The 288,358-nt window shown below is 35.5% G+C and overlaps 13 protein-coding genes, 1 long non-coding RNA gene and 1 other non-coding gene across 23 annotated transcripts; 9 read left to right on the plus strand and 6 right to left on the minus strand.

Moving 5' to 3' along the window:
* The first annotated feature begins 5,482 nt into the window (after positions 1–5,482).
* Positions 5,483–8,972, plus strand: LOC132286026 (probable inactive poly [ADP-ribose] polymerase SRO5). The gene is made up of 5 exons (XM_059788280.1): positions 5,483–6,465; positions 6,616–6,854; positions 6,974–7,110; positions 7,439–7,534; positions 8,649–8,972. The coding sequence occupies exons 1-5, from the start codon at positions 5,885–5,887 to the stop codon at positions 8,727–8,729; spliced, it is 1,134 nt and encodes a 377-aa protein (XP_059644263.1). The 5' UTR covers positions 5,483–5,884; the 3' UTR covers positions 8,730–8,972.
* A 6,230-nt stretch (positions 8,973–15,202) lies between these two features.
* Positions 15,203–39,283, plus strand: LOC132286023 (putative cyclic nucleotide-gated ion channel 9). Of its 2 annotated transcripts, none has more exons than XM_059788278.1 (8): positions 15,203–15,357; positions 16,543–16,746; positions 18,385–18,970; positions 31,446–31,658; positions 33,270–33,577; positions 34,791–34,902; positions 37,596–37,832; positions 38,345–39,283. In XM_059788278.1, exons 2-8 carry the CDS (start codon positions 16,688–16,690, stop codon positions 39,029–39,031), a joined length of 2,202 nt encoding a protein of 733 aa, XP_059644261.1. In that variant the 5' UTR covers positions 15,203–15,357; positions 16,543–16,687; the 3' UTR covers positions 39,032–39,283. The 2 variants fall into 2 exon arrangements, with proteins under 2 accessions (XP_059644261.1, XP_059644260.1); XM_059788277.1 differs by having other exon boundaries at positions 16,555–16,746.
* A 2,921-nt stretch (positions 39,284–42,204) lies between these two features.
* LOC132284322 (ABC transporter C family member 13) lies at positions 42,205–87,907 on the plus strand. 7 transcript variants are annotated; one of them, XM_059786412.1, is made up of 35 exons: positions 42,208–42,311; positions 43,066–43,285; positions 50,109–50,261; positions 50,363–50,494; positions 51,056–51,156; positions 52,362–52,434; positions 57,211–57,462; positions 58,736–58,805; positions 58,944–59,004; positions 61,343–61,430; positions 65,648–65,766; positions 67,651–67,748; positions 69,260–69,326; positions 69,780–69,897; positions 70,007–70,123; positions 70,246–70,326; positions 70,421–70,675; positions 73,690–73,791; positions 73,886–73,953; positions 74,193–74,324; positions 74,427–74,574; positions 74,775–75,058; positions 75,215–75,374; positions 77,783–77,958; positions 78,032–78,143; positions 78,242–78,295; positions 79,370–79,492; positions 81,886–81,984; positions 84,329–84,421; positions 84,571–84,681; positions 84,751–84,912; positions 85,048–85,235; positions 85,411–85,600; positions 85,705–85,872; positions 87,305–87,907. In XM_059786412.1, the coding sequence occupies exons 2-35, from the start codon at positions 43,235–43,237 to the stop codon at positions 87,383–87,385; spliced, it is 4,287 nt and encodes a 1,428-aa protein (XP_059642395.1). In that variant the 5' UTR covers positions 42,208–42,311; positions 43,066–43,234; the 3' UTR covers positions 87,386–87,907. The 7 variants fall into 7 exon arrangements, 6 of the variants coding, with proteins under 6 accessions (XP_059642400.1, XP_059642395.1, XP_059642398.1 ...); XM_059786415.1 differs by having other exon boundaries at positions 50,447–50,494; XM_059786413.1 differs by lacking the exon at positions 42,208–42,311 and adding an exon at positions 42,416–42,858.
* Positions 87,908–91,218: 3,311 nt separating this feature from the next.
* Positions 91,219–94,120, minus strand: LOC132286946 (probable N-acetyltransferase HLS1). Its single transcript, XM_059789389.1, has 3 exons — positions 93,915–94,120; positions 93,557–93,705; positions 91,219–92,089 (listed from the first exon to the last, which is right to left on the minus strand). The coding sequence occupies exons 1-3, from the start codon at positions 94,116–94,118 to the stop codon at positions 91,222–91,224; spliced, it is 1,221 nt and encodes a 406-aa protein (XP_059645372.1). The 5' UTR covers positions 94,119–94,120; the 3' UTR covers positions 91,219–91,221.
* Positions 94,121–99,596: 5,476 nt separating this feature from the next.
* On the plus strand, positions 99,597–104,388 carry LOC132285487 (phosphatidyl-N-methylethanolamine N-methyltransferase). 2 transcript variants are annotated; one of them, XR_009472558.1, is made up of 3 exons: positions 99,597–99,994; positions 103,351–103,664; positions 104,050–104,388. XR_009472558.1 is itself a non-coding variant. In XM_059787681.1 (2 exons), the coding sequence occupies exons 1-2, from the start codon at positions 99,750–99,752 to the stop codon at positions 103,598–103,600; spliced, it is 495 nt and encodes a 164-aa protein (XP_059643664.1). In that variant the 5' UTR covers positions 99,597–99,749; the 3' UTR covers positions 103,601–103,987. The 2 variants fall into 2 exon arrangements, 1 of the variants encoding a protein (XP_059643664.1); XM_059787681.1 differs by lacking the exon at positions 104,050–104,388 and having other exon boundaries at positions 103,351–103,987.
* Positions 104,389–111,633: 7,245 nt separating this feature from the next.
* On the plus strand, positions 111,634–122,381 carry LOC132285364 (uncharacterized). The gene is made up of 6 exons (XM_059787546.1): positions 111,634–113,286; positions 113,490–113,993; positions 119,912–119,969; positions 120,075–120,158; positions 120,286–120,427; positions 121,848–122,381. The coding sequence occupies exons 2-6, from the start codon at positions 113,501–113,503 to the stop codon at positions 122,214–122,216; spliced, it is 1,146 nt and encodes a 381-aa protein (XP_059643529.1). The 5' UTR covers positions 111,634–113,286; positions 113,490–113,500; the 3' UTR covers positions 122,217–122,381.
* Positions 122,382–124,032: 1,651 nt separating this feature from the next.
* On the minus strand, positions 124,033–126,637 carry LOC132284561 (probable WRKY transcription factor 40). Its single transcript, XM_059786670.1, has 5 exons — positions 126,333–126,637; positions 126,149–126,208; positions 125,462–125,791; positions 125,110–125,226; positions 124,033–124,763 (listed from the first exon to the last, which is right to left on the minus strand). The coding sequence occupies exons 1-5, from the start codon at positions 126,405–126,407 to the stop codon at positions 124,404–124,406; spliced, it is 942 nt and encodes a 313-aa protein (XP_059642653.1). The 5' UTR covers positions 126,408–126,637; the 3' UTR covers positions 124,033–124,403.
* A 10,917-nt stretch (positions 126,638–137,554) lies between these two features.
* LOC132283258 (large ribosomal subunit protein uL30y-like) lies at positions 137,555–144,692 on the plus strand. The gene is made up of 6 exons (XM_059785187.1): positions 137,555–137,745; positions 138,282–138,470; positions 139,844–139,941; positions 140,040–140,177; positions 143,736–143,838; positions 143,945–144,692. Exons 2-6 carry the CDS (start codon positions 138,288–138,290, stop codon positions 144,158–144,160), a joined length of 738 nt encoding a protein of 245 aa, XP_059641170.1. The 5' UTR covers positions 137,555–137,745; positions 138,282–138,287; the 3' UTR covers positions 144,161–144,692.
* Positions 144,693–146,615: 1,923 nt separating this feature from the next.
* On the minus strand, positions 146,616–148,252 carry LOC132286854 (CBL-interacting serine/threonine-protein kinase 6-like). The gene has a single exon (XM_059789260.1). It carries the CDS (start codon positions 148,129–148,131, stop codon positions 146,869–146,871), a length of 1,263 nt encoding a protein of 420 aa, XP_059645243.1. The 5' UTR covers positions 148,132–148,252; the 3' UTR covers positions 146,616–146,868.
* Positions 148,253–168,982: 20,730 nt separating this feature from the next.
* LOC132284552 (cinnamoyl-CoA reductase 1-like) lies at positions 168,983–171,807 on the minus strand. The gene is made up of 5 exons (XM_059786663.1): positions 171,635–171,807; positions 171,378–171,532; positions 170,429–170,614; positions 169,830–170,188; positions 168,983–169,471 (listed from the first exon to the last, which is right to left on the minus strand). The coding sequence occupies exons 1-5, from the start codon at positions 171,753–171,755 to the stop codon at positions 169,285–169,287; spliced, it is 1,008 nt and encodes a 335-aa protein (XP_059642646.1). The 5' UTR covers positions 171,756–171,807; the 3' UTR covers positions 168,983–169,284.
* A 4,265-nt stretch (positions 171,808–176,072) lies between these two features.
* Positions 176,073–195,178, minus strand: LOC132281571 (sister chromatid cohesion protein PDS5 homolog D). Its single transcript, XM_059783269.1, has 13 exons — positions 195,056–195,178; positions 192,532–192,735; positions 192,199–192,380; positions 189,165–189,291; positions 188,908–189,075; positions 186,906–187,736; positions 186,663–186,767; positions 184,112–184,197; positions 180,072–180,123; positions 178,690–178,776; positions 178,552–178,595; positions 177,044–177,115; positions 176,073–176,908 (listed from the first exon to the last, which is right to left on the minus strand). The coding sequence occupies exons 1-13, from the start codon at positions 195,176–195,178 to the stop codon at positions 176,416–176,418; spliced, it is 2,574 nt and encodes an 857-aa protein (XP_059639252.1). The 3' UTR covers positions 176,073–176,415.
* A 7,730-nt stretch (positions 195,179–202,908) lies between these two features.
* LOC132285836 (uncharacterized) lies at positions 202,909–205,154 on the plus strand. Its single transcript, XR_009472619.1, has 3 exons — positions 202,909–203,154; positions 203,239–203,314; positions 204,736–205,154. It is a non-coding gene; the product is annotated as an uncharacterized LOC132285836 (long non-coding RNA).
* Positions 205,155–208,149: 2,995 nt separating this feature from the next.
* On the plus strand, positions 208,150–214,896 carry LOC132286110 (uncharacterized). The gene is made up of 10 exons (XM_059788374.1): positions 208,150–208,285; positions 208,316–208,569; positions 208,701–208,887; positions 209,004–209,137; positions 209,237–209,349; positions 209,505–209,748; positions 213,989–214,144; positions 214,277–214,356; positions 214,475–214,524; positions 214,748–214,896. The coding sequence occupies exons 1-10, from the start codon at positions 208,150–208,152 to the stop codon at positions 214,894–214,896; spliced, it is 1,503 nt and encodes a 500-aa protein (XP_059644357.1).
* A 13,682-nt stretch (positions 214,897–228,578) lies between these two features.
* Positions 228,579–228,995, plus strand: LOC132281572 (uncharacterized). The gene has a single exon (XM_059783270.1). The coding sequence runs from the start codon at positions 228,579–228,581 to the stop codon at positions 228,993–228,995; it is 417 nt and encodes a 138-aa protein (XP_059639253.1).
* A 33,330-nt stretch (positions 228,996–262,325) lies between these two features.
* LOC132287503 (small nucleolar RNA R71) lies at positions 262,326–262,431 on the minus strand. Its single transcript, XR_009473045.1, has one exon. It is a non-coding gene; the product is annotated as a small nucleolar RNA R71 (small nucleolar RNA).
* Positions 262,432–288,358: the final 25,927 nt, after the last annotated feature.

Below are 288,358 nucleotides of genomic sequence, written 5' to 3' on the forward strand. Positions count from 1 at the left end.
TTAATAGTGAATTTATCTAATAATTATAAAGGATAGTATTGTAATTTAAAATTTATATAATAGTATTGCTTCTTTTCCTTCCTGCCTTTTTCTTTTGGGATAAAATTTTATGAAGGATGAAAGATGACTCATCCATTCTCTTCCTCCCCCGCCTCTTCTCTACCAATTGAAAAAAAATTATTTCACTCTTTCCTATCTTCCCTCCACCACTCTTCCTTCCTTCTTGTCAAAAAAAAAAAAAAGCATTAGTGTTATATTTTACAAAATATATGTGTTGTTATGCTTGCAAATAGACCTCTTGGTAGTATGAAAATTGAATTTTCTCAGGATCTACAGTTGACAAATTCCATTAATTGTTGGTCCAGATTTTCTATTGCTATGGTTTAACTTGGTTTTTAATAAAATTCTTGTAAGCCTACCAGTCTATCAATTAATGAAGATTGAGGGTCCATTTTAAAATTTGATGAGATTTCATTCAATCCATTGGAGATACATAGTGAGATAATATTATATGTATGTCAAATAAAAAATAGAGAAGATTTGTTTTTTTATTGGGTCTACTTTCTGATGTGGTCCAATTATAAATGTATAAATAATATATAATTATAAAATCAGGAAATTGATAAATAAAGACAATATTTTTGTTTTTGGAATAAATTCGGTCATACTAATTTCTTAATTTATCATTTTCGTGATTTTGTAATTGCAGACTATGTGAGCATTTGTAATTTGACCACATTAGCAGTTAGTAGAGATGACCTACTCATCGGTGAGTAGGCAAGTTTTGTCTACAAAAAATTTCAACACATATTGTGTGAATTATATCATTTTTTTCAAATGCACTCCACTGAAGTTTTATTTTTACAACTCAACAAGTGGCTAAGCACAAAAAAACAAATGATTACCTAATGGTTGGGTTGCTCTTTGTGTATGGGAGCCTGTGTTCGAGCTTTGCACCATCCTCCTCCTCCCATTATTCCCTATAACTAAACACTAACCCTTAACTTCCTTGCCCTGGAAAAATAATAATAATAATAATACTCATATGATGTTATCTTATTTCCACTTATTACTTGGAAAGATTTGGTTTTTATCGAATATGTGACATGTCATATGGTGTAAAGCTATGAAGCACGGACACTAACATGAGACACGGGTACCATACGATACGGATACGACGATACGACAAATTTTCAAAAAAAATAGGACATGGACACGGCAAGGATACGATAATAAAATAATAATATATATTTTTATTATATATAAAATTTTAATTTCTCTAAATTTTTAATTTACATTAATAGACATGATCCATTTAAATTAAGTCCAATCCAAATTCTATTAAAATTCAAATAATAAATATGTAGTATATCTTTATATTCAATACTAAAATTTGTATCACTACTAGAATAGTTTTAACTTTGTAACCAAACAGGAGATAAGATTGTCTTCTCACGTTTGACTGACCATATTCTCTCTCTTTTAGCCAGACACCATTTCTGCCGTCTTTTAACTTTCTATCTTCCTCTCTTCCGCCTATTGCTTTATTTTTAAAGAATATGCAACAAATTTTCACTCAAACAATTAAAAGAGATTTCTTCTTTCATTCTGCCTTCGATTGATTCACACTAACTAGAGCATGATCATCAGGTTCTTCATCATCTATTTGTTGATTTCCCCTCTTTCTTCCAGTTTCTCTCTCATCCCCTCAATTTTTTTTATTTAGAGTTGTTTTTGGTTAACAGTCTTCGATCGGTCCACAAAAAAAAAAAATACGTATCTCTTCATCCTCTTTTTCTTTCAAACAAGAATCTAAACTATGGTGTCCTCCGGCATGTCTTATGGCGTGTCCAACTTAAAAAAAATGAATAAAAAAATAAGACACTGGTAGAATGGTGTCAGACACGTGTCCGAGGCTGGGACACGCGTGTCCGTGTCAGACACGTGTCTAACACTAATACGTCACCCCTATCACATGTGTCCATGCTTCATAGGTGTAAAGTAATGAGTTACACTTTTTGGCTCCAGCTCTCACAGCCCTATGTAAAATAGATAAAATCTTTATAAAGTAATAGCAAATCTAAAAGATAGTTTAATATACTTTATAATGCCTTCAATTACAAGTGTGTGACGGCAATAACTACAATACTTGAGCTCAAAGTTTGCTTCATGCCCAAAATAAAACGGAACTTCTCATATTATTTACTTGGAAAGGAAGGATATATTAATTGTGTACACAAGTTTCCTCCAACAAACATTCTAGCAAATCTTCATTAGAATGCCCAAAATAGTAAGGTCCACTAAACATGTTTGGTCTAATTAATTTAGTCATAGTAATGTTTGTCTATTACTTTTCTTCTTTATAAATTTAAAGGTACTATTATATAGGAATTATTACATATAAATGGTGCTAATGACTTATATTTACCATTTGATAGAGTCAAAGTCTAGTAGTTTTGAAAAAATGAAGTTGACAAAAATGCTGATGTGAATATGAAAAAATATTGTTTACTCTCACTAAGGTACCATTTTTAGGCACATCCAGGCACGGACCTGGTTAAGGACCGGTAGGGCGCCCCACTGGATTTTTTCCTATTTGCATTATTACCTATACTTTTTGTAAAAATTTGAAAATGTCCCCTCTTAATTGATAAAAATACCACACTTCGCATTCTTGCCCCCACTGATTTTTTAGATCCAAAAAAATAATTATCTCTTTTTCACTCTTTACTGCCCGCCACATTCACGGTTCTCTCTCACGCACTTTGATATTCCCACTCAATTTTTTAAAATACTCACTATTATATTATTGCGTTTTAGATTCAAAAGAAAATAAAGTAAATCGGTTTTCTTATTTCTTCCCTTCACACATCCATGGTAATCTAGAAAGCACGAACACGATTAAAAGAATTAAGAATATGAGTCAGACAAGCCACAAAAAATTAAATTCTTATATTTATTATTTTATTTTTAAAAAATTATCTTCAATTTTTTTTATTCTTCATCAATGCCCCCCTCAAATAAATTTCAGGGTTTGTCACTGAGCACATAGGTACCACTTTTTATGCACGCATGTACCCTTTTTTGTGCATCAAGTGCCAATTTTTGTTTTTGATATAGAGGTACCACTTTATTCACATAAGTATCACTTTTTTTGCACATAGGTACTACTTTTTGTGCATCAGGTACCACTTTTTTGTGCAGCACAAAAAATGGTATCTACAAAAAAAGGTACTTATGTGCCTAAATATGGTACCTCTGTAAGTGTAAACAGTGTTTTTTTATGTCTTTATTTTTTAAAAATTATGAGACTTTGACTCCATCGAATGGTAAATATGGGTCATTAGCACCATTTATATGCAATACAGATATTACATATAAATGGTAATATTTGTATACAGATATTATAATTATATATAATCCTTATAAAATAATATCATAAAAAGGCACCGCAAGAAAACAGTAATATGGTCCACTGCCAGTACACACAAAAAAATAAAATAAATAAATAAATAAAACATCGATTCCAAAACGTGTGGCGGTTTCGTTGGTTTTTATATTAGAGCATCTGGTGTGCAGTTCCAAGTAGATAAGATGTCTAAAGAGTAGAGAGAAGGGGATAGTATGCACAGAAGATGGATAATGAATTTTGTGGCCCTCACTTGCTCCTATCTATGCTCTTGTCTACAGATAGAGAACTGTATGGATATGTTCTATCCATTGTTTATAATATTTTATGTGCTCCACTACTCATGTACGTCTTATCACTTGGCATCAATATTTGTTTTGCCTCTTTGCACAACAACTATACCATTTGCTTCAACAGCTCTTTTATCATTCACTCAAACGGTTATATGTGCCGCCAACATTGATGAGTTTCGAATGTAATATGAAAGGGAGATTGGGCCATCCGTCGGAGGTGTTCATTGCAAAATATGTTCGCCCTCGTCTTCAATGATCATATTGTGTAATATGATGCACGTTCTCATTATCCTATTTAGATATTTTGTATTCTAATAAAATACCGGTTGAAATATTACAGCCTACTTCATCTGCAACATGTCGAACATTCGTTCTACATCCTTCCTAACTGCTTCTTGTTTGTTAGCAAATAATTTTTTTTTGACAGTTGTTGGGTGTGGGATGATCTGTATCAAAGTTGCACACTTAGGATATATACCATCATATAGGTAATATCTTATTGTATGCCGGTGCCCATTCACCACGTAATTAACCGAAGGCATTGTACCATTGATCATGCTCTTGAATACTGGAGAATGATCGAGAACATTCAAGTTATTGTGTGAACCAGCCATACCAAAGAAAGCATGCCAGATCCACAGATCTTTAGATGCAACTGCCTCCAATATGAGCGTAGGTTTATGGCTTCTTCTCGTGTGTGTGCCATGTCACGCTGTGGGACAGTTCTTTTATTCCCAATGCATACAATTTATAAAGCCAAACATACCTGGAAATCCCCTTTCTTCCCCTTTTCGAAGCAGACATGCAATGTCGTCTGCATTTGGTGAGCGTTGGTACCGCTCCGCATGCACAGCAATTATAGCATCACAAAACCTCTTCAAGCTTTCGATCGCAATGCACTCAGAAATCTTTATATACTCGTCACAAAGATAGCTGAAATTCCATATGCGAGTATACGGATAGCAGCAGTCATCTTCTGTATAGGAGTGAACCCCATACGACCGAGGGCATCAGGTTTCTGGATGAACCATTCGTCATATGTTGTAACACTGTTCAAAATGCGAAGAAACAACTCTCATCGCATCCGAAACTTTCTACGAAATATGTTTAGTGGATAAATCGAATTTTCGGCAAAGTAATCTCAGAATAACTGTTGTGCTACCTCTTCTCGATCATGTTAAATATAGTTTCTTTTATGAGGTTAAAAGAATGCCCTGCACCCTATCAGACAATAATAATCTCCTCACATCATTCATCCTTTTTCGATGGATTTCAAACATATCTTCCCCATCTGAATCTGACCAATTCAATGGAGAAATAGACTCGGAGACGAGTATCTCTCGTGATAATAAAACCGTTGTTTTTTTATATAAGAAAGATGAAGACTCAAAGAACAAAAAATAGGCTTAAAAATACAAAGAAGTTGACTTGATAATTAAAGAAATATAGAATGAGTGGTTTATATATAAATTGAAATATAGCCGTTGAAAATATACCAGTTGGGAAAAAGACAAAAAAAAAAAAAAAAAAAAAAAAAAATTAAAATTAAAATTTTTATTTAATTTTTAAATTAAATTATTAAAATAATAAATAAATAATTAAATTCCACGTTGTAGAAGATATTGAATAATAAAAAATTAGTGTACCATCACTTTTTATTAAAAGAAAGCTTGTGTGGCAATCTACTCCGGATGCTGTGACTTCTCCTCCTCTCCAAGTAACTCTCTTCTTTCGTAATCAATACCCCCCAACTCACACGTATATATATATATATATAGCATTGGTCTCTCTCTCTCTAAACTTTATCAACCTCCAAAATATCTCTCTAATTCCCTTGCATCTCTTGAGATCTGATTTTTGCAAAACATCATCTTCTAACCCTCTTTTTCAATTTTGCTTTTACTTCCTTCTCTGGTAAGAATTTAATTTATTTAATTTATATTGGTTTGTTCTTCAACTTTATCCTTCAATTCTGGGTAGGGCTCAATTTCTCTCCTCCTGTTAGATTCAAAAAATTTCTGTTCATAACCCCCATTTTTTAAGTATCTCTATAGTTTTTGGTTATTTATTTATTTATGTTCATCTGGGTTTAAGCTTGTTTAATTTAAATTAGGATTTGGGTTAGTTTCATTCACTTCAGTTTTTGTTTCAAAATTTTTGGTTGTGTTGGGAATTCTCTGTTATGGAAAACATGAGAGAGCAAAGTCGGTCACTTTCAATTCCAATTGGAAGCAATAACGAGTATGTAAATGGGTTTAGCCTATTTAGCACAAGCACACATTCTTTAGATGATCCGAACAATCATTCGGGTTCCTCGGGCTCCGGGACTGTTTGTGATCAAGAAAACACATTAATTTCTGATTGTGAAAGTGGGATTTCGGGGCCACACGGTGTGCAATCTCAATTAAATATTGATGGGTTGATCAGAGTAGATGAAGGGGACAGGGGTTTTGAAATTATCTGGAGGAGATTTTTTCCGGGTTTGGGTTCTATTGGAGCTCAGAGCAGAGTGGTAGCAATGCACAAATATGCTCGTTCTGGCTTCACCGGAAAAGCCCGGTTCCGTTCGTTCCAAATTTTCAAGCAAGCTATGGAGAACAAGTGTGGTGGCAATGCCAATGTGAAGTTTGCTTGGTATGGTGCTTCCAAGGATGAGATTACAAAGATAATTTCTCATGGTTTTGGTCATTGTGGGAAACCTGAGAGCAATGGATTGTATGGCTGTGGCATCTATCTCCATCCTGAGAATTCGCATCTCGAAAGGTAAGCAAGTATTTCGAACATTTTTCTTAAATTATTTTTCATTGTCATTTAATTAATGTCTGAGTATTGTTTGATCGTGTGTAATTTCTTTAAGACTAGATCAAATTTTTGTAATTTTGAGTGATTTTTGTTAATGTGCTTGTTTTACAGTGTGAAATCTTCCATTGTTGATGAGGACGGTGTGAGGCATGTACTGCTTTGTCGCGTTATCTTGGGGAAGACGGAGCTTGTCCATCCGGGGTCCGAACAGTGTCATCCGAGTTCTGAAGAGTTTGATTCTGGTGTTGACAATCTTTCAGCTCCTAAAAAGTACATTGTGTGGAGTACTCACATGAATAGTCATATTTTGCCGGAATATGTCATAAGTCTCAAAGCTCCTAGCTTAAATGGTAAGGAATTGGACATACTTTTCTGAGATAATTTGTTTTTAATATTTTTCTATAATTTCAAAATAGTTCAGATGTAACATTTTTTTTTCTTTTTCTAATTTTTAATTTTTAATTTTTAGGGTTGCAAATGATTCAGAATCAGTCTACGAGACCAAATTCACCTTGGATGCCATTTTCTGCTCTAATATCTGTGCTTTCGAAGTTCTTACCTCCTCGTACCATCTGTTTGATCTCCAAGTATCGGAGTTATCATCGAGTAAGTATCTATGACTCACATTTGTGGTATGATTCTAGAATATGTATGGATTTGTTTGGTTGTTGGGAATAGAAAGGAAAAGGAAAATAAAAATTGTCTTGCTTCGTTTTTTCCATGTTTGGTGGGGCAGGAAAATTGGATCCCCATATACTAACTATTTTCTCCATAAATACTTCCTTTGGAATCATGTCTAGCTTACCCTTTTGCAGAATAGATTTTATTTTCCAGTAATCTTCCTCTATCTCCTATAATAATCCCGGCAACCGAATGAAGCATTAGGTAGTTTTTTTTTTCTTCCTAATATCCTTATTTCAATTTTGTTCTTCAGGAAAAGAAGATCTCACGGCATGAATTGATACAGCTAATCAGACAGTTAGCAGGAGACAAGTTGTTGACTGCTGTCATAAAATCATTCAGGGACAAGGTTTGACTTTCTCTGGTGAAATAGATGCTTCTATTAAACAATGGGTGTGCGAAATTGGATCTATTTTGTTTGATGAATGTCAAATATGTTGGATACTTCACTTTAAATGAACTTATAATTTTTTTTTTTCCGTGATTATTTTGGATGTGGCTGGCTGAAGTCTGCACACAATTGTAGTACTAACAACGGCATCTTTAAGCTAATTAAACAATGAACATGTACTAAGACATTGAATATTTTGTTTGATGAATGTCAAATATGTTGGATACTTCACTTTAAATATTTTCGTGTTTATCTTGGATGTGGTTGGCTGAAGTCTGCACAGAATTGAGAATTGTAATACTAAGAAAGGCATCTTTAAGCTAATTAAACAGTGAACATGGACTAGGACATTGAAGAAATGTAATCGTTCTGAACACGATCTGTTTTCCTTTGCATGGTCCATTTTGTTTTGAGTTCTCATTTTAAACACCTCTTATGTAGGCTATATTTGAAAATTTAATAAAAAATATCAGTAAAATGCTGTAGGGGCATGTCTCCTGACTTTATCTAAGCATTTCGAATTTATAGTTTTATGGAATATTTCATGAAATTATCTATCTACATTTTGATTTAGAAATTGAGATATTGAAGACTGGTGAGTAGTAGAAACATTTCACAGAGCAATTGGTTCTAGAGGGGGATGATTGATAAGGCAATTATCCATGTGAATTAGCTATAGGAAAGACTTGTGTTCCCAGAATGGTACCTGAAACTGATTGAGAAATAACAAAGATGTTGGACAAATCTTGTTCTCCAGCTCTAGCTTGATGTCTTGCCCGCTTTGCACTCTTGCTTAGTGCAACTTGCCCTTGTCCTGACTGCCACCCGATTTCATGAAATGAATGCAACCTTTTCTAGTATTTTTTTTTTTCTATGCTTGCTGTGAGCTTACTTTTGAAATTATTCCATTAACATCGTGTAATTAAATTTTAGCTTCCGACAGTTCTTTTTCAAAGAGCTCTGTTTAACAAGTTTGATCCTTTGTTTCATTATACTTTTTACTTTTCCATGCCCCTTGTTATGCGCACATATTTGTCATACCGAGTGACAACTTGTGTTTGCTTTTTTGCAGAAAATTAAACATCAACAAGATTTTCAACAAATAGCAACTCTAATTACGGCCCAACAATGGAGGGGAAGAAACTCTGCGTAGCAGGATAATTTTTTTGATCTGTGTTGGTGTGGGGAAGCAGACGACTCTCTTGTCGGTGAATTCAAAAGAACTTGTACGGTTAGGGTTAGGGTTGGGAGCATCAAATGACGGTGTGATTGCTAATGCTTTGACAGTAGACTACTGCTTTCTTTTTGTTACAATTTGGCCTTGCGAGGGTTGTAATTGTGGAAACTATGTTGTCAGTTTTTATTTATGATTCAATGAAAGAAATTTTTTTCATTACTTGGAACACTCAGATGCTTGTATTTTTTAAAGTCGCAAATTTAGTATGGACACGAAATTTCGAATATAACAAATTTATGTGATCTTTTTTTCCCTAATGCTTGGGACATTGCTTGGTTTAATGGTAAAATATTGGATGGACTAGTGTGAGGACGCTAGTCTAATAATTAGAGAACTAATTTTATGCAAAACATTTCCCCCCTCCCAGCATCCTGCATAAGGTAATGTATCAGCTGGTAGATGTTCAAGTCTTGCAAGCTTATGAGATTATTAGATGTATTTAATTTTGTGGAATGCTACAAAATACCTATTTCCTCAAGAGAAATGTTAGGCAAATAAACAATCTCACCTTTTTTGAATAAAAAAGAAAAAGAAAAAGAAAAAAATAATCCAATGATAGTTCTGTCTGCATAGATAGTAATGGATCTTTTATGCTAGTAAGGAATGAAATTGAATGGAAGGAAGCGAAGAAGGGATGAATGAGGCATATGTAGGGAAATAATAACAGACTTTTTTTTTATTTGGTTAGATGGAAGAGAAAGGAGAGAGACAACACCTTACTCTGTTTATTAATAGCCGATTTATCTAATAATTTTAAAGGATAGTATTATAATTTAAAATTTTTATAACAATAAAATTTTGTGAAGTAGGTAGGATGATTCATCCATTCTCTTTTCTTCTCCTTCTGGTCTCTTCTCTACCAATTGAAAGAAATTTGTTTTTTTCTTTCCTGTCTTCGCTCCACCTCTCTTCCTTCCCTTCCTCCCTTCTTACCAAACAAAGCATTAGTGTTGTATTTTATTAGTGTTGTATTTTGTAAAAGAATTGCTCTCAAAACTTGTAATTTAGTGTTATGCTTGCAAATAGACCTCCTAGTCGTATGAAAATTGAATTTTCTCAGGATCTACAGTTGACAAATTCCTTGGATGGTCCACGGTTGACAAATTCCATTAATTGATGGTCCGGATTTTCTATTGTTATGGTTTGACTTGGTTTTTAATAAAATTCTTGTAAGCCTACAAGTCTATCATGAAGAGGGTCCATTTTAAAATTTGATGAGATTTCATTTAATCCATTGGACATATATAGATAGTATTATATGTATGTCTAATAAAAAAATAGATAAGATTTGCCAACTTATTATGTGAGTACTGAAGTCGTCCAGTTATAAATGTACAAATAGTTTGTAACTATAAAATTAAAAAAATGATAAATAAAAACAATGTATATATTTTTGGAATTTGTAATTGTAGACTACGTTTATTAGCCTATGATGCTAGATAGATTTGGATTTTATTGAATATGTGCCATGTCATATGCGTGTAAAGTAATGAGTCACATTTTTTTGGCTATGCTCTCACAGCCCTATGTAAAATAGATAAAATCTTTATAAGTAAAAGCAAATCTAAATGGTAGTTTAATATATACTTTATAATGCCTTCAATTACAAGCGGCAATAACTACAATACTTGTGCTCAAAGTTTGATTCATGCCCAAAATAAAACGGAACTTCTCATATTGTTTACTTGGAAAGGAAGGATATATTAATTGTGTACACAAGTTTCCTCCAACAAACATTCTAGCAAATCTTTACTAGAATGTCCAAAATAGTAAGATCTATTAAACATATTTGGTCTAATATTTAAATTTGATAATTCATTCACTTTCAATATAATAAAAAAAATATATTAAACAACATTCTAAAAAAAGTTAAGTTTTGAAAAATGGAGGGAATATTGGGATAAAAACCGCTCGATCTCCTACCATACCCACTTATCACTACGATTAAATTTTTTTTATATATATAAAAATAAAAATAAAAATCTTAGTGAAAGTGAAACTCTCTTATAATATTTTCCAAAATTTTTGACATACCGTTGCTGTTATTATTAATGGACCATTAAGCCATTAAAGATTTTTGTGTTAAATAACAAATTACCGTTCTCTGAAACAAAATGCCACAACTACCCCTACTTATCATTCTAAAATGACTATTATACCCATAATCACTCACCCTCCTCTTCCTAATTTTCCTAGTATATATTCATTTCTCAATGAACAAACTCTCCAGTCCAGTGGGTTTTATTTACAGTATACAGATTTTTCACCGAATTCAATCGGTATCAATCAATTCTGCATAAAATTATTGATTTAGCCCCAAATTTGTTTAATTATTGGAGATGAATAATTTTTCACCACCCGTATCTCTAAAGTACAAAAATATCACAGTTCATTATAAAAATAATGACGTGACACATTTAAAAGTGTTAAGATGGAGTATTGGAGACGGTTGTTAAAAAAAATAATAGAAGATCCAAATCCGTTTTACCTTTAGGGTTTCAATTGATTTTGTAGTGGAGAGTTCTATTATTTAAATTTGTTATGCCTAAATAAATTGTTTTGGTTTAGCAATTAATATATATATCTATATACCCTATAACAGTGTATTCAATTTTGATTTTTTATATACATTTTAAATAATATCTTTAATTTACAAAAATATTATACCGACGTTATTGTTTTCAAAGAGTTGCAATATTTCTCTTTTTTTTTGCAAAGTTTTCTTGTCTTAAAAGGAGTTTCTCTCAATTAAATATCAAATCGACACAACCTTTTTTTTTTTTCTTTTTTTCTTTTTTTTTACATCTATTCGGTTGGATTTTGATATCTAAACACACACGTCGGTTCAAGATTATATAATGGGCGGTTAACATTCAAATTTCTCTCTGTCATTATATCTCTCTGGCTCTTTTCTACAAATTGTTAACAAAAAATTTCTTCTATGTTCTATTGCAACTTCAAATATTTCCAAGAAAATTCATATTTGATTGAAGCACATGACTCAAGCTTTATTTTTATTGAAGGTATGTTTCAATTTGAATTTCGGGACAAATTTGATCAAATTTAATCAACACTTGTTCATTTTTTGAAGATAAGTTTTAATTTGAATTCTATACCAACCAATTTCTAACCTTTTTGATAAAAAAAACCATACAACTTTTGTTTTTACTTTTAGCCTATGATTTCATCTGTTTTAGGTTGCACCATTGAGAGGTAATAGTTCTATTGTTTTTCAACATTGTTTCTTGTTTTGCATATATCGAGCCAAATTTAACATCCAAGTCTTTTTACATTTTTTCTTTAGAATTAAAAAAATAATTATTATTATTTTAGATGCAGAAATTAGAATATCGTGTCAAAACTACGACGGTAATCATCCACTGCATCTATCAAGTACGTATTATTTTTCAGTCTGAGTCTTAAAATTTTGGTTTAAAAATTTTAACCCTTTAATACAATACTTGAAACATCGTGTCTTCTATATGTGTGATTTAGTGAAACTAAAACACCAGTTATAATATAATTATAAAAGTTATATCCTTTGGTTAGAACTCATTTAACCTTGATTATAAGAGACGTCACTTTTCTGATATATCAAAGCTTTATAAATAAGTTAGCAAGTTAGGACAGTGCTTGGAAAGAAATAAACAAGATAATGATTGAATATGTTTAGAGAGAACAAGCAATTAGAACGGCGAGAGTGGAGAAGGTTTTCTCTCTATGGTTGGGATGTAAAATCTATATGGATCAATTTCGTGCCAGTTCTTATAACCGAAGCTTGGCAAGGCTTTCCTTTCAAAAGGAGATATGAAATTAATATTGATGTTATTTAGTGAGTTAATGGTAAAGGATTCACATAGTTCCATGCCTTTCTGACTTTTTAGTATTTTTAATTCAACCGTAACAAAATTTAAAATTAGTATTATTATTATTATTTATTCAAAATGAAAACAGTTTTAACAGACGTGACTTTCTACTATTTTTCAACATATTCCTGTCCCTAACATTAATTATTAAAATTAGAGAAATAAAATTCAAAATTACCTTAAAAGTAATTTACTCCAAAACAAATATTGTTCTATTCAAAATTTAAGTCAAATTAAATAACTAAATGGAATAGAGTTCCAAAATAAAAACAATAAAGCACCTATGAAATAAAATATGATAGAATAAACATGCTAGAAACAAATTTTCAGAATATGTTTGTCATTAGAAAACTCAGATCTAAACACACACAAGGACATCGCCTAGAGCAATTTCTACCGTTAATTCGGAGTTGACACAAGGTATCGGTGATATGTAGGAGTCCTTATATGAGTATAATTATTCAACGCCATTGTTGTATTTCAGCATAACATCATTCATTGATTGTGTTCAAACTCATCTAAATAAGTCACCATTTTCCATCTCATAGTATCCGTCATTTTTTTTTTCTTTCTCAGAAACTCCTAAATTCAATTGAGCCTACTATTCTAAATTTTACCACTATACAAACCTACAGTCATAAAACTATAAAAAAAATATATATATATTTCATTCAATTCTTTTACTGCGAAAAAAAATTTGTATAGAGAAGAATCTTTGGAAAGAAAAAAACATAGGAGGTATACAGAGAGGGTTTAAAAAGTCGTAGGTAGTTGGATTCAAAGCCTTATTGTAATGTCCTGTGGTTTATGAAAACATTAACATATAACTTTTCAATGAAAAACAACATACATTCAAATCTGTTAAAGAAAAAAAAAATCTTTTGAATTTTATTACCGTTAGATTGAAAACACTAAAAGAAATTTATTTTAAAAAATATTTGAAATTTTATTATTATCCTTTTTCAAATGTATTTTAGAAAAGTTATATACTAATACAAATTTCTTGAAAAGTCTTATTGTGTTTTTTATTTATTTCAGACACCTTTATTTAAAAATTTATTACAATTCTATAAGTTCGGCCTTTTTAGATACATGGTTAGTAAAAGTAAACCTACATATGTTGACGTACCTTTTTTTTTTTTTTTTTTTTTTTCCAAATATGTTGACATGATCAAAGAAAACATTACTGTAACTTTTAGTATTTGTTTTAGTTTAAAGTTATATTTACTAAAACAATTTTTAGAAAGGAAAAGTAGAATTTATATATATAGATATGTATGTATGTATGTATGTATATACTCTATTTGAATAATAAAATTAAAATATTCACAAGCATTTCTCCTCACTTGCAATGCACGTTCATTTTTCTAGTATATATATATATAATTTTTATGGCAAGAATGTTACATTAGAAGTTAATGGGTGCGAATGTTTGAAGTTGGACTCATAAGACAACGGGGAGCAACCCAACGCTACGAAGGCATTCACAATTTAACAGTTACTATATGCATGGCATTTGTCTATAATAACGTTGACTATGGGCTATGGAGTACAGACACAGATACGGGATACGAACACAGATACGGGATACGGACACGATACGACACAGATACGTCAACACGTCAAATTTTTAAAAAGTAAGATATGAGAACGGCGTGGACACATCTATTCAGTAATAGTATTATAAATTTTTAATTGATCTATAATTTTTATACTAAGAATGGTTCTGAAATGAATTAGAAAATGAAATTATATTATTGTCGTAATAATTTTTATATCATATATACCATTATTTTATTACTTTGTCATGATAATATTCATATTATTTTCAAGATTATTGGGTAGACTTGTGTTAGAGATGTCCGAAAAATGTTAGAAAAGTGTCGGTAAAGCGTCCGAAAAATGTCAGCCAAGTGTCTGAAATAATAAAATTAATTTTTATTTATGGAAACGTATATGAAATGTCGGACACGTATTCGAGGAGTGTCCGAGTAGTGTAGGTATTCGACACCGATATGATACGGGTACGACTCCTTCGTAATTCGTAAAAGTGACCGTACTTCTTAGATTATGAATCTTAATCATGGTGTTAGATTTTTATTTTCTTAAAAAAAACAAATTAAATAATTTGAAGGTAAAATTGTCTATCTACATAAATAATTTAACACTCGCTGTTTTATGGACAAACTCTTAGGATAGCTGTCAAAGTTATTATACAAGTTTAATAATAAGTTAAAACTTAAGAGAATATTATAGTAAATTTGTATTACATACTTCTAATAACCGTCCCTCTCTCTTCACTATATAATTGAGAAATAGAGCTACTCAATCATTTTTCAGGAATGATAATATAATATAAGAGCTTTAAGTTTTAACGGTTTTACCGTTCATAACGGTCATTATCTCCAAATTCTGTTACATACTATAAACCTCGATCTTCGCGGCTCTCTCGCTCTTGCGCGCGCATTTCCACCCGAAAATAGACACCATCTCCCCCCCCCCCCCCCCCCCCCCCCCCCCCCTCCCCCTATCTTTCTCAAACCCTAGCCCTTCCATTAATCTTAACCTTTGGGTGGACGACTATTTGGTGGCAACACAAACCCTAGCTATTCCATTAATCTTTTGTTCTTTCAGTTGATAATTGTTGGAAAATTTAAATCCAATTGAAGAATTTCACTGTAAGTTTATCCATTTTATTTACTTTGATCTTCATTAGGTTTTGATGCATTTCAATGAAAATTTGGATTTGCCACAGAAAAATTTACAAATTAGTTTTGTTTTAGTTTTAATTGTGTCACTGCAAAAAAAAAAAAAAATATGGCTACCATAATCGCAAAGAAATAATTTCATTGTAAGAAAACCTTAAATTAACCCCCTTTAATTCGATTGGGTCTTGGGTCCTATATGAAGACATCAAATTGCATATGAATATAATTCTTCTAACCTCTTCTATCCTTCTTTGATTCCTTAGAATTTGTTTCATCTTTTATTTGCTTTTCAGTCTCTCTGGTCTGTTTCTTTTCTTTTTCTGAAATGTTTCTCGTGTTTTCTATGTCTGCACTTGACTATGTCTCTGATGAACATTTATGTTTGAACTTTAGTCATCAATGGCAAGTATAAAGAATATGTAAATCCATCCAAGGAAAGATGAAACAAGACGAATATGGTTCCTGACATATATAAGAGACTTCAAGATTAGATTATGATTCGGATTGGCCAAATAATAATATTATTGCAGAGTTAATTATGTACAAGAAGATGGAATCTAAAGACTAAATGCCCACATTGATAATGATAAAAGATTGTTGAAAATGGTTTTGGCATTTTTTTGTGAATTTTATATTAGTTCTCATTGATACAATGTCGTGAAATATTTCTTCTTTCCCAAATTATATTAGGCCTTAATCAATGTGTCTATAATTCCTAGAGATTTCAGAATTTCTGTGTTGCATCTCTCTCTCTTTCTTGGCAACCCATGTTCCTGAATTTTTCTTTGAGTCTCATTTATCGATTTCCTTAACAATGTCGACATTGCCATTTTTACAATTCTGATCATCTGCTCAAGTCTACCCGACCCCCACCAAACTGCCTGCAGCTGCTACTATTGCTCCACCTCAGAAGCATGCTACCAGTACCTTTATTGATGGCACTTCACTATGAACCCTTAAGTTCCAATATTGCGACATTTACTGCAGTCAGGACTCCAATGCCACTGTGACCTTGCCATCAGACCAACACTTAATATTACTAACTCATCCACCCTCCCTACCCCAATCCCCGGGTGGTACATCATCGTCACCTTTGTCTATACATGTTTCTGCTGTCACCTACAAGTTTTTATTGCACTATCTGACATGTTTCAGTTTGTGATGCAGGGGATTCCATTAAAATGATATTCATTGTTTCCAAATACTGGTTGAAGTGTTTATCTGGGTTGCACTTTGCATTCTCTGGTAAACGCTAACATTTGGATAATCTCAAGGTGATCCATGTAATTAGTCATACAAAATGTTTGATCGTGGTCACAAGACACAGTTTATTGGCGGCCATCGAGAGAAATTTGTAAGGTACGAAAATTACAATGTATTTGTTGAAATAGATAAGTTACAAAGTTACATTTTTGCCAATGTTATATAAGCCACAACATTCTATATCAACTTAATTTTTTTAGAGGAATTAGTTGTTAACATGGCATCAGAGCCAAAAGGTCCTCTGTTTAAACCACAGTGCATACTCATGACTTCTTAACCATGTAGACGCGTTTGTCCACACATATAAGTCTCAACAACTTCTTCCCTCTAGGCAATGTGGGACGTCACAATATCGCTGAAAACTAAATGTAAGAACAAGCTTTTCTTGACATAAAAAGTTTATTGTATGGGTCGTGCCTAATACGAGGAGATTTGCATACAAGAACAAGAAGAAAAAATAGTGGAAGGAAGAGAATACCCAGAGGGAATTGATGCAGGAGTATGCCACTAAAAGAAATGAGGCTAAGGCTCATTTAGGTGGGAAAGCATTTCTGGAGCGCTACCAGAGGATGAAGGGAAGGCAAATATAAAATTTAAGAAAAAAATATATATATCACTTCTTCTCTTTAATTGCTGTCAATTGGTCACTATGTGGTTCCACCCATAATGGGTTTGTGACTTTCTGGGTTAGATTTGTCTTATATTAGGAACTTCTAATAATGTAGCATCCTTTCACAACTTCAAAATTTTGATTTCCTAGTGCATGAGAAGAACCCTTGTTGCTTCATGACTTATGGTGGCATTCAGACAGTGGGTTTCCCTCATATCTAGACTTCAGTACCAGTCACCATATCTATATCTTAAAAGATTCCCTGAAGCTACTTATACAGCGCTATCGAGTCTGAGGCAAGAAATATGGGCTTGATGTATTTTATTTTATTTTTTGCATGATTTTTTTTATTTATAAACTTTCAATAATTTTTTACGTTTTATGGTTGCTTGATTGCTTGAGAAATGTTAGTTGAATATTCTGTAGGCCCTTTTGTTGAGATATATCTGGTTGTTTTGATTATAGTGGGTTTTTGAATATTAATTGCTAATTTTTGGTTTTCTCCAAACTTGTACTTTTCTTTTATTATCCTACCGTATTAGTTTGAGATACTTTGCAGACTTCATTATTGATTAAAACATGAGACAACACTTTCTTTATGTGTTTTCATGTTTGTACCTAGTTTGTAGATATCAAACAAGTGGGTCTAACTACTATTTGTAATTGAGGTTTGTTAAACACATGTAAAGTACAGAATAAAACAGAAGAGTAAGAGTACTGTGAACACATGGAAAATGCTTTATTTGACTATAATTGTATAATCTCTGTAGGGCTATTCAATAAGAGATGCGCAAATAAATTTAAATGTTATTTTAGTGCAATATATATGTGTGATTGATTTCTAAGATACCTGCTTCCACATCTTGAAATTCAGACTTGAATCTGCACCTTGTTTTTTGGGAATTAAGAGGAGGTACCATCCAAGCTAACTACTGGTGATAATTATCATTTTAATGATATGTTGTCAATTAGATTGCAAATTTTTTCACTTTTCTTTGTTCAACTGATAAGAACTTTAAAGAATGACTGACTAGAAGTGTTGTATACTAACCTTTTTCAATTTCAGCATTAGGGTTTTGGTAAATTTGGCATCTAATTCTGTGTTTCACTTGTTTGTACTTTAGGTTGGATGACTTGAACTCTATATCATCATTTAAGTCTGATACAGAAGGAATGAAAAGGTGTGGATTTAGCATAGAGGGATTGACCTCTGCAGGTCGTTCAAACAATAACACGTCAAAGTCTTTTAGCATAGGAATGAAAAGAGGATCTGAAGGAATTAAGACACTTGGTCGATCTTTAAAAACTGGAGTCACTCGGGCAGTATTCCCCGAAGATCTTAAAGTGGCTGACAGAAAGATATTTGATCCTCAAGACAAGTCTCTCGTATTGCTGAATAAGCTTTTGGTCATATCATGTACTCTTGGAGTGTCTGTGGATCCTTTATTTTTTTATCTTCCAGTTTTCGACGATGATTCATCTTGCCTTGGTTTACATAGAAGTTTAGCACACATAGCTACCACTTTACGGACAATAATTGATGCTTTCTACATTATACGCGTGGTTCTCCAGTTCCGTACAGCTTATATTGCACCATCATCTCGGGTTTTTGGACGAGGTGAACTTGTGATAGATCCTACACAAATAGCTAAGCGATATTTAAGTCGTTATTTCATCATTGATATTCTTTCTGTGCTACCTTTACCACAGGTTTGAAGTTTTACTCTTCTATTGTTTAATTACTACACACCATGCACACACATATTCTTATTAGCGTTTTATTGTCTTGAAATCAATGCACATGTGTATAGTATAACACATTTATTTACATTTACATCTACATATTCCCCAAGAGCTTGCTATTCCTGCACCTTCAATAATTTTTTACGGGGCCATTATTGTCTTAGATACTTCTCCCATGCCATCATGCTTGCCTTATGATATATTAATTGGATTTCTGTAGTTACCTGCTCCAACTCATGCTTGCCATGTGATATATGGATTGGGTTATTTCAGTTACCTGGTCTAACTTTCTTTTTCCCCATTGAACTTATCTACATCTCCAATTTGAAGCAAAATTAATATTTGACATGTAAATGGCCATGAGAGTTTCATGTCATCTAGTGGTGTAGAAGTAGCAAGCCTTAAATTTGATCCTGATTCATATGATCCTCTCCACACACATTGATATGTATATCATTCTCATTAGACATCCTTTATAATTTGTTGATGGAACAGTGGTGTGCTTGAATATGCCTTCTTCTTTGCAGCATTTTGTTCCTTGAAATCTAGTGGTATAATTATATTGTTATTGAATAATATTTCATCTTGAACTAATTACTTCTCCTGTGTTTTTTACATGTGCTTTTTGCATATAGAATTATTAGTCTCACCTGATGGGAAACTTAAATAACCTTTATAGATGTACTTCCCTCTATTAGGCAAATTATTAAACCAAAATTCAGAATGGTGATTTTCATATGAATTCTCTCTATGTACATTGTGCTGGCATATATATATACACACATCTTTTTTATTTATTTTTAAAAATTGTTTGAAAGAAAGGCTTTCTCAGCATGCTATTATGGCTATTGGAGTAACATAATTTAATACAAATGTTTGTGTTATAGTAGTGACTATCTCTATGAGTGTTAAATGGTAGATTGATTCATTTCATGATATATGTGTCAAATGAGCTCATCTAGTTATATATGTCTTGGGAGGAGTTGCCACTGGCGGTAAGGCATGACTGAAAATTGATAATCTCAGTAAAATCAATTTGTATATTGAATGTTAAAGGGTGTTATATAAAATATTAAAATGAGAAGAGTTTTTGTACTATTTTACTCTCACTTAATTTAGATAATGATTTCCTTTGATTCCCTCACATTCTTGGGCTCATAAACCTATATCCTTTTGTATTATGGAGAAATTTAGAGTGAATCATTGGATATGAATTTGATATGATTGACGAATTAATTTATATATTATATACATAATAAATGTACTATGTGAAAGATGTAAATATATTTAATATAGTTAATAATTTAACAACACTTAGGTTGAATTACACTGACCTCCCAGAGATTTGGAGTAATTACACATGTGCACCAAGATTTTTACTATAACCTTCCCAATTAGTGGTAGTCAAGAAATAGACATCAACTATACTTATATCCTTCGTTGATTTAGCAATATTTTATTGACAATTTATTTTCAAGTGAAAAATTCAATTATTTATCCCCAATTAGTTAAATATTTTTTAAATGAAAATGTCAAATGTCAACTTATATAAAAGATCATTATGCTCTATAGTCTATCTCATGATCAGCTTTTTCTCTCTCTGTTTATCCTTTGCAACATAAAACATTTTCACTCTTTTCAACCACTAGTTGCAACCACCAACATGCCATTAAAAGGAAATTCTAAATTTCATGATATATAATTTTTCTTCTATCTATTTGTTTTAGATCACATCTCATATATATATATATGATGATTTATTAGAAGAAACATTTGAGAATTACCTCACTTAGAAGCCCAATCATTTTACCTCCTATGTGATTCATGAAGCTCTCATTTGAATTTTCTCATAACATAGCTTCACAAACAGGGAACAAGTGTGGATTCCATATTGAAGATCAATACATAGTTATATACCTTATACGATATTCATGCAACCCAATCATGCCCGTATATAGCTCATAATTGAGCATAACCAGTTAGCAATGTCAAAGTTCAACATGACATCATAGAGGTCGTGCAATCTTCTTAGGTTTAAAGACTAATTCACAAGTACCTCTTTATTTTCAGAGAAGTTGTTCTAGATCCAGTTTGATACATATATTTCCTTACATATATATCCATATATCCACCTATAAATATTCTATTTCAATGGTTAAGACACACTATTACGTAAATGTACTAGCATGATATATTAGTCTCCAAGTGAAGTGGTCAACACTTTAGAACATAATAAGGTTTGAAAGGAACCATAAATAATTTGTCTTATCCTTATGATTTTATATTTATAACTAAGGTTTTCCTTCAACTCAACTTTATGGCACAATTGATATAATACCTATAAAATATACACATGTACGAAGGCAATGTAATAATTAAATAAGCTATAAATCAAATGAATATTAGCTTTTGAGGTCATGTATGTTTAACAGCCACCACCAGTCAGCATCTTGCCGCCACCAGCTTCATCATCATCTCCTCTTTTTTTTCATCCTCTAACCCACTGTAGCTTCCTTGCTTGGATTAAAATGAAAAACAATAACACTTGTAGCCATGACTTTCTCTCTCTACTTTTTTCCACCTCTCACCCCATAATTTTCATTTTTGTCCCAAAAAATTTCCTTCCGATAAACCAATTTCCATCTTTAGCACAATTCTTTATGTGAATTTAACTCTTTCTCTCTCTCTCTCACAAATTTTCCTTCGATAGGATTGTTAAACCCAAATGCGACAATGTAGGGTTCTAGATGCTACTATAAGGGTGTAATATGTGGGTTTGGAGGTTACTAAAATGTGTGTCCATAGATGTTGGGGAAACATGTACTTGGGTGAGAGATCTCAAAAATAAGTTTGAAGACAATTCGGATAAGTGGCCATGGTTGGAGATCTTGAATTGAAATTCAACAAAATGAGAGATGGACTAGAACAAGTGAGATAGGTCTTCACAATGCCAGAAGTGGAAGGATGGTTCTGTTGGAGTTTTATTGTAGAGGGTTAAGGTTTTCTTGCATGCATGTGTATGGGTGGGTGGGTTTGGGGGGGGGGGGGGGGGGGGAGTGTAAGTGTGTGTGTGTTCATGATGATAACTCTTCATTTCAAATATTTTGCAAAAGTTTCCATCAATTTGAAAATTTTATAATTATTAAATACTATTTATATAATAAGCTACGTAATTTACATGTGTTGCTATTTAACATATACTTTTAGAATGTCTAACATATATTCACATGTATCTAATTTACAAAATTTGAAAAACTTGCATTATGTATTAAGTATTACATATTTTATATAATATATAATTGTTGGGCAACAGAAGTGCGCGAATAAGAAAGATTCAAAGAAAGCCAATAAAGCAATCACACACAAACACAAGATATACATGGTTTATCCAAAACCGGCCTACGTCCATGGATGAGAAGAGATTCCACTATAATTCGTAGAGATATTACAACAATAGAGTACCAACACCATAACTCCACGAGTCTATTTCCTCGCTACCAGCATCAACGGTGTTTTTCTTACTCTACCTCCACATATTACCTCTACCCATCAACTCCCTCATGAGACTACATTTCTCTCAATCTCATAAGTCTTAACCCACAATATATGTACCTATTTATAAAGTTACAAACATAATTCTTTGTTAGACAAGGATTACAATTCCTTAGGGGCCAAAACTTGCCAAATAAGAAATTACCTAATAGAATACAACTCCAAAATACAATCCTAATAGGAATTTGAGACACAATTTCCAACAATCTCCACCTTAGCTCAAATTCTATCAAGCCAATCATCGTTTTCCATGGCATTGATTAAGACAATTCTTTTGCAACTTCAATCTTGATGATACTCCTGCAAAACTCCAATTGTCCACATTATATGTTGCTCGATTAGTAAAACCTCCAAACCTCCACCTTGACCACTCGAGCTCCATGCCATGTAACCAAGCCGATTGACTCCACCTATAATTGAAGACTATTGCAGCACATATTGAGACTTCTTGTGTTTTCTGGATCTTTATCACCTTTGGCTCTGGTACCAATTTGTTAGGCAGCGGAAGCGCGCGAATAAGAAAGATTCAAAGAAAGCCAACAAAGCAATCACACACAAACACAAGATATACATGGTTCAGCCAAAACCAGCCTATGTCCATGGATGAGAAGAGATTCCACTATGATTTGTAGAGATATTACAACAATAGAGTACCAACACCACAACTTCACCAGTCTATTTCCTCGCTACCAGCATCACCGGTGTTTTTCCTACTTTACCCCAGCATATTACCTCTACCCATCAACTCGTTCGTGACACTACATCTCTCTCAATCTCATAAATCTCAATCCACAACATATGTACCTATTTATAGAGTTACAAACATAATTCTTCGTTGGACAAGGATTACAATTCCTTAGAGGCCAAGACTTGCCAAATAAGAAATTACCTAATAGAATCCAACTCTAAAATAGAATCCTAATTAGAATAGGAATTTGAGACACAATTTCCAGTAATAATTTATATATTAATACATATAGAAACATTTAAAAAAAAAATTAAATTACAATTAAATTCATTAAATTAAAGTTATTGTAAATTAGAGATAAATGAGGGTAGAGTCGTAATTTACAAAGTAGTTTTAGTTTATTTAAGTCTTTTTAGACAAATATGCTATTCCAGAATAAATTTAATAGTCACAATGGCTAGGTAATTGCAACAGAAATTGGAAATCAAAAGCCTAACTTCAAGGAAGGCATTAGTAATTTTGGCTAATCTTAACATGCGTGTACAGTTACTCTAAACCTTCTGATAAGTATATGTAATTTACCCTAACAGTTTTCACACTATCCAGTTTGTTGTACAAATTAATAAGATTTAACTTCCCTCCTCTAAGGAATTGTTTGCACCCAAGAGGAGTCGAACCTTAGACCTAGTGCTTCCAAAGGCACTAGGGTAAGTGACTTACCTACTTGAGCCAACCCCTTGGGGTTTAATAAGATTCAACTTCTCAAAATTTTCTTTATGTTATTTCTCTTATGATTATAAATTTAAAGGTCATATGGCTAGGTAATGGCAACAGAAATTTGAAATCACGCATCAAACTTCAAGGGAGGTCTTAGTAATTTTCACCAATCTTAACATGCCGTGTACCGTTAATCTAACCCTCATTATAAGTATGTGTAATTTACCCTAACAAATTTCACACTGTTCAATTTGTTGTCTAGTTTAACAAAATTCAACTTCTCGGTATTCCAGAATAATGATAACAGGTGAATACTCCGAGAAAAAGAGAAGAATAAATTCTCTTATTGCATATTTAGAAATTGTACAGAAACAATACATAAATAGGAAAATTTGGAGGCTACAGACCAGCTACTCAATTTCCTAAATTGATGGAATAAAACAAGCAACAAATAAATAGGAATTAAACTAGGAAAGTTAACACACAGAAAGAATCAAATCAACATTAATAGGAAAAACAATCAGCTAGCATTTACACCCTAAGATTAGGGTGCCAGCTATTCACGGATAAATCCATGTCTCCACTTCGTATTGAGAAAAAAGAAAGAATTCTCAACACTCCCCCTCAAGCTGGAGCATAAATGTCGATCATGCCCAGCTTGGCTCCTAATTTTTCGAAATTCAATCTCGGTAGGCCCTTTGTCAAGATATCAGCAGTTTGACTACTTGTAGGAACAAATGTCATACAGATTGTTCCTTCTTCAATTTTCTCTTTGATAAAATGACGATTTACTTCCACATGCTTTGTTCAATCGTGATGAACAAGGTTATGAGCTATACTGATCGCAGCCTTATTATCACAGTATAGCTTCATAGGTAGATTTGCTTCAATTTTTAATTCTTGTAATAATAACTTTAACCACAATAATTCACAAATACCCTGAGCCATAGCTCTAAATTCAGCCTCTGCACTGCTTCTAGCAACAACTGCTTGCTTTTTACTTAGCCAAGTTACTAAGTTTCCCCAAACAAACGTACAGTAACCAGTAGTGGACCTTCTATCTGTAATTGAACCTGCCCAATCAGCATCTGTGTATGCCTTAATTTTTTTCTCTTCATGTTTTCCAAAAAACAGGCCTTTACCAGGAGTTCTTTTGAGGTACTTGAGAATTCTGTACACGGCTTCTAAGTGATCCTTTCCAGGAGAATGCATGAATTGACTGACTGCACTAACTGCGAAGGCTATGTCTGGACGTGTGTGAGACAAATAGATCAGCTTTCCAACCAACCGCTGATACATGCCTTTATCCACAGGAGTTCCACCTTCTGTTAGTCCTAGCTTTTGATTAGGATCCATCGGAGTGTCAGTAGGTTTACAGCCAAGAATACCTATCTCTTTTAGTAAATCCAGAGTGTATTTTCGCTATGAGACTGAGATTCCTTTGCTGGTTCTTGCAACTTCCATGCCCAAAAAATATTTTAAGAAACCAAGATCTTTGATCTCGAATTCACTAGCCAGAGTCTTCTTCAATAGTTCCATTTCTTCAAGATCATTACCTGTGAGGATTATATCATCAACATAAATAATTAATATTGTGACTTTCCCTTCACGGGATTGTTTATAGAATAAAGTATGATCTGCTTGAGTTTGACTGTATCCATGGCTGCAAATTGCTTTAGTGAATTTTTTAAACCAAGCACGTGGTGACTGTTTCAACCCATAAAGGGATTTCCTCCGTCTGCATACTTTCCCAGATTCGCTCCTGTTTTCAAATCCTGGTGGTCTATCCATGTGTACCTCCTCGTCAAGATCTCCATTAAGAAAGGCATTCTTCACATCTAGTTGTTGTAGAGGCCAATCCAAATTTGCTGCGAAAGATAAAAGGACTCGGATGGTGTTCAGTTTTGCCACCGGTGCAAAAGTCTCCTGGTAGTCCACTCCATATGTCTGAGTAAATCCCTTCGCTACAAGTCTAGCTTTATATCTCTCAATAGAGCCATCAGATTTGTACTTCACGGTGAAGACCCATTTACATCCCACTGTTTTATTTCCTGTAGGCAAGTTTACCAATTCCCACGTGCCATTTTTTTCAAGAGCCCTCATTTCTTCTTTAACAGCTTCTCTCCACTCTGGAATAAATAGAGCCTCCTGTATAGAATTTGGAATTTCGACACTGAAAAGATTAGTGGTAAAAGATCTATAGGATGGTGATAATTTTTTATACGAAACAAATCTAGAGATAAGATGAAGGGTGCATGATTGAATTCCTTTTCTAAAGGCAATTGGCAAATCTAGATCAGATTCATTATTAAGCATAGAAGTAGACTTGAAGGGGAGATTACCTGAATCAGAATTTCGAGTCACTGTCTGAGGTTCGGATTCTTGGCGATGATGTGGTTGCTCTATTACTCGTTGATTGTTTCGTCGAGTGTAAACCCGTAGCTCTTGTTCATTCGGCTGCTGAAGTTCTCCCCCTATCTGAGAATTTTCACATGTTAATGGCATAGTAGGATTAGGAGGAGAAGGTGGAGGTTGATCTGGTTGGGATGGGGTTGAGTTAGGTAGAGAAATATCCCAAAACTGATCTTCCGAAATATGCTACTCCCCCTGAAGATCAGTTTTTGAAAAAAATGACTGGTTCTCAAAAAGGTAACATCCATAGAGGTGAGAAATTTCCTTTTTCTCGAGAATAACATCGGTACCCCTTTTGAGTAGGAGAGTATCCCACAAACACACATTTTATGGCTCTTGGATTAAGCTTGCCACGGTTATGGCTATGTATATGGACGAAAGCAGTACAACCAAACACTTTGAGAGGTAATTTGCTAATGAAATGTATATGAGGATAGGCTTCAATCAAAGAGTTGAGGGGAGTTTGATAATTTAGGACTCTAGTGGGCATACGGTTTATGAGATAAGAGGCAGTGAGAATTGTTTCTCCCCAAAAAAAAATTTTCATATTTGAGGTGAACCTGATAGACCGAGCCACTTCTAGGAGATGGCAGTTTTTTCTTTCAGAGAGGCCATTTTGTTGGGGAGTATCCACACATGAGCTTTGATGAATAATGCCATGTTTGTTAAGCAACTCACTGAGAACAAAGCTAAAATATTCTCGACCATTATCAGTTCTTAATATTTGAATTTTTGTTTGAAACTGATTTTGGATCATGGAGTGAAATTCTTTGAAAATATATGCAGTTTCAGATTTTTCTTTTAAGAGAAAAACCCAACAAATTCTGGTGTGATCATCAATGGAGGTTACAAACCATTTTTTTACCAGTAAAAGTTGTTACTTTAGAAGGCCCCCAAATATCACTATGAATGATGGAAAAAGGTTTTGATGATTTGTACAGTTGAGATGGAAAAAAAGTACGATGATGTTTAGCAAGTTGATATATTTCACATTGAAATAAGGCTGGATTTTTATTCTTGAATAATGAAGGAAATAGGTTTTTTAAATAGGAAAAACTAGGGTGGCCAAGTCTACGATGCCACAACATCATTTCTTTTTCTCCAGATAAAGAAAGAACTTCGTTCTCAGCTTGTTTTTTGAGCTTGTCCACTCACGACTATGTCCTCGTCAAAGTAATAGAGCCCTTCACATTCCCTAGCACTGCCAATCGTCCTCCCCGAAGACAGTTCCTGAAATTCACACAAGGAATTAGAGAATTTAGCAATACAGTCTAGATCCTTAGTCAATTTGCTAATAGACAAAAGATTACATGAAAGATTAGGAACATGAAGAACAGATTTGAGGGTTAGACTCTTTGAAATTGGAATTGAGCCTTTTCCTGCAACGGAAGATAATGAGCCATCTGCAATTTTTATTTTTAGATTTCCAGGACATGGATTATATGAAGAGAAAAAATTTGCACAACCTGTCATGTGATCGGTGGCTCCTGAATCAATGATCCAGGGTTCCTTTTTGCTGACACTTAAAACAATTTTAAAATTACCTTTTTGGGCTAAGAAAGACGAAGGATTGCTGGAATTTGTGCTAAACTGGTTAAGGAGTTTGATCAGCTGCTCCATTTGGTCCTTGTTGAGAGATAAGGCACCGAAGCTATGGCTGTCTGGAACGGGGATCGGTGGCTGACCGTCGGCTGCAGTTTGATATCCTTGTGGTTCTCTTTCTGATCTTGGCTTCCAGTTTGGTGGTTTTCCATGTATTTTCCAGCATGTTTCTCGGGTATGACCTGATTTGCGGCAATGGTCACACCATGGTCTGCCTTTCCGAGGACGGTTGTCGTAGTTTGAGGGACTGGAGTTTTGGGTAACCAAGGCTGATCCTTTTATTGAAGCAGGTTGATTTTGGCTACCCATCATCACCTTTTTTCTGCTTTCCTCACGTCGAACTTCTGAGAATACTTCACGGATGCTTGGTCGAGGTTTAATACCGAGGACTCTTCCCCTTACTTCATCAAGGTCTTTATTAAGACCCAACAGAAACTTATAAATTTATTCTTTCTCGACAATCTTTCTATATTTTTCTGCATCTCCGGGAGTATCCCATATAGAGGTCTCGAGCAAATCTAGTTGCTGCCAATGACGAGTGAGTATATTGAAATATTGGGTAACAGACATCTCACCTTGTCGTAGATCATGAAGGATACCCTTAATTTCAATCAGTTCTGATGTATTTTCATTATCAGAATAAGTCTCTCTTGCTGCATCCCACATCTCCTTTGTTGTTGCATAGAACATGAAGTTTTCTCCCACCTCTGTAGTCATGGAATTAACCAACCATGACATAGCCATCATGTTCTCAGCTTTCCAAGTTTTGAATTTTGGATCTTCTTTTGCTAGAGCAGTGATCTCTCCGGTGAGATAGTCGTCCTTTCCTTTGCCACAAACGTACATCATGACGGATTGAGACCATTGTGGGAAATTGTTTCCGTTCAGTTTGTGTCCGGTAATTGGTAAGACTGAGCCTTCGGATCCTCCGACATGGCTGAGGATGGTTTTTTCTTGAGTAGATGTCATGTCCAAGCAAGAGCTTTATTTCTGCTCTGATACCATAATGATGACAGGTGAATACTTCGAGAGAAAGAGAAGAAGAAATTCTCTTATTGCATATTTAGAAATTGTACAGAAACAATATATAAATAGGAAAATTTGGAGGCTACAAACCAGCTACTCAATTTCTTTAATTGATGGAATAAAACAAGCAACAAATAAATAGGAATTAAACTAGGAAAGTCAACACACAGAAATAATCAAATCAACATTAATAGGAAAAACAATCAGCTAGCATTTACACCTTAAGATTAGGGTGCCAGCTATTCACGGATAAATCCATGTCTCCACTACGTATTGAGAAAAAAGAAAGAATTCTCAGCATAGAATATAAATTTAATGGTTATAATGGCTAGGTAATGGCAATATAAATTTGAAATTACTAGCCTAACTTCAAGGAAGGCCTTAGTAATTACGGCCAATCTTAACATGCTTGTACAGATACTCTAAACCTTATGATAAGTATGTGTGATTTAACCCAACTGTTTTCACACTGTTGAAAAGCATAAAACAGAAGCGAAGTGATAAATAAAATATGTAGAACACACAAATATTACGTGGTTCAACCACTAAAGCCTATATCCGTGGCACAAAGAGCCCAAAGGGCTACATCACTTTTATAATCTCTTTCAATTCATATACAATACAGTAGAAATATAAAAAGAAGAAAAATGAGAGAATTGTGTAAAGGCTTGAATGAGATTTAATAATATGTAAAGGCTTGAATGAGATAATCACTCATTCACAGCTTTAGTATTTATAGAAAAAAAGAGCACATGCTCATATTACAAGAAAGGAAATTAAAACAAATCTAAATCAAATCACAACATATTTTATAGCATATTATATGGCATATTCTATAGCATAATCAAATCTCTGCTGATACGGTAAGTCATTCCATAAATCATGGCTATCATATCTGCTAACACTCCCCTTCAAGTTGGTTTATAGATATCTGAAACGCCCAACTTGGACAATGCATTCTCAAACACAATCTTGTTGACTCTATAGATAAAAAGAGTGCATGCTATATTACAAGAAAGGAAATTAAATATCAAATTACAACATATTCTATAGCATAATCAAATATCTGCTAATACGGTAAGTCATTCCATAAATCATGGCTATCATATCTGCTAACAAATACAATGGTGGAGGCTCCTTTATATAGGAGAAGAAATTATGGGAACAGAAAGAATTAGAAAATAAGAAACAAGAGGTTTTTTCTTCACTGATTCCTCTAATAACACCAAATATTCAATAACAGGAAACAACATCAATTACTGAAAGATTTTTCTCCACTGATTTCTCCATTAAATCTTCAATACTCCCCCTCAAGTTGGAGCATGAATGTCTTACTTGCCATTGAGATGACGAGTAACAACAAGTGTGAATGATGAAGAGAGAAGAGAGGAGACTAAGAATAATGCTACCGAACAAACCGACAGCCCAAACAAGTCGACAAAAAACTACCGGAGACACGGCAAAGGCAAGGACAATGCTACCGAACACACTGGCAGCCCAAACAAGTCGATAAAAACTACCGGAAACACGGCAAAGACAAAGACAATGTTACCGAACACGCCGGCAGCCCAAACAAGTCGATAAAAACTACCGGAGACATGGCAAAGGCGAAGAAAGTTACTGCCGAACAAACCGGCAGCCCAAAACATTTCAGATGCTAAAGGCCCCAAAATAAGGTTCCGAACCTAGGAAGAGAAACTTGGCTCTGATACCATGTTGTAAATAATAAAATAGAAGCGAAGAGAGAAATGAAACAAGAACACATATATTACGTGGTTCAACCACTAAGGCCTACGTCCACGGCACAAAGCCCAAAGGGCTACATCACTTTTATAATGCTCTCTCAACACATACACAATACAATGGTGGATGCTCCTTTATATAGGAGAAGAAATTGTGAGAATGGAAAGAATTAGAAAATAGGAACCAAGAGGTTTTTTCTCCACCGATTCCTCTAGTAACACCAAATCTTCAATAATAGGAAACAACATCAATTACTCAAAGATTTTCCTCCATTGATTTCTCCATTAAACCTTTAATACACACTATCTAGTTTGTTGTTTAGATTAATAAATTTCAACTTCTCACATGTTAAGATTGGCAAAAATTACTAAGACCTCCTTTGAAGTTTGGCACGTGATTTCAAATTTCTGTTGCCATTACAATTTTGGCACGTGATAAGTATGTGTAATTTACCCTAACAATTTGACACTATTCAGTTTGTTGTTTAGTTTAATAAAATTCAACTCTCAAAATTTTCTCTGTTATCTCTCTTATGATTGTATTGGGCTATTGATTGGATATTAATTATTAGAATATTTGAATTTTAGTTTTACATTCTTCTATCATGTTATGGGATGGACCATAATATTTTTATTACTGCTAGATGTTAAAGGCCACAAAAAGGTGTTATGAATTTTTTGTTTAATTTCTGATGATTTGCAGTTTGTGGTGTGGAGATTTCTTCATCAATCAAGTAATTCAGATGTATCAACTACAAAACAGCAACTACTAGTCATTGTCTTTCTTCAGTATATTCCTAGGTTTCTGAGGTTCTTGCCATTATCTTCAGAGCTGAAAAAGACTGCTGGTGTCTTTGCTGAAACTGCTTGGGCTGGTGCTGCATATTATTTGCTGTTGTTCGTGCTTGCTAGCCATGTAAGTAGCCGTCCTATTGTGTACAACTAGGGATGGAAAAATAGCTTGTCCTGTCCCGTTTAAAGCAGTTTTGGAGTCCTGTTTAATGGTTTTGGGTGGGGACAGGTTTTATAGTGAAAACCCACTCGGGTGTGGGGCAGGGAGAGGGAAAGGTTACCTCGCCCTGTTTATAATGCAAAAATACTATTGACCCTTACACCTTATTGTATATACAAAATTACCCATGTTGTTGGAAGAATTTTAATGTGTTTTTGATTAATTTGGTACAGCTTTATTTGGTTTATATTCCTAAATACGAGTTTTAAAATTTTGAGTGGGAAATTAGGGAAAAGAAATTTGAGTTGTAATTTAAAAGGGGCAACTGATTGAGGGGTTCAGCCAAACATCTTTTTCCTAAGCTAGGACGGAGCTCTGGCGAGTGATGATTGCGGGGTGTGGGGCCCGTTTGCTAAACGGTTTTGTGTAGGGACGGGGAAGTGGGGCCCACCCCAAACCCACCACCCCTTGCCATCCCTATGTACAACCATGATAAATGTTTATAGTTTAGTTTTTAAATTTTATGCTTTATTGTGGTCCGAGATATAAGAATTGTAGAAGGTGAGGCCTCTAGTTGAGGTTACATTTTTTTTTTTTTTTGATAAGCAAAAGATATATTAACAAAACACGCTCAGAGGGGAGCGAACCCTTAACAAAACAAAATAAAAAATGCAAACGCGTCAATACAATGATAAGTTGTCAACAAAATCCAATAAACTATCTACAGATGGGCAATTTTTCCCATTCACCCAAGAATAAAGATAATGCAAAATATTCGCCTTGATAACCCACACCGACGATTCCTGGCCTTCAAAAGATCTCCTATTCCTCTCATGCCACAACCCCTACCAAATGCAAGTTGAGGTTACTTTTATCATGGTAGTTTCCGCACTTTGACAGATAGTAGTTCACTATTTATGCATGTTACATGTCTTTGAACTTCTTTAGTCTCAAATTGCATGTAGCGTATTCTAGTCAGGGCCCAGGGGTTCCACTGTTGAAGAAAAGGGGCTTTTGGATGTCCTACGGGATTTGAATCATTCCACCATGCTTAAATTCTTTTGATCACACTTGGCAATGTAATGTGGAGATTCTCCATATTATGGAATCTTTAAGTGTCCTTGTTTTAAACCAACTTTAGAAATTCATAAAAATGCTAGCAAAACTGCAATGGGTCCTGAACATTTGCTTGTGGCCTTATGTTTCACTCCTTCTACTGGTGCAAGCACGTAGGCATTAAAGCCTTGCTGTTGTTACTCGGCCTATTTCAATTTGTATGTGAAACTCATCGAGTCTCCACGGGAATCTAGAATTCTAGATGACTCATTAGTTTCCGGTGTTGTTCTTTAATTAAATATTAATGTAGATGATAAGGAGCTCATACAAATGTTAGAAAAAAGGATTGGTCTATTCTAAGAATTATGTATTTAGTTGATATAACATTTAGACAGATTATCTATTTGTAAATCTTAAGCACTCCTTGTTCTTTTCCATGAGCAATCAGCTAATATATAATATGGATGCTCTTAAGCAGTGCATTGAATTCATTTTTTAGTGCTAATTGTAAAATTACAGATAACCGGGGCTTTCTGGTACCTATTTGCTGTACAACGTACTGATACATGCTGGGAGGAAGCTTGTAACAAAAATGAGAAATGCAAGATCGATTACTTGTATTGTGCAAATCAGGATGTAGCAGGTTATAAAGATTGGGAAAGCATTAGCCAGGGAGTTCTTCACTCAAATTGCTCTGCGGAGGATGAAAAAAATCCACCATTTAATTATGGAATCTATAAACAAGCGATAGCATCTGGAATTGTTGCATCTGAGAATTTCATCTCTAAATACTTTTTCTGTTTGTGGTGGGGCCTGCAGAATTTGAGGTAAGCTTTCTCTTTTCTTCTTCACTTGTTATGATATACAATATCTTATGCTCTTTGTCTGGCAATGAGGATGCTTGTTGTTGGTCTGGGTTTAGACTTGTCAACTTTCAGCTCAGATAAGCATTTTATTTTCAATAATGAACTTATTTAATATGGATAATGAGATTGCTGGTACTTATCAGCAGATACATAGATCCCCATTCCAGGACTGTCACTTTGCTTCTCTGAGCTCAAGTGAATGGTGTTTAAAACCTGAGTTACACTCTGACTCTAATTTGATTAAATCTGAGCATTTTGTGTATTTTTTTGTGTATTTTTTTATTTTTTTGTGTATTATTGAATTTGTATTGCATGTTATGGTATTCTGTATAAGTCAGTCCAAAAGGTAAGCAGATTATCAATGAATGATGTACACCTGGATTCATTAGTTGCTTTAAAGTTCTCCAGAGTAACTGAAGATAACTTATGTGCTTTCACGAGGTTCAATTGTCATTAAATTTTTTCTCAGGAGAACTGATTGCAATGATCTTATTTAGAGGTTTTGGAGGCCCTCTTGGATAAGCACTCAAATGTTACAGCATAGAATACTTCCATTTCTTCTACTACTAGTCTAAATGCATCTTCTCTGTGGAGAGCATTTAAGTTATAGACCGTAGAAAATTTTGGAACTTTTAAAGAAAATGTTGTTACAGTTATTAGAAAAGGGGATAGGATGATATTAGTGAACGTTGTATTGGAAGGAAATATAGTTTATATAATTTGCAGTTATGCACCCCAATTAGGATTAAACGAAATATTGAAGCAAAATTTTGGGGATGTATAAATCAAACAATTCAAGCAATACTTAAAGGAGAAAAATTATTTATAGGAGGAGACTTTAGTGGTCATATAGAAAATATCCTGGAGGAGGAAATGAGAGTGCCTAGTGGACAAGGATCTAGAGATGAGATTGATGCTAGAGAGGGTTATCTTAGATTTCACAGTAGCACATAATCTTATGACCAAATACCTATTCTAAAAAGAGAAATAAACATTTAAAAACCATTAAAGAGAACTAAACATAAGTCAAATAAATCTTTTTATAACTAGAAAAGTTAATAGACACACGCGCAAGTACTGTAAGGTAATTCCAAGGAAGAGGTGCTAGTCTGCTAATGCATTTGAGTGTCCTGAACCTCACTAATTTGATTGGTTTGTATTTTACTTTTCGCAGTACACTTGGTCAGGGGCTAATAATTAGTACTTATCCCGGAGAGGCTCTCTTTTCCATAGCAATAGGCATTTTCGGACTCCTCTTATTCGCTCTACTGATTGGTAACATGCAGGTGCGTGCAAAAGTTACTTTGTGGGCTTCATAGATGTTAATTTATTGTATCAGCAATTTACGTGGTGAATTAATTTGCATTAACTTTTTTCAACCTGTGCTGACCTTATTAGGGAAATCAGCAGGGCGTAAAGTGAATTTGCACAAAAGTTACTCTTAGTTGCTTGATCCTGATTTCTGGCTTTTATAAAATATAAATGCTTTATTTGATTATACACCAAGAATCTCATGGTAGTGACATTACATGATTAACCTATTATGTCAAAATGACGTTGCTGTCATCAAAGAAGACCAGTGTGCCACAAATTGATTTTGCACGTAATCTTGTCACAAGTTATTTTATGTGTCTGATCCTGAATCTCTGGCTTATAAAAAATTAAATTATATTTTTGTCTAGTTAATTTGTATTGATGGAGTTGAATTAAGTATTAGTTAGTGTAACCATACAAAAATGACAGTTGATTGTATTGGTTGCTTTGTAATCCGGCATTGGAGGTGAGATTAACAACAACAGTTGATTGTTGCTTGGTGGTGATGCTACATATTAATTTAAATTAAATAATTTTAATGAGTGAAGAGAACTGGTGGTTCTTTTATTGGATGTAAAATGAAATGTTTGAACAGCAAGGACATTCATCTTTAATCTGAGAGATTAAGTCCTTTTTCCATCCTCATGCTTGAGTCCCTCCTGGGGGCCCTTACTTTGTACAATGGTAAAATCTCGGGCTGACAAGTTTGAGGACCTAGTCCTGAGTGTAAGAGCAGCCACAAAATATTTTGAAATGTTATGTTTGTATTTATTTTTTCTTCCCTAGCACTCTCCAAAGGTGGGATTGGTACTGGCTTATGGTCCCTGCCCAGGATAGCTCTTTGGGGGTGTAAGGAAATTCTCATTTCATGGCAGTAGAGAGAAGTGAACAGCAAATTCTATGAATCATATCTGTTGAAGGATTTATATATTTAAGTTACACTCTCTCTAACAGCTTAAGCTTTTGGAGTAGATGGTTGTTGACATGGTATCAGAGCCAAAGTTCTCGAATTCAAACCTCACTGTCCTAATTAAAAATTTGAAAAAAAACATGTTGGACCAAAAGAAGGCCACAAGTGAGGAGGCGTGTTGAAGGATTTATATATTTAAGTTACACCCTCTCTAACAGCTTAAGCTTTTGGAGTAGATGGTTGTTGACAATAGCCATCAACACTTTACTCGAACTTGGAAAGACCTTTCCAATTTATGCAATGGTTTTGACTCAGCACACTTTTGTATGATAAGATTTAACTGGTTTGTAATACCACGCCAATGAAATGACATGGTGTTCCCATTGCATTGAGTATTTACTCAAACCTCCCTCCTCCTAGCAATGCACTGATCAGAACTTTTTGAACAGAAACTATTGTTGTATTAGATATAGGTGTTTGTTGTAGCAAAATTCTAGAAGTATATGCATGGCAAATGCCAAGGAAGGGATTGGGTTAAGAGTTTGAACCTTGCTGTCCAAGTTATTTTTTTATATAAATTATATATGTGTGTGTGTGTGATATGTCTTTTGCCCTTGTGTGAAGTAAAAAGAATATAGTAGGCGTTTTGTTATCAAACCTAAAGGAAGACCAGATCACCGGTTCAACTACATGATACACTGTAGAACACTATAATAATAAAAACTAATGTTTGCAAAAATATAGATATAATTTCCTTAAGATGTCAATATAAGTTAATGTTATCTTATTTCAGTGTTTCTTGAACTTGAAGCCTCAAAATCTGATTAATGATATTCATTGTTTTTTAAAATTTGAAATCTCAATATCTAATTAAACATAGTTTTGTGTCAACTGATTAAGGACAGTTGCATAATGCAATCTTAAAAGCACACCTTTGCCAAGTGTGCCAACACAAGTTTAAGTCTGGAGACAGCCACTGATCTGAATAAATCCAGAGCATAGGTCTGTTCCCTGTCAATAATATCCAGTAACCAAGATTGATGAATTGTTACCGGAAGGGCCTTTCTATCGGCTCAAGGTTAGATTATAGGATGATGTTGAAAATGTATCTGTAATACGTGTCTGTTGTGTTGACATATATATTTTTGTACGAGTGTGTGTGAACATTTTCTATTTTTATTAAAAAATAAATATATTCAATGCTAATGGGAGGGAATGAACAGAGACAAACCTAATTTTCGGCATTATTTTTCATGGAAATGGTTACTCTCAAGAGTCAAACTCGAGGTCTCATGCTCAGTCCAAGCTTGTTGCCATTCATTAAAAGGACAGTAGTGTAGTGGCTTCTATATCTATATTACTGCTGAATTTCATTGTTCAAAATTGATAATGATCAGTTCATAGAATTTTTGAATAACCTATCCAGTCAATTATACCCAGCTAGGTGAGAATTATCCAAGTTGTTCAAGTCCATTGGCTTTTACTATATTATAGTTTTAAGCGGTCTGAAGTTAAGTCAAATGGTCATATCTAATTATATAACCAGCCAATCTACTCCGAGTCTAGGTTTATTTCTTGGTTTTAATTCTAGGAACAGATTTAAATCTGTTGAATCATGGATGTAAATATTGCTTCAATTCAGTTCTCAAATGGATATTACTTTCTTAGCATTTGAAGTAGGTAATAAAGCTTTGAGGCTTGAAGCAAAATCAAATTTCAATGCCTGAAATTTGGGGTATCTTGTGATTGCATCAGACTTATCTTCAGTCTCTTACGGTTCGTCTAGAGGAGATGAGGGTAAAAAGGCGTGATTCTGAGCAGTGGATGCATCATAGAGTGCTTCCACAGGAGCTTAGAGAAAGAGTTCGGCGCTATGATCAATACAAGTGGCAGGAAACAAGAGGAGTTGATGAAGAGGACTTGGTCCAAAATCTTCCAAAAGACCTCAGAAGGGATATCAAGCGGCATCTCTGTTTAAATTTGGTGAGAAGGGTAAGTATTTTGGTCATCTTGGTTATCCTTTGTTAGTTCTGAACCATGTCATCTTATGTGTATGTATAATGGATGTATGAGTTCAAACAAGGAAAATATTCCAAAATCAGCATTCTCTTGAAATTTCAGTGTGTAAAGCTATGATCTGTAGACGTTGACACCACAACATCTCCCAATATGAGATGCAACCATCTTACATTGTGTGTGTATCATATTCAGAACATGCATATTATGTACAAGTTATGCTGTGTGCATGTTGAAAAACAATAAAATTTGACCTGATGTAGTACAGCAAAAATACAGAACATATCACATCACATCATGGGGGAGAATAATAATGGTTATGCTGTTGAGCCCATTGAGCCACTCGCATCGGTTTGAGTTTCATAGCTGTCATTACATGCAGTTGTACATGGATACGAGTCTTTGGTTTTCTGTTTCTGCCAGTCTTGCAACATTAATGACACGACCTATATTCTGTCATTGATGATGATCTTGTGTGGCATTTGCAGGTCCCTTTATTTGCAAATATGGATGAACGGTTACTTGATGCCATCTGTGAGCGATTGAAACCAAGTTTATACACAGAGAACACTTACATTCTCCGGGAGGGAGACCCGGTTGATGAAATGCTCTTCATTATTCGTGGACGCCTGGAGAGTGTAACTACAGATGGTGGAAGGAGTGGATTTTACAACCGAGGTTTTTTGAAAGAAGGGGATTTCTGTGGGGAGGAGCTTCTAACATGGGCTCTGGATCCTAAATCTGGTTCTAGCCTACCTCCATCAACTCGGACAGTAAAATCTTTGACAGAGGTGGAGGCTTTTGCCTTAATAGCAGACGAGGTGAAGTTCATTACCAGTCAGTTTAGGCGTCTTCACAGTAGACAGGTTCAGCATACTTTTCGCTTTTACTCACAGCAGTGGAGGACTTGGGCTGCCTGTTTTATCCAAGCTGCTTGGCGACGGTATTCCCAGAGGAAATTTGCAGAAGTTAATCACGATGGAGTCCATGAGGAAGCAGGAGAGAATGAATCAAATGAAAAAAATGCACCCAGCTTTGGTGCAACCATATTAGCGTCGCGTTTTGCAGCAAATGCTCTTCGTGGGGTTCAAAAGCTTCGTGAGTCAACAAGTCCCACGGGCTTAGTAAAAATGCCGAAGCCTTCAGAACCCAACTTTTCTGCTGACAGAGATTAATCAGTGCTTGTATAGCAGATGATGACATTAACCGAAATGTTGTTTTGCTTCACCGATCCAGCTATTGAAAATGTATCATACTCGTCATTCCCAATTGTAATGTGTTTAGTTGGAATGTTTCATTGCTAATTTTGTCATTGAGAAGTGCTGAGGTGAAGGCAGAATACATCGGATCCCAAAATGATGAATGTCGTTGCTGATTGTAACTTATTCGACAACTGCTCATTAATTGGTTATTGTAACTTCTATGTATTCGGGGCTCTTGCATATGAATGAGAAAAATATCTTCACCCAGTGAGCAACAAATTCCCGTGTTCATATTTCCTTCGTGCTACCGAACTCAAAAGTCTCTGGTTCCAACATTACTCCCGAGCTATTACAATTACAATTGATATATGACCAAAATGTGGTCGCATGTGAGAGGAAGATTTAAACTATTATTAAAATGTGATCGTTTGGCAACCATAGTTGCTTTGTGCTTTTGATTTAACCCGAAGTAGAAGTAATGTTTCTACTTTAGGGTGTGTTTAACACTATTTTGAAGCTTGTTTGGTAACATAAATTTGTTACAAGATTTTTTAAAGCAAAAACATGAGTGCATGTTTGGTAAAAAGTGTTAGCAAATTTGAATGGCTAGCTAAAAATGTTAATTTAGATTTATTTATTTATTTTTGAACAGTACTTTGCTACAGTGGGGAAATAAACAAAAGCATCATTTTGATACTTCTAATTTTTGCCTCAATTTTAGAAGCACTTCGATACTATTCAAATAATAACAAATGTTACCAAACATGTTTGAACTATTCAAATAATAACAAATGTTACCAAACATGTTTCGTGCTTTTGTTTTACTACAGTACAATAACAAAAGCAAAAAACAAGAAGCAAAATCATTTGGTACTTTTACTTTTGCTACAGTTCTAGAAATAGAGATTAACTTCTGCAAAGTATATTAATTAGCCACATCCATCAGATATATAATAGATCATTTTTGTATATATATAACGGTATGATTTGAGAACGTAGCGATGATTAGTAAATTTTTCGAACTATTGATATCCTGTTTGCATTATCCCTTATTCTCATTTTTTTCGATTCAAGGAAGCTTTATTTCATTACAACACCAATTGATCCGTAATCAATTGCTCATAATTATGCAATCAAGATACATAAAAACATAAATCCCCAAAGTTAGAATGATCAAAACATAATACTTGAATTCGGGCTACATTAATGCCCTAAGAAAAGGTCCAGTGACATAATAGGTATCTTTATTTAGTTCATTTCATTCAAAGATTCAATTTTTACTCTTTAAAACACTCTTCGCAACATCATAGAGAATTCGAATAAATTTAACTCAAAACTTTCTTTTTTTTTCAAAAATTCAATCTTTATACATTAAAAAGGTCTAGTGATATAATATGTATCTTAATCTTATCCTCGTAACTACTTTTGTCCTTATCCTCATAAATATCTCAGTCCTTATCCATATCCAAATAAGTGCGCCGCCATGCCTCGATCAATCGAAGCAACAGTGGGCAGCTCTGGAAATAGAGAATTTTAGGCATAGCTTTTAAAAAAAATAAAAAATAAAAATGTTTAGGGCTTAGGTGAGCACGTGTGACGTGACGACCTCAGTGGGTGCAAGAGCACTAGTAGACTATCATATTAGGCGAGTTATATACGTACAATCTCATATAACCTAGATGTGAAAAGATAAAGAGTTATATATGCACGTGTTACTCTAATTGATATGGACTATTTTAAAGTAAAATTTAAGGATAAAATTGTAATTACAAATGATACGATAAGCATGGTCACAAGAAACATTACCCAGAAGCCGAGGAAAAATGCTATTTTGGTCAACCATAAAATATAAAAGATCAATTACTATGTTGCTGACAAAATAACTCCAATATCAGATACGTAGTGAATAGTTAGGATTGTTTTTTTGGTTAACTTTTGTGTACAGTTAATTAAAATTACTATAATTTTGCGAGGATTACTACTACTAAATTGACATAAATGCGAATACACACAATTTATAATCAGAAAATATAAGTGCGTGTTGTTTTTTTCCTTGTCGTCTGCAGTGTGCTTTTGTGCAAATTAAAGTGGAACACTGATGTGAATGGAGGTGCACTTGCCACGTGTAAAGCAGCTACATATATAAACGTGCGAATCTTCAAATATTCCCTCTGACACCTGATCGACCAAAGTATTTATATTTTGTCCATCTTATCCCTGCATGAGAAAGCTATTGTACTCAACAGCAGCAACCTCTCAAGGTCACAGCAACCTCAAACGCCCAATCACCGATTGCCACATAAGGAATTTGTTTTATAGTACCACCTTTGATTCATGTTGAGAAGAGCGATGTTGGGTTGTCGGGTCCATAAAATTATTTCATTGCTAAAATTGTGTTTGGATTGTAAATTTTGGACCCAAATTCTTTTTAGTAATATTTCTTATTGTTGGTGAATTTTTTTTTTTTTTTTTGGATAGAAGTGATGAAACTCACCTATCAAAGAGAGCTTCATAAATTTTACCTTGATTTCAAACGATTTTTTAAACAAAAATGTTAAACATCAAACACAATCTTTATTACACATTATAATAACAATAATGTTAAAGTATTAATAAATTGAACTCCGACTTGAATCAAATATGAGCTTAATTCGATTCTAACTCAATTAATTCAAAAATAATGAAAATTCAAATGATAAACTCATGTTAATCTATATTAATGATGATGATAATATTTTATTAAATATTAATAAATCCAGTAATTCAACAAATTTTAACTTAATATTTACTAATCTAACATGAGTTATTAAAAGGCATGCATTCTAATAGTGTAACATCCTTGAAGAGAAGGGGAGGAGCTGAAGTCGAAGTGTGAATAATAAAAATGTGTGTGAGTGGGGAGTGTAAGTATATTTCTAATCAATGTAAAAAAAATAAATAATAATAACAATAATAATCTAAAATGAGTCTAATAATCAAATCGAGTCCAAATAAACTCAAGTGGGTTTAATTTTAGAGTAAACGTATAGCTGGGGTTGATGGATCAACCCGTACCCGTCCAGTCCAGACGAGTTGCACCGTTTTTCCGTTCACTTTCATGTCTGTAAAGTTGGCCATTAAATGCATGCACTACAAAAGTGCACTTTGAAAACGTTTGTTGACTCTGGCTCTCAGTGTATTGCGTTGGTCCTTCAAAGCGTGGACGAAGAACAGACTTGGAGTCATGGACCTCATTTGCCCTAATTCTCCATCTGTATGCAATTTTCTTTTTAATTCCATGAAATTTTCTTTTCTCATGTACTTTTTTTTTTTTTAATTGTGTTTATTTATTTTCTCTGAACATTCACATTTGTTTCTAATTTTCTTTATTTATTTTTGTTTTTAAGTTTTTTTTTTTTTTTTTCTGAAAATTTAACTTCGCTCTGTTTGGTTGCTCAAAAACTAAGTTAAAAAAAAATAACGAATTTTTTGAACTTTAGGTTTTTCATTTGGCTAAACAATTATCAGTTATGCTCTTCACTTTCTTTCTCGTCAGTTTTCTAAAAAAAACGAAGAGGTGTTAAAACCTACCATTTTATGTATTTTTCCCCCAATTTTTTTTTTTTTAGAAAACAAAGCATAACAAAGCTTGTTTCGGTTTTGAGAAAATGTAAGAAAGAGTGGAATAGAATTTCATGTGTTAATTTTACAAAAGTTGAGATCATAGGAAGTAGTACATTATGCTTAACTATGCCTAATACAAGTTGTATGGATTAGCCGAGATAAGTTTTTCGTTCTTTTAAAGATTGAATAATATGAATGTAAGTCTTTCCTTTTTCCTTTTTCTTTTTTTTTTTTTTTTTTTTTTTCCGACTTTTTTGCACTATGTTTTCTTGGGAACCACAAAGAGAATACCAAATCTGTATTTCTCAGCTTTCTGATTTATACAACAATGTACTATTAATGATTCTGATAACGTGTGTGTGTGATTCTTATTGAAATTTACCACTTATGTTTCTGGTGTTCAGGTATGGGATGGAAATGGACTTTCAGAGTGTTTCGAGAACATATATCCTTTATTTTATGGATTTGATGTTTATTTCTCTTTGACAAAAGGCATATTGGTAGTGGTTATGATTTGATTTCCTATATGATCTTACGATACTAGGTTTTGGAGGAAATTTAGTGACTCTAGTTATGATTGCTGTACTCGGAATTACTAGAACGACTGTTGGAGGAAGACGGAGGGTAAGTTACCATTTATTTCCCCTGATTGGCTTTTTAGCAGAGGAATAAAGTACTAAAATCGACTAGATGGGGCTAAAGGTTCTAATTTCTATTATTTATCTTGTCGCTTGTGAAATAAAATTTGTCTAGTTGTTGAGAATATGTGTGACAATAAGATACAAGAAACTGCAGCAGACTGCACCTGCCAAATACAATGTCATTCTTTCAGTCTTATGGATTGTAGGCTGAGGTACTGTTTGAATTGTAATGCAGAAGTACTTATTTTGCTACAGTGATTAAAAAAAATTGCTTCAAAATTTTATCTTACAAGTGCTTCCAGAATGCGAATTCGAGAGTTATGTAGAATATATTTTGAACTAATGTATTATAGGGTTGCTATCATAATTTATAACTGTTGAATCTTCTCATTTGCTATGTAGTTTTTGGATTATTTAGCATGTTTTTTGTGGGTATTGAAGGCTAATACATGGCATGAAGGGGGGACATGAGGGTGGTTAGAAGAGGCGAGGTGAGAGGTGAGAAAGAGATGGGATCATATGCCCATCGAAATGGAGAGAGAAAGAACCCTTGCTCATAAGTGGATGGGTGTATATGGAGAATGTCACAAGCCTGAGACTAGGCAATGGTGAAGAACAACCGAGTGGATAGGACATGTGTTCAACGCATTGTTACTCTCAAGGAGGAACACATCTCCATAATCTTTTTTCTAGGGGTGCATGGTTTGGTTCGGTTTCGTTCTAAGACCAATCAGAATCAAACTAATCTTAACGATTCCAAAAATATTGGAATTGAACCGATCCGTTGGAAGCAGTGGAACCGAACTTTAGTGATCGGTTCAGTTCTACAGTTTTGGACTTTCGTATATATATATATATATACATACTAGTAAAATGAAAAACCTAAATTTGAAATATATATATATATATATATATATATATATATATATATATATATATATATATATAGATAGATAGATAGATAGATAGATAGATAGATAGATAGATAGATAGATAGATGATGATGCTATATATTGTAGTATATGGTAAATTATATTCTCTACCAATCAAAATTGAACAAGTGTATCATACATTTTAATATATATCTTTTTATACTATCAGTTTGGTTTAGTTTGGTTCGGTTCTTTGGAACTCAAACTGGAACCGAATCGTTCAATTATAGGACCGGACGGTTTGGTCCGGTCTGGTCTAGTTTACCGGTTCTAACGATTTTTTGTGCACCCCTACTCTTTCTCATTCTTTTTTGGTATAAAGCTGTTAGGTAGAAGTTGGGCTCAAATGGTGTAAGGGAGATACAATAAACCTTGGTGGCCTTGACACTCTTCCTTTAGCATGCCACAGTGATGAGATCCGCTTGGCATCACCCCTTAACTAGCACTTCTCTCTTGGTCCACCAAAGTTCAAACTATTTGAAGGTTCCATAATGATTTTTGAAGACATGATTTGGAAAATGCAGTCGCGGAGCCACATAGGGTCCCGTGGGGGCGGCTACCCCCACTGGACTTTCTTATTATGTTAATTATCTATGTATATTTTTTTATCAGTTTCAAAAATTCGCTACTAAAACCTTGCAAAATCTTCAAGAGAGATCCAACAATATTCTAAAATTAACTCTTATTAACTCCAAATTCAAAAAAGACCCATAACTTTTTTTTTCCTAAATAGAGACCCATAACTTTTTTTTCTTAGTTGGTACTCACATGCACATGCCTCCACTGAGGCTTGAACCCCTGATCTCCCTTTGGGAAGTAGGGGCTTGGTATCTCCACTGAGACCCATAACTTTCTCTCTAGTGAGCCCCACACTACAAGATTCCAAAAAGATTTTGAACAAAAGTCAAACTAGTCATTACTTATATATATGTATATCAACTTTCTGAAAGAGAGAGTAGGCCTCGCAAGATTGTAAAAGATATAAGTTTATTGAATAGAAGTATTGTCAATCAATGCTTTAATTTTTGCATTTATTGTTTTGGTTATTTTTTTATATATTTTTTTATTGATAAGGAAAAATTCTTTTTAGGCAATTTGGACCAAGCTGAATAGAAACATGTAGGGGTGGGACCCACCCTGGTATGTTTGTATTCGACTTGGGCTGAATTGGCCCATAAATAACAAAAATCATTTATTGAAGGTTGCCCCACTGAAGTAAATTCTTGCTCCGCCATTAGGAAAATGGCTACCAATGAGGTGCCTACATGGAAAGAGGTGGGATGTGAATGCATTTTTTAATAAGCATTTATATGAATGCCAATATTAATATAGGATCATATGGCATAGAGTCTCTGATGTGTGTTTTTATTTATCAATAATAAAATACCACTCGCAATAGAACGAATCCTTGTAGGATAGGGCTATGTTGAGGGTGTCAACTGTCAAACCTCAAGGACTGTGGTGGTTTATCGTGTCTTCAATTAATACTATTTTAATTTTGAAATAAGATATTATTTGTTGTGTTGTGCTGTAATTCAATGACATAAAAGAAAATAACGGAATAAAAGGATTGAGATCAAGAGAAGAAATATTTAGGGATTGACTTTACCACGATCCGCCTACTATGGTCAACTGTTCAACATTAGGATTTCAACAATTATGCATTATATGGAATTAAACTCAATAACATTCATTTAATTCAGATTTAAAGAAAGATGTTTCATTGAACTTAACTAACTATAACATATCTTCGGTTGGCACGAATTATCTACCTACCTACTTTTAACTAATTTTGTAGTTTAACTCGTTTTCCCTAGGCATAGACTATGAAAACATTCATTCATGAAAAACGTTTGACACCATTGCATGATCTCCATTCTTATGTCCGATAAGCCTCCACCAAATACCGTCCGATAAGAATGGGTTGAATATAATCTAAGAACAATTAAATCTAAGACAAGGTATTAATTATCAAAAAACTATGTAATCATTAAAAACCAATTGAATTAAGTCAATTGCCCAAAATCATGCAATCAAAATACACAATATATTAAATTGCCAAAGTATAGAACAGTCAAACCATAATATTTGGATTCGGGCTACATCAATGCTCTAAGAGAGGAATTAGCTACTCATGACGACGCAAGATATCATTTGTGTGTTGTTGTGGTCTTCATCGCCATGGACCGCCAAAACTCCTTTTGGATTTTCTTCTTCAAAACCCTAAAAGCCGCCGTGAGAGAGAGATTGATGGATTTTTGGATGGCTCCCTTAATGTGTCTTCTCCTCTTCTTTTATAGTGGAGAGCAAGTCCCAATCCCCTTTGGATTGGTTTTACAGCTTTTGGTAACAATTGGGCCCATAAGGAAACAAAGAGGAGTCAAAATATATAATTCCCGCATGTATTTTTAACCTTCAGGACGTCAGAGCTCGAGCTCTGGAGTCAGGGCTCGAGCTTAACCTATCAGCAACTTATTCTGACGTTGTAACGCAATTTTGACACATTTAGAGCGCGAATCTCGAGATGGCTATTAGAGACAAAAACATCGGGCTTCGAGTCTTCTTTCTAGAGCCGCTGAGTTTGCTTAATTTGGAGTTTCGAGTCAAAAGTTATGCCCAAAATACTGAAGCAGGTCCAGAGTTTTCAGCAATGCTCGAGCCCTGAGTGGTTGTGCTCGAGCTTTCTGGGTTAGGCTTGAGCTTTGGAGCTTGGGCTCGAGCTCTAGGAGCAAAATTTGTCGTGCTCGATCCCTCCTTCATGGTGCTCGATCCCAGGGTGTTCGGCTCCAGCTCTGGGGCTGTGGGAGGTGTTAGTGCTCGATCCCTGAGGCTTGACACGAGGTCCTAGGAGCTTGGATCAACTTTTCACATTCCGATGCATCATGTGCCCGAGCTTTTAGGCAAAGGCTCGAGAACCCTGTGGTTGGGCTCGAGTTGTGAGGGTCAGGGCTCGAGCTTTCTTACCTTTGGAATTTCTTGTCTTTTTTTGCTGAGCTCGAGCCATAGAACTGAGGCTCAAGCTTTTGAACTTGAAACTCCCTAAAATTCACCATTTTGACTCTTGGCTTGCTTTGAATGACCGGCAACGACTCGATCTTTATCATTCTTTTCATCATAAAAGCTCGGTTTTAACCGTTTCTTTGGGAAAGTACCTAAAAATACGAAATACACAGAAATCAGTCTAACAATGGATAGAAGTATCATTTTAGATTTTAACATACGTATATTTAGGGGCTCGAATATGCAATATTCAGCCCTCATCAGTCTTTTCGTTAATTTGAATGATTGAATTGCATTAGATCAAGCAAGTGGATGCTATGGTTATGACTGTTTAGAAGGTGAGAACAGATATATCTCTTGATGATTAACTATAGTTTGTGTGATGAAATGAGTCATCATGGAGTGGGAATGGTTGGCTTGAAGCTGAAGTTAATGTTGAATTGCTCAAACTGAAGTTAATGTTGGATTGCTCAAGATGAAGTTAGAGGACAACATGGTGTATATTGTTTTTAGATGGCATGAAGTTTGAGGAGTTCAGGCCATCATTGAGGCAATTGAGTATAGTGAAAAAGCAAGAAGGAGATGGCATTATTGGGCCCGCGGTGTGATTTCTAACTTGAAAGACACAAAGGCAAATATCATAACACTCATTCCTGATTAGGTTCAATAAGTTGGACTGGCATGCATATACTGAGTAAAAGCGTTGGGGCACAATAAAGCATACAGTGAGGATAAGGTGCAAACTGCAAAATGTAGATAAAATACTTCAGCGTGACAAGGTACTAGGTCATGGTGAAGCAAGTAGAGAATAGTGGTGTAGCGAAGTGCTAAGAGTGTCGGAGCATCAACTCATGGTGGACCATTTGAGTTTTGTAGAGCAATCAGAGTGTCTCAGAGCAAAAAAGAGTGTGGTAGAACAAGATAGTGTTATAAAAATCAAGGGGTACAAAAAAGTGCCTTAACGGCATGACATATACCCAACTGACTCCTCACTAGACTCGGTGATGTTTGATGAGTGATTTTATTTCTCTACGGGGTTTAAGGTGGAACACAATGTTTTTTATGCAAACCAGAGGTCACACTATGGCCCTGTACCTGGCTCAAGGAGCTTTCTAGGACATATTTCTGACCAAGTAGGCATAAATGCGTTAAGGTGCATGTGTTCAGAGGTGTCTTTGTAGGGTTTTAAAAGTGGTGGAGATCAAATGTGCATCGAGTTGCAATGGAGATCAAATGCGGACTCAGAGTGTCAACACAGATCAAATAACATTTAATGATCTCGTGTCTGGGTCTTAAAATTGAGGTACTACATTTTGCTTTCCAACAAAACAGTCCGTACCAAGATAGGTATAAACTGTTTTGATAGGCTGACACTGCTTGAACTTGGTGAAATGACTGCCTTAAAAAACAGCGACTTACACTTGAAATATTGAAGCACACAGGAGCTTTTTGCCACATTTAACAGTTCCAAACATTGCCAAATGCCAATGGCGAAATAGCTATAAATAATAGGCATGGACCTCTTCACTATAAGGATAAAGGCATCTGGGGTTACACTCTGGGTTGCTATGAAGTTGTAAATGCTACACAATGAGTTAGCCATGAGCTTATTGACGAGTTGAATTGATAAGATACAAGGTAAATAATAATTTAGGGAGGTATCGGTGGTATGAAATCATGTTATGCTGCCATGGACTTGCATAATGAGATCTACATTGCAATAGCTTTTCCACCCACAAGAATATTGCATATAATTTGAGATAAAAAATTAAACGAATTAGAAAGCAAGGAAAGAACATAGGGAGTTGACTTCAGTCCAATATATATAACGTGGCAAATAGCAGCAAAATTTGAAGGCAAGTTAAGAGTGTGGAGGTGATAGTGGGCATCAGTACACTGGTGGTCTGCACAAACAACCATTTTTTGGTCAGGATCCATAGGTCATGTTATCAAGAAGGAAAAATTTCTGGTTTGATCCCCAAAGGAGTCACTAAAATATGGGTATGAGGTTTGTGCATGCCATGCTGAGAGGACACAGAGAGGATGGTTGGAAGAAGAGAGGAGGAGAGGAGAGAAGTGACAGAGAGAAAACCCTCAGGCTTATAGAGTGTGGAGAGAGACGATCCCTTACTCATAAGTTGAGGGGTATTCTTAGACATGGCCTATTTGTGTGTGGGGTCTAGGCACATGTAAAAGACAAACAAGGAGGTACAGAGTATCTTTATTAAAGAGAGACATGCGTCCATGATAACCCCACTGTCTCCAAAGGTATAGATCAGCTAGCTAGAGGTCAACACTCATGGGATGTAAGAGAGATGGGCCACCTGCTGGGCCCCTGATACTTTGCACGATCATGTAGTGGGATCCATATGACGTAACCCTTTAAATTAGCAGTTCCTCTTAGCCTGCTAAACCTCAAACCGTTTGAAGCCCTCCTAGAGTGATATGTCTTGGTATGACGTGGAGAATGGTTGCCAATGTTGTGTCTATATTGGAGGAGGTCGGTTCAATGGCTGTTTTGTTTGGGAAATTGCTTTTACACTTCTCCATAATGGCGTTGCTCTGTAATTGTTGATTCTTTTGATTATATAAATTAATAAAGGAAAATATAAGGGATTAAAACTATCAGAATGATGGTTAATTTTCTCTGAAGTGTTAGTGTGCAATTTCTTTGTGTTCCCATACATAACCTGTAACTTCTATGCTGCTATTTTAATCTTCAGTCTTGCAACAAGCGTTCTTTCTTCTTCTTCTTCTTTTTTGGTATTTTAATTTGATGAGTTAAATTAGTGGTACTGGGGCCAGGGCTCTACCTATACATTTTCATCTGAAGGGATTTTTACCTTGTACTAATGGTTTTCTAAAATTAATCAGATGTACTTTACAGAGAAGATCTTGAATCTTCTAGCTGCTTTTGGAGCATGTGTGGCATTCTTTGACATGGTTTTGCTGTTGAAGAGAAAGCTAAATGGTCACACTATTTTTTATCATGAATGGTTTTTTAGATGTTCTCAATTCTCAATTTGGGTAAGCTTTTAAATGTTGGCTACACTACCATGAAGCTTTTACCTGATAGTTTCCTCTTTGTATTCTGAGCTTTGCTTCGGGTGTCATTGTGTTACACATAGGCTACCATTCTATTCATGTCAAAGTGTAACAAGTGGTTTGCTATCTTTTGCAATCGTATCCTTTGTTTTTGGTGGATCATAAAGCCACTCTTGGGTATCCCTCATCTGCAAACAACTTTTTCTTCATTCGAGGTACTATTTTGTTACATGCTCTGCAGTAATTAGATTATTTGAGTAATGATATATATAACTTGCTTTGTCATTTCTAGCTTTCTCTCTTATCGAATTATGGATATAACATGCCAAGATAGTAGGTCTAGATTATGAACTTGGAATATAGGAATATTGACAAGTAAAGGATAGAAGGAAGAGAAGAGAGAGAGAAAGAGAGAGAGAGAGAGAGAGAGAGAGAGAGAGAGAGAGAGAATAATGGAGAGAAACCGATTGAGAGAGAGCTCATTAGCAAGAAAAAGTGAATTACATATTTTGCGGCCCTGTAATACATAATATTATAATCTCAACAATCTTAAAGTTCACTAACAGTTTTAGATCATTCATATTACAAAACAAATTGGTGAGAAGGTCCTTTAAGTATTTGGAAACCCATTTGTTAAACAGTTATTGGAACTCTTCCTAACAGAATTAAATTAGTTCTTAATGCGTTAGCTGCTTCATTTGGTTACCTCAGAAATAAAGTGCTTGTATTACCTAGTATATTGTGGATTGCAATTCATTTGAAGTTCTATGTGGCAGGTTTTAATCTGTCTCAAAGAGATATGTGTTATTTTGGTGGATATCATGTTTGGCATCTCCATTAACATTATCAGGATAAAAGAGGCATACTCCAGAAGCAGGTACAATAATGTGGTCGTCCATTCTTCTGCAGTTCATTGGTGCTATTTAACTGGTCCCTCTTATGGTTATCTTCTAGGATTCGGTGGTCAATCATTTAAATAGTATTAATCATAATATAAAACATCTAGGTAAACAACATACGCGAAGATTGAATGTATCAAAGCAGCAAGGAAAAGCAAGTACGGGAGTAGAACATTCAGGAGAAATGAACACATTCATTTAAGCTAAATCTGCAAATTATTTGTGATAGTGAATTTGAATTTAGAAATTTAATTAAATCCAACAAGATGGGTTAGTTGATAAAAAATTAATGTCATTTTCTGTAATCAATTTTTAGTACAATCGTTTTAGTGAATCATGATTAACGAATTTTGACTTATTGGTTTGTTATAACTTATACATAGTTGGGTTAAAATTAGAAGGCATGATATAAGGATTTAAACTAAAATGTGATGTTGTAGCCTGAATTTGGTGCTGGGTCGCAACTCGACAACCTGTTGACTGAGTTTTGTGTGGGCCTAGAGAGACACTGAAAATCGCAAAAAAGAGAGAGGGAGTGAGAGCTAGGGTTTGGGGGCTGAAATTTGTAATCTCTAGTTTTTCGTATAGTGAATTCTTTCATTGGATCTTCACCGTGAACATAAGCTTTTCCGAACCATGTAAATCTTTGTGTTCTTTGTGTGTGGTGTGTTTATTTTCTGTTGTGTTTCTTGATTGTTTCTTGGGTTCACTGCGTTTGTCGTAACAGAAAATATATATATATATATATATATATATATATATATATATATATATTTTTTTTTTTTGATAAGTTGTCGTAACAGAAAATATTGCTGCGTCTGTTTGGGGGTAACAGTTTTAATTTATATTTTTTTTATTATTCATCAAATGTTTTGTTTCATAATTTCAACCCTGTGTGTGTGCGCGTCGCACATCTTCATGGATCCTCGCTATCAGAATTTAGTACTATGACCAATTAACCACTGGCTGGTTTCCTTACAGAACTTTTCCTCTCTTATGAGATTTAAATTTAGGAACTGAAGAAGGGGCATTAACTTTTTATTACTGAAAGTGAGCATACCATAGCATGCAAATTAAGTAACTCATTGGTCCAGTTCTACTTTACATGTTCGTTATCCTAGTAATTGGTTTTTATAGTTATCCTACTATTATGATCCATCAACTGTATTATGTTTACATGCAGAAAATCTAGTTCAATGGAAGAGCCATTTATCTCATGTGATATAGACATTGAAGAAGCTCCTCCTAGGGACACTGTATGGTGTTTTTATCCCTAAAGGCTTGTTTTCGTAATTTATATTTATAGCTACTGTTATGTAAATGTCTAGCAAGCCATATATTTCATTTGGCCATATGGAGAACCTATAACAACTCTAACCATGTATTTTTCCAGTTCAAATTATTTTGGCTACTTGTTTCATTGGAAAACCTCGTTCATGGAAATTTTAGGACTTCCAATATGGGACTTAGAATGTTGAAAAAATAGTTTTTTCTTTTTTTTCCTTTTTATTGTATAACTCAAAGAATGGAATATAATATGTGTATTTTCCGTTTTCTTTAGTGCAGATGAATAAATTTCTATTCTCTCTTGTTGGCTAGTGATAGATTAATCCCGAATAGATTTTCAATATTTTAGTTCAAATAATTGAATATCTTAAGTTAAGTTGGTGGGCGTGAACTTTATCTTGAACAATTTCAATATTCCATTTTTCTAATATTCTGTTGTAGAGTTTCTTGTGTGTGTGTGTTTGTAGGGTACTTGGAAGATACTGGCACCAAAATATGTTTTGATTTATGCCTTCCGTAATTCAAGTTAGAGCATGTGGTTAGTTGAGGTTTTATCGAGAGTCTCTAGGAATGATTCTGATGCAATGCAAGTGGAAGTGGACTTTCTTGGACTGAAATTGTATTAATAGGGGCAGCATTGTTCCAAGTTGAACTCAACAGTTTTTCTACTTCTCCCTTTCTTTTGGGATTGAGTTGTGGGTGTTGAAGCTATTCTCTAGCTTGATCTAGCTCTCTGTATTCCCTTCTTATAGATTTTATTATCTATTTCACAGCTGTTTGCATTAGATGGTATCAGAGAAGGTTTTGGTCCAATGGTTGTGTTGGGTTATCAGATCTCTCTTAGGTTTTGCAACATGCCACCAAGGAGAAGAAACCCAACTCGCAGACCAGCCGTTCGGCCTGATAAAAAAATAATAGTTGATCAACAACAAGTGCTTGCTGTGATAGAAGGTTTAAGAAGGTAGATTGAAGCTTTAGCCCAGTGCGTTACACAAACCGCAACCTTTTTGCGGCGACCTATGTGGGCGGGTGCAAGACACTGGGCGAGCTACCACACTTGGTGAAGGTGAAGTGCTTATATGTACTAGTTCTATCTCCAAATGGTATGGGGATTTTTGGGGTAAAACCCAAGAACAAAACCGTAAGAGCTCAGGCCCAAAGCGGACAATATCATACCATGTGGTGAAGTAAGTTGTTATAAATGGTATCATTGCCTGAGCCAAGCCGAAAGTGTGGCCAATAGGGACGTTGGGCCCCTTAGGGGGGTTGATTGTGGCAACTTACGTGGGCGGGTATGATGTGAGCGGGTGCGAGACACTGGGCGAGCTACAGGTTGCACAATCCCACATCACTTGAGAAATGTGAAGGTGAAGTTGAAGTGTCTATATGTACTAGTTCCATCTCGAAATGGTATGATGCTTTTTGGGGGTAAAACCCAAGAATAAAACCATGTAGGCTTAAGCTTAAACTAGACAATGTCATACCATGTGGTGGAGTGGGTCGTGACACTTTTCTCAAGATGGTATCGAATCTAAGGAGGACAATCTGGAAGAGGATTTTGTTAATATTTTTTTGCAGAAATGTAGCACCTACACCAATACCTATTTCATTTGTGTGTTTCGTAAAGGAGGGTGGGAGTTTGGGATCCGGTTGAGAGAAGATTGGTTGGATGGAAGAAGCAGTATCTCTCGAAAAGCGGGAAGGTTACTCTAAGAGTACTTGTTCGAGTTTCCCAACTTTTTTCCTCAATCTCTTCTAGATTCCTTCCTCTATAGCTGAAAGACTCGAGAGCCTCCAACGGAACTTTCTTTGGGGTATCCAAGAAGAGGATTCAAGTATCATCTTGTCAAGTGGGAGCAAGTTTGTAACGACCCAAACTCGGGGGTCCGGATCATTACCCGGATCCTTATCCGAACCTGAGGTCAACTAAGGGCTTCACAGTCAATTCCAAGGTCAATATATAAACAAGTACTCATTATAAAGTGTACAGTGCCTCATTGCATACATAAGTAGCTTGGAAGTGGTCATGCAAGACAAAGAGTCAAGGAATAGGGTGAGTGCAGGAATTGGTCAGCGTAAACAGGTTTAACGTCAACTGTTTTAACTCCCAGTCTAAAAAGGATCCTTTTTGCACATAACCAACATCATAGCCTTGGCACTTTAGACATAGAAAACATGTATCAAGTCAAAACATTCATACATTTTTACATTAGCATAATTAAGCAAGTAGATTACATATAAACCACATAGAACACATCCATAGAAGAGCTTTAAACTACACTATGTTATAAAACCAATTCAAGGAGGAAATTCACCAAGAACAAAGAAATTGAGCTTTAGAAAACCCCTACATTTTAGAAGCTCAAATGATCACCAAATGAAGGCCTAACCACACCAATGAAGAGAATATGACGAGGAACAAGTTTCCCTCTTGAAGCTTCACCAAAACCCTATTTTCAAGGAGAAATTTCAAAAATCAAGGGGAAGAAATGGGGTTGATTTTGACATCAATGGAAAGCTCTCATCACAAGGATCACTTCTCTCTTCTACAAAGCTCTCACAAGTGAGCTTCAAAGAAAGCTCCCATGGAGGAAAAATGGAAGAAGAAAGAAAAAGAAAAGAGAACGAAGGAGGAGGAGGAAGAAGAAAGAAGCAGCTCTGGAAATAAGTGGAGTTCTGTAGAATGTATAGTGTACTCCACATGACTAACATGCCCTCCTTAACTCCTTAAACCACAACCATGCGAAATACCAAATGTAACCCCACATATAAGACAAATAACATATAAAACATTTAAATAAGTCAAGAAATTAATTTCGGAACATTCAAATTTGGGTGTGGGACCCATTCGCAACCTCCTGGACCAAAAATTCAAAAAATGCAAAAATGACCAAAATGTATTTCTAAGAGTCCTAAACTCAAAGAAATACTCAAAATCACCCTTATAAGTCTCGTGACACACTAACCAATGCATAACACGCAAAGCGAGACACAAAAATAAAATAATCCGAAAAATCAGAAAAACAAGAAAAATGAAAAAATGCAAAACATCACAAAGTTTGCAGGCCTCTCCAGATGGGTGGACTTTGGATTAGGAGGTTGGTCCCTTTCAACAGGGCACTCCTTGGTAGGTGGCTGTGGAGATTTGGTAGCGAAAGTCATCGTTTATGGAGGAGGGTTATTTCGTGCCGCTTTGGGGAGGAGAGAGGGGGATGGTCTTCGAAACCGGTTAGATCTGTTGTTGGCGTGGGAGTGTGGAAATGCATTCGGAAGGGTTGGGATGAGTTCTCTAAATATATTAGGTTCAGAGTTTGGGAGGGCAGGGATGTCTGGTTCTGGGAGGATTTTTGGTGTGGAGATCCCTCGTTATCTTGTTTGTTCCCAAGACTTGTCAGGATAGCTGTGGATAGACATGCTATGGTAGCAGATTGTTATCGGCTTGATATTGGTAGGCTTACGTGGGATATGCATTTTCGGCGTTCCTTTCATGATTGGGAACATGATGTTTCTGGCCTGCTGGATTTGTTGTATAGATAGGATGTGGATGGTAGAGGGTCTGATTCCTTGATTTGGGTGCCGTGTCCTTGGAGGAGTTTTGAGGTCCGTTCTTTATTTTTCTACCTCGCCGGGTTTCATGGATCTATTTTCCAGTGGAAGATGGTGTGGCATTCAAAGGCTCCTCTCATAGTGGCGTTCTTTGCCTGGACTGCAGTTTGGGGCAAGATTTTGACCTTGGACAATTTGAGAAAGAGAAGATATATCATTGCTGTGGATCACATTCTTTTGCATTGCCCTATGGCTTATGCCTTCTGGAGCTTTATTTTTGGTTTGTTCAGTGTTCAGTGGGTCATGCCTCGGTCCTCGAGGGATTTGATTGATGGTTGGAGAGGCTTTAGTGTGGGGGCCCATGCTGGGGACTTTTGGAGGGCGTTTCCCTTTTGTGTTTGGTGGTGTATTTGGAAGGAGCGGAATAGAAAATCTTTTGAGGGGGAGGAATCTTCCATTGGGGTGCTAAAATTTACTATTATTAGTTCTATTTTTAGCTGGGTGATGGGGAGAAATTGTACATCTTTAGATGAAATCATGGATTTTTTGGGTTCCTTGGGTCCCTAGGACCTTTCTTTGTACAACTTTCGGGATTGCGTTCCCCGTTTGAACGCTCTCTAATATATTCTTTATTTATCAAAAAAAAAAAAGAAAATGGCTTGACGGCAGCAGGTTTTGAAGTTCAGCACCAGCAGGCCAAGGTTTTCTGTATGAAAATGTAATGCAGCCTTGTTTCTGTCTAGACTAGAGCTAGAATGGACTCGAGATGGTATTTCAAGTCTGCTCAATCCATAGGAAAAGCTCACAACACCCAAGTGAATCATAAAAGGGCTGCCCATGGTATTAGGACATATGATCTTGCACACCATGCCTACTTCTTGCATATTCAGTTAATTCTTTTCATCGTTTACAAGAGTCGTCCAGATTGTTGCATTGGTTGGCATTGTCTTTCATATGAGCTTTCTATGTACTCTTACAAACTGTTAGCTTCTTATATGTAAATTTTTAATCTGCCAATTCCAATAGGTAACTGCTATTTTGTTTTTGCAAATATCCTCCGGCATTTATAATATAAGGTCAATTACAGGAGTGTTGCATGTATAAAAGGTGCATTTAAAGCTTAAATTTGAAAGTGGTATGACACTTTTTCTTTACCTTCTTTTTTTTAAACTGATTTTTTTTTGGCTTGGTTGTAAAAGGGAACTTCTCTCAGCTATTGGCATGTCCTTGCATTCAAATCTATCACATCTGTGATGGAACGTGGAGTGATAAAGCAGCTTGACTTTGAAGATTTGCTTCAAATACCTGTTGATATGGATCCTTCATCCTGCCATTCTACGCTTCTAAGCTGTTGGCAAGCTCAACGAAGAAATAATTTCCCCCATCCTTCCTTGTTTAGAGCAATTTTTTCTGCATATGGATGGCCATATTTTTGTCTAGGTCTGTTAAAGGTATGATATTTTGTTAGTTAATTTCCCCCTCCCATCTGCTAGATAGCCAACATAAGGGAAAAAATATAAAAAAACAAGAAAAGAAGAAGAAAAATACAAAACAGCTCATATTTCTTCTCTATGTAACAAAGTCACTCACTTGAAAAAAGAAATTTATTTTTTGATAGTTATTCTGTTTTATGATTCTCAAACTTGTATGAAGTGCACATTGCTCACCACAACTTTCATTTATCAGTCATTAACTGCTTAACATTATGCTCGTATACACATGCTGTGTATCAGAGACAGTTGCTGGTGTGAAGAGGAAAGAGAGGAGGAAGAGAGATTCATTGAGAGAGGCAAATTGGTATATGTCTTTATGAGAGAGAGGGAGAGATTAACCCAGTGCTGATCCCTCCTAAGTAAGGTTTTGGCAGGAAAAGATTGGAAAACAGATCTAATTCTGCAGTCAAACTCAAACCTGTGTCTACACACATTTCAGTCAAAACTTTCGCCATTGCACCAAGAATAAGGTCAACTGTGAATTTGTAAATTTTTCATTGACTATGACTTTTATAAACCATTTTCTAAAAAATATAGAAATACATCTAATTTTTTATAGAACTTAATTTTTTATTTTTTACAAAAAAATTGGAATATGGATTAATAATAGTTTTTCTCAGGTGATAAAGTTCCTTTATTGGTAGACTTTTCAATTTAGTTTCCCTAATGTCTCAATGTCATTTCCTGTATTTTTATTGGTTGTTCTTTTTATTTCTTGCATTTCTTCCCTTTATTTTCTCATATATCTTGCAATTTGAGTAGGAGATGACTGCAATTTTTATGTGTTTGTGAGTCTAATATATTGGACTGTCTGAATGTGTGGGTCTGTGTGGAAGAATAATAGAGAGATAGCTCTATATTAGGTTGTAAAAACACATACACAGTTCACTTTCTTCTCGAGTTTCTTTTTGAAGTAAGGAAAGGTAGATTCTGGTGGAAATGTCCCAACTTGAGTCAAAACGGGGTTTTGTCAGCACAGTTAAAACATGTCAATTATCAATAGTTGATAGGGAGAGAATTTATATCAGATATTTTTATTGAATATATTATCATTGGATTCTGTTCATTTATTAGGGCTGGTTGAAATGACATGCTCTAGCTATTTGATATCTGAAAATTTCTCGAGTCTCTTTTGCCTTTTAAATTACAATCTATTTAGTGCAACTTAATGGAGAGTTATTTTGTCAAATGCTAGAATGTTGAACAATGTCACTATTTGAACTGTTTGCAGGTGCTTAATGATTGTATTGGTTTTGCTGGACCCCTGCTTCTCAATAAGCTCATTCAGTTTCTCCAACAAGGTATATATATTTGATTAGTTCTTTTACTCATTTGTTGAAGAAATAGCAACTGATATGCTTGATAATTGAGATTAGATCTTTTACTCGTGTGAACTTATATTGACAGATTTGTTTTGTTTTTATTTTTATTTTAATCAGGTTCTCAGCATTTCGATGGCTATATTCTTGCAATATCCTTGGGCCTCGTATCTGTCCTAAAGTAACTCTGATTTTTTGTGTATTTTTATTTCCTTTCTGATTCTTGTGATTAGGTGCTGGTCTTTTTTTTTTTTTTAATTTTTTAGAACCATTACTTTTGAACTTATTCTACAGTGAAAAACACCAACATTTGTCTTGTCATAAAAGAAACTGAAAAGAACATATTCATTAGTTTTGTGTGTTGAATTACTGGTTTAATTTAGTCTGAGTCAAAAGGGTACTTAGTCGGACTTAATTTGCATGATTAGAATTTGGTTGGTTTGATGAAGGATGAATGCCGAGAAGAGAAAAAAAATAGGAATAGAGTAAGAAAAAGAAGTAGAATGCAGAGTGACTTAGGTTTCTTTCTTTCAAGCTTTTTTTATATCACACACAAGATGCATTTAGTTAGCTGGATTTGAGGGTAGAAGTGGGCATCACCTTCATGTTTGGTGTGCACTATTGGAATCTGGAATCTCATTCCTTTGGAAATGAAATATCCTCAAATTAATGGTATACCATTTCCACCAATAGGGAGGTACTCTCATTGTATTTGCAACAGAATAAAGAACGGATGTACAAAAGGAGGGTTGACTATAATTTTTGTCGTCCCAATTATGAATAGTCAACAAAATTTATCAAACTTAAATTAACGTAGCTTGTTAGCAAAAACTGGTCCCCTGGGAACCTTCCGGGGTCGGTTATCTCTGACTTTTGGTGTCGATTACATAAATCTCATTCTTTTTCTTAGGGCATACTTCAATTAAGCCATACTCTTACCATATCTTTCCTTATTATCACAGCCCAAGTTTATTTTGGCTTTCTGCTTCCCTCTGCATCATTCACAATATGGACCATATTACTCTTTCTCACTGATACAATTGTTGTTCTTTAGCCATGGCCAAACCATCTTAGTAAATTTTTTCTCATTTTATCTCCAAAGAGTGCTATTTCAATCATTTTTAAAATGTAGTTGCTATCACGAATCCTACCATTTCTACTCTTATCACTAATCCATCTTCACATTCATATTTCGACCATATTCATTTCATTAACATATGGCAAATAAAGTTAATTATTCAAAATTGTTAGTTGAATATTATACAATAGAATATATAAAGACAACTTGATAATAATTATTTTATGGAAGTAATATACTAATATGTAACCTCTAAAACCAAGTTGTAAAGAATAAGTTAAATGAATCCCTATGCTTTTCTGGGTCCGAAGTTTGTTAAAGAAATGGGGAGGACGTGATTCACGACAGTTCAATATGAGGGCCTTTTAGGAGAATGAGAATGAGGAAGAATTAGGACAGAATGAAGGGCAGGACAAAGGCAGTATCCTGGTGATGCTTGTTCTCCGCCTTTGACATTCTGATACCAATTTATAACACCTTCACACGTGTCAACTGCTGGCATACAGGCTCTCTGAGCTCGCCATGTGTCCTGCCTTTTCACCATAATTGACGTAAGTAGGTAGAGTGTCCTCTGAGACGTCATTCCTCGCTTACTCCCACATGGCTGGCCCCTAATTCCAACGACCATGCTACCATCATCCCAAATCCCTGTATGAGGGTATGACACTATGCTATGGGGGTCACACCATAATCGTTGTGGTCAAGCTGCTGTGTGCACATGATCCTGATGTCCTGATCCATGTCAAGACAACCTGATTACTCAATATTAGTAAGATGGTCCTGGGCATGCTGCACCATGGTAGAGTGTGATCACTGTACTAGAGAATAGAATGCTAATACTTGCCTTCCCCAAGCTTAGACCGTGAATACAATGCTTGTGGTCTAGGATATGAGTTGAGTACCGTCATTGTTATTCTGTCGTCTTTTCTCGTGAGAGAAAGATAAAGGGAGACTGAGGTATGGCTTGGACGCCTTACTCGCTTCCCTGGGATGTTGATGGGTGCACATACCACAAGCCTGAGTTGGACCATAAGAGGTAACGTTCGTTGTCTAATTTGGAGTCTAAACTCTGAAGAGCCGTCCCTCCATACAGCAATGCGCATCTATCACCATGTGATCATTGTGATGCCTCTTTATATTGTAAGCATCACTCTATTTTCTCTCATCTCTCATTCCTTTATTTTTCTTTAGGCCTCCGGGGACTTCCACATCTTGCTGCACTTTATCATTTTTTCCTTCATTATGCTTTTGCTATTCTTCCCTTTATTGTGTAGCTTCACAGATGATTTTATACAGTCTTGTTGAGTGTGCTGTAATAAGACCTGTCATGTTATGTAAATTCCGTCATATATGTGCATATGTTGTCTTCTCTTTTATGCATTCTTTACACTATTACTGTATTCAGCTGTTAGATTTTGAGAGTATTTGCTCAATGGTGCAGGTCCTTCCTTGATACACAGTATAGTTTTCATCTTTCCAAGCTGAAGTTAAAGCTAAGATCTGGTATTATGACTATTATCTATCAAAAGGTTAATCTCCTTCGTTTTCTATATAAGTTGCTCACACGAACTTTATATAATGTAGTCCATTTGATATTATTATGCACTGGTCATTAATTTGCTTTACGGATCCCTAGATAGGGATCTATTCCTTTTCACTATGATCAGTCTTTACAAGCTGTCATTTGTATTCTACACGGTTGAAAAACTCCTATGGGGTGTTATGTGATAATCAGGTTGCTAGATAATGTTTCCGATAACTTGATTTTAACAAGGAGGAATATTTTGTTCTGGACTGCTCTTTTTATTTTTTTTAATAAGTAAAAATATATTAGAAAAGCGTTCAAAAGGGGAACGCGTCCCTAATACACAGAAACGAAAGACCTAAGGACCAACAGAGTCCAAAAGATCAAAAAAATCATCAATCGAGGAGCAAGCGCTGCCTCTTACATAACAGAAAAGAGAACGAAGAATATGAGATTTTAAGTTTGCTACAGACGATTCCTTTCCTTCTAAATTTCTGTTATTTCTCTCTTTCCAAGTACACCACCAAATAGTGTGGGACGATCGTCCAAAAATCATGAGGATGACCAGTAACAGGGCATCTTCTCCGAGCGTTAATTAATTGAATAGAATGCTTAGGCATTACCCACTGAACGCCAAAAATACTGAAAATGAGATTCCAACAATCAGACGCAACAGGACAATGCATAAGAATATGGTCCACGGATCACCATCTGTTTTACAAAGACAACACCAGTTAACAATGGTATTACCTCTCTTGCGCAGATTATCCAATGTTAGAATCTTTCCCCAAGTAGCAGTCCAAACAAAGAAGGCGACTCTAAGAGGAGCTTTAGAGCGCCAAATACACTTCCATGGGAAATCTTGTCCGGCAAATTTAGACAAGCACAAGAACATGGATCGTACTCCAAATCTACCATGAGTGGAGGGGATCCACAAAATGTCATCACAACCTCTGCCAACACCTTTCTGTCTATACAGCAGGTCCAAAAAAAACGCATACTTCTGCCATCTCCTAATCCTGAAAAGAACGCCTAGTTCTGGACTGCTTTTTTTAAAGGAGATGGTTATGTATAAGAAGACAATTACTCCTTATGTAGGCAGAAGAACAATTTGACAACTTGTATTCATTCCTTGCATAAGTCTTTTCGTGACAGTAGCAAGCTGAGTAGGGGTCGGCAATGGGCCGGGCTGGGCCTAAAAAATATGCCTAGCCAATGCACAGCCCGCTTGCTGGGCTTGGTGGCTGGCCTGGATGCCACTACTTGGGCACAGATTCGGGCTAATTTCGGTCTAATAGGGCCGAGATTAATTTGGACTCTAGGTTGACTAAAATTTGGCTAGTTTTTGGGCTACAATCAAGACTTTTGGAGCCAAATTGGACTAGTATAAATAATAATATAATATCATATATATATACATAATAAAATAAAGGTTAAATCACCCTAAACCTTCCCTGAGTTTTTTGAAGTTCTAAAAAAGATGTGGTCAACATCCCTTGAGATTTTCATGAAGTTACATATAGTCCCCTGTCATTACTTGGTCGTTAGGTCCATTAAAGTTGTTTGTTAAATCCCAAAAATGTCTTTATGTACAGAAAAATGACAATTATTCCCACTTAACAATGTGAAATGGCGATTTTGTCTTTTCCTTTTTCTCTCTCATCTCCATCACATACTTCCGTAAGCACCATCCTCTCCTTCATCAAGACCTCTTTCCCTCTCTCTCTCTCTCTATATATATATATATATATATATATATATATATATAGTAATAAATATATATCTTTTCATCTTTAAAGCAGCAGAAGTTACAGAGTGAGAAATCCACAATTGATGTGCTTCGATACACTAATTGAGGAATGTAGGACTGGCATCCAATGCTTTGATAGGTCAGATTATCGGTGCTTAGCTAGCCTTAGAGGGAGAGGTGAATAGGTCTCATGATTCATTGCGAATAACTTACTTTTCAAATCTTTATTAATCTTTTTTCAATTTTCAGTTGTTAATTGATCACACGTCTCTCAATTGTGATCACACAAAAATAAATTGAAGCAAAGATGCAAGATCTTTTACGTGAAAAAACCCTAGAAAAGGAAAAATTACGGGACATGGTTCAGTCATGAACAATCCAATATAGAGAGGGTTACAACTAGGTTGACCAGACTCTACCCCAAGAATCCTCTAGTTACCACATGCCAATACTCTCAGAAGAAGATCCTCCATGACCTTTCCTGCCATCTATAGACAAACTTAATCACTCACAAACTTGCTCTCCAATGTTTTTTCCATCCTTGATCTTCATAATTTCTCGGTTGATGCTTTATTTCATTCTCTCCGATGTCTCTTTGCTTTGAATCTCTCAATCACATATATAGAATAGTGTATGCAAACCCTTAATTGGATCTCAAAGATTTATTTTTCTAAAAATATAAATTATCTCATTAGATTGAAGAGAGATAAAAAAATTTACCCTAGACTGACTATAAGCCCATATATATAGCCAATATAGGAGTACTATGTGAAATAGGAGGATTAATCCTTTTAAAATTCTGTTTTGAAAGAGTTGTCAAAAATGTTTCGCGCCAGTTGATCAGTCGAGGACTGCTAGCATTGTTTTTCAATGGATTGACACCTCAATCAAAGCATTCTACACCTCACTAAAAACTTTTGGAAATTTTCAATCTATCGAGACTTTGATTGAACCTTACTGTTTTTGTAAAAATCCTTGTTTGAAATTTGCAAAATTGCAATTAATCTCTTTGAAAAGTCCAAGTCCAAAATGTTTCAAACAATATTAGAAGCCTTTTAAGGTTCATACCAAGATCATAAATGGTCTCTAAGGTCACACCTTTCCTTAACCGAGATATGTAATTGACGTTAAGAGATTTCTGCTATGTCTTCGTCGATCTTCATCTCCATCACCTTCTTGGTATTATAGACAAATGACTCATGGCATAAACACATATTACAACCCTAGTTTTGAGTAGAAATTTGACTACACGTGACTTAATAACCTAAAACAGAGCAAGAGAATTAAGAAAGAGTAATTAGTAACTTAATCAACTGTGCCGAGAAAGAGAATCAAGTGTGCTTGAGGCTGAAAATCAATATACAAACACAAATTAACCAGTTATATATATATATATATATATATATATATTGTCAACTGTAATACCAGCAGTAATCACCTAGAGACAGTAAATGCAAACAAATCTTACCTCCCTCTATCTCTCTCTCTCTATGTGACCATCAAACTGCATTGTTACATAGAGAGATACATATACATGTATATATATTAAAGATCCAATCTATACCTTAAAATAAAAAATGGGTGAGGAGATATGTGCATCAGCTTCTCGAACCAAAAGCAGCCCACCTTTCGATCAAGTGATAGTCTTGAGAGAGAAAATATATATACCCATTTTCAGAATTGAACTTTTCAGTGGTGACATTATTTTCATGCAAAACAAAGTAACTGTTTTCGTGTTCAATTTAATAATGCATATATATGCTTGAGGCACTACATTAATTGCAGTGTTCACTGCTACTTGAGTGATTGGAACTTGTCATGTTGTGGCCCGAATTTGGTGCCGGGTCGCAACGATTAGCTTTGTGTGGGTCGTGGACACTAATTAGTACCCTCTTGTAGCCCGATATATAAATGCGTTTAGGGTTTGGAGTGAGTAGAGATTTTGAGACACTGAAAATCGCAGAGAAAGAGAGTGGGGCTGAAACTTGTAGTCTCCTATTTTTTGCATAGTGAAGACTTTTGCCAGATCTCTACCGTGGATGTAGGCTTTGCCGAACCACGTTTAATTCTGTTGTGTTCTTTGTGTGTGGCTTGTTTATTTTCTGTTGTGACTCTTGGTATTATCTTGGGTTCACTGCGTTTTTCGTAACAGAACTAGTATAACAGCAGCATTGCATTTTAGTGCTTCCAAAAGGTTTAAGTGGTGCTACATATTTGTTTTTTAATGCTCAATTCACTTGTCTGTGTTGTATTTTTTACTCTTCCTGTGAATAACTCAAATCCACATATGAGCTATATATATCTTGTTCAATAAAAAAACGTTTATTCTATGAGGTACAATTGTTGAAAATTTATTCAAGGTTACTCTTTTGAATTTAATGTACTCTTGTGTATTTCTTTACACCTTTAGTTTTCTTTCTGTTACAGAACTTTATTGCTTATTTTCAATTTTCAACTTGCACATTCTTCAGTGCCTACGTGTTAGCCTAGCAGAACGGTCAGAATTTTCTGAAGGGGAAATTCAAACATTCATGTCTGTAGATGCTGATCGAACTCTCAACTTGTGTAGTAGTTTCATTGATTTGTGGAGGTATAATTTACTTTTGTAATTCTATCAAACTTTATACACACCATACATATTCCTTTTTTGGGAAGCAAAATAAAAAATATACCACTACTCTCAAAAGCATTTTTTATTTTAATATGGTTGTTTTTGGCTCAATGAATTTTTAGGTGACAGTTCAGTCAGTTGTCAATTTTTTATCAATGATAATAGATGACACATTAATGAAATATCACTCTATTGACCTAAAGCTTTCAGCATGTTTAAAGGGATAATGTAATGGCCTACGCGGCTTTCTTTTATTTGCCAACTCTCCTCTCTCTCTCTCTCTCTCTCTCTCTCTCTATATATATATATATATATATATATATCTTTCTTTCTTTCTTTTTGAGTGTGTTGCGTGTGTGTATGAAGGCCTGGACAGGATGCCTTGTAAGATTAGTAAGAAGCCATGTAGGATACTTCTAGTGTGCATTTCTGGCGATCAGCTAATGCAGATGCCAACAAAAAAATTGATTTTTAATTACAGAAATCATATCATCTTTGCGACTGTTGGGAACACTAAATCATGTAGAACAGTTCTGCCTAATGATGATTGGCTGTTCGGGGACCTATTATCCCCTTATCCGCTCATGCACGACCCTTCTTTGACACTTGCAGAAAATTCTCACTTATATTGACTAACTGTAATATATATATATATATACTCCCTCCATCCCAAAGTTGTTGGGTGTTTTGGGGATTCCAACTTTTTATGGTAGTGGGGTGAATTTTCAAAGTTACCCTTGCTAAAAGGCAAAAGAATACTCCGTAATTAGTGCACAAGTCAATGTGAAAAGGATAGTTTAGGTATATTATGCAAAAAATACATCCATTTTTGGAATGAGACATGTATTTTGGGACATCCCAAAATAGAAAGATGGACAAGAATTTTGGGACGGAGGGAGTATATATATATATATATATATATTTGTTCTATTGTGTTGATCTAAGGCCCTCCAAAAACAAGCAAACTTGTGACATTAAAAAATGTAAATGTTAAATGTAGTATGTTACACAAGATTGAGCGCAATTTTTTTTTCCCTATATCTAGACTCTAGATTGAAGGGTTGCACCTAGTGTTTGTGGAGAGCAATACGTTTGTCTTTACGGACAACTATACAGGTGTAGGTGTAATAATTTGACAGGTCCTTTGCATAAAGTTCCATGAAGACCTTTGCCTTGAGGATAATGTTATATTCAGCTTGTAACATTGTGATTTAGTTCCGTGTTGTAGTTATTTCATAACAGTTGTTGGGCTAAGCCTTTTAGGTGTCATTGTCATAAATATGTCCTTTCTAGGCATGGACTTTCCCTCTCTTGAATCTAATGCATTATTGTTCATTCCCCCCTCCCTCCCCAAAACCCAAAATAATAATAATAAAAAATAAAATATATATATACATCATTGCTACCTTGTTGATGTACACTTTGTATAATTCAATACATAAATGCTATAACCAGGGGAAGCTTTCATGGACACATTTTCTAAAAATTCTTTGTGCATAAATGCACCCTAAACTTCCACATAACACAGAAGTGGCGGTGGCCTACCTGGGTTGTAGTTGGGTCATACTGAGCAAGTGCCCAACTTTGGCATGTTTTATCACTTGTAATTGTGTAAGTTATGAAGCTGATGTCAGGGCTCTCTGTCCAATCAATATTAGATCTTGTTGCAAGCTATAGGCTTGATTTAGTAAAATTTATATATCAGTACTTGATGTCATGGTACCCATATATGGTTTCTTTGTATGGTAGCCACTAGGTTTTCCTCGCTGTGTATCATAAATCTTGGCAAGCCTATATAATTATGATATTAACAATTTGTATTTGATTCTTTTGAACATTATAATTCTCTTGCATTTTTTTCAGCTTGCCTTTACAAATTGGAGGAGCATTGTATCTACTGTATACACAAGTCAAATATGCTTTTTTGTCCGGAATCACAATAACCATCTTGTTAATACCAGGTATAAGTATGCAATGGTGATTAACTTATCACTAAAACTGTGATAAGCAGATCGTACTTGTTCTGATATCAGATTTTGTACTTATAATACCCATTCATTCTTGTGCGTGTGCATATCTGCACATATACATGCATATATATGCATGCTTGCATCTATGTATGGTTTTTTTAATCTAAAATTGGTCATTTGGACGGACAAAATCATGCATTGGTTCTTATGTGGTACAAGGCTACCAGACTTCAAACATTTATGGAAAAAGTTGCATAGATTGACACCTATCAATAAAACCCATATGCTTATGCCTAAATTTAGTACTGCTAAACAGAACTTACTAGCATTATTATTGTCAAATGAAGGATTAAGTACCAAAAACCTAGGCTCTGTTGTAGAGTAAGCGCAATGCCCAATCTAGACCTAGAGGGGGAATGAATAGGTCTTGAAAAACTAATTACCAAACTTTAACTAATTTTTAAATTAAAACAGACTATAACTAAAATTTAATAATTAAGTAATTAACTAACATAACTAAAAAGCACTTCCAGCAATCTGTCCATCATACATGTAAAATAACCTCACACTCCTTGACTCTAGGGAAAAATATGTTAATCTCTAAGGTTACTACATTCTTTGAGCCTAAAATTCTGAATGATTTTCATTTAACAATTTCTCAAAATAACTTTTCTATCATTCTTTAATTTCATCATCTTTTACTAAAACCCTTGAATCTTCACTCTTAGTGCAGTTAATATGCTCTAGTTTTCCTATCCCTTAGTTTAACAAGTTCATATATATTCTTTTCCCATCCTTTATGCCTAGTTTAGAATAAAAAGCATCATTTGCTCTATATTTTGCTTCGCTTCCTTCTTTTTTAACTTTCTTATTGACATTTTTGTAATTTTCAAAGGTTTCACTAATTCTAATTTCTTTCCAAGCTTTATATCATGGGATATTTTAGCTATCTAATAAATTAACTAATCGAGATTCCTATGTTTGCTATGGTTTCTTTTTACTTTTCCTAGTATGTGATAGAGCTTGATGAATACTTCGTGTAATTTCAACGCATCTCCATCTTCAATCTTCACTTATCACCACCAGTTCTATGTTGTGTAACAAAACAACTAGGACGAACTTGCACATGAAGTTTTGGTTCAACTACTACCAAGTCGCATGCTCGTAAACTTCTGTTTCAGTACAACTCAGCTTGCTGCAAAGCCTTTATTTCTCGTCCAAACACTCCAGATATGCACTCTTTGTTTAGGAATTTGCCAGTACTAGACTTGATTTCCTAACAACATCAAGTTGCCACAACCCCATGGCAACATTGTATATGATCAGCAACCTCTAGAGATCTAGGCTGACACACTAATTTCATGAACCATTTATAGAGAAATCCCCATCCACACCTTGTTGAACTTGTAATAGTGTCCCCATGTCACATTCCAATTTGTAGACTTTCTATTTCCAGGACCGGAGGCAAATCTCTATTAACATTATAGATTTATTATGTGCAGTGAATAAATGGATTGCTGAATGTATTGCAAGTGCTACCAAGAAAATGATGGAGCAAAAGGACGAGAGGTATGTATATTTTATAGGAGTTTGCAATAATAATAGGACATTGTTTTGCTTCTAAATTTCAATGCTTATTACCAACTCTGTGGTACGTCTTCCTCAAGATACCAAAAGACTAATATATCTTAAGGAAAGAACCAAGATACTTAGGTTGGTAAAGTTCACATGCAAATTGATTTTTTCTCCTTGTGATGTTGTGGCCCAAATATAGTTCTGGGCCGCGCGGCCTGGTTTCAACCCGTCGACCCGATGATTGATGCAACATAATTAGAACTCACTAGTTAGGGTTTTTATTTTTCACATTCATGCAACAAAATTAGAACTCTCAACTTACTGTTAATTCCACATTTCCACTGTGTTTTCTGGATGTTGGGGTGCATGGCCTCTTACTATTCCCCCTAAATCTCTAATTAGTTTGACTCATAATCTCTATATTCTAACACAATTACTCTTTGGCAGGATAAGAAGGACAGGAGAACTTTTGACATATATTCGCACTTTGAAAATGTATGGCTGGGAGCTCCTTTTTAGTAGTTGGTTGATGGAGACAAGATCCTCAGAAGTGTTACATTTATCAGTAAGAAACTATGCTTAGTTCGTAAGAGTGATTGCAATGATATAACAATATTTAGAATGTCCATACTCTTCAAACATTCAATCTTAATTTTTGACATTTTTTCTATTAGACGCGGAAGTACTTGGATGCATGGTGTGTATTCTTTTGGGCAACAACACCAACTCTTTTTTCTTTGTTCACATTTGGAGCTTATACATTGATGGGGCATCAACTTGATGCTGCGACGGTATTATAACTTTCTTCAGTAAATATGTTTCCTTGGTTTCAAAATTGCATTCAATATCGTTTTAACGGTATTGCCTTCAATAATATTGTCATGTTAATTGAGACAACTGATGTTATTTGCAGGTGTTTACTTGTCTTGCTCTGTTTAATAGTTTGATCTCTCCACTAAATTCATTCCCATGGGTTATTAATGGTTTGATTGATGTGAGTAGTCCCTTTCCATCTGACTGTTAAGAAACAACCATTTCTTTTCATTACCAATTGGTTGCAATTCTGCATATTTGCTTTGTTATTGCAGGCCATTATATCTACCAGGCGGTTGAGCAGGTTCCTCTCCTGTCCCGAGTATGAACTTGAAGTGGAACAGACTATGAATCCACCATCATCATCATGCTCCACTGATGAATCTGTTTTCACTTTTGAAGATTTGGCTATTATCATCCGTGATGCATCTGGTGATTGGTCAAGTGGCAAAAATGAGGAACGAGATTTTGTATTGAATCATGTTACTTTGGGCATTCCAAAAGGTTCCTTGGTTGCAGTAATTGGAGAGGTCAAATCTTTGCCCCAAGTTCTCCACCATACTGTTTTTTAATTGATAAGTCCTGCACACAGCGCACATCCCTCAGCCTTTCCACCCTTGTGGAACATGAATTTCCCCTCTAGAATGGGAAAGAGTCCTAAGGATAATTGCACTTGAAGGAAGTATACTTTTTTTGAAAAACAAATGGCACCAGTTAGAAATTCAAGAGGACTGATCATAGAACTCCTTATAAAATTACATGACTGGAAGGGAAGCTTGATAGACACAACAGACAGTTTTGCAAGTACCTGACAACCTGTCCTATTATCTTGGGCAGACAGTAGTTATAAAGATGATATGGCACTCACAATGAGCAGGTGAGGTAGTCAAAGCACCCCCAAGAAATCATTGAGGATGCTGGAGTGGGCACATTCAGCGACACGCAAGCTGTTCTTGGCAACTGTAAACTACAGTAATAGGGAAGTTCGAGTAACAAATATATCTTAGATTAGAACTAAATAGAGCGTAGTTAGTGGATTGAAGTCCGTATTTTCAAGCCCAGAGCATATGGATTGACTAACAAGGAGGGATGGCAATCTGGCCCACCCTAGCCTTATTGGGATTGGTTTGGGGGGGAATTTAATTGGTGTCGAGGCAGGTATGAAAGAAAAAACTTAAAATCCATGAAGGGGTCACCCACCCAGTTTATGTTCTGGTTTACATAAATCCCCTTATATTTCATCAACCATTCAACCCTTAACCCCCTTTTTTTGTGTCATTTCCCCCCATTCAGCCTTCTCTCTCTTTCGGACCCTGCGTTGATCCTTCTCCGCCAACATGGTCTTCTCTTAAATCATGCTTATCATCCTTCTCCACCACACAGAACCAAACAACGTTGTCGTCTTCCTGATGTAGCATTTACATTTCATCTGTTGATTAAACGGGTTTGTATTATAAAACAAAATATCTCACAAAAGTACATAAGAAGAAGAGGGCACAAAATATCTGTTGATCAAAGCTTTTTTTAGTCCTCTCCACATACGAAAAGTTTTGTTGCTGTATCATTTATATATATTTCATATGTATTTTGTTGTCCTTGGTGGTGTTTGTCTTGGAGTTGTTGGTTGTGAACATTTTGTGCAATGGTTAAAAATGATGTCTTCTTCTCTGCAGTGAAAGAGGTTCTAGTGGATTGAGGGAAGTAAGAGGGTGATGGGGAATGGTGTTGGAGAATGAGAGGTAAAGGCGGGGACTTCCATAGATCTGGTGCCCATGGAAAATCCAAGGTCATGGGTCCAACTAGTTTCAATGGGGTTAGGCCTAGACAAATCAGCAGAGGAAGGATAAAGGTAGGAACAGGTCAAGGCATCTTTCATGGGGACAAAAATCAGACTCACCTGGTCTGTTCATGAGCAGGTTTGATCTTGTAAACAAAGGGTCACAGATTTACTGGACTAGGAGGGCTATTTTTCATAGACTCACAGCAGAGTGGTTATTTATTAGTGTGAGACGCCTCATCAATAAGACCTTGTCATATAATTAATGGAAGAGAGATAGGCTTGTTTTGGTTAAGGAGAGGTATCAATAATTTCTCACTTCAAGTTAGGTGGGAGCATCTCATACCAAGGTTGTTTCTCCATATAGCTTGCTCTTTAGCCACCAATCCAAAAACCTTCCTAGAGGATCCCTTGAGACTCTCTCCACATGAAGGTTGTTTTGGTATCCTGGTTTGTGGAACCTTTTGATGCCTTGCTCTTAGCCTGTGTACAGAATGTTGGATGTAGTAATTTGTTGAGAGCAGAAATTTGGAATTTATCTGTGGGAAAAAATTTCTTGTTTTTAGGTGGAGAGACTAATCTGAATTCTTCAATGTTGTCCGTGGGGAAGAATTCGTCTTTTGTGTAGATAAGGTTTATTTGAGGTGAAAAACTCCTTACAATTCATGGTCTGACTTACAGCCACCTGACCACTGTCCTGCACTGATGATTTTCATTGAAGCTATAAATGCCTCCATTTTTCTTAAGCTAATTCTCCCCTCAGAATGGTGGGGGAAGAACTCCTTGTTCTTTATGTTGGAGAGTTAAATTTGTGGATGAGAGCTCTTTCTCTTCGAGGATTATCTGGAGGGAAGAACTCCTCATTCTTCATGTTGGTGAAGTTTATCTAAGAACTCCTTGCATTTAAGGTTTATTGGTGGGACAGAACTACTCAATGCTTTGTTGTACAGACATAGTCTATCTATTGGGAAGAGATTCTCACCCTCTGTTAATTTTTGCATTATAAGGTTCTTGAGAAGGGTTACCTGTGAAGTTTTAACATTTATCCCTACTTTGGTAGTCTCTAAGAGTGAGATATTTTGATTGTGGGCCTTATGCAAATCCTGACGAACGACATAGCCACATAGGACACACCATCATCACAACATGGCCCTTTCTATGATAGTCCTCCTTCCATGTGGCCTTAGCATTGTCATTGTCCAAAGTCCTCCTCCCGAGGAATGATATTTTGATTGTGGGCCTTATGCAAATCCCGATTAATTCTTGAAGGGTATGATGGTTAAATCGTAAGATTGGCATTCCCTTTGTTCTTCATTTCCTTTCTAATCTAACAAACATTACGTGGAAAGGATCTTTCCCTTTTCAAGGTATGTTTCTTCCATCCCTTTCACCTTCTTCTCCTTAAAATTTTTCATCCTTTGCAGGGTATGATGCAACTAATATCAACTGCCTTGGTATTGCCTAGATGCCTGTCTAACTGGTTTGGCCAAAGACAATTTTTGTTTTTCAGTGACACTTCTAACTATATTGATTGTAGCATACTTTCGAAATGTTTTGTTTCTTCGTAAAATAAATGTGATGGTGTTAAGTTTGTTGACAAAACTTTTGAAGTATTCTTAGATAATACCAAATGGAGAAAACAACATATACACAATTTGGCCACTTGAGTTTCAATGTCTGGTAGTATTGACCTCATCATTACAATGAATGTTCCCATTTGCAGATCTGTTGCATCCACCTTTCTGTTACTAATCTACGTGTATTCAGGTTGGTTCAGGTAAATCATCCTTGTTAAATTTGATTCTGGGAGAAATGAAGCTTACCAGTGGTTTGATACATACAAGTGGATCTATAGCATATGTACCACAGGTTATACATTTGCCCTAGAAAAGGCTTCTATTTTTTATCTACATTCTTCTTAATACAATCATCTTATGCTCTCGTGTGCCATCTGGAGCTGTAGGTCCCATGGATTCTTTCTGGAACATTCCGTGATAATATTCTGTTTGGAAAGGATTACGATCCAAGAAGGTGCAATTCCATAAACGTAAAAATAGAAAGGATGAGTTGTTTTGGTATATTTTATTCCAATGCCTTTGAGTTCTTTCCACCACTGTCTAATCTTATTCCTTAAAATAATGAAAATTCTTAAAAGCTTTAGATATGTGAAATTCTCCCAAAAAAAAAAAAAAAAAAAATTGAAAAACAAATATTAAAAGCTTTTTCTGATTCTTTCACCTGTGGATGTGTTTTATTTTTACTTTGAACAGATACTCAGATGTATTACAGGTGTGTTCTCTGGATGTTGATATTTCACTGATGGTTGGAGGTGATATGGCTTATATTGGAGAGAAAGGAGTCAACTTATCAGGTGGACAGAGAACTCGTCTTGCTCTTGCCAGGTAATATCATATATTATACCCATTGTGACTAAATTATGGAGGAGCAGCTTGAAGTACTTTCTTTAATCTTTTGAAAGAGTTGTTGATCTGTACAATGGACAGGGCTATCTACCATGGATCCGATATTTTCATGCTTGATGATGTACTTAGTACAGTGGATGCACAAGTTTCTTGCTGGATTTTACACAACGCCATTCTTGGTCCTCTTATGAACCAACAGACACGCATTCTTTGTACCCATAATGTTCAGGTTAATTCTCTGAATTTCTTAGGAGGTTACTGAGATGTGTTTTGCTCAATGAAACCCGAATGAAAGTTCAGATTTGTCTGCTTATACTAGTATGTAATCTGATTTGACTATGAGCCTCACAACATGAATCAGCATCTTTGTTCATGAAAAATATTTCAATTTTGAAATGAAGTTGCAAATTCTTCTTATGCATTTGGCAGGCTATATCTTCTGCTGATATGATTGTTGTAATGGACAAAGGACATGTGAATTGGGTGGGAAGTTCAGCTGACTTATCAACTTCTTCATGTTTTGCATTCTCTTCACTGAAAGAATTTAATGTATCTACTCAAGTTCAAACCCAAGAAATTAGTTCAAACACTTCTTCTGAAGCCATACACAATGTTGTTCAAGAGAGTGATCGTGCACATGTTTCTGAGGTAGCACAAGAGATAATTGAAGACGAGCTAAGGAAAGAGGGCAGAGTTGAACCTACCGTGTACAAGTGAGTAGTAACAATTTTCAATATTTCACAGCACACATGTTGTTTGAGATTTTGAAGGTTGGGGGAGTGTATTTAGGGTGCTTATTCTTCTTTTTAGATGTCATTCAATTTGTTTATCAATTATGCTGCAAGTTTGTTAATTCTCATCTTCCACAGAAATTATGCAGCATTTTCGGGTTGGTTTATTACGATTGTAACATGCGTCTCAGCAATTTTAATGCAAGCTTCTCGTAATGGGAATGATCTGTGGCTGTCATATTGGGTTGATTCTACTATGGGAAGAAATTGGAAAGAGTATCCCATTTCTTTTTATCTGGTGAGTAGTCCTTTTGTTTTACCCATATTGGTTATACTCTAGTATTTTATTTTCACTTTTCTCGAATCTATGATAGGTAGTGAACTTCAGCTGCCTTGAAGTATATTCAGGACCATTGATTTATTCCAGAACATTTTCTTTCATATTTTAACATTCCTTTTTTAGGAACACTTGGATTCAGAATCCTTGGAGATACAAAGTGATTATCTTTCTAAATGGCTTTCTTCAACTAATATAAGCTAGTGTTGGAAAATTGTTTGATAAACGGAAGACAGCGGGTTAGGGCACGTTTGACACTGCTGCTGAAATAAAAAAAACACTTTTATTAGAAGAGTAACCACAAAATTGCTGTTAGTAAAATGCATGATAGGTGTTTGGTGATACATTATATAAAGTACCTTTCACAATTAAAGTACTTTTTAATTTGTTTGGTAACGATATTTTTAAAGCACTTTAATTGCTAATTTTGCAATATTTTTAATGGAGTGTTAGTATATTTGATAATAGTAGGACTTTATAAAAGATGAGGTAAAATTGTCTTTATGTATAGAAATTAAAAAGGATAAAATTGTATAAGGAAAAACAGTTACCTAAAATATAGAAACTCTAGTCAGGATGCAGTTTTAAAAGCTAAAATTTTTTGTTTCATTCAAAAGGTCTACTGAGATATAATCTCTACCACGTCAAAGTTCTTTTTTGGTTACCAAATACATTAAAAGCAATATTTTAAAATACAAAGTGCTTTTAAGTGGTCCAACAGCAATCCAAAACGGACTCTTAGTCTAGTATTCTTGGTGAAATGAATACTACTTGCTATAGAAATGGTTGTTTTGAACATGGATTGAATAGTCCTTGGAGAATGTTTTATTGTAGTCTTCGTTTGAGAATGGCTTGTAACACTTCCATTCTAATCATAGAAATATTATTGTGAGAGGACTTTGAATGGATCTTTTGTCTTTGTATTAGGTGCAGGTATTTACCACCACGTTAATGTTTCTCCAGCATTGCATTGTGTAAAGCTGCCATTGTAATTAGTAAGCTAGTGGCTTGTGACACAAGAAACACTTTAACTTGCACTGATACTTGCCTCAATGCTTTCCCTGTCATTAGGCTTAGACTGCCACCAACGATCTTTGCATTTGTCGTGCCACAAGCACCTCTCTCTATCATTGTGCTCGTTGTCACTTAGGTATACCAACCTTCTTGTGCTTCTGGTCTTCCACCTTCGCCGTGATCCATCCTTGGTCATCCCACCTAACATCATCAAGGCACTTCACTGTTACCATGGCAGATGCCATGTTTTTAGGCTCTTGATCATGGTCAGATCCTCGATGGCCTCGGGGTAAAACTGCCGTTTAAGTGCTTGTTTAAACTCATCCTGAGTCTCAATGGCTTGGGTGCCTTTACCTATGTAGAGCTGCCTTTTCAAAAGCAGCAGTGTATTTGAAATACATTGTTGTTGTATGCACCTTCAATATCATCCTCAATTTTATGTGCTAGAAAAAGAAGTCGGTCTGGGAAGCATCCCTTGCCCAATCATATGGATTAATCTCTAACTAGACAAACCCCTCTTGCACTCAGTGAGCTCCTCTTGCAAATCATCCAGTTGTTCTTGCATATTTACACTCCCTTTGCTCTCTTTCTCTGAGAAGGTAATTAGTAGTTCACGAAACCCATTAGCTTTCCTCAATAGAGCGCACTTGTTCATGCAAGTCACTGAGCTTCTTCTCTGCCTTGGATAGTAGAGGTTCCCTGGACTGTAGCCAGTTCTCATTCCAAGGCATCCATACGTTGCTTTATTGCTGTCCTTGGTATTCACAATGCTACAGACTCCAACTCTGAGGACTCTCGTGCTTGGGACCTAGTTGGAATGAATGAGAGTCCCTAACTTTATATGGCCATCACCTCCACAATGAGTGGCTTTGATTAATTTTGATCAGTGGCTTAGATCTATTCTCTAGAACTCTCCCAAAATATAAAAGGTCTACAACTCTCTCAAACTATCTAATATATTTACAAACAAGAATCTTCTACCTTCTAGAATTCTCCATGCTAGGTCTATATAAGTGTAGGATTTTTCATATACTAGCCAATAAGCATACTATGCTAATGCCATGCAATTGCCTAGTGAGTGCACATGTGGCGCCTGCATAGTTCAACCTCAACAAAAGTTGATGGGGCATGACAGCATGCTTAGAAAGTTAGTCACAAATAAACAGACTTAAGAAAATGATAATTCTTTTTCCTACATATCTGTCACGTTTAGGCAATTAATATAATATGAATGAGACATTACTCTTTCTCCTTTATTGTAATATCTCACTTTTGAAGTGCAAAGAAAAAGCAAGGGGACTCTTGGCTGAAAAGAATATATTTGTTGTGGTTAACTTTTGTCATTGTTGGTACAGGTTGTACTCTGCATATTCTGTATCGTGAATTCCTTGCTAACACTAGTGAGGGCATTCTCATTTGCATTTGGTGGCTTACGTGCTGCTGTTCAGGTGCACAACAGACTGCTAAATAAGCTTGTAAATGCACCTGTTAACTTCTTTGATCAGACACCGAGTGGAAGAATACTTAACAGGTAACATATAATTCCTTCAAGGGACTACTCCACTTTTGATTGTGCTATTTTTCATATTGAATATGTTCTGTAGGTTGTCTTCTGATCTTTATACAATCGATGATTCCCTTCCATTCATTCTCAACATTCTCCTGGCTAATTTTGTTGGCCTCTTGGGGATTGCTATAATTTTGTCATATGTGCAGGTAATTTACTAGAGCCTTTTCACTGTTGGTTTGTCCATTTTAGATGTTCCATAATTTTTGCCCAGCATCAAAATACCATTCTAAAAGTTTGTGTTTAGGTCATGTTTTTGCTTCTATTATTGCCGTTTTGGTATATCTACAGCAAATTGCAGGTAATCATTATATCTTTTGTATTAGTTTTGACATTTCTAGCATATTATAATTCAATGCATCAATTTCAACCTATAGTGTTTAATTTTTGTTTATCAAGTTTTGCATGCAAAGAGGATGGGAGAGAGAAGGTAATTTTTTGGTTAAACTCTTAAATGGCTCTCAATATCTGGAGATGATTTAATTGATATGTAAATTTGTATATGTGTCTAACAATTTTTTTTATCATTTTATTTGTTTTCTTTTCCTTCCAGTTTTGAGCTACCAGGTTATGGGTGGGCTTTGGGCTAGAAATGAAAAAGGGGGGAATTTTTTTTTCTTTTTTTTTTTTGTACAGAGGAAAGCATGTATGAAAGCCACAAGCACAGCTCCCAAAAAGGTTTTTTTTTAACTGCATTTTCCTTAAAGGATAAGGAAAAATGCTGGGAAAATATGTAAGCTTCATATATTCTAATGAACGTGGAAGTTTTCCTAACTTAAACTACAATTGAACTAATCATTATTCACAACTATTTAGTACCCATAACGTTATTCCTGTTCTGCCATTTTGTGCTGTGCAACATCTTAATTTACTTAAACCACAAGTTGTCATATTTTAATTTTGGTCCTCCCTTTAACCTAGCAGCAGATCTATTTTACTTGAACCACAAGTAGTCATATTTTAATGTTGCTCCTGGGGATACTGAATTCCTAGGGTTCAGAATTACAGAGTTGATCTTCAGTGTGCTTAAATTATTGAAAGGGGTCAATAATATAACTTTTAAGCTACCTTTATGACATTTTTTGGGTAAGGAGCTTACTCTATAACTTGATTTTAAGTAACTTCAATCAAACTAATTTATTAGATATCAATCATCATCAAAGGAAAGAATATTATTTTGACATTAAATTTATGGAAAGGGTTCAACAATATGGTTTTTATGCTTGCTTTATAACTTGGTTGATACATTTTATGAGAATGATTTCGATAATCGCATATGATAAGTAACTTTTATTGAATTAATTTATTACAATCGTTGCAGGGAAATAATTTATTTGGACTTTTAGGTTGTCATCTAAGTCAAAGGTGCTTGCAGTTTTATTACAGGTCAACATCACGTGAATTGCGAAGGCTAGACAGTGTGTCTCGTTCACCCATTTATGCATCATTTACAGAGACACTAGATGGATCCTCAACTATAAGGGCATTCAAATCTGAGGTAAGCATATGGATGTTAACAGCCTGTTATTGCTTTCAAATGGCTTATCACTATTATAACATGTTTATTTGTTCCCTTTGAGTAATTAGGTATCAGAACACACACTCACCTAAATAGAACCAACCAGCAAAATATCCAGTTCTTATGAAGTTCAGCCATGGTTTGAAATATCAGTGGTTACGGGCACGACTTGCCCGGTAACAACGGACTCGGCCAGAGTTGATCCCGACGAGTTGATCCCATTACAGACTGATATATCAGTGCAAATGAAAGTAAAATGTGACTCGGAGAGGCTTGGGAAAACTCAGAGAGAGAGCCAAATTGACGCTGTAACGGCCCAGTTATTCCTTTTTAAGTTGCCATAGTCAATCATGTCCATTTTTTCCCATTCTTTCTTTCTCTAACAGCCCTCTCACGTCTAAATTCATTCTAAATCCTAAATTTGCAAATCAAAACTCAAAATAATAATAAGATCTTCTGCTAAATCTTGGATCAAACCTCGTAAGTTTTTATTTATATTGGTTTTTCTATTAACTTGGATCTAACATGGAAGTGTTGTTTAATTCTTTATGAGTTTTATGTCATAAATTTTCATTTATTTTATGTTTAAATCTCTTTTGCCTCGTTAATTTAGTAAAAAGCGTAAATTACTAGGCCTTTAATACCCACAACGAGTTAAATTTCATGTACTAACAAATATTTATTATTAAGTGATATTTTAAAAATTAAAAAATACGAAAATTCATTAAAATGATATATTTAGTGGATTATGTAGTAAAATGTTCAGTATCGGTACGTTTTGGCCTTTATGCATGCTTGAAAAAAATTCACGACCCTAAAAACTGATTTTATTGTATTTTACCCAATTCGGGTCCGCACCATTACACTATGTCCGTCTTTGAACCATGAGTTCAACGAAAGGCTGAAAGTTTGTAACTAGTTATTAATGTTAACGTTAGGCACATTGGAAATGGCTGCACATATGATTAATAGGAAAAGTTGAAACTTATAACATCTGTTTGTTGACAGTGAGTGTTTGCCTAATTCTTCATCCATATTGAAAATTGATTGTGTCTTTATTTATTTATTTTCTGAAGGAAGTTCATTTGCTCCTCAGTAACTCAACTCTTTCCTTGGATCCTTTTATTTTGCTTTGACAAGGGTGAGAGGTCTATAATTTTGTGTTAAGACTATCAGTCAGTGTTGCAATCTTCACTCTAAATCTTGGTTGTAATGTGTGGCAAAGTCTTGAATCGTTTGTCTACAACCACAAAAAATGATAGAGATGGGAGTTTAGCGAAGAACACAGTGCACATTCCTCAAGACTCAACAGAAGTAATATCGGGACAAGTAACCGTAAGATAAATCAATTTTCCAACCAGGCGCCGGTGTTGCCAACATCAGCAAACAATTCCCATCTTCACCATCATGTTTGACCTTAGAGTCCATAGGATTATCAACCAATCGAGCACCTAAGAGACCGGTCTCAGACAAAAAATCAAGGACATATTTCTGTTGAGACAGTGAGATGCCCAGACAAGAATGAGCAACTTCAATACCAAGGAAATAGCGAAGAGCACCCAAGTCCTTGGTATGAAAATGTTGACTCAAATGTCGTTTCAACTCTGTATTGCCTGCTAAATCACTCCTAGAGATAATAATACCATCGACACAGACAATCAAGACAATAGTACCAGGAAAATAGAGACAAACATACCAACTAGGGAAAAAAAATTAAAAAATTAGAGACAAGACAAACACAGAATGAACAAAAGTAGAAGTAGTGCACTGGAAACCAAACTCAATCACCACATTGCTGAATCTATCAAACCAAGCATGGGGAGACTGCTTTAGATCGTAGAGAGCCTTTTGCAGTCGACAAACTAGGTGTTCACTACCAGCAACAATAACCAGGTGGTTGATCCGTATAAACTTTCTCCTGCAGATCAAGATGAGAAGGTGGGATTTCATGACTATTTTAGAGCCTGATTTAACAAAAATCTTCCCGAATTATTCCAATTTATTTGATACTTGATGGACCTTCGAATTTGTTTTAAGAGAGGCTAAGTTGGTGCAGTGGTAAAAGTCCAGTTGTCAATTGTGAGCCTACATGTTTGGGTTTGTGAGCGGCCACTTCATTCAAATTAAGTCAAAAATTATTCCGAGCACCCCAAATTGACTGGACAGTAGTATTTTGCCTTTTTTTTAAAATTTTTCTTTTTCTAGGAGACTAAACTGGAGAACAAAGGGCTTTTCGGGAGGGGTTTATTGCACAAAAATGCCTAAACTCCGCATTTGTTTCTATTTGAAAATTAAACAAATCAGATGGTTCTATTTCTCAATCTTGTCAACCTTGGTTCTGTATTGAACCAATTTATACCTTTTGTTGACAGGAATTTTTTGTGTCCAAATTCGCTGAGCATGTGACATTGTACCAGCGAACTTCATACTCAGAGATAACAGCAAGTTTGTGGCTTTCCCTGCGCCTTCAGGTGTGTCTTTGTTTTAGTTCCTTTTTATTTATTTATTTATTTATTTATTTTTATTTTCTTGATCTTCTTCAGATGTCTTGCAGAAACAGAAGAACCACATTACAATTTAAAGTAGATACCATTCCTTGGATGTATAGGATAGGGAGTGTATTGTGAACTCTTGTGTTGATCCTGCAACTTTTATACTCGAAAGTCCCAATCATCATCATCATCATCGTTGCCTTTATCCCTATATAAATGGGGTTGGCCACAAGTTTTTTATTTCTCCAATCGTTCCTATTACATGCTATTTCGCCTGCTATTTAGTATTTTAAAATCATTTTTAATAACCTCATCCCATGTTAATTTTGGTTGCCCTCTATGCCTCTTACCTTCTATTACAACTAGTCTTCCTCGCTTGACCGGTGCATTTCTAGGTCTCCAATATAGGTGTCCAAGCTATCTAAGTCTATTATCTCTAATTTTCTCACTAATGGGAGTCACCCCTAATTTATCTCACACTCTCGTTAGTAAGCTATCCCTCCTAGTCACTCCACTCATCCATCTTAGCATTCTTATTTCCGCTACTGGAAGGCGTTGCTCTTGTTTCTTTTTTAGGGCCTACACTTGCTCCATACAACATAGGTGGTCTAATAACGGTCCTATAGAATTTTCCTTTGATCCTATGTTTTGTTCTTTTATCATATAAAATTCCGCATGCTTGTTTCCACTTGGTCCAACCCGCTCCAATTCTTCTAGTTATATAACTCTCTAGTCTCTATCTCTCCATCCTCTTGCATGATCGATCTTAGATATCGAAAATGGTTGTTTTGAGTTTTTTTTTATTTTTATTTTTTTTATCAGTGAGTAATTTTATGGTTTTGAAGTGTTAATATTATGTTATCAATGACCGAGTCTTTATTAAATTTTGCACTCCATATACTCTATTTTAGTTTGACTAATTCTCAATCCTTTCAATTCTAATTTATCTCACACTCTCGTTAGTAAGCTATCCCTCCTAGTCACTCCACTCATCCATCTTAGCATTCTTATTTCCGCTACTGGAAGGCGTTGCTCTTGTTTCTTTTTTAGGGCCAACACTTGCTCCATACAACATAGGTGGTCTAATAACGGTCCTATAGAATTTTCCTTTGATCCAATGTTTTATTCTTTTATCATAAAAAATTCCGCATGCTTGTTTCCACTTGGTCCAACCCGCTCCAATTCTTCTAGTTATATAACTCTCTAGTCTCTATCTCTCCATCCTCTTGCATGATCGATCTTAGATATCAAAAATGGTTGTTTTGAGTTTTTTTTTTTTTGATCAGTGAGTAATTTTATGGTTTTGAAGTGTTAATATTATGTTATCAATGACCGAGTCTTTATTAAATTTGCACTCCATATACTCTATTTTAGTTCGACTAATTCTCAATCCTTTCTATTCTAATGCATTTCTCCACATTTCTAGTTTTGTTGCTAGGTTCTCTTTAGAAGTGTGTAAGAGCACTATATCATCGGCAAACGTCATGCACCAAGGAATCTCATTTTGGAACTCTTTTGTTATTTCATCTAAGTTTATAGCAAATAGATATTGGGCTTAACACCGATTCTTGGTGCAATCCTACATTTATGGAGTACTCACTAGTTTCAGCACACGTGATATGGACTTTAGTCTTTGTGTTCATGTACATATCTTGGATGCTTTTTATGATTTGTGAAGGGATTTGTTTCCTTGGTAGAGCCCACCAAATTATATCTTTTGGGACTCTATCACACACTTTTTCTAAGTCTATAAAGACCATATGTAAGTCTTGTTGCTTACTCCTATATCTTCAAACAATTGTCTAAGTAGGTATATAGCTTCCATTGTTGATCGAACCGGCATGAATCCAAATTGGTTATCGGATACCTTGGATTCCTTTCTTAACCTTTTTTATATTACCCTTTCCCATATTTTCATTGTGTGACTCATTAATTTAATTCCTCTATAGTTGCCACAATTTTCTATATCCCCTTTATTTTGTGAATTGGTATTATTGTACTTTTCCTCCACTCATGTGGCATCATGCCTTGTTTTGGGATGTTGTTAAATAACCTTGTTAGCCACTCAATTCCTACTTTACCTAGTGTTAGCCAAGCTTTCATGGGTATATTACTCAGGCCTACCGCTTTATTACTCCCCGTCTTCTTAAGTGTGTCCTCTACCTTCTTGTTGGTGATTTTATTTATCATTCCTTTGTTAACTTCATTCCTTTTACTTCTACTCTAAAGTCCCAATATGTAACCTTTATTCTTTGGTAGTTGGTAATTTCATACAATATCTTGAAGCTGATGTAATCATTAACTAACCAGTTAACCATGTTAGTTCTTAGCAGCATTTGTTATCTCATTTGTTGCTGTGTTGGCTGTTATTGGATCTCAAGGAAATTTGCCCATTAATTTTGGTACCCCTGGACTGGTATGTTCTTTAAGCCCTCAACTGTCTTCAACTTTTAGCCATCTCTGATTCCAATATTTTTGCCATTATAAACTGAACTCTTTGAAATACTGTAATAACCCTGACATTGTCACCAGCAAAAGATTCTAAGATAGCTTATTTGTCAATAGGTGGGCTTGGCTCTTTCTTATGCCGCTCCAATTGTATCTTTGTTGGGAAGTTTTTTAACAAGCTTCACTGAAACAGAGAAGGAAATGGTTTCTCTGGAGAGGGTTCTTCAGGTATGTATAGAAACTAATTTTAACCATTTATTTTCCCCAGAAATTAATGTGTTGATTCCTTGGCTCTAGTATATGGACATCCCTGAAGAAGATCTCCATGGATGCCAACAATTGGAAGTAGGTTGGCCACTGCAAGGACATATCGAGTTTCAAAATGTAACTCTGAGATATATGCCATCTTTGCCTGCTGCACTGCACAATATTACTTTCACCATTGAAGGAGGTACACAGGTAAGCATCTACTTTGCCTGATATGAGTACTTGAGAAATTTAAGTCATTTGACCATAAATCTGTCATGAATGTAAAACCTTTCCGATTATTTAAATTATCGATGCTTTGAGATTAGCATGCTTGTACTCAATCAGGTTGGGATAGTTGGAAGGACAGGTGCTGGGAAATCTAGTATCTTGAATGCAATTTTCCGCCTCAGCCCAATATGTCAAGGACGTATTTTAGTGGATGGAATAAACATTGCTGATGTTTCTGCGAGAGATCTTCGCTCACATCTTGCTGTTGTTCCCCAGAGTCCATTCTTATTTGAAGGATCGCTACGGTATTTTCCGGAACTTCGCATGTTCTTTGATAAATACTTGTTCATTCAGCATAGAGTATCAAGTGTCATATTTTTCTACTGATCTAATATGAACATTTACATTGTGAGTTATAGTTGATGATATTAACTATCTTAATTAATAAAGGCATCTGTTTCTATACCATGCAAATTCCAGGGATAATCTAGATCCATTCCGGGGGAGTGATGACTTAAAAATTTGGAAGGCTCTAGATAAATGCCATGTGAAGGAGGAAGTAGAAGCATCGGGGGGACTGGATATTCATGTAAAAGAATCTGGAAGGTCATTTTCTGTTGGGCAACGACAACTTCTTTGCCTTGCACGTGCACTTCTCAAGTCTTCGAAGGTAAAGAGTAAAATACACGTGCAGGCACACACACCACACCACACATATACGAGAGAGAGAGAGAGAGAGAGAGAGAGAGTACTGAAAATATTTAAACTTTTCAGGTACTGTGTTTGGATGAATGCACAGCCAATGTAGACACGCAAACAGCTTCAAAACTACAGGATGCCATAGCTAGTGAATGTAGAGGCATGACAGTGGTCACAATCGCACATCGCATTTCCACAGTTTTGAACATGAACAATATACTGATTCTTGATCAGGGGATCCTGGTATGCTTGCCATTTTGTCATCTTTTACAAGTGTTCTGTTACCTTTGAAAAAGCAATGCATTTACTAATCTTTAGGACATTGGAGATGGCGATATTGGGGATCTCATCAGGTAAAACTGACAATGGTAGAGTTAGCAGGTGGGGTATATTAGGTCAATAGGACTGAGTTGGCAAATCTCATAGATCAAAACATAGAGTATGTATTTTTTGTTTAATATATATCATAATTGGTATATCTTCCAAGAGTGTATTCATTGTAGTTCCCAAATAGTATATATATATGGGTTAGAGAGGGTAAACCTCTACACATAAAATTCCCAAAACTCATCTCTCTTCTTCTTCACATCTCTAACCCCGACCCTAATTAATCTTTGCCTTCTTTTACCTTTCAAAAAAAAAAAAAAAAAAAAACCCGACCCTAATTCCTATATCTGACCCTAACTCTTACAGCTAGTAAAGAGGCCAACCTTTTATTTCAGTTGAAATAAAACTTATCTTTTCTAGTAAAAAGGCCAACGATTTATTGCAGTTCATACAACAAACCCATTACTGAAAATCAAAACAGAACACAGAAGAGAGAGTTTCAAAATAATCTCCTGCAAACTGTTAGTGTTTCCTTTTGTCACTAGTCAGGCCTTTAATCATTCAATAGTCCCATCAGGGGGGTACTTGACAGCTTAGATGCAAACAGCATTCAAAAATGTTGTCTCGAGGAAAATTTGTGACCTCCTAGTGAGTTAAACGAGGACTGGAAAAACTTACCAAGTAAACTCCGAACCATCAGATGTGTGAAGTAGCACATGTTAACAACGGAATCATTTACTGCAGCAGCAAAATACCATCCAAATTACTCAATCAAGTAAAGAACAGGAAACGTAAATAACCACTGGAAACAAACACTTGAAACTGGGTTTCGTCACAGAAACAAGCATCAAAACTCCATGACAATGACAAACCAGCACGGTAGAGGATAAAATGCAGTCACACAGGCCATCCAGTGGTATTCAACACTATACAGATACGCCATGCACACATCTGTACAGTCGGTTTAGCATGGTCTAGACAAGCCATACCACTTCCAAGTTTCGTAGAGGCACGCTCCTATAGTCAAGTTCTTACCTGGCTAAGTAGTTATGTATAGTTTAATGTCCTTATGTTGCTACGGGCATATTGCAGTTTGTGTTTAATTAGCATTCATGGTCACTAATTAAATAAGTGTTTGCTACCAACAGGCCAGTGGCCTAGCGGTATCGGGCCCCTGCTTCTCAAAGAGAGGTCTGGGGTTTGAGCCTCATTGGAGGCATGTGTGTGAGTACCGACTAGGAAAAAAATAAGTGTTTGCTGCTACTTTTATCTTTTACTTTTTTGTGAATGAGTTCAATGCTACTTGAGTAAGAGAATTTTGGATCTTACTTTTTCTGCCCTTGTGTAGGTTGAACAAGGAAACCCACAGGATCTTCTACAAGACCAGTTGTCCAGATTTTCAGGTTTTGTTAAGGCGTCCACAATGTGAATCCTAACAAGGATACTGCTTGATCTCAGTGACATACATCTTCTCTGTGGTACTACAATGTGCCGGCATTTCTACTAACTCATGCAATCATTACAAGAGATTTCTGTTGTCAACCCAAAAATAGCTGGCGTCTTTGGACAACTCACCAGGATAGATTGTATATCGAGTAGACACTCTAGTATTTTGATATGTAGCAGCTGAAATCTTAGAACTGTTCAGCTTCCTAGTCGCAGCTTGGATTTTACTGAATCTCATCTTCAGCGGGAACCTTTTCTTAAGTTATACAATGGTATCTGGGGAAATTCTGCGAGATGATGATTTAAATTCAATATGATTAGAAAAGGTTTTAACCAGAAAAAAGGAAAGGAATGATTGTTCAACTAAGTTCAACAATGTGTAATCTATCTGAACGGTTGTTGTAACCGGTCATCTGAACTGTTGTTGAAAAGCACAAAAGCTGATGATTCTAGTAGTCGAAATTGGTCTTCCGGCCAATGCATTAACCAAAAGTTACTGTTGGAAGGGGTTATTGATGTGCTCGTCACCATAATTGGATGAGTATTAAAATGTCCAATTTTCTGAAAAAATGGGTATTTTCAGCCAGTTATATTCCTTGCGACAGTTGGATAACTAACTACTCACAGTGACTTGCTTGCCACACTCATATGGTGGGGTTTATCATGCAGGCCTCTCTTTGTCGGTTATCTTGACTGTCGTCGAGAAAATAAAAATATGACTGAACGGGTGAATGGACGATGATGAATCAAATTTCACAAAAACTTTTAAATGCTAGGACCCTCGCAATCTCTTTTCAGTTAACTTTATCAAATCACAAATCGAAATATGGCAAGTGCCGTATTAGGGTGTAATTTGTAAACATTATCATATGCATGGTTTGACAATGGTATTATAGTTTTAAGACTATGCTAGCATGTATCTGACAAGAAATCTATAATACTTTTAGGAAAACATTCTAGTACTATGATATACTAACATACTTTCAAGATTTCTCAACATTTCAAAAGAGAGTATTAGTATTTACCCCATAACTAATAGCATGTCTAGTATGTATAAAAAAATAATAAATAAATAAATAACCTTCAACTAGGCATGTCTTAAAACACTAACACATGTCACACTTTTGGAGAGAGAGAATAAAACCCTAGCGGAATTTTATTCAAGCTCAAATTATAGATGGAGAGAGGTCCTCTATAGTAATTGGGAAGAGAGAATACATTGAGTGCAAAGAATCTCTAGTTCGACTTCCGTTTGTATATTCTCTGAATTCAATAATTTTGGATCAATTAATTACAACTGAATGAGAAACCTGAATTAGTTACTTAAACTGCTTAATTCTTTTTTCTTTTTTTCTTTTTTTTTTTTTTTTTTTTTTTTTTTTTTTATCTTGACAAATTAGGGAGGAGACTCAAACATGAACACACTAAAACATAAACACACTAGAACTGAGCGCCTCTATTAATTAAGTTACTAATTAATACCCAACTACTTAATTCTTTATAAAAAATAATATATAATTAGACTTAAAATACTAACCAATTTAAAAGAGGAAGTGTTCACAAATGGACTAATTAGTGCCCTCTCAATCAGTTCCTTTTGGTTTTTTTTAGGTCTGGATGTCACTGTCATTTCTTTATAGGTTGGTAGAGAGGCCTAGAAGAGCCCCATACTTTCTTTTTAAGCAATATATGCCTCAAAAGTGGTAGTATTTCATACAAACAAGTGAGATAAAATTATGAAAAGCAAAAATGGGGTTGCCTTTTATTCACTTGTGTTTGTGATATTGCAAGAGTGGTCCAAGTTTATCATTTGTAATAAATTTTGGTTTTGACATCTGGTATGTCATTATAGGTGGTAAAGCTCCCAAAGTTACACGTGTCTGGATTCTCAGCATAATTGTTAATATATATATATATGTTTGGATAATATAATTAACATTCATTATAAGTAGTACAATTTACATACTATTGTTTTATTTATTCATTTTAGTGTATAAAATTAAGTGTTGGTTCTTGAGCAAAAAGAATTGAAGGCTTTTTAACCTACTCAACTTTTGGAACAAAGGACCACATATAGGTTAAACTTGTGAATGACACGTTAAAGATTGATTTATTAACATAATGGCTATAGTATATTATGATCAATATGTATGTGTGTGTGTGTGTGTGTGTGTGTATATATATGCATAGTTGCCAACATGTTCTCTCTCTATAGAAGGATCTAGAGAGAGATTGAATAATGGATTTGTAAATGAACTCTTTGTTTTCGATGTGAAACAGGACAAACTAGTCAATATACAGGCTTTTCATTAATGTTATTCTTATGTGCCTTATGTTAATTCTTGTTCTTCCTCTTTTATTTTGGTGTTGGGAATCAATTTTTATTCACAAAAGTTTACACGTACTAGTTGTAAAAGGTTATTTCCTTTCTCTCTTTCACTCTTTTTTTTTATTTATTTATACCGCAATATCATTTTACTTACGGTAAATATAATGTGAGGTAGTAGTTTAATTTAATTACGAAGTCTTATCATATTTGATATGAATGAAAATAATCTCGAACGTATAAGAATAGATAGGCAACACCACATATATTCACTTGAAAATGTTCAAAGTATTTACATATTCTGTCACCTATAGGATGGACAAGGGGTATTGCATGTTTGAGTAGAAAAGAGTGTCACGAGTCTTATTGATCATTGCAAGTCATTGAAAGAATTTTGAGATTGTGACTTAGTGAGCTAAGATCACGTGCATCGGTGTTAAATTTCGAGTCGTTCCGGTATCTTTCATTCATTCATTCATAAAATGGACAAGAGATATTGGGAGTTTTGATAAGAGGAATAATGGAACAAGAGTTTTGTTCAATGCACATCATTGAAGGGATTTTTAGATTGTGACTTTGGTGGTGAACAAGAGACAATGCAGAGTTTGGATAACAGAAATAATGGAACAAGATTTTTGTTCAAGGCACATCATTGAAGGGATTTTGACTTTAGTGAGCTTAAGAGTGTAGTGTTATTGGAGTTTTGTTCATTACACTCATTATTATTCCATAGAGCATTAACTAGGTTCTCTTTCACATTTGTCATTTATCTTGGACAAATGGATACACTCTTCCTCTTTCGTGTACATCAAATCTCTCATAAGATTTAAGCTATGTCTTCTTGCAAGATAAGCATCACTCAAAAGATATCACCGTGCTTAGTCATTCTTCATTTTCATTATTATTATATTAAAGAAATTTAAAAGTGAAACACAAATATCCAAATTTACATGTCTCAATTGAAAAGTTTTTAATTGAAAATTATTATATGATCGGGATCATGTGATTTTTGTCAATTACATAATGACATACAATCGAATGTGACAGTTTTATTTAGTTTTTTAGTTACGTATCAGTATGCATATAATTGGCCGAAACCAAACAGTCCTAGAGTATATATATATATATATATATATATATATATATATTAATTTTTTATTTTTAACAAATTATTTTTAACAAAATTAAGGAATTTTCATTAGATGAGAGAACAACGTAGTAAGCATGCTTAAAATATTGTATGCTTTCTCGTTAGGACTCTTACCCTCTTTTTTTAAAAAAAATGAGACATCGTACTCTTTGGATTAGCAAGCTAGTGGGATGATGGTGTTTGTCATATTCATTTTCCAAACTAATTTTGGTCATAATCTTGCACTATTTATAATGTATGCACGGAAAGTCATTTATTTGATATTTGATCGGATAATGGTTAACTAATTGACAATATAAAACAATTTTTTTCTTTTTTGTGTATGAGTTAGAGGTACAAAGTGTCAAAAATCACGTGGATCAACAAAGATCACCGAGGAAGACGGCTGTGATTTACACCAATCAGACGGCCCACAGCTCCCATTGGCTTCCTGCGTCGCGGTTGTAAGTTTCTTTATGCACCACAGGTCTTCAACCCAAGAAAATTTCCGCCAATGTGGAATGGCCTCTCTAACAGGGTCCCTCTGGCCCACCTCAGCGACCAGGGCCCCACACCCATCATCATCTCTAGCCATGTTATGGGCGAAGTCACATAGTGACTTCATGAGCCGCGAAGCGCCCTTTCCTTCCATGTGAAGCCCATACAAGAAATAAACACCAAATTGCCTAAAAACATTAGGAATTGAGGGCAACCTTAACCAAGGCATCAAATTGTCCAAAACCCTACTTCCTACGCAGCATGCGTACGTTAGCGCAGACACCCCCTTCACTTGCAATTTGAACACTTCTTTGGTGTTCCACACACTTAATATAGCAAAACTAGGCGGTAAAGTGCCACTTTGTGTGTACCACTTGGGGAGGTACTTTTTGGGCATGGCCATGAAAGTGCCCAAATTGAGCTTGTTGTTTATAATGACATCAATGTCCTTGGGAAAAAATTGTGAGTTAGCGAAGACTCTAAGATAGATTGACTCTGTAAATTGTGGTGACAGTTGAACTATCGCAATACTCGAGTCGATTGGCTTGTAGTGGGCATGGACAGGGTGCACCAACATGGTAGGGTTGCAAAACTTGACATATTCATATTTTAGCGTAAACAAATTTATCGAAGGCTTGTTGCTGCAATCTGTCGCCATATAAGCAAAATCTGCGCCATTTTTCTTACACCATTCTTCTAAATGTTGAACCAGTTTCGAGCCAATTCCGAGCCGCCTGCATTTTTTCAAAATTATAAGAATAAATTAATAATGTCTCTAGCTAGTTAATTAAGTCGCTTTCCAATTGTACAGTGTACACTCGACGTTAGGAAAGTGGAGTGGGATTATATGAAAAAGTAGGGAACATTTTATAAGAATATAATGATTTGATTAAAGGTTGCTTTGGATTAAACAATATACAATAATGTACGGAATATGTTCAGTACTCTGTGTGTGTGTGTGTGTGTGTATATTTATCATTGTTATATAAACCGATAAGAAAATCCCACTATAGTGTTACATGCATGCACCTAATATATATCTCATTTGTGCTTTCTTTTTCTATGTATTATCAAGATTTTTAGAGTATCAATGCCCTGTGATGTTAAATAATGATCAATGATATATGGAACTAATTATAAAAATAAAAAAGTTTAGAAAATAAAGCAAATTAAGAAGAGGTGACATAAGAGCACAGGGTGTGCTGCATTGGTGGACCATTAATCAAGGAATGCAATTTGGTAAATAATAAAGGAGTTATATCATATATATATATATATGTATGGATATACGCAGTATATGATGGCCCTGATGGGGATATATATTGCACGCAGTACTATATGATGGCCCTGATGGGGATATATATTGCACGCAGTGGATGCTATGGCCAAAGTAGATAATTTGGAGAATACGTGTTTAATGTTGTTGTGTGTGTGAGAGTAGCCCACCCGTGGCAGGAAGCTGAATTTATCAGCTAAGCAAGTAAATTAGCAGTGTTAACTCTTTTTCAGGATACGAGGAACAATATGTACTCTTTATGGTGGAATCTAATCGTTGTTTTGTGGTGGTGGTATATCTTAGAAACTAACAAAGCACATGAATGACACAGATTTTTTTTTTTTCAAGGAAGAATCAACCCGCCCGTTAACTACTTTACACTATGATGATCTGCAATTGCGAATGCACTCAGTTGTGAACAAATTAATCAAACATGAGAGAGTTTTTATTATTACTTTTTTTTTTTGTTTTTTTTCTGTTTTTTTGCAATTGAAGAATCAACTCACTGTTAACTACTTTACACTCTTACAATTGTAGCCAACAAATCACATCCATGAGAGTTGTTTTCTTCTTCTTTTTTGTGATTGAAGAATCAACCCACTCGTTAATTATTTTATACTTAACTTTACACTCTTGGATGATTTGCGATTGTGAACACACCCAATCACTAATAAATCACATGCATTATTTAAGTCCTAGTGTCACCTTTAGTGAGTCTCCTACTGCAGACTTAAAAGAGGAAATACTCCAAAAGTATTAACCAAAGAGAGCTGCTTTCTTAATTTGTACACCATTTCCTTCATTGTTTTGGTATTTAAGCACACATGCAGATCTCTCTCTCTCTCTCTCTTTGTTTGTGTGCTCATAGAAATCTAAACACTGTATAGAGAGAGAAGGATATATATATAGAGAGAGAAAAAGAAACCTGTGTGTAGGCGAAACCCTTAGTCCCAAAATATAAGCCAGCTTTACATAGAGTGGGAAACCACTCGAGTCATTCTTTCCTCTTGTCACAGTTTTGATACAACCTCTAATAACCCCACCAATTTCTTTCTCTGCTCCATACTCTGCAACCTGTTCACAACACATCATCAAATCAACTACATAATTAATTTAAAAAGAAGGTTGTTACTAATTATATGTGGACGTACCATGCAAACAAAAATGTGACTACCATTTTAATTCTGTCCATACCACTGCGTTACTTTAAATGATTACAACATAATTAAATTAATTCAAAATTTTAATAGGCTAGCTTTGAGATGAGATGATTGAATTCTCACCAGCATGACATGGAACAGGAAGTTGCGTACGCGGCAAAGAGGGTCCCCCATGAGGTCAGTGACAAACGAAGGCGCCTTCCCTAGTTGCCCGCCAACCTCACACCGCCTCTCGAGCTCCTCCACTGCCGCCTTGTCTCTCTCTTCGTCGTACTCTCTCACCACCACCTTGTCCGGCGAACTTTCAGCTGCTATCTTAGGTGACATTGAGAAAGTAGGTAGCTAGCTAGGGTAAAAATTGTGCAGACTGTACTAGAAGTGAAGTGTATTATTTATAGCTGGTGGTTCTGGTTTTAGCTTCATGTCTATTTCCCCTATATTTATAGCTAGTGGGCTTGCTGACGTGTCACTCCACCAGTACTAGTGGACCTTTCCTTTGGCTGTGTGACCATGTTGTCATGTCAATATATAGTTGATTTATACATGATATTCTATATTATATACCTCCCACAATTGATGCCTATCCAAAGTCATAAGATGCATTTATGATATATGAATTGGATGATGATTGAGCAGATCTATAGTGCTCCAATTATTGCTTCATATGGTTCATATATGGCAATATCCATCAGATGGTGAAAAGGATGATGGCAGCCTCCAATTAAGAAAGTTTTCTCTACATTAATTTTGAAACTATAAGTAATTAATCTTAAAATGCGTTATATTATATGGTAATGTTTTTAAGTTGTTGAAAAGGAAGGTTGATGCGTATTTTTTTGTTACAGTACTATATGTTAGAAGATCAAATGAGACACAATACTCATGATTTAGGTTCACTATATCTGCTTCAGCTATTCGATCTATAATCATATCAGCTTGTATTTTTTTGTCTTGTTATTGAAAATGCAAAATACTTGATAAGGATGATAAGAGTTTTTATTAAACATTACTTAAGCAATTATAATAATAAATAACGAAAAATTGTTTACCATTAGAGTCAAACAAAGTCATATAAATGGTTGAAGTGGTCTAATTAATCAAGCGACCAAGTGGTTGATGATCATTGACCAACCACCTAATATAACATAGAAGCATTCCAAGTATTAAAATTAGTAGGCTTAATTTGATCAATTATTGGGGGGTTGGGGATGGTGAGAATCATGCCGAGCACCTCGTTTTTTAATGAACATGTGGATGGTCTCATGAGTGCGTGTGCGTGTGTGTGTGTGAGAGAGAGTGAGAGAGAGAGAGAGAGCAGATGATCACATGATCTGATGAATTCAATTGTCATGCGTGAATTTTAAACCTTTACGTGAAAAAATGTGCTGACATAATAGGAGGACACGTGGTGGATGGTTAGGAAGCTAGAACTACTGCGTATATAATTTTAGTAAAATTGTGGCTGCTGATGTGTCTTATTCCTTGTTCTTGGAATTACTTTGACCGCGGAAACTGATGATGACGCGAGGCCCAAAGGCACCCTCAAGCATTACCTATTTTAGGAAATTTCTTCGTTTGCATATAGGATTTGGTCATAAAGCAAAGAATGAATGATCAAGTTAAACTTTACATAATTATCTATAAAGCAATCACATAATTTCCTACACATTAGAATTGCAAATATTTTTTAAAAAATTTATTCATTATTTTAAATATAATGATGATTCTCTTATAAAAATATATATATTTTTTTCATCATAGGCAGCATAAATATTTTTAGAATCTACCTACTTCCATTTAGCATATTTCGTAAACCATATGAATTGGAAGGAGGTAGATTATTGCATTAGAGTTCATGTTAGACATCTATGTCCTCAAAGTCAATATTAATTTATATAATTATGAATTTTACTACTATGTCCTCAAAGCCAATATGTATATAAGGAGCTAGATATATGTGTTAAACTGAATTTAGAGGAATTCTAATTAGAGTCTCTTTCCTTTTTTCAGAGTTACTAAAGATGCTCTTATTAATTATATGCGGCAAAGGGAGTCACATGGAGGAACTAAACAATGACCCCTACTAAATCAGCACCAAGATAGTCATGTGTGTCCTTGGAAATTCTTTCTAAATCAACACCAAGTTTCCTCTCTCTCTCTGAGTGATCTTAAAATCGATCTTGTATTAATATATAGTCTGTCTATTTAACCTTTGCAACTTCACGTTGAAACTTGACATCGTCAACTGGTGATGCTCAATTATGAGTTGTATACAAGAATGGACAAAGTTGCGTGAATATTATTGTATACACCACATCTTGTTCCATGTCATATTTTTTACCACTCTTTTATCACTCCGACTTCATATAGTCCATCCATGGTCATGATTAAGGAGTTTATTTGAAGATTCCAAATCTACCCCAAATATGAATTTCATCATTATTCAACATTTTGGATCATTTTCTTTGTTCAATCATGAAAGTTATCCAAATTGAACCTTAATTAGGGTTTCAAATATATTAGTTTCTACCTTGATCAATATTAGGTGGTCATAATCTTTCATCAAACCCAATAAAGAATTCAAAACATCATTTTGGATCATAAATCATTCAATTGCATAATTTGACTTTAAAATGGCCCACCCAATTGGTTTAGTTTTGAGAAATCGCGCAAATTAGAATTTTGGAACCATGTCAATTTTCAAATTGTCCCGAACCATCTTATCATCATGAAAGCTATCAATTTGACATTTGCATGATGAAATTCAACTCATTATATCTTAGAACCACCAAATTATTTCTCGATCATGATACTTCTACTGTTAGAGATCATATAGGAGACACCAGAATCGCCTAATCGTAAGCACCAATTATCGATATCTCCAAACACGGTCTCCTATATATCATCAAACCTTACATTGAAACTTCGTTGTAAAATGAAATAATTTTATTATAAAAGTCCTATAGGTTACTTCCATTATTCAATCTTGAAAAGAGCCCTGGACCAACCGTGACGAATTATTATAAAGATTCTAATATGTTAAAAACCTATTCAAAATCAGATTCTATTAGTAACACGTCCTATATCATCAAACCTCGCATTGAAACTTTGTTGTAAAATGAAATAATTTTATTATAAAAGTCCTAAAGGTTACTTCCATTATTCAATCTTGAAAAGAGCCCCGGACCAACCTTGATGAATCATTGTAAAGATTTTAATATGTTAAAAACGTATTCAAAATCAGATTCTATTAGTAACACGTCCAAAAATAAAGTTGGTCTTATCCGTTAATACCAAACTTGTTGGTGTTTGAGTCTCATATAGGGACTGAGATCCTCTGCAGTAAATGGGAGGATCTCAGTCCCACAAATAAGAGGGGGAAAAATCCTCTTTTCCTTTATTTCCTTTTATGACTATTCCATTTAGGTATGATTTCTATTATATTTCATCTTGCATACCATATATTAGTCTTAATTACTTTATTTAATTATTGTATAAATTTTTTTAGCATAAATGCAATTTACTATGTTTGGGAATATTGAATTGGTAGTTTGGATTCGAAATTGAAGAAAATTTAATTTTAAACTAAATTTGTTCAAATTTTAAATTCAAAATATCAATTCGTGCTTTCAGATACAACCAATAACAATATTTTTCACAAAAATGACTCAATGTGAAACTTTTTTTTTTTTTTTTTTTGGACATAAAATAAATATTTTTGGGTAGGCTGACATATAAAATGGCATTGAACAGTTGCTGATTGTATATGCAAGATATACACACTAAGAAGTAAAGAAGAAAAAGCCAAAATAATAATAATAAAAACAATAATACAACTAAGCATATTCTTGCTCTACGGTACTGTATATCAACAAATCTTAGATATAATAGATGACATATGATTCGATTACAAATCTTCTTTTCAAATCCCTTTTTGGGGATTTCTTCTACTGTGCTTGTCTTCGTTCAAAGTTCAAACATGCTACTTGCTTTAGCATAATCCTCATCTTCACACCCATCGTTAATCTGCACAATGTATGGTGATCTAAAATGGATTCATTTAGTATATTCTGCAAATTAAGGCTGAAAAAGAAACAATTAAAATAATATTAGCAGTGAACAATCTTTACTGAATTTTTAATTAATAAAAAATTGCAGATTACTAAGTGATAATATTTCAGAGAACTTACCAATCATATCAACCGGACCAATGGGATATTCCGCTAGTACAATGGAACTGAAGAATAGTTAGATGATAATATAAATAAAATGCATAACATTACTTGTAAAATCATATGTAAGTAACAGTGATTTGCAAAAAAAATAATAATAATAAATAATTAGATAAACAAGTGTACTTAAAAATAATTACAAAATGAATACATTGCGGCCAAAAACATGGCCATACATTAAAAAATATATAAATAATCTCGTCCTCTGTTTTTACAAGTCAAGTTATTATATTTATGAGAGAGAAGAAGTCAGAGGAAGTCAACTTCTGTGGAGTGAACCAGAAAATGACTCTTATTTCTTCTTCGATATAAAACACTCACACGCCAACTTACCTGAGGACTTGATCATCTTTCGGTTTGGGAGATTAAAAAGACACTACTTAGACTACATACATATTTTTTTAGATATTTGAGGGGATATTATTATTATTGTTATTAGATAGGCATACAATTTAAAAGCTATACAATTTTGCTCTCTTGGGGGGACTTAAAATTCTCAGCTTTCATTTACGGAGGAGAGATCAGATCACTTACGCCAACGATCGACCGATATTATGAAGAGTAAGATGAAGTGTTAGTTAATTAAAAAAAAAAATGATATTTTCTTCAATAGGAATTATTTCATTCTAAACAAAAGTGAATAAATAAATAAAACCACAATATTCCTTTGAAAGTATTCTCAAATTTCAAAATTGTAACTTACTTTAGTATCTTACAAGTTTGAGGATGTATTCGAAATTTACAAATTATTTGAGTTTAAATTAACTCCACGTATTCGAAATTTATAAACTAAGAACTCGAACAGTGGTACACCCGTCCAGAAAGCTCTAACTAGGCCGGGTAATAGGGAAGAAAAATCTCACAATAAAGCGTGGAATTGGACAAAAAGAGGTGGCTTTGGTCCCTAAATTGTTGAGTACTTTTTTTTCTTTAGAAAAAGAAAAGAAAAAAGGAGAGGGCTTGTTCCGCTAAATAGTTGGACCACAATAATTGGACTAATTGGTGGCTGACCCATCCTTTTTAGGAAGACTTAGAGCCCAGTTAGCCCATCCTTTTTAGGAAGACTTGGTGGCTAAATAGTGTTTGGTAGGGTTGATTTGGAGGGATAGGGAGAGAAAAGAAAAAAGAGGATAGTGTAAGTTTGTGTTTGGATAACTTAAGTGGAGGGATAGGGAGGGATAAGGAGAGATAGGGAGGGATAGTTATCCCTCCTTATCTCTTATTTGCTTTCTCGTCAAAATTGAGAAGATAGGGAGAAATAGTGAGAGAAAGGATAGTGATTTTAGTAGTATTTTGATAATACCAAAATTAGCCTCCACAAATCAATACACAAATTTATTATTCCATTCAAATCCCATGGTTATGAAAGGGTAAAAAAGTAATTTATCTATTATTCTTTCTTTTCTTTTCTCTTCTCTATCCTATCCAAACAAAAATAACTATTACTCCTTTTCTTTTCTCCCCCGTCTATCCAAACACAAATAGAAATTATTACTATCCTTTCTTTTCTTTTCTCACTGGTACTATCCTTTCTTTTCTTTTCTTTTCTTTTCTTTTCTCTCCTAACTAATACTATCCGAACACACCTAAATTCCATTCCAGAACAAAAGCAAAGTGGAGAAGAAAGGTCCAACAAGTACAAATACACACACCATCATCACCGTTGTGTGCGCTTTGAAGGAGTTTTTGATTGATACAATACAGATTACAGAGTACAGAGAGAGAAATGGGGATAATGGCATGCTTAGGGGTGTTAGTACCCTTCCCATATTACCACTGGCTGTGGAAGTACCCACAGACATGGGTGGATCTGTGTGGCAGACAACGAGACCCTTCAAAAGTGATGGCTCGAGTTTCTCACGCCCTCAAGCTCATTCAGTTATTCTCTCTCTTCTCTGTCTCCTCTCTCTCTTGGCCGCCTCCTCTCTACTTCTGGCCCCTCTTCCTCTTCGGCCAGTTCCTCAACTTCAGGTCAGCTTACCTACCCATTTTCCATTTTATCTCTCGTCTCTCTCTCTCTCTCTCTCTCTCTCTCTCTCTCTCTCTCTATATATATATATATATATATATATACACACACACACACACACATACAGTTCTGCAGTTAGGCTGTATTTCTCTACTCTCTTACTTCATTTAATCTTGAAATGCATTTGGGGCTTGATAAGAATTGGGAATTTTTTCCTCAGAAGACATGAACTTTTCCACCTATAACCTAGGGTACACATTTTTCAGCACAAGGTACTAGACATTAACTAAAGTATATTTGATAAGCTTTTAGGAGAAACTCACAGAGAGTCTTGTCTAACATGTCATTTTATTTATCGTTTCAATTTTTAAAATGATTAAATGTTGTTTTAGCCTTATTTCAGTTTTATCTAACACGTCATTTTGGTAGTATTGTGATCTTATCTAACATGTCATCTATAAATGTTGTTCCAAAGTTGGAATATGTAAATTGTGCCATGATGGTTACACTGAATTTAGCTTTAAAAATGAATTTTTTTCAGGAATTCAGTTTAAAATTATGAATATGATTTTTTTTTTTCCCCTTTTGTTTTGTGCGTCTGCGTGCATGTGTTATGATTTCATTCCAGAGAAACTACATATGTTCAGCTTGTAGGAGAAAGTCTAAAGACACAGACGTACTTATATCATGGTGCTTAAGTTTTCATATCAATTTCTATTGCGCCTAAGTTTTCATATCAGTTTGTATTGCTTGAAGTTAAAGTTGAATATATTTGTAAATAATATTCTGAACTGGGTATTTATAAACTCGAGCCAATATGGTTATGCTGCGATAGGCTTAGAGAAATTTGTATGCATTTGATAGACAGTAGTTTCTATGCATTAGGTAGATGGCCCCTTTGTGAAGCTTTTCTCTTCATTTCTAAATTATAAAAAGTTTATTTGTCTGCGGATTAGGTAAGTTGAAGTTCATATGAAGTGTATCTTTTTTTTTTTTTTTTTGATGACCATATGAAGCGTACCTTGTCACATAGAGGTACATCAATTATTTGTAGCCAAGTTAAAAAGAGAAAAAAAGAAAAGGTACTTTGCTTAATTAATATAGGTACCTCTATGAATAAGAAGACATTTTTGGAGGTAAAATGTGTTACTATTTTGCTTTAATTGGGCAATCCTGTCAAGATGTAAGTAATATTTAAGTGTCACTTCCCTTCACGATGACAAAAAGCAATGCCACAATCCATACAATCTATCTTAACCATTTCCTTTCAACATGTCTACCAACACAGGACTAAAACGTGTCCATATCCGTAATTATTCCCAATCTCAAACAACAGAATTACATATACATAATCTTATCAACATTTTAAAACATCAGGTTAGCAGGCAGACAACAATTCACAATGATCGAGAAAACGTACAACATTGCCAGTCAATTATATACCCCAACATCACCACCCCCTTGAATCACCTCTGATAACAACGTTGCCACAAGTCCAAAATCTTACCTCAGAATCATCATTCGCTACTATTCCAACAACACAATCGCTACCTTGTGATCTGCTTTCTCTAGCGTTTGGGCCTGTTTCATCCACTTCTGGTCCATTTCAGCCCGTTTAATCTATCGCCAATCTTTTTGCTGCTAATTACTTCACATTTAAACTGTGATTTTCATTTAAAAATCAAATCTCTCTTGTTATCTTCTAGAGTTATTTTGAACAAAAAAGAACTTGTATGTATCTTATATTTATTATTTGGTGAAATGGTGAAAACCCGCACTGACAAGCATGAGAACACAAGTTTGAGTATTCAAATTAGCCACTCTGTGCAATGTAATGTCAAAGGTTAGGTTTGTTTCGGGTCTTCTCCTTCTACCACTGGACGTAGACGGGGACATATACTATCATACTTCTTTTAAAAAGAAAAAAATAAAAATAAAAACATGGTGTAAAATTTGAAACAGACATCAAAATGGTCCAATACTATTACCATATTCCATTCTGGTGGAAAATCCAGAATACCTTGAATGCAAAATTGATAATATCATCTGAGATTCCAAATGCACTTTCTGGTTGATGCAGTAGTTCGAGGAAGGGGTAAAATGTTCTTCTTCCCATGAAAGTATTTTTTTTCTCAGGAAAATGAAGTTGGGAGAAAATTCAGAATATGCAAGGGACTTTATAAGTTTTTGCACTCATTATAATGTAAAGTTGTTGCTATTTAGACAAAGAGGAGTTGGCATACTACAAAGAAATTTCTATTCTCTTTCACTCTCAAGCACTCTCATATGAAGCAAGTAGCCTGGAAACATAAAAGCCCCATGAAGGAGGTTCATGGAGAAAAGACAAGTCCTTCTAGGAGTAGTAGAAGGAAGAAAGGGAACTCATATAACAGCTTACTTTGTCCCAGTGAGCAAATTAATACATCTTTGTGTGTGTATAGGCCAGGACACAGTTCAAGGACGGATACCTTTCTCCAGATCATTTTGCTTTGATGTTCACTGTTTCAAACACCTTGATTTATTTGTGCATCAAGATCCATGACCATTTCCTTGTTTGAGCAATGCTTTCTTTTACGAGAGTGTGGTGTTTGGGTTTTAAATCTGTGGATATCCCTTCAGAGTGGAATGGCTACCATCTGAGGGATCCTATGTAAAAGGCTACAAGGAGAAGATAGGGAGGAATATGCTGGCACAAGAGCATTACCGGAAGAACCTTTAGGTCAAGTTTTCCAGTGCTGCAACTGGAGGAGCCAACAAATTTCTGGTTACAAAAACCCCAAGAAATTTAAATTGTAATAAAGTTTTGACTAAAAATAATAGAAATATGTAGTGGAACAAAGTTTCTTGGTAAGCATGGTCAGACATCTGATCTCTCGAGGGATGATTGTGGGTTTAGATCAATGGTGATCCCTTTTTTTGGTTGGCGTCCGAGAAAGCGCTACATCTAATTATCAGCAGAAACTACAGAAGATGGTATTGTTAATTAGGTCAAGCACTCCGTATTTCTTAGTAATGAGATTTCTGCTCTCCTAAAGTGACAATGTTTATAAATGTTCTTTTTTTTGGAGGTAAGTAAGGTAATTTAGAAGTTAATATCTGCAAAAAATAAAAATCTCATTCTGGACAACCACTGAATCCATTCCCTTGATCGCTTAAATTTATTACATCTAAAACACTTGCATTGTAACTTAAAACACACACATGGGCGAACATTTCTTGAACCTATTTCTATAGAGCATTAAATGCAGTGCAATTTTTTAAAAAAAAATTTCCATTCTTTGGTGTGTTGTCATATGGTGCACTTTATATTTAGTAGAATTCTGTACTTGGTCAATGTACTAAAACAGTCAAATTACAGGGTATATCAATTGCTCGGTGAACCAGGCACTTACTATGGTGTACGCTTTGGAAAGAACATCCCATGGGTAACAGAATTTCCCTTTGGGGTGATAAAAGACCCCCAGTATGTCGGAAGTGTACTGAGTCTTCTGGCCTGTTTATCTTGGGTTCCCTTCCTGTACATTCTCTTGTGGGTATTGGGCTATGCATTCATGATATATGTGGAGTCCAAGGAAGATCCGGCTACTCGTGCCAAGCCACTTTCTTGAGATCAGCAAGACGCTAATCAGTGAGTTCCAGGAACCAATGACGCAGAGAATCCTCCTCCATGAGGTATTCAGTCTCATTTTTGCTTCATGTAGCATCTTGATTTGACATTGTTTTAGTTTATCATCCCCCTCTCTTCTTTTCTTTTTTGGTTTGGCAAGTAGACACCCCTCTTTCCTTTATCTTTGATAGTTTCTTGTGGGTGACACTGAGGTAATTGACACAGTTTTGTATGGCTGTTGCATCACTATGAGACACAATGAGATGATTGACACATTTTTGGCATCGGTGTTGCATTACGAGTTGTTTCGTTGGAGGTTGTGTACTGATAACGAAGGATTGATTGCTTAACAGTATTGATATAAAAATTCCGTCTATTTTTCTTTTCATTATTTTGGGTAATTGCATTGAGTATCGTCCAATAAATTTTGATCATTTGCTGGAAAAATAGGAACTTTCAATTTATGATGATCACACATTGACCATAAAGACAGCACTCAAATTGCTTTGAGTTGTTTCCCAATATCTGCCATTGATGATTACGCCTATAAAGACGACAGTCAAATTGCTTTGAGGAGTTTGCCAATATCTGTAATTGATGATTACGAATGGAAGCAGTTCCAAATTCGACTCGAGACGTAGACACGACCCCTTATGAACAATTACTAATTATTCAGGTTCGGTTTTGATGTAAACGAATGAGGCTTCTTTCTATCCAGATTTTGAAATGGTTTCTACACCATTGGTAAATGATTAATGCGGGAAACTTATTTTTTCTCTTGCAAATGGTTTCCGGATCCCTGGAGCTAGTGGTCATGTGTATCATTTCAAAGTTACGCTCTCTCCACTAGAAGTCCTTCCAATTACAAGCATCATTGCATGCACTCTCGAACTCTCATTTTTGAATTGTTCAAGATTTCTAAAGCCAGGTTTATTATGTGCGGTTTTTGGAGTGAATTCATGTGGCTTCGTACATATTTATATTCGAACAAGAATCAGATCGTATGGTTTTTGAAAAGGATTTTCTTAAGAACATTTATATCTCCATTTTAAAATCCAGGCTCAACTTATAGTCCGAGCTTGGTGAAATGTATTTTCAAACTCGAACTATTTCATGTGTTATAAATATCAACCAAGCTAGATTATGAAAGGAAAAGGAATAAAAATAAACTAAGCTCAACTCAAAGCTCAGTTCTCTAAACTTGTTGTCAACTGTCAAGAGTTCGTCCCTGAGGAATTTTCTTGCTAATTGCTTGGTGCACGTGAGAGGGAAGATTATATGGACACGATGGTAGATTATGGGTGAACGATATATACAGGTATGAATACGATGGTAGAATGTGGGGTGAACTATATATACAAGATGGTGGATTATGGGGTGATTTAAAAAACTCGACATCACCGTACAAATAAAAACTTGTTTCTAAGTTTGGAAAGACCCAAATCCAAAAGGCAGAGCTAACAAATGAGTGGTGTGTTCCGAGCGGCAATTAAGTTTTTAATGCCTAAAGAAGGGAATAAATTTATAATTTATTATATTTGTTAATAAAAAAATTTAATTAATTGTTTTTACCAAAATTTATTTTAACCATTATATCCAATAATATTTATAATATTGTAATTCATTCCTTCTTATTTTCTATCCATTCTTCTGTCATGTCGATGTAATGATATTCTACTAAATAGGTAAATCCAAACCTGAGCCATTTAATAATCGTGTCAGGAACTCTCAATACTAACCCGACCTGTTTATTAAAACGAGACATTTAATTCTTAATCAAATAATAAATACTATAAAAAAATTGTCACAATTAACCCAAATATTCAAAATAAGAAGAAAGGCTAAATATTCCAAATAAGAAGAAAGGCGTAATTAAAGTTTATGTTAAAATGACTTAATGCTGTGTTCGAGAGGAAGGAAGAAAGAGATGTGGAGAGAAAATAAGAAGAATAAATTTCCTTTTTCAGTAAGAATGATACAAGGAAAGAAAGAAAAATAGGAAGGATGAAAAGAGGGAAGACAAGTAAACTGTTATTAAAGTTTTACATTAAATAGTATCCTAAATTATACAAATTTTAAACTACAGTATTATCCTCTATAAATTACAATATTATAAATATTATTTGGTATAATGGTAAAAATAAATATTATTGGATATAATGGTAAAAATAATTAAAACTTGAAAATAGTAAATTTTAAGTTTATTCTCTTCTCTTCTATTCAGCTGAACAAAGAGAAGAAAATAAACAATCTCTTCCCAAGGGATGTCTCATCCATCCCTTCTTTTCTCTCTTCCATCCAATTTCTTTCTTCCCTACCGAATAGAGCATAACTTCTATATTAATTGGGTTTAAATAAGTAACATAATACATATGTCATATTCACGATTATGACATGTTAAGTTAAATAGGTTACATTGGTTGAACCCCTCAACTCTAACCCAACACAGTTAAATAAACGGGTTAATCGGGTCAACCCGTTTATGACCCAAACCCATTTAAGGTTAACCCAAACCCGATTATCTCGTGTCATATTAGAGTCTTGTTGGCAAGTCATGTATTAATTTGCCACCCATACTTCCTTCCCGTCGTACACAACATAAAAGTAAAGGCAAATTACACTCACACCCCCTGTGGTATTAGAGTTATGTTTCAAATTTATTATTTATTAAATTACTAAAACTCCAACTGAATTCTTAATGAATGAAGTTTTAATGTAGAATCAATAAAGTTTTATGTAACTTATATATTAACTTACCTCAATTTATGTGTTATTTAAGTGAAAAATTAAGTATAGCTTCATTAATACTAATATATTATATCCCTACTTATATTAATATAAATAAAAGGCCTACCTAGCCTACTAAACACACACCCTCAATACAAGTAAGTGAAAAAAAGAGATTTAAAAAAAAAGTGTTTTCAAACTATTCAGTTTAAGTGTGTGAGTTTTATATTTTCTGTTGATTGAACGGAAATAAATTCATATGTTAATGAAGAAGAAGTGCAACCTTCATGAACGCACATATTTGATATCTGGGCTTAGTTAAATCCCGGAGATAGTGCTACCATTTGTCTTCTATTGCACGTAGGAGAGGCTTCAACTATCTTTAAGAAGTGATTACGCACCTCTAAGCCTCGATACTCACTGTTTTAATATATCGGTTACAACAATTTGAAGATTATTTTCTCTCTAATGGTTTCATCTTCGTTTCTGTCCAACATTGTTTCTTCGGTTTTTCAACCGAATATTGAGGCATTTGATGGTAAAAATTACCAACAGTGGAAAGGAAAATGGAATTTTTCCTTCGACAATTGAAAATTGCTTATGTCTTAACTGAACCATGTCCAACTCCTCCAGGAGACAAAATGCTGTCCGATCAAGTTAGTTCGATCAACGAGAAGATCTCAAGGTGGATTAACGATGATTACTTTTGTTGTGATCATATCCTTAGTGGTATGGTCAACACCTTTTATGATTAATACTCAAAGAAATGCAAGACCGCCAAAGAGTTGTGGGACATTCTCAAATTAGTCTGCAAAACTAAGGAGGCCTGCACCAAAAAGTTCTTGGCTTCTGATTATGTGGGCTTCAAGATTGAAAATGGAAAGTCAATCTTTGAGCAAGCAAAAAAATTTCAACTCATAGCAAACGATATTATTGTTGCTGGAATGTCTCTTTACGAGAACTTCCATGTAGGGGTTTTTTGTTACAAAACTCCCTCAATCTTGGAAGGATTTTTGTAATAAACTCATGCATAAAAAGGAAGATATTACTCTAGAACAATTAATGCAACACATCTTCATTGAAGAAGAAACCAGAAATCATGATGTCAAGCAAGATTTTAAAGAAACAACAGTAAAAGCTCATGTTGTTGAGGAAATGTCTCACAACAAAACCATCAAGAAAAATCACAAGAAAAATGATTTGAAAGCCAAGTCTTCTGAAAGCTTCAAAATATGGTTTGGCTTCAGTGCAAATGCAAAAGACAAAGGGTGTTTCTATTGTCATAAGATCGGCCATTTTGCTAAAGATTGTCGAAAACGCAAAGCTAATCTCATGAACCAGAAAGAGCCTAAGAAACTCGCTAAGGAAGATCTAACTGTTGTAATCACTGAGGCTTTTTTCATTGGAACCGCAGTGGAGTGGTGGATTGATACTGAAGCAACTTGCCATATTGCAATGAATCTTAACTCCTTCAAAACCTACGAAATAATGGGGGATGGAATGTCAATGTTCATGGGAAATTCTTTCTCTTCCAAGGTTGTAGGTAAAGGAAGCGTGGACTTAAAGTTTACCTTCGGAAAAGTGATTACTCTGAAAGATGTGCTACATGTTCCAGATATTCATAAGAATTTGGTGTCTGGTACCCTCCTCTCCAAGCATGGATTTAAGAAGGTTTTCAAATCTGATAATTTCATTATGTCTAAGAATGGTATGTTTGTCGGGAAAGGCTATACTGCAAATGGTATGTTTAAACTTAATGTTGAAAATGAAATATTTTTTGCTTATATTTCTGAGTCAATTGATTTATGGCATGGTAGATTAAGCCACGTGAATTTTAAGTCCATTAATCAAATGGTTAATAAGGGGTTAATCACAGTTTGTGATAAAACACATATGGATAAATGTGTGACTTGTAGTAAATGCAAAATTACTAAGAAAACCTTCAATTCAATAGAGAGGAAATCCATTTTATTGGAATTGATCCATACTGATGTATGTGAAATGGACTTTTTATTATGTGGAGGGCATCGTTACTTTATCACATTTATTGATGATTGTTCTAGATATACCTATGTCTATTCTTTACGATCTAAAGATGAAGCTTTAGACAAGTTCAAGGCATATAAAACAGAAGTCGAAAAGCAGCTGAATTCAAGCATCAAAGTTATTCGATCAGATAGAGGAGGAGAATACATCAAGTCCGAGTTTCAACATCTATGTGAAGATGAAGAAATCGAAAAACAACTGACAGCCTTTTATACTCCTCAACAAAATGGAGTAGCTGAAAGAAAGAACAAAACTTTGACAGAAATGGTGAACTCAATGCTTACCAATTCAGGCTTACCTAAAAATATGTGGGTAGAAGTTTTGTTATCTACTTGCCACATTTTCAACAGAGTCTCACGTAAGAAAGTCAATATGACTCCATATGAAGCATGGAGAGGAAGAAAGCCGAATGCTAATTATTTCAGAGTCTGGGGTTGCTTAGCTCGTGTTAGACTACCATATCAGCAGACATCAAAGATTGGTCATAGAGGCATTGATTGTGTATTTATTGGTTATTCAACAACCAGTAAAGCCAACAGATTCTTGAATTTGAAGTTTCCCTCACCTCATACAATCATCGAGTCAGTTCATGCAAATTTTTTCGAGAATATTTTTTTGAAGAGAGAAGGCAAAAATGAACATAATATTCCTTCAGATTATAATACAAAGAAGAGAAAATCCTCTGAACCTTCAGAAGAAGTTGAACCAAGGAGGAGCTCTAGAATTGCTAAGCCAAAATCCTTTGGACCAGACTTTTATACTCTCATGATTGAGAATGAGCCTGTAACTTATTTCGGGGCAATGTCCTTACATGATGCTCCGTTCTAGTGAAAAGCAATTGATGATGAAATGCATTCAATTATGTCTAACAATACTTGGATATTGATGGATCTTCCTCCTGATTGCAAACCAATTGGTTGCAAGTGGATCTTCAGGAAGAAGTTAAAGTCAAACGGAATGCTGGATAAGTACAAGGCTAGATTGGTAGCAAAAGGTTTCAAGCAGAAGAAGGAGATTGACTATTTTGACACGTTTGCTCCTGTTGCAAGAATTATTTCTACCAAGCTTTTGATTACCTTAGCTGCTATCAATAATTTGATAATTCATCAGACGGACGTAAAGACTACTTTCCTCAATGGCGATCTAGCAGAGGAGATTTATATAAAGCAACCTAAGGGGATTGTATTACCTGGACAAGAAAAAAAGGTGTGCAAATTAATTAAGTCATCATATGGCTTGAAACAAGCTCCAAAGCAGTGGCATGAGAAATTTAAGAAGGTGATGATATCTGCTGGATTTAAGATTAATGGAGGAGATATATGCATCTTTAGTAGATTTCAAGGAAACTCTGGTGTTATAATCTGCCTCTATGTTGATGATATGCTCATTTTTGGGACAGATATAGAAAGTGTCATAGAAACTAAGAAGTATTTGACTTTTAGTTTTGACATGAAAGATATTGGCGAGGCTGATGTGATTCTAGGAATCAAAATCGTGAGGTTCCAAAATAGTCTAGCACTTACGCAGTCTAGCTATATCGAGAAGATTCTGAAAAAGTTTAATCACTTTTCAGATTCTACAGTCTGTATTCCAATTTATCTTAGTGTGAAGTTGGTACGCAATCAAGGTAAAACGATGGATCAACTCGAATATTCTCAGATTATCGCCAGTCTTATGTATGCAATGTACTGCACAAGGCCAGATATAGCCTTTGCAGTGGGTACTTTAAGTAAGTACACAAGGAATCCAGGAAAGGAGCATTGGAATGCTTTGCTGAGAATCCTAAAGTACTTGAAAGGTACTATGGATTATGGATTGCACTATATCAAATTTCCAACTGCAATTGAAGGGTACAACGATGTTATATGGTACTCCTTATCTATGACTGCCTGGATCTTCACATTAGGTGGAGCAGCAATGAGGCAAACATGTATAACTCATTCCTCTATGGAATCGGAGTTTATAACACTTTCCTCTGTTGGAGAAGAAGCTGAATGGTTGAAAAACATATTGGAAAATACCCCAATATGGACAAGACAATACCACCCTTGACAATATATTGTGACAATATGGCTGCAATGCTTCGAGCTAACACCGAGTGTTACAATGGAAAATATAGACAGGTGCGATTGAAGCACAATCATGTGAGAATGATCCTAGCTGATGGAATTATTTCTACTTAGTATGTGAAGTCCAAATCAAATTTGGCAGATCTATTGTCAAAGGGCTTCGGTAGGGACCAAGTGTCCGAGACATCAAAAAAGATGGGATTAAAGCCTGTAATTGAATAAGTTGTACTATTATGGGAACTTAACCCAGTGATATTTCTCCTGAGTTTAATGGGAAAAACAAGTAACATAATAACTTGTGTGAGCACATCAATGTTCCTTTCCCTATGATGTGATGTGGGTGCTCAATCCTGTAACTGAGGAGGTTGAGATTTAAATCTCTTAATGAATCTATAAATCGGTTTTCGATTGGAGTGTATAGGATCACTTCTGATAGATTCACTGACTAACCTTTGAGGAGGCTGAGACTTGTATCTCTTAATGAATTCTATAAATCGGATTTCTGATTGGGGTGTACACAATCACTCTCGATAGATTCACTGATTTATCTTGCAATGAGGAGGATGAGATTAAATTCTCTTAATGAGTTCATAACCGGTATTCGGTTGGAGTGTGCAAGGTCACTCTTGATAGGCACACCGATCTGAGTGTAGAAGTAGGGCCATTTCTATAGGATCTAAACAGGCTTGATCCTTAACGACACTCAGAAGTATGGATTCCGGACACATGGTCGAAACGTGCCAAGCTTTAGTACTTTATCTCCGAACAAAAATGTGTGTGTAATATTTCTTATTCATCAACGTGGTTCTTGGTTCAAGATATCGTTCGTCAAGTTCCTACATGAAATTAAAAGGTACATACATTAGGTAATCATTCAAGTCCAAAAGACACCATTATTAATACACATGACTATACCGATTAACAAAATAAATTTGAAACAAGTGGGGGATTGTTGGAGTTATGTTTCAAGAAGCGATTACGAGCCTTTTAGCCCCTATAATCACCGTTTTAATATATCGGTTACAACATATGGTTGGCTCATATTTCACTTAGATGAAGATTTTGGTTTTAACTTTTACTTATATCCTAATTTACTTTTTGGCCTCTTACATATGCGAATGGACCCTTTTACCCTCAATTTTTTTAATACAAAATACATACAATTTCAAATGACAAAAAGACCCCCATATATATATATATATATATGTATACACACACCGTTTGTCACTGAAATTAGGGCTTGGTTTCTATGGAAGTCTCTACAAGAACAACTTCGCACTGATTGCTCATAAGAGTGCCCATCGTCGTTCGTGTGCTCGTCGTTCTGTATCACTGCTGTTCCCGTGCCTCGACTGTAAGCTTCGTTCCGAGCTCGCAGTCAGACGTTCATCCTTGCCCATCGTTATTGTCCGTCGCCGCAACTTGTCATCCTTGTCGTCATCCTTCTTGCTTACATCCTTCCACCACCGGATTAATTTGACACTGGTTAGTTCCATCATCGCCCGTAGGTTCTTCATTGCTCCGGCGATGAGGACTATGAAGATGAGAGTGCACTGTTCTGTTTCTTCACTGAACTGATGAATAAAAATTGGGGCTTTTCATTGGGTCTTTGTTATTTGTCGCTCAGTACATGGAACCTGGCCAATTTCAAGTTCTCTCTCTGTATTTTCTATATATCTTTTTGTACATACTTAATTTCAGCGAACCAATCTCACACACGACAAGCTTTAAGTGTTGACAACACCAAGTTTATATCGGTGAGCTCTAAGCAAGACGAACCAACTGCTAGCTCCATTGATTCTCACGGTGATTGCTTGTGTTGTTTGTTACCCAAACCCATTTCATACCCCTCTTTGCAACTTCACACACGACGGCGAGGTGGTTCATGGCGACGACAGGTTCATAACGCGTCCCGTGGGTTGAACACGCCAAAATCGTGACGCCGGTGATGGCGGTGATTCGTTCTTGGCCGTCTGGTTGTCTTCAACTCCGACGACAGTGGCGTTGGATTTTGAGCTAGGGTTTGATTATGGAGATGAATTGATTGCGCTATATTTAGGGCAAGACGACCAAAAACAAATTGTTACGAAGAGGTAGAAGATGGAGAGAGAAGTAGTTGAGGAGAGAGAAAGGGGTTTTCGCGTAAGAGGCAGAAATGGAGAGAAAAGTAGTTGGGGAGGCCATTGGAGTCGCCAGAGTAGAGCAACGTTTGTGAGGTGGGATTTGGGTGATGGATGAGCAGAATTGATGGGTGGAGTTGATAAGGGACCTGTGTGGGATTGGTGGATTTGTGGAGGGGTGAATCGGGCATGGTGATGGTATAAGGAGGAGGTAGAAAAGGAGAGGATAAGAGAGGAGAGAGAAAATGCCACGCAATATGAAAAAGCAGTGATTGTGCTGGAAGTTTGGTCACAAAAATAGTTAACAAGATGTCGAATGGTAATATAGTCATTTAACACCTTAAAATTATTTTGATCATGACATTTGGGAGAGAAGTGAAATGATAAATCACTAATTTAACATAAAACCAAAATATTAATCTGGATAAAATATGAACTTATAAAAGTAATACTATTGCTTAGGTGTCAACCGATTAGTAGTAGTCGGGCTTTCGTCCCCGCTCCTCTCTCTCTCTAAACACACACTGAAGCGTCAATTCCCCTCTCTCTAGAAAAACTATTTCCTGGCCGTCGTTGGTTTCTTGATCGAATAGCCGTAAGTTTCCATTGATGGTTTTCTCAGTATCCCATTTTCAACTTCTGAATCGGAAATGCAGCTTCCAATCTTCTTCTTCTAGGGTTTCTGAAGCCAAATTCCATCACCTCAGCCTCCGATTCACTTCAACGTACGCACACATCTTTTGAATCTTCAGCTTCGCCATTTTCTAGGGTTTAGATAACGCACACTAGCACTGACTGTTTTTCCCAGATATACATTGATAATCTCGCTGTGTTTTCACTGTATTTGCTCCAGATGGTGAGTATTGTTTCAGTTCATACATTTTACTGATTGATTAGCCCTAGTTTTCTTCAAATTTGAGTTACACAGAGTTTTGTTCAATGTCGGGACCAGCGCGAATCAAGTCGACAAACCCTGCAGATTCGGAGTCACGGCCGGTCCTGGTGCCAGCCGGGAACAAAGCCAGAACGATCGAAACGCGCAAGTCGGTGTTGAAACCTCAGAAGAAAGTAGAGAAACCGCAAGCAATTGATGAAGCCAAGGCAAGAAAAGCTACTTCTTCACCAGCACCGTCACCGTCACCGTCACCGTCACCGCGGCAATGTATTAATGTACCGTCGTTTTTGAAGCAGCAGGACCACAAACTTCTGAAGTCGAATTCGTCGCTCAGTGCTTCGTGTTCGTCGGAAGCGTCATCTGATTCGTCGCACAGTGGTTCTTCCTCGACTGGGAGGATAAGCCGACGGAGTGTGCCACCTATTCTGAGAAAGCAACGCCCTTCAAACACCAAAAAGATTGTTACTGATACTAACATTGTCTCGGCAGCTGCTTCGCTGGTCAAGAAAAGGTGCGCTTGGGTGACTTCGAATGCTGGTAGGCTTTTGTTTCTTTTGCTCAATCTAATTGTATTTGCTATTTGTGATGAACCTTCAAGTATAGTAGCTATTCTCTGTTTGCCTGTATATGATCTATATGTGATTATGGTAATTGGCGACCATGAAAACATTGATGCATAAAAGGGAGGTTATAGTGAAGTTATATAAACCCAAATTCACGATTAGTTACTGTGACAACTCTAACTTGTCATTTTTCGTTGTTAACATTAGTCTGATGATTACAGTTTACAAGATAAATGCTGCCAACAATATCTGAAGGGTGTCGCGCATTGTTCTGTAGTGAGAGTTAGCATATATTAGTAATGATTCTATTTGGGGCTTGAACATCAAATTAGTCTTAGTTTTTCACTGAAACGATCTTGGGGCAACTAAAATTTCAAGTGTTTCACGTGATGACTAGGAAATATATGTAGGCCAGGTCCTTGAAGTTGTTCATCCATCCTTTCCTATTAGTTCACTATTCATACTCCACTTTTAGCAACATCAAAGTTTATATATATATATATATATCTGAGGTTATGAGTCTCCCAGTTTCTTACTTGATATTGAACTTTTCAGAATTTTCTCTTGGGGTAAGAGATCACAACTCTTAAAATCCACATTGTGGTTTCTAAACACTATCTAGATTACCATTGCCATGAAATGGACCATATGTTACATATATGCTTTTCATAATATTGGAATGTTTCATTTGTTCTTAGTTTATATTACTTAGGTCTTCCTTAATCTATATCTCCCAACTGAGTAAAAGTCCCAGTAGGTTTCTAATTGCTCAGTGCAAGTTAGGCAAGGAATGAAATGCCTAATTTAGCTAAATTTAACTCAATGGCAAAGGTTTTCGATTATGTGGGTTTAGTTTCACAAATTCCTTTTCAAATTTCATCATTTGACAATTTCTAATATTGAAGTTGAATCATAGATGTCTTTTCACATGGCTCATGTACCTTTTGCATCTCTTTTGTTTGTAGCAATTTCATATAGAATTAGATTAATTCTCGTTATTGGTAAGCTCATTAGTTTTTTTTTTACATAATAAACCATCGTGGTCAACTTTTGGTTTTCTTAACCCCTTGTGGTTATGCTAAGAAGCACGGACACGGATATGGGACACGGATACGACACGACACGGACACGGCAAATCCAAAAAAATTAGGACACGGACACGGCGAATAGTATATATATATATATATATATATATATATATCAGCATTAATAATTTTTAAAAAAAAACACTGATATGTTTAGGTTGGAATATATATATATATATCACTGATATGTTAGTATATATATATATCAGCATCTTTAGGACACGGACATGGCGAATTGTGGCATCTTTAGGTTAGTATATATATATATCAGCATCTTTAGGGTAGTACAAAACAAAAAATAGAACATATCAGCATTAAAAAAAAAAAATTTTAAAAAAAATTAACATATCAGCATTAAAAATTTTCAAAAAAAAAAAAAAGAAAAAAAAAATTCCAGAAAAGTGTGTCCGAGCCGTGTCTGAGCCGTGTCCGAGCTGTTTGAGCCGTGTCCGAGCCGTGTCCAAAAATTAAAAAAAATAAAAAAATTCCAGACACGTTTTTTGGCGTGTCCGACACGTGTCGGGGCGTGTCTGACGCGTGTCCGTGTCCGACACTTGTCGGACATGGATTCTTCGCCCATTTTGGAGTGTCCGTGCTTCCTAGTGGTTATGCCATTCTTCAATCTCAACTTTATTACTCAGTATTTATGCATCTGCTAAGAATAAAATGCATCCTTGAATCGAAAATGTGCACATCGATAATCCTATCCACCATTATAACAAGGAAAAACAGTTGAAATGAATCAGATCTTAATAGCCTAATAAGGAGTCTTCTTTGTGTACAAAAGTTATAAACATAGAAAGTATGGTCATTAAGTTCGTTGGCTTGCAAAAAGAGAATTTTTTTATTAATTTAGTTGGCCTATAGAAGATATATATATATATATATATATATATATATATATATATATATATATATATATATATATATATTATTGAAAGTAAGTTCAACGCACTCTTACTTGGAATTAGTAATACTAATTATCACAATGATAGCAAAAAAAGCCAGAAACTTAAATTTCTTAATTGTTTTCTAGATTCTTTTACCTTTATAACTATCCTGTTTTGGAAACCTTTGGAAGAGAGGCTAATCGGTTTGAGATGGCCCATCATGATGCAATCGGTAAAATAAAGCTAAAAAATTATCAATCAAGATAACATAGATCAAATGCTTCAATACACTTCTCGAAACTTGGATGATAACTTATTGGCCAATTGGGTAGCTAGGATTGCTTATTAGTGGCATGAAGAGCCTATGATAGACTTGGGAACATAGTTAAAATAGTGCCCCTAAAGGGGCCTTATTGCAAAGAAGAGAATTTGAATCTCATCAGTTATGTGGGATTCATGATTCACGGTTGCATTATTGATCCATTGACTTGAAAGTTAGAGATGTAATTTGGTCACACGATGCGTAAAGATACACTGCATGCAACACCTAGAAAAATCTAAAGAAATTATAAAATTAAAAAATTGAAAGGACAAAATAGATGTAGAAAATAAACAAAATCTAACATCAATAATACATTCAGCATTGTCTAAAAAATCAGTACAGGCATTACCATATTATATATTATAATATTTGACAACAAGCATATTATATGTCTAGTTAAGGGTTTTACTTGCTTCATTTCTTAGTCATGTCATAGATTTACAAACATCTCACATTTTATTATTTTATTACTATTTAAAAAAATTACTAATGAATTTAAAATATGCATGGAAACTCATAAATCTAAGATGTAACATTTAGTTCTTTAATAAATTTAAAATATATATGATCATATCTATTAAACATTTAATTTGAAAATTAGTTTTAAACTTATCTTATTTTTTGTATTAAAGAAATCCTACCACTCAAATATCCAACCTTGATGTACTTGATGACCAGGAGGAGTGTCCACTTTAGTGGTTTGCTAAGAAGTACGGACACGGATATGGGACACGGATACGACACGACACGGACACGGCGACACGGCAAATCCAAAAAAATTAGGACACGGACACGGCGAATAGTATATATATATATATATATATATATATATATATATATATATATATCAGCATTAATAATTTTTTTAAAAAAACACTGATATGTTTAGGTTGGAATATATATATATATCACTGATATGTTAGTATATATATATATCAGCATCTTTAGGACACGGACACGGCGAATTGTGGCATCTTTAGGTTAGTATATATATATATCAGCATCTTTAGGGTAGTACAAAACAAAAAATAGAACATATCAGCATTAAAAAAAAAAAATATTAAAAAAAATTAACATATAAGCATTAAAAATTTAAAAAAAAAAAAAAAATTCCAGAAAAGTGTGTCCGAGCCGTGTCTGAGCCGTGTCCGAGCTGTCTGAGCCGTGTCCGAGCTGTCTGAGCCGTGTCGTGCCGTGTCCAAAAATGAAAAAAAATAAAAAAATTTCAGACACATTTTTTGGCGTGTCCGACACGTGTCGGACACGGATTCTTCGCCCATTTTGGAGTGTCCGTGCTTCCTAGGTGGTTGGAGATGAAAGTGAAGGAGGAGACAGAATTGAGACCGTGAGAAATTGTATATGGGTATTGGGAGGCAAGAGAGTGAATACAATTAAGAGAGATTGGGTTAATATCGTTGTGCAATTGCAGTGAGTGGTTGCCATTGCAAAAAGCATTGTGTTCTGCAAAAGAAAGATGACTCAATCTCACACTACATTGTGGTGATACTGAGATGGGTAGGGCAACTATCATGTGAGATGACAATGTATAGGCATTAATTGCAACTCATGGCATGATATTATATTGAGACAGCATGGCGTCGTCTCACCTAAATATTTTATTGGGTCCCATAACCAGATTTGAAGCTAGTGAAACAAAGGTGACTTGGGCGAGTTAGCTCGGTGTAGGCAATACTTTGAACCTTGATGCAAGTGATAGCCCATCAGTATAACGTGAGACCTTGAAGTGAGTCATATCCCATAACTATAATGAGATTTCTTTTGGGGGTTGTAGATAAGTTCAAATATCATTTACTGGAGTATGATATTGTTTACTCGTTTGATTTGTGTTGAGAGAATATCATAGGAGTGATTTTAGCCTATGATAGAATATTGATTGGAGTGATTATTAGATTGATTTTAGGAATACTCCATCAATGTATTTTCCATATTTATCACTTGTATTCTTTCACCTATAAATATTAAATAGAGGTGTTCATTGTAAACAAAAATCAAGAGAGTATAATAAAGATATGTGGCCCTTGGGGCTTTGTGTTCTGTGGATGTAATCCCTAGTTGCTAGACCACATATCCTTTTGTTCTTCATTTTCTATTACTTTCTTCAATTTTAACAATTTGGATTAAGGAAGAGGGTGAATCAAAGCATAAGATTAATGATTTCAGTCAGATGTTGCTTGAGATGTAGTTTTGAAGATTCTTTTGAGCATGGAGAGTGGTGACTGCCAAATATGGTAAACTACAAGAGGGATAGACTACTTGGAAGTTATACATCTTATGTTGTGGTGTGGACATGCGTTAGCAGGGGATGGGGAGAGTTTCTAAATGCATAAAAAATTCTTAGTTGGGGATGGAGGGAGGTTAATACTTTGACATGACTAATGGTGGGAGGGCCTTGAAAGCAGGTAGGTTCAAGGTGAAATCTTTTTATAATCAGTTGATGGTCTTTTTGAGTATGTATTTCGTTGAAAAGATGTCTAGAAAGTTAAGATTTCTTTTAAGTGGTAGTCGTCTGTTGGACAATAGTTTAAACTATGACTTGTATGAAGCAACCTCTCTCAGTAGGAGCATGTGTTGAATTTCTGCGGAAATATATATCTGCCTGCTTCTCATCTTCTCATCACGAAACGGGTGTGGGAAAGCTCTAACAATAATATCTTTTAAGGCGTGGTGATTAGTTGATGATTACTTTATGCTTCTATATATATATATTTTTTTGATAAGTACTTTATACTTCTATATTGATATATGGTATGATGAGAAAGACGAGAACAAGGAAAGAGAAGAAAGAAGATAGCATATGGAGGGAATTGCGCTTCCCAAATATTAGAGAATAGGGGGATATAGGTGGAGTGAGATAAGAAAGAGGAGACACAGAGGGCTGTGGTAAGACAGAAAGAGATCAGGCTTAAGTATCCAATATTTGTTAACGTCTCTAAAGTATCCCTTGTTTTACCCATAAGATGCCTAATTATAGGCCTTACAGAACTCTAATAACACATAAAAACTTCCTAAAAGTACATCTTACCCAATACGAATGACATATAGTCAGATATTGTTCCAGGAAAGTCCAGCTATATGAACTTATAATTGTTCCATGTAAAACAAATACTGCATATATCAATTGACATGCCTTCTTCTCATGATTCTCTCATCAATTCTGATGCATTAGCAATATGGTAATTTCCTTAATTTTGAGGAGGGAAAGGGTTGGAGAGGGTTGTGATTTTTTATTTTTTTAATTGCCTGAATGTCTTTAACACTCAAGTCTTGATCTTCATCTTCTTCTCTCTTCCGTAACAGGAACTGCTTGCCTAGCTCATTAGTCATCCTACGCATAGTAGATTAGGATTTTTGAAATTCTTTTATCTAGGACATATTCTTTATATTGGTATAAGAATTTGCATGAATATACTGATTCTGGCATCTTATAATTGAGTCTGTTCTTCACTTAGCGGGAGGACACCTCCTCACTTTGTAATGTTCGTTTACAGTTTTCTTGCAGGTATATGTTCTTTATAAAATATTATGAAATAACTTCTAATAGTTCCATCTGCTGATTGGTTTTCATTTGGTGAAGATCTGTGTTATGCTGATTTTCATGACAAAGAATGGGGAACTCCCGTTCATGATGACAAGTATGTAACCCTACTATTCATAAAATATTTTGTTTTTATTTCCAATTACAGTATGGAACTTCATTGAATGGCATATTGCCTCTGATTGTCATCAACAACTTGCAGGAAACTGTTTGAATTGCTCATCTTATCCACTGCCTTGGCTGAACTTACATGGCCTGCCATTCTCAACAAAAGGCATATGTTTAGGTGTGGTTTCATCCTAGTGCTTGCCACAATCTTTCACGGTCAAAATATATGTGAATGGACCAAATGGTTATTCTTATTTTATGGGTTTTAATTAGGCTGATTTTGAATGACATGTATTCCTACACAGGGAAGTCTTTCTAGATTATGATCCAATTGCTGTCTCAAAATTAAATGAGAAGAAGATAGCGACACCAGGAAGCCCTTCCAGCTCTCTACTATCAGAGCTAAAGCTGCGGGCCATCATTGAAAATGCACGCCAAATGTGTAAGGTAGGTGCAAATTTTTCATTTCCATTTGTCAACCAAATTATTCCTATGCAGAACTAAAATCTTCCTTGCTAAGATTTGTGAACCATTATTTATTCATTTGGTGAGGATAGCTCTAGACTAGAATGTAGTAATGGTGGTATTAGCTTATCATTCCAGGGCTGCTTTAAATGCAGATGGTTCTAGGTTCTAATTTCTCGAGTTAAAAACTGTGGGTGTTAAAAGTTCAGTTTTGGAGTGAATGAGTGATGGAGTATCACACACATAGGATGACTGATTTAACAGATTGGGTTAGATTGACACTGAGGAGAATCAGGAGAATCCTGAGGTCGCCTTTGTCCTTGTTCTCTTCTGGTGGTGTTCTAAAAGTTCTTTGTTGTGAAGTCATTTCTTATAGGAGTACAATAATGTAGTGGAGTGGTGGTGGTAGCAAGTCCACATGCCAAAGCAGTTTGACTAAATGGAGCACACAGAGGGCAACCTATGGCGAATATGTCTCAGGTAACATGTGACATCTGTCTCTTAGATGGAACAAGGTTGTAAACTGTATAGAAGCATACCTCATTGAGCCCTCAGTTTGAGCCACCAAGCTACAAAACCCTTGGATTCTGAATGGACCTTGGCATAAATGTGGAAGTTACACCGCAGCATTTAACTAAGCTTGCAGAGGTCCCTGGCTCCTGCTTTCATCCCAGCATGCAAAAAATAAAACCTAGGGTGCATGCACCAGGTGGCTTGTGAGGCAAGATGATGTAGAGCGAGGTGGTAAGGTTCATGAGTGTGAGAGATTGAGCAGTCAAGAGATGGTTCAGCCATTAGTGAGCTCTAATTCTTTTAAATCCAGCTCTTGTCCCCTGTATTGTGATTCAAAGTTGAGGCATTGAGTGCACTGAATAAGGAACCAACATGAGATACTTGGCATGGTGAAATGTTGACTAGTGGTTCTAAGTCCCACACATCTATGACAGAAATGTTGACTTGTTGGCCAGAGGATGGATAATCAAGACATTTGGAGGGTGATGCATGAGGAGGTGAAAATATGTCATGTAGGGGTGTAGGCCATAGGAGTGATAACGCATGGTATGGTGTTGGTGCTTCTTAGGCCATAAGAATTGCTATCTGCACATGTATCCACAAAAATAAACTGAGTGGATGGTCGCAACATCTGATAGGATGACTTGGGCTTACCGCCTGGCATACATTCCAGTGTAAGCACAAGTGAATAAAGATGATTCAGTTCCCATTTAAAATATGAGTTGAGGATCAATTCTCTGCTTAAAATTTTCATTTGATGTGTAGTCACAGTATAATATAACAAGATTGGACAAGTTGGAATTACAGTAAACAGTTTGATTTATTTTGAATTGTGCATACAGTCTCGATATATTCTTAATTCTGTTTGTGGCTTGCCAATAATATGCAGATAATAGATGAGTTCGGGTCTTTTGACAAGTATATTTGGGGCTTCGTAAACCATAAGCCTATAGTCAGTCAATTCCGGCATCCCCACCAGGTTCCAATTAAGACATCAAAAGCAGATGCGATAAGTAAAGACCTTGTGAGAAGAGGGTTCCGAGGCGTTGGACCTACAGTCATCCACTCGTTCATGCAGGTGGCTGGAATAACAATTGACCATCTCATTAGTTGCTTTAGGTTCCAGGAGTGTGTGGCTGCAGCAGACGCAAGGTATATAAAGAAGGCACCCAAGGCTAAGGTTGAAGAGAAACAACCCGAGGCTACAAGTGACTTGGAACTTGCAAGCGTAAATTATTTGGGTTTATCCAAGGAGTAACTAATAAGGACATAATTGATGGGCTGTAATTGACACCTTGAAAGGGTGGTCAGTCATTCCGTGTTCATGAGAAGGTAGTTTGTGTACAAATGACTGAATTAATTTGTAGTATTGTTTTGTAAATAAAGAAAAATAGGTACATAAGTATTGTTTCTAAGTCTTTGAGATGTGGATGTTTGGTCTTTTTTGTACAGTGAGAGGTGACTTAAGTACATAAAACAATTTTATTTATTTATTAGGCATTTAAAAAATTTAATAATCATAAAGCAGGATCTCTCTTACCACCATGAACTTGTGGACTAGTGTTTCACAACTTATAAACCTTCTTGTGGTACTTTATGAACGTGCGTAGCACCTTTCTAGAAGGTGACTCTCAAGTGGTGTTTTATTCTTTTGAGAGCAAAAGCATAAAACAGGCCTAGAGATTGGCAAACAAGTACTTTCATTCTGGACGTGCATAGCATCTTTTCAGAAGGTGACCATTAATCAATCTTGTTCTAATGGATGGTTTCTAAATGTGTTTTTATGCTTTAGATAGCAAAAGGCAGGCTTGATGTCTGATAGTCCCATTCAGGGTAAAAAAAAAAAAAAAAAAAAAAGGAGGTTGTGATAGTCATAGCCGTTGGAGAACAAGGGATGTCGTAGACTTGTTTTGAAAATTATGAACACCAAAGAGATATCTATTACTTTTGTAAATGCATTTTAAAAAAAAATCATGAATGCCAAATGGGTGGAAAAAAAGTCAATATCCTCACAACGCGAGGAATTGAGGTAGGTGAGGGTTTGGTTATCCAAAGTTTAATGTCACAATCGTGAACACTGAAGGGGTGAAAAGTAAATAATATTCTCACAACGTGAGGTGAGTCAGTTCATCCAAAGCTTAATGTCACAACCAAATGGGTTAGGTCACCCAAAGCTTAATGTTACAATTGTGAACACCGTAAGGATAAAGTGGACAACATCCTCACAACGTGAGGTGGGTCGGCTCATACAAAGCTTAATGTCACGACCGTGCAAGCTAAAAGGGTGGAAGGCAGACAATATTCTTACAACACCAAATGAATGAAAGGCAGACAATATCCTCACAACGTGACGTGAGTTAGCTTACAATACCAAAAGGATGGAAGGTGATAATAATCAATACTCACAAAATGAGGTGAGTCAGGCCATCCAAAGCTTAATGTCACGTGCCTAGAGTTTCATATATATTTATACATGATACATGGAGCCTTAGTGACCACCTGATCTTGAAGTGGAGATTGATGCTAAATGCAAACTTAGTCAAACCATGATGATTTAACCATGGATGGCTCCAAAGGGTGTTTTGGCTTTGGGAAGCATGATGATTTAACCATGGACGGCTGCCGAGAGTGTTTTGGTTTTGGGTTCATCCTTATAAGATAAATGAGTTTATGTCTACATCAATGACATGAAAAAATCCTAGTCCTTTTCTTAGAAAAAATATCTTCACTTTCCTAAAGTCTCCAATTCTCTAATATTGATGTGGTGGAGGAGCATGGTTTTGAAGCTTATGATAAACCTTATATGTATCTTTTTATTTGAAGAAAAGTTACATGCATTTAGAGGTGTATAGTTTCATTAGTGAACTCTATAATTATCAATTGACCAATGGATATTTTTTAAAGAGAGATTAGGAGTTTAAGTCTAAGAAGAAACATGTGTGTGTGAGTACCAATTAAGAAAAAAATATATATAATTATCAATTGCCGGACAATTTTATGCATGTACACAATTTAACCACAAAAAGTAACATAAATACACACATACAAACATTTATATACTGGGAGGAAAGTAATTTATGGGAAGAAAAATATCATGTCGAACATGTTCCACATGAGTCATAATTCATATGAATAATTGACATAGAAAGTGGGAAATTTGGGGTGAATATATGTCTTGCAAGGCTTCAACCAAGGCACACTAGGTTGTATTACAAAATTTCAACCCAAGGATATGCCTATTGGTTGTATTGAGCTTTTGCTGAGTCTGATTCAACCATCCAAGTTGCAACCTCAAATAAAGCTATCCATTCATTTGAGAAAATTCAAACTACGTGTCCCAATAGTTTGCTTCTTCTCCTATGTGGTATTTACATCAATTTGTGGACTCCAAATCTTTCTAGAAGTCAAACTACAATACATGGTAATCAACTCCCCGTGTTGCTTTTCACCATTTCTCTGTCTGATTATGTTGAAGAATTTTTCCGGAAATGGCGGCCACGAGTGCTGCTTTGAAACTTGGATCTTTCGATAAGGAAGAAGCCATTTGTTCTGCCAAGAACCGTTGAAATTCCGGTGAATCCACTCTCTGGCTTGTGTTTTTAGCCTCACTGTTAGGTTTAGGCTTTGTTAGGTCAAGAGTAATGGTAGGTCCAGATGAGTTGAGTGAAGCTGAGCAGGGGACTGAACCAAGTGTCATGCAATGGTTAGAACCCGATGTCGCCTCCATACTTGAAGGGTGTGGATGGTTGTGTTCACCTTCATATGTTGCAACCAGGATTGATTGATCTTCAACACTTCTTTGCACCTGAACAGAGAAAATATTGCATAAACAGCTTAGAATCCTATCCAATCTTTTTCCAAGCTCAACTTGCCTAAGAAAATTGAAACTACATATTGCAATTTTGGATGTCTTGTGGGGAAAACCATTTAATTTTTTTCGGGATTAGGAAGGCGAAAATCCATCCCCTTGAGAGTGGAATCATTGTAGAAGATGCATTGTTTTCTGGAAATGATTGAAAGAAAGTGATTTCAAGAATTGCTGAATTATTTGAAATCGAAAAGAAGTTTCAAAGGAACAACCTATTGATTTTTCAAGAGGGTCAAGTATAATAATCTTCATCAGCAAAATTAATCTTAAATTTTAGTCTTACCTTCTTTTTGACAGGGCAGCTAGGAGCAAAGGAGCATTTGAAGTAAGCTCTAGGAGAGGGGTTGTCTCTGGTGACCTTTTGCCCATATTTCCTCCATTGATATCCATCCTTCACTATCTGAAATTCATATATTGTTGCTCAACATTAGAAACAAAATCTTTGCCAAGTACGATACCAGGCCTCGAACCCTGTCCAGAGGGTAGAAGTACAAATAGACTCCAAACCCGAAGAGGCTTGCAAGGATTGGTAGTAATATCAGAAACAAATTCTTCTATGTATGAACCTTAAAATGAAGCCTTAATAATGAAAGGGTGTCAAGAAATCTCGAAGTCCAATAGGAGTGTAGACTTACAAGGCTTGTATCGGATGCTTCAGTTCGAACATAGTTCCTTGAAATTTTCGCCTTCACGTGTTCTTCCCTGGGCTTCTTGCATGAATCTTCATCACTTGAGCTACTCTCTGAGTTCCCAGTTGTTGTTCCATTGTTAATAGTATTGTCATTGTTGTTGTTTGTGGTGCCCTCGGCCTTTCTCTTCCTCGATACAGTTGGCTCATTCTTGCTCATATAATCCATCAATTGGCCTCGCAAAGCATTGTAGTTCTCACACATCACAGTTAACATTTCAGTTAGCTTCTTGTTTTCTGCGCTCACCCGATTCAATTCCTCCACTAATGCACCTGCCTGAACACCAAAATAAAGGAACACAACTTTAATCATTCTTGATCAAGACTTATATTTATATAGTATCAAAGAACAAGTTTGCATATATGGTTATAGGGTGAGCATTATGGTTGGTCCATTCTGACCTAGAGGTTATGGGTTCGTAAATGAGAAGAGTCTCTCTATATAGAGATAAGACTGTCTACATCTGACCCTCCTCAAACTCTACAACGACGGTCTAGCCCAAAGGGTCATCACCGAGTGTGGTCTTTGTTAATCGAGAGAGAGAGAGAGAGCTAGGAGGGAAAGACTAGGTATAGATATAGATATGTACACACATGTATAAGTATAGAAATAAGTGGTGTTGTATAAACTCACCTCTTTTTTTACTGAGAGCCCCCTCCCCAACTCAATAGAATTGCTTTGCAGCTCCATATTCTGAGAGCAAGAAGTATAACAAAGATTTCAAAATTTAGCAACTCATCATCAAAGTGTGCATCACAAGAACATTTGGGCATGACCCAAACATAAATAAATAAATAAATCATGAATCTTCGCATACCGGAGCTTCGTCGAGAAATCTCAAAGGATTGATATTGAGATCCAGTGAAGTATCAATCAGATTTTTGTATTCCATAGCAGCTGAAAACTTGAAACCGGAGTAGAAAAAATCCAACTAATCTTTTTCAACACAGATGCTCTTGAACTGGCCAAGTGAATTGTTATCCAGAAGCAGCTAATGAAGTGCAATATATATAGAGATAGTCCTTGAAGCTATCTATATCTTCAACTTGTAGGAAGAAGGAAGGAAGGAGACTTTTTAGACAGAGGAGAGAGAAAGTGTGTATTTATTATAGGCTGAATGGAAGGTGGGCGGTTTTTGAAAAATTAACGTGTGAGATTTCGGTTGTTTTTTGAAGTTCTTCCTAGCAGTCAAAGTCAAGCCCACCCTAGAAAAAGAAGAATGGAAACATGTATCTGTCACATATACATATACATATATATATATATATATATATATATATTAAGCATATGTGGATATTTAATTGAACAGAAGTCTTAAATTGACCCGATTCTCTCTCTCTAGCTGTATCTTAATGTCTTATTGGTGGACTACTTTTTTCAAGTGGGGGTGTGGGGGATTGCTTTCTTGTCACGTTTTGCATCATTTTCCACGTTACGTAAAGTTTTATACTATTTATTTTTACTGTGTGATCTTATTAAGTGCTTATGTTATAGTCTTATAGCTGTTTCTTTGTTTTTTATTTTCAACAATCTTATAGCTGTCTTATACGGTCTTCTTGTACATACATACATATGTATATATATATATAACAGGAGACAATACATGGTTATTGACTTATTGATTATTATATATATCTAAAATGGCTAATGTTTTTAAAATATAATTCAAACATGTTTGAATTTTTAAATGTGTTGATGAATTTGTGGTTGTCCAAACTAAGAAGGATGAATTGTTCCATTCGAATTTGTCCTCTATTTGATTAGTGCACATTATGTCACTTGTATGGCGTCAAAGGTGAATGAATGTTCAAATTACAGAAGTTGATAAAATAAAATATTTTAGGGCAAGAGAAGCCGTCAGTGTAGGTTCTTGCTAGTGAAGCTGCTATCTATTTTTGTTTGTTGCAGCAAGTAACAAGCAAAAACTTTAGCACAAGTCACCATGTACCACTCATTATGTAGATGGACTATTTGAAGGACATTATCATTGTATCGATTGACTATACATTAAAGGACATGAGCTCAACTTGTGGTTTGATAACACTTTCCAGAATTGTAAGTATAAAGCGTTTAGGGTGCGTTTGGATACACAAGAGATAAAAGAAATGATACTATTAATTAAGAGAGATAAAAAAATGATAGTATTAATTTTTATTCATATTTGGATAGATAGGAGATGAAAGAAAAGAAAGAATAGTCATTATCGTTTGTATAAGATAGAGGAGAGAAAAATAATAATAATAATAATAATAATAATAACCAAATTACTATCATACCCTTTTATATAATAAGAAATGATTTGGTATTATCAAAATACCACTAAACCACTATACTTTCTCTCCCTATCTTCTCAATTTTAGAGCAAAATTGAGAAGATAGCTATCCCTCCTTATTTTTCTCTATCCTCTCTTTTCTCTCCATTTAATTCACTCAAACACAATGGACCCTATCATTTCTTTTCTTTTCTCACCTATCTATCCAAACATGAATAAAAATTCAAAGTTTGCGTTTGCGTTTGGATGTTTGAAAAAAAAATGATAGTATTAGTTAAGAGAAAAATGAAAAGAAATAATAGTATTAATTTCTATTCATATTTGAATAGATAGGAGATAAAAGAAAAGAAAGGACAATCATTCTTGTTTGGATTAGATAGAGGAGAAAAAAAAAATATATGATAATAATCAAATTACTATCCTACCCTTTTATATAATTAGGACTTAAATAGAATGACAAATCTATATATTTATTTGTGGAGGCTAATTTTGGTATTATTAAAATACCACTAAATCATTATGTTTTCTCTCCCTATCTTTTCAATTTTGGAGGGATAACAATTGAGGGATAGGGAGATATCCCTTCCTATTTCTTCCTATTATCTTTTTTCTCTCCATTTAACTCACGCAAACACAATTGACCCCTATCCTTTCTTTTCTTTTCTTTTCCCTCCCTATCCCTCCAAATCATTCCATCCAAACACACTAGTGATAATAGATGTTACGGACACTTAAAATTTATCACATTTTAATACTTATTTTTTAAGTAATTTTTAAAATTATTTTATCAAGCAAACTTAGTTGAATAAGTATTAATGACCCAATTGGTAGGTTAGAAGGAAAAGGAGTAAAAAAAAGATAACCAGGAAAGAACAAGTTTCATTCGTTTGGTAGATAAGGAGGAGACAATGAAGGAAAAAGATGATGCATAAGTCATTCTTCTTTGATTTTCAAATTTTTATTCCCCCAAAAATGGACCCAAAAGAAGGTTATAATTTTTTAACAGTATAATACTATCGTTTATATTAGTCATCTCCCTCTTATTTTTTAACAAACAAAGTAAGTGTTATCTCATTCCATTCTCTTCCATTCAACCAAATATAAAAAAAATGAATGACATTGTCCCTTCCCTAGTAACGTGTCTCACACATCTATTCTTCTCTCACTTTCATTGAATTTTCTTCTTCATACCAAATGATGAATTGTGCTATAAAAAAAACACATAATATTTTTATATACACATAATATGGTACTTTTTCTACCTTTCAACATGAGATGTGGGGGGTTTAAGTCTCCGAGAAACGAGTGTGTGATTTATTTGCCAAAGAAAAAAAAAAAAAAAAAAAAAAATTTCTTGTATGAGCTTTGCTCTAAAAGCCTCGGTTCCAGGCCTATGATCATTCATTTTCGTTCAAATCAACGTTGTTCCCCTATTCGACCAATCAATAGACATTTTTCAATATTTAAATATTTAAAGTAACTATTATGAAATAAGAATTTTTATTTATGCTTCATGGATAGGAAAGAAAAATATATATATATTAAAAGTAAAGAAATTATGGATGAAACATTTCTAGAGAAGAAATGAATTGATTGATTTTTTAACATTCTTTATTTTATTTATTTTATTATATTATTATCTATTTTTTGTTAACAAAAAATCAACCCATTCGGCAACTTTTTGAACTCTCGGGCTTGGTCTGCAAACCGGTGCATTATTAAAGTTGAAATCCGACCTTTAATGAGACTTAAAACGAAGATTTTTAAAAAATATATATATATATATATATCCTCAAAGATCTTATCAATTAAGTTAGCTCAAAGTTTTTTGTTGGTGAGCCTAAAGTGAGTATAGAGTGTCCGTGCACATGACATACCACACATTTTTGGAATCTTTGGATATTATCCTCACAACGTGAGAAGGAATGTACATGTACGATAACAAAAAAAATGTGTCTACCGAATAATAAAAGTACGTATGTCCCAAAAGACTAAACAGAGAAACCCTTGAAATAAAACTTTGAAATTTGGTCTGTTAGAAAAGAGAAGTAATCAACTGGGAATTAAAATGCATTGAACTGGATTAGTCCGTGTCAAAGTTGGCCGCCTGAGACTGTGATGTGTGTGAGATAGAGAAATTTGTTGAGCTCAAGTAAATCCTCATCATATTCATAATATTCTATATGGATCCACCGTCACTATGAATCATTTTTATTGGAGTCAATTACTATATTTTTATATAAAAGGTGTCCTCGTGTGACGTAGTCCTGTACGAGCCAATGGGTTTTGAAAGATCTGGATTTATAGGTACAATTTAAAATTTGACTTTTGAAAATTTAGAGGACTTCCTTCCACATGAAAATTATTGAATTTTATTTACTTATTTATAAAGTAAAGTGTTTCCACTAGTTAAAACCTTTCCCTTATTTTTCTGTTGCCACGTGGATATATTGGACGCTTCTTTGTCGACCTATTCTATTTCTATGTTGACTCTTGTCTAGAAAACACAGCACCTCCTTGGATAATATTAGTTTAGTTTCACATTCATATTATGCCTAGATACACATAAAATTAATTAGATTCATCACAACATAGAATTCAATTTGAGTTTGATATACAAGGACAACTCACTAAAAATCAAAATGTATTTATAAAAAAAATATTTAAAATATCCGTACATGAAATAAAATGTATGCATATTTGATTTATGTTGCTGCTTTGTGGATTCCGATCATCACTTTTCATTGTAAATACTCATCATTGATAGTGATATTTCACTTTCCATCCAGATCTGGTGGGCTCATTCGGACGCATTTGGACCAGGCGCTTGACTTAATATTGAATGAATGAATGATTGAGCCTAGTTTTGATGTCAACTGTAATAAGTGGAGGTTTATTCATTTATTCAAAAACTTAAACTATTGAATAGTACTGCATACTCACTCATTTCATTTTCCATCCAAATTCGATATGGGATAAGTACTCCTTATAACAATAAACGATTATTTATGAAAGTTTGTGAAATGATGTATCAGTTAGAATTTAATTTGAGTTCGATATGCAAGGACAACTCACTAAAAACCAAAATGATGTATGAGTTAGAAGAGAGAGAGTTATTTGGCTTAGCAAAAAAAAAGACAAATAACTTTTAGAAAAATTGCTTATAAAGTATGCATTATATTTAACATAGAAAAAGATACAAAAATAGATTACACATATATACTCCTTTCAATTCATATGAAATAAAGACAAAAATTGAGGAATATCTTGTTGGTATTAGCTCCATTCCTCTCCCCCACAATTAACATTTTACTCAAGATACTTACGATGTTATCATAATCATAACTTAGAAAATAAAAAATAAAATTCTTTGACTATGAAAATAAGAATTAAATAAATCTTTACCATGCCTAATGTTTGAGAATTAAAAATGATAAAATCTTAGACAAAATCACCGTCATAAATTGGACGGTGCGGTAGCAATACGTCACAGTCTTGAGCTCATGACCTTCATCAACCAAATCAACTCTAAACCCAAAAAAAACAATGAAAGTCAAGACACCTAACCCGAAGACTTTACCATGGACCATTGACCATAATAGCCTCAATAGGTACACTTGCTGTACTAGTGGGACTGATTGTTAATGTTCACTGAACCTGTATGGTTTGTCTACGTGTGTCCACATTCATGTACCGGTTTAACCTTATGTCCATGTCCAATTAATTGAAGGACTGAGGAGAGAGAAATTTTGAAAATTAAGAAAGAAAAAAAACAAAATTTCATTGAATTCAAATGTCTGGGGTCTTGGATTCTAACCACATGGTTTGAGAAAACTTTGTTAAAATTCAACGACGTGGATTGATTGGAAAATTTACGGAAAAGCCAGAGGACCCGAACCAAGATATGGGTGAAATTAGTGGGTCCCAGTTTGATTGGCGGCTAATACACAGAATTGTGTGGAAAATAAATTTGTCCTACTGTTCTTTTCCACTTTAGTTGTTGAGCAAACTTTCAAATAATTTTTTAAATTATAACCAAGTTAATGCAGTTTATGGTTGTGGAATGCTTAATTAGGATTTTGGGTATAATACAAATGCACTTTAGTCTTCAAAGTACTGAAGAAATATTTTTGGGTCTTGCTATTTTTGTCGAGTCAATATATAACTCATAATTCATTTGACACGAATTTTTTTGAAGTCCAGTGGACGTCAAAAAATATCATGTCTAAAATTTGAATTATTTTTGGTGTAAATAATTCTTTGAGGGGGTGAATGTAAGTATCAACTAAAAAAAAAATTTGTACTAATTCTTTTTGTTGCAATTTTTTTGAAAATTTAGATTAAAAAAATCTATTTTCGGATAATTGATTTCTATCTTTTAAAATATATTTTTTATTTTTTATACTTTGTTCAGTAGGAAAGAAAATTTTTGAATGCAAGGAAGAGAATAAGGGATAGATGAGACATTTCTAGAGAAGAGACTATGTTCTTCTCGGTTTGATGGAATAGAATAAAATAAACTCACAATTTATTTAGTTAGTTAAAAGAGAAAAAAAGTTGGAGTTTTTAATAGTAATTTATAGATGATAGTATTATAATTTAAAATTGTATAATCGAAGATAATATTGTAATTCAAAACCTTCATAATAACATCACTTATCTTTCCTCCTTTCTTCTACCCATATTTGAAGAGATGAAAATTTGTTAAAAATGAATGATACCTCCTATTATTATTTCTTTCATTATCTCATTTCCTCTCTACGAAATAAAAGAAGTTGAAAATTTGTTCTTATTTATTATCCATCATCTTCCTTCATTCCCACCAAATATAAGCATAAGTTATCAAAACAGTGTTTCTTGAACCAAATGTGCATCTTTTGCATGTTGTTATTATTATTATTATTATTATTATTATTATTTATGTGTATGTAAAAAAAAAAATAAATAAATAAAATAAAAAAACAATTTTGGAGAACAGACAAAACTGAAAACATTTACGAAGTATTTTTCTTTGGCAAGTGGATGTGCTATAAACAAAGAAGAATGAAAATACAGAACAAAGAAGGGGCATACTCCAGAGTCCATACCAGACCAAAGTTGCACCAAAGAAAGTGTTGAAACTCCAAATCAACCGAGAAAAGTTAGGTAGCTAAAAGCGCATTTGGGTCTGGCTCTTGGTGTAATATTGGATTAAGAATTGAGATTGGTTTTGATATCAATTATAATGGATCGGTACTTGTTCATTTACTCAAAATCTCAAATTATTGGGTAATGCTGCATACCCATCTATTTATACTCAATCACTTTTATATCGAGTTCCAATGTGAGACAAATGACCCTTGTTACACTATAATTGTATAATTTGAGAAAACAAAAAACAAGGTTGTACATATATTTGGTGCATGCTGAGAACAAAAACCAATGGCATCTTCTTCTAGTGTGCTTCTAAATTAGGCAGAATCTGTTGGTTTCCAAAAAACCATTTTGACAAAAACCCATGGTTTTTAATGATCCTCTTCAACAGCTAGACTTAACCTACGGTATCTACCCATGTAGAAAAATGTAAAAGAAGAATATTAAGATGTGGTCCAGATTCAACTAGTCTTTAGAAGGTTCTGATGATATAGTTTCATGATCATATATATATATAGTCAATATCACAAAGTCTACCTCATTTGAAAAACACCTTCATTTCTAAAGAAAGCCATATGGGTACTACAGCAGCTAACAATTTTGACACGGCTTCCTACCATTTATTTCACTAAATGACTCTTGTTACAAAGCAACTTCCCTAACTTATATTCATCAAGAGGGGGGAAAAAAGTTGCCCTAATTTTATTGATTGATTTATATTTCTCATATGTCAATTGGGCACTCTTTATTTAAACTTCCTCCTTTAAAAATTTAAAATCTCTCACATTAAATTAAATGTCTCAGTTTCATACAATGTTTTGCGAGGGAACAATTAAGAAGAAACATACTTCTTTTGAGAGTGTTGCAACGATGTTGAACATGTGTCTATCATGAACATGCGTGAGATATAGCCGAACACGTATTTGACACTGATAAACAGTTCTTGAATTTTGACCCTTTTTCTTTTTCTTTTTCTTTTTCTTTTTTTTTTTTTTTTTTTTTTTTCAGAACACAACACATTTGGAACATTTTTAAGACATGTTAATTAATTTTATAAATTTTTTTTTCCAAAAAAATGTAAGAATTTTAATGAGGTGGGTTTGAGACAAACCACTTTTATCCCAAACTCAAGGTTTAGGCTTACTAGCTTATTAGTTTTAATAGAAGTACTAATCATCTAATTGCAGTTAGAGTCTATTGACTTTGTTGTTGTAATGGTAAAAACGCTTTTATAAGTTGTCATAAAAGTGTTGTCACTAAAAAATATGTTAGATGTTTGGTAATGCAAACACTTTTTATACTTAAAGCACTTTTAAATTTATTTGGCAATAGTATTTGCTTTAAACACTTTCATCATTAATTTTACTGTATTACTCATACAATAATAAACGTGTACATTATTCAAATGTAATTTCATTCCCTTAAATTAATAAATTGAAAAATACTTTTTACTAAACCGTTAAGATACACTTTCAAAGAGGATTCCTAATAAAAATAAATAAATCTTGAGATATTATTTTATGTCTTTGAAAAATAGAAAATATTTAGAATTTAGAATATTATAAGCTAAATATATAAAATGTAAAATTGGGTTGTAAATATAGAAAATGTGGAATTAGACTTTAAAAATAAAGGGGATTCGGATATGAAAATAAGCTAGCAATAATACTCATAGCATTGCACCAAATGTTCTATATATATAAAAAAGATAGGTGTTATCATATACAAAATAAAATAATGGTGATAAGAGTCCCAGCTAAACAATTTTAATTACCAAACACCACAAAATGTTATTTTTTAAATTGAACGCGTTTTTATTGGTTACAAATGCAATCCCAAAAAGGGTCTTGGTATCCAACCAACCCAAACTTTGGCAGCTTCTGCAGGCCCAATTGGGGGTAAATGGGTAATTACAACATGACTGCTCAATTGGGCCCTCCTCCGTGAGACAGCACACCTGTCACTGCTCCCCACTCCCCCAAATGGGCACGTGTGAAGAAAGTTAGTGTGATGCCATGCATGACATCATCACCGAATGGCCACGTGGAACACCTATCCACAACTCAGCATGCGTTGGGGGTCATCAACAATTGTCAATTTCTTTAAAGATTTTAATTGTTCTTGCTTTAATCATTCATTAGTAACATGGGGGTGAACTATTTTAGTCTTTTCTAGATCTTTCCTCTTTTCTTTTCCCTTTCAAGTTAGGTCTTGAAACTACGTCTTGTTGCCGATGACCAATCTACATAATCATCATAAATTGAGTAAGAATAAATATATATTTAATAAAATTACATAAAATATAAATAATTATATATATATATATATATATATATATATATAAATCAGTGGGACAGGCTTGTCAATGTGTATACTCTATATCTCTAAGTTCCTTAATATAGATTAAATGTTGGTCTTTGAACCTAATTCAAATATAATCCGATCACCACAATCAATTTTATCCATTCAACAATTTGAGTACAGATACTTCGACATGCTAGTACTTAGGAGAATCTGATTTTCTATGAATACTTTGTTTATTTTCTTTCTATTATTTTAATTATAAACTATAACCCGTCTAATATTAATTAATCTTGATATATAGCCAAAAAAAAAAATTTGTTTACTTTTGAATCTCGTGACTCTTATCTTTACAAAATAAAGTGATAAAAAAAATTATCTGGACGGTATGACTCATAAATAAAATCATACCACCATGGACTAATTATTGGAAATCACATGATCAGGATATAGTTCTTGATTGATTTTTTTTTTTTTTTTGGGGGGGGCCTCTGAAACTAGCACTTACGTTTGGAATCAATTTTTAGGATTTGGAAAAGGAATTGGAATTGAAATTGAAATTAGAATTAAAATGAAATTCTCTTTCCATGTTGGAACAAATTGGATTTAAAATTGAATTTGGAATAAAAATAATATTATACCATTTTTCACCTTGTTTAAATAATAAATGAAATATTTATTTTATTGTCAAATATGTTCCAAAGTTTACATCAAATAAACAAACAACAAGAAGCACTCCATGATATAACTCAAATATAAAATTTATTTAAAAAGTAAAAAAAGAGCAATTATTTATAAATTAAAAATTAATTTATTAAACTACCACCAACATACTTAAAAAAAAAAAGACTAAAAAAAGTAAAATAACATTGGTGAACAGTGATATGAGAGAGTAGTATGGAGTTAGTTAAATAACTTTGAAGATCAAGATATGACATATGCTTGTAGATATTTTATAGGGATAATATCAAATGAGAAGAAGACTAGTTTAAGTAAATATTATACAAAGTTAATCAATGTAATATCATATTTATCTTTCAAATTTTATCATATTTTGATGTTTTAGACTGAATTTAAAACACATAAAAAATGTTGTTTGAAATTTCATAACTTTAAAATATAATTTGTAATAGATTCCGAAAAATCGTAAATCCTATTAAATCCAAAACATTTAAAACGCCTAGAACACATGTTGAAATAATCATTGAAGTTCAATTAATAAATATAGCCGAATTAGGAACAGTAGCTTGGTTGTTTTATTTGAGGATTGATTGATGGAGAATATAAAGTCTTCTAGTAGGAGTGTGGGAGTTGACTATACAGATATAAACTAAACACACACTTTTTACACGTTGTGTGAGTGTTCACATCAACACGTTTTCATTTAGTAATACTGTATATGTGTATTTAAGCACGTGTGTGTTTTAGGTTCCACCTGTATGGACCTCGCCCTTTTTTTTAAGAAATTGGTCACATTTACAATGATTTTGCTATCATAACAATACAAAAAGTTTTAAAGATCAAGATTGTTTCTATAATGTCTCTTCTTTAATTGTCTGAACTGTGCAGGGGAAGGATTTGTAGATGGAATTTAGTGGAATCTGAGTGGATTAAGAGTGTGCGAAGAATATAGCTAAATGAGAAAAGACTGTGTGAGGTCAACACTCTATTGTGTTAACTTTTGTTTTGATTAACGTGGTTCGGGTTTGTGTTCATTTATCTAGTAACGAATTCAGAGTTCAAACAAAAATTTTAAATTCAAATAGAACTTTTAGACTAGTTTTTTAAATAAATAGGTCCAAAGATCTTTTTATTAAGCTCGTTTAACCGGTGTAAGAAAGAGATGAAAGAAAGGAATAATACACACACTCAAGAATTAAGACCATATGTGTGTGAACGAGCGAACGAACAAATAAATAAATAAATATCAACTCTCTTTTATATATTATGAAGTTATATTTTCGGCCCGAGTAACAAAAAAAAAAAAAAAAAAATCCAAACATTTAATCCTTTGTTATTCGTATATGAAGCCCAACCAAACTAAAATAATTTGGTCTCTTCTAAAAAACAAAAACCAACAAAATAAAGCTCACAGTGAACCCAAGGCCATTCAATACACAGGTCTATCTAGACTTATTCAATGTCTTTCCACTTTTTCCACATCCACGATCCATTCTCTACCCTTTACATAATCAAACCCTAGCTCACCATGCACTTTTTAATTTATAATCCAGGACTAGGCCCAACACAACAAGTAGAAAGCCCAAGCCCACATCATCATCATCATCAAGAAGGCCCATGTCTTCTAGCATAGATAGGTTACTACTAGGTACACAAAAAAGAAGCAAGGACCGGGTTTGCAGCGTGGTTCGTTCGTTTGAATACAAGTTTAGGGTTTCTTGAGTTTTAAGAGCACAGACAGCAGTCTCTCTCTCTATCTCACACATCATCATCATCATCATCATCATCATCATCAAGAAGAAGGCCATATCTTCTAGCTGAATCGACTAATCTCTCTCTCATGTACGACTCCTCTCTCTCAATATATGTATATATGAATATATGGTTTCTCGCCTTTACAAAAGATTAAAAAGATTAACTTTTAGGGTTTAAGAAACCAAGGGTGCTAATTATTTAGTGAAGGAACCTGAAAATTAGTGTTTAGGGTTTGTAACGAAACGATTTGAGCTCTGTTATCTTAGTATATATTCAGTATATATTCATTTGTGTTTGTTTTTGTTGTTACTTATCAGGTGCGTAACATTGTGTAATGAGTTACTGGTTTTGATATGTTGATATGATTAATGGTCATATTTCAAATTGTATCTTTTATCATATCTACATATATTAAATCCTTGTATTGGTTTCACATTTCACATTTATTGGTATACTGCGTTTGGCAGCTTAAGATTTACCCTTTGGAAGGGGAATTGAAGATGATATCAATTCCAATTTCAAAGCACGGATTTTTCATGCTATTAAACGGAGTGTTGGAAAATTTAGAAGCTGCAGGAACAAGATGTTAATTTGGTTCCCTGTTTTTACTGGATGAAATGTAGATAATAATGGCTGATGAGGAACCGAAGCCCCTTGCTTATGTACCGGAGACGATATTGAAGAAAAGGAGGAGCAATGAAGAGTGGGCAATTAGAAGGAAACAGCAGTTGGAGCAGAAGATAAGGAAAATCAAGGGTGATAGTTTTGTCATCAGGAAGCCGGAGCAGTTCATCAAGCAGTTTCGAGACAGGGTAACTACGATTTACGTTATCACAGTGTAGTTGGTGCTTTAGATGGCATTTTTGTTTTGGTTAGTTGCATTGTTATTTAGTTAGATTCTAGTGTTTACTTTTGTTGATACCTACGAGAGTCTTCGCAGACTTATTAATCAGTAATGATGACCTTATTGCTTGAAACTTTAAAATTTTATTTTGGCATTTTGATCAGTGACACTATGGAATTTTTTTTTCTTTTTTCCTGTCCTTGACTGGAAAAGTTAGTATTTTATGTGGAAATAGGCAAACAACAGCAATTTAACTGAGACCCATTTAAGTAAATGAGAACCAAATTTGTTTTGCCCCGTGTCTGCTACAGCTTATATTGAAATGTATTAGAGTTTTCCGATTCTTAGAGCTTGTATTAAGGCTTGAAACCCTTTTTGTGAGCATATAAATTCAATAACTAATTACAAAGATTTTGATAAAAATAGGAAAGAAAAAAAAAAAAAAAACTTATATTATATATATATCTATTTTTTTTTTTTTTGGATAAGTAACCATTGATATATTTGAATTTTTTTAGAAAACAACTCAATGTATGCTTGCCAAATGTGAACTTTCACTTAATGGTGTAGGCAAAGACTAGTATCAAATATCATAATATTTGGATACAAGAAGTCACGTGCTTAGATTTTGATGATTCTATGTTATTTGAACCTTTTAATAGATACACTGTGGTGTCCATTTAGTATATCAAGCCTGGAACAGTTATTCGATGTAAATTTGAGATGTATGTCTATTCAGTAGAGGAACTTTTTATGTATTTTTGGATCCTCATGTGAGATAGGATGTTGCTGTTGTTCTTCCTCTGTTAGATATGCTATTTGGTTACTTGTCTTGTAATAGACATTTAGATAGTTAGGTGCCTACACTCATTTCATGGATAAATGTCTGGGTAACATTGATGATACTGTTTAGTTCAGGGTTTATCTAGGGTCCCTTGTGAAATTACTTCTGTTCAGAAGAGTGCACAATTAGGCTATAGCCAATTTTATTACACCTATATAAGTGGCTTGTTTTAAGATTGAGAACTGGTGCTTCATTACATGCTTACTATAAAGAGAGATGAAGACTGGCTAACTTCATATCCGCATGCACTGCCACTAACTGCATTCTATCTCCATTGGCTTAAACTCCTGACCTCTTAAGTTGAGTTTGGTTGAAATCTGTCTAATGTAATGCCTCTGTAAATTCCTCTCTCTCTCTCTCTCTCTTACTTGAATCCTTAACCTCCCATATGAGTGGGGGATGAGGTAACACTAGGGAACCTTGTTCTGTAAAATCCAAGTCTCCAACTTGATCCACGATAAATCATCTAATGTTCTTATTTGCTGATTTACAACCAGGAATTGGACCTCATCCAAATGAAAAACAGGGGAAAGAGGCAAATGTGGAAATCAGAGGCACCAGTATCCAAGCTGCTTTTCATCATTCGTATTCGGGGGTGGGTTATTACTTCTATGGTTGCAATGTTTTCTCCTCATTTATGCTGTTTATGATTTTATTTGTTGTTTAGTTCTGATATTCGCCAAATAATTTCAGAAAAAATGACATGCATCCAAAAACTAGAAAGATGTTATACTCTTTGAGACTCAGGAAAATCTTCAATGGTGTCTTTGTGAAGGCAAATGAAAGGATAATAGAAATACTGCAGAAGGTGGAACCGTTCATTACATATGGGTAAGACACAATCTTTAATGATATAATTTGCTGCAAATAATATATATTTGATGTTCATGAGAGAGGATAAAGCTGCATAGTGGTTTTTCTCACAATAAATTTGTGATTTATAATCTGAACTAGTTTGCTTACTGAAGATGATGGAATGCTAATTTTTTTTATTTGTCTGCATCTTTATAGATTTTTTATTTGTATTTCATCTTCTTAGTAGTGATTCTGATGTGAAGTACAATACTGGAATTCATTATATATGTCCACATATACTGGAAGTTTCTAGCTTCTCATTAGTGCGAGATCTACCATCAGTCTTCCAATCTAGTTGTATTTTCTTACTAGGTTTTCCGTACAAATTTAAAAACACTGGGTTTCTTGGCTATAGTAATTACTGGTTTTCCAGTGTCTTAGCATGATAACCATGTGCCTTGTAAATGAACTCTTCGAAAGAATTTAGTGACTTGTGACACATTAGCTCCTTGTTAATGACTAATGAATTTTGATCAAGCCGTCACACTATTTCAAATGCTTGGTTGTCCTTGCAGCTTTTACTGGATGTATTTAAGTTCTTTATTTTGCCCTCTGTTATATTTAGGAAAAGGAATTGTTGAGTTGAGTTTATGTTGCCCTCTATTGTCTTGGGTAGCTAGTCATAGGATGGAGTGTTGTACTCTCAGCATGTTGTGTTGGGAGAGAAGGATTTTGTGACGTGGATGGCTTCATAGGGCGGCAAGTTTGAGGTACATTCCCACTGTAGGGTCTTTCTGAGGGGGAGCCCATTTTGGTCCCCTTGTATGGCATACTAAAGCCCCTCCAAAGGTTTTTAATATTTTCTTTTTCTGAGTTGGATGGCTGGGTTAGAAAAATCCTTACCATTGGCAAACCGATTGGAAGAAGATGATCATTGTTAATTTATGTTGCATGTTCGAGAGGGATGAAGAGTTGGTGAACCACTTCTTGACACACTGTCCAGTGGTTAGAGATACTTGGGCTGTTCTTTTGTCACTCTTCAGGAGGGCTGTCGGTTATTCCAAATTTGACCATCTAGGCATTGGCTAGTTGGAGGGATTGCAGAGTATGAGAGGAACAGCATCTGCTCTATATATTTGGGGGATCATCTGGTGGAGAGAAATAGGCGTTCATTAGGTGTCTAGGTGTCAATTTGTAGGTTGAAGTTTTTATTTATTTTTATTTTTATTTTATTTATTTATTATTTTATAAGTAATAGGCGTGCATTTTTTTGTGGGATTATCTGGTGGAGAGAAATAGGCGTTCATTAGGTGTCTAGGTGTCAAATTGTAGGTTGAAGTTCTTGATGATTGAGGTCTTTCATCTTTGTCAATTTTTAGGTTGAAGGTATTCATATTTGTTAATTAATCCTTTGTAGAATTGAAAGTATAACTCTTGTATGGTTTGCATACATCTGTTGTGCACGGGTTGTGCTCCCTTTGGTGATCTGTTAGTATACTTGTAAAAGAAGAGTTGGATTGAGCTCAGTTAAGACTTAAACTCTCTCTCTCTCTCTCTCAGAATCGCAATTTGGCTTGCCCATGGATACCTGCTCCCACTCTGACGGGTTTGGGGATTTTAATTGGGGATTGGGGCAGGTATGGAGAATGGAAGTAAAATTCTGTGCGGTTTGGGGTGGGTTGGGAAAGGGGTCTCGGACTTGCACAGTTTGTGTTAAAAATTATGTTACATGGACTCGGGTTCGGGTATTGGACATGGGTATGTATCCATGCGTCAGACGTGTTAAATCTCCAAATAGAAGGACACACAGACACAGCTAAATATTCATTTTATTAATTATTTGATTTTATTTTCTAGAGTAAAGTAATGTTTTTATCTAATATAATATTCAATATAGGCATTTAACTTATTTTAAAGTAATAATATAATGTAATTGAATGATTGGATATGCTTTTTAAGTACGTGTCCAACCAAAAGTGTCAGACACATATCCCATACCCATGTCCAAGGGATATGTGTTCGACACGGGTACTTCACTACTTTTAAAGAGTCCATGTAACAAATAAATTTACATGAAAGTACCTATATTTATAACATATATATTGAAATACCCTTGGTCTAATTAACCCCAAGCCCTAATTATCTGCTGCACAAATGTGTGTCAAGCTGCATATTTTATTTTGTTTGCTCAATTGCATGCTCTGGATCTGTCATTTACTTCCCTTGAGCCTGAAACCATCATGGACAAATGTGCTTTTGCCAGAAAGAGAGAGGGATGAGGGCAGAGGTGGGGATTGCAATTGGGGTTGGGGATGTAGAATACGATTTGAGGGGCGAGGTGGGGATGGGGAATGGTGTTCCCGCCCCAGTTACCTTTTTTACTCTCTCTCTCTCTCTCTCTTAATTATGATGGAACTTGCTCATGAGCCTAGTTGGGTTATTGGTTTCATTAAATGAGTGGACTCCTGACTATAAAGAGAACAAATAAATTAGTACTCAAATTCAGACAGATCATAGTAGAAATGCCTCATGAAAAATTATAATAAAATTTAAATCGCTGAAAATCCATTGTCAGGACCCAGGAATCTCCTTTTCTGTCTTCTTTAGTTGGAGATTTATGATAAAATTTCTTAGATAGTCATCAAGATATAATTTAAAAAATATTTACTGGCTTTTACTTTACTACATTGAATCTTTTTGTAGTGTATTTGATTATAAACTTGTTTAAGCATTATGTTCTTGAGCTACATAAGAGTTCACAAGCTTGGCCAAGTTGTGCACTGGGTTGCTTAAGCTGTCCTATGTTTTGTTTGAGCTTTGATTGAGTTCGACTTGTTCAGGCTTTAGAACAAGGTTAACTGAGCTTATCAAACATCCAAGCTTGGGGTGCTTCCAGGGGCTTACTGTTTATATGAGATAATTTTATCTGCTAACACAAATGAACCAACAATGGATCTTAGCATTTTGTTCTTATTTCTTATCAAAAAAAAATTGTTCTTTTTTCTCAGTTAGGTATCCTAGTTGTGTTTTACATGCATTCAGATGAGTAATTGTTGCTGCCATTAATAAAACTTATTAAAAATAAATGAACTAAAAATATATTGTTGTTGCCGTTAAAAATTGAAAAGCTTAAGGTGGTTCTACAATTCAATTGTCAAAGTTTCTTTCATTGTTTATCAAATAAGCTTTCTGGTTCAGTTCATGTGTTTGGCACTTTGGTTGTGCAACTCTTATTTCTGCCATGGTATGACACTAGAAACGTGTTCAGACTTCAGAGTCTTCAGACACGAACAGTCTAAGAATATATCAATGTGGTTTTCATTAACCATATCGATCCATTCTCCTCAGGCTAAAATAGTTATAGTTGGGACTTGGAAGTCCCCCTGAAAAGTGGTCATGCAAATGTTATTATCTTCAAAGCAGCCTTACAAATTCACATCCAACTTAAGAAGATTAAGCAAATTTTGCTTGTACCTGGCTTTGTGAAATTTTCTTTTTTTTGAAGATATCCCGATGTCAACATGGTCTACTTGATATTTTGTTTGTGAAAATATCCTATAGTTACACTAGTAAGATTTTTGCTTGTATTTGAAGATATCCAAATCTCAAGAATGTGAAGGATTTGATTTTCAAGAAAGGCGTGGCAAAAATAAACAAGCAGAGAGTTCCTTTGACAGACAATAACATTATTGAACAGGTACTAAATAAGTTGTCTGCTAAATCGTTGCATGGTTACCCAGTTACATTTGCTGCCAAGTTTTCATCATGCTCTCATTTTTTACTTGCTTTCACTTCTTTAATAGGAACTGGGGAAGTATGGCATGATATGCATAGAAGACGTTGTAAATGAAATTGCCAATGTCGGTCCACATTTTAAGGAGGTTACTAGTTTTCTGTGCCCCTTTATACTCAACAAACCGGAGAAAGCATTGAAAGGAAAGAAAAAGGTGTACAAGGATGGAGGAGACAGTGGAAATCGTGAGGATCACATCAATGAACTCATTAGTCAGATGAATTAGCATTGCTAAATATGTCCTTCATAAGAGATCAAATCTGTTCAGTGTAGTTCGTGTACCCGAGATTGGACCTTAACTAACCTGCGGTGGCATGTATCTAAATTTTGAGACTCGTTCCTCTTGGTTTGGTTTGGTTACTGGAATTCTTTTAATATTTTTATCAAATTGTTGGTGTTTGCAGCTCTTCGAGAGAGTGTAATAGTTGTGATGCTTGTAATCTGGTTAGGGTTTTGAATCTGAGATGAACATCTCTGGCATCTAATTTTGCAATTGTTATCACTTAAAGAGATTCTTCTTACCATTTTTGTGCTTCTATTAGCCCTATTACTAGTCATATTAGCGCTACGGTTGAGAGATGGCCTTGGAGATTATCAGATTGGCGCTACAGGTTCCTGGTCATATTAACTATTTAACATGGCACTGTAATTTATATCGTATTCCTTTTGCCTCGCGGTTGTGGTGTGTCCTAAGACTGTAATACACAATCTTTTTAAAGAGGGGTGCTGCTATCACTTTTTGCGTGGTGTTTTTTAAATTTGTGAAATTAATTGTCAATTTTGGAATTTTTCTCAGTTTTTGATTGATGTACAACCATATGTGATATTTATTATATATAATAATGAACCAATAAATTATTTAAAAGGTAAAGAACTGATGAATCTACAATACCAAGAAAGGATAATAAATCCTTGTTATGTTTGTTGTCTGCTTCATATTCATCATTTTTTGTTTATGTTATTTACTTGATAAAAAGCCTTAATTATAAAAATGAATGCAATACGAGGCCTTTTATATAACGTTTTTTTTTTTTTTTTTAAAAAAAAAAACACCTGAGCTCCCAACCTAAAATGAATTTACAAGTTTGCCCTTTTCAACCTTGGTCCACAAACACATATATATAAACAAAGGCCTAAAATCGAAGAAGTTCATGTTGGATGCAGGTCAAGGGCGTGACGATAATCCATCTAAAGTCTAAACTCCCAGACAAAAAAATGGAATATGCAAGTCCGGGCTCTAATAAATGACATATCATCATCCATAAACAGTGTCGAAAAAATCTTACAACCATTATAATAATTTTTCATGCAAAACAACTCATGTGGTCAGCCATGCTAAGGCCGCCCGCCATACCTAGTTTCATCAAATCAACACGTGCCTTGAGCAAGATGGACAGACTTAGAAAGGAGGTACTTGAGTGCTCGATGGTCAAAAGCACGCCCAAGTTGTCATGTCAGGCCATCATACTTACTTTCATCAAATCGACACGTGCTCTGAACAAGGCCGACAGGATTAGAAAGAAGGTACTGAAGTGCCTGATGGCCGAAAAGCACGCCCCAAGTTGTCATGTCAAGCATGGCGCCAGAGCCACCTTCAAGACATCACATTCAGAGGCAAAACATCCAATCCGTATCGGCCACATCATACCCTCATTTGCGTAAAAATCTTTCGTCTCCGATGTCCACGTGGCAATCATCCAACTATTGACCTTATTTCTCCACCACTATAAATATACAAACTTGCATCTTTGAGCTCCAAACCTTTTTTATATACTTGGTTTTCTTTTCCGGTGTAGCTCTTAGCTTCCCTTCATTACACTTGATGTTTCTATAGTGTAACCAGTAGCTCTAAGTTTCCTTACTTGCCATTTATAAGCTTTCATTAGTGTAATCTTGTGACTCTTCCACTAAGTTTTATGCATGTCAAGCTTTGTAACTTATCATTCAGGGCTCTACTTATGACTTTTGTAGATGGTAACCATGAACTTTAAACTTTTACCCAACAAGAGCTTGTAATTAATCATCATTCTTATTATTTTGCTCGGAGTTATTTTATATGTATATTATATGGTACTTAACATTATAATCAATTCGCTTCAAGACTTAATAGAGTTCTTTAGTTAGGATATAATTGAACGAACTAGTAAGAGGATCATTTCTTTTTTCCACGATCACAAGTTAGATGATCTATTTTTAAGACCATCCATAATCGTAATATCAAGAATATTTGCTCGACTCTCGTTAGCTTGGTTGTAGCCAGCTAAATTACAAATTTGGGCCAAACTGTTTTGGGGCACTCTTAATTTATAAAATTACAAGTATACTTTTGGGTCGTATTTGGTTTGAAGGAAGAAAGGAAGGAAGGAAGGAATGAAGAAGGCTGAAAAATGATTTTCACCTTTTGGTTAGAAGGAAAAGAAGGGAGAAAAAAAGCAAGCAAGGATGAAACATTTCTTACATTTTTCAATCTCTTCAAAATTAGACTGGTGAGAAGGGGAAAGAGAAAAAAAATACTGCTCCATAGGTACCATTGTTTGTATTTCAAGAATGCGGTGCATTTTGTTAGAGAGAAAAATGAGGTAGAAACACACATGAAAAGAGAAAGGAACAAGAAATTACGGGAAAAATAATAAATAATAATAATAATAACTGGGCATTTCTCTCTCTCTCTCTCTTAAATAGTTACCTTAATTGACTATACAGTGTACAATAAGACTATATTAAAACAGAGAAGTTACAAAATTCAAAGACAATAAATATCAATAAATTAAGCAATTAACTTTCTAGGTTCAATACTTGCCTCCTAACCTCCAGAACTTATCCATTGCCTCGTAACCTCTTAAATTATTTTTCTTCATTTATTTTAATATATTACAAAAAGACACATAATCACCCCTTTCTTACTAAGTAAGCAGGCAAGTATTATTAGACATTTTAAGCAGTCATTGAATTCTCACTCCATATGATATCTTGGAGCGCCGGCCGGAGCTCCTCGCTGCAAAACTGATTGTACTCAAGGGTGTCGCCACCCTCCTTCTTCACCTCCACCACCATAACCGCTGGAGTCACCGCGAACATCTCCGCCGCCACCCACAGCTTCCCTTTCCTCCCCCTTTCCCTTCCCTGCAGCCTCACCCTCCCCTCACTCCTCTTCACCCTGAACTCCGTTCTCTTCGCCACCTCCTCCAGCCTCGATATCACGCTGCTCGCCGGACTCGCCGTCGCAAACCTCAACTCCTCCTGCTTCCTCTTCCCCTCGAACAACGGCGACAAATCAAACCCCTCCGACAAAGAAATTATATGAAATGCATTCAAAGTCTCAGTACACTGGTCTTCACTCTTTTCAACATCTTCACCCACATTTCTAGACATTCTTGTCTTAAACCAGCTCGTCTCCATGAGCTCAGACGTCGTGATCCTAGTCATCGGATTCGGGTCGAGCAGTCGAGTAATAATCCGGCGAGACTCCGGCGGGACGCACGTCGGAAACTTGAAATCGCCCCTACACACCCTTCTATACATGGCCACCACATTTTGATCCTGAAATGGCAAATACCCAGCAAGAAGAACGAATAAGATCACACCGCAAGACCATAAATCGGACTTAGCTCCATGGTATCCTCTGTTTCCGATCACCTCCGGCGCAACATACGCCGGAGTACCACACAACGTATGAAGCAACCCGTCTTGCTTCAAATGGTCCGATAAGGCAGACAACCCGAAATCGGTCACCTTGAGATTACCATCCTCATCCAACAAGAGGTTCTCCGGCTTCAGGTCGCGGTGATAGACTCCGCGACTGTGGCAGAACTCGATGGCCGATATGAGCTGCTGAAAGTAAGACCGAGCAAGGTCTTCTCTCAGTCGGCCTTTGACGACTCTGTCGAACAATTCGCCGCCGCGAATGTATTCCATGGCTATGTATATCTTGGATTTGCTTGCCATGACTTCGTAAAGCTTTACGATGTTGGGGTGATTCATTTTCTTCATGACCGATATTTCGCGCTTCACTTGCTCGGTCATGCCGGTTTTGATCACTTCTTCTTTGGAGACCACCTTCACGGCCACGCTCTCGCCTGTGTGGAGGTTCTTGGCGTGGTAGACTTTGGCAAAGTTGCCGTGGCCGAGGAGGCGGCCGAGCTCGTACTTTCCGTGGAGTACATTTGTAGGTTGTGGGATTTTGGGATTGTCGGCCATTGGAGAAACTTGATGAGCTTGTTTGCAATTTGTTGAGCTTGAACTGTGGTAGTTCGGAATTGGGTGATTGACCGTCTTGAAGGTTTTTCCGGTGGCAATTCCGGTGGTGGTTGTCGTAGTTGTTTGTTTTGGATTTGAGTTCAGGTCTAAGCGAGAATGGCGTATCATGTTGAGTGTCTGAAACGGGTTTGGCATGTGCTCTCCTTTTAAACACGGGTGCTGGTTTTTATTTAGAAAGAAGTCCCTCAATAGTTGCTTATTACGGGCACTGCCATAAATTTATTACGAAATAAAATATATGGTATGTGTGGTCTAGGAGTTTGCAAAGGGAGTCCAAAATTATTTATTATAAAAAAGTAAATAAACAAATTAATAAATAAATAATATATGATCTCCACAAATTCTTTGTTGTATGTGTAGTTAACTTGGTAATGGAATTGCATGAGTTTTTCTCAGCATTAAAGATATAAAATGCATTTGCATTAAAGGTTTGCCTGATCGATAACGAGAGATAAGACTCAAATTGCATCTCATTACTTGTTAACTCAAACTTTTATCATTATACTAGATGTTTAATTATATATGTATATATAATTACATACTTGAGTTCTCTTCTGGTGTTTACTGTGCACAAAAAGAGGGTAAAGATCATTGCATCTAAAGTGACATTCATGTTGTTTGCGGAGACCATGCTGCACAAATCTTCATCCGAATCTATGCATAATACCATCCTATATTTGTAATTTTACATGTCTATCTTGCATTGAGTGGTTCTTTTTACCATATCATACTCAAATTGATTTAAGAGGATCTCTCACACTAAATAACATATCAAATGGAGCTGATCCATATATATTAATGTTAGGATTCTAAGTCAACTTATATCATTCAGTATGATTTGGACAATTGTTAAATCCTAATATGGAAGGAAAAAAAAAAAAAAAAATTTGAGCTGGATTTAAATTGCATTTGGAAATAAACCAAATCCATTTCATGCTCACACATTTAAGTACAATATGGATCCGTGATAGATCTATGAAATTATATCTACATTTGATCTGTTTCTAAATTCACTTTCAAGTTAAAATTTAAACTGTATAAGGTAAATCTCCTTTCAAATCGAAATTAATATTATTAAAAAAACATAATTTCATTCCCCGGTAACCAATGAGAGTTGGGATCCTTTACAGTACAACATACATGTTGTGCGGCCTCGGATGGATCCCAACTCAAACATGTGTGAACCTTTTTACATGCAAGTGCTGGGATCCGTCCAATGCACATGAAAGTGTTAGGATCCATCCAATGCAGTACAATATGCATGTTGCACTGCAGAAGTCCCAACTCCACCAATGAATTGCCTAATAAACAATACTGCATGCACTTAATAGGGGTATAATTATTGAAATTTGTATTTTTTACAAATTGAGTTGCATATGTTCATTCTCAAAGTAAAATCCTCTTAGTAGAGAGTACATATGGTGTGAATCTAACGACGCCCAAAACGTTACGTCACACACTTATTAAAATGTCATGATTTTATATTTTAAGTTTCACTTTTATAGTTTTTTTTTTTTTGAAAAGTATTTCACTTTTGTAGTTGGTGCGGAGGATGCGTTCAAATAGAACTCCGTGCGACGTGGTAGCTTAAGGGATTTGAATAGACAACGAAAATTGAACAGATAAAGATAATTAGTGACCTTTATTTAGGTACAGGAGAAGTGAAAGGGAGTTTGTCATTGATTCCAACATGACTACCAAGGGGACCTCAATAAATAAGAGGTCGAAAAAGCCAAAAGGTACGACACAAATTACTCTTCAGAGCCTCTTCTTCTTCCTCTTTACGATCTAGTACTAACTTGATCGTTGAAGACGTACCCTCCGGCCGGTACTACACTAGTGCCTTTTGAGATTATACTTTCTTTCCATGCAAGTACGACGCCATTCCCGATCATAGTTGAAAACTGCTTCATCAATGTACTTACCTATAGAAAAAGTTTTACATTTATAGTGAAATATATACTCCGAAATACTACGAGAAAAAGTGTAAATAAAGAAAATTTTGATTAATCACGATAACATTATAAAGTCATCGTTAGTGTAAATGGACTGACATAATTCACTTTCATATCACTTTAAATTTCACATTTATGGTGAAATATGTATTATGAGATAATAGAGAGAATTTTGATTTGTTAACTCTTACGAAGACATTATAAAATATAAAGTTATCATCTATATAAGCTCTACTTCACTCGAGTGTTTTTCTTCATCTTACTAGTATCATTAGAGTTGGCGACTTGTGTACTTATTGACCTTCATGCAGTGTGTAAGATTTGTGCAAAATTTTGAACCAATATCTTTTTCTGTCTACTCTGTATTCTATGATGCATTGTAGAGAACTGAGATTAATCTAGCAATAGATAAACCAACTATTGAGTTGATCTCTACTAGGGGTGTAACTTGGGCAAGGTGAGGGGTTAACCCTAGCCTACTAGCACTATGGGCACTGTTGCCAAAGCTCGGGTTGAACGTGAGGTCGAGTTGGGGTGGCCTAGCTTGAGCTTGACAAAGCTCAAGTTAGTAGGGTTTGCGCCATGTTTGATATCTTACCTTCGAAAATGAGGTGAAGTCTATGAAGATGACAATGGTCGATGACGAAGATTTGTGACCAACAAAGATGATCGGTAGTGATAGTTGCTTGTGAAGATAATTGGTAGTGGCCGTGGCCAATGAGAGCTCTAGACAACAATACACAATAGATAGCGGTTAAAGTTTGCGGAATTAGATTATAGAGATTTCTGATATGGGAGTTTATATAATATAATGTAAGCTAACCGTTGGATGAAAAATTAATGACTATGACTTATTCTAATTTTATAACATCATAAAAATAATATATATATATATATATAATAGAAATCCGGTTCGGATTGACATATCACAATTAAAATATCTTGTCCTTTTTATATGGGGTTGGGGTTGGATTGGACTTGGTTGTGTCAGTACGAATTGCAATCCTACTTTGGTAACTACAGTACCACTCTTTAATTCCTGGAGTTTGGTGGGCCCTTGCATATATGGTATCAGAGTTTCAGATAAAACCCCTAAATGAAAATCCTTGAAATCCGCGAATATCATCAATCTAGCGGTTGACACCGAACACAAATTGAGACAAGCATGTGGGTCCCACTACCAACTAGTAATGTACACCTGCTTGCATATGTACCAGCATAACCTCTTTTTTTTCTTTTTTTCTTTTTTTCTTTCTGATGTACAAGTATAACTGGGGGAGGCCTGTGTCTCAAATGCCTGCTAAAATGCTAACATCATAATAATTAATAATCTATATTAAAAGAAAAGAGAAGAAAAAATATATATTATTCCTGAAAAAATTATATAAAAAGTAAATTTATGAACCACTTCTTTAAAAAAAAAAAATTATAAAAATAAAATACTAATATCCACCGAAAATATCAATCTCACAAAAATTTATGAACAACTTCTTTTAAATTTTTATATAAAAATAAAATACTAATATCCACCGAAAATATAAATCTCACAGGCTCTGTATTTAAGGTTTTGAGATATCACTGAATATGGTGGGCCAGGGACTAGGGATGGGATGGCAGTCACATTACATTGCCACAGACTCGCCGCACATGACTCAACAATAAATACTATCCGACATGGATCAATAGGCCCAATGTTTCCCGTTCCCATTTCCCATTTCCCACCCACAGAATCAACTTTGTTTACGTCAAAGGTTTCCTCATTTGGAATATACATCGCTTGAGGTATTATTATACTTTATCAGCAATAATATTATCTTGAGACTCTAAATAATAGTATTATAACATTGAAATAACGTGTTACTTGACATACAAAATTATTACGGAGTATTTTCAGAATCGAAATTTTTCATAATCAAAATATGATTTTACATCTTTGAAATAATCATGTTTAAAAAAAATACTCTCCGCTGTAAAAAAAAAATTTAATAAGAGCCCACTTGCAGCTTCGATGGCTTCATGACGAGTATGTAAGGTCTCCATTGCATCTTCTTACTTTGTCAACTCATGCATTTGTATCTTAGTCACCAATGAATAATTAATTAATTGTGAATTCACGAAATATAAGTAAAGAGAATTCTAAAAATATTAATAATGATGAATGAGTAAATTCGTTCATGTATACATATACTTCAAAAATATTGAAAATATTGTTAAAAACATTTTTTTTTTACTTGGTAAACTTGGGAAACTTTCCCGGTGTATGCCCGGTATTAGATTATGGGCTAATGTAAAAAGTGCAACACCACAGTCCTCATTAAAAAAAATTAAAAAAAATATTTGGCACTCTCTCCTTTATTAAAAGTTTAAATTAAAATAATTACCAAATTTCAGAATTCTTTAAAATTTCAACAAAAAATCGTAATATTAAAAAAAAGAAGTTAAAATAACTGCGAAATAAAGATGAGTGATCTCACCTTGCGAAGACTTGTTATGCTTGTATGCAAGGGCATCATGATGAACCTCTAAGGTCTCCTCTGCGTCTTCATACTTCTCATACTCATGCGTCTCTTTCATCATGGGTGGTCACGAATTTAATGATAGATCAATTGTGAATCAAGAAATTATAAACAAAGAGAACTCCGAAAATATTAATAATGATGGATAAATAAATCTGCACATGTTTGCATATATTTATAGAAGGAATTCACCAAATTTTATATTCGAATCCGTAGACTTTCAATAAAAAATTTATATTTATTTTGAATTTCCTAAAATACAAGTAAACCTAAAAGCAATGGACAAGTGCACAAAACATCAATAAAGTATACTTCGGGTAATACTTTTATCCCCTATTTAAAAAGGTGAGAAAATAAAACATTTTAATCTTTTCACATTGTGTAAAAATATTCTCAATCAGAAATCTGACATAAATTAGTGTTGTAATACCCGTTTTACCCTTCTAATCTTCGAAAAATACTCAAGGGGGTATATATGTTACTGTGTTGCGCTTGGTGTGCAAGAATGGAATGGAATGGAATGGAATGGAATGCTCAATCCAATTATTTATTTGTTTGGTATGCAATTTAAAGTAAGAATCACCATTCCATTAGAATGAAAATCCATTCATGGGAATGAAAATCCATTTCACAACTAAACCTATGGAATGATCATTCCATTCCCAAGATTTTTTTTTTTTAACAAATCAACTTCCTAAAAAACTCTCATGTTCTAAGTCCAAAAATCACCGCTACTTTCCACCACAACCACCTCCACCTTTCACTACCACTCCACCACCAACGCCACCGACTTTCACCACCACCACCCACCGCCATCGCCTTTCACTATCGACACCGCTTTCCATTGCCAAAACTACCGTCTTTCACCACCGCTACCACCATCGCCATTACCTTTCACCACCTTCCACCACCACCACCACCGTTCTTGTCTTTCATCACAGCCACAACCATTGCCTTCGACCACCACTACTGCCACCGTCTTTCACCACCGCCACTACCTTCCACCACCACCGTCTTCCAGCACTACCACCACTGCCACAGCCACCGCCACCGCCACCGCCACCGCCATCGCCTTCCACTACCTTCCATCACCACCACCACTACTGCCACCTCCACTGCCTTCTACCACCACTACAGTCACCTCCATTGGCTTCCACCACCATCACCTACACCGTTATCTCCTTCCACCACCACCACCACACTATTGCCACCGCTTTCTACCATTGCCGCCTTTCACTAACACCGCTGCCTTTCTTCATTGCCGCCGCCGCCTTCCAACACCACTACCTATACCACTACTACTTTCCGCCTCCACCACCATCGTTACCACCATCCACCATCGCCATTACCACCATTTATTTTTAAAAAATTATAGAAGAATGTCATTTTATTAACTTAATTTATTTTTTACTAACAGGGATATTTTTGGAGAACTCAATTTTGAAATTTATTCCATTCTAAATTTAAAATTAATCTAACCAAACATTAGAATGGTTATTATCATTTCATTTCTACACATTTTATATTTACAATCAAACAATATATTAAGAATGGTCATTCTATTCCATTCCCACTTGCATTCCATTCCATTCCTGTATACCAAAAACAACATAGGGGTGTTATGTGCATATTACCTTATATATATATATATATATATATATATATATATATATATATATATATAAAGCTTTTTTCTCTATATATCTCTAAACTTTTTGTTTTGAAACTTTGAGAATTTGTAAAATAAAGATTTAAATTTTTTGAGATTTCAGTTTATTGTTTTCTATCCCAATATTAGTGTGTACTGGTTTTCGGAGTTTGGAGCTGATTTATTTTCTATAGTTTGCACTTTATTTTCTATTTTTATCTTTACTTTTCTTTTATACTTTTATTTTTTATTTTTATCTTTACTTGTCCATTGTCGGCGTCCTCCAATAGTATCATTTTCTATCATTTTACAAAATTATTATTTTTTATATATTTTATAAATGGTTTAGTAAGGGTAATTTAGTTAACTTAAGGTTTAAATTTGTCAGAAGAACCTATTTGTACTAAATTGAAACTTTAGGGGTTTTTTTTTGCACGAGAGTGGCGCCCTTCAATAGTGTCTTTTTCGGTCATTTTACAAAATTATTTATTTTTATATATTTTATAAAATAATTTAATACGGGTAATTTAGTCAACTTAGGGTTAAATTTGTCAGAGAGATCTATTTTTCCCAAATTGAAATTTTATGAGTATTTTTTTGCACGTGAAGGGTGTCCTCCAATAGTGTCGTTTTCAGTCATTTTATAAAATTTATATGGGTATAAATTTGTCAGAAGGACCTATTTGCGCCAAATTATTTTTTGCACGTGAGAAATGTGATATGGACTATAAGCATTCTTTAGAAGTATTTTATGCAATTAACCCTAAAAACAATCCAATTTGTCCCGGTCTCTTTATAAAAAAATTGATTCTAGTTCTTAATGATTAAATTAAGATAATTACCAAATTTTAGAAGAATTGGAACAATGTAACATGGAAGGGAAGAGAGAGATCGAGTTTCTGCCTATTATTCGATCTAAGAATCAACAGAATTAGGTTATTATAAATTTAATTCAGTTCTCTTTTTTATTTTATTTTTACCACAAAGTACTTAAACCTAAATAAATCTTTCAAAATTTTTTTAAAAATTAGAGTTGAGCCCTTAATTACGAGAATATGTTGTGCGACTTAGGCATAATTGGCATGCTCATTCAATGAAAATGTATCATACAATAAAATTCGCCACACTTATAAAAATTGCTTTTAACAAATTAATATTTTTATTGAATGTATACCCGACTCACTCAATATTCAAATTACAATTGGAGTATTGGGTGTGTTGCCAATAACTTCTCCACGCACTCAAATAAGAGGGTAGCGGGCTTTGACTCGTTCAGAGCAAGATGCGCAAACTCGGATTGATTCAAATGCTCAATCAGAATGATGAGCACTGAAAAGTGTGTATTTAAACCCCTTAAACTTAGGCATTCTAGTACCTTTATCTATCTTACTTTATCGTTTTAGATTGATTTCGTATTATTTCCTTTTTCAGGCACTTATCCCGAAAATAAGCTAACTCAGCCAAATAAGAACTTAATTGAAGCAATTCTGGGATTAAACAAAGAAAGGAGCAAAGTGGAGAAAGAGGGAAGCAAATGAAGCCAAAGGTGACAAGCAGCAAAGTTCGATCGATCCAAGTTCAAGGTTTGATCGATCGAACAATGATCGATCTCAGCACTTCAAGATAGATCCATGCCTTGACCCAAAAACATAAAGTTCCAAAAGTTCGATTGATCCAACACCATCCTTCGATCGATCGAACACTTTTGTCCCTATTCAAATGATTGATCCTATCCACAGCTGTACCACCCACTAACCACTTTTATTATTTTCCCATAAATATACCGGATTTGTCTTTTTTCAAAAAGTTCAGCCAGTTGAATCAATCCAGCCTAAGTTCGATAGATCTCAGTGTAATAACCCTAGTTTTCAAAAGGACAAAATGGGAATTTAATTTTGCATTTTGGTTTTTATTTTAATTTTTTTTTATTTGATTATATGACTTAGGTGTTTAAATTGATTGTTTTATGTGGGAACTTTATTTTATTATATTTGCTCAGTTGCTTAATTATTATTTATGTGTTTAATTTAATTATTGAATTGAAATTGTTTTAATTTAAATTATCAGATTAGTTTGTGGTTTTAACTGTAATTGTTTTATTTGTGAGTTAATTTAATTATTTGATTAATTTATGGTTTAAATGGATTATTTTGTTTTGGTTTTATATAGAGTGTAAATTTAGGGTTTTATTTTGTGAGTTTTAGCCGTCATATGTTAGGATTGGAAATAGGGTTAGGGTGTTATAGACGGCTATATATATGTGTGTTCTTTTACGTCTGTTAAAAAAAAAAAAACCCTATTCACGAAATAGTATTTTTAGAGGAAAACAGAGAGAGTTTCGGAATATAATCTGGGAGGCTAAAGGAGGAAGACTGGAGGAAGAACAGAGGGGTTGCTTCTGGATGGAACTGTGAGCAGAGCAGAGGGGAAGCAGACTTAGAGAATCCTGAAACTTAAACTTAGAGACGACGCTTAAGGTTTCACACCGAAATCTCAAGGCAAGTTTCAGTCTATCTCTTTCCTGTAAACTTGTGTTCTGTGCATTCTAAATAGACTCCAAGACGTTAATTAAACATTAAAAATGGATGTGTTATGCATAATTAAATCAAACTGTAATCCGTGGATTGCCTTTGTTTAAACTGTAACTGGTTTGGTCTTAAAACTGTTCCGAGTGTGTTAAGTATTTGTTAATCAATTCATAAGGGTTTTAAAGAGTTTCTAAGACTATTTGGATTTAAAGTAGACCCTAAGAAGTTTAAAAACAATTCGGACAGAGACTTGGAATTTTGCCGGTTTTAAATAACTGAAATCGGTTCACGCATAAACTATTTTGATTATGTATTGAACTTCTGTAATTTAATTCCTAATGGAATGTGAGGAGTTTCTAGGCCTGTTTAGATTTAAATTAGACCCTAAGGATGTTAAAAGTGTTGGGACAGGGACTGGAAGCTTCGCCGGAAGCGCAGAAGACAATCGGACGAAGAAGAGAAGACGCATGGAGTAGAGACGGCTCTCAGGGGGAGAGAGCCGGCTCCCTAAGTGAGGGAGCCGGCTCCCATTAAAGTAGAGCCGGCTCTCCATGAGGGAGAGCCGGCTCTGGAAGATAAAGAGCCGGCCCCCATGGGGGGGAGCCGGCTCCCTTGAATAGATACCCCTTCGGGGGTATTTTCGGTATTTATTTTGCCCTTGGGGCCTTAAACAGAGTTTCTGAAAAATAAAGGGGGTTCTAAATACTTAAAAATTTACCTATTGGAACCTTTAAACAGTTGCTTTATGCTAGGGTTTAATTCTAAGGGGCATCATGAACATAAATAATAGTAATATGTATGCTATCCGGAAGAAGGGAAGGGAGACGGAAAGGCTAGTTGTTTCCGCAAATTCAATTAACTGATATAACGGATATTGTTGGGATTTTATAGCAATGATATCTAGGATATATATGAGTCTCAAGAGGTTGGTTGGGTTGTGGTTGTGGTTGACATGTAATTTTAAATATATATAGTTGCATGCTGTAAGGAGTGGAGGAAGTTCTAACTACTGGGTTGTTTTCACCAGTAAATGGGCTAGTATATTGTACCATTGGGGACTTATATGAGGTACAATTTGACTTCTCTGTGTTATACTGTATCAAGCACAGGTTTTAAGTTGGAGGATTAAAAGACGTCATATGATGCAAACATAAATTTTTATGCCGTCAGGGGGTTAAGGAGGTTTGCATTACTAGTCTTTGTTTTAATGATTTAAATGAACTAGTATGAGGGTATGGTTTGGGTTAAATGGTATATTGTGCTCAGTTCATAAGTCTGATAATCATTATACTCTGCTATGGTTGTTAATTGATAAACTGATTTAGTTTCTGTTTTGTCAATTGGATGGATGTGAATAGTTTAAATTGTTTAACAGCAATTTAACAATTTAACAGGAGTTTTATGATTATAATCATATACTGGATGCATAATAGGATCTTAATAATACCTGTTTTCTATTATGCTGGTTCATGGATATACTTGATGTTCTAATGAATGTGCATCACTGGTGGATCATTTGCATTATATGTACCGGTATGGGATGGTGACATATCAGGGATGAATTAGATCAAAAAGCTAAGTCCTACCCCTTCATACATACGGAATGGATTAACTAAAATAATTAAATCCTACATGGATGCATGTCCTGTCAACTAAAATAGTTGAACGACATAACGGATGTTTGTTTTATCTTTCTACATTAGGAAAGAATTTATATATATATTTATGGTACCGTGATACGAGCTTGAGTCTCCTGATCACGGTTAGGGTGCGTATATTGCAAAGGTTGAGTAGCTAGATATAGCTAATGTTCCCTGGTAGGTCTAGGTACTTGGCCGCTGAAAAACGTGTTTTATATGTCAGCTTCTACCCAGGCTGAACTATGTTATAGGCTAGTGAGCATCCTATAGTGTGTGTATATATATATGGACTATTGTAGATATTGCCGAGCTATCAAGGATGTATCTGCGTATCGGGTTTATGTACGGATTGTAGTAGATTGGAACTTGCATGTGGGCCTGACCCACTTCTATTTTTCAGGTATTCGCCAGTACCAGGCTTAGAGTTTGATCGTGTTGATGCAGATACAGACACTCACTCTTCCGGTTACATAAGATTTCCTTTCTATTTTGGTTTTGGATTTTAATTCTGTAAATTTATTTAAAGTTTTGGAATTAGGGGTCCATTGAGTGGATTCCCGAGTTGTACAGATTTAAATTATATTAATTTATTATTTAAGGTTCGAGGATTTTCATTTTAGTTTTCTTTCAGCGCATTATTATCTTATTCTTAATTTAGTTTTATTCTTACTTATTTACATATTAATTGTCTGATATCCCTCGGATCTGTGCTCGGATTTGATCACCCTTGGCTCTAGAATCGAGGGGTATCACACTCAGCCAGTTCGATCGATCCAAGTCTAAGGTTCGATCGATTGAATTTCCTCCAGTGCGAAAAAGTTAAAATTCCATCTCATTGAAAGTTGTCATTTATCCAATCATTAGGGAATATTGTGTGCACGACCCCAGCTCATTTTATGTGTCATTTTGACCTACCTATATAAGGATAAGGATTGCTTTTTACAAAAGGAGCCAACATTATTTTCATATCATCTCTTGGAGAGCAAGTTTAGAGGAGGAGGAGGCTAGAGACACCATTGGAGTTTTTCATCAACAAGGAGCAGATTTCAACCATGGAGTTAGCCCTTGAGGGTTGGAGCATCATCACCATGAATGGCTAGACATCCTCTTGGGGCTAGAGTTAGCCCCAAGCATGCTTTCTATATCTTAATCTTGTGTATTATTGAGGGATTAGTGTTGTAATTGATGTTTTGACACTTTGATATATATAGATCTTGTTTATTCAATGATTTATGTGGTTTAATGTTTCCAATCAATTATTTTATTCTATCCATATGTCTATGTATGCTAGAATAGATGTTTATGTGTTTACCTCTATTTCTTGTGTAATTGATGCATGTCTATGTGTATTAATGCTATGAATTTAGGGATTGTCGAAACATTATGCATAAAAGAATGCTCTTGTGATTTTTTAGATGGTCCATGCTCATTTCTTGATGGATTATGCCTCTCCCTTAGCTTAATTAGTTTAATTTCGTGTCATTAGTTTAATTGTAGTGTAGTGATAGCATAGTTGTTAGATGAGAGGACAATCTATGCTAGTTGTTTGATATTCTATACTTTTGAATGCAAATAGCATATGTCTCTAACTTTGTGGTGTATTTGGCTTGTGAGCTTAATGAAAGGATTAATGACTTGCTAGATATGTTGTGCTTTTCACATGCTATTTAGACAATATATACTTAATTGCTAGATATATTGTGCTTTTCACATGTTGATTAGACAATGTATGCTTAATTGGTCACCTTTGCTAATTTAATCAACCAAACACACACACACACAAATATTGCAATACACTTTACCCTCATTAGTCACTAGTTGGAAGTGTAGAAAAACATTACTTGGTGGTGACCTCTAAACCCCAAGATCTCTCTCTCCCTTGCTTACTCTTTGTTACATTCAATTACTTAATTTAATTTAGTTACTCTCTAGTTTAATTAACCAACCAACCATTTGTTTGATCACTCGACCTACTAACCCTAATTGCGATTCCACATTCAAGTACGACTCCAATCTCTTGGGACGATCCCTACTCACTCTTGCTACTTTAGTAGTAGTGTTGGTAGTGGTTTTTTTTTATAAATTTAAATTTGACATAAAAGGCTTTTCTTGAACCACACAATCACTACATCAATTTTGGCGTACAAGGAACGACCGTCGTCACAGAACAAGTCCAACCAGGCTAATCTACTTCATAAAAATTAAAAATAAAAAAAAGTTAAAAGAAAATGTTGTGATTGTTAGAAAGGGGGCAAAAAAAAAAAAAAAAAAAATCAATTTTTTTTTAATCAATTATAGAAACTAAAAAATAAATCTTTTTGATTGACTAGATGAAAAATACGACAGTACTGTTTGAAAAATAATTGATGCCTATCTAAACAATTGAAGAAAAATAAAATGCTATAAAGCAATATTATTTTGTTGACTTAAAAAAAGTGTTATTACAACCTCCCATTACCATCTACTCATTTATGAAATGCATGATATTGCAACCTCCTATTAATATGGATTGTCAGAATTTTGTTTTTCCACTTTATTCAAAATATGGTAAGAAATTATTAACATTATTTTTTTTATTTTATTTCTTTCTACTAAGGGAAAGAGTCATAAAATTGTTTCAGGTTACATTAAATACATATTTACGTAATAATTTGTAGGGAAAATTATATTTTAGTGACCAAAATTAAACATAATTGTTCTATAATGATCTTAAAGTCAAGAAAAGGTAAATAGTGACCAATACTGAAACTTAATTGATATTAAGTGACCATTTGATGGTTTATTACCTAAATAACCTTCTTATAATATATTATTATGCAAGTGGACAAATTTACCCTCTACATTGACCTAAATAAACCCTTAAATAAATTGACTAACAAAAGACGATAGATTATTAGCGTGAGTCTCTGAAGAGAAGATCAAGATGGGAGAGAACTGAGGACAAATGTTCTACATCGTTTTCTTCAAGGTTCTAAGAGGCAGGACGAGAAAATTGTAAATTTTCTTCTTATTCATTGTTTTCAAGGTATAGTTATTATGCTTTAAAAGTTGACTTGTTTGAGAGATCTTCCTTAAGATATAAGATTGTAATTTTTAGAAATTTTTTAATACTATTGAGTTATAGTTTAAGAAATAATTACCATTATTGATTAATTTTAAAATTTTGCCAACTGTTTAGGGGTGTTTCAAAAATATGCACGTACATTAATGGTTTGCAAATATGAAGTTGTCATATGAGTTGTTATTGAAATTGTCTGTAGCCCTAACCACATCCTATACGTAGGCATGAACTTAGAATCGTTTAGAAAAGATGATATCTTAAAGTAACAAAGTGAGAAAGGACCCGCCTCTATAAATATTCTATAAAGAACATTTTGGAATGAAACTTGATTTCTTGATTTGCCACTGTAAATCTTTTTGCTTTCATGGTGGAGAGCCTTGAAAAATAGATAAATGGTGGAAAAGAGATAATGTTGATAAATAAACCTTGATTTTTTAAATTGGTAAATTGCAAACTAAAAAGGAAAAAAGAAAACGTTGGATTAGAGAGAAAGAAAGGTGGTAGGAGGATGAATTCAATAAGTTATTATTTGTATTGAATGGCAATTTTGTTATTTTAAATTTATTTTAAAAATGTTTATCAAACCTTTAAAGTATTTTTGACCAAATTATCCTCAAATGGTCACTTAAGATCAATTAAGTTTCAACATTAGTCATTATTCACATTTTCTTGACTTTAAGATTACTATAGAGCAATTATGTTTAATTTTGGTCACCAATATATAATTTTCCGTAATTTGTATACATATAAATTAGTGTTAATAAAGTATACATATAAAGAGAGACATAAATGATTATATATAGAGAGATTGATATTTTTGGGATGAGCTAAATTAATAAATTACATATAATGAAACAATTAAGAAAAAAATTTAAACAAACATATATTGTATGAGTGTACAAGGGAAGGAGAAATTTAGAGAGGCAGTTTTACACATTTCTAAAATATATATATATATATATATATATATAATAAGGGAAAGAAAAAGTCCAAGGGGGCACATGCCTGTTGTCCCTATTCCTCTTTGTACTCCTGATTAATGTTATCCATTCTTTTACTTGCCCTTTTATCTAGTTTTAGTATTATTTTTAAAATTCAACATATTGAATACATTATTTATGAATTTCAGCACACTTAATTCATCATGATTTGATTGGAAATAAACACATTATTTGTAAGAATAATATATATATCTATATCTATATTATTATTAAATGTGCAAAGTGTTTAGTATTTATTTATTAATTGATATAAATTCTATAACACACAAAATTACCTAATAAAATTAAAATTAATTCAAATTACAAAGTCCCACGTTGGTTTTAAGTAAAAAGGATTACATAAAAAACTCTTATAAAACTATAGAGATAAAGAAATAATAATCATACCTTCTCGGCCTTTAGGCTAAGATCAAGTGTAGTACTAAATTTTTTTGGGTTGACCTTTTGACTAACCTTTCTAGGTCTTTTGGCTAATATCAAGTATAGTAGTACTTTTAAGGGCAAAGTGTTTCAGTATTTATTTATTAATTGATATAAATTCTATAACACACAAAATTACCTAATAAAATTAAAATTAATTAAAATTAACAAAATATAAAAAGAGTTTAATTCAAATTACAAAGTCCCACATTGGTTTTAAGTAAAAAGGATTACATGAAAGCTTCTTATAAAACTATAAAGCTAAAGAAATAATAATCACACCTTCTCGGCCTTTAAACTAAGATCAAGTATAGTACTAAATTTTTTTGGGTTAGCCTTTTGGCTAATCTTTTTTGGTCTTTTGGCTAAGATCAAGTGTAGTACTACTTTCAATTTTTTTGGGTCGGCCTTTTGGCTAACCTTTCTTGGTCTTTTAGCTAAGATCAAGTGTAGTACTACTTTCAAGGGGTACAGAAATTCAGAATTCTAGAGTAAAATACAGAAACTTTGCTAAAGAGTTTCAGTATTTTAGTATTTATTTATTTATATAAAAAAATATTTATTAATTGATATAAAAAAGTTTTTATCTATACTATTATTAGATGTGCAAAGAGTTTCAGTATTTAAGTATAAATTACCTATTTATCTATTTAATATAAGTTTTTTTAATAAAAGTAAATCTAATTAGACAAGAATTATTAAAATAAAAAATATTTATTAATTGAAAATTATCTAATAAACTCATATAAAGTATTTCAGTATTTATTTATTTATATAAAAAAATATTTATTAATTGATATAAAAATATTTTTTGTAAAAATAGTTTATATAAAACTCTAAAAATTACTTAATAAAATCAATTACATTCTATATAAAACTCTAATTTTTAGTTCAATATAAAAAGAATAGTTATTTTTTATGGATAATTATCACAATATAACCGGCCCGGCCCAGTTATGATTATGTAATTATTATTAATCCAAGAAGCCTATAAATAGAGGCATGAATGAAGGAGGAAGGGTACAAAAATTGAGAATTCTAGAAATCCAGAATTTGTAAAATACAGAAACTCTGCCAAAGAGTTTGAGTATTTATTTATTTATATAAAAAATATATTTATTAATTGATATAAAAAGAATTTTAATTTATACTATTATTAGATGTGCAAAAAGTTTCAGTATTTAAGTATTTATTTATTTATATAAAAAAATAATTAAAACACTAAAATCTATATAATAAAATTTAAATTAACCTATTTATCTATTTATTATTATGAATTTTTTAATAAAAGAAAATCTAATTAGACAAGAATTCAATTTAAAGAAAAAAAAACAATTTCTATAAAACTCTATCACAAATTACCTATTTTATTTTCAATAAAACTCTACCACACTAGACAAAGATATATTTAAGGAATTTCTATAAAACTCTAACACAAATTACTTATTTATCTATTTATTATGAGTTTTTTAATAAAAGGAAATCTAATTAGATAAGTATTATTAATATAAAAAAATATTTATTAATTGATATAAAAAGAGGTTTTGAAAGAGTTTTTATAAAACTCTAACACAAATTACTTATTTATCTATTTATTATGAGTTTTATAATAAAAGTAAGTCTAATTAGACAAAAATTATTAAAATAAAAAATATTTATTAATTAAAAATTACCTAATAAAATAATGCAACGTGTTTTAGTATTTCAGTATTTATTTATTTATATAAAAAAAATATTTATTTATTGATATAAAAATAGTTTTTGTAAAAATAACTTCTATAAAATTACCTAATAAAATCAATCACATTCTATATAAGACTCTTATTTTTAGTTCAATATAAAAAAAATTGTTATTTGTTATGAATAATTATCACAATATAACGAGCTCCGGGCAGTTATGATTATGTAATTATCACACATGTTATCGTACTAATCCAAGAAACCTATAAATAGAGGCATTGAGGTAGGGGCATAGAAATTGAAAATTCTAGAAATCCGGAATTTTAGAGCAAAGAGTTTCAGTATTTATTTATTTTTATAAAAAAATATTTATTAATTGATGTAAAAAAAGATTTTATCTATACTATTATTAGATGTGCAAAGATTTTAGTATTTAAGTATTTATTTATTTGTATAAAAAAATATTTAAAAAACTAAAATTTAAATAATAAAATTTAAATTAACCTATTTATCTATTTATTATTATGAATTTTTTAATAAAAAAATCTAATTAGACAATAATTATTAATATAAAAAAATATTTATTAATTGATATATAAAACAAAATAATTTTTGTAAAACTCTACCACAAATTAACTTTTATTATGGGTTTATTAATAAAATTAAATCTAATTCGACAATGATATATTTAAAGAAAATAAAATAATTTATATAAAACTCTATCAAAATTACCTATTTTATTTTCAAGAAAGTTCTATCACACCAGACAAAGATATATTTAAAGAGTTTCTATAAAATTTTAACACAAATTACCTATTTATCTATTTATTATGAGTTTTTTTAATAAAAGGAAATCTAATTAGATAAGTATTATTAATATTAAAAATTATTTATTAATTGATATAAAAAGAGGATTTAAAATAGTTTCTATAAAACTCTAACATAAATTACCTATTTATCTATTTACTTTGAGTTTTTTTTTAATAAAAGTAAATCTAATTAGACGAGAATAATTAGAATAAAAATATTTATTAATTACAAAATTACCTAATAATATCAATCATATTTTATATAAAACTCTTATTTTTAATTCAATAAAAAAATTATTATTTTTTATGGATAATTATCATAATATAACCGGCCCGCCCAGCCATGATTATGTCATTATCAGAAAAGGACACATGTCATAATCATATTAATCCAATAAGTCTATAAATAGAGGCATGGAGGAAGGGATATAAAAATTGAGAATTCTAGAAATCTAAAATTACAGAGTAAAATACAGTATTTATTAAAAAGAGTTTTTATTATGTGTAAAGAGTTTCAGTATTTATTTATTTATATATAAAAAAAATATAAACAATAAAATCTACCTAATAAAGAGTTTCTATAAAACTCAAACATAAATTACCTATTTATCTATTTATTGTGCATTTTTTAATAAAATGAAATCTAATTAGATAAGTATTACTAATATAAAAAATTATTTATTAATTGATATAAAAAGAGGTTCAAAAGAGTTTCTATAAAAAACTCTAACACAAATTACCAATTTATCTATTTATTATGAATTTTTTAATAAAAGTAAATCTAACTAGACAAGAATTATTGAAATAAAAATATTTATTAATTGATATAAAAAAGAATTTTTAAAAGAGTTTATATTAGACTCTAACACAAATTACCTATTTATTTATTTATTATATATTTTTTAATGAAAGAAATTATAATTAGACAAGAATTATAAATATAAAAAATATTTTTTAATTGATATAAAAAATAAAATAATTTTTCTAAAACTCTATCACAAACTACCTGAGTTTTTTTTTTAATAAAAGCTAATCTAATTTGACAAAAATTATTAAAATTTAAAAATATTAATTAATTGATATAAAAATTGTTTTTAAAAGAGTTTCTATTTAACTCTAACACAAATTACCTATTTATTTATTTATTATAAATTTTTTAATAAAAAAAAATCTAATTAGACTAGAAAAACTTTACCACAAATTACCTATTTTATTTTCAATAAAATTTAATATATTAGACAAAGATATATTTTAAGATTTTCTATAAAAACTCTAATACAAATTACATATTTATATATTTATTTTGAGTTTTTTAATAAAAGGAAATCTAATTAGACAAGTATTGTTAATATAAAAAATTATTTATGAATTGATGTAAATAGAGGTTTTAAAAAAGTTTCTATAAAATTCTAACACAAATTACCTATTTATTTATTTATTAAAATCTAATTATACAAGAATTATTAATATAAAAAAATATTTATTAATTGATATAAAAAGAGTTTTCAAAATAGTTTCTATAAAATTCTAACACATATTACCTATTTATCTATTTATTATGAGTTTTTTTTTAATAAAAGTAAATATATTTAAACAATAATATATTTAAAGAAAATAAAATAATTTTTATAAAATCTACCACAAATTAGCTGTTTTATTTTCTGTAAAACTCTATCACATTATCTATAAAACATTCAACACGTGCATCACATGTGCCTTTTCCTAGTATATATATATATATATATATATATATATATATATATATATATATATATAGACTTAGGTTTTTTTAAAAAATAAAAAATAGTTGTTTAATTAAAGAAACAAACATATTTAGAATAATTAATTCTATCCGATTATTGAAGCCTGCAATGACATAAACTCTCCATCTTCAAAAGAGGAGAGGAGAGGTTTGAGCCTACTGTGCGTGAATACTTACCTGATATAAAAAATAAAAATAAATAAATAAAAATTTGATCCTTTATCAACATTGAATATGGAAGGGATTGACTTAGTTGTAAAATCACTTGGGCTTTGGTGCCTTCCTAGCACCACGTCTCTATTGGGGCCACTCCTTCGTTGTCATACTTAGCGACTTACCCGGTCCGAGGATTAGTCTGGGCGAAGCCTCGGATACCCGAAATTTAAAAAAAAAAATAATAAAAAAAAAAAAAATTGAATTTGGACCTTGATGCTCCATTATAGTTGTGGTTTCTCTTCTTATATGATCATCATCTATATCTAACAGGATTTGCAAATCAAATCTTGTTGTTATATTATATGTGAGATATATATTTTATAATTGGCTAATTTCGTTGTCAAAAGAAATCCGATCGAGTTGTAATTTTTCGGTTCAAAATTTCAGGATTGAAAATTGGATGCGGATTTAAAAAAGCTCAAGTGTTCATAGTTTACTACACTTCAGGATGATGAGAACAATGCTTTAGGAAGGTATGTAAGTGAGAAAACACTTAGGAAGTTTTAGAATGTTGAAGGAATAGTAGGATTGACTTCTGTTTATTAGGAACCGGTAGGGATTTCCTGGTACCGGAAGCCAATTGTGGTTCAAAGAGGAATTCTTCACTGCCATTGCTGAACCAGTAGCCAAAGTGCATCGAAATTGACTCTGTCATTTCTGAACCTGTAGCCAACTTTGGAATCGGTTCAAGAGGCTGAGTCAGTTTAGGTAACTTGGTTTTCCTGTTTCGTTTTGATTCTTTTTTGGTCCAGACTTTCTTCTAAATCTTATGTACGAATTTTACTTGTTTTACAAGTATGTTTAGGTCTTCCAAACTTCTTCATTACTAAGGTATGGCTTTGAGGAACGTCAATTTAATATTTTGAGAAAGGTTTTAGAGAGATATAATTCAAAAAATCAATTAAATCTGATTAATCTGAATTTATATTTGAGAGCACACATTATATTCATGAGTAATCTAGTAGTGTTGTTCTCCATCTCATCGGAATTGGAGTTTGATTGAACATTCAGAGATTCCAACATAGAAGATCTATTCTTCTACAATGATTTCAGATCTTGAAGAAAATGAGTAAAAATGATCACACTTTTAAAGGGTCAAAGTATTTTAGAAGTGTTGTTTGATCTACCTTCAACCCTTCTACAGAGATCAAGAATAAGCCTGAGGTCAAGTGCTGTTGGATGGACGTCTCTAAGAAAGAGGATTATCTGCGATTGGTATTTGGTAGAACGATAAGGTGTGAGCCTGAGTCAAAGTTGAGTGTACTTTGTTTCAAACATAGTGGATCGGTTTACTTTGAATTGCATAGTCCACGAGGTTTTTCCGATACCAACAGTTGGTTTATTTTACCAACGGCGGTTTCCTCGCTAAAAATTCTGTAACTCTTCTTGCATTACTTTACAGTATTTATCTTTATGATTGTGGATGTTTAAATTGATCGTAGTGCTTAAATAATTTAATCAATCACAAATTGGACAAGTTGACCTATTAATTTAATCTAGGTCATTAAAAAATTAATCATAATTAAAACAACTAAAAGCTTCCGCAGGCGTTTAAACTATTTTCACATTATATAGATATAAGTTCATAGTGGATAACTGGCAAACCTCTCAAAAATAGATATAATTCATAGTAGAAAGGAAACTGGCAAACCACTCAACCCGAAAAGAAAGCTTAACTACAATACACATTAACTTTTATATATATATATTCTCGATTTAAACCCTCAATCTTTTATTTTGAAAGTTACCAATATGCTACTGCTATTCACGTCTTCACACGAGATTTATAATAATCACTGCCAGCATGGCCGGGGCTTGGAGGTGTGCCCTTCATCAATGGTAGCTAGAAAAAAGAAACTATGTCTGAATGCGGATAGATTCATCTTGCGGCTGTGTGGGGAGTGGGAGGTGACCCTTCTCCTGCAGGCTCTTGACAGTGTCATATAGGCATTGCTTCACTGGTGTGAACTCCAACCCTATGTCCTTCAGCTTTTGGTTCGAAAACTTGTAGGGTTTTGCTCTTGGCTTTGTCTCATCCTTGCACCTGCATTTTTAGACAAACTTAAAACTTTAGAAATGGTCCTTAAAACAGACAATAAGAAATCAATCGCGATAAATAATAATAATAATAATAATAATAAAAGAGCACTTCTAGCTATTCTATCTTACACCACTATAAAACCAAACACACCTTTGTGAAAAAAAAGAAAAAGAAAAAGAAAAGAAAAAGTCGGTTATTTATCTAGCTTATCCCTCCCAACACCATTCATATGTAGGCCATCATTAGATACAGAGAATTTTCCATATGATAGATATTATAATATATTAAGAACAATATTTGAACTCATCCCCACAATTTAGATCAGTGGACCTACAAGTTCCATAATCAATATTTAGCTTACTTGGTAGGGACAGGATACTCCGGGAAGAACTTGGCCAGAATCTCGACCACCTCACCACGGTGAAGCATCCTTTCGGTGCAAAGACATATGTATCGCCCGGATGCTGAAGGGGTCTCGTAGACGAGTAAGTGTGCCAATGCCACATCTTTGACATGGACATAGGCCTGGACCGAGTTGGCATAAGTCTTGGCCGAACCAGTCAAGTACTTGAGAATGTGAATAATGCTAGCATTGATTGTTGGTTGCAGCAATGGTCCCAGCACCAACACCGGGTTTACCACCACTAGGTCCACCCCTTTCTCCTTCGCCACCTCCCACGCCACCTGCTCTGCCACCGCCTTTCCATAGCAGTACCAATTCTACAAGTTCACATGGCATAACCATCATAAAGCACATTTTTGGCATTCTATTCCTACTACGAGTTTAAAAAACTAGGAAAAATGATTGAGAATTTGAAAGTCAGAGCTCTCGAACTGATTTATATTTCTACTACACTGGCCCTTTTCCAAATGTTGTACTAGTCGATTTTTTATACAATTGGTCAAATATTATTATTGAATGATGTAGAGGAAATTCTAAGTTTTTATAATAAAAGAGACCTTAGTGTTCTTGCAGAACTCAAGATCACTCCAGCAACTCTCATCAACCACTATATCAGGGTCCCTGTTAGGGTCCATGTACACTGCACCAATTGATGACGTGAAGACCACGCGCCGAACCTTGGCTTCAGCCGCTGCAATTATAACATTCTTAGTTCCGTTCACTGCTGGCTCCACCATTTGTTCCTTCAAATTGAACACGACACATACAATCAATCTCATGTCAACAAAGTAAAATAAATTTGCTCGGAGAAAACAAGGAAAAAGTCTACAAATTACAAACAGAACAGTTAAAATTCTCGTGTGACATTTATTCCGTGTAGCAATATAGATGGCTGGGATCAATTGGTTTGATCTCAACCCTTCCCCACTGCACCACAAATGCATGTGTAAACAGAACATATGCATACATAAAAAAATAAGCTATTTTTGAAACAGAACATATACATACATACAAGAAGCAGCTGTTTTGAAACAGAATATATACATACATATATACTGTAATATATATTTATGTAAGTTCATACCGTGGTATATTTATCTATTGTCACTTCAAAGTAAGTGAACAACAAAATTCCGTTTAAGTTCAAATATGTCATAGTGTCAGTCAAATTCTGAATAATTTTTTTATTTTGTAGACTAATTTTTTTCTACAAAATTTACGTATCATCTGATCCCCATTAATTAAAAGTGGGTTCAACTCAATTTCTGTCAGTCACCCCATATTTCTTTTTTTGAAAAAAAGAAACAGAGAAAAAGTTGTAGAACATCCACCCACTTGCATGAACTAATGATCTAGATTTAATTTAGGTGATTATATATACATGCATATGCGTATGTGTGTGCTTGTGTGTATATTTCCTGCATTTGGACAAATATTGATATCTTTTCTGCCATTTTCTCGCCAACCAAACAAAGGGTTGGTAGTAAATAAATCAAGAGAACTCACTGGATCATCAGTTACTGGTGATGCAGTGTGAAAAACACCATCACACCCATTAATGGCCTCTCGCAAGCTTCCGTAATCAAGAAGACCAGCTTTACATAGAGTCAGTCTCTCCTTTGCTCCTTCAAGCTCTCTCAAATGCGAGTTCTTTGGATCATCTGTGAGAACAAATACTCAAATATATAAATAGTTGTAAGAATACAAATATAAATTTACACTAACGTTTCAGGAGAATGTTAAGTATATATAGGATAATTTACCTGGATTTCTGACGGTTCCTTTTACGGTATACCCTTTTTCTAGAAGTAGTTTGACGATCCATGAAGCGATGAATCCGCCGGCACCGGTAACACAGACGGTTTGGCCGGAAACTGACGGCATGATGGCTTTTCCGGCTGAGGTGTGTTAGTTGGAAAAGACAATGGTCCTTGGAAGTTGAATGAAACGATGGCACAAAGAGTGCACTTTGAAATGTCGTATTTATAAAGAAACAAAAAATGGTTTTACTTACGCTTTGTTTGGATTGGGGGATTTAGAGAGATTTGGAGGGAAAAGAAAAGAAAGGAAAGAATAGTGTTAAGTGTGTTTGGATAGAGAGAATAGAATAAAAAAGAAAGAATTGGGATCCCTCCAAATCCTTCCAATTCCCTCTCAAACTAAATCATTTCAATTTTAAGAAGATTTGAGGGGAAAGGAAACACTTTTAAGTAAATTTTTTATTAAAGACAAAATTAGCCTTCAACATTCTTTACACAAAATTTATATTACACTCAAGTCCTAATCAATAATATTAGGGCGCAGCTTCTCTATCTCCTCCTCTCGCGTTTGTTTCTCCGGCTTTGGCTCTTTTGTAGCGCCGGTTTCGCCTCCTTCCGCTTCTCTATCTCTTCCTCTCGCGTTTGTTTCTCCGGCTTTGGCTCTTTTGTAGCGCCGGTTTCGCCTCTTCTCCAACTCCGACATTCAGGTCAGAATTCTGCTGTGTTTGAATCAATTTTTGGATTTCAGTCAATGAATTATGTTCTTATCTCTATTAAGTTCTTATTTTAATCATAAAGCTAACATTAGGACTTACTTCCATATAAAGATTGAGATCTAGATACCTTACAGTGTGTCCAGTGGTCCACTAAGCTTAATATAATCTTCATACCCGGTGAATCCAATCAATGTATTGAATTTGTTGCAGCATTATGGCGTGTTTGGCAACCCACGGAAACAATTTAATTCCATTATGCTAACCATATATTTTAAAACAGGTTTATTTGTCACACACACTCGAGGTTTAAATTTTAAATTATTTGGTTTCATGAAATAAGTTATCATTCATGAACTAGTAAAAATGAATCCTTAATTAAGTGGAGTTGTGGATTAATAATGTCCTACATGGAACAACCAAACAAAGTACGAAGCCTGTATCGTTCATATCAAACCATGTTGGATATTTAATATAATAATCAAAAGTATTAAGTAAGATATTTAATTTAATAATATAAAATAATGAATTAATAAATTGATGGAAAATGAAATGAGGAAGATCATATCTTCAAAACCTTGCTGGATATGTAATATGATAATCAAAAGTATTAAGTAACATATTTAATTTAATAATATAAAGTAATAAATAATAAAGGATAATATAATAATTTAATTATTATTCTTTTTTTTTCTTTGTTATTTATCCAAATATGAATATTAATTACAGTTGTTATTATTATTATTATTTTCTTCTAATTTTTTTTATTCTGCGTATCCAAACGAAACCTAACTCGCCAACCCAGGTAAAAAATTTGACAGCGAGATGTGAATTGTTGAGAGTTTTGAAGGTCAAATGAGTGGAAAATATCCTAAAACCGTGGACTCTTGGGAGAGGATTGTGGGATCCACATCCGTACAACTTTCAAAATCATTGAGGGTTGGATGGTCAGATCAAAATACACCATTCCAAATACTTAAAGAAAGGTAATCATTTCATTTAATGACGTTTAATGACGTATTCTAATTGGGTGGATATACTGTTGATATTGTATGTCGGGTTCACTCAATATTTATTAATAATCGGACTCCCTAACTGGTTCATCCAATATTTACTTAAAAGTAAGACTTTTTATGGTAACTTTATTTCAAAAGAAGTATAAGGGTTAATTTGGTTAGCGTGAACTTTTTAAATTATTTAATAATTTGACTAGCGTGAAAAGAAAAGTTTTTAAAAAAATGATATTCTTAGTTGACTTCTATTTAATAAATTAGGACTCCTACTTATATTATAACTTTATAACTCTTTAAATTAGGACTCTTAATTAAGTTATAATTTTCTAACTCTTTAAATTAGGACTCCATATATATATGCACACACATATTTTTATTCATAAACCAATTATTTATATTTTTTTATTATGCTTGTTGCATGATGTTTTTTACTTGGTACTAATTAAGTTACAATTTTGTGGCTCTTTAAAATAGGACTCTAAATATACGCACTCACATATATTTTTAATCATAAAATAATTATTTATATTTTTTATTATGTTTGTTGTATGATGTATTTTACTTAGTATTGAATTCATAAGGGTAATTTTGGTACATAAATTATTTTCCTTTCACTTTCTTACTAATCAAACTAATGAAACAACATTTTTTTACAAATTCTTTAAAAAAAATCATGCTAACCAAATGCACGTTAGAAACATAATTTTCTTTTCTTTTACTTCACTTTCTTTTTCTTTCACTTTTCACTATTAATTTTCGGCTAATCAAACGAACCCTATATTCTATTCTTTTAAAAAACGAGAATCTTACACGGAAGAAAATGTGTCTAGGTCAAAATTTCCTAGCCTCTTATGGTTGGAGTTGGTGGTATGACAACTCTTTTAGAAAGAAAGAATTTTCACACGAGCCATATGATCAACCTGTTGAACACGTTTAGACCAAAATTTCTTCTTTCACAAAAGTTGTTTTGTCATTTCACTTTAAATCCAACCCTTGATTTTTCTTATCATTTTCAGAAGTCATCACAAAATTTATATCCAAGTACTTCAATAATTTAAGTTAGGTCAGAGTATAAAATAGTAAAAAACGTACATTGTAGATTCAGGCCTTCAAATGCTGCCACGTGTTTTGTAAATGCTTCTAATCAGTTTTCCTCATCTTACTACCAACTTCACACAATCACCGGCAGTTATAGAGAAAATAGCAAGGAGCCTAGGACCATTTAAGACTATTTGGTTTGTTGAGTAAATGGAAAAGCCATTTGCCTCCGCTTTTGACGATCTTATGAACCAATTATTCTATTCTGATCTAATTTTTGTTGGTGGTTGGACTATAGTTTGTCGTATCAATTGATACACGATGTATTAGTCGATATGAGAATCTTTTTCAAAAATTTCATACCGATTAATTCGGTTAATTTGCACTGATTTTGTTCGAGTCCGTTACACCGTGATTACGAATCATGATTTGGACAATTCCTCTTCCACACACTCTTCTTTTTTATGGCGGGAAAATTTGTAAGAGGACTATAGCTTTTGGAGTAAATTACATTACCTCTCATCAAGTTTAAAAAAATTATACACAATTAAGTTAAATTATTGAGTATTCATTCTTTTGACTTTCCATAAACTTATTTATTGGCTGTCAAAAGGTTATTTTGAACTTGAAAAGTCAAAAACGCCTTGATTTTTATACAAGAAAAAGGTAAAATTTTCATACAAAAGAAGAATAAAATTGTCATTTTAAAAGATTTGATCAACATACCTATTGATGTCATTGAACACACAAGCCATATGTCACGAAAAGCTGAAAAAATAAAATGCCTAATTTGTCTTACACTTGAAGAGAGATCAATCAAATTTACTCTTAGTTTTGTATATATTGGGTCCCACGATACTGTTGTGTGTTTTTTGTTTTTGTTTTTTATTTTTTTTGGGGGGGGGGGGTTGTTATACCTACCGCTTGTATCTCAATTTCTCATATAGTTATATAGACTTTAGAATTTATTTATTTATTTATTTTTTTTTTTTTTTTTTTTTTTTTGCCTCTTTTGGGTTTGTTATACCTACCGCATGTATCTCAATTTCTCATATAGTTATATAGACTTCAGCATTTTCAATTGTGTTAGAACCATCCCAAGTCTTAGCTCATTGTTGAAAATGTCAATGGTAAGTAAATCTCAACGCCCAAGATTTGTTTTTGAGCATATTATCCACGTGCTCTAGAAGACCATGAAGACACATGGCAAGTCTCCAATTCATTTCTGAATCGTTTGATACAACAACATTGACAAACAACTATGTTTTCACATCAATCAACAGGAGGTGTTTGGTACCCAATGTTCCGGAGATATACTAATATAGTAACCAACCAGGTTTTCCAGTCTCACAAGAAGAAGAAACCAGAAATGATCAAATAGTCGAAGAAACTCACTTCGGATTATTTCCCTGGTCCAAAGATAAGGCTTTCGATCAGCATCTCACTGAAGCAACTCTATCGAAATGTTCAGTCAAGATTCAGAGCAAAACGAATCAACAAACCAAGTATAAATCCATCTATTAGTATGGTGAAAAAACAACAGATACCTATGAATTGAATGCGATTGGCGCCTGCCTAAGAGGATCATTTTACTAAAATTATGACATGGAGATGGAAATGTAAAAATGAAACTTAACACGCTAAATTTTAATTGCAAAAAGTATAAAGGTGGTAAAGATCAACAAAGATGCTAACAAGTAAAAGAGCATTGGTAACATCAGAGTTGGTGATCATTCAAAACTATGGATAAAAGACATCTATAACAAAAATCCAGGCTGTTCAAACTAATTACAAAAGTTCAACAGCCAAGGAGAGATTATACATATAGGACAAAATAAATGCCCCAAACACTATCCTATACCATAACTTACCCATTGTTCATATAATATAACCCTACATGCCTTGCCGCCAAATTTAAGTTTCAGTTCAAGATAAACAAAAGTTACATCTATGTGCCTATGATTAGAGACAAGGCCTCAGAAGCTCATATATTGAGAACTACAAAAGATAAAACAGAACTTCAACTCTGCATAAGATCAGGTTGGGAAAGAATTTGATTTGCCCAGCTTTTGACCAATCTACCTCGCTGCTTCTTTGGTTTTGGTGTCTCGGTTTCTTGTGTGTCAACTGGATCTGTCAACTTCTCTTTCCCCATATCTCCACCCAATTTCGCCTGAGAGGATATATGTTTCTGTTTAGCATTGTTAGTATTGGATTCACTATCGGCTTTTGTGTTTTTACACTTGGATATAATACAGGACGCATCACCGGCTTTGGCAATTTCACTCCTGGTTACAATTTGGGAGGTGCCACGCTTGATCCTCGGAATCGTCATAGGTGTTTCAGCTTTTGACTTGCTGGTAAATTTTTGGCCATCATTCAATTTTCTGCTTGGTTCAGATGTGTCGTCTCCCAATTTATCAACAATGTTAAGGGCGTCCGTGACAGAAACATCTGTGGGTCTGCCTGATTTTGTGGCTTTGACATTTGGTCTGCCGGCAGAGGCTCCACCTCTGCTAGAAAAAACAGAACTTTCAGTGCCAAACGGTGCAGTGCTCATTGGAAGGGAATAAAATGATAACACAGAGAGGATTTTTCCCTTCAAATATCCATTAATATTAAAAAAAAAAAAAAAAAAAAAAACCAACCTTTTTGACAAATTGTCCATTTTTTCTTGTTTCATGGAAGTCTTTGACTTTGTTGTCCCTTTCTTCTGTTGCCTGCCCAAATTGACCAACCAAAAACGATAAGAGATCAAGTAAAAAATAAAAACCATACATGCAGTACGATGATGAAACAACCATCACAGCTGCCATTTTTCTTTCTTTGTTTTGTTATAAAGCCAATTCAGGATTTAAGGATATGTCGCATATAGTATATCTTTCAACCATTTTTCATTAGTTCTTTGCAGTGATCCATTGTACTCTGAAGTGCTTAGGAAATAAAAACTGAATAAGTTTTCCTATTGGTAACGTGCATTCTAGGAAACTAACATACTAGCTAAATCTTTCCCTTGTAAATTTTAAGGTTTGGGGTTTGAACTACTTAGAAGATTCCTTCAGGAAGCGGTTATCACATGCTCTATTCATGATGTGGGTTAAAAAAGACAAATAAAAACAGCTTAGAAGTATTTACTAATTAAACTCCAGCCCTTGAGATCCCAGCTATACCCCCAACTAATTCCCAAAGAAGGTGCTTGTCAAGCCACCTCAGCGAGAAGCTTAGTAACCAAGAGAATTCCAACACTAAAATCATGTACTCTAGCTTCATGTAATATCAGGTATGTATAAGTAGCTTGAAAACTGGTTACTAGTGGCCGTGGGCAAGGAAGCATGGATTACTGGTTGCATATGTTGGGGGGACTGGGCTTGCTCTCTCTCTCTCTCTCTCTCACACACACACACACACACACACAAACACACAGGTGGAAGTCAACTATTCTATACCCCTGACAACCATATGCAACAATACTAGATTCCAACCTCAAGAAGAAGAAAATTTAGATTCATTTTGAAAATCAGTGAGAGAGCTTCAACCTATCTAACAATCTCTTTTAAATACAATATCAGAGTCAACTTGAGCATAAGACGAAGAATAAAGAAAGAGAGATTCAGAATTACAGGAGTATTCAATACCCAATCTGCTGGAGGTAAAATATCTCATAGAAGGCGAAAAATACTGGTATGGCCATGATATATAAGTTTTAGTTCAATTGGACTTCAGTTGGCAAATTTCGTTCAAAACAGATTTTATAATCTTGATTTTTAGTTTTTGTTTATGTTCTAAAAGTTTGTTTAGTTAGTCAGTTGAGTAGGTCAATAAAAGAAACTGTCAAAAAATTTGGGAGATATGCAAACAGCAGCACTATTGAAGCTGCATTATAAATATAAAATTGTAAGCTGCTTTTAACAATCATGTATTTTGGAATAAGTTTACAAATAATTGAAAAGACCAACAGTTTTCCAGCAATATTATAATTTCTATATGTATAACTCAAGTTTTCTATTTGAAGTGCGACATAAATTGCAAACAACAAAATTTAAAGATGGTGGTCTTTACCAATTAAAGATATTTGGATTAAAAACATCACATATGATACACATTTATTATGAGGATCAAGGGAAAAGCCACATATCAGTCAAGAAACAACACTTACATGTCAGATATAGCATCGGGACTTGGAACATCCTTTTCTTGCCTCTGTTATTCAAAGTGAGCCAGGAAGATTTAAGAAACAAAAATGAGGAAAAGAAACAGACAAAGGGAGAAAAACAGAATCAGGAAAAATCCTCACTCGATCTGGCAAAATGTTCATCCCAACCAATTCCCAGCGTTCCCAACAGAGATTCAGTATTTCTTCATCTCCATCAGCATATAATACCTAAAAAGAAAGCCATAGAATAGATGAAAAGATTAAGAAAAAACTAGAAAAGAATTTGTGTGCCACTAAGTGAAAAAAAGGATGAGAAAAGTCGATTAAGAAGGCCTGGTAATGTGCAGTCAATATAGATGACTCCATAAAGTGACTGTTCTCAAAGACAACTGAACCACACAGCTCACCTTGCTAGGAGACACTTCCTGCCCAACACGAAATTCCATACCCTCAGCGACAGTGGATACCTCGGTATATACTTGACAAACCTCCCCCTTATAATGATTTGGGAATTCAGCATCAATACAGTCATTGTTGCATCGAGTTTTAGAATAAGACGTTTACGAATGAAAATAGATTATGAAAATCTTCGATTCCTGCCTCTATTCAAGACTAGAGAGGTGTGTTTATTGACAACTAGAGTGAAAGAAGAGAGGTTTTTGATGTAGTTGCCGAGCAAAAGTCAAAACATGTACTGTTGAGGAGCTTGAGGGGAATTGCCACCCTGAGGAGAGTTCTGTCTATGGAGCAACAGGGGAAATTCTTGATTCGGGGTTGTCGTAGACTGTTATGTGGTAAAGCAAGGCGGTAAAATCGCATTATGCAACTCCGTTACCCCAGAGGTGTGAGAAATAAGTTCCCCATCTATTGATGTGGAATTTCACTATCTACTTGAGTGTGTTGTATTTTAGATAAACTCCACAAAGTGACTGTTCTCAGAGACGAACTGACCTCCTCATGCTTATTCCATCCAAGATTTTACCATTGCACCAACCAATGACTCCTACTCCACATGATAGAAGTGATTTGGTTCAAGCAACAGCAGTAAAATTACAAGAGAACAATATGGAAGAGCGTGAGTCAAAAACTCAAAATTCGACATAGCCCACAATTTAACATTAAATATGACATGAGATAGCGAAGAAGCAAAAAGGATTCGCAGAAAGGACCCCAAGACAGGTTTGGACTTTGGATGAGTTGTAAAGCAATATGTGTTAACCACCAGCCACTCTAAAAGTTGAATTTAAGGTGTCAGAGAAGGTGTGTTTAATTATTTAAATTCTCTAACACCCTTCCTCATGCATGGCTAGTCTTCATCATGAGTGAGCCAACAGGTGCACCAATTATAATTATTCTGAGTATGGGCAGTGAGAAATTACCTTAAGATCTTACCTGCTGCTGTGATTCCATGTTAAGTAGCAACTACTCTAAAAGTTTATTAGAGATGCTTGAACTTAGTTATGTATATTCTCTAAAGAAATTCTCTTAAAAAAGCATATAGGACCCAGTGATAGTCTTCTCACCTTGTGTTTCCTTTCTAAAGGATCAAAAGAACTAATAACGCCTTCATAGAACCTGTAGAATGACAAATTGAATATGAGAATGTATATTAGAATTTTCATCTAAATAAATGTCACAGATGTCATTGCAAAAAAATAAACTTAAAAAGATCAAATTATTCAAGGTCAGTTAGCATCAACATCAAGATCTCGACTCACATTCAGCAACCCTTCACCAAACTAAGCAGGCAGTACTGTCCAATGATGTAAAGCGGAATACACGACAAAGAGTTCACAGAACATTTGGATCACATTGCAAGTCTAATTTTTATGCACTTCAAAAACTTTATAGGCTGGATTCCATTCCAGCAGAGTCCATTTTTGCATTAGCTCATATTGTCAAAACATTATAAGCCAAAAAAGTTGATTTTCCTCTCCTGGCATGACGTAAAGGAACTGCTAAATGCTAAATTGAACACAAATAACTCCAACTACCAAAAGTCATTCCAATTCTATTTATATATTACCTCAGATGAATCACATCCTTTACTCACCAGCCAAATCCAACATATAAAACCCTAATTTGGAAAAAAAATTACAAATTTATTAGTTTTCTTTAATCAAAGCAATCCTTTGCTTAACCATTTAAAAAGTGAGAAGAACCGCATAGTACAGCTATTTAACCTCTAATTCATATCGGTCTTCATTGTATAAGCATATAGTTTAATATTCTACTTTCTTTGTTTGTTTTTTGGTTTTTTTTCCAGAACTGAAGTGCATTTAATCGATTTGAAGTGAAATTCATCAATTCCATCAAAATTAGAAAGTATTAGAACCACTACTGTTAGGTTCTCTTCTACCCTATAAATTACATAACAGTAATTATGTATGATCATTTTATGGCTGGTCTTAAAATCAAATGCTGGTCTTCCCTCACGAGCTTCATTTATTTTTCAAGTTGATTTTTGTTTAAGAAATTGTTGAGATGGGTTTGTGGTAAGACAAGAAGGGATAAAAACTACAAATAAACACGTTTGGGGATAAAATGAAAGAAAATCAACTAAGATGAGACCAATAACTGCAACAATGAGGAAGAGATTAGTGAAAGGGGAAGATGAAAAGTTGAAAACTAAGATGAGTTCAGATAGTAAGAAAACATGTGACAGCAGAATGACAAAATACAATTAATAGAAGTGGATTCCTTGAGTAGAGTTGGGTTTGGTTTTCTAGACATTGGAATTCTTGTTGCAACCCTAACTGTTATATACTTCTCTTTGATTTAACTTGCAATTTTATGGCTCTGAGTTGATATGAAACATAGTCCGAACCTTATAAATAAGTTATAAGTAGATTTCACAAAATGTATATCATGAGCGAGTGAATTTATCTGCCTCTACCCATCAACTTGCCAAATCAATGTCATGTTCAGCTACATCAAAACATGGACCAATTTGCTGCCAGATGCCAGATCCAAACACAATTTAAACCCGACAATTGTTTCTGTTTATTCTATAATAGAGCTTTAGCCTAGCATAGGCAAGCATGCAAAACAAAACCAACGGAGAGAACAATTTTCAGATAAGTATATATACCCCAAAACCTAACTAAGCAAGATATCCTAATGCTTAAGGAGCTAAAACTCAATTTCCTAAAATTCTTTTACATATTGTTCATTCCAGATGCAACAAAAAATTGAAAATGAGTCAAAACTCCCATTAATAGAACACCATCTGCCAAACAAACGAACATCACAAATTATCACTAGCATATATGGGGACACCCTACTGACTTTAGAAAGAATAATGTAAAGATCCATGCCACAAAAATACTCCAAAGACTTAATTTTCTCTTCATGTGCAACAACAATTTGAAGTAACCAGTATTCTATTTATGGTGACTGTCAAGTGTCAATTGTTGCAATATAATGCAAAACCATCTCCCATTTAGAAAAAAAAAAACTACTGTAAAATGGAATGAAGAGCATTTAGTGATCTTGGTCGAAATGCTATCACTTTCCTGTCCAACAATGAATCCTTTTTTTGGGTTATAAACAATAAGAATTGAACCCTCAATCCAGTCTCCTCTCATTCAACACTTACCACGGTGAGAACATTTTTGGGCACAGAAGATTTCATTTGTCACCTTTGTTAACCGTGAAGTCCATCATACACCCCTCCTACTCAACAATGCAATTTTCCAGGGTTTCAGGCTGCAAATTTTGTCTCTAATAGTTGTATGACTTGACATAACTCAGGCTTCTATCAAACACCAATTGGAGATTAAAGAAAAAAAAAAAAAAGAGCCCTAAGAAGCAATCAAAGTAACTAAACCATCATCTGAAGCCCAATAACCAAATAAATGTGAACACTAGATGATAAAGAGAACTAACTAGCTTAAGAAGAAATGCTATAACTGGAATTTGACAAAGAGGTAAACTTAGATGGAAAAAGGGAACCACTAGAAGGGAAGGGGAGAAGAAATCCCATTTTAGAGTTGGCAAAACAGATTTTTTGGTGAAACCCATTAAAAACATAGGGCATGCTTGGTTTGTAACTCTGAAAATAGTTCTCAAGAAACTGTATTCAGAGAACTATAAAAGACAGTTCTATGAAAACAGGCCTTTTATAACTGAGTTTTCAGAAAACTGAACCAAACAGAGTTTTTGTACAGTTTTCTGATTTTCATTTCTCTGAAAACAGAAAATTGTTTTTTCAAAGTTACAAACCAAGCAGGTCCTTCATCTAATAGGGAAGCCTTCAATTAAATCAGGAATGCCAGATAATTGTGGTAGCATAGTTTCACGTGAAATGGTAGACAAACAGTACCAGTAAAAGAAGCCTTACTCGAACATCATTCCAGCTAAGGAAGAACATATGTTAGATAAGCTAAATTCGAGTGATGGTTCAAGGGTGAGATGAAAAAAATTGGTAATATTCACTTAGTTGACGCAAGGCCCGTGAAATGAGTAACATATAATGAGAACAATCTATTAATATATCAACTCAATGATAACGACCCATGTTAAGGCAAGTTATCCCATCTGCAAATTGGAATGCTATAAAATTCCTTTATAACACCAGCAATACTTCTCTCACATAACAACCCAACACTTCTGCCCTCCAATCATCATAATTTTTTTACAAGCATTCTCTTACGAAGAATCTTTCGAGTTCCAAGCGCTTCTTAATAGTGAAAGAAGTACTCAATCTCCTTTTACAAAACTCTAGTATGAAAGTCTATCCACTGCTGGAGTCCAATAATATTCCCATAAACCAAAATGAATACGTCCATATCCATGCAACACCATAGCCCCCATAGATGTTCTTCATTTCCTTCCCACCAAACATGATGTTAGGAGCTTCAGATGACCCTTTTGGCTGTTTCTAGAGAAACTACCATTTGGCCATTTGTCTCTCCATCAACAACTAAAAGTCATTCCCAATATATCAATGGATGTAATTGCTACATATTTGAATTAAAATGCCTTCCTCTTGAAATCCTCCTAGAATCTAACTTCCGTAGCAAAAAATCTGCTTCTTCTGATAATAAAATATCAGATTAATCATGTACCAAGACCACCTACTATTTATTTTTATTTTTTTGGATATGTCATGCACCAAAGTTACCTTGCTATTTCTTAAACTTCAATTTTCTCTCTATAGTGATATTGCTATTGGGAATTGAGATTAACATATGTGGAACAGCAATGTCAAGTAACACATCTTGAAGACTCCAACCCAAATAAGTAATCAAAGGTGGAGCCTTGAATGGATTTTGATATAATAGTGGCCAAAGGAAGATATGTAAAGATATAATACTATTTACCCAAACGTTGTAGCCCACTAGTATCTCCTCTACTTCCCAAAGTGGAAGGATGAGGGTTTAAGCACCCTTCAGGACAAATGGGTCTGTGAGTTATTTGCTAGGACAAAATATATATGTGTATTTATATATATAATTCTGTTTTAAGTCGATGACACAACAAATTTGATAGAATGACAAATTATCTAAGTTGGAACAAGGATATTAAATGACAGCATAATCTCATTAATCATGGTACTTACATTTGGTCCATCGGCCACCAAACCCTAATAGTGCAACCAACCAATTGTTCACCATAATCGTTGAAACCAGGGAGCATTTCAGAAACCTGAATTGAATTGATTGGCGTGCATATAAGATTGGGATGAGCAGAAGTTCTCAACATACAGCAATTAACTTATAGATAGACTCACAAATGGAGAGGAAGCAATACAAATACAACATATCATTTGTGGGAGGAAATGTCAAGAAATACTATAAGCATAATTTGCCATTACCGATGCTAAATTGGTTAGCAAGAAATCTCATAAACCACAAACATTCAATAAGACAAAGTTTACCACGCTTACATACATCTTATAGGCACTTAAGAGCTTCGAAATTTAACATTTTCCACATGGTTACAACTTATCTGTCCACATTCTTCCTTTAGCCTTCTTTATTGGTTGGAGCAACAACAACAACAACACCTTTTCCCAACTACTTGTGTGATGGATAGTGTGGAGACTGATAAATACTGTACACCAGGCCCAACTTGATCATCATAGTGAAATCCCTGCAATCCATGGACGTAGCCCTAGTTTTGGGTGAACCATGCTAAATCTGTGTTAGATCTATTTTTTTCTATTTAATTTCGCAACATTGTGGTTAGCTACATGAATCCTATTTTTCTATTCGTGTCTAATATCAAAGCATTTGCTAAACCACATGTTATCATATCTTTCCTTACTAACTCTAAGTGAAGACATCCACAAGCTACTCAAAGTTCGACAAAGTTTGAGTCTTTCTATTTTTAATTTCAATGTATTGTTTAATTATGAAGTTTTGTCACGAAATTCCTGAAGGGGAAGATTGTTAGATCAATAGGAATTATGTTGGAAAATTCCATTCAAAACTTGGAATCTCTATATTTTTTTTAGCTTTTGATTAGATTTTTTTTTTCTTAGTTGGTACTCACACACACATGCCTCCATTGAGACTCGAACCATTGACCTCCCTTTGGAAAGTAGGGGCCTGGTACCACTAGGCCACTGGCCTATTGGTCTTTTGATTAGATTTTTCAAAATTAGTGAGTTTAGTTGTGTTACCTCAGTCCAAGAGAAAAATCGGAATCAAAGCTACATTCAAGGGAAAAACGGTAATCACAACTTTTAATTATGCACTCACCAATTAGGGTTCATGTTCATATGCATTCATTCAATTAGGGTTTCTTAGGTTTCATGTCATGTTGCATTAAAATGCTTTTTGAAATGCATAAAAGTGTTTTTGGAAGTTTCCTTATTGAAAATCCTGTTTTCATAGGACAGGGCACTGTGGTCGATTGACGGATAGACTGAAGGCCATGGCTATGTGTCCATCTTGAGATTTGTTAAATTCAATTTCCATTATTAAGATGAATCTTTCTTAAATCTAATCTTTATGGGTCTCTAATATCTTTTAGACCTATTCACCTCTCCTCTAGGTCTAGATCACAACCTTGCGCCAACTCTATTATCAAAATCTAGGATTACGGTCCATATATCCCCCAATAAATCTTCTGGTCTATCTTCAACTTCCACTTTACAATTTACAAATTAAAACTCTTTATCACATATCAAAATATATATTAATATCCTCTTACTTAACTAAATGGCTTATAATGCAGTATACTATATCTAGGGGCCATTGCTTGCTACAGTAATAAAAGCTCAAGTGATAATGCAAGTTTGAGCCGGCTCCATACACAGTAGAAATGCTTAGGGTTCAATATTTACCCCATTCTCCCGTCTCAGCATCCTCTATTAATGTGGTTATGGGAACCACAGTAGGTAATGGACTTCTTATAACAGCTTTTTATATTATTTCAGAAATTCTTTCGAGTTCTTAGTCATGCATTTTCTTATATCTACTATTAGTTCATTTTCAGATGATAGGCTTCCCTGTTTTTGGTTCCTTATTTTGCTTTCCTTAATTCATTGTATTAGCAAAATGATGATTGTAATTTTAATTATTTCATTATGTTTAAACATTAGAAGCACAGAATACGTTGCATTTTATTTGTGTATGTATGAGTTCTCTAAAGATGACATGAAATAAGAGTTCTCTATGCAACACAATGACTATAATTATACATTAAAATCCATCAAGTTCTGATTCATTCCAATAGCAACTCACTGCTTTCTTCGTAGAACCATAATATGAAGAAAGAAAATCAAATGTAATAATCAAATGGGCAATGGCCCAGCTGGTACAAGCTGTCCTCCCCAAAGGGGAGGTTGGGTGTTTGAGCCTCGGTGGAGGTATGGGTGTGTGTGTGTTTGTTTAACCTTCCCAAAAAAATTAAAAATTAATATAAATATTGAATTGGGACAAATGGAGCAAATAAGCACCTAGTGTTTTTCAATTACCACCACTTAACAAGAAGCGCATATAGCATAATTGACAATCAACAAGGACTTTGTTTAAAAATATAACAAAAAATGAATATATTCAGACAATACCACATGAGCAAAATGATCACCAATTTGTATATATAATTGAACGCATGAAGTCTACTAATCAGATACCAGTCATCCTGATTTTAACGTATGATACCTCATCTTTTCGTTGAGTATTTTTCCGCTTGCAGCTTTTCTTTGAAACTTTGTGCAAGTGATTCTCATCTTTGGCTAACTGTTTGGTTATAGACCTTTCCTTTTTCTATGCAGCTCACCAGAGAAAAATCAGAAGTTAAAGGCATGACAAACACTTTATATTGATACCACTTGTCAAAGATTTAAAAAACAAAAGTAAAAAAAAAAAACTAAAAAGAAAAAAACATAGTTTTTCAATTGATACCTTGTCTCTAGATTCTTCAGTAACATGCTTCTTACTCTTGGCAGCAAGCACATTTTTACTTGAGCCCATTGCAGGTTTTGTTTTGGATTCTCTTGCGCATTCAGATTTCTTTTTCAAAGAGACATCTGCATATCGTGAAGCTTTCTCCTCAAGCTTATCACTCAGCAAACCTCCCTTTGGCACTGACAACAAATCCAGACCACCCTCATGATTTATTAGGCTCCCTTTCCTCTTTGGCCGACTGCTTTTAAGATCACTTCCCTCATAAAAGGAAGCTCCTGTTACTTCAGTAACATGCTTCTCAGAAGTAATTTTTCTCCCACACTGTTTCTTACCAACCATTTGTCGGCCCAGTGACTCTTGCCTTCCTTCAGGATCTTTGGGGACCCCATCTTCCTTCTTTTCAAATACATTGTCCAGGGATGGAACTGTCTCCTCTTTAGTTTGGCCCATCGCGGGTTTGTTTTTGGAATCTATTTTGCCTTCAGATTTACTTCGTAAAGTAATCCAAGAATGGTCGTAGCCCTCCTCCGGTTTTATTAAAGAATTAGGTTTCCTGCCCCTTTTCTTTGGAAGAACCTCTTCTGGCTCTGCTTCTGGTTTAATTGAGGAGTCTGAATTTTCAGGTTGCGCCTCTACTCCTGCATCAGTACCTTCATGCTGCTCAGTCTGACAATCACGCTCTAATATCTCCAAAGAGGATGAATCACTCATAGTATCATCACTCCTTGTTTGAGTAGTCCTATCATTCATTACTGACTTGAAAGATTCATCCACAGATGGACCAATTTCTTTAGTATAAATGGCATCCGACTCAAGATCTACTACCACCTAATTAACAGATATTATGATGGTTATAAGTATTAAATATTAGAAAGCAATAATTGAAAATTAATAAATAGATGTTGAACATTTTATCATCTCCATCTAATCCATTACATTACAACACAATTATTACTATACTAACATCATAAGTACAGTTAGAAAGACCTAAATGCTGGAGATAGGTCACCTGAAACTTTAATTTCCAGATCATTTTCCTCAAGCATTCAAGTCAACGAATCAGAACAATTAATCCAAAATAATGACTATCAATTTACTGGACTTATTTAAGATTCAAGTAACATTTAATCATGTCAACAACCAGACCATTTAGCATCCCTTTTCCTTTTACGTAATTGAAAAAAATGACACTTCATGCAAAATTTAGAACATAATAATCATAGCAAGGCATCTCCATTATACACCCAGAATAAGATACAAGGCATAAAGGGCATGTTGCTGTAATGTTTAAGCCCCGTCAGTGAGTCTAAAATCCCAGCTATGAAGCAAGGATCAACGTTTTCTTGTTATGATCCGACGACAGTAAACTATTTTACATGCATTACAATTCAAGGTGGTTTACACACGTGATTCACAGTAGCATAGTGGTAACTCATTTTTTCTTTTCTTTTCTTTTTCTTTTGTTTGAAAGATGGTAATTCTTCACAATCCATGTCGGGTAAGTCACTGTTCTTATTACACTATGTCCTTTCCAGTGATTTGTCTGTTTTGTGGCTTTATATCCTTATGGTCATTTCATCAGTAAAACTCTCTTTGACAACATTTCTGGTGCTACCACAGAGATTGCTTGTTTTTCTCAAACTTATTTTTGAAAACGCAGTGCTATTTAAAAATGTGGATTTCCTGGATTATTATAGTATTATATACATTTATATAAAGGACTGCTGCAGAAATAAAGTAGGCTGCAGTTTTAGTAAAAAACTGAAAATTGTGTTTACTCTCATCCAATAATCAGAAGAAAGATGGAAAATTTCTAAATGAGATGGGAGAAGTGTTAGAATAGATCTAGTTTTCTACCTTAACAGAATTGCCACGATATGAGCTTTTATGGTTTAGACTAAGCAAACATATATGTCTTCCTAAGCAAATGCACTAAATTATAAGAAGCAAATGTTCAATTAAACTTCTATTTAGAAGTAAGAAATTAGGAGAGACTCACCAAATTTTCCCCTTCAAATGCACCCTGGCATATTGAAACCACTACTTCCGCAAAATCACTTAAAACAGTGCCCATGGTTTGCCCTGCTTTTCTAAGATAAGGTTTGAGTGAAGCAGCACAGTTTCTTATGACTTTCACACCCAACTTCCAAGAAACAGGTGAAACTTTCTGAAACAAAAGATATACCTAATCACTAAATTCATAGAAGAAAGAATATGATAAAAATCAAAATGAAAGATCAAGCAAATTACAGTTACCTGATTTTCCTTTTTGACACTAGTCAGAAGAGGACTAACAAGCTCCATTGATATTTCTTCACTTTCCTCCAAGACTGTGGTCATAACTGTCTCCATGTCTAAGAATACCTGATCTGGATGGTTGGACCTTTACATTAAGTAAGAATAAACCATAAATGTCTTAGTCACTCAAAGAAGAAATATATTGTTAGAATATCAAACAATCACACACGTACACATGATTATGTTTGTGTTGCAGTCCATAGATTGTTCAAGGAAGATTTTTTTTTTTTTTTTTTTTTTTTTTTTTTAAAAAAAGATGTTTCAATAACTGATTTGATTCAGTGTGGCGCTGTGGGGCCACCTGGGACCTTGCATAATTAAGTTCTGAGTCAAGTTGAAATTTATTGTACGCTTTTATTGAATTAGTCAATTGTTGGTTCAGTTTTATTTTTCGTTAAGATTTTCGAGAATATTTTGCTCATTTTATAATTTTCAAGACATGACCTATAGTGGTGACAATGGGTTTAGGTCATGTTACTGGCTTTTCTTATCTTTAGTTGATTAGATGGACTTTACAAGTCAGTCTTAAATTTCTAATTTCAAGTCTAGCAACCCACATATATACACACACACACGTACTCATTCAGTGAGTTCAATTTAGACTACTATTTGAGACTTTTGAAGCTCTTTTGGGATTGTGTGCCTAGCTTCTTCTTCTACCCTTCTTCTCCTTTCCTTAGATGTGCACTTCATTTACATCCAACTAGATCCATTTTATCACTCTTTACAACCTTAAAATCCTAGTTTGATAAGCCTAATCTAACTGTCCACCAAAGACCTACAACCCAAAGCTAGAAAATAACCCATGTTATAGGGCCAAAAAAAAATCTAGAAGTATTTCCCTAGGATTTCCAGTGACCAAACCTCATTAAAATTTAAAAGAGACCCAACTTCAAATCCTTTATCCCAATATAGCCTACAAACTTCTTTCAACATATTAAAGTTTACAAGTTTCTCCTAAGCCCACCATATGTTCAATTAACGAAGCCCTATTAATACTTCTATTGCTTTTCTTATATCAACTTCCGTAACAGAGCTAGTAGGAGAGTGTTACACTTATCTTACATCAGTTTTAGTAGCAGAACTTGTATGAGATTGTTAATGCAACTCGTCCTACATCGAACATATGTGTGTATAACAGGCAACAACATCCCTCATTTTCCTACACTCAAATGCAACTTATCAGATACTATTGACTTGGTTTATCTATGATTACAAATATGCATTGTTTAGATTTCATGAGATAAGGAAAACAATAACCCTAGTAGAGACTAAAATACTCACTATTCTAATCATGTGGAACTTTGAGGATAACAAAAAATACCAATGCTAGAAAAGAGAAACTTGGAAGATGCATAGCAGCGTTGCAAACCTTTTGTCCAGGAGGTCAAATACGGCACACTAACGAATCTATGAAATCCATGATTAATACTGATAACCACCAAGCCAATCATTAAGTCTTCACAGGCACAATCGACCCACTCCACAGATTCATAATTTAATGCAAACACCTTCAACATTATACTAGCCAAACTAAAAGATATGCTTATAGACTCCCTAACAACATTGAGGATCTCAACTTGGAAATAATCATCTCTATTCAGCAAACAAAGGAAGAAAAACATAATAGCATCGATATGATCTTCACGTACATATTCTTTTTATAGATAATTCCAACATATTCCCCAAGGAAAACCCATCCTATTAGGTTAAATTTAACAAAGGATAGTTTCGCCATATTACAGGTTAGTTGATAACTAAATGCTGTTCTCTAAGCAAACATTCAATTAGTCAAACTGAAGACTTAACCGATAGTGAAAGAAACTTCTTCATCGAAAGAGGATGAGTCTCCCTTTTGGCAAGAAGGAAATTATTTTAATTTGAATGTGCACCATGCATGAAAACAATCACATTCACCACCAGAAAAATCAATTTGAAGTCCATTGTCTTTTAAGAAAGGCAGAGATTTCCATGAATACATCAGAGGCAAATATGCATGTGAAAGATGTGTTCAAAAAATTCCAGCACATAAAAGGTCCAGAATCACCAAACTGGATCTAGAAATGTTATAGTTGAATTAGGAAACCATTTGACTGAAAAATACAATCCAAGCGTTACATATACAGTTTCTAGTAAAACTGCAGTCCTTAGATACAACAAAAAAAAATTGAAACTGCTAACATTTAAATTATAGGTTGGAACATTTTACCATATAGATTCACAACCACTTCTAAACAACTTATCAACATGTACCAAATATATGAGTAACTAGACATGAGCAGAATATTATGTTTACTTGTGTTAGACATTTTATTATTTGTAAGAGATCTTGTATATCAAACTTCTATGTGGTTCCACGTGATTTTTCCACTTGTAGAACTCCAGAGTTTAATGTGAAATTGAAGTTTAAACCTTGATCTGGACATGGTCAAGTCAAGTTATAACATATTTATACTTTAACTTCATGTCATACTAGATGCAAATAAAGAATGGTGCCTTGAAAAGTCACTTTTTTTTCATGAAGTCAAAGTTCATTCTTAATTATTAGTTAAGGTTTGGAAATACTAAGCGTAAGCTTAGTGAAGTAATAAAATGTTATTAATGTTGTGTGGGGATTCTACAAGTTATGCTAGGAGAAATCACGAGTCATTAGTAGATATATTTTATATAAGGGATGGACCTCTCTCTGCTGTAACAAGTCTTAATCAATATGATTTTGTGATATTATCAGACAATTAACTTCTCTTCAGGCTTTCCCCATATTATGTTGGAAATTTAGGCTCAAGTGGTGATTGGAGTAATTCTAGTCCATCTCACTGCTTCAAGAGGACTTTCTTTTCTTTTTCTTTGCTTCAAAACATCAATCACTCTGAAACTGGAATCACTTAGCAGAATATTATAGAAGTTATGAATATTTTTAACAGTGGAATAGTGAGTTAGGTCTCCAACAAAAGATATCCAGATAAAATCAGAACGTTGTTATGACTCTTACCTGATGGTGCGTAAGAAATGTTTGAACATCTCAACAATTAAGTCATTGCACTCCAAGTCAAGCATCACCAAGACTGACCTAACTTGCGCAAGCGTGTGAAGAATTGATATAGCCTTAGTATAACAGCGACCAGACATGTTGGATAATTTTTCAAAGGCCATCACAGTAAGCTGAAAAATTTCCTGTGCATTAACCAAAAGGTAAAGTAGAAAACCTTAGAGCCTGTAAATATGTGATACTTTCATAATTATTGAAGAAAGTTACAACCAAGAAAACTGTTTCATAGGGTAAATTGGTTCAATTGAAAGAGCTCATTTGAGATATTCCCTATACCTTCATTTGGTCATCATTGTAAGGTGGTTCTGGGGCCGTTATTCTCGAAATCTCACTAATGCAAGATACTACTGAAATTTTTACATCAATATCTGGGTGCCTCAATAGTTCATTAGCAATCAGAGCCTTCATTGAGGGTACAACTGCATCCAGCATCGATTGTGATGGTATTTGTTTTACCTTGTTTAAAGCAATCTCTAGTTTCTACAAAACACAATAAAAGAAGAGAATGAAACTATGATAATTGCATTCAGATAAGAAAAAAAAGATACTGTTAAAAAGAACAAATTTTAACAACCAGATTTTCCAAATGTCAAGAGGAAGGCAAATATGTAATAAAAATGCCAAACATTGCCAAGAAATCAATGCAAACTAAAACAATAATGTAAACATCCGACTCACAATGAAGTCATAAAAACGAAAATTAGTAGAGAGAGAGCATATAAAGACAAATAATAATATTAATAATATTAATAATAATAATAATAAATAAATAAATAAAATGTTCTTCTAATTGCATCAGCAAAAGGCTGAATTTTGACCTCTTAAAAAACTTAGGCCACGCGAATAAATCACTAAGAAATACACCAATTCATGAAGATCCGAATAATAACCTACCACATCAAGAAATTTGTTAAATCTGAACTTTTTTATTTTCAATCGGTAAAAGCTTTTGCACAAAATTTTCCAGCTAGTTAAAATGCAATTGGGGATGATACCCAGCCAATTGGTGATTCTATTGCAACTGTCTAAAGATTGCATTAATTTCTAGTTTTAACCTTTCTTATCATTCCATACATCCATCTCAATATTTGCATTTCGGCCATGTTTTTTTTATTAACATGTTGTTTCTTAGCCACTCCACAGTTGGTCATAAAGTATAGCATGTCTAAATAGCTGTTTTATATAATTTACTTTTGATTTTAGAGGTCTATATTGGTTATAACATATGCAAGAAGCACTCCTCCATTTTATCGATCCTACTTTACTTATATGACTAACACCATCTTAAGTTTTTCCCTCTTTGTGAATAATCAAGTGTAGAAAATGAATGTTAAAAAGCATCTCTGATCCTTCACTATGTTCTCAATTTTATTTTTAGTTTTGTAAGTTGTACATCCTATATAGCATCATAGTCTATCTTAAACCCTCATCTTAATCATCATTCAATCACTCTTCCAAAGTTTCATGGGACAATGCACTAATTCAATACAACAATAAAAAAAATTGTAGAACTATAGCATTCCTCTAATTTTTATAAATAAGTACTAAAATACTTTAGGGCTTCACGAAGTAAGTCATTTGTAAAATGCCAAGAAAATAAAAACTAAAACCTCTTATCTTTTTCTTTTTCATTTTTCCCCTTTTTTGGTAAATAGCAAAAACCATCCAAGTGAAATTTTTATATAGCAGAAAAATACACCATGATGCATAAAGCAATAGTAAAAGAATCCATGGCCTTGACAAGGAAATAGAAGTTACTTTATTCTCAAAACACAAGACCAAAAACAAAATAAGAAGAATAGTTTATATTTGTAATGCACTTACTAAGACATAAATTTTGTTTAATCTTCTCCACTGTCCAATAATGTTTTAAATGACTAAAGCATAACAAGTTGTAAAGGACAAAATTATGAACCAAGAGTTAATATTGTACTCGATTAACACAAAATTCTACTGATCATATAACCTAAAGAATGGGCATGAAATAGAAAGACAGAAGACCTTTCATTTTGTTATTTTCAATCTAAAAAGAGGTTGCATGTAAAATTGATCTGAATTGCCAAATAGCAATGTTAGCGACTGGGAATTATCAACGCCCAAACATCATGATGTTGAGTCAACAAATTGTCGATAATCAATTTACAACACAAAATATCAATATTAAGCTGTTGCAACAGAAAATACACATAAAGCCAGCAACCATCACCTCAAAGACATCTAAAATTGATTCAACAAGCAATCACCAAACAATTCAGATTTCTATAATCAGTGATAAACAAGTGGAAAATAGAAAATTCATTAACAAACATCAATTTACCCTACCAAGTGATTCAACAAAAAATAAAGGGCAAACCCAGTGCAAAAGGCTTCTGCCACTGCGGGTCTCGGGAGGGTTAGATGTACGCAACCTTACCTCCGCAAGGGGAGGGGCTATTTCCTTGTTTCAAACCCATGACCTTCAGGGCTCACAATGGAGCAACCGTTGTGCCAAGGCCTTTCCCTCTGATTCAACAAATAATCATCAACCCAATAGGCACCAATGTGAAGCAAAAGATCAAACATCAAAAATCATCAACCCACAAACACTCTTACCACTTATTAGCAAACAATCATCAACCCAATCATAGCAAATTTTATCCATAAACAGTAAAACCACAGAAACCAAACCAGTGATTCACAAACAATTATCAACCCATAAAAAGTTAGCATTGATTTAAAAAAAAGAAAAAAAAGAAATGTGCTTGTGTGTGTATTCATATGTAGTAGAGATATCGATAAAAAAGAGAAAGTAGGTCTTTACATCAAGAAGATTGAGGAGTTCATCAACTGAAGAGGGGGGCATAAGAAGCTTATTCCCACTATCTCTGAGCTCTTTTTGAAGCTCCTTCCGAGAATAAGAAGATGAAGATGAAGACGAAGCCATTTTTGCTCAGAACCACACCCAAAAGACACTCCCAAACTGAAATTTCACTCAAACTCACACTCTGAATACCCTAGAGAACAGAGCACTCAACAACAAGAAATGCAAGTACAGACAGCCAGATGCTTTTGAAATAGAGACACATAGAGAGAGAGAGAGTGAAGAGCTGGTGGGTGATTTGGGGATTTTGTGAAAAATGTAAAGCATGCAAAGACCCTCTCTGTTGAATTTTGCCCACTTCATGAAATTTTGTTAAACGTTTGGTTTCAAATCCGATGATACCCTCCTCACTCTCTTGTCTCTCCACCTGGCTCATTGGCGCTTTTAAACTTGTATATTCGTGTAAATGCGGTGGTGTCATTTTCTCAAATTTACTTGCTTGTCCCTCTGGTTTTTGAATTTTGGGAGGAGAAATTTTGTGAAATTTGTCCAATTTTGGAATAATAACAAGTACTATAGTCTGCAGCCAGCTATATTGGCGCGCTCATCAGTTGCCATACCACTACTTCTACAGTACAACTTTTCAGACTCTTTATTTTTTTGGGGGGTTTTTTGTTTTATTTTCATAACTGCAGTTGTACACAATTAATACTGATCAATTACCTAATTTTATACCTCACGAATGACAGTGTTGGTACACATTGTACCACAGACCAATCTCAAACAATCAGAAATATTTTATTAGATGGCTTAGAGAAACGCAAAATGTTAGGCAATTAAATATATCGATCTTATTTAAACCTTTTTTTTTTTTTTTTTTTTTTTTTTTTTGTTACATGATACATTAGTCAAACTATATAATCTCGAATTATCTATTAATTCTTATTTAAAATGAATTTTTAATTTTTATAAGTGTCTTTGTAGTCGCTATGTTGTTGTTTGATAAAATTAGAAATTTGTAATTCCTTTAGTAAAATTTTTTATATACATTATCAAGAAGTTATAATTGTAAAATTAAAAGTTCAAGTTTATGTACCAGACATAATCTAATGAGTTGTGACTATGAGTCAACAAAACTTTTTTAAGTGAAATTTTGTTTTAAAGTGATAATTAAATGTGGGTGAGATGCATTTGATGAAAACTTATTTTAAGTGAATAATTTTTTAAAATTGATGAAGAATGTTTTTAGAGATTTAATTGGGACATCATTCAAAACCTATTTTTGTGTATAATTTGAAGGAAAGAATGTCCGCTATCAATTAAGAGAAGTAGATAGACAATCCGTGGTAGTTTAAAGAAATTTGCTACTTTATTATAGGTACCAATGAAGCATATTAGAAAGAAAAAAAAAAAATGCATGTCCTCTGAAGATTTTTAAGGAAGATAAGAAAACAACTGTTCTTTTATCTAATTCTATAGGAAGCTAGACCGAGTAATGTTAAAATGACTTTTAAAAGTAAAACTGTTTTTTAATAACTAATGTATGTTAAAGTAGAAAGTGAAGATAAACAAGTCTTGTTTCTTAGTCACTTTATAACTTTTATGTCTCCTATAATCTATTATAGGAGGATTGATATTCCACTATCTGACCATATGAAGAGAGATCGAGCATTGTTAAAATGACTTGTAAAAGTAGAATTAATTGTTCCTTAATAAATAAGATAGAAAACGAAGTTCAATAAGTCACTTTAGGTTCTACTTTCATCTCTTTTATACTTTATTCTTGAAAAATTGAGATTCCACTACGTTCCTAGATTTACCTTAATTTCATGCCATTTAAATTTATAGCTTTAAAATTTGGTCTTATAGTTACTTCAAAGTTAACTCCAATGGTCATGGATGCTTAATCAATCTTATTGTACTACAAATCAGTAGATGAAAAAAAAAATTACTTTCACACTTAACATATCTATTATTTACTTTCATTTATTCACATAGCTTGTCCTAAGAGCAATTGCAATGGTATTGCCAAATTTTGGTAATTCAGCATTGCCATGTCAACATTATTTCAAGAGTTACGTTAACATTTTCAAGAGTCATGTCAATATTTTGAACACTCTAAATTTTAGATATCGTATATTTTTTTCCTTTTTTTCAAGGTGTATATTTAAAACGGTTATATTAAAAAAAATTAAACAATATAATATTCATTATGAAATAAAAGAAATTAAACAACTATTCTTAAAAATATTAAAAACAAAAATTGGGTGCCTAATGGCTCTTTAATCTCAGTGTGTTTAATAGCCTTTGAACAATGCTGGGCCTTTTAAAAAAAAAATCAAAAGTGGACATGGCAGTTGCCAAACGGATCGCCAAATTTGACGACCCATATAGAGATTAAGAATTTCTGGCCCAAATTTGGTGACCCCATTTGGAATGGGTTGGGTCGCCAGAACTGAGCTTGGGTCGCCCTTTAAGCCCGCGTTTAAGAACCTAAGGGTGGAGTATTGGACTATAACATTGCCACCAAGACCCACCCCGATCAGGAATTATTTGCTTGGTTAACGATTACTAAATGATAATAATTAAATACAAATTAATAATTACATTAAATATGCTGAAATCATTTGTATTTTAGTGTTAAATACAAATAATATGTCTTAAACAAAAAATGAAATGACAATAAAAAAAGAATTTTTAATTCTTTTAAAAATAAAAAAGCAAAAACATTATTATTATTATTATTTTATCTGTTCACACAAAGTAGGGAAGATACCATTAAATTAGAGGTGCTTTGATAAATTCAAAACAACTTGATCATCGTATTTATTGAAGCCAATAAAATTTTTCAATAATTAGTATTTAGGTAGTGCACAGATTTATTAGTGCATGGCTAATATTGTAAACTTAAAGTTATAAAAGTGTTTTAAGTATAAAACTTATTTTATAAAATACATCACTAAAGCATACTTTCTACTAATAGCATGTTCTATTAATAAAAGTGTTTTTTTAATTATTTTTTACAACAACAACAACGTAATAATAGCCCTTAGACTTAAAAAATTGTAGCATACTCATGCCAAAAAGACCAAACTACCCTTAAGATCAGTCTTGAGTCAAACAATGATCCATATCACAAATTATATGCAAAAAGGATAGAGAAAGAGGAATGAAAATTCGTTAGAAGGGCAAAAAAAAAATAAAAAAAAAAATAAAAATCTGTAGTTGGAATAGATATTGGGTGTACCTGACATACCGTGTACCGGACTTATCTAAGCCGTAAGTATTGTACATGCGCCTCCTATAATTGGATCTTTGAATAATTTGAAATGCTTTAAAAAAAAGACGACAGATAATAAAAGCGTTTGAAAGCATTTTCATATGAAATGCCTAAAGTGAACTAAATATAAGAAAGATGATAACTTCTTTACAAGACCTAATAATATTCCGACAAAGACTTTTAACTTCATGGTGTAGCTTGCTTAGGTAGTTAGGTGTTCGACAATATATATATGTGCACAAAATGTAAGAAGAGAGAGGTATCAGATACAAAACAATTATCAACTATATCAGATACAGAGCTTTCTATTTGTTTTGATTCAGATCTCTTATGATTTGGGATAGGTGGGCTTGGTTTTCGCTGGCTTCTTTTTATTTTTTATTTTTGTTTGGGCTTGAGGTTGGGGTTCCTCCTCAATTTCTTCTGTTATGCCCAATTGCCATTTTGTTGGGCCTTGGGTACACCCCAAGTATATATGTACAGTTTTTTCCTTCTATGCAATTACTTACTTACCGGAAAAAAAAAAAAAAAAAAAAAATCCTAAGAAAAGGAAAAAGAAAGTGATATGGTAAAAAATAAGAATAAAAGGGTAATAATTTGCTAATTGAACTGACTTATGATAAATTGCAATAATCTCCCTTAAATTTGATATAATTCCATGGACTTCCATCTTTGAAAACTGATACTAACATTCACTGTTGTACCTAATTTTGTAAGATATTTCCCTCCATGTTGATAGTTAAATGAAACAATGATTTTTACTAATATTAACAATTTGAAATTTTGAAAAACTAATTTTTCCCTTGTAGAATTATTTTACTTAATGAAAAATTACAACTATATTAGATTTTATGAGCAAAATAGCAAAACTGAAAACTTCATTAAAGGAGTTGGATGGAGGTGTCAATGTAACTTTTTAAACAAGAAAGGAGACTCCCTCAACTACGGGTACACATGGATCGAGTTAGTTTGGATTAGACATAACATCAAAACCATTCGGATCCCTCCCGATTCATAAAAATTGAAACCAAGCCAATTCGATGAGAGCCTGCAATCGATCCCAACCAATTTGTGAAATATCATAATTACATGAAAATAGTCTTTATCATTGCACATCTTTTTATTTCAATGGCCTGTCTCTGCAATTTAATTGAAACAAATGAAGACCATCAGTAATGCTAATATATTATCTCTTACTTGTAAAACAAATAAAATTAGATCAAATTATAAAATATTAAAAAATGTGAACAATTGTGTGTGAAGTGCGAAGGCTGAACAGAAAAAATGTGTGGGGTTAGTATTAGGGTTAAAAAGAGTATTATATATAATAGATCGGATTGGAATGGATTGAGTTTTTGAGACCCAAAATCCGTGAATCACTTTGATCCCTATTATTTATTTATGACTCCATCACCGAACAAAGGAACTGAAAATCAAATTTGATTTGCGTGGATTAGACTGAATTCACAGGTGGTATAATATCAAATGAACACCCTTACATTCATTTTTAGAAATGTCTAAAGTGCTATAAAATGAAATTATGCCAACACATATGATTGAAAAAAATTATTTGAACAAAATGGGGCCAACAAAATACTATCATTTCAAACTAGGATTCATAAAATTACAAGTATTTGTGTTTACGGATTTGTCTTGTTAAAAAAATATATTATGGTGCAAGAAAGGAACATGAAACAATGGATTTTTGATCAAATTGTCCATGGGAAATCGATATGTTTATTGTTGAAATAAGAGTAAACATTAGACTCATAACCAACCTTCGAAGTTTGATAAGCAATTCATTAAAGGTAATATTTTTAGGTATGTTGGGGATAGGCATGCAATAAATAAGAAATATAGATAATCTTGGGAGGAAGATCGAAAAATAAAGAAAACAATAATCGTACTAAAAATGAATCCAACCAAAACTAGCTCGATCTAGACCAAAAGAAAAATAACTAAGCTTCAAGATTTTTTGTTTCTACAAGGGAAAAGAAAATAATTAATCACTTTTGTACTCACCAGTCTCGATCTTTCTAGAAAAATCTATCCATCCTCCACTATTTCTTGATCACTCTGTGTTATCTTATTAATAAATTTATACTCACTCACCATTCTCAATCTCTCCAGGAAAACTCTATCCACCCTCACTATTTCTTGATGACCATGTCTTGTCTTATTCACGAATATATACTCCAACCTTGACTTTGTGCTCACCATTCTTCATCTATGTAGAAAAACTCCATCCAATCTCCAATATTTATGTATTCTATCATATTTTATTCACGAAAACTGACCTACCCTATACAAAGAGGGGCACATTACGTTTCTAGTGCATCAAAATAACATCGTTTTGATGTAAAGGTAACACCTTACATTAGGATAAGATGTTGAGGCAAGTATAGGCGATTGAAGAAGGAAAAATTATTTGCCCCTCTCTCCCCGCTCTAATTGAGTTTGCTATCGATTTTTATAACAAAGCACTTCCAAGATACAACAAAGTCGAAATTCGCACTTGGTAATATTGAAAAATTCCCTAAAACGGGTGCAATTGTTTATAATTTGACTGGGGATGGTAGCACGGACTTGCACCTCACAAATACATCATACATGTTTATAAAGGATTAGTTACTGTTTGACTCAATTTGTATTAACATATGTTATTTAAAATCAAAGCTTCTGCCTTCTGTTTTGCTGAACCAAAAAAATATGAACTGAAAACTAATTTCAAAGTCCTTATAAGTAGATTAAGAGGCGGCGCTTCTTTACGTTTTAGGCCTTGGGGGTGATTTGGAATTTTGGACCTCAGCATTGCTCCTTTTTAGTCGACAGGTTACAACTACATCAAGTCAATAATAGTATAAAATCTGTTGCACATTTGCTATCAAATAAAGTAGATAGCATTCTTGGCATGTTGTCTATTTTTTAACAGTGGCCTGTTGTGCGATTTTTTAAATATAATTAAAAGATTTGGTCTTCGCATATTTACTTCCATGTGTCAATATATATACATACATATATATATATTCAGGGCGGAGCCAGTGTATGCCCGGACTCGTACCCCCAATGTATATATAAAAAGTCATATAATTCCCTTACTAAAATTTTTATTTTCTAAAATTATCTCTTTAAGTTTTTATTTCTTTTCTCTTTTACTTTTTAAATTCGTTTAATTTCCTTAAAAAAAATTTAAATTTTTCTATTTGAATCAAGCACAATTTTTTTTTCTCTTTCAAAGTTCTCTCATTTTTCTCTCTTTTCTAATTTTTGTCAACTATTTATCTTTCTTATACCACATATTATTTTGCAATATGTTTTTCTTCTTTCGCCTCTTGATTTGAAGAATCTATATTTATTGTCATGTTTATTGGTTATTATTATTTTTTACACTGTGCTCCTTGAATTTAATTTTTAAATCCGTATATATTTTTCACAACAATTAAAGAAAGAAAGATATTGCATTTTGAATTTCTTTCTATTTCTTTCATTACTTTCTATTTAACAAAACCAAGGATTACAGTAGTATTACAATTTTGACTTTTTTTATTGGGAGAAAAAAAAAAAAAAGTGTATATATAAGGATGCTATTTTGTTCTTATATAAATTGTGCTTCCATTTTTTTATTTTTTTGTTTTGTTTTCATTTTTATTTTTATAAAAAAGTTTATGTATATATAAGGATGTTATACATAAATTGTGCTTCCATCTTATTTTATTTAATTTTTTTTCATTTTTTTATTTATTTATAACTTTCATGGTTAAGCAAGCAGTTTGTGAACTTTTTATGTGGGCCTGAATTCTTGAGCCTAAGAGCTTTAGAGGAAAAAGGTTAAAATTCACCTGGCTTATTTACTTTAATCTGACAACTTTGTAGGTAAATTATTTTTTAAATGAAGAGCAAAATTTATCATTAGTGACCCTAGGAGATTGCTGAGTTGGCATAGGGAGTCCAAGTAGCTTACTCCACTAGGTGCACCCCACCTAGCTTTGTTCATGATCACTTGAATGTCCCATATTTAGTTTGATTCTATCTTATTTATGAACCATTCTATGCTAATCTGATTTTGTATGTAATCCAGCTATATGTAATCTAGCTCTAACCATAAATTGATGCTTAACATTTATCCAATGACATAATTGATAGAGTACGAGTGTGTCCATATTCAAGTTCTCCCTTTTTCTACTTGTCATAAAAAAATAGAAGTATGTGTTTATATATGGATGTTATTGTGTTCTTATTCAAATTGTACTTCCATCTTATTTCTTATTAATTTTTTTTTTATAACTTTCACAGTTAAGCAATTTGTGAACTTTTTCTATGGGCTTAAATACTTTGAGCCTAGCACCTTGAGAGGAAAAGGTCAAAATTGTCTTGGTTTATTTACCTTACTCTAAGACTGACTTTGTAGGTAAGTAATCTTTTAAATGTAACACAAAATTTGTCTAGCGCCACTACAAGAATTTTGGATACTAGGGACAGATAATTAGGAACATTTTAAAGACTGTCTCAAAAGCTAGGGTTTTTTGGGACGGTTGAGGCCTACGGTCCCAATTAACCCAAAAATAAGTCCAAATTTTCGCAAAAAGGGTTTTTGGGAGGATCAAAGCATTACGTGTCACCCCATAATTAAAATCCTTACCACATTTCTCTAGCCACCTCATAATCTCTCTCTTCCGTCTCAAACCCTAGACGACCTTTCTCTTCTCTCTCTGTAACCCGAACAACAAACGGCGCCACAAAAGATCCTTCCCTCACTGATTCTGCACCGACATCGGGTGTCGATACAGTAATTCTGAACTCGTAACGACCGGCGAAACAGGTTTCTATTTTCTGAACTCTAGCTCCTTCACCCTTTTTTTTTTTTTTTTTTTTTCTGATGCTTTGATACACACCCAAATTACAGTGAAAAAGAAGAGAAAGGTTTTGTTTAGATAGAAAATACAGAGGGTGGCATAGATCGGTTCTCCAACCTTCTGAAGGTAATCTTTCCAAGCATTGAAAGGATTTGTGTATATATGTATTTGTATGTCTCTGTGTGTTTTTGTCTTCAATTTTGTGTGTTTAATTTGAACGCCCATTTAAAGCTTAAATGTTTGATTTCCTACCATCGCAACCTTCAATTTCTCCTAACTCAACTGATTGATAATTGATTAATCTAGTGACAATGAATAAAACAGTAAACAGATCATTTTTTTAATTCTGATATCATGAATTAGAAATACGGAAAAAGAGAGTTGATAGAAATTAATTGGGATATTTTGGTTTTACATGCTTTTTTTTGTCATTTATTTTATTTTTATTATTTTTAAATTAGTTTTATTGAAGCAGGGATACAAAAATATAAAAAAGAGGGATAATAATCAATTTTCAGTTTTTGCTCTTCCTTTAAATGTGCCAAACGTCTTTGTAAATTAGTAAAATTGGGATGTGGAAGGTTATTGTTTTATTGGCTAAGGGCTCAGTGGCTAAATAAAGCCACCCAAATCACAGGGAATGTTTCTCTAGCTCAAGATTTCATATTAATTAGTACTGAATGTTACCTCTAGAAACAGATTTCACTTCTCTTATTGAGGTCAAACTGTGACCTACATGCTTGTGTTAATTCAATTGTAAATATTGAAGTTTGTGTTCTCTTAGTCACTTTAGTAGGTTTGATTATTTTCATTCGAGTAAATGATCTTATGAGTTTATTTTAGTAAATCATGATTGTAGAAAATTCTATATGAGATAATGGTACTTCTATATGTTTAAGTAATTTCTGTTGTAATTATACCCATCTTCATCTTTTTCAGGTCTGAAGGCAAAGTTTTAGTCATCAAGTATGCATAAGAAAAATAGCCCGAGTCATAAGAAAAGTTGCTTCCAACTTCAAGGCTGGATCAGAGAATTTATAATTTTTGAAAAATCCTTTTATTTTTTTAGTTTTGGTTTCTATTTTATTCTGGCAAAGATAAAAGCTTTTTTATTCATAAAATAGAGTTAAGATATACAATCACATTCAATTGATTTACAAACTATTGAGGAAAATAGTCAATCAAATTTGCATGCAGTTTATTATGTAGAACTGTTCTTTTAACTAACTCGTACATTGTTTGATCTTGGACTTGGAACATGGTTTTACATATAAGCCTCTTGCTGATGCAATATGGAGGAAAATCTATAAAGCACATGTATCAACTAATTCTTCTTGAATTGCATTAAGAATTGCCAAAGTATCACTTTCAATTACTGCTTACATTGTTATTCTAAATTTTAATGACTTTGGCATTCAAGCATATGTTTATCACTTTCAAATACTGATTACATTGGTATTCTGTTGGTATTGCTTGTTATCTGGATTTTAGCTTTGCACTCACTTATTCTGTTTGATGGTTATACATTCATTTGTTTGATAATGCAGGACAATATGATGACCCAATCATCATTAGAGGCATTCGATAACTTGGATGCGAGGGAGTCTTATCATTGAACTGAAGGCAATTCTGAATAGTATGTTGGAGTATCAAAGGTTGTCTTTTCAATTCATGTCCACACAGTTCGGTGCATATCGACCCTTGTTTTGCAGCAGCAACAACTTTATAGACCCTTTGGCAGCCATTTAAATACTTTGCAGCCACTGATGCTTGGCCTGTTTGCTCCAAACTCACCATTTCAAACTCATCCACCAACATTTTGATGATTAATCTTTTATTATTACAAGAATGTATTTCAAATATTGATGTCTAGATACTATGTTATTTGGTACTTATTTGAGTACAATTGATGTAAATGCGATTTGTACATTGTTTTTTTAAGTAATGGTCATTAAAATTTAGCTTCTTTATTTGTGTTGAAACATAGAAATGGAAATAGCAGAAATAATAGGCGCACATATTACCAATAAAATAAAATAATAATAAAATAATAGACGCACGTTAGGGACAACAATTTTTTGTCCCAAATACTTATTTAGCACAAAAAAACTTTCCGTCTCGAATACGTATTTGGGACAGAAAATTGTTCCGTCCCAAATGAGAATTTGGGACGGTGGCTTTGTCTCCGTCCCAAATGAGTATTTGGGACGGAAGGTTATTACTCATTTGGGACGGAAGGTTATTTCGTCCCTAAATGGCTTTTAGGACGCTACATATTGGGACGGATGCATCAGCTGTCCCCAAAAGGTATTAGGGATAGTTTGGCTACCGTGAATTCACTAAGATCTTAGTGAACCTACGAGATAACTGAGTCGGCATAATCTTTAGGGAGTCACCTTCCTCCACTAGGTGCACCCCACCTAGCTTCGTTCGTGATCACTGTACCTACCATATATATTTATTTTGATTCTGTCTAATTTCTTAACCATTCTATAATATTCTGATTTTATATGTAATCGAGCTCTAACCACCACTTGATGCTTAATATTTACCAAGTGGTCTAGTTAGTAAGATGTCCAATTTCCCAAACGAATGTACTCGTGTTCAAGTTTCTATTCCCTCTACTTTGCCAAAACAAAGTATGTATATGGATATGAATGTTATTGTGTTATATAAATTGTGTTTCCAACTTTTTATATTTATTTATTTTTATAACTTCACAATTAAGCAGTGAGCTTTTTATGTGTGCCTAATAGCCTTGCAGCTTTAGAGAAAAAAGTTAAAATTGACTTGGCTTATTTACCTGAGTCTAACAACTTTGTAGGTATGGTATCTTAAAAATTTTACAGTTATAAAGAAAAATGTTAAAATTGACTTGGCTTATTTACCTTACTCTAACAACTTTGTAGGTGCGCTGTCTTAAAAGCCTTACAGTTTTAGAGAAAAATGTTAAAATTGACTTGGTTTATTTACCTTACTCTAACAACTTTGTAGGTACGCTAACTTAAAAGCCTTACAACTTTAAAGAAAAAGGTTAAAATTAACTTGGCTTATTTACCTTACTTTAACAACTTTGTAGGTATGATATCTTAAAAGCCTTGCAGCTTTAGAGGAAAATGTTAAAATTGACTTGGATTATTTACCTTACTCTAACAACTTTGTAGGTACCTATCTTTTAAATGTAGAACAAAATTTGTCTTTATTTTCTAAAATTATCCAATTAATTTTGGATTATTTATCTTACTCTAACAACTTTGTAGGTACGCCGTCTTAAAAGCCTTACAGTTTTAGAGGAAAATGTTAAAATTGACTTGGCTTATTTATCTTACTCTAACAACTTTGTAGGTACACCGTCTTAAAAACCTTATAGTTTTAGAGAAAAATGTTAAAATTGACTTGATTTATTTATTTTATTCTTATAACTTTGTAGGTACACCGTCTTAAAAGCCTTATAGTTTTAGAGGAAAATGTTAAAATTGACTTAACTTATTTATCTACTCTAACAACTTTGTAGGTACGCGAACTTAAAAACTTTATAACTTTAAAGGAAAATGTTAAAATTGACTTGGCTTATTTACCTTACTTTAATAACTTTGTAAGAATGCTATCTTAAAAGTCTTGCAGCTTTAGAGGAAAATGTTAAAATTGGTTTGGATTATTTATCTTACTCTAACACCTTTACAGGTAGCTATCTTTTAAATATATAACAAAATTTGTCTTTAGTGACCCTACTAGATAGCTGAGTTGGCCTAGTCTTTAGAGAGTCAGGGTAGCTTCCTGCACTAGGTGCACCCCACCTAGCTTCGTTCATGATCACTATATATACCATATTTACTTTGATTCTATCGAATCTCTGAACCATTCTATAATAATATGATTTTATATGTACTAGCAATTGAGCTCCAACCACGTACCATTTGATGATAAGTATTTATTCAATAGTTTAGTTGATAAAATGTCCACCTCTCTGAATTGATTTGCCAAGTTCGAGTTTCTCATCCCCTAAAATATTTAATCCAAACATCTTAAGGAGAAAATGATAAATTTGATTAGTGCATTTACATGAACTTAGGAACTTTTTTGGTCAGTTTTATTCGAAGTTATTTCATCATAGATTTTGTGACTCTTGGAGATTGTTGAGTTGTCAGTCTTTAGGTAGTCGGGGTAGCCTCTCCTACCAGGTTTACCCCTCCCAGCTTCATTCCTGATCTTTGCACCTACCATATTTACTTAAGCTAGGATAGGTATTAGGTACTTCTCAACTTATCCAGCGCATTTACTGTTAGACTTAGTTATTTGGATTGTTTTTAAATAATTTTTATTTATTATTAAATATGTTGAATAAACATCACGTGGAAATTGTTAGCCTCAAGTATTTGGATTATGTTTTGCATCAAGTGGAGTGTATTTAGTGTCAGACTCAGTTATTATTATTATTATTTTTTATTTTTTTCTTAAAGTATGTGTACCGATTTCATAACACACGTATCATTTAAGTCAGAAGTGTTGCTCGAAAATGAGACATCAAGGACTTACTTTCTAAATCCTTGCCAACCCATAGGCTTAGAAACATATTTCAAAGAAATCTACCAAGCAACGAGTATAAAAATGGAAGAAACACTGTATATAGCCAGCCGTCATAAAGGAAGATGACAAAAGGAAAAATTGAAAATCAAAACCGATTCCAACATTCTAAAAACAAATCCAATAGGAATAAACTAAGTCGGTATGGAATTGAAGTATTGGAATTAGAATTAGAGAAATTGAAAAAAAAATTTGTTTGTGAGTTGCTTTTTTTCATTTCTATCAGTTCTAATTCTAAAACTCTAATTTCATCAGGCTGAACATAGCCTAGTTCTATCCATATGCATAATTCATTATATAGCAGAAGGTACTCTTGGGCTTCAAATTAGAGTTAAAGAGATATATATTCGTCTTAGCTATCTCAACCCTATACAATAATGTCGTCGACCTTGCTTACACTTCTATTTCAGTGGTTTTCTTTGCTTTCTCTAATCTCCTCCTCAACCATTGTGTCTGCAAGTTTATATAAACCACCAAGGCTCAGCGTTTTTGGAGGAGAAGACCTACAAGAACGTGGAAAAGAAGTAGAAACACAAATACAAGCAAAAGCAATAAACTTGAAAGACTTTAAAACCTTTTTCTACACCCAAACACTAGATCACTTCAATTATAGGCCTGAAAGCTATACCACTTTCAAACAAAAATATGTGATAAATTTCAAATACTGGGGTGGTGCGAAGAAACACTCGCCAATCTTCGTTTATCTTGATGGTGAATCGCCATTGAGTGATGTTCCGGGTTCTGGGTTTGAAACTGATATTGCCCCTCGTTTTAAAGCTCTCTTAATCTATATAGAGGTAGAGTACTAAATCCAAGAACTCTAGCTTTATACGTGTGTGTGTGTGTGTGTGTGTGTATATATATATATATATATATATTTCATTGTTTTAGTATTTATGTTAAACAACATGCATGTTTGATTTCTCAGCATCGGTTCTATGGAAAATCGATTCCATTCGGATCATTCGAAAAGGCTATGAAGAATGTTACTCTTCGCGGTTATTTCAATTCAGCTCAAGCATTAGCAGATTCTGCAAAGATAATCTTATATCTCAAGAAGAAATTTCATGCACACTACTCTCCTGTTATTGTCTTTGGAGGATCCTATGGAGGAAGTAAGCAAGCAAGCAACTACATATATTATATTAATTAACCATTAATTATCCAATTATATATATATTCATTTAATTTTTTTTCTTAATTAATTAACCCCATGCTTGAAAATTTTCAGTGCTTGCAACATGGTTTCGGCTTCACTATTCCCACATCGCCATGGGAGCTCTAGCCTCATCGGCACCTATCCTTTACTTTGATGACATCATTCCACAGAGCGCATATTATTCTGTTGTCACAAAGGATTTCAAGGTACAAATTAATTAACTATTAATTGTTTTTCTTTTCAAGTTAATATGAATCATTCAAGTGGCATGCATGGGTGGTATAATTAAGTACGGACTGTTGCAGGAAGCTAGTGAGAATTGCTACTGGACAATAAAAAAATCATGGTCTGAAATTGATAAAGTTGCTACTCAGCCAAATGGCCTTTCAATTCTTAGCCAGAGATTCAAGACTTGCAAGTAATTAATTAATTATATATCATAAATATATGTAGTCTTGATTAATTTTAATTACTCTCTCTATATATATATCCACTAATTAATTATATTACTGGGATAATAATTTTCCTTACAAATTAAAACTGAATGATTTTTAAATTAATAAATTGGTTCAGCCCATTAAACGGTTCGCGTCTACTGAAGGACTACTTAGAAGGCAAAATATATGCAGATGCAGCTCAATATAATGACCCACCAACATATCCGGTTACTAAGATCTGTCAAGCCATTGATGGAGCACCTAAAGGAACTGATATTCTTGGCCGGATATTTGCTGCTGTCGTTGCCTATAAAGGGGAAAAATCATGCTATAATATGACGCCAGAGCTTAGTCAAACAGTTGTGGGGTTTCACTGGCAAGTAAGTTGCATATATATATATATATATATATATATAGTTGAGTAACATTATGGGAGCTGATATTGGCGCTTCACTATTTTTTAAGCGCTCCATTTTCTCTTTGCTTGAGGTAACATTACGAAAGAGTCCTTAAATATAAAATACTTGGTTTTTTACACTTTTAATACCATAATTACCCTTCCTTAAGAATTGTTGAATTTCAAATTATTCATTTTCTTTCAACTAGGGTTGCAAATAAACTGAATTGTTTATGAACAGTTCGGGCTCGGCTCGTTAAAAGTTCGGTTTGGACTCATTCGTGAAGTAAATGAACCGAACTTGAACACATTTTTTAGGCTCGTTTAGTAAACGAGTCGAACTTAAGCAACGCTAAGCTCGGCTCATGAACGGGCTCGTTTAGCAAAATGATTAATTTTTATTTTATTTTATTTTATACTAACATACAATTGTGTTGCCCATTTAATATAAAGTCAATCTAAATACATATCATTAGCCCAATTTCATTTTACTTTAAATATATATATATATATCTATCTTTATATCAGGCGTTGGTTTTTCTGACTAATTTCATTACAGCAGCCGCAACATCGCTTCTTCCTCTCTAGCATGCCATCGCAACATTGCTTCTTCCTCTCTAGCACGCCGTCGACTGTCTCCAACAAATCTTTGTAATATTTGTTATGAAACCCTAAACAAATCTTGCAACATCACTCTTCTAATCCCATCCCTTTCAACATCAATACAACATCGAGGAGGGTTTCCAATAGATCTCTCTCTCAAATCTCTCTTTGGGTCTCAATGTTTCAATCCCATTTTAGTGTTGGAGAGCTCTTTTGATCCATTGTCAAAACAGTGTTAGATCTAAAGTTTTTCGTTCGTTTTTTTTTTTTTTTTTTTTTTTTGGCTTGAAGGCGAGCTCGAGCCGAGCCCGAGCTTGCCAAAATATTGGCAAGCCAAGCCCGAGGCTAGTTTGGCCAAGCTCGGCTGAGCCAAGCCCGAGCCTGAGCACCCTCCTGAAACTGACGAGCCAAGCAAGGTAAAGCTCGGCTCCTTTGCAACCATACTTTCAACATTTTTTAGTTTTCAAACATTATTTTAGTTTAAATTGTAGTATTTTTTTTTTTTTTTTTTTTTCACACCAAGAAAAGAAAAATATTATAAACCAAACATTATGAACATTATAAGCCACAATTCCAAATAAAAATGATAATTCCCCGAGGCAAATCTTTGTCAAATTAAGATCCTCTTTACTTTCTTAGCCCTAAAGTTCCTAATTGGTGAGCAATACCAGAGGAATTTTTAGTTTTTCCTAGTCTTAGCCTCCATAAATTTATATAGTAATATACATAATAAATATAAAACACTACATTGTATACCCTTAAAAGTCATCAATTAATCACATAATAATATAATTTCTAAAAGTTCCACTTTTAAATCAAACTTCCTTGGCTTGCTCATTGAACCATACAACATAGTTTCTATCGGAGTAAAATTAGATTTTCTGGGAAAATTTAAACCTTTACTAGTTAATTTTGTATATTTTCAAACATGCTTAACTTTTGTAAAGTAATAGGTTTGACTGCTAAGTTTTTGAAACTAATTGCAAACCTATACGGAAACACTATTTAAATTTTTTATGGCCCAAGATACCATTCTTCACTAAAATGACAAATTGCTAACCTTTTTTTTTTGTTCTTTTTCCAGCTGCGTTCCTCTCTCTCCCCTCTTTCTCTCTCTCTAACAATTTACAGCCGCCATCCTCAACTCTCTCAAACCATAACCAATATCTAATACAATAATGACCAAAATCCAAACATCCACAACAAAAAGTGATGAAAAAACACATACCCATGGGCATCAATCACACCTAATTAGGCAAAATCACACACATACTCGCAAAATATTCAAATTTTAAGAATTACCCAAAAACCAAGTTCAGTCCACTCCAATTTCGGTGAGCTCCAAGCTTATGCAAAACGCACTTCAATTTGGTGCATTCCTTTTCGGCGAAACCCATTTCAGTTCAGTGGTTGTGGTTCAAATTTTCGTTCGATTCATTCTCGCTGAGCAGTTGCATCACCGTTGCCATCATCCGAGCTCGCCGTTTCCCGCCGGCCTTGCTTCCTCCTTGCTCGTCATCGGTGGCTTCCTCCTTGCAGCTTCACGCCAAACAGACCCACATCCCGCCGGCCTTGCGTCCTTCTTGCTCGCCATCATCCTCGCCGTCGTCCTCGCGTTCGCCGATCACATCCTTGCTGGCTGTTGTGGGTCTGAAACAGTGTAACTAGGTTGGGGGAGAATGTAGGATATAATTGGAAAGGGTAATAAAGAAGAAGGGCGTTTTGGATCATAAAAAAAATCTAAATAGTGTTTTTGTATGGATTAATTTGTAATTAATTTAAAAAACTTAGCAATCAAATCTATTACTTTAAAAAAGCTAGCATAATTGAAAATATGTAAAATTAAGTAGGGGAGTTTTAAAATTTTTCATTTTTTTTTAATTCAATTAAACCGTACTTATACTCCAAAAAAAAAAAAAAAAAAAAAAAAATTAATAATAAAAAATTCAATTAAAAATTATTGATATAGTACAAATTCATTTGCTTTCAATTAAATATCTTCTCTATATTATAGATATTTATTCATTGTTATAAAGTTTGTTTCAAACTCAAATACATTTTTTTTTTTAATTCCTAATGACATACAAATGAGCAAAGGTAAAATCTAACTACTAAGAACATTTCCAACCCACCTGCTATATGGGTTACCAATTCAAAATATATCAGGTGAGTTAAAATTGAGCACTCTAATAGCTTGCTATATCATCTGTCAAAATTTGCCTTTGTTATTTTTGGTGCCAAATCTAACAGAACAAATAGTAATAGCTATTTGCTTTTTTTTGTTGCCTGCAGTCTCTCTCCTCTCTCTCTCTTCAATGGAAGAAATCGGTGCCCTCTGCTTCTCCACTCTTTCTTCTTCTCTTACTTCTACTTCTTCCCCCTCAATCGCTCTCTTCCTTCGTCTATTTCAGAGCAAAAGCTTCCAATTTCGGCAATTTCCTTAGCAACGATCCGTTTGGATTCCTCCTTGGGATTCTTCCGACGAAGATGGTGAATTTCTTTCTTGATGTTTCTTGGTGGATTGAGTTGCTTGAACAATCTGAAATGATATGCCGATATAGGTTTTGATATAGGTAATAGGTTTTCAACTTTGGATTCTTGCAGATAGATAGATAAACTGAAATATATGGGTTTTGAACTTCTGATTCTTGTAGATTTTGTAGTTTGCAGTTGCAGGGAGAGAGAGAGGGGTGGGGGCAAGTTCTTAGAGTTGAGAACGAGAATAGAGATGGAGGCGATTGGGGAGGCTGAAATGATTTGCCCTAAAAATATATATGGCAATTTGGGAGGCTGAAATGATATGCCCTAAATATATATATATTTTTAATAATAATATAATCAAATATATATAATATACATATATATATAATATATATATAAATTTTTGAAAAAAAAAATTATATAAAAAAATTTATATAATAATATAATCAAATATATAAATTTATACATATATATATATATATTTTTGGTTCTTTTTTGATATATTTTAGATTTTTGATTATTTTTAATAAAGTTTAATTTTTATTTCCTTCTAATGTCTACAACTTGACTTGGGAATGTGCCTAATATTAACATTACTGATGCAAATATGAATGGTGGGAATGGTAGTTGAAAAAAAATAGTGGTTGTGTAAAAAAAATAGCATTTTGCATAAAATGTATCATTGGAGTAAAATTACTAAAATGTAGCATTTTGACACTGTAACACTGTCAAAATATAAATTTGACATTCGAATTTAGCATTTTAGTATTGGAGATACTCTAATACGTTAAATGTCAAAGAGAGGTAATTATGTCATCAAAAATATTAGAACCAAGTATTCTTTGATGCAAGTATTCTTTAGTAATTTAATTTTAAAAGAAAAATACAGTGCAGCACCTTAGTACATTGGTGGAGGGCCAATTTCAGCTCTGTAAAATTTGACATTTGAATTACTTCTCTAAACACCCTTCACAAGAAGTTTGAAACATAAACACTGCCTTTGTAAAATTATAAAAGAGTTCAGAAACTATCAATCGAGTAAATAATTTTTTTATATGATATATTTTTTAATTTAAAGAAAATTAAATCTAGCAGATCTTAAAACTTTCTTCATTTAAATTATTGGTTGGTGTGCTTAGACATGCAGTGAGATGGTGATGCCCGCGGGTCGTGATAGGGATGACACTATGTTCCCAATTGATCCTTTCAATTTAAGTAACTTCACCAAGGAATGCATTAGCAACTTTGGTGTCCGACCAAGACCTCATTGGGTCACAACCTATTATGGAGGCCATGTATGGTTTCTTTCTTTCTTTCTCCTATTCTTTATTTATTTTATTTTTTATTTTATTTTTATTTATTTCAAATGCGTCTGATAATTATTATATTCATTAAAGTTATATATGCTTTTCAATGGCTCATTGTAGGACATAAAATTGGTTCTCCAAAAGTTTGCTAGCAACATCATTTTCTCCAATGGACTGAGAGATCCTTATAGTAGTGCTGGGTATAAATCTAAAAAATACATTTTTCTTTTCTCAATCCTTTACAAATAGATAAAATTAATTAACTTGTCTCTGTCTAGTTGCCCTAATTAATATGCTTGTTTTCTCTTTTGATCACAGAGTATTGGAGAACATATCAAACACTATTCTTGCCGTCCATACAGCTAACGGTAGGTGTATGCTATATAAACCGCTAGCTCAGCTTACAATCACACCAAGGATATTTACAAAATTGTGATTACTTGTATGGGGGGTTGGAGGTGGGGGTGTTGTGTGTTTTGAGCATATATGTGTGTGTATATATATGAATGAATAAATATTTAATAATTTACTCATTATATTAAAATAATATTAATGTTTTAAGAGAGTTATGATATCTACTTTAATTTGCAGGATCTCATTGTTTAGACATACTGGGAGCAAAGCAAAGTGATCCATATTGGTTGGTCAAGCAACGACAGAGAGAGACCAAGATCATTAAGGAATGGCTCACAAAGTACTTTATTGATCTTTCATCCATGAAGAAAAAAAAAAAGTACTGAGAATTTAGTACTAATAAGGATGTACTCCAAGTCACCCTCTAGGACATTAAATAATGATGGTGTACAACAGAATTATTTACTGTATGTACCCAACTAATTTCCATCCCAAAATCTTTGTAAGATTTTAAAACGAAAAATACAAGTAGAGTAAAAAGTTTCATATAATAATGTGGTTTATTTTAAAATTTAATTGAATTAACCAAAATAATTACACATGCATGAAGAATTATTGTTTCTTATGAATTAAACAAAGTGCATGTTTTTTTTGTTTTTTTTGTTTTTTTTGTTTTTTTTTTTTTCAATAAATAAATTAGGAAACAATGCTAATTTATATACTAGTGTAAAGACTAGTTGTGCACTTTTTTTAAGGGGCGAATTACAAAAAAAACCCCTCGACTTTCACCCCGTTTGTAAAAAATTCCCCTTATAAATATTTTTAGCAAAAAATCCCCCTCAACTATCTTGAGGGGGTGACTTTAACTAATGTCCGTTTAGTAAACATACACTATTACCAAATTACCCATGCTTTCTTAATTTTTTTTGGTAACTGCTGATAAGCGCCGAATATTGCATATTCGAGCGCCCTTAATTGCATTATTTAAGTCCATTGTTTGTTTAATTATGTAGATTACCTTCATATGCACGTTTTTGCATATTTTCAGGTTCATTGGCCAAAAAAAAGCAAGAAGGATGCTTTGTGGAGTTTTGAACATCAAAGGTCACAATGCTGAATTACTGGCAGCAGTGGAACCTGGACTTTTCTCGCCATTTTGACCTTGAAAACTTGAGAACTGGACTTCCCTCATAACATGACATATTTAGAGCTCTAAATCAGCTTTCCAAATCTTCAAGCGGTTTGTCATTCGAAGTTCGGAGCAGAGAGTTATGGCCTTGTTACCAGAGGTGCACAGAACTGCCTGGCAGCAATGAAATTCTGCCTTGATCTTCATTTTCGACCAACCATCCTTGAGAATTGGATCTCCACCAAAAACATGAAGTATTTAAAGCTCTAAATTAGCTCTCCAAATCTTCAAACGGTTCGTCATTCGGAGTTCGGAGCACAAAGTTATGGCCATTTCTTCAAAGTAGGTCCGGGCGGAGCAAGGCAAGAATGGAGCATTCTGCTCCAATTTCGAGTGCTCGAGCCCTTATTTCGAGTGCTCGAAATTAGGGCAGAATTACATCCAGAAATAGCCCATTTTCAGCCACTTGCATCTTGGGTTCCTCAATTCTAATTTCCCTCTTTAATGGTTGGTTGGAGATGTTGGTTGGTGGGGGTTTCTAGAGCCTTATCTCTAGAAGATAAGAGAGGGAAGCCACACAATACATGAAGCTGCATTCTACAAGATTAGAGGAGAGAGAAGAGAGCAAAAAAGAGGAGTTCTTCAAGCCAACACAAGGGAGCACGAAAATGGAGTTGGAGGCCTTGCTTCCTCCTTTATCTAGAGCTACCATGCGTAACTAAACCTCTTCCTAGGGAGTTGATGTAACCTTTGTCAAGTAAATATGTATTAATTATGTTTATATTTGGGGAACTTTGCATTTATGTAACAAGTTGTCTAATCTAGAGATACACATTGATGTATTTGTGTTTCATTCCATATTTAATCTTGTAGAGACTCTTATCTTGTCTTAGAAATTGTTTCTTCATGATTATGCTACTTACATCTTTATAGTGAGAATGAAGATGAGATTATACAATGGTTTTAATGGCATGTTGTTTAAAAAATTTGATATTCCATGGCTTAGGGAAACCTTTGATGGATTATGGCTTAGTTCTAGACTTCATGTGCACTTACCACACAAATTGAGGACTTTGATAGTTCATAGCTTAGGAAGGATACTTCATTCTATACCCTAGTTTAGATAGATGACTTATGCCAACCTTGGATGGATTATACTTAATTCTTGAATGTGTGAACTTCTTGAAGATATTGTAGTTGTCTTGCATTTCTACATATCATGGTTGCATGTATACTTTGTTCCCCAAGTTAATTGCAATTAGGCATGTTTATATGGCTTGTGGTGAAGTCAATTCCCTAGTCTCTTCTCTATTGTTCTATCTCTTTACTTCCTAGCACACTATTGTTTTATGCACTTTGAATTCCTAGTTTAGTGACCATAAAACAAACCCTCTATGAACACCCCTTATCACTCTAAAATGACTCTAGACACTTAGGTTGCCATAGATTAGCGCAGTCCCAGTGGTTTGACTTACCCGACCAATAGCCCTATTTTACAATGATTCGTGCTATTGCGAAGGTTGATGTATAGTTGATCAACCGATCAATTTTTGGCGCCGTTGCCGGGGACTGCAAACGATTTAGCGACCAAGGTTCTAGGGTTAATTTTAGTTTGATTGTGAATACTGTGTTTTGTGAATATTTCTTGTGTGATTTAACCATTTTTGTGTTGTAAGTGAGATTCTAGGAACTCGAAGCTTGCCGTGGGGAATGCTAGCAAATTGTAAGTCTAGAGGACCCCGGGTAAGTCTCTTGACCTTCTAATTTCGAATTGTGAATATCGTGCATGTGTTAAGCTTAGAAGTAGATAAATTGCAAGCCCTTGTCTAGGCTATTTCAATTGTGTATTTTCAATTCCAAGCATCGGTCCTTGTCGTGGCCATTTTAATTTTTGTCTTGATAATTGAGGAGAAAGGGAATATCATTATATGTGGAGTTGATGATAAAGAATTGTTGTGTTGATTATGTTGTGTGTTGTTGATGTTTAACTCCTAGATGGAGAATAATTATCTCCCAACTCAATTCTACACACCACATGCGTTTTGTGCTTTTTGCTCTAGTAATTCACATCATACAAGAGATTGTCTTCCAACGAGACAATTCTCGGATTTTTATCTAGAGCAACCAAATGAAAATTTCTTTGAACCGGGTAGTGATCCATACTTCAATGGTTACAACTCGGGTTGGGGAGACCAACAAAACCTCTTGTGGCATGACATAGGAAATTCAACCCCACAATCTCATATGCAACCTTTTCAACCCAATGATCATTCTTTCCCGCCCTCTTCTCCTTTTTCACCGTCTCCATTGGATGAGCTAATTGTTGCTAACAAACAAATGATGGAGTCTATGCACACGCAAATGATGGACTCCAATAATCAACTATTGGCTTCCCTTGCTAGCATGCAATCCACAGTAGAGTCTATCAATCAAGTGGTACCATATCACCAGTCCCAAGTTAGTGCAATGATAGATGACCAAATATCTCAAATTCAACAAAGGATTAATGCTAAAAATCATGAAGAAGAGGAAACATTTTCATTTGAATTTATGGCCAATCCAAAAGAAAATTCTATGAATGATGAGATTACTCCTAGTAACTTTCATCATGAGAATGATCAAGTGGTTATTACATGTGAAAATGATGAAATGGTGGTTGAAGATCAAATTGTTGCCCCACATCAAAATGAAGCAATTGTGGTTCAAAATGGGAAAAATAATGATGTAGAGATTGTCTACCCTACTCCCAAACAGCCCCTACAAAATCCTTTGCTTGATGCACCTCCTTCAATGGAGGATCCTCTAAAAGCTTGTTTGGCTCATTTCAATTGTGAGGATTTTAATGTTGACAATTCCATTTCGGAGGTGAATTCTTTGCTTAATATTCATCCACCTATTCATTCTCTTCCTTGGTCAATATCAAATGTATCTCTTTCTTGGGAGCTTGCATCTCATCCCATTCCCTCACTTGAGTTGTCTCAAGTTATTGAGCCCGAACCGCCGGATAAGTGTGAGGAGGATGTTGAAATTTTGAAGGATAAGTTGTCGAGCATTCCTGTGCTCAATATGACCCTTCAAAAGCCTTTGCTAGGTGCACTCTCACCTACTCCATCTTCCTATAATCCAAATCAGCCCCATAGTCCAAAGTACTTCATTGAGGATGAAGAGTGGATTGAGGTCTTTCCATTACCTCTTTCCAACTTTTGTCTTCAAGCTCTTTTTCTTCCGCTTCCAAACGAACTTTCTTACTTAGGGAAGCTTGAATCTCTAGAGAGACATGGTATAGGGTAAGGAGGACTAACCTGATCTCAGTGCGTCTAGCTATCGACGCTAAATTTAGCATTCATGGGAAGCAATTCTTTCAATTTCCAAGCTTCCCTATTTTCAATTGCCTGAGCCTTGAAATTTTCTGGGAAATGGTTTCGAAAAGCCAAAAATTTGATTTTCCTGGAATGCTCTTCAGTTGTGTTCCACAATTTTAGACCGGCTTCTTAGACCTTCTCAACTCTTGTTTTCATTCCCGGAAGTTTCCGGCTCTATCAGGCAATTTTCTCGGACTTTCGACATGGCACTCACATGCATAACCTCTCATCTTCATTGCATTGTTGAAATGTTCTTAATCTCATCCATGCATTGAAGAGATGTTCCAAAGTTTGAAAATTTTCTCAAAATCATCCATGCATTGTGTGAGGTTGCAAAAGTTGGGAAATCTTCTTGAAATCATCCATGCACTCATTGAAAAAAAAAAAAATTTGCACAATTTGAAAAATTTTCTAAATTTTCCATGCATTGCAATGAAGTGTAGAGTTTGACAATTTTCCCTCCTTGCATTAGAATGGATTGAAGTTCAAAAGTTTGAAAATTGTCCATGCATTAGAACGAAGTTGAAAAGTTTTCAAAATTTTTCATCCATGCTTTGGAATGGAATGAATTTGCAAGGTTTAAAAAATTTTCCTACATTCATCCATGCATTTGAAGAGACCAAATTCCACCCATGCATTGGAATGGACTGAATTTGAAATTTTTAAAAATTTTCCATGCTGTAAAAAATTTGCACAATTTGAAGCATTTTCCAAATTTTCCATGCATTGCATGAAGTTGCCAAGTTCTTGATTTCCATCCATGCATTGGTTTGGAATAATGCATGCAAGGTCTGAAAATCCATCTATGTATTGCTTGGCATCAGGTGCAGCAGTTGCAAAAAAAAAAAAATGTCTTCACCATCAATTCGAATGCTACTGTCGAAATTTGGAGCAATCTAACTCTCATTTGGATTGCTCCAAACTTCCTCACCATCATTCCGAGGCTACTACTTGTATTTGGAGCGCTCTAGCTTCCATTTGGATTGCTCCAATTGTGAACCAAACTTCCATGAGCCTACTGCCTTCATTTAGAGCACTCTAGCTCCCATTTGGAGTGCTCTAAATATGAACCATCAATCCCAAGCTCACTGCCTTCATTTAGAGCACTCTAGCTTCCCATTTGGATTGCTCCAAATTTTTAGCCCAACTTCCGTAGCCTTCTGAGCCATTTTAGAGCACTCTAAATTCTGGTTTGAGTGCTCGAACTCCATGCACCAACCAACCCTCACTCTCTGCCAAAATCTCGAGCACTCGCAATACCATTTCGATTGCTCGAAATTGCTTGCACCAAACACCCGAGACACTGCCTTCATTTCGAGTGCTCGCAGGCTCATTTTCGAGCACTCGAAGTTAGCCTCTCACTCTCTTTTAAACTCACCACTCCACCTCTCTCTCTCACCACTCAGCAAACCCAAGACCTCCATGCTTGCAGCAAGCTCCTACAACCATGCAACCTTCTCTCGGCATTTCTCCACTTCACCATGCAAGCAAGCAACCATGCTTGCAATCCATGCACACCAACCCATCTTTCCACCTTCTCGGCATCCACACTTCCATGCAACTTGCCTGCAACCCTACAACCACAATGCATGAATCACCTCGCTGCTGCAATCCAACCTGCAAACCAATGCACCTCACAACCAACTCCTCTCTCTCGGCTTACCACCAAACCCAAGCAAACCACAACACTCCACCCTCGGCACACCACCATGCACCCACAACTAACCAAACCAACCTCATCCATGCAAGCTCACACTCGGCAACTCATCCATCTCTTCCAAACCCACCACCTCACAACCATCTCATCAACCACTCCATGCACCAACCCTCCCATGCCAAGCTCTCCTCTCGGCCACATCACCTTCCACTCAACTCAACCCCCATCAACACCCCTCTCTATCATCTCTCAACCTCACACCCATCTCACCCATCCATCTCTGCCAACCATGCAAACCATAAACCATAAACCATGCCTCCTGCAACCAACCCCTCTCCAACACCATCCACCCTCTCGGCACTTCCACAAACCCACCACCAACCTTCAAGAACCACCACCCAACCCCTCTCGGCATCATCCTCAACCTTCTCTCTCTCTCTTACCACTCTCGGCTTCTCACTCTCGGCCACCTCAACTCCAACCCACCAACGTCTCACCATGCATGCCCTCAAGCACACCACCCACACCCATGCACACCTCCATGCATGCACACCATGCAAGCCACCACCATCCCTCATCAACTCTCTATCATTCCACAACCCACCATCACCAATCTACACCCCTTCAACCTTTCCCTCACTCACTGCCAAGACTTCGAGCACTCGAAGTCCCATTTCGAGTGCTCGAAGTGTGAAGCACAATACACCATCCTCACATTCCGAGCCCTCGCAACCAACCTCCCAACCTCATACATCTCCTTCCTCTCGGCTTCTCTCCATTCCCTTCACTCCCTCGGCATCAAACACCAAACCAACCTTCCTCATCTCATTTCTCTCTCTCCACAGCACAACCACCCCCTCAACACCATGCAAACCAACTTCTCTCTCTTCCACCATCCTTCCTCTCAACCCCAACATCAACCAACCAAACCCACAATCCAACACCACCATGCTCGGGCACCCCTCCTGCATGCACACATCTCTCGGCATCTTCCACCATTTGTCTTCCTACAGAAATTAATAGTACTAATAATAATAATAATACTAAATAAATAAATAAATTTTTTGGCATTATTTTGTTTTGCATTTTACGCTTGTGGCTAATGTCAGCATTTGTCTTTTGTTTGGATTTTTTATCTTGCACTAAAATTTAGGTTAGTGTTTTAATTTCTATTTTGGTTTTTCTTACGAGACCTATGCTTTTACCTGTGTACATTAGTTGTGTTTTGATAGGTCTTCATATCCAAGTTTGGGGGACGCCGTTGCGCACTCACATGGCTGAACATCTACGTCTTCGTCACTCCACTTGGTATTATTATTCCTTTCCCCCCTTTTTGCTCTTATTTTGATTTACTTGTCTTCTCACATTGAGGACAATGTGACATTCAAGTTTGGGGGTGCATTTATGCATTTTTGGTTTCATAATTTTTGCTAAGCAATGATAGTATAACTTGACACTTGTCGGAGATGAAGCATATGTTTAATACCCTGTGTATAGAAGCAATTGACATTTTTGAAAATAAAGAAAAATTTGAGTTGAAATGATCATGTAGATTCAAATTAGTCTGTATAAATGTCTCAATTAAATTCTCGTTGGATTTGGCACTCTTTTAAGCTTCACAATGCACAGATGCACATTGGAAACTTAACTGTGAGGCATGCAACTTGATCGACCTTGACCTTGGCCTAGTTAATTTGATTTGATGAACCTGATAGATGAATATCTTTGGCATGATTTAAGTTGTCTAAAAAAAAAAAAAAAAAAAAAACTGAGGAGGAAAGAAAATAATGACCAGTTGACGTTCGTAGCCTTTCCAACTCGAGTTATTAAGCCCTAGGAGTGTCTCTACACTTAACACCCTAAAGCCGTCTGGTTTGGGAGATGTTGGCCTAACGCTTGCTACAGGAGTTGGTTAGAAAACTTAAGGGACTTAAACATTGTACGGTCATTCAAAAAAATAAACTGGTAATAAACATGGTTCGTTGGAGTTCGTAACCTTTCTAACTTGAGCTATTAAGCCCTATGGAGTGTCTCTACACTTAGCACCCTAAAGCCATCTGGTTTGGGAGTTGTTGGCCTAATGCTTGCTACAAGGGTTGGTTAGAAAGCTTAAGGGACTTCAGCATTGCACAACAAATCTATGTTTCGCTTATGAGTTACAATAAATTGTCAACAAGCAACAAAAGTTGTCTTGTAAATAAAATCATGCCTTAGGGACCTCATTTAAAGGGGAATTCAATGATTTGAAAACTTGTGCTTTAGAATTGGAAAAGAAAGTAAAAGCCGCATGTTGAGAATCCAATTCACTTTCACTGAAGTTAGAGTTGATTTCCATTTAAGAGATGACAATTGAGTTATTTATATGGACTATGATGTTGATACATGCATGTTGAAATGTGTTTAGTATCAATGCTTCATATATGCAAGGTAGTCTTCCCAATGACCCCATCTCCAGCTCTTTTTCTGTTTCAAGTTATTTTTGAGCTATGTATATATCTCATTTTACCATGGATGATATTTTTTGTAGTAGCATGACCATGGTTGTATTTTCATTGAAGTATTCATTTTGGTTTTGCTAAGGGACTAGCAAAATGTAAGTTTGGGGGTGTGATAAGCGCCGAATATTGCATATTCAAGCACCCTTAATTGCATTATTTAAGTCCATTGTTTGTTTAATTATGTAGATTACCTTCATATGCACATTTTTGCATATTTTCAGGTTCATTGGCCAAAAAAAAGCAAGAAGGATGCTTTGTGGAGTTTTGAACATCAAAGGTCACAATGCTGAATTACTGGCAGCAGTGGAACCTGGACTTTGCTCGCCATTTTGACCTTGAAAACTCAAGAACTGGACTTCCCTCATAACATGACATATTTACAGCTCTGAATCAACTTTCTAAATCTTCAAGCATTTTGTCATTCGGAGTTCGGAGCAGAGAGTTATGGCCTTGTTACCAGAGGTGCACAGAACTGCCTGGCAGCAATGAAATTTTGCCTTGATCTTCATTTTCGACCAACCATCCTTGAGAATTGGATCTCCACCAAAACATGAAGTATTTAAAGCTCTGAATTAGCTCTCCAAATCTTCAAACGGTTTGTCATTCGGAGTTTGGAGCGCAAATTTATGGCCATTTCTTCAACGTAGGTCCGGGCGGAGCAAGGCAAGAATGGAGCATTCTGCTCCAATTTCGAGTGCTCGAGCCCTTATTTCGAGTGCTCGAAATTAGGGCAGAATTCCATCCAGAAATGGCCCATTTTCAGCCACTTGCATCTTGGGTTCCTCAATTCTAATTTCCCTCTTTAATGGTTGGTTGGAGATGTTGGTTGGTGGGGGTTTCTAGAGCCTTATCTCTAGAAGATAAGAGAGGGAAGCCACACAATACATGAAGCTACATTCTACAAGATTAGAGGAGAGAGAAGAGAGCAAAAAAGAGGAGTTCTTCAAGCCAACACAAGGGAGCACGAAAATGGAGTTGGAGGCCTTGCTTCCTCCTTTATCTAGAGCTACCATGGGTAACTAAACCTCTTCCTAGGGAGTTGATGTAACCTTTGTCAAGTAAATATGTATTAATTGTGTTTATATTTGGGGAACTTTGCATTTATGTAACAAGTTGTCTAATCTAGAGATACACTTTGATGTATTTGTGTTTCATTCCATATTTAATCTTGTAGAGACTCTTATCTTGTCTTAGAAATTGCTTCTTCATGATTATGCTACTTACATCTTTATAGTGAGAATGAAGATGAGTTTATACAATGGTTTTAATGGCATGTTGTTTAAGAAATTTGATATTCCATGGCTTAGGGAAACCTTTGATGGATTATGGCTTAGTTCTAGACTTTATGTGCACTTACCACACAAATTGAGGACTTTGATAGTTCATAGCTTAGGAAGGATACTTCATTCTATACCCTAGTTTAGATAGATGACTTATGCCAACCTTGGATGGATTATACTTAATTCTTGAATGTGTGAACTTCTTGAAGATATTGTAGTTGTCTTGCATTTCTACATATCATGGTTGCATGTATACTTTGTTCCCCAAGTTAATTGCAATTAGGCATGTTTATATGGCTTGTGGTGAAGTCAATTCCCTAGTCTCTTCTCTATTGTTCTATCTCTTTACTTCCTAGCACACTATTGTTTTATGCACTTTGAATTCCTAGTTTAGTGACCATAAAACAAACCCTCTATGAACACCCCTTATCACTCTAAAATGACTCTAGACACTTAGGTTGCCATAGATTAGCGCAGTCCCAATGGTTCGACTTACCCGACCAATAGCCCTATTTTACAATGATTCGTGCTATTGCGAAGGTTGATGTATAGTTGATTAACCGATCAACTGCCTAAAACGAATTTTATTTCCATTTGTTCACGTTTGAACTCATTCTTAAAAAAATTATAGAATTGACTCGTTGATTTACACCAAGCGATTCAACCAAAATTGGCATTGAATATGTTCGTTTACACTAAGTGAAATAATTCACCGACTCTCGATTTTATTCATCTTTGTCATGCAATTCACTCACTCGCATTAATAGCTATAAGAAGATCATGCAGGTTTGGACTGAAATTCAAAAATTTATAGTTAGGAGTTTTAAACCCTAAATTTTTGAGTTTTTTTTTTTTTGTTGGTGGTGGTGGTTGTCCGTTTTGAGAAGAAGACAACACAATCATTACTTTTAGTGGGATTACTATAATTATTTAACTTTTATGCAAGCTCGTATAAAATACCCTTTTATACATAAACATATAATATGGTTTCATACTAATTTAAGATGATATTAGGGAAAAATTATCATATGGACATGATAGGATAATAAAATAAAATAAACTTGACTTATAATATGGTTTCATACTGATAGGATAAAAGTAAATAAAATAAATTTGATTTATTTTTCACACACGTATATAGTATTATAGTGTATATGATTCAATTATAATATTGAAACTCTCTTTACATTCAACAGGCTCATCTACATAAAAATATATGATTCAATTATAATATTGAAACACTATTGAATGAATTAAACAGTATGAAGAATTTGCTGACGTGGCGAGAGAGTAAATAATAATAAAAAAGTTGTTTATTGTTAAGGGGCAATTTTGTCCAAAAAAATGGCTAAGCAAATTATTTAAACGGAAGTTAGTTAAAGTCACCCTCTCAAGATAGTTGAGGGGATTTTTTGCTAAAAATATTCATAAGGGGTATTTTTTGCAAAAGGGTGAAAGTCGAGGGTTTTTTTTTTTGCCATTTGCCCTTTTTAAGTGATATATCTTGCTTATCAAAGAAATAAAATAATAATGATAAAACAAGAAATAAAAAATAAAAAGAAAAGAAAACAATAGTGGAAAATTATGTTACTTCATTGCTCATAACAGTTAAGGAAAAATTTCTTGAAAAAATGAAAAAAAAAATGAACCTCAAGGATTTCAACGATCAGCATGGAGAAATTTTCTTTGTAACAGTAGATGAGGATATCAAAGATGGACTGGACCAGACCCGACCCGCGGGTAGAGCATCAGGTTGAGTAGTAGGTCCGAGCCCAAGCAAAAAGGGTAGTATAATGAGCCCAACACCCACGAAAGAAAGATCGGACCGAACGGTTGAACTCAGCCCATAATGCAACACTGTAAGTTAGGCCCAACGTCTGAGATTTACATAACGAGGTCAGGCCCAAAACGAAGAAAGCCCAATAATAAGAGCCCTATGTAATAAGTTAGTTAGAACATTTGTAATGATCTATAAATAGACAATATGAGTAGAGAGAAAGGGAGGTTTTTTAGTTTTCATTCTGTTAAAGTGTAAGAATTCTAGAGAGAGAAAGGTAATTGAATTTCTTGCATCTTCAATTGGCGCCGTCTGTGGGAATCGTTGAAGATTGATCCGTGTTTGATTAACATTGCGTTGATTCGGACCAATTCGGGAGGACGAAGCTCAATCTCTGGGAGTTGAGTTTAGCTATGAGAGATTGCGCTCTATTCTGAATTTTTTTTGGTTCTTGTTACTTTGAAGGGAATGGCGTCAGATCTATGCAGCATCAATTTGTTCGATTGCGGCTAGATTTGGCGGGTTCAGGATTAGCAAAATTCAGATCTAGTGAACCGTGAGCATAATTCGGGGAATTTGAGTCCAGATCTGAAGCAATCCGCATTCACAAAGCTCAGATCTAATGAAGAACTTGAGATTAATGCCTTTACTCCGTTCAGGAATAATGATAGGTGAAAGCTCCAATCCGATGGAGACTGTCCAGCAGATGAAACTTGAGGAATTGATGAGCATGATCGAAGCTCTTAGAAGAGAGAATACAGAGTTGAAAGCTGGAATACAGCATCAAGAAATTCCGGTGATTTCGCGTCCACTTCCGGCGGTTGAAGGAGGTATTCAATCTAATATTGCACATCAAGGTGAGCAGGAAGAGAATAATCAGTCGGTTCCCCACCGTGAGGGAGTGAGGCCAGATGATTTACCGCCAAATGCTTGTCGAGTTGAGGATCATGAAGGATTGACTCATGTCGATCCACGGCGTGAACAGATTAGACGGAACGAAGCCACGACCTTCGATCCACGCCAAGAAAGGCTCAACCGAGAGGAAGCAATAGAGTTTGGTCGCCACAGAGCTGCATCGCCTTGGCTAAAAGAGTTCATGGAGGAACGATCATTCTATCCATCTTATCGGCCTTCCATGGCTACGTTCGATTATCGAGGCTCAGAAAGCAGATCTATAGTTCATAGAGCTACCGCAGGGCTCCAGAGGGAAAATGAAGCCCTCTGATCAGCAGCTCGGACGGTTGACTCACTATTTACTGATGAAATTCTGAGTGCTCCGCATCCAAGGAAGTTTGCCATGCCAGTTTTCATTCTGTTTGACGGAACAACTGATCCGATCGATCATGTGTATCATATCCAGTTGAAAATGGCTTTGAATACGGAGAACGATTCCTTAATGTGTAAGTGTTTTCCTACAAGTCTAGCTGGACCAGCGCTTAGTTGGTTCAAGAACTTGCCAAGAGGTTCAATTGATAGCTTCCAAAACTTCTGCGATCGGATCATAAGCCAGTACTATGGGAACAAGCGTCCGCCGAAGGATATTTCGAGCCTATTCACGATGAAGCAGCATAAAGACGAGCGTCTCCAAGCTTTTCTTACCAGGTTTAACCTTACTAAGAGCATGGTGATTGAATGCCATCCTTCTATGGCTATTCAGGCATTCAAGTTAGCCATGACTCGTGGCACTCTGTTGTACACAAGTTTGGTAGTAAACACGCCAATGACTATGGATGAACTCAATGAAAGAGCCGATGGTTTTGTTCGCCCGGAGGAGGAAGAGGCAGCCAACGCTTGGACAACATCTGTCATATCAACCGAAGAAAAATTCAAAGCAAAGATCAATCAAAAGTAGGCTCATCCGTAGTGTTAGACTTCCTGGAAAGCATAGAAGAGGCCTAAGGAGGAAGAGTTGATCACTTCGCTGAAGGTCACTCTGGCAAGGCTATATTAGGAAAACAAAGATAAGTTCCATCCACCCCTACCAATTCGGCAACCCCTCGAACAGAGGGATCAGACTAAGCATTGTGCTTTCCATTCTGAGTTTGGTCACCAGACTAATGAATGCAGGAACTTGAGGAGGCAAGTGGAGATGTTGATAGCCAGAGGGGAACTCGCAAATTATATTTAAGGCTCAGCGGTAGAGCGGAATCAATCGGTGAAGCAAGTAAAGAGGAGTCAGAAGCCGAGCTCCCGTAACTCATAGCCAGTTCGTATAATCAACGTAATTCATGGTCGGCCTGAACCTAGCGAGAAGTCAGATGAGCTACTCCGAACGCGCCTTCGGCAAGCACAAATGAAGAAGAGGGTCGGCAGTGTGAATGCCCTGCACCAGTAGAGCGCATCAACACAAATTAAGTTCGACAGGATGGATCTGCTGCGTGTTCAAATCCCTCATGAAGATCCGTTGGTGGTCAGTTTGACAGTGGCAGAATGCCTGGTGCGAAGAGTTCTGGTCGATCCCGGAAGCAGTGTGAATGTCATGCCGAGGGACACATTTGATCGGCTTGAGATCAAGCTGAAAAAGCTCAAGCCCACCGGAAATCCCTTGTTAGGATTTGATGGCAAGAGGGTGGAGCCCATCGGTATGGTAGAAGTGGAAGTACAAGCTGCGGTGAGAGTTTTTAAGGAAAGTTTTGTCGTTATTGAGATTCACCCCTCGTATAATCTCCTGATGGGTAGAGGTTGGATTCACAGAGTCCAAGGTGTACCCTTAACTTTGCACCAAGTTATGAGATGCCTCAGACCCGATGGAAACAAGGTGATTGATATTCATGGGGATTAGGTTGCAGCTAAGGAATGTTACTCCGTCACAATGAAATGTGCCGGGAAAGGGAAGGCGCCCATCCGTTCGGCGAGCCCAAGATAGCAATTACAGGAACCTCCACCCAAGCAAAATGGGGAGGATGAGCCTATGGACTTGACCGAAGAGCCCCTTCTTGATGTGCAGATCGATCGGTCTAAGCCAGAGCGAACCACCAGAGTGGGAATAAGACTTATCGAGGGGAAGAAATAGGAATTAATTGATTTCTTATCTCACAATGTCGATGTATTTGCATGGAGTCACCTAGATATGCCTGGAATTAGTCCTTCGGTATCCTGTTATTCATTGAATGTCAATCCCAATGTCAAACCTGTAAAGCAGAAGCAATGAAGGTTTGCGCCAGAGCGTAACCAGATCATAGCCGAGGAGGTTAATAGGCTACTTGATGCAGGATTCGTAAGAGAAGTGCACTATCCCAATTGGTTGTCAAACGTTGTTGTAGTATAGAAGAAGAATGGGAAGTGGCGAGTGTGCATTGACTTCACCAATTTAAACAAAACCTATCCGAAGGATAGCTTCCCACTGCCAAAGATTGATCAAATGGTAGATGTCACCACAGGATACGAGCGTTTAACCTTCCTGGATGTTTACTCAGGTTATAATCAAATCCCCATGGACCCTGCAGATGAAGAGAAAACTTCTTTCGTTACCGAGCGATGGACCTATTGCTACAAAGTCATGCCTTTCGGACTAAAAAACGCCGGAGTAACTTATCAAAGGCTTATTAGCAAAATTTTCAAGGATCAAATAGAGAAGACCGTGGAAGCCTATATTGATGACGTGGTGGTGAAAAGTAAGAGCAAAGCTGACCATCTGAAACATCTTCAAGACGTGTTTGATGTGCTGAGAAGATATGGAATGAGGCTTAATCCAACCAAGTGTTCATTTGGCGTGAGCTCTGGACAATTCCTGGGACATGTAGTTCATCACAGAGGAATAGAAGCTAGCCCAGCTAAAGCAGAAGCTTTGACCAAAAATGCGGAACCGAAGACAATCAAAGAAGTACAAGCCCTCACGGGTCGAATAGCTGCATTAAGCCGATTTATCTTTAAGTTGTCAGATTGCTGCAAGCCATTTTTCGACACAATACGGAGTCATGGAAGATAGGTCTGGGGGGATGAACAACGACAAACACTGACTTATTTAAAGGAATATATGCAGAGTCCACCAGTCTTGTCAGCTCCGGATCCGGGAGAAAAGTTATTTTTATATCTTGGGGTATCCAGTGTTGCGACGAGTGCCGTTCTGATTCATTGTAAGGAAGGAGTGTAATACCCGGTGTTTTATGTTAGTAAAATAATGACCGAGGCTGAACGAAGATACTCGAAAGCCGAACGAGTGATACTTTCACTCGTCAATGCAAAGCAAAAGTTGAGGCATTATTTCGAGTCCCACCCTATAGTCGTTCTGACAACTTTTCCAATCAGAGTACTCATGTACAAGCCAGATCTCTCGGGGAGAATAACAAAATGGGCCATAGAGTTAAGCTTATTTGACATAACGTACGAGCCCAGAACAATTGTCAAAGGACAAGCAGTAGCTAATTTTTTACTGGAGTGTGATTCAGAAGATACGGAAGAAGACCTTAGACGTTGCTCATGGAAACTTTATATAGATGGCTCCTCCAATCAGATGGGGGCAGGCATCGGGATTAAATTACAAACGCCAGAGGGTACATCTTTGAGTCAATCGCTCAGACTTGAGTTCCGAGCCACTAATAATGAAGCAGAATACGAGGCGTTGCTGAATGTATTAAAGTTAGCCAAAGAGCTGAAGGTCAGAAACCTAACTGCTTTTAGTGACTTACAGTTGATTGTTCGGCAGGTAAATGGTGAGTACGAAACCAAGGACGAAACGATGGAAGCATATCGTTCTGCCATTTTGTATGAGGCCAAAGGCTTTGAGAAAATTGAATTCATCCAGTTACCGAGAAAACATAACGAAGATGCGGATTGGTTAGCATGCAGTGCTTCGAGTTCTGGGGAGACATTGGCAAGGGTGATTCCAATCGGAATACTGAGCCAGCCATCTATCTTCGAAGAACCTTCAGACTCCGGCCCTTGGCAAGTGAATGTCATACCGTATGAGCCGAGTTGGGTTGATCCAATCATTACTTATATTCGAGATGGTGTTCTGCCCGAATAAAGGGATGAAGCTAGGAAAATCAAAATGAGTGCAGCAAAGTATGCCATAGTGCATAACCAACTGTACAGAAGATCTTTTTCTGGGCCGTACTTGAAGTGCGTCACCCCCACAGAGGCTCGGCAGATATTGCGAGCTATTCATGAAGGTGTATGTGGAAATCATTCCGGGGGAAGATCTTTAGCTCACAAAGCAATGACACAGGGATACTTTTGGCCGAATATGTCAAGAGATGCGGAAGAGTTCTCTAGAAGGTGTGATAAATGTCAAAGGTACGGGCCATTGATCCACCAACCACCTGAGGAATTGCACGTAATGGCCATACCATGGCCTTTCGCACAATGGGGGATGGACGTGGTTGGTCCTCTGCAAACTGCGAGAGCTCAGAACAAGTATGTGCTGCTGGCCACGAATTACTTTACTAAGTGGGTAGAAGCAGAACCATATCCGAGCGTGACTCAGACTCACGTGAGACGCTTTATCTGGAGCCATATTATTTGCCGTTTTGGCGTTCCGAGGTTAATTATCATGGATAATGGGACTAACCTCGACAGCAATCAAGTAAGAGAGTTACTGGAGGAGTATGTAATTAATCAAAAGTTGGCAGTAGTAAGTCACCCCCAGGCCAATGGACAAATAGAGATTATAAATAGAACAATTTTTGCCTGCATCAAGAAGAAGCTGGAGGACCAAAAAGGGAAGTGGTTGGACGAACTCCCAAATGTCCTGTGGGCTTACAAAACCACCTCGAGGTGGCCGATTGGGGAGAGTCCATTTGTAATGGCGTATGGTACCGAGGCAGTTATACCGGTTGAGCACTTGGTTCCAACTATCAGGAGCTTAACATGGAGTCAAAGTTAGAACGACAGTATGTTAAGGTTGAACCTTGATATGGTGGAGGAAAAAAGAGATACTGCAGCAATAAGGCTCGCATCTTACCAGCAGACCTTGGTGAATAGTCACAACAAAAGGGTTAAACATAGAAACTTTATTTCTGGTGATCTGATTCTGAAAAAGAAGGTGGGGATGGTCAAAAAGATGATGCCACCATGGGAAGGTCTATACAGAATTGCAGAAGTCATAGGAAATGGGGCATATAACCTAGAGACCATGGCCGGAAGGTTGGTTAACAAGCCTTGGAATGCTACGTCTCTGAAGAGGTATAATCAATAAAAAGTTGAGCTTCAATTTTGAATTTTGTTCATTTTCAATTGAATACAGGCAAATGTATAAGTTCATGAGATTTATAAAAGTAATATTCCTCTTCAAGAGATTGATTAAGTAAAAATAGCAAAGTAAGTGGCGGCTGGCACTATGAGCCGAACGCCAAGCACTTGCTAAGAAATAAGAAGCTAAGTGGCAAGTGGCATTCTAGCCGAGCGCCAGACACTTAAGCAAAGTAAGTGGCAACTAGCACTATAAGCCGAACGCCAAACACTTGCTAAGAAATAAAAAGCCAAGTGGCAAGTGGCATTCTAGCCGAACGCCAGGCACTTAAGCAAAGTAAGTGGCAACTGGCACTATGAGCCGAACGCCAGGCACTTAAGCAAAGTAAGTGGCAGCTGGCACTATGAGCCGAACGCTAAACACTTGCTAATAAATGAAAAGCCAAGTGGCAAGTGGCATTCTAGCTGAGCGCCAGGCACTTGCTTACGCAAAGTAAGTGGCAGCTGGCACTATGAGCCGAACGCCAAACACTTGCTATAGATAGATGTGAAACTGGTTGTTACCACCCGTGCACAGATAAAGTCAATGTTTTTGTCATCTCATTCATGATATGTTTTGAGGTTACAAAAGATAAAATATACAGGTGATATAACTATAAAGAAGCGGGAAATTAAAGTATCAGAAGAGTCCTAGCTAGCTGCCTCTGTTCTGTCAGCCTCTTGATTGCGTTGACTTATCTCTTCACTTTCGTTGGTCGTCCCATCTTCATGAGGAGGGGAGTTGAGATGAATAACTGAGTCATTTTGTTGAGGCTTAACCTCAGTAGCAGTTGAGGTAGGGACCATAGTGGACAGAGGAAGAACATCTAGGGGCTGAACGACAGAGGGAGCTAAAGTGACCCTGGAGGAAGCAATCTCCTGACACTCATCAAAAATGTGTTCAGCAGGAGTGAAGTCTGGATCAACATAGACTCCTAGAGGATCAATTTCTAGATCCTTATCAACTTCGTCCGGAGTGGAACCGGTCTGGCCTTCGGCAGGAATACGGTCGGAGAAACCCTCTCGGTACCCCTGAGCATATCTGAGAGCCCCAACCCTTGAAAATCGAGTGTGAAGAACTAGCATACCACCATTCACCTTGCTGATGGTATTGAGTAGAGCATCACGCTTATCCAAGGCTCTCTTTTCAAAGGCCATCCGAGCAGACTGCTCATCAGCCAGAAGGCGCTGGAGTTCTGTTTTTTCATCCTTGAGTGAATCGCGCTCGGTCTGCCAAATGCTCTTCTCAAGTTGAAGGACATCCCTTTCATCCTGAAGGGAGTCAGTTTCCTTTTTCAGAGTATCTCTCTCTTTTTCAGCTTTGCCAAGCTGGACCAACAGTTCAGTGTTTTTGGTGGCAAGGATATTATTTTCTTTATGGGCCACTTCGAGGCTGTCAGAGAACTTACGAGCCTTGGCGTTCCCCATTTCCACCTGCTTCTGCATGGCCATCATACCGAATAAGGTCTGCAGAAATATGCATGAACACTGGTTAAACTGATCACATGGTCAGAAGAGGTTAAACATAAAGATTATGTGAAGATTTGCTGACTGGGAGATAAAATTTACCTCTATGGCAGATAAGGGAAAACAGCTGAACACCTCCTTCTGAGATAGACCTTTGGCTGCATCAATGTCCTTGGGAGTCCACATGCTCCTGTAATATGCCATAGCGGTCTGACCATCCTTGAACATGGTCTCGTTCGGCTTCATGAATGACCCATCCGTTCCGACGAATAGAGGAGTCCATGGTGCTATCGCAGGAGCAAGAGTAGAAGCAGAAGCAGAAGCAGAAGCAGCAGCTGTAACAGGCCCAGAGGGGGCAGGAGAACTGACTGGGAGATGGAAGAGTGTGTTCGGCCCAGAGATTTAGATCCTCCTCGTAAGAGATGTATCATCAAGGTTGGCTACATCGTCAGGATAAGGCCTTTTGCCTCGCTCTTTATCCTGAGCACCCGCAATAACAGCAGAAGTAGTATTGACCTGAGGAGATGCGTTCGGTTTGGTAGGAGAAACGCTAATAATAGGGTTAATAGCCATTACGCTCGGAGTGGTGTCAGAAATAGTAGCAGAAGAAGAGGCCAAGGCAGGAGAAGAGGTTGCCGCAACAGCAGCTATAGTGACTCGGGGAGGGTTTTTCCTCCTGCCGAAGGAAGGAATCTGGAGCTGGCTCATTGTGTTGCCGAGGGCTGAAATTGCGAGAAGGTTGTCTAAGGTAAGGAGGTCTGAGCAAGAAGGGATGTCGTTCAGAACGTATTTATTCAAGTAATTATCCCTATCCCTGTAAACACTATAGCTCAAGTCATCACAAGGAATGCCTAAGGAACGGCACAAGAAAGTACAAAAGCGAGAAACACAAATTTCGCAGGGACAATTGTTCTTATGTGTTTTGAATTTCTTATATGAAGAGACAGAACACTCGCCAAAGGCGCTCGGATTGGATAATCCTCTGCAGCTGGAGAAGACCAGGCCCCCCTAACCCCTATTATGTTATTTCTCCAACCCTTTTCAGATTTGATTGTGCCCTTACATATGGACATCTTTTCAATCGGTAGAGGTGGTAGAATGGTTCCTCAAGTCGGATCTTACTAACCGTGTAACAGAGAAGAAGATCTATGATATCAAGATCCAGACCTCTATCACGAGTCAGTAGTAGCAGAATGGATAAGATCCTAAAAAAATTTAGATTTACTTGCAAAGGGGAGATCTCTAGTCTATTGAAAACATAGTTAAAGAAAGGATGCAAATGGAACCTAATGATATTCAACTGAAGATGGGTAAACAAAACTTCGCCGGGAAGAAGGCCAGCACCAGTCTTAATATTTACATCTTTGGGGCAAGTCCTAATTTGAATGTTACTGGGGAGATTGAGTTTCATACGAAGGACATCTAAATCGATTGTCATGATCAAAGTGAATAGGAACTTTGGGAAAGTAAAGTGAAACTAACCTCAACGATTGGAGATTGTAAGGAGCACTGCAAGGTCACTGGAAAAGAAGCTTTCGCAGAGGTTCACCGGAGGAGATTTGATTTGATTTGAAAAAGGCAAGCGAAGAGACAGAGACAGTAAAAAGGATTAAGGGAACGTATCTAATACCTATAAAGACATAGTGGGCCCGAAGGCCGAAGTGTCAGGAAAACAAGGAGTTTCTTTGGAATCTTGAAGCATCAGTTTTAGATCTGACCGTCCATTTTCCCACGAGATCTTTTTGAGCCGTCAACGTCATGATTGGCCGCTGATAATAATTATCCCCTTATTTATTAGGGGGTAATTATGGGGGCAGTTGAGGATATCAAAGATGGACTGGACCAGACCCGACCCACGGGTAGAGCATCAGGTTGAGTAGTAGGTCCGAGCCCAAGCAAAAAGGGTAGTATAATGAGCCCAACACCCACGAAAGAAGGATCAGACCAAACGGTTGAACTCAGCCCATAATGCAACACTGTAAGTTAGGCCCAATGTCTGAGATTTACATAATGAGGTCAGGCCCAAAAGGAAGAAAGCCCAAGAATAAGAGCTCTATGTAATAAGTTAGTTAGAGCATTTGTAATGATCTATAAATAGACAATATGAGTAGAGAGAAAGGGAGGTTTTTTAGTTTTCATTATGTTGAAGTGTAAAAATTCTAGAGAGAAAAAGGTAATTGAATTTCTTGCGTCTACAGCAGAGTATCCATGTAACACCTTTGTATACCCATTCATTGCAGTCTTCATTCTGATAATTATTTGGTTTATTTGTTTCCTTTGTTTTATCTTCTTGGTAGGGGAAAAAGTTACCAATTCTCATATTCGAATTTGCTTGTTCAAATTGATTCTTAATAGACTTTTCGGGGAAAAAAAAAAAAAAAATCTAGATGTAAATTAAAGGTCCAACACCCAGCTGGAACAAAAGAAGAATAATGCATACTAAGAGTGAGAATTTAATTAGTACTTCTCTCAATTTTCTCTCCTTACTCCGCTTATTTAAATCAACTATTTTAAGACTAATGCACAATTGTAGGTGCAATTTCTCACACCCAAACACTTAAAGAAATAAATCAAGAAGAAATACACGGAATATCGATGAGACAATAAACAATTTTTGTAGAGAGGAGCAATGATGGGAATTCAATGTCTTTTCATTATTATTCATGCTCTATTTATAAGCTTTGTTCAGAGAATTACATGGAGCCATTTTCTGGCTTTATTCCTAGACGTGGGTATTTACGCTTACTGATCGTGCGTATATTTTTATGGCAAGCGTTATGGACTCTTGGGCCTGCTGAGATTGGGCTATCATATGGTTTTTATGTAAAGCGGAGCTTCCTTTGTTTAATCGGGCTGAGTTGACATGCGTGTATGGTTTCTGTGGTTAGGCCTTCAAATGATGGTGGGCCTCTGGATGTTTTTAATTTAGTAATGGGTTGCTCTTTTATTGCCATGTGGTATGTTATGATTGGTGGGGATTTTTCCCTCCACAGCATGTCAATTTTTTAAGTTATCATTATCAACCATCAACTATCAACTATCTAATTAGTATTAACTAGTTCAACCTAGTTCTCCACTATCTATTTTGGTTAGAATTGGACTTATGGTTAAGTATGACAAGTCATCAGTTAATTTGTTTAATGAGGGGCAAAAATACATGGTTGGTGGACAATGTAAATCAATTTAATTAATGTAGGTGTATAAAAAGTTCTCATTTCCTTCTTTGTAACCAATAAAAAATAAAAATTTGTTTCAATTCTTTGAATTCTCATTTCCTTTTTCGCAACCAATAAAAAATAAATATTTGTTAATCCATCAATTCTTTCTGTTATCACTTCTATCAAACAAAATAAAAACTAAAGGAGACAATTTTCTTTTAAATCTTTCCTTTTTTTTTTTTTTTTTGGTGGGGTATTTTCCATCCAAGTAATTCAATCCAAACCCATTTACAAACAATAATCCAAAGTCCACAAAATTAAATTGATAAAATATATAAAGAGAGAATTATGAAACTGGCCGCCAAACCCATTTACAAACAATCAAATAGAATCTAATGGTGGTGCATTCTAACATGTCGGGGTGTGTCTTGGATGGGAAGGCAGGATGAAGATCCACGAGAAATGATAATTCCTTTTCCCTATATCCACTGGTCCAACTTATTGGAGCTAATATATTGAAGGGCGAATTGTAAAAAATCCCCCTGACTATTACTTACTTGCAAAAAATTCCCCATATGGATATTTTTAGCAAGAAACCCCCTCAACTATATTGAGAGGGGCATTTTAACTAATATCCCTCTCTATCTAATTTTTCGGACGAAATTACCCTCTTCAACAAATTTTTTTTTCTTTTCTACTTTCTTTCTCTAGCCTCTCAATCTCCTCTATCCCACCATCGTCACCACAACCCACCTCTGTCGATGGCGGTGGAGGAGATTATTGCCACCACAACCCACCTCTGCCGATGGCGGTCGAGGAGATTATTGCCACCACAACCCACCTCTGCCGATGGCAGTGGAGGAGATTATGGTCTGCCGAGGTGGTCTTTGTCACTGCTATCTTGTAGTCTTTTACTTGTTAGCTTATAAAGAATGGGAGCTAGTATAACAAGTGTAGCCGGGATGATAACATGTTGCAAACAGTTTCTTGGAACCCAGGATAAACCCATCTAAACATTTTCATTATCAGCCATTATTAAGAGCTAAATCATGGTTGGTTTAATGAAAAAATTAAACTGATCGAAAATGAAATGGTTTTTGCTCTTACCTATCTTTTGAATTTTTGTAGGCAAAGAAAAGTCTAGAACACAAGTAAAAAATAAGGGCATAACAATGAAAATGAGTTTGCAATTTTGAAGAGAAAAATTTTTATTTTCGAAGATTGATTAAATTTAATTACCTATTTCATCCTCTAAATAAGAAAAAGTTCCATGAACCCATGTAGAAGAATTGATATCCGAGATTGCAAGACTGACAAGGAGAGCCTCAGCACACCCTTTCCTATTTCTTTCTTTCAAAGACTGTTTATATGATGCTAAGCTGTCAAAGATTGCGTTGTCGCCATAATTAGTGCTATTCAATAAAGAGTTACAATTTGATTGGAAAGAACTGTATCCCTCTATTCCTAGAGAATTTATGACTGAATCAATTTTTGCCTGTAGAAGAGATGAAATGTTGTAATTCACATTTAGAGAGGTCAGTTTTGTTGTGAAGACTTTTGAATGTGGTAACACAATCCTGAGCTTAAGCTGAGTTGAGGAAGAGGAAGGTGGGTTATGGTGGCAATGGTGGGATGGAGGAGATTGAAAGGCTAAAGAGAGAAAGCAAAAAAAAAAAAAAAAAAAAAAAAAAAAAACTATTAAAGAGGGTAATTTCGTCCGAAAAATTAGATAGAGATGGATGTTAGTAAAAATGCCTCCCTCAATATAGTTAAGGGGGGTTTCTTACTAAAAATATTCATAAAGGGGTTTTTTTGCAAGTGAGTAATAGTCAAGGATTTTTTTTTTGCAATTTGCCTTACATTGAAATAGTGAGTTTCAAGGCTTAGAGACGCATAATCGCTTCTTAAAGATAATTGAATCATCTCCGAGTGCAATATGAAGAATAATGGTTGCACTATTTCCAGAATTCAACTAAGTCCAGATATTAAATCTCTATTGAAGATACCAAAAATGACTTGGGCCGGGCGCGACCCAAGTTGTTGGAAACGGGTCTAGAAATGACACTTAATTGGATTAGATCATCACTCACTAGGCCCAGCACCCACTCAGTCAGTCCTGAAGCCCAACCATAGAGCAAAGGAAATGGGCCTATATTTAGGATGAGTCCAAAAGATTAGCCCTGCATGAAGAATTAAGTAGGAAGCTTCTAGAACAATTGTAAAAGTCTATAAATAGACTGAAAAGAGAGGGAAAAGAGTGGAGAAATTTCAAAGTGTAAAACTTTTCTTTCCAAATCAAGAGAATTGTTTCTAGCATCTTCAATGGCGCCATCTGTGGGAATCGAAAGAAAGATCCAGTTGATCATCGAGTTCGCTGTAAGTGAATTGATCATTCTTTCGGAGGAAGATTGATTTGCGAAGTAGAAGTTTGATTTCTGGAAATTGGAGTATGATCTGCAAGATCGTGCTCTGTTTTGCAGAAGTTTGATCCTAACTGACGAAGCTCAGATCCGAGGAGTTCACGGCAGGAAAGATTCAGATTTAGCTGGAGGAGATCAGAATTCAGCCAGGTCGACGCCAGATCTGGTGCATTCACATTAGCAAAGTTCAGATCTGATCATGATTTTTTGGTTGATGACTCTGCTTCGATCAGGAATGATGATAGGAGAAGAGAATTTTGAGCCATAAGAGAATGAACAACACGTAAAGCTTGACCAATTTATGAGTATGATTGAATCTCTGAGAAGAGAGAATGTGGAATTGAGCGCTGGAATTGAGCATTAAGAAGTTTCGATTATTCCACGATTGCTTCCAGTAGGAGAAAAGGTTGTGCAAACGAATGTTACTCACTGGGTTGAATAGGAAGGAAACGTTCACCTGGATCTTCGTCATAAAAAGATCAGGCCCGATGATATTTCGCCAAATGTTTATTATATGGAAGATCCGGAATGATCTGTCCATTTGGATTCACATCATGAACGGATCAAAAAAGAAGAGTTCATAGAGATCGATCCACACTATGAGAGGCTTAGACGAGAAGAAGTCATGGAGTTCTATCGTAATAAGGCAGCACAGTCGTGGCAGAAGGAGTTAATGGAGGAAAGGTTGTTCGATCGGCCTTACCGACCGTCAATGGCCACGTATGACTACAGAAGTTCGGACAGGAGGTCTGTTAATCAAAAGATACTCCCAAGGTTTCTGAGGGAGAATGAAGCTCTCCATTTGGCAGCACAAACTGTTGATTCACCTTTTACAGATGAGATCTTAAATGCTTAAATCTGAGAAAGTTCTCTATGCCAGTTTTCACTTTGTTTGATGGAATGAACGATCCGATCGAGCATGTTTATCATATGCAACTGAAAATGTCTCTAAACACAGAGAATGATCCTTTGATGTGCAAAGTGTTCCCTAAAAGCCTGACTGGACCAGCGTTCAACTTGTTTAAGAACTTGGCGAGAGGCTCGGTGGATAGTTTCTAGAGCCTATGCGACAGGTTCATAAGCCAGTATTATGGAAACAAGCGTCCGACCAAGGATATTTCAAGCTTGCTTACAATGAAATAGCTAGAAGGCAAATGTCTCCAAACTTTTCTCACTAGATTTAACTTAGAAAAGAGCATGGTGATAGAGTGTCATCTTTCTACAGCGGTTCAAGCATTCATACTGGCCATGAATCGAGGAACTCCGTTCCATAAAAATCTAGTGATGAGTATGCCAAAGACCATGGATGAGTTGGAGGAAAAAGAAGCTGCCAACGCAAGGAAGACGTCCATGGTCGCGACGAAGGAAAAGACCAGAATGAAGATCAGACATAAACAAGCTACACCACAACACCTGACCCCCTGGAAAGCAGAAAAAAGCCCTAAAGAGGACGAATCAGTTACTCCACTTAAAGTCACCCTAGCGAGGTTATTTCAAGAAAATAAAGATAAGTGCCGCTCTCCCAAACCAACCAGACAACCGCTTGAACAAAGAGATCAATCTAAACATTGTGCTTTTTATAGTGATTTTAGACATATGACTAATGAATGCAGGAACTTAAGGAGGTAGGTGGAGATGCTGATAGCAAAGAGAGAGCTTGCTAAGTACATTCAAGGCCAGTAGTGGAGTAGAACTGATCGGCTGATCAAGTGAAAAGAAATCAGAAGTTGAACTACCATAATGCTCAGCCCATTCGGATAATAAATGCAATTCATGGCCGACCTGAACCGACTGAAGAGTCAGAAGAACTGCTCCGAATGCGTCTCCGTTAAGCACAAATGAAGAAGAAAATAGGCAGTATAGATGCTTTGCACTAACAGAACGGCTCAGTTCAGATAAAGTTTGACAGAACGGATTTGTTACGAGTTCAGATCCCTCATGAAGATCCCCTGGTCGTTAGCTTGATAGTGTCAGAGTGCTTGGTTAGAAGAATTTTGATTGATCCAGGGAGTAGCGCAAATGTCATGCCAATGGTTACATTTGACTGACTTGAGTTCAAGCCAAAAAAGCTCAAACCCACTGGAAATCTACTGTTAGGATTCGATAGGAAGTGAGTGGATCCTATCAGTATGGTTAAATTACCGGTACGAGCTGCTGAAAAAGAATTAATTAAAAGCTTTGTGGTTGTCAAGATCCATCCATCCTATAATCTCTTGGTGGGAAGAGAATGGATTCACAGGGTCCAGGGTGTCCCATCAACTTTGCATCAAGTGATGAGATGTTTGAGCCCAAATAAGAGCAAGGTGATTGATATCCATGATGACCAGGTTACAGCTAAGGAGTGCTATTCTATAACCCTGAAGGCTGCTGGGAAGGGAAAAGCTCCCGTCCGATCTGATAGTCCAAGATAGCAATTATAGGGGCCTCTACCCAAAGAGATTGGGGAGGAGGAAGAGCCTTCGGTTCTTACTGAAGAACCCCTCATTGATGTGCAGATTGACCCTCTGAGGCAGACAGAACCACAAGAGTAGGGTCAGGGCTTGTAAAGGAAGAGAAACAATAGTTAGTTGATTTCCTGTCTTAGAATGCAGATGTGTTTGCCTGGAACCATTAAGATATGCTAGGAATTGATCCCTCAGTATCTTGCCATTTTCTCAATGTAGATCCAAACGTCAAATCTGTAAGACAGAAGCAGAGGAGGTTCACCTCAGAGCACAATCAAATCATAACTGTTGAAATTGACATGCTGCTGGAGGCAGAGTTCATTAGGGAGGTTCAGTGCCCGTCTTGTGATCGGTTGATCAACTATACATCAACCTTCGCAATAGCACGAATCATTGTAAAATAGGGCTATTGGTCGGGTAAGTCGAACCACTGGGACTGCGCTAATCTATGGCAACCTAAGTGTCTAGAGTCATTTTAGAGTGATAAGGTGTAATAAAGAGTTGTTGATTGGTTTGTCACTAAGCTAGAAATGTAAAGATGCATAAAATAATAAATGGAAGGAGATTAAAAGGAGTGAAACTTAGGTGGAGAGGACTAGGGAAATGAATCCACCACACACCTCATAAACATGCTAACTTGCAATTAACTTGGGGAGCTACTTATGTAAATGACCATGATATGTAGAGATGCATGATAACTACACTATCTCCAAGAAGTTCATACAATCAAGAGCTAAGTATAAACCATCTAAGTATAATCCCCTAGGAATGGCCTATCAAATCCCTTACTTTATATGGTAAATGCACATGTAATCAAAGACTAAGTATAATCCATCCACGGTTGGTATGAACCATCTACTTAATTACATTAAACTAGGGGTGTAGTATGGTTCATCGTTCCTAGGAATGGACTATCAAAACCTTCACAAGACATGCCAAGAAAACCATTTCATAAACTCATCTCCATTCCCACTATGAAGATGCAAGCTATAAAATCATGAGAGAATATAACCTAAAACAAGATGATAAAACTCAATATAATCATTAATAGAATTTAAGATCCATTACAACATGTGTAGAGCTCTAGCTTATGAAAAATACCACATACATACTTCATTCCCCAAATTAAGAACAAAACTAGTGTATGCTTACAAGGGAGGCTTCATCACCCCCTAGAAGAAGAGTTAGTTACCCATTGGAGCCTTAGAATGAAGAAGAAGCTTGAACTCCATCTCTAATTTTTGAGCTTCCCTTTGTTAGCTTGAAGAACTCTCTTTCCTTGCTCTCTTCTCTCTCCTCTACCTTGTAGAAAATGTAGGATAGGAAATGTGTGGCCTTTGGTAGCTTTTTATTCTCCAACAAAACCCTCTCTCTCCTCCAAGGAACACCTCCAACCACTTCATAAAGAAGGAAGATGGCATTGAGGAAACCAATGTGCAAGTGGCTGAAATTGAGCCATTTCTGAGTGCAATCTGCCTGATTTTTGAGCACTCGAAAAGTGGTCTCGAGCACTCTAAATTAGTGCAATGTGCAACATGCTCTTCTTGCTCAGCGCTGACCTACTTTGGTAAAACTACTATAACTTTGTGCCCCAAACTCCGAATGATGATCTGTTTGAAGATTTGGAGATCTGATTCAGTGCTTTAAAAACTTCATGTTTTGATGAAGACCCAATTCTCAAGTCTGGTTGGTCGAAAATGGGGAGAAAGGCAGTACTTCAGTGCTGCCAGGCAGTTCTGCGCACCTCTGTTACGAAGATCATAACTCTCTGCTACGAACTCCGAATGATGAACCGCTTGAAGATTTGGAAAGCTGATTCAGAGATCTAAATCTTTCATGTTATGATGGAAGTCCAGTTCTTGAGTTTACTAGGTCGAAAATGGCGACAAAAGTCAGGATCACTGCTGCCAGAAATTCAGAAATGGCATCCTTTTTGTTCAAAATTCCACAAGGCATCATTTTTGCTTCCTTTTTGCACTTTAACCTGAAAATGCATAAAAACATGCAAATGGAGTTAATCTACATAAAATAATTAATAACTGGACTTTGTTAATGTAATTTAGGGCGCTTGAATATACAGTATTCAGCGCTTATCACACCCCCAAACTTACATTTTGCTAGTCCCTTAGCAAAACCAAAATGCAAAGCTCAATGGAATAAAAACATGGGAATACAATTACAAAAATATTCACCATGGCAAAGATAAACATAAACATAGCTCAAATACAACTTGAAACAGATAAGGAGCTGGAGACGGGATCATTGGGAAGACTACCTTGCATATATGAAGCATTGATACAAAAATTGGGAACAACCATTTCAACATGCATGCATCAACATCATAGTCCATATAAATAATTCAATTGTCATCTCTTAAATGGAAATAACTCAAACTCCAGTGAAAGTGAATTGGATTCTCAACATGTGGCTTTTACTTTCTTTTCCAATTCCACAACGCAAGTTTTCAAATCATTGAATTCCCCTTTAAATGAGGTCCCTAAGGTATGATTTTATTTACAAGACAACTTTTGTTGCTTGTTGACAATTTATTTCAACTCATAAGCGACACATAGAATGGTTGTGCAATGCTGAAGTCCCTTAAGCTTTCTAACCAACCTATGTAGCAAGCGTTAGGCCAACAACTCCCAAACCAGACGGCTTTAGGGTGTTAAGTGTAGAGACACTCCTAGGGCTTAATAGCTCAAGTTGGAAAGGCTACGAACTCCAACGAACCATGTTTATTACAAATTTTTTTTTTTTTGAATGACCGTGCAATGTTTAAGTCCCTTAAGCTTTCTAACCAACCCTTGTAGCAAGCGTTAGGCCAACAACTCCCAAACCAGACGACTTTAGGGTGCTAAGTGTAGAGACATTCCTAGGGCTTAATAGCTCGAGTTGGAAAGGCTACGAACGTCAACTGGTCAAATTTATTTATTTATTTATTTTATTTTATTTTATTTTATTTTTTTATTTTTTTAATAGAAACATGCCAAAGGTATCCATTTATCAGGTTCATCAAATCAGATTAACTATGCTAAGGTCAAGGTCAATCAAGTTGCATGCCTCACAGTTAAGTTTCCAATGTGCATCTGTGCATTGTGAAGCTTATAAGAGTGTAAATCCAGCAAGAATCTAATTGAGGCATTTATACAGACTACATTGTATTTGCATGATCACTTCAAATTTGAATTTCTTTATTTTCAAAAATTTCTCAATTGCTTCTATACACAAGGTATTAAACATATGCTTTGTCTCTGACAAGTTCCAAGTTACACTATCATTGCTTTACAAAAATATGATACCGAAACTATGCCAAGAATGCTTTGATGCACCCCCAAACTTAAACTACACAGTGTCCTCAATGTGGGACATGGATGTAAGTTAGAGACAAAAAAAAGACAACGAGTATAAAAAGGAACGACAATACCCAGGGGGAAGAAACGGCATCTTGAGATAACAACCCCCAAACTTGAATTGGACTGCGCAACCTAGAGAGCATCATGAAGAACAAAAAGAAACAACCACAAACAGCATTAATAGCACAAGCATAAATATAGAAAAAGAATGTACCGAAAGTTAACAGAACAGAAATAATTTACATTGCAAAATGAGTTTATATGATTACAAAAAGAGCTGTACAGGGATCATGTCTACTAGAGCAACCTATACATAGCAAATTCTTACAGTTCAAAAGGAAAACAGAAGATACAAGAGAAATAGGTACATATGAAACACAAAGAGAAGGTCCAACACTCGCAACAAGCTACGGTCCAGAGGGTAAATGGGCGAGGATGGAATGGAGGAGAGATTGAGTCTTACGCCGTTCAGTGGAGGCCAAACGACGTTCCTCAGTGGCGACACGACGGTCTTCAGCAGCAAGACGACGATCTTCTTCAGCACGTGAAGAAGTCTCACACAGAGTCCGAGTGTACGCGGACAAAGAATTCTCAAAACAATCCAGTCGCTCATGAATACCGGCAAAGCTAGCCCGGATGAAAGCCTGGTCCTGGTGAGAGTCGACCGGAGGCTCTACCCTTGCAGCGGCTGCTGCGGTGGAAGCATCCTCAGAAGGAGGAGGAGGTGGAGCGTGGATGAACAGGGGGGCAGCAGGCTGAGGAGTACTAGAATGGCTAAGAACATTGATTCACCGGCGCTGGGTAAAAATTTTAATCTTTTCGCCTTTTGGTTCATGGGGAGGAACAATGAAACCCTTGTGCTGAAGGAGCCGAGTGATGAAAAATGGCAAAGGCAATTTCTGATTTTCAACTCGCGGAACCCGTGCATTATGAGCATCATGCCAAAACTTCATAAATGTGGTCCAAATGAGCTCTGGGATGGGGAACCATTGGCCTTGGTCCATGGCATATAAGGCTTACAAAAGGAGGCCCCGACGCTCGGTGCTATGCACCAAAGGGTAGACATTGTGCTTGAAGACAGTGTCAATGAACCACAGGCGTTCCGGAAGATTGGTTTTTCGGATAAAAGACCAGGGCCTAGTAGGATCGTCAACAGTGTAAATGGCAGCGGCAATCTGCTCCACAGTTAATGTATCCGACTCCTCATATAAAGGAAGATTCTCACGATTGACAATGTCATCGGGGCACTCAATGGGGCAACCAGAAACCTGAATGATGTCAGTCATAGTGAAAGCATAGGTGGTGCCATCAATGGATGTAGTGAGAGAAATGGGTGGCTCTTCAGGGCATTAGAGATTCTGATAGAAGAGGCGCACTACACGGGGGTAGGCAACCCTGGCAAGGGGTGCGCAATTGTGCTGCAGACGTTGGTTAGTCAATTCGGCGACAGCCCACGAAGTAGTGGGTAGAATGTCAAAGGCATCCGTGAGCGGAAATGAGAGTTCGTAGTTGAGGTGTTTGCGATCCCAAGGATCACGTGGTCGCTCACGATTGACAGCACGGGCACCCGAAGAGGGTCGAGTAGGGCGAGAAGAACCGGCACGAGACATTTAGAGAGGTGGACTTGGTTGAGGACTTTCAACGAGCACCTGGCGTGTACCACAAAAAGGAGAAGGTGAAAGTGAGTGGGATGGAGGAGCAAACCCAAAAATTTTTACAAGCAACGAAGCTCTAGCATAGAGCTAGTATCAACAAACCATCAACACAACAAAACACCAACATTGCAAGCCCATCCTCCTTGTAAAATCATAATGAATGAACAAAGGCAGGAAAAACAAAGGTAGAAGAGACTGACCTGAATTACACTCTATCCTAGAGTAAGAAGAATGGTAGGAAGAGGGAGGGGAGATGATGGGTGGTGGTTGTGGATGAGGGATAAGTGGGTGAGTAGGGTGAATTGCATGGGGGAGAGAAAGGTGGTGGTTGTAGGGGGAGGTGAGGAGAGGTGGGGGTGAGGGGGTGGTTGGAGAGAGTATGGATGAGAGAGGAAATGTGGTGATGGTTGATAGAGGTGGTGAGGGCTTAGAGAGAGAGAGCGGTGAGGTTTGGGTGAGTTGGTGTGGGTGAAATAGAGGAGGGCTGGGGGTTAAAAGGAGAGGAGGGAGCTTGGGTCGAGAGAGAGAGGTTGTGTGGTTTTAAAAGAGAGAGGGAAGCTTGGTTCGAGCACTCGTAGGGTGTCTTCGAGTGCTCGAAATTGGGGCAGTGGCCTCGGTTGAGGATGGGGCAAGGTGCTCTATACTTCGAGCACTCGAAATGGGACTTCGAGTGCTCGAAGTCTTAGCAGTGAGGTTTGCTGTGGCATGAGAGGTGGTGGTGTGTGAAGTGGGGGTTAATTGGTTGTTGGGGGCAAGCATGGAGTGTGGATGCATGAAGGTTGCAGGGTTTGATGATGGTGGTGAGGTGGCTGGGCAAGGAGGCATGCATGAGGTGGTGGGTTTGGAAGTTGGTGGTCAAGAATGATTGAGGCTGGGTTGGTGAGGAGGTTGGTTGGGGTTTGCATGGAGATAAGCCGTAAGATGGATGCAGGTTGGTGGGTTGTAGAAGTTGGTCTGCAGAGATGCCGAGAGGGGGTTGTTGTGAGCATGGTGGTGATACTGTTGGAGAGAGAGGATTTTGGTGGTGAGGTTGGGTTTGGTTGTGAGAGAGATAGTTGATGGAGCTCGAAGTTGCCGAGAGAGAGAGGTTTGTTGGTGGCTGGTTTCATGGTGGGGTTTGATGCTGAAGTTGCATGCATGCATGGAGCTTGCATGCATGTCTTGGGGATGGGTTGTGTTGGTTGAGAGGAGGAAGAAAGGTGGTAAGGTTGGTGGTTCAGTGAATGGTGAAGATGGTTGGGTGGTGGATGGTTGAGGAGGGATGAGGGATGGTTGAGTTGAGTTGAGGAGAGAGATAGGAGTTGAGGTTTAAGTTGATGCATGCATGGGTGCATGGTTCTGTGTGTGCGAGGTGATGGAGGGTTGGTGCATGGAGTGGTTGCTGAGATGGTTGATGGGTTTATGAGGAGTGAGGAAGTAGATTCGAGTGCTCAAAATGAGCCGACGAGCACTCGAATTGAAGGCATTGGGTTTGCTTCGAAGTGGAGGTGTTGGGTTGAGGTGCTTCGAGCACTCGCAAGGGGGAGGTCGAGTGCTCGACATGGAGACAGTAGGCTCGGGTGGTTTGTATGGGGAGTTCGAGCACTCGGAAGAGGGAGTGAGAGTGCTCGAAAATAAGGCTATGGGCTCGGCTGGTGGGACTGAAATGAGAGCAAAGGGTGAGCTTGAGTAATCGGGGCTTGGGCATGAGGATGAAGCTGATTCTTGAAACCATTGAACCATGGAGGGACAGTGAGCATGCCAGTGAGCAAATGACGACAGTGGCATGCCATGTAACATTGAGTCCGATGCATGCAGGGTGTTAAGGCATGCAAGAATTGCTACATGGAATTTGCATGCATGCATGAAGGCAATGCATGCACTGAGAGCTGAATGCAGGTATCATGATGCATGAATGCAATACATGCAAGAAAACTTTGAACTGGAACCTTAAAAATTTTGCGTTATTATTCTTATTATTAACAATAATAAAAATAATAAGTTGACATGAACGAAAAAAAAAAAAAAAAAAAATTTGTTTTTGTTTTTTTTTTTTTAAATGTTGTCATTCTGATGCATGCATGATAATGGAATGAAAAATAAACTATCATGGCTGCATGCATGCATGAAAAACTATGAGCTCATGGCTGCAATGAAATTCCTACGCATGAAAATGGAAGAAAAATTTTCAATGAATGAAATTCCCCCCCCCCCCCCCCCCCCTTTTTTTTTTGATATGTCAATGGAAAACTTTCCAAGCTTGATACATTGCAACATGATGCAAAATGGATGGAATTTTTCAAAAAAGAAAATTTGAAGCTTAAAACATTGCAACATGATGCAAAATGGATGGAATTCTCAAAAATGAATATTTCAAGCATAGAGAATATTTGAAAATTTGCATGTCAGTCCTAAATTCAAGCCATGCATGGAAAATTTGAAACTTGGCACATTATTCCAATCCAATGCATGGATGGATAATTTGTCAAACTTTGCAACATCTTGCTAATGCATTGATCAAATTGGAAAAATTTTCAAACTTTGCACTTCACACAATGCATGGATGAGTTTAAGAACATTTCAACAATGCATTGAAGATGAGAGGCTATGCATGTGAGTGCCATGTCGGAAGTCCGAGAAACTTGCCTGATAGAGCCGGAAACTTCCGGGAATGAAAACAAGAGTTGAGAAGGTCTAAGAAGCCAGTCTAAAAATGTGGAACACAACTTAAGATAGTTCCAGAGAAAGTTAAATTTTGGCATTTCTACACCGTTTCCCAGAAAATTTGCAAGGCACGAGCAATTGCAAAGAGAAGGAAGCTTGGAAATTGAAAGAATTTCTTCCCTTGAGTTGCTAAATTTAATGTCGATAGCTAGACAAAGCTAGAGCAGGCACTAATCCTCATAAATTGGATCCGTCAAGAGGACTTCCTCAACTTTTCGGGTTAGGATTGTGCCGTCAATGCAAGGCTTAAGCCGTTGGCCATTTACCTTGAAGAGTGATCCACTTGCAGGATCATGAAGTTCGATTGCTCCATGAGGAAAGACGGTAGTGACAATGTATGGACCATCCCATCTTGACCGGAGTTTACCGGGAAAGAGTTTCAAGCGGGAATTGAAAAGCCAGACCTTTTGTCCCGGGGCGAAAGACTTCTTGACGATGTGTTTGTCATGAAAAGCTTTAGTTTTTGCCTTGTAAATTTTTGCGCTTTCATACGCGTCATTACGCAATTCCTCAAGTTCATTTAATTGCAACGCACGATTAGAGCCGGCTTGTTTGAGATCAAAATTGAACCTTTTTATGGCCCAATAAGCACGATGCTCTAATTCTATCAGGAGATGACATGCTTTGCCAAAGACAAGTTGATATGGTGACATGCCAATGGGTGTCTTATAAGCTGTCCGGTAAGCCCAAAGCGCATCGTTTAGCCTTACTGACCAATCTTTGCGGTCCGGTCTAACCATTTTTTCCAAAATGTGCTTAATCTCCCGGTTAGAAATCTCTACTTGACCACTCGTTTGAGGGTGGTAAGGTGTAGCAACCTTATGAATGACGGAATACTTAGCAAGGACGGATTTTAGATAACAATTTCAGAAATGAGATCCGCCATCACTAATGATTGCTCGGGGCGTACCAAAACGACTAAAGATGTGAGACTGAATGAAATGGATCACGACTTTATGATCATCGGTTTTGGTAGCCTCGGCTTCAACCCATTTAGACACATAATCCACCGCTACAAGGATGTACTCATAGCCATAAGAAGATGGAAATGGTCCCATGAAGTCAATCCCCCACACATCAAAAATTTCAACAATTAAAATGTTGGTGAGGGGCATCATGTCTCTTCGGGACATGGATCCAAGTTTTTGATATCGTTCACACGATTTGCAAAAATTGTATGCATCCCGGAACAAGGTAGGCCAAAAGAATCCGCTTTGAAGGACTTTGTTAGCGGTCTTTTTGGCACTGAAATGGCCTCCACAAGCAAGAGTATGGCAAAAATTTAAAATGCTTGTGGCCTCGGTTTCAGGAATACATCGCCGGATGATTTGGTCCGGGCAATACTTGAATAGTTCCGGATCTTCCCAAAAGAAATGCTTGACTTGGGAGAAAAACCGGTCCCTCTCTTGTTTGGACCAATGGGCTGGAATTTTGCCAACCGCAAGATAATTGACAATATCCGTAAACCATGGAAGAGTAGAATGTGAAACTTGAAGAAGTTGCTCATCCGGAAAGGAATCACGGATGGCTGCGAATTCTGAAGATTTCTCAATAAGTAAGCGAGAGAGATGATCGGCGACAACATTGTCGGTCCCTTTTTTGTCCCGGATGTCAATGTCAAACTCTTGAAGTAAGAGGATCCATCGAATTAAACGGGGTTTTGTCTCTTTTTTCGCTAACAAATGCCTAAGAGCGGTATGATCTGAAAAGACGATGACCTTGGAGCCAAGAAGATAAGAGCGAAATTTATCCAAGGCGTACACCACAGCTAGCAATTCTTTTTCAGTGGTGGTGTAGTTCAATTGGGCATCGCAGAGAGTTTTGCTAGCATAATAAATGACATGCGGAAGTTTATCCACACGTTGGCCCAAAACCGCCCCTAATGCATAGTCGGATGCATCACACATGATCTCAAAGGGAAGAGACCAATTAGGGGGTTTCATGATTGGGGCAGAGGAAAGGAGAATGCGAAGTTTGATGAAAGCTTCCATGCAAGCGTCATCAAAATTGAACGGAACTTCCTTGGCTAAGAGATTACACAAGGGCCGTGAGATTTTGCTAAAATCTTTGATGAAGCGACGATAGAATCCGGCATGGCCAAGAAAAGAACGGATTTGACGGACGGAATTCGGAGGAGGAAGATTAGAGATTAACTCAACTTTTGCCTTGTCTACCTCGATTCCCCGCTTAGAAATGACATGTCCTAAAACAATGCCTTCTTGGACCATGAAGTGGCTTTTCTCCCAACTTAGAATAAGATTCGTCTCTTTGCATCTTTGGAGCACAAGAGATAAATTTTTGAGACACGAGTCAAAGGAGGAGCCAAATACGGAAAAATCGTCCATGAAAACTTCCAAGAACCTTTCAACCATATCGGAGAATATGGACATCATGCACCTTTGGAACGTTGACGGTGCATTGCATAGACCAAAAGGCATGCGTCGATAGTCAAAAGTACCAAAGGGACATGTGAATGTTTTTTTCTCTTGATCTTGGGGGGCGATTGCCACTTGGTTATAGCCGGAATAACCATCAAGAAAACAATAGAAGCTTTGGCCGGCTAACCTTTCTAGGATTTGATCAATAAATGGGAGTGGGAAATGATCCTTCCTAGTTGATGAATTGAGTTTCCGATAGTCAATGCACACACGCCACCCGGTGGTGGTTCGTTGTGGCACGAGCTCACCCGCTGAATTTTCAACAACGGTGAGCCCAGATTTCTTGGGGACAACTTGTGTGGGGCTCACCCACTTGCTATCAGAGATAGGATAGATGATTCCCGCATCTAGCAATTTGATCACCTCTTTCATGACCACTTCCTTCATATTTGGATTTAACCGGCGCTGGACCTCTCTAGTAAGCTTTGCGTCATCCTCCATATGAATGCGGTGCATACAAATGGAGGGGTCAATTCCTTTCAAATCTGCCACTGTCCAACCAATAGCTTCTTTATGCTCTTGGAGCACCGCTAAAAGGTTGGTCTCTTGGTCTTTTTGAAGGTCTGAGGCAATAATGACCGGAAGGGTTTGCTTTGGACCAAGGAACACATACTTGAGATGGGCCGGGAGTGGCTTAAGCTCAAGTTGTGGCGGAGATAACAATGATGGGACCGGAGGAGTGGTGGAAAGTTGGGGAAGTGGTTCTTTTGGAATTTTCCAAGGAGGTACATCCATGATAGCACTAATATCAAGCAAGGAATTGACTTCTTGAATGGCTTGATCAACATCAAAGTTTGAGAAGTCAAAATGGGACATGCAAGTTTTAAGAGGATCTTTGCTTAGAATGAAGGGGAGAGATTCTTCGACCACTTCATCAATGACATCCACAAGAAAACAATCATCCTCATTGGAGGGATGTTGAGTTGCATGAAAGATGTGGAGTTTGACTTGCATGTTTCCAAAAGCAATGTCCATCACCCCGGTTCGGCAATTAATTGATGCATTAGCCGTGGCTAAAAATGGCCTACCAAGGATCACGGGAATGTGCTTTTTTGGGTCATGGACCGGTTCCGTATCAAGAACCATAAAATCTACCGGGAAGTAGAATTTGTCCACTTTGATGATAACGTCCTCGAGAATACCTCGTGGATGCTTGACCGATCTATCGGCAAGTTGCAAAACCACGGAAGTCGGCTTAAGATCTCCCAAACCAAGTTGTAGGTAGACTGAATGTGGAATTAAATTCACACTAGCTCCTAAGTCAAGGAGGGCCCTCTCGATTTTGCTGTCACCAATGGCGCAAGAGATTGTGGGGGCACCCGGATCCTTATACTTCGGAGGAGTCCTGTGCTGAATGATAGCACTAACATTTTCAGTCAACCTCACCTTTTTGGCAAATGATTTTTAGAAGTGCGCTTTTGAGTGCACAAATCTTTGAGAAATTTTGCATAGGGAGGGATTTGCTTGATAGCATCCAAGAGGGGCAAGTTAATCTTCACTTGCTTGAAAACTTCCCACATGTCTTGAATTTTACAATTCTTGTTCCCAAAATGTGTTGACTCTTGAAGACGTTGAGGAAACGGAGCTTTTGGCTCATAAGTAGTTTCCACATTTGGGGTGACATGTGTGGGATTTCCGTGAATGGTATTTGGACAAGAATTTTGATTAGAAGAGCTTGAATTTGGATTTTTCAAAGGAGAAACTTCCTCACTTTTGTCTCCATCGACCTTGTTGTCAACCACTCTACCACTCCGAAGGGTGGTGATAGGTTGAACTTGTTCATGAGTCGGCCCACTCGGAGGAGGGGTTTCGTCAATCACATGCATTCCTCTAGGACTTTCAAAAGGTTGAGAGGGAAGCTTGCCCTTGTCCTTTTGAAGCAATTGATTCACCGAGTTAGCTATTTGGCCCACTTGATTTTCAAGATTAGCTATGGATTGAGTATGAGAGTGAACCATTTGGAGAGTAGGCTGCAAGGATGTCAAGAGTTGCTTGTTGGCATCCATTATTTGCTTGTTTAATGATTCCATCATTTGCTTGTTTGCAGCTACTATCTCGTTAGTTGGACACACAGGAGGTTGATTGGAGACATTTGGATTGTAAGGAGGACGGTAGCTTGAAGAGGCTTGGAAAAGTCTACCTTGATATTGAGAAGAGGGCTGATTTTGCCGCCCTTGGTTTTGGAATTGGGAATTTTGTGGGGCTTGTTGCCGCCACGAGAAATTCGGATGATCTCGCCAACCTGGATTGTAGGTGTTGGAATATGGATTATTCCTGGGCCGCGAGAACATGGCATTAGCTTGCTCTTGGTTGGGATTGGGAAATTGCTCCGGTGTGGGGCAATCTTCCGAAAGATGGAATGGACTAGTACATGAAGCACAAACTGAACTTGCCGAATTTTGAGACAATGAAGGAGGAAGATGTGGTGCCATCAATTGGTAGAATTTATGAGCGATGGCATCCACTTGAGATGATTCCTCCCTTATTGACTTTGGTTGACAAGGGTTGGTGTTGTTTGGAGTGGTTGCGGTCGGAGCCCTACGAGAATTGTGTTGAAGTGAATTTTCACTCAAATTCTCAAGTAAGGTCCAAGCCTCATCCGCATTCTTGGACATGAACATCCCACCATAAGAAGAATCAACCATGAATCTATGGGTTTCGGTCAAGCCAGCATAGAAAGCTTGCACTAATTGCCATTTTGGGATCAAATGATGAGGACATTTTCGAAGAAGATCTTGTAGCCTTTCCCAAGTCTCGTGGAGTTGTTCTCCATCAACTTGAGAAAAACTTAGAATAGAACGCCTCATTTGGTTGGTTTTACTCACCGGATAATACTTCTTAAGAAATTCTTGTTGCAATTGAGCCCAAGAAGTAATAGAGTTGGGATCGAGGGAGTTTAACCAATATTTTGCCCTATCCTTTATGGAGAATGGGAAAAGATGGAGATGAAGTGCATTGTCCGGAAAACCTCTCAACCGGATGGTCGAACAGATTTCAAGGAACTCATCAAGATGCTTATATGGATCTTCATTATCAAAGCCATGAAATGATGGAAGCATTTGAATGGTACTAGACTTGATCTCATATTGAGCTGCATCGATGTTTGGCATCACTATACAAGAAGGAGAAGCATAGGTGGTAGGAATGAAATGATCTCTAAGAGTCATTGGTTCTACATTAGGAATTTCAGCCCTTTCATTCCCTGGATTTCCTACGTTATCCCCCATTGTATTGAATTCAGTTTCAAGATCCTTTGTAAGAGTGGGTTCCCTAAGGTTCCGTCTAAGAGTTCTTTCAAGTGAATTTATATCAATAGGCGAGTCAAGTGTGGGTAGAGAGAGTGACCTACGGCCAAACATTAACAACAAAGCATATATTTAACAACACAATTCATCATCAATACTCCACATACGATGTTCCCTTTCTCCTCAATTATCAAGACAGAAAATAAATGGCCACGACAAGGACCGATGCTTGTACACGAAATTAAACAAGATAATAGCCTCTACAAGGGCTTCACAACTAAATTAACTACTTCTAAAATTAACACATGTACGATATTCACAATTCGAAACTAGAAGTCACGAGACTTACCAGGGGTCCTCTAGACTTACAATTTGCTAGCAATCCCACGGCGAGTTTCGAGTCCCTAGAATCTTACAACACGAAGATGATCAAAACACACAAGGAATATTCACAAGACACAATATGCACAATCAAACTAAATTTAACCCTAAACTTTGGTTGCTAAACCGTTTGCAAGTCCCCCGCAACGGCGCCAAAAATTGATCGGTTGATCAACTATACATCAACCTTCGCAATAGCACGAATCATTGTAAAATAGGGCTATTGGTCGGGTAAGTCGAACCACTGGGATTGCGCTAATCTATGGCAACCTAAGTGTCTAGAGTCATTTTAGAGTGATAAGGTGTAATAAAGAGTTGTTGATTGGTTTGTCACTAAGTTAGAAATGTAAAGATGCATAAAATAATAAATGGAAGGAGATTAAAAGGAGTGAAACTTAGGTGGAGAGGACTAGGGAAATGAATCCACCACACACCTCATAAACATGCTAGCTTGCAATTAACTTGGGGAGCTACTTATGTAAATGACCATGATATGTAGAGATGCATGATAACTACACTATCTCCAAGAAGTTCATACAATCAAGAGCTAAGTATAAACCATCTAAGTATAATCCCCTAGGAATGGCCTATCAAATCCCTTACTTTGTATGGTAAATGCACATGTAATTAAAGACTAAGTATAATCCATCCACGGTTGGTATGAACCATCTACTTAATTACATTAAACTAGGGGTGTAGTATGGTTCATCGTTCCTAGGAATGGACTATCAAAACCTTCACAAGACATGCCAAGAAAATCATTTCATAAACTCATCTCCATTCCCACTATGAAGATGCAAGCTATAAAATCATGAGAGAATATAACCTAAAACAAGATGATAAAACTCAACATAATCATTAATAGAATTTAAGATCCATTACAACATGTGTAGAGCTCTAGCTTATGAAAAATACCACATACATACTTCATTCCCCAAATTAAGAACAAAACTAGTGTATGCTTACAAGGGAGGCTTCATCACCTCCCTAGAAGAAGAGTTAGTTACCCATTGGAGCCTTAGAATGAAGAAGAAGCTTGAACTCCATCTCCAATTTTCGAGCTTCCCTTTGTTAGCTTGAAGAACTCTCTTTCCTTGCTCTCTTCTCTCTCCTCTATCTTGTAGAAAATGTAGGATAGGAAATGTGTGGCCTTTGGTAGCTTTTTATTCTCCAACAAAACCCTCTCTCTCCTCCAAGGAACACCTCCAACCACTTCATAAAGAAGAAAGATGGCATTGAGGAAACCAATGTGCAAGTGGCTGAAATTGAGCCATTTCCGAGTGCAATCTGCCTGATTTTCGAGCACTTGAAAAGTGGTCTCGAGCACTCTAAATTAGTGCAATATCTTTCATGTTATGATGGAAGTCCAGTTCTTGAGTTTGCTAGGTCGAAAATGGTGACAAAATTCAGGATCACTTCTGCCAGAAATTCAGAAATGGTATCCTTTTTGTTCAAAATTCCACAAGGCATCATTTTTGCTTCCTTTTTGCACTTTAACCTGAAAATGCATAAAAACATGCAAATGGAGTTAATCTACATAAAATAATTAATAACTGGACTTTGTTAATGTAATTTAGGGCGCTTGAAATATAGTATTCAGCGCTTATCATCTTGGTTATCAAATGTGGTTGTAGTGTAGAAAAAGGATGGGAAATGGAGAGTATGTATAGACTTTACAAACCTGAATAAAGCTTGTTCAAGTGATAGTTTTTCATTGCCAAAGATTGATCAAATGGTGGATGCCACTATTAGGTACGAACGGCTAACCTTTCTGGATGGTTACTCAAGCTACAATCAAATCCTTAAGGATCTGAACGATAAAGAAAAAACTTCTTTTGTCACCGAGCGAGGGATTTATTATTATAAGGTCATGCTGTTCGGACTAAAAAATGTTGGAGCCATTTACCAAAGGCTGGTTAGCAGGATTTTCAATAGCCAAATGGGTAAAACTGTAGAAGCCTATATTGATGACATGGTGGTAAAAAGTAAAAAGAAGACCATCATTTGCAACACTTGCAAGATGTACTCAATGTGAACCAAGTGCTCGTTTGGTGTGGGTTTTAGGCAGTTCCTATGGCATGTAGTCAACAACAGAGGGATTGAAGTACCAGCCCAGGCTGAAGCTCTAATAAGAAATGCGGAACCAAAGTCAGTCAAAGAAGTACAGGTGCTAACCGGATAAATAGCAGCACTAAGCCGATATATCTCTAAGTTGTTAGATCATTGCAAACCATTCTTTAATGCAATAAGAAGTCACAAAAGGCAAGCCTGGGGGAATGAACAATGACAGGCACTGACCAGGTTGAAGGAGTATATGTGGAACCTTCCAGTTTGTCTGCCCCAAAACAAGGTGAAAAGCTTTTCATGTACCTTGGCGTGTCCAACATTACAACTAGTGCCATTCTGATATGGTGTGAAAAGGGAAAATGTCCCAGTGTTTTACGTTAGTAAAATAATGGCCGAACCAGAGAGAAGTTATTCAAAATCTGAGTGAATGATCCTATCATTAGTGAATGCAAAGAAGAAACTCAGGCACTATTTTGAATCCCATCCTATCGTCGTTCTTACCACCCTTCCTATAAGGGTGATCCTGTATAAATCAGATATGTTAGGAAGAATGACAAAGTGGGTCATTGAGCTGAGCTCGTTTGATAAAACGTATGAGCTACGAACGGCTATAAAAGGGCAAGCGGTGGCTGATTTCTTACTGGAATGTGATGTCGAGGACATGGAAGAAGACCACGGAAATTTAACATGGAAGCTTTTCATTGATGGTTCTTCAAATCAAATGGGGGAAGGCATAGGGGTCAAGTTGCAAACTCCAGAAGGAACCACGCTGAGCCAAACAATCAGACTTGAGCTCAGAGTAACTAATAATGAGGTAGAATACAAAGTAATGTTAGAAGGACTGAGATTGGCTAAAAAACTGAAGGTCAAAAGTCTGGTTGCTTTCAATGATTCGTAGTTGATCATTCGGCAGGTGACTGGAGAGTATGGTACTAAAGATGAGACAATGGAAGCATACCGTTCTGCCATTATGCACAAAGCAAAAAATTGTGATCAGATCAAGTTCATCCAATTGCCGAGATAATATAATGAGGACGTCGACCAGTTGGCCAATAGTGCGTCAAGCTTTGGAGAAACATTGGGAAGGGTGATTCCAGTTGATGTACTATCTCAACCCTCTATCTTTGAAGAACCACTCGGTTCGAATCCATGGCAAGTAAATGTCATACCGTATATACCAAGTTGGATTGATCCAATCATGATCTTCATACGAGATGGTACGTTGCCTAAACGGCAAGACGAGGCAAGAAAGATCAGATCAAATGCGACAAAGTATGCCATTATCCACAATCAATTGTATAGGAGATCTTTCTTGGGTCCATATTTGAAGTGTGTTACCCCCTCAGAGGCCAGGTAGATCATACGAACAATCCATGAAGGTGTGTGTGGCAATCACTCAGGAGGAAGATCTCTAGCGCACAAAACGATGACGCAAGGATATTTTTGGCTGAACATGTTACGTGATGTAGAAGAATTTTCTAGAAGATGTGATTAGTGCCAAAAGTTCGGACCATTGATCCAGCAACCACCTGAAGATTTACTCGTAATGGCCAGACCATGGCCTTTCATGCAATGGGGGATGGATGTGGTTGGCCCTCTGCCAATAGCAAGATCGTAGAATAAGTACGTTCTGCTTGCAACAGATTACTTTACCAAGTGGGTAGAAGTAGGACCGTATCCCAGTGTAACTCAAACTCAAGTAAGACGTTTTATCTGGAGTAATATCATTTATTGCTTTGGCGTGCCGAGATTGATCGTTATGGATAATGGGACTAATCATAATAGTAAGCAAGTGAGGGAATTGCTAGAGGAATATGGAATCAATAAGAAGTTGGCAGCGGTTAGCCATTCGCAAGCGAACAGTTGATGAGCGCTGAATATATGCATATTCGAGCCCCTAAATACATATACGTTAAGTCCTAAAGTAATACTTTTATCCATAGTTAGACTAATTAATGCTTAATGTGTGTTTGTAGGTACTTTCCCAGAAAAATGGTTAAAACTGGGACTTTATGATGATATTGAAGCTTACAGAGTCATTGCCGATCATTCAGAGCAAGCCGAGAGCTTAAATGGTGAAGTTTAAAGAAATTCAAGCCTTAGAGCTTGAGCCCAAGTATGGAGGCTCGAGCATTACAGCAAAGAAAAGAGAAAAGTTAACAAGACCCAAAAGCTCGAGCCTCGTACCTTGAAGCTCGAGCCTCATAATAAGGTGTTCGAGCCTTACCCAAAGGTGCTCGAGCCTTGACCCTCAAGCTTGAGCATGAGGCGTCGGAAATTAAAGAGTTGATTTACTTGCAAGGCTAAGTTCCCAGGTCTCGTGCCTTACCTCCAAGATCGAGCACTAACAATTGAGGATCGAGCATTAACAATTGAAGCTCGAGCCTGGTGTACTGAAGCTTGAGCCTGGTGTTCCTAATGCTCGAGCCTGGTACCTAGTGCTCTAGGCCATAAAGCTTGGATCGAGCAATGTTGAAAGAGATGAGTCCCAGAAAAATTCTAAGTGTCGAAGAAAGGAAAATAGTTGAAATTTTTTGTTTAAGTGTCAAAGTGAAGATCGAGCACCATTTATGGAAGATTGAGCATTATCCTGTGAAGCTCGAGCCTTATCCCTGAAGCTTAAACCTGAACCTTAAAGCTCGAGCCTCTGTCCCTGAAGCTCAAGCCTTCCATGACATGTTAGATTAATATTGCGGGATTGCTCTCTTTATCAGCCATAACTCATCTCGTTGGGCCAGAAGACCTAAAAGCCCACCAAATATTATTTTCTTCTATAAAAGAAGGTGTAAGCCTTGATAGAAGGGGTCCAAAATTTTAATCTCTTCCACGGTGTTATTCAGAAGGCTGAAGGTGTGGTGGTGTTTAGGGTTCCTCCAACCTTGAAAGTGAAGATCCTAAGAAGAGAAGTGCCGTCCGTGAGGAGGGAGATGAACTTAACACATATGATATCCAACCTTGTCATGAGTAGCGCCGTCCATGAGGAAGGAGATGAACTCAACACAGATGATATCTAACCTTGTCATAAGTAGCTAATTCCTCTCTTAGGGCACTGATGTAACCCAACCTAATACTATGGTTTGATTGTTTTAACTCTGGGATTAATTTTAATATATGTATTTTCTTGATTATATGACTACGAGCACTTGAGACAACTCAAGTGGTTTTCATGCTTTAATAGATTATAAACTATTACTACCTTGTCTTATATGTAATAGTCTGTCTTCTATTCTCAACCTATCTTATTAGACGGTATCTGGCGGAGCCCTGCCGGCCATAAGACTAGAGGTCATATATTGGTGTTCCAATGTATTTTGTAAAATAACGTCTTCATAGTCTATGCTTAGGAAATGTGGGTTGTTTGCAACATAGTTAAAGTTGTTAGAGTAGGTAGGCGGATAATCCACGCTAATCGCAGATAGGTTATAGTTAGCTAATTTTGTAAAACATCTTTCTTTAAAACGCGAATTAAATGAATGTTATTGAGTTCAATTCATTTAGAAAATATCATTGTTAATTCCCAGAGTTAGTATAATTAACTGTAGTATGATGGTTGTGAAGTCAAAGCCCTAAGATCTCTCTCTTTGATCACTCCATTTATTTACTTTGCTTTTATTTAATATTTTGTTTTAATTCTAGTTTGTTAAACAGTGACAACCAACAAACTCTTTAACCAAGTTATGTATAAACCATAGAACAAAGTTAAAGACTGAAATATAAATCTCTTCCCTCTGTGGGTTCGACATCTCTTTCTATAGCACTATTTTGCACGGAATCGTTCTTTTGCGAGTGTAAAATAAACAAACAACAATTTTTGGCGCCGTTGCTGGGGAGATTAGATTTTGTTTAGTTTTTAATTAGTTATTTTGGTTTACCAGTCTTTGAACTTTCTGATATCTCACCTTACTTCTTTTTCTTTTCAGGTACAAGTTAGCAGTGAGGGCAAAGACGCTTAAGGGAGAAAAAGCTTCAGTTTATTAAACCTTTTTATGAGTTCTTATTGTTTTATTTACTTGGAATACCTTATTTTTGCTACTGTTAGGATTAGTGGAACCAGTGCATGTTAACTCGCCAAAATAGGTCAAAACCTTTAGTGCATGATCCTGAAATAGAGAGAACTTTGAGTCAGTTAAGAAAACTTAAAAAACACTTGAGTAATATAGATAGTTCCTTTGATAACATGGCTGAGCAATGTAATGCACCGAGTAATAATGGTAATGGGAATGGAGAACAGGGTCCACCTGTCCCTCTACAACCACAATTGAGGGACCACTTTATTCCTACCATATACACTTCTCCTTCATGCTTTGTTTTTCCGGATGCTGATGCAACCCATTTTGAGATCAAGCCTGCTATGATCCAAATGCTTCCTGCCTTTCATGGGTATGCAACAGAGGATCCTTATAAGTATTTGGATGTGTTTTTGGAATTGTGTTTAACTAACAAGTTGACCACTCTAACCAATGATTCATTCAGAATGCGACTTTTCCGGTTCTCTCTCAAGGATAAAATAAGAACTTGGTTACAGTCCCTTCTAACAAATTCCATATCTACATGGGATATGTTACAATAGGAGTTCTTGAAGAAAAACTACACTGTGGGTAAAACCACATAAATGAGAAGAGAAATCATGGCATTTTCCCAAATCCCGGGAGAACAACTCTATGATGCATGAAAGAGATACAATGATCTTATGAGAAAGTGTCCACACCATGACATTGCTCAATGGAACTTAATACAGATCTTCTATGACAGTTTTACTGATTCTTAATGGAGTTTTTCTGTATAAGAGTCCGGCTGAAGCTTGGGAACTGTTTGAGGCCTTAAGTGAAAACTTAGTACAACACGCTTCTTCCTCTAGGTCTAGGTCTTCACCTGGAATGTATAAGGTTGAAAAACTTTATGAGGTGGATAAATCTAGTGAGCTAGCTGCTCAAATAGAAGCCTTGAACTGTAGGTTCAATCAAATTTTATCATCTGGTTTTGCTCCTGTCGCTAATCCACAAACTACCTTGCGAAAGGAAGTTTGTTCTATCTGTGTTAATCCTAACCATTTTACTGATGCTTGCCCTATGCTGGGACAATCATCTGAGATCCCACAGGAGCAAGTGAATGCTGCATTCTCTAGACCAGCCTATAATCCATATTCTTCTACATATAATCCTGGTTGGAGAGATCATCCCAATCTGTCATGGCGTAATTCAAATCAAGGAAATACTGTTTCATAATCTCAGGGGTAGTATCAAAATACATCCAATCCTATGCCACAAAATAATTTTTTCAACCAATCTGGTATTTACCGTCCACCTCAGTTTAGGAATCAACCCGCTCAAGCTCCTAATCTTCCACCTCCTCCTAGAAATTTTGCATTTGAGGAATAAGTACTCAATGCTCTTGTTGATCTTAAAGCCAATACCCAACTTTTTAATTCTCATTCTCAAGCCATAGCAAAGTTAGAGGCATAAGTTGGATAAATGGCCAGTACTCTATCTCGAAGAGAGGATGGAAAGCTGCCTAGTCAGCCAATAGCCAACCCAAAAGGGCAGACTTACATGATTGATGAAACCAATTCCTCAGGTATTCATCATGAGCAAGTTCAGGCTATCACTACATTGAAGAGTGGTTGAATGGTTGATAACCAAGTTGAAAAAGGATAGGAGGGAAAAGAAAGGCTTAGGATTCCCATTGTTCATATCATTCATCATCCATATCCCAAAGATGTTTCCTCAAGTGCTATTCCATAATCCATAAGAGGAGTTGAAGGTGGAGTCACTTCTTCATCTGCTCCTAACCCTGAGACAACTTATGAGCCAAAAATGTCTTATCCAGAATGTCTCAAGGAACGTTCCCACTTTGGTAAACAAGGGGAGAAGATTCAAGATATGATGGAAGTCTTTAAACAGGTCAAAATCAATCTCCCTCTGCTCAATGCTATAAAGAAAATTCTAGCCTATTCCAAATTTCTAAAAGACTTGTGCACTCTTAAGAGAAAATCCAAAAGCCAAGTTCCTAAGAAAGTTTGCCTCATCGAGTAAGTCAGTGCTATTCTTAAGTATAACACTCCTCTAAAGGTTAAAGATCCTGGTGCTCCTATAATTTCTTGTGTCATTGGAAACAATGTGATAGAGTGAACACTTCTTGACCTTTGAGTAAGTGTTATTCTTATTCTTTACTCGGTGTATGAGAAGTTAGGTTTGGGAGAGTTAAACCTATGTCGGTTATTCTACAGCTTGCTGACCGTTTTGTCAGACAACCACGAGGTATTCTTGAAGATGTACTCATAAAAATGGACAAGTTCTATTTTTCGATCGATTTTCTAGTTTTTGATACAGAACCGGTCCACGATTCCAAAAAGTGTATTCCAGTCATTCTTGGGCGACATTTTCTAGCTACAGCGAATGCTTGCATTAACTGTAGAACTGGAGCCATGTATTTATCTTTTGGGAATATAGAAGTTAAGTTAAACATCTTCAATGCTAGTCATCATCCCCACGATGATAGTGAATGCTTCTTCCTTGATGTTATTGATGAGTTGGTTGAGGAATCACTCCCAACTATTTTATCCAAGGATCCTTTAGAAGCTTGTTTGAATCACTTCAATTATGAAGATTTCAATATCGATGCCTTAATAGCTGAAGTGAATTCTTTGCTCAATTCCACTACTATCACAGATTTTTCTCCATGGAAATCTAGGTTAGAGCCTCTTCCACCACTTTCTAGTACTCCACCTATTCCTTTGTTAGTGTCTCCACCTAAACTTAAGCTTAAGCCACTACCGGAAAAGCTCAAGTATGCTTTCTTGGGTTTAAATGACACCCTCCCGGTGATCATTGCTTCCAATCTTACAAGATCGCAAAAAAGTAGTCTTTTAAAAGTTCTTGAATAAAATAAAGAGGCTATTGGGTGGAGTGTAGCTGATTTGAAAGGAATTAGCCCCACAATTTGCATACATCAGATTCATTTGGAGGAGGATTCTCGAACATCTCGGGAACTCCAATGAAGATTAAATCCTAATATAAAGGAGGTAGTTTTGAAGGAAGTTGTGAAGTTGTTAGATGCGGGAATAATCTACCCTATCTCAGATAGTAAGTGGGTGAGTCCTACTTAAGTATTACCCAAAAAGACAGGTATTACAGTAGTTAAGAATTCTGAGGGAGAATTAATTCCACAGCGCACCACCACTGGATGGCGTGTGTGTATTGATTACCGAAAACTTAACTCCTCTACTAGAAAAGATCATTTTCCACTTTTATTCATTGATCAGATTTTAGAGCGATTGGCTGGCCAGAGCTATTATTGCTTTTTAAACGGTTATTCCGGCTATAATCAGGTGGCAATTGATCCTAAGGATCAAGAGAAAACTACTTTCACTTGTCCATTTGGTACGTTTGCATATAGACAGATGCCTTTCGGTTTATGTAATGCGCCAGCAACATTCCAGAGGTGTATGATGTTTATCTTTTTGAACATGGTTGAGAAGTTTCTTGAAGTCTTTATGGATGACTTCTCTGTTTTTGGGACCAAATTCGAAAACTGTCTCCAAAATCTTTCCCTGGTGCTCCAGTGTTGTAAAGAAACCGATTTTATACTTAGTTGGGAGAAGAGCCATTTTATAGTTCAAGAAGGAATTGTGTTAGGCTATATCATTTCAGAGAGAGGTATTGAAGTTGATAGAGCTAAAGTAGATTTGATCTCTAAATTGCCTCCTCCTACCTCCGTAAGGAGAGTGTGATCATTTCTTAGGCACGCTGGATTCTATCGACGCTTCATTAAGGATTTTAGCAAAATTTTTCGTCCTTTGTGTAATTTACTTGCAATGGACGTTCCTTTTTCCTTTGATGAATCATGCCTTGAAACTTTGCTCTCTTCTTTCTTCAGCTCCTATCATGAATCCTCCAAACTGGGCTCTTTCGTTTAAGATTATGTGTGACGTATCTGATTATGCTATAGATGCTGTCTTGGGACAACAAGTGGATAAGCTTCCTCATGTTATCTACTATGCGAGCAAAACTCTGTCAGATGCACAGTTGAATTATATAACTATTGAAAAAGAGTTGTTTGCTATTGTCTTTGCTTTGGATAAATTCAGATCATATCTATTGTGATACCCCTCGGATCTGAGACACGGGTTGATCAGGTCCAGGCTCAAACCCTAGGGAAATATCAAACAATTAATATTTAACAAGCACAGAATACAAATTGAAATGTTAAGATCTAAATAATAAATGACTGAAAAGAACTCTAATTGAAAATCCTCAAAAGATAATTGTTCAAATCCATTAATCCAAAACCTCTAATTAATTAACAACTCGGGAATCCATCTAGTGAACCCTTAATAAAAAATCCCAACTGTAAAATTAAATAACTATAATCAAAATCCAAGCTAATAAGGAAGCAGTCCTACGTAGTCGGTGGAATGGAAGTCTGTATCTGCCCTGCACGACCAAGCTCTAACCCTGGAGCTGACGAACACCTGAAAAATAAAAGAGTAGGTCAGGCCCACATGTAAGTCCTATTCTACTATGATCCAAACAGGAATCCAATACGCAGATACATCGTAGATAGATTCAACAATATCTAGAGTAGTTCATACATGTATAAATACACACTATAGGACCCTCACTAGTCCAATAGGTCTGTCTCAGCTTGAGTAGAGATACCATGCAAATCGCACATAATGTGGTCATGTGTACCTAGACCTACCAGGGAACAACAACTACTGTCCAACTATCCATCCTAGGCGATATATGCATCCTAACCATGGTCCTGAGACTCAAGCTCATACCATTGTACCATATCATAAATATATAAAGTCCGTGTCCTCCTAATATAAAATATCACCCATCTAGTATAGTGGTTTGATATATGTATAACAATCTATCCCAGAAACCAAGTTATGTCATTCAGTTATTTACTGACCTAACACCAATAGGAGTTGGACTTAACCTTTATGGTTAATTCACACCTTAATCCATTTTAGGTAGGACTTAGTGTTGAACTAATCTATACCTAGTATGCCACTGTCCCATACCGGTGCATACTGTCCTCCAGCTAACATAGTTGACAAAAACAGTAAAAATATTTATCAACCACATCCTAAAATAAGCATAAATATAGTTTAACTTGTGTATAACTAAATTATACATCAAATAAAAGATTTAGAATCCCAATTCCAGTCCTTTAAATTGATAAAGTAAGATTACGTAATTTACTTCTCCAAACAGTACCATAACAAATGCAATATATAGCAGATTTAATACATCAGTTAAATCCATCTAAGCATACACATATTTAAACTACTATATGCTTATATCACAGCTAAAAACATGATTCACAATTTAAAATCATGTAGAGAAATCAAATTGCTAAAACAGTAAGCAAGATAAATTAATTATCCAATCTTCCACATACGGTTCTTCGTTTAACCTTATGTTAATTCCATCCTTAATATCTAAATGTAACCATGCTTCCCAACATTTTTATAAGTCTCTATCAATGATTTATACCATTCAATAGCTTTTAAATAGCTTTAGAAAATCTAATCTCAGCCAAACAGCCCCAAAAAAACTGTTTCAGTGCATTTAAGGAGAGAGCAGGCTCTCAAAACTTGAGAGCCTGCTCCTAGGCAAGGAGAGCCAGCTCCCCACCCTTGGGAGTCAGCTCTAGGATGTTAAGAGCCGGCTCTAGCTTTGTGGGAGCAAGCTCCCTCCCTTTTTGGAGCCTGCTCTTACCCTTAAGAGCCGTAGTCCGTTCTCAGTCTTCTTCCTTGCCTTCGGCAGTACTTGCAGTCTCTGTAACTATTTTTATTACATGTTTTAAGGTCTATCCCAGTTCCAGATTGATCATAAGACAATAATATATAACAAGACTTGAATTAAACATTAGTTTTAAAAGTAACGATAACAAGATTTCATACAGAAATTCTTAAGCAACACAACATAGATAATTCAATGAAATTAAATACTGTTTAAGCATGCACAATTGATGTGTTATAACATTCGTTTAATCCATTCTAACATCTATTCAATCCCTGGAGTCTACCTAGGCATGCACAGAACACAGATTAAAGGGAAAGAGTAGAACAGAGGCTTGCCTTGAGTTTCAGTTTTGAAACTCTAATCCACCATCTTTGAATGTTCCGTCAACGTCCTAGACTACAGTTCTAAACCTCCGGTGCCTTGGTTCAACCCAGAAGCAACCATTTTCCTTCCTCCTTGAACTGCTTTGTTAATCACCTAAGTTCACTCTCTGTTTTTCTCTGTGTTTTTCACTACGGGAAAAGAGGTTTTGTATTCTAAAACCCTAAACCACCGAAATGTTGATATTTATAGATTTATTATAGTAACCCTAGTCCATATATAATTAGAGACTAAGCCCTACTTCCAATCCTCGTCGGCCCATCCGTGTATTCTAAAGAAAAGAAACCCTAATGTTTACCATTACACTGTTTCTAGTTCAATCCAATTACACCCGTGAGAAATTCCAATAAAATAACAGTGCAACCAACTTCAAATTAAAAATAGAACATTTAATTCATTTAACAAAAATAAAATAAAAAAATACCATTAATTCCATTCAATTAAAAAAAAAAACAATATCAAATAATAACTGCATTTAAACCAGTAAACAAACGAAATTAACAATTACCACAATTAAACAAGTATTAAACAATGAAAACAATTAAACAAGCATTAAATAATTAATCAAGAAACTATACGAAAAATAAAATAAACAATAAATAAAATGCCGAGACTATCCTTTTAAAATTAGGGGTATTACATCTATTAGGTTCCAAAGTCGTAGTCTATTCTAATCATTCTGCTTTGAAACATCTTCTTTCCAAAAAGGAAACCAAATCCCGTTTGATTCGATGGATCCTCTTGTTTCAAGAATTTGATTATGGGATAAGAAAAGGTCATTAAATATTGTAGCTGACCATCTTTCTAGAATTTGTATTGAGGATACCTCATCTTCACTTCCAATGTGTGATTCCTTCCCGGATGAACAACTGTTTGAGGTTTCTCATAAGGATTTGCCTTAGTTTGCTGATATTGTGAATTACCTCGCAATAGGCAAAATTCCTTTGTCTTGGTTAAAGCAGGAAAATGATCGATTCTTTTCCCAAATTAGGATGTACTATTGGGAAAATCCTCAGCTATTCAAATACTGTGCTAATCAAATCATTCGTAGATGTATTCCTGAGAGTGAGTTTCATAGTATCCTGACCTTCTGTCACAGTTTAGCATGTGGAGGTCTTTTCAGTGTAAAGAAAATTGCAGCTAAAATTCTTCAGTGCGGTTTCTTTTGGCCTTCGCTCTTTCGGGATGCATACTTATTCTGTAGGTCATGCTTTAGATGTCAGCAGCTAGGATCAATTTCTAGAAGGAACATGATGCCCTTAACTCTAATTTTAGTTATTAAGGTTTTTGAGGTATTGATTTCATGGGTTCTTTTGTTCTGTTTAATCATAATGAATACATTCTTGTGGTTGTTGACTATGTGTTCAAATGGATTGAAGCAGTAGCTACTAATACCACTGATCACACAGTTGTGGTTAAGTTCATTCAAACGAACATCTTTGGTATGCCACGAGCTATTATTAGTGATGGGGGTGCTTATTTCTGTAATAGGTATTTCCGTACCTTGATGTAAAGATACTCAATTACTCATAAAGTTGTTTCTGCCTATCATCCCCAAATAAGTGGCCAAATAGAAATATCCAATCGTGAAATTAAGAGAATTCTTGAGAAAATGGTCAAGCCAGATTGTAAAGATTGGTCTTCTAAACTGAACAATGTTTTGTGGGCTTATGGTACTGTTTATAAGACTCCGATTGGTATGTCCCCTTACCGCCTAGTCTATGGTAAAGGGTGCCATCTTTCTGTAGAGTTAGAACACAGAGCTTTTTGGGCTATTAAAAAGCTCAATTTCAATATGACATCTGCTGGTTCTAACAGGAAGCTTCAATTAACAGAGCTTGAAGAATTACGTAATGATGCGTATGAAAGTGCTAAGGTTGACAAAGCAAACATTAAGGTATTTCATGATAAACATATCTTGCCTAAGACTTTTGAGCCTGGAAAGAAGGTTTGGTTGTTTAATATATGACTGAAACTTTTTCCTGGAAAGTTAAAGGCACGTTGGGAAGGTCCATACATGGTTATTTCTGTTACACCATACAGTGCAATAGAGATATAAGATTGCAAAACTGGATAACTGTCCAAGGTCAATGGATAGAGACTGAAACCCTACATAGAGGGTAGTGTGTAGAGAGTCACAGTGGAGGCAATAGAGTTTCATGATCCCTTTACTTGGACTAGAGAGGTCAGGTTTACGTCGAGCTATTGACGTTAAACTTAGCATGCTGTCGAGCTGTCGACGTTAAACTCAGCACTTGTATGTTGTACCGTAGATTTGTTTTGTTTTATTTTTATTTTTACTTTTATTTATTTTAGTTTGAGATTTAATTATTTTTCTTGGTTTAGTAATTTTTAGGTTTATTTTTAGTTTAGTTAGCTTCAGTTAAAAAAAAAAAAAAAAAATTGAAAAATAATAAAAATTCCAAATATTTGTAACAATGCTCGATATGTGTTGTGTAATACCCCTAATTTTAAAAGGATGTCCTGGTATTTAATTTATTGTTTAAATTACATCTTTATTTATTTAATTGATTTAAATTGCATTATTTGTTTTTAATTGAAGTATTTGATTTAATTGTGTGCCATTTGTGTGACATTTTTGAATTAATTGAAATTGAAATTTCTTTTGTTCCTTTTGTTTGCATTAATATATATTGGATTTAATTATTATCATTAAGTTACATGAGTTTTAAATATACATTAATTTTTTTAAAAATACAGTCCTTTTGGACGTCACCTAGTGTTGCCGACATAGAATTTAATCGTAGGTTTTGTTATATGGGCCGACTAGGATTAAGATTAGGGCTCTGTCTCTAATATTTTAAGGATTAGGGTTTTAGAATTTAAACCTATAAATACAACTATTATGCTTTAGTCTAGGGTTTACGATCATAATTCATATTACATAAACGTGAGGTTAGTTCATAACACAGAGGGTTGTGAACGGAGGCACTGTAAGAATTGTTAAGGAGAAGAACAGTGAGTCCCAAAGGAGGGTGGTGGTGGATCAAATCAAACGCATAGGAGGTTTGAAGGAAGTTAGTAGTTGCCGGAAACTTAGAGACGACGCCGGGATTTCATTACTGAAATCACAGGCAAGTTCTTTTCTTTTTCCTTCCCTTTGGCTTGTGTTCTGTGCACCTAGAAAATCTCTAGGGATTAATTGGACGTTAATTTAACCATGCATGACTATTATATGTTAAGTTTGATGTTATCCGTGAAATTTATCTGTAATAATTGTATCATGTATGGTTGCATCGTCTCTGTTTTAGAGTAAAAAGGTCGTCACTGTTTTAACATGGTATTGAGTTTGACTGCTATAAACGAAGGTCTAAATTAATACTAGATGAGATTTAAAACCTTTAAAAATTTATATTAGAGGAAGAACAGAGGGGTTGGAATGGAAGTATTGTTGCAAATTAATTTCAGTTTAGTTCCTTGAGCATGTTTTAGTTCAGTAGCAAATTTAATTCAAATTTAAATTCAAATTTAAATTCCTGTAATTGATTCCAATGATTGTAATGAACTAATGGGATGCTACTGGGTGTTAATTAGACTCCTAAGTTCAATTTTAAAATCCTACAGAGTGATAGGAATAAGCCGGTGAAGGAGTAGAGAAGCTGAAACGGAGCAGAACGGAAAGAAAGGTCACAGGGGGGGAAGAGAGCCGGCTCTGGAATACCAAGAGCCGGCTCCCACCTGATTAGAGCCGGTTCCAAGGCTGTATGGAGCTGGCTCTAGGCTGAAATGGAGCCTGCTACAATTTTTCCAAGAGCAGGCTTTTTCCCAATTTGATGCATACTGTAATTTTTAGCCACTGTTTGGGCATTTGGGGTTCTTGAACAGTTTTAAAACTTTAGTGGGGTTTTCAATGATTATTTTAACATGTAATCAAGGTCTTGAATTGCATAAAATAGCCTCTTTGTGCTAATGGAATTAACAGTGCGCTATTTAACAACTATGCGTACGGTTAACAACTGGAAGGAAATTAATTGTCTAGTATTAATGCGACAATTTAAGATGCTATAACATGATTCTAAATTAAGTTTTAGATGCACAGTGGAGTCTTTTAATTAAAAAATTAGACTTGTGGCATAGTGTATGGCTCTGTGCTAAAAGATAGAACAGAATATAAGTATAGAACTTAGTACGCTGTTATCGGATGGAAATAACTAAATTGCTTAAATTAATTTAGCAAAATTTATTGGACTATAATATGATTATAGAATTTGTTTAAATGCATGATAGAGTTGTTGATTTATTAAAGCTAATCTATGCATGCTCTAGATGCTGGTTGTTGAACTATTAAACCATTTCTTGCAATTACATGGTTTAGGTCTTGGATTTAAATTGCTGAAACTTTGATCAACTTTCTGCAATGATATGGATAATTGGTTTTGGACTGTAAATTACTTGCTTTTTAGTTATATGTTGCAATTTACATGGATGTGGATGATTGTATGCACCGGTATGGGACGGTGACATACTAGGTATGGTTTAGCTCAAAACGCTAATTCCTACCTTATGGATTTTAATTGGTGAACAGTTTTACCTGTTCAATCAATTATATGGATTTTGTGGATTGTATGCACCGGTATGGGACAGTGGCATACTAAGGACAGACTGATTCAAAATAACTCAGTCCTACCTATTTTGGATTAAGGGTACGAATTATAAAAACATAATTCTCCATATATTTAAGTCTGTGCAATTGAATAAGCTGAACGACTTATTAGATCTCTTATATAAGTCTCTATGGTTGAATAAGTCGAAAGATTTATTGGATTTCCTATGGATGGATACGAATGGATTTTAAATATATTTTTATGGTACCATGACATGAGCTTGAGTCTCAGACTCGTTGGTTAGGGTGCGTATATGCAGTAGGATGCATAGTTAGCTATGTTGGTTGAGGTATACCTTGTTAGGTGTAGGTAGTCATGCCCACTCAGGTGCGTATTGCATGTTGCCTTCTATTCAGGTTGAGACCCTCAGCATAGTTTAGTGAGAGTCCTATAGTGTGGATATATATTTATCTATTACGGACTATATAGATATTGTTGAAATATCTAGAGTGTATCTGCGTATCGGGTCACTGTTTGGATTGCAGTTTGAGAAGAATTTGCATGTGGGCCTGACCCACTCTTTTTTTTACAGGTGTTCGTCAGTTCCAGGCCTAAAGCTGGATTGTACTGAGCAGGTTCAGTTATTCACTCCACCGATTACTAGGATTTTATTTCATGTACTAGACTTGGGTTTTAATTTTCAGTTGGGATTTTAGGGGTCCACTAAATAGATTCCCGAGTTGTATAATTTGGAGAAGGATTTGTATTTGTGGAGGATCAGTTGTATCAGAATAATTTTTGCTTATCAATGGAAATAAATATTATGAGGTTTCTATTATTGGATTGTCATTTTAGTTTTCATTTCAGCAAATTTTATTTATCTCTTTTGGTTTTAATTGTATTCTGTGTTCGATTATTGCTAATTGGTTTGATATCCTCGGTTAATCGGGCGTGGGCCTGGCCAACCCACATCTGGAAATCCGGGGGTATCATAGTTGGTATCAGAGCACTCCAGGTTCTAGTGTCTTTAGGAGTGTTTTCGTTAGAAGACTTCCGCGTTGCGTCTCTTAAAAACTTAGAGCCATATTAGGATTCGTTGTACTCTATTTACGGTTTGTTAGGAGGAGTTAATGTCAATTGTACTCCTCCCTTAGAATGGTTGACACTAGGAGGAGGATGGGGTTCACGGCGAAAGCAATACGGACCTAACGGCGTAAAATAGTAAGTTGTCGAGTTCTTTGCCAGAAGCTGAACTTGGGATCGAAGGTAGTTTTGAGGTTAGCATTACTTAGGAAGTATACGCCAAGAACGGATTAAGGTGTAGATGTTAGGTCACCGCATAACGGGGCCAACACAACTTCAGATGATCTCAAAAAGGAGACAAGCGAAGAGTAGGATTCTGAAGAGGATCCTAAGGGAGGAGATATCAGTGTCTCCAAGAAAGGGGGTATTGAAGCTTGAAGATGAAGGATCGTATGAGGGTGCTCTCATTCACCCGCAGTATAGTGAAAGATACTGGTAGAGTTGGTGTGAACCAATCTACAGATGGATGAATTTTCGTATCATGTCTTAAAGAGTTAATTGAGAAGTATTTTTTTTTTCTTTTTTTTAGGAGGTTGGGAATCGGATGGGGTTCTTATCAAAACAAGGATGTGATTTTATCTCACGTTCAGGAGAGTATGGGGATTAAGTTGTGACGGTCTAAGTTATTTTGTAAAGCCGCGATCGACGGTTTGCATTCTGCGTATAAGGAGGATGAGGATTAAGCCTTTGGTATTTGCTTAGGCAAAAGAATGTTGCTTTTAAGCTATGGTTACAGATAGGTTTCAAGGTTGGATGATTACTAACGAAACTACGAAATGAACTTCTGTGGCATAATTTGGGAACTTGAGTTCAAAGGAGGTTTTTCTCTGGAATGGAGGATGTTTTAAGTAGAAATTATATTTTGGTTGTTTTATTGTATTGTGTGTATCTATGTGTTTTTTTTTTTTTGTTATTTTATGTTGCATTTTGTTGTTACGTGTTTCATTTTTGTTAATTGGTTCAGGATTTGGAATAGGTTTTAGTTGGGGCGCAAGTATGTTAGCCAATTATTATTGTAATAACATGGAGTAATAGCGCTATATGTGCTAGGATTTGGGGATATAGGGTCATAGGATTGGGTAGAGATACAAACTTCTAGCCTACCTATTGGACCTGGATATGCATCAATATGGTATGCTACTTGGGAAGGGATAGTTAAACTACCAATATGAGTCCAATAATTTACAATGATTAGTTTAATATGCTATATGCTAGGTAGGGAGTCATTTTTACAACGCTATAATAATGATGATTGTTAATGCTTTGGGGATTCGTGAGGATGTGGTAGGTGAAGATCACTGTAATGCCATTATGGTTAGGATGGAGGATTTTGTGCTGGTAGGTACTTATTAGAATGATGCCGAGAAAGGACAGTGGATTGATTAAATCTTCATCAGTCTATTCGTAGTTATGACACTATTCATGAGGGTGTTATTTGGAGGAGTTGTTGGTGTTGCACTTGGAGGAGGAACCAAAGTTTCTACACTATATAAAATGTGGAAATTTTTAGGGTCATAATTTGCAACAACTAGTTGTTGCTAGGACATTGATGACTATATGGAGGATGGAAAAAGTTTCATAAGTCTTAGAAGCGGGACAATGAGTTAAATTGACACTACTTATTATACAAAGGTAGGGTGTGTCGAAGATAGGATGGTGAGACCGGTCACCTATCATAAGGGAGCGGTATACGGTGTGCGTGAAAAAATCATACTGCATGGTTAACTTTTGACGATGCTCCAAATTAAGTATTGGGTGCAGACGGAAGCTGGTGGTACCAGACTAATGGTACTTTTGGTAGACGAATTTGGGAGGAGGATGCTGGGACTGAGGGTGACAACACTTAGTTCTTTCTTTATTCTGGCGGATAATATGATGCACTCACAGTTTGGAGTAGTTTTTGAGGGTCAGGAGGAGGGACAAAGTGGTTTTCTTCTAGTCTAACAAAATTAGATGGTTGAGATGGATCATCAGAGATCACTAAATCCTTGCAGTCATTTTCTGTACTGAGGTGGAAATGATAGAGCATCATTACAGATTTAGTTGAGGGTTGAGTTATAAATTAAATCAACTTAGATCTTGTTTATTTTGAACTAGTGAACTATCAGTTCATATGAATAGAGGGGATTACAAGACGACTTAGATGCATCAACGTGGTGATTCGCACTTTGCGTTAAGTTCTGTTTGGTGGAAGGGAACATGGATGAGGACGCTTGTAATAACCGTTAGGAGTTTTCGGTTAGTTTTTGCATTAGGAGTTGAAGTCTTAGTTTATGTACTAATGACACTTGCTTTTACCAAGGAAATTAAGGGGGGGTCAACCTCAAATATCGGAGCTGACCGTAAAGGCGGTGTTACCTTACTCAGAAACAGTATACGGTAATAGAGGAGGATTCGTTGATTCGGTGAATGTTGTCGGAGTGACTGAGATGTAAAATTTGTAGAAATTTTCTCGATGCACACGGACGGTTATAAGGAACATTAAGACATTAAATGTCGATTCTAGTGAATGGATAATCGAATCTCATTGGTGATTTTTGCCATTGCCTAAATTAAAATGGGAGTAGGACTAATCAGAAGTGGAAGGTTGGTAGAACTTATCGATATCTATTGGAATTTTAATTCCATATGGATTAAGAGTGGCGGATTGAGCAAGTTTGCTGCTAGACCTAATTCTCGTAATGTTCACTTTTGTATTTCGTATTAGTTCTACATTGCACTTATAACAGAGGTATAGCTGTGCTTCATATCTCTCGACGGGGGATTGGATCGGGAATGTTTTTCAATCATGGAGGTGATACTTGGGATAGGTATCTTAGGTTTTTATGGGAAGTTGGAAGTGCTTATTTCACTTCTCATATTATTGGCATAAGGAGGTTAGTATGACAACGTAGAAGGTTTTGTATTTTATATGGTGCAAACCTCTTACTTGTTGGTTTGATATGGAAGTGGGGGGTTATACAATTAGACCTTAACTTTATTTAAAGATACATTAGAGAGATATACTCTTCTTTGTATTGGATTGCGCTCAGTTTGGAGGCAGTAGTAGGGTGTGGTAACTAGTTCTGCTCGTACACTATAGTTTTCCTATCAGGAAACAGTTGATTTGGAATGTCTTCCATATCGGAAGCAAGGAGCATTATTAAGGAAGGTCAGTTGTTGTGTCTTAAATTGATTTTACATGAATGGTGGTTCTCCATTTAGGCGGAAGCCTATCGATTAAACATTAGGATTGGTTGCATAGACGGTTTATTCATCTATGCTATGGAACTTGGTGGAATGTGGATCTATACCCTGTCTAAAAAAATTGGGTATGGATGATTGGTTGCTCAATATAATTTAAGTGTTGAATAATTTTTATGTTTTCATGTTGAGGAAATTTCTGCAAGATGGGATCGGTATCAGCATATCGATATTGGGGAGATTGAGTTGCTGCCGGATGCAACTTATTTGGAGTCACCGTGTCGTATTGTCGACCGTTGGGATTAAATCCTTTGTAACAAGGTTATCCCTTTGGTTGGTGTTCAGTGGAATCATCACAATGAGGCTGAGTCTACTTGGGAACGGGAGGATGTCATTCGCTCGCAATTTCCTGGAATAATGGAAGAAGGTAAGAGCGAATTCCGAGGACGGAATTCCTTTTGTTAGGAGGGAATAATGTAATATCCCTAATTTCGAAAGGATAGTCCTGGTATTTAATTTATTGTTTAAATTACATTTTTATTTATTTAATTGATTTAAATTGCATATTTGTTTTTAATTGAAGTATTTGATTTAATTGTGTGCCATTTGTGTGACATTTTTGAATTAATTGAAATTGAAATTTCTTTTGTTTCTTTTGTTTGCATTAATTTATATTGGATTTAATTATTATCATTAAGTTACGTGAGTTTTAAATATACATTATTTTTTTTTTTTAAATACAGTTCTTTTGGACGTCACCTAGTGTTGCCGACATAGAATTTAATCATAGGTTTTGTTATATGGGCCGACTAGGATTAAGATTAGGGCTCTGTCTCTAATATTATAAGGATTAGGGTTTTAGAATTTAAACCTATAAATACAACTATTATGCTTTAGTCTAGGGTTTACGATCATAATTCATATTAAATAAACGTGAGGTTAGTTCATAACACAGAGGGTTATGAATGGAGGCACTGTAAGAATTGTCAAGGAGAAGAACAGTGAGTCCCAAAGGAGGGTGGTGGTGGATCAAATCAAACCCATAGGAGGCTTGAAGGAAGTTAGTAGTTGCCGAAAACTTAGAGACGACGCCGGGATTTCATTACTGAAATCACAAGCAAGTTCTTTTCTTTTTCCTTCCCTTTGGCTTGTGTTCTGTGCACCTAGATAATCTCTAGGGATTAATTGGACATTAATTTAACCATGCATGACTGTTATATATTAAGTTTGATGTTATCCGTGAAATTTATCTGTAATAATTGTATCATGTATGGTTGCATCGTCTCTGTTTTAGAGTAAAAAGGTCGTCACTGTTTTAACATGGTATTGAGTTTGACTGCTATAAATGAAGGTTTAAATTAATACTAGATGAGAGTTAAAACCTTTAAAAATTTACATTAGAGGAAGAACAGAGGGGTTGGAATGGAAGTATTGTTGCAAATTAATTTCAGTTTAGTTCCTTGAGCATGTTTCAGTTCAGTAGCAAATTTAATTCAAATTTAAATTCCTGTAATTGATTCCAATGATTGTAATGAACTAATGGAATGCTACTGGGTGTTAATTAGACTCCTAAGTTCAGTTTTAAAATCCTTCAGAGTGATAGGAATAAGCCGGTGAAGGAGCAGAGAAGCTAAAACGGAGAAGAACGGAGAGAAGGCTCACAGGGGGGAAAAAGAGCCGGTTCTGGTATACCAAGAGCTGGCTCCCACCTGATTAGAGCCGGCTCCAAGGTTGTATGGAGTCGGCTCTAGGCTGAAATGGAGCCTGCTCTAATTTTTCTAAGATCAGGCTATTTCCCAATTTGATGCATACTGTAATTTTTAGCTACTGTTTGGGCACTTGGGGTTCTTGACCAGTTTTAAAACTTTAGTGGGGTTTTCAATGATTGTGCTAATGGAATTAACAGTGCGCTATTTAACAACTATGTGTACGGTTAACGACTGGAAGGAAATTAATTGTCTAGTTTTAATGCGACAATTTAAGATGCTATAACATGATTCTAAATTAAGTTTTAGATGCACAGTGGAGTCTTTTAATTAAAAAATTAGACTTGTGGCATAGTGTATGGCTCTGTGCTAAAAGATAGAACAGAATATAATACGCTGTTATCGGATGGAAATAACTAAATTGCTTAAATTAATTTAGTAAAATTTATTGGACTATAATATGATTATAGAATTTGTTTAAATGCATGATAGAGTTGTTGATTTATTAAAGCTAATCTATGCATGCTCTGGATGCTGGTTGTTGAACTATTAAACCATTTCTTGCAATTACATGGTTTAGGTCTTGGATTTAAATTGCTGAAACTTTGATCACTTTTCTGCAATGATATGGATAATTGGTTTTGGACTGTAAATTACTTACTTATTAGTTATATGTTGTAATTTACATGGATATGGATGATTGTATGCACCGGTATGGGACGGTGACATACTAGGTATGGTTTAGCTCAAAACACTAATTCCTATTTATGGATTTTAATTGGTGAATAGTTTTACCTGTTCAATCAATTATATGGATTTTGTGGATTGTATGCACCAGTATGGGATAGTGGTATACTAGGGACAGACTGATTCAAAATAACTCAGTCCTACCTATTTTGGATTAAGGGTACGAATTATAAAAACATAATTCTCCTTATATTTAAGTCTGTGCAGTTGAATAAGATGAATGACTTATTGGATCTCTTATATAAGTTTGTACGGTTGAATAAGCCGAACGATTTATTGGATTTCCTATGGATGGATACGAATGGATTTTAAATATATTTTTATGGTACCATGAGATGAGCTTGAGTCTCAGACTCATTGGTTAGGGTGCGTATATGCAGTAGGATGCATAGCTAACTATGTTGGTTGAGGTATACCCTGTTAGGCATAGGTAGTCATGCCCACTCAGGTGCGTATTGCATGTTGCCTTCTATTCAGGTTGAGACCCTCAGCATAATTTAGTGAGAGTCTTGTAGTGTGGATATATATTTATCTATTACGGACTATATAGATATTGTTGAGATATTTAGGGTGTATCTGCGTATCGGGTCACTGTTTGGATTGCAGTTAGAGAAGAATTTGCATGTGGGCCTGACCCACTCTTTTTTTATAGGTGTTTATCAGTTCTAGGCCTAGAGCTAGATTGTACTGAGCAGATATAGTTATTCACTCCACCAATGACTAGGATTTTATTTCATGTACTAGACTTGGGTTTTAATTTTCAGATAGGATTTTAGGGGTCCACTAAATGGATTCCCGAGTTGTAAAATTTGGAGAAGGATTTGTATTCGTGGAGGATCAGTTGTATCAGAATAATTTTGGTTTATCAATGGAAATAAATATCATGAGGTTTCTATTATTGGATTGTCATTTTAGTTTTCATTTCAGCAAATTTTATTTATCTCTTTTGGTTTTAATTGTATTCTGTGTTCGATTATTGCTAATTGGTTTGATATCCTCGGGTAATCGGGCGTGGGCCTGGCCAACCCGCAGCCTGAAATCCGGGGGTATCACATGTTGGAGTTTATTCATTTTTCTAGATACAACAGATTAAGTTTGGGGGTGATTTGACTGACAACAACATTGGGTGGTTTTGAGGAACCACTATGTTGAAGGAGGAGATGCTGAAATTTTTTTTTACTTGTCTTTGCATTCTTTTGTCATATCTTTGCTGGTTTGCTTGTATGGTAATATCTTTCTCACTCTCTTTTGTTCTCACACATTATGGACAATGTGCACCATAAGTTTGGGGGTAAGGTGTTGTTGGGAAATTTCAAATTTTGGTTTAACAACAAGGATATGATTTGATAGTTGATTATATAAGCATGTGGTTGAGTCTGTTGATGGTTATATGCTCTATTTGCAGTCTAATGTTGGTTAGAAATAGTTTGCATGCTAAAATATTATGAGAAGGATTCCTTGAAATTTTTTGAAATCAGTTGAAGCCCTGTGGTCTACTCTGTAAGATGATTATTGTTTAATGATATTAATCTCTGAGATGTTACACTTGGCACATATTCACCTTTGCATGAATTCTGTGGGGTGGGAATTGGAAGACTTGTTTTGTTTGGAGTTAGACTGAGACAATCAGGTAGATTTGATAGTTTTGATGACCAAGGTATAAAAAAAAGAAGGAAAAAACAAAAAGATTTGGTATGTATGCAATGCAATAAAGAAAAATTCTTCACTAATGTGAAGGAAAAAAAAAATGATGAATAATGAAAAAAAAAGAAGAGGATCAAGTTCAGTTTTGTACTTAGATTGCTTGAGTGATTAAGTCCTTAAGGGTGTGTTCTGACACCTAATGCCCTAAGATTGTCTGGTCTGGGAGCCGTTGGCTGAAAGCTTGTTACATAAGGGGTTTAGGTTGCCTAGATTACTTGAACAATTAAGTCCTTAGGGGTGTTTTAACACTTAATACCCTAAGACCATCTAGTCTGGGAGTCATTGGCTGAAAGTTCGTTACAGGGGTGATTTAGAAAGCTTAATAAACCTGAACATTGCACAGTATCCTTTTTGAAAAAATGCATACCCGAAAAAAATAAAATGCCTTGGAAGTTGGAATTTGAAAGGTTTGCATATGAATTAAGGAGTAATAAGGAATAAATGCAAGTATGGACAGTAAGCCACACGTTGAATTGTAGGATCACTATCAGAAAGTGTTTCAGAGATTAAGATTGTTGAATGAATGATTAAACTGATACGTGGGGACTATGGTTGCTTAATTGAAATTGTAAGTTAAAAGTAGTTCTGATTACATGATTGGTATACTTGCTGTATTTGACTAATTAATGAATTACAGGGATAATATGATTTGAAAACAAGCTTAAATTAACTTGTTATGCAGTAAGGCACTAATTTGAGAAGTTTGTGGGTATCTTCACTGGGAACCCTTACGAGACTATAACTCATCCACTAGGGGTAACCTAGGGGTTTAAAGGCTTGTTGCATAGGCTGAATGCAATCGTGATTCCCACGAAAGCGGCTTTTTAGTTCTGTATTGCTAAGGGACTAGCAATATGTAAATTTTGGGGTGTGATGAGCGTTGAATATATGCATATATATTCGAGCCCCTAAATACATATATGTTAAGGCCTAAAGTAATACTTCTATCCACAGTTAGACTAATTTTTGCTTAATGTGTGTTTGTAGGTACTTTCCCAGAGAAATGGTTAAAACTGGGACTTTATGATGATATCAAAGCTTATAGAGTCGTTATCGATCATTCAGAGCAAGCCGAGAGCTTAAATGATGAAGTTTGAAGAAATTCAAGCCTTAAAGCTCGAGCCCAAGTGTGGAGGCTCGAGCATCACAGCAAAGAAAAGAAGAAAAGTCAACAAGACCTAAAAGCTCGAGCCTCGTACCTTGAAGCTCGAGCCTCACAATAAGGTGCTTGAGCCTTACTCAAGGGTGTTCGAGCCTCGACCCTTAAGCTCGAGCATGGGGCGTCGGAAATTAAAGAGTTGATTTACTTGTAAGGTTATGCTCCCAGGTCTCGTGCCTTACCTCCAGGATCAAGCACTAACAACTGAGGATCGAACATTAACAACTGAGGCTCGAGCCTGGTATACTGAAGCTTGAGCCTAGTGTTCCTGATGCTCAAGCCTGGTACCTAGTGCTCGAGCCCATGAATCATGGATCGAGTAATGTTGAAAGAGATAAGTCCCAGAAATATTCTAAGTGTCGAAAAAAAGACGTTTCGAAAAATAGTTGAAGAAATTTGGCTAAGTGTCAAAGTGAAGATCGAGCACCATTTATGGAAGATCGAGCATCAATCCTGTGAAGCTTGAGCCTTGTCCCTAAAGCTCGAGCCTGAACCTTAGAGCTTGAGCCTCTATCCCTGAAGCTCGAGCCTTCCATGACATGTCAGATTAATATTGCGGGATTGCTCTTTTTATTAGCTGTAACTCATCCAGTTGGGCCAGAAGACCTAAAAACCCACCAAATATTATTTTCTTCTATAAAAGAAGGTGTAAGCCTTGATAGAAGGGGTCTGAAATTTCAATCTCTTACACAGTGTTATTTAGAAGGCTGAAGGTGTGGGGGATTTTAGGGTTCCTACAACCTTGAAAATGAAGATCCTGAGAAGAGAAATGCCATCCGTGAGGAGGGAGATGATGTCAACATAGATGATATCCAACCTTGTCATGAGTAGCTAATTCCTCTCTTAGGGCACTGATATAACCCAACCTAATGCTATGGTTTGATTGTTTTAACTCTGGGATTAATTTTAATATATGTATTTTCTTGATTATATGGCTACGAGCACTTGAGACAACTCAAGTGGTTTTCATACTTTAATAGATTATAAACTATTACTACCTTGTCTTAGATGTAATAGTCTATCTTCTATTCTTAACCTATCTTATTGGACAGTATCTAGCGGAGCCCTACCGGCCATAAGACTAGAGGTCATATAATGGTGTTCCAATGTATTTTGCAAAAGAAAATTTTCATAGTCTATGCTTAGAAAAGGTAGGCTGTTTGCAACGTAGTTAAAGTAGTTAAAGTAGGTAGGCGGATAATCCACGCTAATCGCAGATAGGTTATAGTTAGCTAATTTTGTAAAATATCTTTCTTTAAAACCCAAATTGAATGAATGTTATTGAGTTCAATTTATTTGGAAAATATCATTGTTAATTCCCAGAGTCAGTATAATTAACTGTAGTATGATGGTTGTGGTGAAGTCAAAGCCCTAAGATCTCTCTCTCTGATTACTTCATTTATTTACTTTGCTTTTATTTAATATTTTGTTTTAATTCTAGTTTGTTAAATCGTGACAACCAACAAACTCTTCAACCAAGTTATCTGTAAACCATAGAAAAAGTTAAAGACTAAAATATAAATCTCTTCTCTCTGTGGGTTCGACATCTCTTTCTATAGCACTATTCTGCACGGAATTGTTCTTTTGCGAGTGTAAAATAAATAGACAACAACGGTCAGGCTGAAATTACTAAGAGAACAATATTTGTCTGGATTAAAAAGAAGCTTGAAGATGAAAAGGGTAAATGGTTGGATGAGCTTCCGAACTTCTTATGGGCTTATAGAATAACCCCTTGATGACCAACCGGAGAAAGCTCATTTGCTATGGCATATGACATTGAGGCAGTATTACTGGTTGAACACTTAGTTCTAAATGTTCGAAGCTTGGCATGGAATCAAGAGAAGAACAATAGTATGTTGAATTTTGACCTTAATTTGCTGGAAGAGAAAAGAGATGTAGTAGCAATAAGACTTGCGTCTTATCAGCAAACACTTATGAATAGCCACAATAAAAAGGTGAAGCATAGAGAGTTTGCACCTGGTGACTTAGTTCTGAAAAAGAAAGTGGGAATTGTCAAAAAGATGATGTTACCCTAGGAAGGTCCATACAAAGTTACAAAGGCCATGAGAAAGGGGGCATACAAGAGACCATAACTGGAAGATTGGTCAATAAACCATGGAATGCCATATCTCTAAAAAAGTACTACCAGTAAAGATTGAATTGCATTCTGAATGATGTTCGTTTAGAATTGTGCTCTTAAGAATGTGTAGATTCGCCAAGATTTATAAAAAGTGTCCATTTTGTTTAAAAAAACTGATTAAGCAAAGACAAAATAAAAAATATAAGTGGCAAGTGGCATTCTAGCCGAGCGCCAAACACTTAGCCAAAAAAGTGGCAAATGGCATTATGAGTCGAACGCCAAACACTTGCACAAAATAAAAAAAATATAAGTGGCAAGTGGCATTCTAGTCGAGCGCCAAACATTTAGCCAAGTAAGTGGCAAATGGCACTATGAGTCGAACGTTAAACACCTGCACAAAATAAAAAATATAAGTGGCAAGCGGCATTTTAGCCGAGCGCCAAACACTTAGCTAAGTAAGTGGCAAATGGCACTATGAGCCGAACACCAAACACTTGTACAAAATAAAAGCATAAATGACAAGTGACATTCTAACCGAGCGCTAAGCACTTAGCCAAATAAGTGGCAAGTGGCACCATGAGCTAAACGCCAAACACTTGCACAAAATAAATGTCAATTGGAAGAGTCAAACTGTCATTTCATTAAAGCATAGAGTGAAGTGCGAATATTTAGCAAAACAAAATTATCATTTCATTCATCACTATCAAAGAAGTTCATAATATACAAAAGTGACATTGGAATGAAATGAAGCAAATACAGAAACCAGCCCTAATATATCACATCATCTCCTGTGCTTGATCCATTACTCGTCCCATCATCATTAACTGTCTTATCATCGCCGGCCGTTCCATTGTTCCCTTCCCTATCATTGACCGCTTCCCCATTATTCTAAAACAAAATGGGTCAGTAGTTCAGAAACCAAAGTGCAATGAAGGTTTCCCTTTTCAACTTTCAGAGCATCTCTCTCTGTCTACATAACATTCCTTTCTATTTTCAAGGCATTCAGCTCATCATGATGAGAGTCTCACTCATTCTTCAAGGCATCTCTTTTAGCCTTTAAAGCATCCATCTCTTTCTCTGACTTTGTTAGCTTGGTTGATAGTTCTGTATTCTTTGTTTCCATTATTTTCATACTCTTGACAGATCTATCAAGACCAAGGGAAGGGGTCTTGACTCTTTTGTTTACCAGTTCGAGATTCCTCTGGAAAGTAATCATCTCCAACAGAGTTTGCATAAGGACACAAGTGTTCAGATACAGTCAATGTAAGTATAAGATGGTCTGAATGAGAATAATGGCTGAAAGATGGCCCAAAAGGCATAGAAAAGTTACCTCAATAGTAGTGGCAGGGAATCGATTGAACATGTCATTGAAGGGCATTTCTTTCTGGAAGTGTAGATCTTGAGGGGTCTAAATGCCCTTGTAAAAAACAAAGGCAGTAGCAGCATCCTTGATCACGGAGTCTTTAGGACCCATAATTGACCCATCCTCTTTTTTGAGTACAGGGTGCCAAGAAACTACTTCTGGGGAAGAGGTGGATGTTCTAGCTGACTCACCTTCCAGAATGGATGAAAGCAGAGTAGTGGTGACCTTGCAAGTCTTGGCTCTTCTAGTTAGAGGAAGGACATCTTGGCTGGAACCACCCTCAGGTTGTGGTCTTTTGCCCAAACTTTTCTCCGAAGTAGCTGCTAGGATGAGAGAAGATCCTTCAGTATTCAATCCTTCAGTGTTCAGAATGTTGGGAGAATGAACTTCGTTCGGGGCTTCAGAAGGGTTGTTGTTCAGCATTGTGGATGGAACTTCAGTGGAAGTAGATGCAGGGTGTTCAGAAGTAAGCTGATCGGGGTTCTGAGCCATAACCGGAGTAGTCTAGAAGGCCACAGAGGTAACAGTGGTAGCTGCAGGGGCAGTTACAGAAAGGGCTCTTCTTCGGCTGAAAGTTTGAATCTGGATGTGCTCTATGGTGGTACCAAGGATTGATATATCCGAAAGGTTGTTCAGAGTACATAAGTCGGAAGCAGAGGGGATGTCGTTCAGAACCTTCTCGTTTAGATGATCAAGTCTAGCCGCAACGGCAAAGGAAAGTGCAAAAACGAGGAGTGCAAGTTTCATAAGGACAATCGCTCTTGTGCTTCTTATGTTTCTTGTATAAAGGGACATAATACTCCCCAAAAGTGGTCGAGAGAGGGAAGGTCTGAGCGAATGGTGTTCGCAAAGCCCCACTGACCCCAATTAAGTTAGTTCTCCAATCCTTTTCAGAGGCGAGTTTGTCCGTGCAAATAGACCGTTTTTCAATGGGAAAGAAGTGGAAGTACATGTCATTCGTTCTAATTTTAGTGACTCGATAGCAAAGAAGAAGATCTATGATGTCAAGATCTAGATTCCTGTCATGGTTTAAGATTAAGAGAGCTGATATCACCCTAAAGAAGTTAGGGTTAACTTGAAGAAGGCAAAGCCCCAATTTGTTAAAGGCATAACAGAAGAACGGGTGCAAGGGGAATCTAATTACATTTAAGTGAAGGGCAGAGAAGAGGACTTCTCCTGGAAGAAGACCCTCACCGGATCTTTCATCTAGGTCCTCGGGATAAACCCTAAGGCTATGTTTGGTAGGGTGGGCATGAAGGGAAATGATAACATTAGTTATGAGGGAAAGGGAATGGAGGGATAATTTTAATTTCATATTGTGTTTGGTTGATTAATGAAGGAAAAGAAAAGGATGGACAATAATCATGTTTGGGAAAAGAAAGGGAAACAAAAGAAAAAGAAAGAAAAGAAAAAGAATTATTTTAATAAATTGACTATTATATCTTTTTATATTTTAAAAGATATATATATATATATATATATATATATATATATATATTGTCTCATAGCAGGCCCACAAGAAAAGGAAAAAAAAATTAGGGCAAATCATTTCAGCCCCCCCAATCTCGCCTCCATATTCTCGTTCTCAACTTTGAGATATATATATATATATTATTTCTTAGCAGAACCACAAGAAAAGAAATTTTTTTTTAGAGCAAATCATTTTAGCCTCCCCAATCTCACCTCCATATCTATTCTAGTTCTCAACTCTGAACTTGCCCCCTCTCTCTCTCTACACTACAAGAATCAGAAGTTTAAAACCCATATATTTCAGTTTATCTATCTGTCTGCAAGAATCAAACGTTCAAATCCCGTATCGGTATATCATTTCAGATTGTTCAGAAAATCAAAACTCATATCTTTCAATTTCCATCGCCGCTGTTCCAGTTCGGGTTCGCCGTTCGCAAGCTTAAACCGCTGGCCTTCCATCTCTCACTCTCTCTGCAGCTGCTAACTTGCATGTATATATAATCTTGAGAGTAAAATTGGCATCACAAATATTACATTAGCCATTGCCTTCACTTTTCTTCCATTTCCTCCCATTTTTGGGAGGGTAAGAAAATTATTGTATAAAGCTATGCATAACCCTCCTATGCCTTCCCTCTCATTTCCTTTCCTTCCACCCATTTTACCTAAACACAATTTTTTAATCACCCTCCATCACCTTCCCTTCCCTTTCCTCATATTTCCACACTACCAAACTGAGCCTAATGGAAACGTCATTAGGGATTTCGTTCCTCAAATAAAGAGCCTTTAAATCCGGAGCCATTGAAATGGTGGGGGAAATTCCTAATTTAGGGTTTCTTTTTTTCAAGAAAAGAAGCAAAAAGTAAAATCCTAGAAAAGTAACGAATAATTGGAACTAACCTTAGAAAGGAGGTTTGCAAAATACACCACAGCAAAGCGAAAGATGAAGAATCGCAAATGGAGAGCTCACCGGAGAAGACAAAGAGAGTTCACCAGAGAAGACAATGAGAGTTCACCGGAGAAGACTGGTAATTGATAGAGAGGATTAGACAAGATGATGCTCGAGGATGAATCTGAGAAAGGTAGAGGAAAGGCTAAAGTTGGAAAATGTGGTTTTAAAGAGAATATGACTCAAAATCCAAGGAACCGTGGCAATAATGATACATCGAATTTCAAAACGTGGGTCTCTGAACCAACCATTCGCTTCCCCACGTCACCGCCTCTAGCAGTCCTATCATGATTAGATCTCTTCGATAATCTCACCCAAATTAATTAGGAAGAGATTATGGGGGCAGATGAAGATACCAAAAATGACTTTGGCCGGGCGCGACCCAAGTTGCTGGAAATAGGTCTGGAAATAACACTTGATCCAATCGGATCATCACTCAGTAGGCCCAGCACCCACTCAGTCAGTCCTGAAGCCTAACTTTAAAGCAAAGGAAGTGGGCCT

This window comes from Cornus florida, unplaced genomic scaffold, assembly GCF_030987335.1.
Source record: "Cornus florida cultivar Cherokee Brave unplaced genomic scaffold, ASM3098733v1 CherokeeBrave_3.0.0_Hap2_Chr11, whole genome shotgun sequence".
NCBI classification, from domain to species: domain Eukaryota; kingdom Viridiplantae; phylum Streptophyta; class Magnoliopsida; order Cornales; family Cornaceae; genus Cornus; species Cornus florida.

Coding starts and splice junctions, on each gene's coding strand:
- LOC132286026 (XM_059788280.1), top strand. CDS start 5,885: ATGGAAAACATGAGAGAGCAAAGTCGGTCACTTTCAATTCCAATTGGA. Junction 6,466..6,615: donor GAGAATTCGCATCTCGAAAG/GTAAGCAAGTAT, acceptor CTTGTTTTACAG/TGTGAAATCTTCCATTGTTG. Junction 6,855..6,973: donor CAAAGCTCCTAGCTTAAATG/GTAAGGAATTGG, acceptor TTTAATTTTTAG/GGTTGCAAATGATTCAGAAT.
- LOC132286023 (XM_059788278.1), top strand. CDS start 16,688: ATGTTTGATCGTGGTCACAAGACACAGTTTATTGGCGGCCATCGAGAG. Junction 18,971..31,445: donor CTGTGCTACCTTTACCACAG/GTTTGAAGTTTT, acceptor GATGATTTGCAG/TTTGTGGTGTGGAGATTTCT. Junction 37,833..38,344: donor GTTTAAATTTGGTGAGAAGG/GTAAGTATTTTG, acceptor TGGCATTTGCAG/GTCCCTTTATTTGCAAATAT.
- LOC132284322 (XM_059786412.1), top strand. CDS start 43,235: ATGATTGCTGTACTCGGAATTACTAGAACGACTGTTGGAGGAAGACGG. Junction 58,806..58,943: donor CATTCAGTTTCTCCAACAAG/GTATATATATTT, acceptor TATTTTAATCAG/GTTCTCAGCATTTCGATGGC. Junction 61,431..65,647: donor TGACTATTATCTATCAAAAG/GTTAATCTCCTT, acceptor CACATTCTTCAG/TGCCTACGTGTTAGCCTAGC.
- LOC132286946 (XM_059789389.1), bottom strand. CDS start 94,118: ATGTCACCTAAGATAGCAGCTGAAAGTTCGCCGGACAAGGTGGTGGTG. Junction 93,706..93,914: donor TCCTGTTCCATGTCATGCTG/GTGAGAATTCAA, acceptor TGTTGTGAACAG/GTTGCAGAGTATGGAGCAGA. Junction 92,090..93,556: donor AGGGTTTCGCCTACACACAG/GTTTCTTTTTCT, acceptor GAAAAAATGCAG/GCGGCTCGGAATTGGCTCGA.
- LOC132285487 (XM_059787681.1), top strand. CDS start 99,750: ATGGGGATAATGGCATGCTTAGGGGTGTTAGTACCCTTCCCATATTAC. Junction 99,995..103,350: donor GGCCAGTTCCTCAACTTCAG/GTCAGCTTACCT, acceptor GTCAAATTACAG/GGTATATCAATTGCTCGGTG.
- LOC132285364 (XM_059787546.1), top strand. CDS start 113,501: ATGTCGGGACCAGCGCGAATCAAGTCGACAAACCCTGCAGATTCGGAG. Junction 119,970..120,074: donor ACTCCCGTTCATGATGACAA/GTATGTAACCCT, acceptor AACAACTTGCAG/GAAACTGTTTGAATTGCTCA. Junction 120,159..120,285: donor AACAAAAGGCATATGTTTAG/GTGTGGTTTCAT, acceptor ATTCCTACACAG/GGAAGTCTTTCTAGATTATG.
- LOC132284561 (XM_059786670.1), bottom strand. CDS start 126,407: ATGGAATACAAAAATCTGATTGATACTTCACTGGATCTCAATATCAAT. Junction 126,209..126,332: donor GATTTCTCGACGAAGCTCCG/GTATGCGAAGAT, acceptor TCTTGCTCTCAG/AATATGGAGCTGCAAAGCAA. Junction 124,764..125,109: donor GCTGCCCTGTCAAAAAGAAG/GTAAGACTAAAA, acceptor TTCTCTGTTCAG/GTGCAAAGAAGTGTTGAAGA.
- LOC132283258 (XM_059785187.1), top strand. CDS start 138,288: ATGGCTGATGAGGAACCGAAGCCCCTTGCTTATGTACCGGAGACGATA. Junction 139,942..140,039: donor TTCATCATTCGTATTCGGGG/GTGGGTTATTAC, acceptor AAATAATTTCAG/AAAAAATGACATGCATCCAA. Junction 143,839..143,944: donor ACAATAACATTATTGAACAG/GTACTAAATAAG, acceptor CTTCTTTAATAG/GAACTGGGGAAGTATGGCAT.
- LOC132286854 (XM_059789260.1), bottom strand. CDS start 148,131: ATGGCCGACAATCCCAAAATCCCACAACCTACAAATGTACTCCACGGA.
- LOC132284552 (XM_059786663.1), bottom strand. CDS start 171,755: ATGCCGTCAGTTTCCGGCCAAACCGTCTGTGTTACCGGTGCCGGCGGA. Junction 171,533..171,634: donor AGGAACCGTCAGAAATCCAG/GTAAATTATCCT, acceptor TTGTTCTCACAG/ATGATCCAAAGAACTCGCAT. Junction 170,615..171,377: donor CACCAGTAACTGATGATCCA/GTGAGTTCTCTT, acceptor TTCAATTTGAAG/GAACAAATGGTGGAGCCAGC.
- LOC132281571 (XM_059783269.1), bottom strand. CDS start 195,178: ATGGCTTCGTCTTCATCTTCATCTTCTTATTCTCGGAAGGAGCTTCAA. Junction 189,292..192,198: donor CATTTCTTACGCACCATCAG/GTAAGAGTCATA, acceptor CTTAATGTAAAG/GTCCAACCATCCAGATCAGG. Junction 184,198..186,662: donor ATACTCAACGAAAAGATGAG/GTATCATACGTT, acceptor AATTCAATTCAG/GTTTCTGAAATGCTCCCTGG.
- LOC132286110 (XM_059788374.1), top strand. CDS start 208,150: ATGTCGTCGACCTTGCTTACACTTCTATTTCAGTGGTTTTCTTTGCTT. Junction 208,286..208,315: donor AGGAGAAGACCTACAAGAAC/GTGGAAAAGAAG, acceptor CACAAATACAAG/CAAAAGCAATAAACTTGAAA. Junction 214,145..214,276: donor CAACCTATTATGGAGGCCAT/GTATGGTTTCTT, acceptor GGCTCATTGTAG/GACATAAAATTGGTTCTCCA.
- LOC132281572 (XM_059783270.1), top strand. CDS start 228,579: ATGGATCTGCTGCGTGTTCAAATCCCTCATGAAGATCCGTTGGTGGTC.